This window comes from Phocoena sinus, chromosome 16, assembly GCF_008692025.1.
Source record: "Phocoena sinus isolate mPhoSin1 chromosome 16, mPhoSin1.pri, whole genome shotgun sequence".
In the NCBI taxonomy this organism is placed as follows: Eukaryota; Metazoa; Chordata; class Mammalia; order Artiodactyla; family Phocoenidae; genus Phocoena; species Phocoena sinus.
In genome coordinates this window covers 25,205,876-25,435,497 of record NC_045778.1, presented here as the reverse complement: position 1 = coordinate 25,435,497, position 229,622 = coordinate 25,205,876, and the positions used below count along the sequence as shown (strand labels likewise).

General features: G+C 38.5%; 7 protein-coding genes and 1 pseudogene across 13 annotated transcripts; 7 read left to right on the top strand and 1 right to left on the bottom strand.

The window, feature by feature from the left end:
- Window positions 1-3,289: 3,289 nt before the first annotated feature.
- On the top strand, window positions 3,290-9,756 carry MSS51 (MSS51 mitochondrial translational activator). Its single transcript, XM_032607985.1, is given in 7 exon segments — window positions 3,290-3,952; window positions 4,234-4,376; window positions 5,195-5,332; window positions 5,538-5,873; window positions 5,876-6,101; window positions 6,414-6,509; window positions 6,814-9,756. Coding segments are annotated over 7 exon segments (1,365 nt in total). The 5' UTR covers window positions 3,290-3,746; the 3' UTR covers window positions 7,034-9,756.
- Window positions 9,757-12,778: 3,022 nt separating this feature from the next.
- Window positions 12,779-40,052, top strand: ANXA7 (annexin A7). 4 transcript variants are annotated; one of them, XM_032607982.1, is made up of 14 exons: window positions 12,779-12,900; window positions 16,408-16,462; window positions 18,695-18,917; window positions 19,520-19,621; window positions 20,234-20,298; window positions 20,728-20,793; window positions 24,962-25,064; window positions 25,282-25,376; window positions 28,186-28,299; window positions 28,538-28,708; window positions 31,625-31,795; window positions 31,875-31,950; window positions 33,029-33,141; window positions 35,159-35,657. In XM_032607982.1, exons 2-14 carry the CDS (start codon window positions 16,409-16,411, stop codon window positions 35,279-35,281), a joined length of 1,476 nt encoding a protein of 491 aa, XP_032463873.1. In that variant the 5' UTR covers window positions 12,779-12,900; window position 16,408; the 3' UTR covers window positions 35,282-35,657. The 4 variants fall into 4 exon arrangements, 2 of the variants coding, with proteins under 2 accessions (XP_032463873.1, XP_032463874.1); XR_004346159.1 differs by lacking the exon at window positions 20,728-20,793 and adding an exon at window positions 37,132-40,052 and having other exon boundaries at window positions 12,782-12,900; window positions 35,159-36,565; XR_004346158.1 differs by lacking the exon at window positions 20,728-20,793 and adding an exon at window positions 36,957-40,052 and having other exon boundaries at window positions 12,782-12,900; window positions 35,159-36,568.
- Window positions 40,053-40,552: 500 nt separating this feature from the next.
- CFAP70 (cilia and flagella associated protein 70) lies at window positions 40,553-127,605 on the top strand. Its single transcript, XM_032607977.1, has 29 exons — window positions 40,553-40,585; window positions 42,323-42,425; window positions 43,570-43,756; window positions 47,696-47,800; window positions 59,193-59,291; window positions 59,464-59,543; window positions 60,745-60,924; window positions 63,564-63,746; window positions 66,297-66,391; window positions 70,447-70,546; window positions 75,147-75,281; window positions 83,079-83,249; window positions 84,159-84,239; window positions 85,816-85,907; window positions 88,467-88,527; window positions 88,850-89,044; window positions 90,547-90,678; window positions 95,211-95,336; window positions 97,393-97,526; window positions 97,648-97,763; window positions 97,962-98,186; window positions 108,838-108,996; window positions 109,559-109,680; window positions 111,147-111,299; window positions 111,817-111,978; window positions 112,648-112,737; window positions 117,260-117,361; window positions 125,885-125,932; window positions 127,278-127,605. The coding sequence occupies exons 5-29, from the start codon at window positions 59,198-59,200 to the stop codon at window positions 127,356-127,358; spliced, it is 3,117 nt and encodes a 1,038-aa protein (XP_032463868.1). The 5' UTR covers window positions 40,553-40,585; window positions 42,323-42,425; window positions 43,570-43,756; window positions 47,696-47,800; window positions 59,193-59,197; the 3' UTR covers window positions 127,359-127,605.
- LOC116741447 lies at window positions 119,846-120,501 on the top strand (annotated as a pseudogene).
- Window positions 127,606-128,713: 1,108 nt separating the features above from the next.
- On the top strand, window positions 128,714-130,354 carry MRPS16 (mitochondrial ribosomal protein S16). The gene is made up of 3 exons (XM_032607312.1): window positions 128,714-128,930; window positions 129,365-129,625; window positions 130,112-130,354. The coding sequence occupies exons 1-3, from the start codon at window positions 128,918-128,920 to the stop codon at window positions 130,243-130,245; spliced, it is 408 nt and encodes a 135-aa protein (XP_032463203.1). The 5' UTR covers window positions 128,714-128,917; the 3' UTR covers window positions 130,246-130,354.
- Window positions 130,355-131,273: 919 nt separating this feature from the next.
- DNAJC9 (DnaJ heat shock protein family (Hsp40) member C9) lies at window positions 131,274-160,327 on the top strand. Of its 3 annotated transcripts, none has more exons than XM_032607309.1 (5): window positions 131,274-132,821; window positions 132,994-133,134; window positions 133,771-134,025; window positions 135,884-135,970; window positions 159,156-160,327. In XM_032607309.1, exons 1-5 carry the CDS (start codon window positions 132,642-132,644, stop codon window positions 159,198-159,200), a joined length of 708 nt encoding a protein of 235 aa, XP_032463200.1. In that variant the 5' UTR covers window positions 131,274-132,641; the 3' UTR covers window positions 159,201-160,327. The 3 variants fall into 3 exon arrangements, with proteins under 3 accessions (XP_032463200.1, XP_032463201.1, XP_032463199.1); XM_032607310.1 differs by lacking the exon at window positions 159,156-160,327 and adding an exon at window positions 146,865-148,741; XM_032607308.1 differs by lacking the exon at window positions 159,156-160,327 and adding an exon at window positions 136,336-142,079 and having other exon boundaries at window positions 131,275-132,821.
- FAM149B1 (family with sequence similarity 149 member B1) lies at window positions 137,884-200,586 on the bottom strand. 2 transcript variants are annotated; one of them, XM_032607306.1, is made up of 14 exons: window positions 200,370-200,586; window positions 196,041-196,145; window positions 194,617-194,746; window positions 172,757-172,899; window positions 171,893-172,009; window positions 164,322-164,489; window positions 160,574-160,761; window positions 148,798-148,922; window positions 146,863-146,969; window positions 144,277-144,501; window positions 142,449-142,572; window positions 142,079-142,204; window positions 140,219-140,297; window positions 137,884-139,117 (listed from the first exon to the last, which is right to left on the bottom strand). In XM_032607306.1, the coding sequence occupies exons 1-14, from the start codon at window positions 200,414-200,416 to the stop codon at window positions 139,044-139,046; spliced, it is 1,758 nt and encodes a 585-aa protein (XP_032463197.1). In that variant the 5' UTR covers window positions 200,417-200,586; the 3' UTR covers window positions 137,884-139,043. The 2 variants fall into 2 exon arrangements, with proteins under 2 accessions (XP_032463197.1, XP_032463198.1); XM_032607307.1 differs by lacking the exon at window positions 144,277-144,501 and having other exon boundaries at window positions 200,370-200,584.
- Window positions 200,587-200,631: 45 nt separating this feature from the next.
- ECD (ecdysoneless cell cycle regulator) lies at window positions 200,632-227,258 on the top strand. The gene is made up of 14 exons (XM_032607305.1): window positions 200,632-200,876; window positions 202,107-202,324; window positions 205,489-205,606; window positions 207,783-207,870; window positions 207,984-208,162; window positions 209,107-209,299; window positions 209,881-210,009; window positions 212,491-212,619; window positions 214,605-214,690; window positions 222,415-222,521; window positions 222,652-222,835; window positions 223,818-223,885; window positions 225,104-225,318; window positions 226,972-227,258. Exons 2-14 carry the CDS (start codon window positions 202,120-202,122, stop codon window positions 227,200-227,202), a joined length of 1,932 nt encoding a protein of 643 aa, XP_032463196.1. The 5' UTR covers window positions 200,632-200,876; window positions 202,107-202,119; the 3' UTR covers window positions 227,203-227,258.
- Window positions 227,259-229,622: the final 2,364 nt, after the last annotated feature.

Below are 229,622 nucleotides of genomic sequence, written 5' to 3'. Positions count from 1 at the left end.
GAATCCACCTGCCAGTGCAGGAGACACAGGTTTGAGCCCTGGTTCGGGAAGATCCCACATGATGCAGAGCAACTAAGCCCGTGTGTCACAACTACTAAGGCTGCACTGTAGTGCTCGCAAGCCACAACTACTGACGCCTGCATGCCTAGAGCCCGTGCTCCGCAACAAGAGAAGCCACTGCAATGGGAGGCCTGCGCACCGCAATGAAGAGTAGCCCCCACTCCCTGCAACTAGAGAAAGCCTGTGCGCAGCAACAAAGACCCAATGCAGCCAAAAATAAATAAATTAAAAAAAAAAAGTGGAGGGAAGAGCCAGGTCAGTTTTTGGAAATGGTGTCCTAACGTTTGAAGGCAATTCCATCTACCCTTTAGGAAAGAGAGACAACCCTTAAATCCTAAAATAATGTACTATCTTTAGGTCTAATTTCTTCTTTATTGGTGGGAATGTAGAAGATATGATACGCAGATGAACTTAGTTATCTCTGTTTTGTGGACTCTGAAACTGGCCGTTCATCTGTGGGATGAGGGGGGAGAATAGGGGTGGAATGAAAGGACAAGAAGAAAGAAACTACAAAGGAAAATCAAATTAGTTCCTCCATTAACCTGAGGACCGTGGTTTGCAAGAGCCATGTTGTAAGATAATGGATATTAGCTGGATGATTTGGGGAGGGTTTTTGTTTGATTGTTCTGCCACCTACATCTCAGCTGAATGATCATTCTGGAGTTTTTTCCTAACAGATCTAGTTCAGAAGGATTAAATGTCAGACCATTTTTGTAACAAAACACAATTCTTGATTTGAACTTTTACCTCATTCACAATAAAAACAACCACTGTTAGCATTATCCTCTTCATTTCCCTGTCCCTGGAGGCAGTTTATCTGGGGAATAAAACAATTTTTTAGCTTCAAAATCTCTGTAGATACCTTTCTTCTTTTTTAAATTGAGGTGAAATTCACATAACATAAAATTAATCCTTTTAAAGTGAGCAATTAAATGACATTGAGTACATTCACATTGTTGTGCACCCACTACCTCTATCTAGTTCTAAAACATTTTCATCACACCCCCTACAAAGCCTATAACCATTAATCAGTTACTCCTCATTCCCCCTTTCACCCAGCCCTTGGCAACTACGGATCTGCTTTGTCTCTGAATTTACCTATTCTTGATATTTCATATAAATGGAATCATATAATGTGTTGTTTTGTGTCTGGCTTCTCTAACTTAGCATAATGTTTTTGAGGTTCATCCACGTTGTACCATGTATCAGTACATTTCTTTTTATGGCTGAATTTATATATATACACACACACACATATATATGTGTATATATGTCTCCCAATTTGTTCATTTATCTTTTGATAACCTTTAGTTTGTTTCTACCTTTTGGCTACTGTGAATAGTGCTGCTATAGACATTTGTGTATAAGCATTTGTTTGCATACCTGTTTTCAGTTATTTTGGATGTATACCTAAGAGTGAAATTGCTGGGTCATATGATAATTCTCTATTTAACTTTTTGCAGAGCTGCCATACTGTTTTGCACAGCAGCTACACCATTTTACATTCCTACCATCAGTGCAGGAAGGTTCCGGTTTTTCTGCATCCTCACCAACACTTGTTGTTTTCTAGTTTTTTGATGATAGCCATCCTAATGGTAGTGAAGTGGTGTCCGTGGTTTTGATTTGCTTTTGATTAGTCGTGTTGAGTATCATGTGCTTCTTGGAAATTTGTATATTTTCTTTGGAGAAATGTCTATTCAAGTCTTTTGCCCATTTTGTAATTGGGCTGTTTGTTGTTGAGTTTCAGGTGTTCTTTACATATTCAGGATATTAATCTCTTATCAGATATATGATTTACAAGTATTTTCTCCCATTCTATGGGTTGCCATTTCACTTTGTCCTTTGATGCACAAAAGTTTTAAAATTTTGATATAGTCCAGTTTATCTATTTTTTCTTTTATTGCTTGTGCTTTTGGTGTTGTATTCAAGAACTTGGCAAATCCAGTATCATGAAGCTTTTCCCCTGTGTTCTTCTAAGACTTTATAGTGGTTTTTTTTTAACATGAAAGTTACCATTAAAAATTTTTTTTTTAATTAGTTAATTTATTTCTGGTTGTGTTGGGTCTTCGTTGCTGCACGCAGGCTTCAGTAGTTGTGGCTTATGGGCACTAGAGTGCAGGCTCAGTAGTTGTGGTGCACGGCCTTAGTTGCTCTGCGGCATGTGGGAGCTTCCCGGAGCAGGGATTGAGCCCGTGTCCCCTGCATTGGCAGGTGGATTCTTAACCACTGTGCCACCAGGGAAGCCCCTAAGACTTTATAGTTTTATCTCTTACACTTAGGTCTTTAGACTTAATAATCCAGCTCAAACCATTCTAGTTCCTTAGTTCCCAGAATTTTCCCATCTACATCTGTTATGGTCACACTCTTCTTTGTGTTTAGAGTTCCTGTTTCCCTATCTTTGTGTATTCACAGTATTGCCATATTTCATGGTCTGTTCCAACTGCTGCTTCATAAAGTCTGTCTGTAGCTCACCAACTGAGAGACTCTCTTCTTCTGATCTCCCATTAGTGCTCTAGTTTCACTTTTCTTGTAGGATTTATACACTGCCTTATATTATAGTTTATATCTAACATCTAAGACATATAGATGTTAAGTATGTTTTTTCACATTTGTTTCTGTTATAGTATTTTGCAAATGATTTTATCTGTTTATCAATAAATATTTATGTTTTATTTTTTCCAATATAGTCCCTTTTGTTTACTCAGCCCTCGTGGAAGGAATGGGAAAAGACAGGCCAGGGAAGGAGGACACCACAAGAGTTCTCTCTAGGTAGTGAGTGGGTGTGGGTTTAGTTCTACTTCAGAGCTCACCTTTTTAGAAAATTTTCCTAATAATGTGCATAACTTGGCATTGTAGTGCTAGTGCTCATTTGGTATTGCATTTGATTTCTACTTTTTGGTTTATTGCTTATAAATGTGATGATAGGTCTTTTAAAATGAATGTTTTCCTTCCCCAACTAGATTAGATTGACTGTTTCTCTAGTTAGATGGTAGTTTCGGACCACCAAAACTTTTTTTTTTTTTTTTGCAGTACGCGGGTCTCTCACTGTTGTGGCCTCTCCCGTTGCGGAGCACAGGCTCCAGACGCACAGGCTCAGCGGCCATGGCTCACGGGCCCAGCCGCTCCGCGGCATGTGGGATCTTCCCGGACCGGGGCACGAATCCGTGTCCCCTGCATCGGCAGTTGGACTCTCAACCACTGCGCCACCAGGGAAGCCCAACCAAAACTTTTGTTGCTTTTTCCTCTAAGTTGATGTTTTAAAATACACGAATAGTATACGAATATATTCTTTGTATAAAAAGTCACACATTACAAACAAGTCTAAAGTTCCTTTTTATCGATCCAATTCCCATCCTAGTGCCTTCTCCCCTCCTCAGAGTTAATCACTGTTATCAATTTTATATGAGCCCTGCCAGACTTTTCTAGGCATCTATATTATATATAGAACTTCATGTATAATACATATATGTATAATTATAGTCACATAATTATTTCTCTTTTTCACAACTGCCTGTGGTGATCAATAATCTGTAGATATGAAATAAATCTTACTGATACCTGGGCCTGAGAGACTGGAATGACAAGTGAAAGGTCAAACATACGAAAAAGCATCGTATGTGTCCAACTTACAAAATTCCATTCCATATCTGTTCTACGTATAGTCCCCAGGTATCACTGGACAGGCCATGGCTCCATGGTCCTGATGACGAAGGCACAAGAAACTCCCCTCATCAGTGGCTCCCGTGGTTGTGACCCCACCCACAGTTGTGACTCCTGTGCCTCTGAGCCTCTCAAAACCTGGCCCTAGCATTGATACACTTGGCTTCTTCTCCTTGGAGAATAATGTTCCTGGCCTATCCCAGCTGAACATGGAAAGCTATGAGGAATACAAGTGAGTGACTAGCTCTATGGAAGAGTGATATATTGTCACTGGTAGAAGTGATTCATAAGGTGGAGAGGGAGTATAGCTTGGGGAATATGGGGTATTTGCAATGAGGGATTTTCTCATCCTGACTTTTGCCAGTTTTATTACTATAGAAGAAATATAATTTGCTTAAAAGAGAAACAATGGGAGTAGGAGAGGTGCAAATATATAGGAGGCAAGGTAAGAGTCATGAGAAATTTTGGAAGTGTTTTTCCTATTGCCACTCCTTCTTCATGCTGTTTCTGCAGGTTGGTGCTAGATGGGGATACTCCTGTATCAAGCTTTGGATATCGATCCCTTCAAGAAATGTTCCAGAAGATGGAGGACACATTCCGATTCTGTGCTCACTGTAAAGTACTCCCTAGTGGCCTTTCAAACTCCAGGGTCCTCTGGCAAGAGGTGATTAGTTGGGGGCTAATAGGGGAGACATCCGGAATGATCCTATTCTAAGACCTCATTGCAGGAGGAAAGTTCTGAGAATTTTCAGAATAACTTCAGGCTTGCTCCTCATTTTGTGTGATCTAGGCCACAGAGAAATTAGAAAAGGGTTGCTTATAAGGCTCCTGATTATTTTGGTATTATGGGGAGGTTAGACAGAGACCAGAGTATAATCATTTCTACCTCTCTCCTCTTTTTTTTTTTTTCTTTTTTTTTGCGTTACGCGGGCCTTTCACTGTTGTGGCCTCTACCATTGCGGAGCACAAGCTCCGGATGCGCAGGCTCAGCGGCCATGGCTCACGGGCCTAGCTGCTCCGCGGCATGTGTGATCTTCCTGGACCGGGGCACGAACCCGTGTCCCCTGCATTGGCAGGCGGACTCTTAACCACTGCGCCACCAGGGAAGCCCTACCTCTCTTCTCTTGAGCACTTAAGTGGTAAGACCGTATCTGTCTGGGGAGGTTGGGGTCAAGCCACACCTGTGATAACAGGGCAGCCACAAACTCCTGCTGTTTTTTTGTTTCTGTAAGGGATGTAAAAAGTTAGTTCTAGACAGAGGCTGAGGTGTCACTGTAACCCAAGAGAAAAATTACATTCCCACTCCCTCCTGCCTCCTGTGCCAAACATAGTCCCCAAATTTGCTGCAGCAGCTGTCATTCCTCTCCCTACTTTCCTCACCCGGTGATCTTTCTTCCCAGGTGCAGGAATATCAGTTCCCTTCCCCAGGAGTCCCCCATTCACCTTTGAGGTATAGGAACATCTGTTTCTGGGCCTCATTCTCTCAGGTGCAGAAGTGTCTATTACTGTGGTCCAGAGTGCCAGAAGTCAGACTGGCCAGCACACAGGAGGGTTTGTCAAGAGCTGCGTCTTGTAGCTGTGGACCGTCTCATGGAATGGCCTCTGGTCACAGGTGGAGTGACAGTATTGGGGAATTTTGCCATAATGGTCATAGTTGATGGTACTTGGAGAAATATATGAAAGCATGTTGTTTTGAGGAAAAAATGAGGAACTGAGTGGGACAGGGCAGTCTTGGGGACAGGTTGGGAGAATGAACATGGAGGGAATATTGAAGCCAGGGAAGGATTAGGTCATTTCTTATTCCTTCTTTCCTGCAGGTGGTTTTGTCCTTCCCTCAGGACCTTGGTCTTGGCTGACTGAAGGCGCACAGGGCTGGGACACCTGGTTTTCTATGTGACGTTTACAGCTGGAGGCTACTCTGGATGCTATGCTTGGTAGTCAGGCCATGACCACCCTGTGGGCCAGTGTAGGATGGCCAAGGCCAGATCCAGATGTCCTGCAGGGCTCTTTGAAGCGGTTGCTGACAGATGCCCTGTCACGGCCCTTGACACTGGGCTTTGGGCTTCGGGCCTTGGGGATAAATGTTGGGAAGGTCGGGGGAAGCACAGTGCACATGGTTGGTGCTTCTCATGCAGAGACATTCCTCACTCACCCTGGGACTATGATGAACTTGGCTACGTGTTTCCTGGGCACCTTGGCCTCCATGTAATCATGGTGGGTGTAGATGTAGCTGCTGGCTTTTCACAGAGTGCCTCACCTTCACTCCTGGAACCTGGCACAGTTCAGCTTAGTAGCCATAGGGGCCTCTAACATGACTTCTGGGAGGAGCAAGTAGAGTCTGGGCAGATAGCCCATCCAGATTTGGTGGTGGCATTCCATCCAGGGTAAGAGTCATTTGTTTGGGGGAATACAGGGTCGGTCCTCTGGGAGTTTTCCATCCTGGCTCTTGTACCTTTGGAACCCCATTCATTTGGTCAGGTTAAGCGTAATATAATGAAGACCTTGGTTGATCATTAGCCATATGTGCTACACCTGGGTCCATAATTTTCCATTAAAGAATCTGGGGCGGGTGATGGTGGTAAATGAGCATTGGAGATGAGCAAGGTGAGGGGTGGACGCAGTCAAAGAAGTATGTTGGTTAGGGTCTACCTTAGCGTTTCCCCTTTCTATTCGCATCTCCATTTTTGTTCCATAGGTTTCCATGCTTCCCCGGACCTGATGGAGGCTTGGCTGCCCACCCTCTTGCTACTTCGTGATTATGAGATCCCTACAATGATTACTGTTTACAGGTTTTGACCTCCTCCTATTTGTGATACCTCCCCAATTCACTCACACCTCTATGTAGATGAGCTCATTTCTCTCCCCCTTGCTCATCTTCTGCCTTCTGGTGAGGATTTTCTTCCTTCCCATGCTTGGCTTTCTCATCCCTTCAAAGTGCTATGCTAGTTAATTGGGTAGTTAGTCTAGACATTTGGGAGGGAGGGATAGCTGTTGCGTTAGTCCAGCCTTAGGTAATTTTTGGGATTGATGAGCAGTTCCTCTCCTATCTCTTTCATAATCAGCAGAGCAATTTTTCTTATCTGTCTCCCATAGCCAGCAGGAGTTGGCAGCCTCTTTGCAGATCTTGGTGGACCTGGATACACACATCACAGCCTGTGGAGCTAATCCTTTTGCGTCCCTCAAACCTGAACAGGTCTACTCCAACCCCAACAAGCAGCCAGTATACTGCAGTGCCTACTATATCATGTTTCTTGGAAGCTCCTGCCAGCTGGATAAGAGGCAATTGGAAGAGAAAGTAAATGGCAGGGTATAAATAGCTGAGCCAGATCCTGACTGGATGTCTAGAAAATGCAGAGATTGTGATGAAATTACCTGCTGATGCCAGATTATTGCCAACTTTCAAATCCACTATATCGTAAACTTAATTCATTTGTCCTGGTAGATTCTAAGCTGAATGGGAGATCCTGTATGATGTGACTCATTTCCAAGAGGTTAGCCACATGTAGCTTCTAGAGACAGGATTCTAGATTTAGTGTGTGGAGACAGGATTCTAGATTTAGTGTGTGGCAAAAGGCCCTTATATCAATCTTTGTAGAGCCTTAAGTTCCTAAGAGTTTCCTTCATGAGAAAGTTATATGTTTTGACTTTAACCGGATGGCCCCAAGGAGAAGAACGGCACCTTATTCTTCTGAAAAAGACTTTCTTCTTATACAGCAATTTGGGCTAAAAAATGCAGAAGTCTTAATGACTTGAAGTAGTGGAAAAATGAGGAAGTCAGAGAAGTGGTTGGGAACATGGGGGAGGTTGTGAGGATTGGCACACTGTTCTACTTCCTGGCTTTTTCAAGATACATGTCTCATTTTCCTATTTTCTCTTGGGGACTTCTAATTTTAGAGCAGCTTTTTGCCCTTGTGTTGTATTTTAGGTATCCCAGGGTGTATCAGGGTTACTTGAATACACTGGAGTTTGTTATCACCTGGTCTATACCACAATAAACTCAGTTTGGGGCTTCTTAAGTCACTTGTTTTATCTTATTTCCTATTCACTGCCAAGTGTTACTTGTCTACACAGAACATCTCAAGATTGGAGGTTTCTCTCTTGCCAAAGGAGTGATTAACATCAGCTCTCTGTTTGGGTCTGCCATTCTACCACACCCTGTCTGTTGTCATCCTTCTCTTATCACACTCTCAGGATTAGGATATTCCCTAGATATTCATTTCTACAACTTGCTGTGACCTCAGCCTCTCCACTTACATCCAGAATATATATATAGAACTCTTACAACTCGATAATAAAAGGACAAATAACTCAATTTAAAAGTGGGCAAATGATCTGAATAGATGTTTCTCCAAAGAAGATATACAAATGATCAATCAGCACATGAAAAGATGCTCAACATCGTTAGTCATCTGGAAATACAAATCAAAACCACAATGAAAGAAAGTGCTTCTTTTGCTAGGATGACAACAATAAAAAAGACAGATAATAACAAGTGTTAATGAGGATGTAGAGAAATTGCAGCCCTCATACACTGCTAGTTGGGATGTAAAATGGTACAGCTATTTTGGAAAACAGTCTGGCAGTTTCTCAAGAAGTTAAACATTAAGTTACCATTTGATCCAGTTATTCTGCTCCTAGGTGTGTACTCATGAGAAATGAAAATATTTGTGCACAAATGTTCACAGCAGCATTATAAATAATAGCCAAAAGGTAAAAATAACCCAAGCGTCCATCAACTTGTGAATAGATAAACAAAATGTGGCATATACATATAATGAAATATTTGGCCATAGAAAAGAATGAAGTACTGATTCATGCTACAACATGGATGAACTTTGAAAATACGCTCATCCATGTTCATGTTAAGTGAAAATCCAGTCATAAAAGACCACATATTAAAAAAAAAAAAAAAAAGGCCACATATTGTCTGAGTGCATTTATATAAAATGTCTAGAGTTGGCAAATCTATGGAGACAGAAAGTAGATGAGTGGCAGCATAGAGATGAGGATGGTGAGCATATTGGGGATGATGGCTAAAGTGTATGGGCTTTATTTTTGGGGTGATATAAATGTTCTAAAATTGTGATGGTACAACTCTGAATATATTAAAAACCATTGAATTGTACACTTTACATCAGTGAATTATATCTCAATAAAGCTGTTACCAAAAACAGTTTTTTAAATCAGAGTGTAAAAAATGAGAATATTTAAGTGCTTAACAGTGTCTAGCATATAGTATGTATTTAATAAATGGTAGCTATTATTGAATACATACCACTTTGAATATTCAGTAACATAAATAGATTGAACTTACTGAGCAAGATGGTTTGACAATGGAAAAACCAGTCAGAATGCCATTTTTGTGGTTCAGATGATGTAATGCATGTATCAGCTAAAGTGACCAATGGTAGTAATTAGGGAAAAGAAGAGGTCTAGCTATAACAAGGAAAGTAAACAGGTAGATAATATTTTGTAGCTAGAATGTGAAAGTAAAATCTATAGGGCTTAATTACTGATTGTTTTGGGTGAAATGTGATATATCTATCAGAGTCTAATCAGGAGACAGAAACCACACAGTAACAGGTGACACAAAAATTTCCAGCTTAGAGTGGTGGTGACAGTACATAAAAGTGCCTTAGCTTCATGCTAAATGCTGAGGATTCCAAATGGCTTTTACCCTTAGAGTGTTTACAGTTTAATAAAAGACTGATGTTAAGCAGGGGCAATATAATGAGTTACATTTTCTAAAGTCAGCATATGAAGTGAAAAAGCTGTATTTTCAAAACTACATTGAAATTCCCTTAGGATAACACTCCATTGTGGATTCCAACATATCCTTATCTCAACAAGTCTATCAGAGCCAGTTATTTCCTCCACTATTGGAAACAGACCTCTGTTTATTTAGTTGATCACTGGATGAAATAATTGACTTGAGTCTGGGGGGCCCTGTTGTAGTCAACCAAGTATTTTTTTTGTTTGTTTTGTTTTTTTGTTTTTTTTTCTTGCGGTACGCGGGGCTCCGGACGTGCAGGCTTAGCAGCCATGGCTCACGGGCCCAGCCGCTCCGCGGCATGTGGGATCTTCCCGGACCGGGGCAAGAACCCGTGTCCCCTGCATCGGCAGGCGGACTCTCAACCACTGCGCTACCAGGGAAGCCCCCAAGTATTTACTGAACATTTTATTTCTAGACTCTAGAGATATCCCTGTTCTCAAGGAGTGTACATTCCGAGGGCAGCAGGGGGAGATGACAAACAGTAAATACAGAATCTTATATGCTTTTAAGTGCTACAAAGAAAATTAAATAGGGTAATTAGTGTGTATAACTGGTGGTGGTGTTAGTGACAGTGGGGCTACTAATGCTACAATGTTCAGGGAATACATACCTCTCTGAGGAGATGGATGACATTTGAGATGTAACGTGCAATAGGGAACATTGCAAATAGGAGCAATAACAAGTGTAAAGATCCTGAGAATCTCTGGTGTGTTTGGTCACAAGCTTGGTATGTTTAGACAGAAGGCCATTTTGACCAGAGTTTGGTGCTTGAGAAGGAAGGTGAAGAGGGATGAGATCAGAGAGGTAGGCAGTAGCCAGATTATATGGGGCTTAATAGACCATGGCTAGGAGTTCGGATTTTATTCTGGTTCCAGTGGGAAGCTAGTGGAGGAGTTTAATCAAGGGAATTATATGACCAAATCCGTTATTTAGGAAGATTAGTCTAACTCAGAGTTTCTTAACCTCAGTACTACTGACATTTCAGGCTGAATAATTCTTTGTTGTAGGGGGATGTCCAGTGCATTGTAGAATGTTTAGTAACATCCGTGGCCTCTCCCCATTGATACTAGTAAAACCCTCCTCCCTAGTTGTGACAACCAAAAACGTCTCCAGACATTGCCAAATGTCCCTTTGGGGACAAAATTACTGCTCTGTCTGTACAAAACGTATGTGTATTTATTTTAATTATATATATATATGTGTGTATATATATATATATATATATATATATTTTTTTTTTTTTTTTTTTTTTTTTTTGCTGCCACACTGCTTGGCATGCAGAACTTCCCTGACCAGGGATTGAACCCACGCTCCCCTGCATTGGAAGCACAGTCTTAATCACTGAACCACCAGGGAAGTCCGGTATGTGTGTTTAAACACAGTGGAATATTCACATTAGGAGAAGCATAATGTCTCCTATTTTATGTGAACTCTGGAGCATATGATGACCTTCAGAGGTGTTTTGTTTTTCCTAAGTTCATGTGGTTGAATACAGGCAAGTTAAATACTCATGTGCTATGACTACTGGTTTTTTTTTTTTTTATTTTGGCTGCGTTGGGTCTTTGTTGCTGCGCGCAGGCTTTCTCTGGTTGCGGTGAGTGGGGGCTACTCTGTTGCAGTGCGCAGATTTCTCATTGCGGTGGCTTCTCTTGTTGCGGAGCACGGGCTCTAGGCTTGTGGGCTCAGTAGTTGTGACTTGCAGGCTCTAGAGTGCAGGTTCAGTAGTTGTGGCACACGGGCTTAGTTGTTACGTGGCATGTGGGATCTTCCCGGACCAGGGATCGAACCCGTGTCCCCTGCATTGACAGGCGGATTCATAACCACTGCGCCACCAGGGAAGCCCATGACTACTGTTAAATGTGTCACAGCAGACATCTATAAAAGGTTTTCTTGTGTGCAAAAAAGGGAGTCTACCCAAGGGAAGGTAAAGAAAAGAAGGTCAGGAAAAGCTTCTTGAGGCAGGAAGGAGATGGGTGATCTTTGAATTGAGTCTTAATAGATTCATAATTGTTAAAAGGCGGGCAGTGCTTTCTAGGCAGAGGCAGCATGAGGAAAGGGTCTCTGGCCCTGGGGGGCCTTGTATGTCAAGAAAGAAGGACAAATTGAAAGGATGAAGTGGGAAATCTAGTGGTATCTACCTGAATAGACTATCGGATATTTGGGCCTATAGCTCAGGAAAGTGGGCGGGAAATAGGAGGTTTGGAAAATAACCTCTCAAGCTGATAGTTAAGGCAGAGGGAAGGATGGGGATGAGATCACCGAGGTAGTAATGTAGAGCAAAGGAGTAAGGACAGGCTTCTTAGGGAATGCTTAAATTCCAGAGGTCTCCAGGCAGATTGGACAGAAAGGCCCAATATTTTCCAGACAGATTGGTGAGAGCTGGGGAATTAATGCTGGGTATCCAGAGTGTTGTGCAGTTTTGTTTAAATTTGGCAGTGACCTTTCTCAAGTACCTTCCACTTCACCCCTGTTTTAGGGCCATGTATATCTTGCTTTTGCCACTTAAAAATTTAATCCACCCTGTCCCACCCCCATGAGGAAGCTTTTGGGTAGAAAAGCATGCGGAGTAATAGGTTAATAGTTCTCAAACTTTAGTGTGCATAGAACCACGTGGAGGGCTTGTTAAAACAGATTGCTGGGCTTCATCTCTAGAATTTAATTCATTAGGTCTAAGGTGGAGCCCAATGAGTTGCATTTCTAACAAGTTACCAGGTAATGTCGTGGCTGCCAGTCTGGGGACCACAGTTTGAGAACCACTGTAAAAGGTAGCCAACTGGTTCTTTGCTCTGGAATATAAACTTTCTTAATGAGTTTAAGATACTGGTCTGGGCCCTTGAAATTGGCCTCAAATGTTTAATGGTAGGGCTCTAGTGTGAGGGGAGCCTGGAATCACCTAACAACTCCCTTCTGGAGTGGTTTTGATTAGTGCATCTCCTGTTCCCACTATCTAGGAGCCTCATAAATATTAATTCAATTCACAAGGGACTAATAAAAGACACCGTCTTTGTCCTCAGAAGATAGGGAGGACGGCACATCAGGCGGAGAGGCTGCCCCTGGCCTCCCAGTTTCGAGCCCTTCTTTGCCGCCCACCACTGAAGGGGCTTCGGGATTCCTCAGGACGGCTTCAACTTCCCAAATGGCTTGAGAGAGCCCAGAAGGAACTGTGATAAAACTGGCTGGTGCATCCGAAGAGAGCGTCTTCTCGCAGGTGGAGCGGCGAGGCGGGGCGGAAGGGAAAGCCGGAGCAGCGGCACCGACAGCCGCCTGGACTAGCCCTGTCGGCGCCGCCCCCTGCGATCCTAACGGCCTCGGGCGGCGGCCCTCGGCGCCCCGCCCTTCCCGGGCCCGCCCCCGGCTCCATCTTGCCCGAGATCAGTTTGGGACGAGACGCTGCTCCACCGGGTCAGGTGAGGAACGGCGTACCCTACCCTTGCCACCCCTCGTCCCCCTCGGTCGCCTCGCCCCGGCCTGCTCTGAGGCCTGCCAGCCGGGAGAGGGCGGGGCCCCGCGTGTGTCCACGAGCCGGGGGGCGCTGGAGGAGCCTGTGGGCCCCGGGAGTGGCCGGCGACTCGGTGTGCGCGTTTTGGGACCCGGGCTGCCTGGTGGGGGCGTTCGGGCGGGGGCGCATTAGGGCGGGATCGGCGAGGCGTTCGGGTAACGGGAAGTCCTGTTCGCCGGTCATCTGTGCCCCTTGGCTGTCCGGAGGTCCGAGGGAGCTCACTGCCCGAGGGGCCTCCCGCGCAGGCAGGTGGACCACAGGTGGAGGGGTTGAGGCCAGAGGATGGCCCTGCTGAAGCGACCCCAAGGAGGGCTGAGTAGGAAAACCGGTGAGCAGCACCGAAAGCTAAGTCCGGCTGGTGACTAGACTTCCTGGTGACACAGCAAATTTAGGGAAACTTGGGACGTTTGTACTTGCTTAGTGAACCTAGGACAGAATGCGGAAGCCTAAAACTGTACAGTGGTTCAGGTTTATAATTCTTGGGAGCTATTCAGGGAAGTGGCATTCCAGATTTGATTCCTAGTACCTTAGCAGCAGCAAACGTGTGCTGATTTGAGCCCAACCTGTGTGAACAATTCTACAGAAGGAGATGGCTGATGTCCACCATAAAGTGACAGAAATGAAAAGAAGTCGTCCAACTGCCTTTAAACTCTCTAATTTCTGCCAGCTGGTGGGGAGCTGATCTGATAATCTGTCCTAATTAGATAATGAGTGTAATGAGTTACCTATCAGGCAGGGAAGGAGTTCAAGTACTAGATAGGGAGGTAGAAGAGAATTTTGACCACTGCAAAGTGATGCCTCCTTTCAGTCCTCACTGGTGGTGACTGCCTACCCTGTCCATGCAGAGCCTAGTCGTGCCTCCAATTCTTTATTGAAGGGCCCTTGCTGACAGATTTAAATGGTCTTTCCCAATCAAGAGGCAGGTTTTGGAAAATTGTGGTATCTGCTGTTGGCCATCTTCATACACCCTTTCTATTTTGTATTTGTTTCATAAATTTGCAACAGCTGCCTCCTGTGTTCCTGGGCTTCATGCCATCTCTGAGACTTGAATAGTGAGACCCACCCCTTTTAGTAGTTGACTCACTGGGTGGAGATGGTTTGGAAAACCAAGAATGCTTTTCTAGTCTTTTGAAAGTAGTTGCTGACGGAGGATGTTGAAAAGGAAATACAAGTTCTGGTTCACGGGTATAGTCTGATTATTCCTTGGGCAAAGTTGAGTAGTTTGTTGAGTCACCAACTCGGGTTTGTTTCAGCTTTTTACAAAACCTTTTTCAGTCTGCGTTTTGAATAGATGATACATGCATAATTCCAAAAGGACACTTAGCCCTTTTTTTTAGTACATTGAAAAGTCTCCTTGTTATGCCCCAGCTCTCCTCTCCAGAGGCAGCAGTGGAGTACTGTTTCCTACTTTCTTGAGTATACTTTCAGGGATATTCTCTCTATATACAAGCAAATAAATGTAATTTTTACACATTTGGTTGCAAATTATCTATGTAGTTTTTCATCTTGCTTTTTTCCCACTTAATATGACTTAGAGTGGTTTCACATATGAGTAAAAAGAGAGCTGCTCATTTTTAATAGTTGCCTGACACTTCATTGTATGGCTATCCATAATCTGTTTTACCTGTTCCTTATTAATGGACTTTTAGATTGTTTTTAACCGTCTTTTTTTTTTTTTTTTTTTTGGCCATGCCACTTGGCCTGCGGAATCTTAGTTCCCTGACCAGGGATTGAACCCAGCCCATGGCAGTGAAAGCACTGAGTCCTCTCCACTGAACTGCCCAGGAATTCCCAACCTTTTTCTGTTACAAATAGTGTGTAATGAATAGCTTTGTACGTATATAATTTTGCACTTGTGTAAGTATTTTTATGAGGTACATCCTGGAAATAGAATTGCATTCTAGTCCTTTATATAATTATACTTCAAAATGTACCCAGATTCATTTTCTTAAAGTTGCTTTAAGTTTTCTCATGTACGGATAATCTTTATCTTCATTCTGTTCAGAAACTCTTGTTGACGTAATTCCTCTAGTGCCTTTAAAGGTAAGATTTAATGTAGTAGCTAAAGGCCGTAGAAATAGGACTTTGTCACTGGAACAGTTCCTGAGATTTAGAAATTTAAATTGTTTTTGTAGTCTTTGGTGCTATAAAACTTGTTGCCTTTAAAATTATTATTGGGCTTCCCTGGTGGCACAGTGGTTGAGAGTCCGCCTCCCAATGCAGGGGACACGGGTTCGTGCCCCGGTCCGGGAGGATCCCACATGCCGCGGAGTGGCTGGGCCCGTGAGCCATGGCCGCTGAGTCTGTGCGTCCAGAGCCTGTGCTCTGCAACGGGAGAGGCCACAACAGTGAGAGACCCGCGTACCGAAAAAAAAAAAATAATAATAATAATAAAATAATTATTAATTTCTCCCATAAATTATTTTCAGACTTTTTCACTTTATTTTGACCCTGACCTCTTTTACCCTTGGTCCATCTGACTGTTCTTGGATGATATTGTTTCTCCTTTACTCCTTTTTTTTATCAACTGGGCTTGGGGAAGAAGACAGCAAAAAATGATTTAACGTCCTTTGCATCCAGGTCTTTGGATTCCAAATGACCGTTTTAAAACTGACTGGATCAGTTTTCTTATTTTCTTTCAACTTCGACTAAATATATGCCCATTCATTCTCAATTTAGCAAGTTTTTAGCTTCTATACTGTGCTTATGTCATAAGGAGCACTATAATAACTTAAATTTATTTTCTCATTTTCCTCCCCCCGCCGCCCCCCGCATCTCTGTATCAGCACCTAGGACAGTGCTTATTAAATAGTGGGCTTTTGTAAGTGTTGAACTGGATTTGTTTGGGGTCCTTTATTAAAAAATTTTTTATTGGAGTATAGTTGATTTACAATGTTGTGTTAATTTCAGGTGTATGGCAAAGTGAATCAGTTATACATATACATATATTGATGCTTTTTAAGATTCTTTTCTCATACAGGCCATTACAGAGTATTGAGTAGAGTTTCCTGTGTTATAAAGTAGCTCCTCATTAGTTATCTGTTTTATATATAGTAGTGTGTATATGTCATTGTTTGGGGTCTTAATAAAAAAGAAATACAAATCATTTATAGCTGTACTGGGGAGACGAGCCAAAACACATATTGAAAAATTTGGCAAATTAGGTGGTAGATTCAGAAATGCCAAAATATTCTGGTATCAAAATATCATTCACAGACCAGCAGCAATAGCATCACCTGGAAGCTTAGTTAGGAATACAGAATCTTGGGCCCCATCTCAGAACTACTGAATCAGTCTGCCTGCTAGACTCTTTTGAAAGAAGGTGTGTTTTGATTAAACCCTATGACAAAATATATCTTCAAAGGCCTTAATCCTTATAGGAAATTACAGAAGACATTTTTTATTGTTGTTACAGAATGTCGTACCCGGGCTATCCCCCCACAGGCTACCCAGCTTTCCCTGGATATCCTGTAAGTATTGCCACTTATGATACTAAAATAGCTCATGTCCTTGGCACAGATCTTATATAGAACTAGCCAGCCCATGACAGATCTTACAAACATGCTAGAGCAGGGGTCATAAATTCAAATGGCCAGAAGTACTGAGTAGAGTTCATGAGTGAAGGCAGGTGTTGTGGGGAACTACAGGGAGTTGGCTCACCTGTGGAAAGGCAGCAGTTAGTCAGGTTAAGCCACATGTGTCCATGCAGGGAGTCTGACCCAGTGTTGCTGGATAATTCCATATCTTCAAGTAAAGCCAACAATCTGGATTTTATGTGAAATTGCCCAATTTTTTAAATTGAGAAATGAATATTTTAAAATGTTAAATGCTGTATGATTCAGTACAACATGTAGGTAAGCTAAATCGATCCTATGAGTCACCGGGGTTTTTTGTTGTTGTTTTTTTTAAGTATTTATTTATTTTTGGCTGTGTTGGGTCTTCATTGCTGTGCGTGGGCTTTCTCTAGTTGCAGAGATCAGGGGCTACTCTTTGTTGTGGTGCATGGGCTTCTCATTATGGTGGCTTCTTTTGCTGCGGAGCGCGGGCTCTAGGCACGCCAACTTCAGTAGTTGTGGCGCACGGGCTTAGTTGCTCAGCGGCTTGTGGGATCTCCCCGGACCAGGGATCGAACCCGTGTCCCCTGCATTGGCAGGTGGATTCTTAACCACTGTGCCACCAGGGAAGTCCTGAGTTACTGGTTTTTAATCTTTGTGTTAGAAGATTTAAAATAACTTAAGAGGGGGCTTAAGAGAAAGCCCTCGCACGGAAACGAAGACCCAACACAGCAAAAATAAATAAATTAATTAATAAACTCCTACCCCCAACATCTTTAAAAAAAAAAAAACTTAAGAGGAGCTTGACTCATAGGTAACAAATTGCAGTGGATTAGAGGTCCCTGGATTAGTACTTCTGAGACTTTTAGTATTTGGCGTGCACGTTATAAATGTGCTACCAAGTTCTGCCTTGTTAATGTCTATACTGTTCTGAGGACTAACCTCATAGCTGAGGCATAAGTAAGAATTGTGTTTCAATTTTATGCTCATAAGTATGCAGGGCTTCTTTCTAACTCTGGGAGAATAGAAAGAGGGGCCTATACAGATTAATGATAATCTGTATATTCTTATGTAAAGTGAATATATAGCTCTCCTGAATTTATCATTGAAGAGATGAGAATTATGAATATGTTCCCAGGTCCCTATGTACTAAACTGGACTCTGACCACCATTTCAGTCAATATCAGCTAATTGTTAAAACAGACAACCCTAACATCCCAATGACTTAAAGCAATAAAAACTTATTACTTGTTTACTTCAGTCTCCTGGAAGTCAGTGGTGGGGGTGGCCAGGGGAAGGGTGTGGTGGGGAGCTAGGAGGCTTTGTTCCATGTCGTCTTGCGGGTTCCCAGGCTCCTTCCATCCTCTGTTGCCTTGGTATATTGGCTCTACCATCCTCTAGTGCCTTGGAGTCCTCCACTGGATCTTCTGCTTCCAGCTGGCAGATGAAGGAAAAGAGAGGGGAAGAGAGAGCTTAGAGGATTGGGCAGAAAGTTAAGGGGACCAGGCTGGAAGTCGTGTATGTTACTTCTGTCCACATTCGTTTACCAGTATTCAGTCATATGGTCCTATTTAACTGTAACGGGGTCCTGGGAAATGTAGTATAGTTTTGTGGCCTTGGAAAAAGTTTAGTGAACATGTAACAGTCTCTCCACACTTAGACATTGTGTGATCTGAACTGAGGTCCAAAATGTCACACCCAGTGTATGACTCAGGTCACCTTTCCCCCCCGCCACCTGTTATGCACAGGTCCAGATGTGTTGCAAGAAAGCCATGAATTCTTCTCTTTAGGGTAGAGAGGCAAATCTTCCTATTATTTCCAGGTGCTAGGAAAATGAAGGAACTAATGAGCTTTGCTAGTTGTTCCTGAAGGCTTGAGGTTTGGAAAGAGCCTGGTTCTTACTCCCAAATAGAGAAACAGACCCTTCTTGCCTAACACAGGTAGATTTATATATAACTGAATTCTGACAAACAAGTGTCCTGAAAAACTAGTATACTGATAAACTAGTATGAGATACCAGGACTTCTAATGGGCTTTTTAATATGTAAAAGAATAAGCTAGACCTTAACAGTTATCTTTGTTTGTTTCCTTAGCTAGGTTCTATTTCTTGGTGATCACATTCATTTGAAAATTTTTCTGGTTTTTCAGCCTGCGGGTCAGGAGTCATCTTTTCCTCCTCCTGGTCAGTATTCTTATCCTAGTGGCTTTCCTCCAGTGGGAGGAGGTGCCTACCCACCAACACCAAGTAGTGGTTACCCAGGAGCTGGAGGCTACCCAGGAGCTGGAGGCTACCCAGGAGCTGGAGGCTACCCTGCCCCTGGAGGCTATCCCAGTGCCCCACAGCCAGGGGGAGCTCCATCCTATCCTGGAGGTGAGTCCTGGGTTGTGGAATTAGTATAGCATTTTTTTCTTCTCTCTTTAATCCTCTCGGTTCCTTCTTGTTTTGTACGAGGTCAGAGTTGCTCTTAGCCTACTTTCTACCTTAGACAGTAAGGACCTAGCTGGCAAGATAGAAGGATAAAGGTTCTCAGGAGGCATGAAAGCTGGGAGCAGTCTCCAAAATTCTGTTGTGAAAGGAATTAGAATAAATCTCATGGTAATAAAGGACCAATATATAATGGTTTGGTTGATAATTTGTAATCTTAAGAAATGATTAAGATATTTCATTTGGCATGATTGTGACCTTAGGACAGCTTTGTCCACAGTATGTAAAAAACCAAGCCAACCAACCAAACAAACAAAAATCTTAGCACTTTTGTATTATAAGTTATTAAGGCAGATGAATGAAGTAACCTTTTTTTTTAATTTATTTTTTAATGGGGAAGGATTTGTTGAGAAATTGAATTTAGACCAAAAGGGACTACTGCTATAGCATTAATAGTATATTTTCTTCTACTGTTTCTAAAGTTTTCACTTCAATCATGAGAACTGTCACTGTAGTTTGTTTCTTTTTTTCTCTTGTTCTTCCTCCAGGCCAAGGGTTTGGAGCCCCACCAAGTGGAGCAGGCTTTTCTGGCTATCCACAGGCACCCTCACAGTCTTATGGCGGGGGCCCATCCCAGGTCCCACTACCTGGTATGTACTAACTGTCCAGAGAAAAACAGTAGCTTGATATTTTGAATCTTGCAGTTGCTGTTGAAGGAACTTAGTAGTTTATGTTTGGGATCGTCTTTAGTAAACGTTTATACTAAATACTTCTTAGGTAGTATATGGTTTCATGAAGTGTATTAATTTGATGAAAAAGTTTAATCAGCAAGATGGTAATAAGGACCTATTTTTTCAATCAAAAAAAAATTATCTGTCCTGAAGCCAAAAAGCAAAACCTTCAGGAACTTCTCTGCTCATTAGTATAGCACAAAGGAAACAACCCCCAGAACTATGTCCTGTCATCCTTTCCAGATGGAATCAGAATTTAATCTGGTTCAAGTGTTTTGTTCTTTTTTTAGAGTATTGTTTATAAAGAAATTATGTTAAATTATTTTAAAGAAATTAGGACATGGAATATTTTAAAAGGTCCTTGTGACCAAAGTTGGTTTTTGATTCAGTAAATTATAAAACTTAAAAATTATCCTAGTGAATAAATAGTGTGAATATTCTCATATGTTTCCGTATTCATAATAAATCAGTGCTGTTTTGAAAAATTAAATCAGTTAAGACCTGATTGCTGTATTTTTTCTTAATATGTAGGTGGTTTTCCTGGGGGACCGATGCCTTCTCAGTACCCTGGAGGACAATCTCCTTACCCTAGTCAGGTATTTTTTTTTTTCCTACCTTTTAAATTTAGTCTGGGTAACTGGATAATGCTAAAGAAGGGCACTACTCCTTTGCTAACATTAGAGGTTTCCATGAAGCAGAGGAGATGGTCTAAAACAGTTCACTTAAGACTTTAATCTTTGCTTCTGTTAGACTCCATGCTCTTTGGTCCACCTGCTTGTAAGTACTGTCCTGATGACTTTAATAAGACAAACATAGGTCCCTTCTCACAGGTGATGACACCCATACTCTTTTTCATAGTGATTCACTTGGACTCTTGGCGTTGATTTTAGTTCTTTTTCCTCCTCCCTTGCTGGCAGTATAACTATGAACTCAGGTGACTGGGTGGTTGATATTTCTGGCAGTGTTTTATGAAGTATGGTTTTGTTTTCCTTTTTTACCTTTATAACTTTCCACTCTTCTTTCAGATCAATACAGAATCCTTACCTTCCTATCCTGTTTTCTCTCCTGTTTCTCTGGATTATAGCAGTGAAGTGAGTAAGGTTTTTTAATGTTCACTAATCACTAGATCTCCTGTATATGCCTTCATTTGTTTCTAATTTCTCCTGTATTTGTCTCTCACCACTTCCTTGAGGGCTCATTGTATCTGTTTTTATCTTTATGTCCTGGTAGTGCTTGGCAGGGCTTTAAATACAGTAGTCAATTAATGTCTGTTAAATTGATTTTTCAGGAGTCTCAGAAGGTCTCCCGTATATCAAATCTTTGCCCTATCTCAATATAGCTCCTTATTTTAATATTAAGTTTTATTCTTTAATTGACTTGTTAATTCTTTTATATCCTATGCAAGTTACTAGGAACATAAGCAGTTTTATGTTTACCTTATCTTGATTTTCTCATTTCATATTGTCTACTCATAAAGATCTAGCATTTTAAAGCTTTTTTTAGGCTGGGATTGGTAAGGGGTTACAGAATTGGAAGAAAAACAACTTAGCCATTTTCTGGCTTCCTTTCCAGATTTGAGGAATTTTTGAGCTCCAGAGAGGCCACACAGCTAGTGAAAGTCAAAGCTGAGACTAGATCCTAGCTCTTCTGCCTCTCAGACCAGTGGTCTCTGTTATACAGTGCTACTTTGCTGATACAGTAAATGATATTCCTCCAAAGCCCATAGTAAATTGCTTTCAATCCTTTTTTAAAAAAATTGTTGATTATTAATCATATTATAAATCTGTAGTTATTCTAATCATTTGTTATGAGAATTTTTATTTTAGTTTAGTTTAAGCATGCATTTGCTTTTAAAGACATCATTTTATGACTGAATATAAAAGATTTTTAAACATAAAAACACTAAAAGTAAAACATACATACACGTGCAGCTTATCTTGCATAACAATTACGACCCTAAATTGAAACCAGGAAGTTACAGAGCAGTAGATTTTGGGAGATGGAAAGTGGAATAGATGGAAGTGAAATAGACTACCTTGTGAGGGGTGAGCTCCCTGTCACTGAAAATCCCCTGATAGAAGTTGGTGTGTGTGTGTGTGTGTGTGTGTGTATGTGTGTGTAGGAAGATGTAAAGATAGTTTTTGTCTTGGGGCCAGGTGACCTCTCCTGGTTGACCCAATTCTAATTCTACGGCGGTTTTTCAGCAGGAAGATTGGAATGAAATGGAAGGCAAAGGGTGGCACTTTTGGTGGCAGATAGTATGGGCTTTGCTGTGCTGAGAAATCCTCTGTAGTTAGAGTTTTGACCTCAAGAATATAGACCCTGATTTCTTTGAGTTCAGTATAATGCCTGCAGAATGATAGTATTCTTGATGAAGATTCACTTCAAACTTAGACTTTCAACAAAGAATAAAACAAAACCATTTTTCCCTCCAGATGAAAAATGGAATAAGTCTTTTGGTGGTTGTTCGTTTTTAGAAACAAGAGGATGACAGAAAATGATAGTCGTCAAATAGTGCATGATGAGGGTTAGTTTCTCTTACTGTCTAGTTCAGTGTATTATAAACAGAGGCTTCTGCCCTGCTTAGGATTTTAGTGACAGTGGTTACATCAAAGAAAACTTTCATCAGTGCTTGATACATTAAGCCTCATGTAAAGGCAATATGTTGAAAAATTTTTTCTGCTTGAATATTTGCTACAAGTAGAATAATTTTAGTTTTTCCTTAAAACCAATATACAAATATTTCTTGTTAGTTCTCTGCTTACATTCCTGGCTTAGAAACTACTGAAGGATGATTGTTAGGGCTTATTGGTAGAAGAAAGTGTTGGCGTGAGAGTAGAGATGAGTGGAAGGAATTACCGACCATAAAAATGTTTGTCGAAGGGTCTGGTCTCCTTCTCCCCAATCACTTTGCCCCTACAAAGGGGCATATTGGTTGGCATATTGCTGTTACTGTATTCAATGGGTATAACTCGAAATACCATTTCAGTTGCCTAGAAAGCAACTGAATCATTTTATGTTTTGAAATGATGTTGATTGCATCTTTAAATGATATTTTAGAGATACTTGGTTAAATAAAATATATTATTAAAATTAGATTTTAAAAAATGTGATGGGGGGACTTCCCTGGTGGTGCAGTGGTTAAGAATCCACCTGCCAATGCAGGGAACACGGGTTTGAGCCCTGGTCCGGGAGGATCCCACATGCCACAGAGCAACCAAGCCTGTGCGCCGCAACTACTGAGCCTGCGCTCTAGAGCCCGTGAGCCACTACTACTGAGCCCGCGTGCCACAACTGCTGAAGCCCACGCATCTAGAGCCCATGCTCCATTAACAATAGAAGTCACCGCAGTGAGAAGCCTGTGCACCGCAACGAAGAGTAGCCCCTGCTCGCCGCAACTAGAGAAAGCCCGTGTGCAGCAACGAAGACCCAACACAGCCAAAAATAAATAAATTTTTTAAAAAATGTGAAGGGATATCATCTTGCTGTATCCCATCTCTCTTAAACCCTGATTCGAATATTTTAAGAAAACTAATGAATTGTTTCATAGCTTTGTATTTAAAATTTTTTAAACTTAATTTTGTAATAATTTCAGACTTATAAAAAAGTTGTAAAAATTGTATACAGAATTCCTGTATACATACAGTTTACTCAGATTCTTACATAAACACAGTACAGGAAATAACAGTTTTATAATACTATTACCCAACCTTTAGACTTCATCAGTTGTCCCAGTAATGTCCTTCTGGTTCAGGATCAAATCCAGGATGAAACATTGCATTTGTTGTCATGTCTCTTAAGTTTCCTTTAATATGAAATAATTCTTCAGTCTTTGTTGTTAATCACCTTGATACATTGGAAGAATACTACCAGTTATTTTGTAAAATATTCCTTAATTTGTGTTTGTCTGATAAGTCCCCCTGATTAAATCTAGGTTATGCCATTTTGGCAGGAATACCACAGAAATGATGTCGTGTCCCTAGTGAATCATATCAGGAGGCACTAGTTGTTGATTTACCCCATTCCTGGTGATAATTGGTTTTGATCATTTGCTTCAGATGATGTCTGCTAGGTTTTCTGCTGTAATGTTACAAAGTATGCAAATATCTTAGTTCTCATTATACTTTTACCCACTGATTTTAGCATCCATTGATGATTCTTGCCTGAAACAGTACTGTGGTCTTTGTCATATGGTGATTTTTAAATTTCTTTATAGATTTGTATTTAAAAACATATAGTCCTTGTTTTGCTTTCTGGTTTATTTCCTTATAAAATCGATGAAGAATATTGTAACTCCCAGAGTCTGTAGTCATCAATTTCATTTTCATGCTTTTCTTATTATAAAATGTTTTATTTTATGTCTAATAATCAGGGCCCATACAGGAAATGAAGAGCTATTACCAAAAGTATATTGCTTGTTTGAAATCTCATTGGGCAAGTCTGGCTCTACCTCACTAAAGCCATTATTATATTCTTTAAATAAAACACTGCCACTCACACTACCTAGGGATCAATCTCTTTTTTGCCGTCCTGTTCTACCAAGAAGGAAACCAAGGCATGGAAAGATTGTGACTGTCTTCACAAGCTTGACTGTCTTGTTTCCTGAAAGTTTGGTGTCTGGCTATCTTTCGGTGGGAGAAGGATAGTCTCTGTCTGTTCCAGAATGAGCCATGAAAATAAATATCCTTATCCTAAAACCTAAGTACTGGCTTCCTTGCTTAAGAGTGATGATCAGAGAAGTCTTTTTTTTTCCCCCAATATTTATTTATTTATTTTGTCACACCAGGTCTTAGTTGCGGAAGACAGGCTTCTTAGTTTCAGCTCACTGGCTCCTTAGTTGTAGCACATGGGCTCCTTAGTTGCGGCAGGTGGGCTCCTTAGTTGTGGCATGCAAACTCTTAGTTGTGGCATGCATGTGGGATCTAGTTCCCTGATGAGGGATCAGACCCGGGCCCCCTGCATTGGGAGTGTGGAGTCTTATCCACTTCGCCACCAGGGAAGTCCCATAATCGGAGAAGTCTTAAGTTGTCTTCCTGTAAGCAGAGAAACCGGAGTTGGCTTTTTTTTTTTAAGTTAGTATTTTTTTTATTAAAGACGTTGAACATTTTTTCATATTATTTTTCTTCCAGTTTTTTGAGACCCAATTGAAATATAACACTGTATTAGTTTTAGGTATACAACATGTTGATTTGGTATATGTATGTATTGTGAAATGATTACCACAATAACTGATTTGGATTTTATGCCTCTTGTTCTCAGCCTGCTTCGATGACTCAGGGAACTCAAGGAACAATCCAACCTGCTGCCAACTTTGATGCCATGAGAGATGCAGAAATTCTTCGTAAAGCAATGAAGGGTTTTGGTGAGGAAAACATTTTTGTCTTATTTACAATCAAATTCAAATGATTGAGTGTAGAGTAAAAATAAGCTTTATATCATAAACCAAGTTTATATGTGAGCCTGTGTGCACATCCGTCAATTTAATCTGGCACCAGACACCTTGTAAGCATCTAAAAGATGTCATCAAGGAGCACCCCACACAGACCTCATCCTTACTTAGACATGTATGGTTCTTTCAGGTACAGACGAACAGGCAATTGTAGACGTTGTGGCCAATCGTTCCAATGATCAAAGGCAAAAAATTAAAGCAGCTTTTAAGACCATGTATGGCAAGGTATGTTTTGTTTTCTTTTCAGGAGTGAGCATGAACAGTGGCCTTACGCCCTGCATTCTGTCAGGTTGGATACTATCTTTTTATTCGTACTGGTGAGTACAAAGAAGAGACAACTAGATTTCAGAGACCCCAGGAGAGGTGTATTCAATATTTCTTTCTTTCTTTTTTATTAAATAAATTTATTTATTTATCTGTGGCTGTGCTGGGTCTTCCTTGCGGCACGTGGGCTTCTCATTGTGGTGACTTCTCGTGTTGCAGAGCATGGGCTTTAGGTGCGCGGGCTTTAGTAGTTGTGGCTCGCGGGCTCTAGAGCACAGGCTTGGTAGTTGTGGTGCACGGGGTTGGTTGCTCCACGGCATGTGGGATCCTCCCGGACCAGGGCTTGAACCTGTGTCCTCTGCATTGGCAGGCGGATTCTTAACCAATGCGCCTCCAGGGAAGTCCCATCAATATTTATTTCTCTTAGAAGGCTTTCCAATTCTAGAGTAGTCCTTGATCTCACAGTCATACCTATTTACTATGACTGGTAGGTGACACATGTTCAGTAAAAAGTAGATTATGACCACAATCCTGATCAGTAGCTTGGTTCTCGATCTGCTCCTTACAGTTGGATTCAAGGACTTCTTAGGTAGCCCTTGCTTATTTTTGGTCCCTGGTATCATCTTTCACTCCTCTCCCTCCCTCTAAACATATCTTGTATTATGACTTTATAGAACTTCTTGCCATTCCCTGCACACATACTTCTGTGTTTGGTATATGTTGTTCTCTTGTCCTGGAACACCTTTTCCTTTTTTCCTGCATGGCAAACAATTTCTCCAGGATTTGTCTTGATTAAGCTACTTTGTGAAGTTTCTCTCATTGCTCTGGGCATAATTTGGCTGCTTCTTCCACTGTGGTCCCATAGCACTTTGTAAAACCTCTGCTGTAACTAATCTCACTACCCGCTCCCCAAAACTGTGAGCTTCCATCAGGCAAACCATGTCATATTCATCTTTGTATTTATAGTACCAAGTACAGGAACACTAACAGATAGCCACTTAAATATTTGTTGAGTGGATGATCAGTGACTAAATCCAGCAAGATTCTGTGGCTGAAAGGTGTCATCGTTTCTTAAATATAAAGGGCAAGACTGGGTAGCATTGGTTTGCCATTTAGATAGGAGTCCTAAAAATTTTCCGATATCCTCTGAATCCAGTTTACTTTTCTCAGAATGGAAGTAGACTTCCACTAGCTGGTCCCACCTCATCTTTTCTACCCTCCCTGCCCAACCCAAAATCCACTTCCTTAGTCTTAAGGCTGATGAAGTGACACAAACTCTAGTTTCTCTTAGGGTTCAACATCAGACTCACTTTTCTTACAAAAGTATTTTCCACATTATGAATTTCTTTAGTTCACATGTAGTCTGTGCTTTGTTGTCCTGAATTTTCTCATACAGCACTTTTGAATTAAAACTAAATTCCCAGCCTATTTTCCTTACCCACAGCCACCTTTTCTCTTGACTTCTTATTAATAAAAATACTATTCCTCTAGCCTGCCTTGGAGTCTTCTTTGATTCCACACCCTTCTTTGTCAGTTAATCAGTGAATATTGTTTCAGTGCCTACTGTATGCCAGGCACTGCTTTGTCCTAGCAACTGGTTATTGACTATGTCTTGTTGATCTAATCTGTAGAAGAGCTCTTTAAAAATGTGTCTTCTGTCTCCTTTTTTTCTTTCCACCACTCAAGTCCAAGCCTTTATTACTTCTTACCTAAATATTCCAGTAGCCTAAATTTCATTTATAGCCTCTGTCGTCATAGTCCGTACTGCCTGTTGATACTGCCCCTTGTTGCTATATCAATGCCATTTTCTTACGTAAAGGTTTCCAGCAACTCCTCCCAACGTGCAGAATCAAATCCACACTCTTTAGCTTGGTATTCAAGGTAATAATCCAAGCATATAGTTACAACTTTGTTTTACTAATCTCTGAAAACATTACCTTCTAACAAAATTGGTTGTCTTGTTGTTCCATTGAACAAGCTTTGCTCATTCTTGCCTCTATACTGTTGATTCTCAATCTCAGCTGAGTATCATAATCTCTTTTCAAACTTAAAAACACACGCAGAATCTCTGGGTATTCATTCTTGACATAAGTGTTGTTTGTGTTTTTGTTTTTTAGAAAAATTCTGCAGATGATTTTAATGCATATAGCCAAGGCTGGGAACCACTTTTCTGTTCCTTGTTTGTGTTCTTCCTCCTTGCCTGAAATACCTTTCTTCTTTCTCTTTGCCTGCTAATTTTTACATATTCTTCAAGGTCTGGACTAAACGTTTTCTCTGAGCTCTCTAGCCCACTTTAACTTTTCCTATTTCAGCTTATTTCTGTGCTATTTACTCATCTGGTGCTGGAGTACAGGCTGCTTTATATTAACTTTTTAAAAATGTTTATCTTATCTTTTCAAATAAGAACACGATGATGACAATTTCTATTTCCTCATAGAGTAAGAACAGTTTCTTATACTAAGTAAATATCTGTTTATCATTTTGTTAATTTGAATTATTCTTTGTTTCCTATACCTCTTATTTTGTACCTAGTGTAGTGGTGGAACTATAATAAATTTATTATTGTTTATTGATAGAATGAGTAAAATATATCTGCTTGAGTATAATAAACTTAAAATAAATATTTATTCCTTAGTATATAATATTCAGAACAGCAATTGAGGCTTTCATATAGCAATTCAATTCCATTTTTTCATATTGTCCTTAAAAAATTTAAGCAAAACAAAATTTGGAGAGCACATATACTTAGTTTGTATTTGTAATTTAACAGGATTTAATCAAAGATCTTAAGTCAGAGTTAAGTGGAAATATGGAAGAACTGATCCTTGCCCTGTTCATGCCACCTACGTATTATGATGCCTGGAGTTTACAGAATGCAATGAAGGTACTATATGGCATTTACTTTGAGTATTGTATCGTATTTCAAATGTAAAGCCCCATAAACTTTGGCAGTTCTGAATTTATAGTGACAGCTAAATCAGTACATTATTTTATATCATCTGAATATATAGAGCTTTTCAGGTCTGGAGGCCAAAGAAATATTTGATGGAACAGTAAGATTTAACTACTTTCAGAAATTTCATGATTTGTTATATAATTCTCCCTTTCTTCACTTCACATAGGGAGTAGGAACTCAGGAACGTGTATTGATTGAAATTTTATGCACAAGAACAAATCAGGAAATCAGAGAAATTGTCAGATGTTATCAATCAGAATTTGGACGAGACCTCGAAAAGGACATTAGGTCAGATACATCAGGGCATTTTGAACGTTTACTTGTATCCATGTGCCAGGTGAGTATAGCATGAACGTTTGGGTGTTGGTGGAGGGAACATTTTTTACTGCCTATTGCCAGTGGCCATTCTTTATTCCTTTTAATATTTAGCCCCCTTGGAATCTTAACATCTTTAAGAGGGACAATGCAGAATCCACTGTACAGGTTTCTTTGTAGTCACTATTGAAATTTATTTCTGCAGATGTGTCCTTTGTAAGGAATCAGAAATTAACCTCTTTAAGGTTGTATGAAATCAGAAATCACCTTGAGGCTCTGTGTCTTAGAATGGCGATGAATCTGTACTTTTGAGCTTAGCATTGTACTGCCAGTTAAGTCGGACCATCAACTGAAGGTATGTAGGTCCGCCATGCAAGTGCTACAAGAGTGAGGACTGTGAGGAGAGCCAGAAATGCAGAAAATGTTTCAGCGTTCACAGTACTTAGTACTGTGGGTACTGTGCTTAGTACCCTCCTTGTTCTGATTCCCCAAATGTGCTGGAAAAGTGGCAGAAAATTCTCCAAATAGGGTATTTGGAATGATACTACAGATACACTTAGAATGAGATAATCAGGGTATACTTGAAAGAGATGAGGCAAAATACTAGCACACTGATTCAGTATCAGGAGTTGTTGGCTATCCTGCTAGTGCACAGGTTGGACAGTCTTGAAGATTCTAAAAGTAGAGGAGAGGCTCTTCACAGCAAAGGGAGGTAGTTGCAGAAAAGACAGTGTGCCAAAGTGCATGGGTATGGAAATGAGAAAAGAAAGCAAATGGATGGGAGGACATTGAATTTACCCACAACAGAGTAACAGAGCAGGGGAGTAGGTTATCATGAAAAGAAAATCAGGACCAGAGAGTTAATGCTAAAAAATGATTATTAAGACTTTAATGAGGTGCTGAATATTTCTTTATGCAGGGTTCAAGGCCCAGCCATCTTTCAAAGTAAAGGTCCCTATTCCAGGGAGTGGCTTCCTAGGAAAATGGGACTGTATTGTGTACTTGAATCCAAAGGCAATCATCTGGGGAGTTGTTCCTGAGCTCCTTTGCCTGTGCTGTATTCAGTAGCCCATTTAGAATATGCTTCTACACATTCCTTGTGCCCAGTGCTCTTCAGGAGACAATTTCTCACCTTCAAGGAACACCTCTCCATTTTGCTGCTCAGACAGACACTGAGACTCTAGAGGACAGCCTTTCCTTTGTTTGGGTTTGTGTTTCTATTGATATTTTTGAGAGAAACCAACTACCCATCTAAGCTTTACTCTTGTTCAGGCCCAGGCCCTCCCTCTCTTCTTCCCAGTGAAGAGTTTGGTCTATAAATTGGTACAGGCTAGCAGTACTTGAGTTATTTATAACTTCTTCTAAAAGGCTCACATGTCATTTTCATGTATACATTCATAATAAATACTTGTATATTAAGATTACACTTGGATGAAGGAAAGGACGTTCATGAAACCTCCATATTATATACTCCCTCCTTTGACTTAAATTCCTTGAGGGGAAGGGCCCTGTCTTTCTTGTGTCCCCACCACTTAGCACATCCTGTTGTTTCTGTTCCTCTGGAGAACCCTGACTAATACAGCCTGGTACAAAGCAAGTGCTCCATACCTTATAGTTATATGGATAAATACAAAGTGGAACTCAGTATAATGCATGTTGATCTTAAATCCCAGGTAAGCAGACTCATAATTTATTTGAGTGGTAGTTTATATCTCCTATTAGAGGAGGTCCTCAGCGTGGCTCAGTAGTCGCTTCATCATGAGAAATCTAAAGTTACTTCAGACCCTGGAGTTCAGGGATATCCAGCCTCCAGGAAACCTCAGTGCTTCTCTCTCCGAACTGAACAGGGGACGGTGCTTATTGGCTCAGAACATGAACCGATAGAACTAGACCCTATCACAAGAGAAGTGAAAAATGAAATTCCTTTGGTGGCAGAAGGCTTTCTCCCAGAGGATAGAAGTGGCTGCATTGTTAGTGTTCAGGACTTGCTAGATCACGAGTCTGTGTGTGTGGCCACAGCCTCTGGAGGTGTCATACTTTGCAGTCTCAACACACACCATTCTGTTTCTCCTGGCCCAATTACCACCCTTCAAGCCATCTCCTCAGAGAAGCATTCTTGGACTCTCCTGGGCCATTTGTCATTCCCTGCTCTGAGCCCGCACTTAATTCCCAGAGACCTCAGTTATAACCCTAATCCCACCGTGGAGGCATCTTTTATCTCCTTAATGGGAGGAATGGAGTGGCCATAGTCACTTCCAGTCCTTGTGGTTTCTATCATGCCTAGTCTCTTAATACCTGTTAATAAATGTTTATTGAATAAAAACAAAAACAAAAACCCCAAAACTTCTAAACCAAGGACCAAACCCTGAAGAGTAACTTTTTAAAGAACCCCTTTCTCTTGGTGTACCAAGAGAAAGCTTTTTAAAGTGAATGTTAATAAAATTTTCCACACTTTCAAAAATAAAATGTGTGTGTGATTTTTCATGGAAACCTTTTCTGATTTAATTTAGCTCTCAAAGCCCTGAAAACCTCTCATTTTAATATAACCTCATTAAACCATGGTCATATAAAATCCAAAGTTGGCAGTGTAATAAAGTACTAGTTACACTAGTATAGTTTCTTTGGAAATGAAAGATAAGTGTGACAAACTTTATGCATTAATTTTTAGTAAATTGTCCCTTTAAATCCAGAAATGACTAGATTGGAAAAACTTTTTTTTTTCTTTTACAATTTTATTTTACTTTTTTGTCACATGGCATGCAGGATCTTTGTTCCCTGAGCAGGGATCGAACCTGTGTCCCTGTCATGGGGACCTGTCCCCTGCAGTGGAAGTGCGGAGTCTTAACCACCAGACCACCAGGAAGTCCCAGAAAAAAAATTTTTTTTTTTAATAGAACTTGTATCACCTTCTTCTAATTCCTGCCTTCCTCTTTTGCAGGGAAATCGCGATGAGAACCAGAATGTTAACCACCAGCTGGCTCAGGAAGATGCTCAGCGTCTCTATCAGGCTGGTGAGGGGAAATTAGGGACAGATGAATCTTGCTTTAACATGATTCTTGCCACAAGAAGCTTTCCTCAGCTGAAAGCTACCATGGAGGCCTATTCCAGGGTATGAGCTTTTCTTTTGAAGATTTGGCTTCCATTTTAAGGTGTGAAAATATTTTAACCACTATACTTTTTGTTTACAGATGGCTAATCGAGATTTGTTAAGCAGTGTCGGCCGTGAGTTTTCTGGAAGTGTTGAAAGTGGTTTGAAGACCATCTGTAAGATACTTTAGTGTTTTGCTTTGTTTTCTTTATAAATGAGTGAGGCTTTGAATAGTTGTTCCCATTAAGTGGTGATTATTAATATAGCCTCCCTGGAATCTGCTTAGGCAGAGACCAAGCTAACCCTCTGTTTTTATATGCAATTCTCTATGAATGGTTGGTGGTGTGATCAAATAGGATTGTTTTGAAATTATTTGGTCTTTATTCTCTATGCCCTTCTTGAGGACTATACAAAAATATATGATAGATTGTAGCATTTCCATTAAGGTGAATAGGAAAGCCCTAAGGAACTACAGAGTGCCACCACACAAAGCGTCATTTTGAGCTCTCCAAAACACCTTTGAAGTACTTAGCCCAATGAGACCCTTTTCCATTTGGAAATTAAAAACCCAGTTTTTGGTGTCCTGACATTCAGATGTTTAATGAAATGGAAATTTCATTCTCATGGAGAATATAAAACTAAAGAGACTATTAGTAACACATTGATATTAGCAATTGAATATCTTACAAATACTACTATAGTAATTGTAGCTAACGTAATGATGTATAGTTAGTACATCTCTACCATCTGCAGGAAGAGACTTTGCTAATTTAATTTTACTAAGAGAAAACATGTCAGATTTCTTATTATCATTCTCAAATCTTTGCTCAAATCTGTGATTTCTTTTTTTATATTGGAGTGTATCTTACATCCTTCTGTCAGTCAAATGATATATTTGACATCTAGAATTCAGATTTTAGTCATTATTCCTTTTAAGTAAGATATTACCAGGGCACAGTTGCTACAGATTTTCTCACTTTAAGGGGGAAAATGTTAAGAAGCTAATGACTGCATCGATGGAGAGAAAATGGGATTTATTGGCCAGAGGGGATCTTGTAGAATTGAAGGTAGCCTGTCTGATGCTGCTGGAAAGAAAGATGGAGGCTGAGAAAAATCAAGGGGAGAATATCTTCAACTCACCTCAGATTTCTGAGATGATTACATAGAAAATGATCAAAAGCAGCTAGAAGTGATAGATGGTGTGTGCACACCTTTGTCAAGTCATTTCACGTCTGAAGCGTCTCTCACTTGCAGTGCAGTGTGCCCTGAACCGCCCTGCCTTCTTCGCTGAGAGGCTGCACTATTCTATGAAAGGTGCCGGCACAGATGACTCCACCCTGGTCAGGATTGTGGTCACTCGAAGTGAGGTGAGGCTTTCTCTGTTTGTCTGATCTTACTTGATTTTGAATGTTGATCCTTTTTTCTTAGCAATATTAAAAACATTTTTTTCTTCTAGTTTTATTGAGATATAATTGACACTGTATAAGTTTATAATCGGCACTGTATAAGTTTAAGGTATGCAGCATAGTGATTTGACTTATATACATCATGAATATTTTCACAGTAAGTTTAGTGAACATCCATCATCTCATATAGATACAAGATTAAAGGAAGATGTTTTCCCTTGTGAAGAGAACTTTTAGGATGTACTCTCAACAACTTTCATGTATAATGTAAAGCAGTGTTAATTATATTTATCTCGTTGTACATTACATACCTAGTACTTACTTATCTTATAACTGCAAGTTTGTACCTTTTGACTGTCTTTCTCCAATCTTCCCTCTCCAACCCCTCACCTCTGGTAACCACAAATCCGATCTCTTTTTGTATGAGTTTGTTCATTTTTGAAGTATAATTGGCCTATAATACTATGCTTATTTCTGTTATACAACATAGTGATTCGATATTTCTATACATTTCAAAAGGATCCCCATGATAAGTCTAGTTATGACATGTCACCTTACAAAGATATTACGTAGTTATTGACTGTATTCCCCACACTGTATGAGGGAGTTCCCTAGTGGTCTAGTGGTTAGGATTTGGCGCTTTCACTGCCATGGCCTGGGTTCAATCTCTGGTCGGGGAACTGAGATCCTGAAAGCCACGAGGTGCAGGGGGGAAAAAAAAGAACTGTATGAAAGACCTATGCAGATTAATCCCATTGGACATAAAAAATCTTAAAATTTAGCATACACTTAATTATGAAATAACTGTAAAAATTTTTATATTTATCTTTTTACCTAAATATAGCCTCAGATGTATTCCTTTCTTTGACTTTGTTTATTTAGTGGACTTCTTTTTAATCAAAAGAAAGCATATGCTATGAAATTATATGAAAGAAGGTAAATCATTTTTTAAAAGAGAACCATAATACAGTATTTAGAAAAACCTTCTTGTGTATTTGTTTTTAGACTTAAATTTTCTAAGCAGGATCCCTTTTTCTTTAATTATAATAAAATATACGTAACACAAGATTCCCATTTTAATCATTTTTAAGTGTACAGTTCAGTGACATTAAGTACATTCACATTGTTGTGCAACCATCACCACCAGAACTTTTTTACCTTACAAAACTGAAAACTCATTAAACAATAATTCACCATTCTCCTTGCTCCCCAACTCCTGGCAGCCACCATTCTGCTTTCTGTCCTATGTATTTGACTACTCTAGATACTTCATATAAGTGGAATCATACAGTATTTGTCCTTTTTAACATCTTCAAGGTTCATCCACATTGTAGCATGTGTCAGGATTTCCTTCTTTTCTAAGGCTGAATAATGTTCCATCGTATGCATACACAACTTTTTGTTTATTCATTCATCCGTCAATGGACACTTGGGTTGCTTCCACTTTTTGGCTGTTATGATTAATGTTGCTGTGAACATGGGTGTACAAATTTTGAGGCTCTCCTTTCACTTTTGTGTATACCCAGAAGTGGAATGGCTGTATTATATGGTAATTCTGTTTTTATTTTATTTTTTTGAGGAATTACCATACCATTTTCCCGTGGCAGCACCAGTTTACATTCCTACCAGCAATGTACAAGAGTTCCAACTTCTCCACATCCTTGCCAACACTTGTTATTTTCTGTGTTTTTGATAATAGCCATTCTATCAAATGGTTTTTAAATGACTAATATATTTGGAATAGTAGATGAAACTAGTATCACCCTTATTCAATATCTTTACAGAACAGTGAATCAGACATTCACTGGGTGACGCTAGTACTGGTATGAATGCTAGCTATAAAATGCCGGTCATCTGGTGTTTTTTCCCCTCTGCTTTGGTTATAATTAGGATCTTTTCACTATTAAAGAATAATTCTAATATCAGTTTTCTTTAACAGCTGTTTTCTAATATCAAAAATATCATGTCTTGCATGCAGATTGATCTTGTACAAATAAAACAGATGTTCAGTCAGATGTATCAGAAGACCCTGAGCACAAGGATTGCAAGTGATACGAGTGGAGATTACCGAAGGCTTCTTCTGGCCATTGTGGGCCAGTAGGAGAGATTTTTTTTAAATGAGTGGAAGCTATTCAGAGCTTATCCTTCAAAGCAATGACTGACCTGCATGCAGCAACATCAATCCTCACCTAACCAAAAGAGCTTTTTACTAAAGACTGTGTCAGGGTATTGTGCTTGGTTTGCACATGTGGTTATTGCCTTAATTCCAATGTTATTTTTTTCTCTATATACGATCAAGTAAAGCCATATCACAATGATGAATAATGCAATGTTTGTAAAGCATAATTCTCACTGCTCTTATTCTAAATAGGATACCAAATTGAATAAAAGTCACAACAGTCTGTAATTCTGTGTAATAATACTGAATAAAAAATTCAATATTGAATAAATTTGAATAAATATTGAATTTAAAAAAGCCCTTGCCTTCCATTGGACAATTATAGTTGGTAATATGTCAAAACTGTATTTTTTTTTTTAAATTCAGCTCTTTTGACCTAGAAGAGCAATTTGCATCTTACTTTACATAAATAGGTATTCTATATTCATAAACACTAAACTTCCCACATAGAAAATAGTTTAGTATTGCCTGTAATAACTTTTAAAAAAGGGATTATGTGTTTATGTGCATAAAATATATAGCCTACTTTTACGTCTACTGAGACTGCCTAGAGATCTTTATTGGCCCTTGATTTTTTAAAAAAATTTATGAAAGACTTTAATTTTAGTTGCAATTTAATCATGATTCAAGACAGTGAAGCTTGACACATAAGAGGTGCTGAATGAATGAATAAATGAGGCTTAAATCATCTTCCTGGGAGATTGAATACTAGCTCTCTGGAGAAGTAGTTCAGGGAGTCAGTGATTTCAAACCTGGCTTTATTCCCAGTACTGAGCAATTACTTACCGAGTATGTTGAGCATTACAGTAGGTTAGGGAAAGTATCAGTACAAAGGAAGGAGGTTTGTAATCTAGTGGGGGTTCTAAACAAAAATTAGGATACAAGGAAATTGTAAATGTTAGATTATAAATTCTGCTGAGGGTAATAACCCTATTTGTTCTTTGTGTTGAGCTCCCCGGTACAAAGCAGATATTTAATACAGATCTGGTGAATGATTGTACTAAAAATTGAGGGGAAGAATAGTAATTATCAATTATATTTCGATAAACATTTGTGTAAGTACCAAGGGACATACATACAAGGTGGTATAAGACACAACTTTACTCTTAGAGAGATAGACCTCTGTACAACTGTAGTGCAGGGCAAAAGCAAGATACATAGGTAGAAGGATCACTGGCTAAGATAGATTTTTTTTTTTTTTTTTTTGCGGTATGCGGGCCTCTCACTGTTGTGGCCTCTCCCGTTGCGGAGCACAGGCTCTGGACGCGCAGGATCAGCGGCCATGGCTCACGGGCCTAGCCGCTCCACGGCATGTGGGATCTTCCCGGACCGGGGCACGAACCCGTGTCCCCTGCATTAGCAGGCGGACTCTCAACCACTGCGCCACCAGGGATGCCCTAAGATAGATTTTTGATATAGGTTTTGGAAAAGTAAGTAACAGTGATGGGATTTGGTAAAGGTGAGAAAGAGGGGTGTAAGGTACTAGGGAAAGAAAAGATATAAGCTATATATTTTTAAGCTTTTAAAAATTGAGGGCTTCCCTGGTGGTGCAGTGGTTAAGAGTCCGCCTGCCAATTCAGGGGACTCCAGGTTCAAGCCCCGGTCCGGGAGGATCCCGCGTGCTGTGGAGCAGCTCGGCCTGTGCACCACAGCTGCTGAGCCTGTGCTCTAGAGCCCTCGAGCCGCAGATGCTGAGCCCATGTGCCACAACTGCTGAAGTCTACACGCCTGGAGCCCATGTTCCGCAGCAGTAGAGGCCACCTTAATGGGAGGCCTGTGCACCGCAGTGAGGAGTAGACCCTGCTCGCTGCAAATAAAAAGAAAGCCCGCACACAGCAGTGAAGACCCAGCACAGACATAACTAATTAATTATTTTTTAAAATTGAGATATAATTCATATATCATACCATTCATCCTTTTAAAGTGTACAATTCAGTCGTTTTTAGGATATTCATGCATTTGTGCAACAATCACCACCATCAATTTTTGAACATTTTCATCATCCAAAAAGAAAACTTATACCCATTGGCAGTCATTCCCCCTTTCCCCTCCTCCTGCCCAGCCCCTGGGAATCACTAATCTACTTTCTGTCTCTCTGGATTTCCCTATTGGGGCTTTTCATATGAATGGAATCATACAATGCATTGCCCTTTGTGTCTGGCTTCTTTGAATTAGCATACTGTTTTTAAGATTCACCTGTGTAGTAGCGTGAATCAATACTTCATTCTGATTTGTGGCTGGATAATCCATTGTTGGATATACATTTTGCTTGTCCATTTATCAATTGATGGACATTTGGGTTGTTTTCACCTATTGACCATTATGAATAATGCTGCTATGAACATTCATGTACAAGTTTTTCTGTGGACACATGTTTTCAATTCTCTTGGCTATAGTACTATGAGTGGAATTGCTGGTACATACAGTATTTTTATGTTTAACTTTTTTTTTTTTGCTGCTCATTAGAACATTTATTTCTCAGAAAATAAGTTTAAGACAGTCATATTACTGTAAGTAAAACTAACTTTTGTATTCTTTACAAGCATAGATTTTTCTCTTATTACCTCTCTTATACCATCTGTTACAAACAATTCTAGAAAGCAAAGTCACTTTCTACAATAAATAGAGCATCGTGTGCTTCACAGTAGACGTGACTGAGACATAAGCCCCATGCCACAGCAGGACCTGAACTGTTTCCTGTTCTAAAAGAGCAGTTTTAAAAATGAGACTCAGAGAGAGACTGAAAGATTCAAAGAGACTGAAAAAAAAAAGGGAGAGAGAAAGAGACTAAGAAAGTGTTGGGGGGAAGAAAGAGACACACAGAGAGAGTATGTTTAACCTTTTGAAGATCTGCCAGACTATTTTCCACAGCAGCTGTATGCACCATTTTGCGATCCTACCAGCAATGAGTGAGGCTTCCAATTGCTCCTCATTCTTATCAACACTATCATTGTCTATTTGAATATAGCCATCCTAGTGGATGTGAAGTGGCATCTCACAGTGGTTTTGATTTGCATTTCCCTAATGACTAACGAGCATATTTTCTTGAGCTTATTAGCCATTTGCGTATCTTCTTTGGAAAAATGTCTATTCAAATACCCATTTTTAAATTTGGGGAACTAGGATCCTGCAAGCCTTACGGTGAAACAAAAAAGGTATGTGTGCACAAGGTAGGATAGTTATTGCAGCGCAGATTCACTCACAACCCTCACTGGGGAAAAAATCCAGAGAGATGCCTTACTCAACAGTTGCATAGTTTTATTTTGAGAACTGTTATGACTTATAACACTGCAATTAAAAAAAATCTTTTTCTTAATTTTTATAATTTTAATATGTTTATTAGCAGAAATACAATTTGTTTTTAAATTTTGGCTCCGGTAATTGTATCCTAAGCAAAGAGTTTCCATGGGGAGTAGTGTGTGGGTGTGTGTATAGTTTAATAATTTCTTTTGAAATAGTTTCAAATGTATAGAAAAGTTGCCAGAACAGTACAAAGAACTCCCATGCTCCTATTTCCTCTTCACCCAGATTCTCATATAGTTAACATGTTATTGGTTCATTGCTCACTCTTGAGTATGTGTGTGTGCGCATATATCCTTTGTTATTAGTCTTTTTCTGAAACTTCTGAGGGTTGAGAGAGCAAACTGCAGTCATGATGTCCCATCACTCCTAAACACTCCAGTTGGTATTTTCCCCCAAACAGGGACACTCTTCTACATAACAGCAAACAATCTTCCACACCAGGAAATCAGTATTGGTACAACACTACTACCCAATCTACTAAGCCCATTCAAAGTTCGCCCACTATCCCAACAATGTTTCTTTTCCTTTCTGGGTCAACATGCTATACAGGAATAAGTATTGCATTTAGTTGTTGTGTATCTTCAGACTCCTTTAATCTGCAAGAGTTGCCAGTCTTTCATGGCCTTGACAGTTTTATTAAAGGGTACAGACCTTAGTTTCTACAGGACGGCTTACAACCGAGGTGCCTTGTTTGCAGGAGTACCACAAAATGATGCTTTGCTTTTCCCAGTGAGTCTCATCAGGAGGCACAAAATGTAGACTCCTCCCGACACTGGTGATGTTAACCTTGATCACTTGATCATGCTGGTTTCTTAAATTCACTGTTTTTCCCTTTGTAATTGATTAGTATTCCAAAATCATGCCAGTATCCTATTCCTCATCAAACCTCCACACACCAATCTTACCACTAAAGACTCATGTCTAAATCATCCACTTCTATAGTTGGTGCCAAATGGTAATTCTCTATTTCCATCATTTCCTTTCCATTATTGGGTTGGCATTCTACTGTTAGAAAGAGCTTTCCTTTCTCTTCATTTATTTATATCAATGTGAACTTGTGTATTCCTATTTTATTCAATGGATTGTAATCCATTATTATCATTGTTTATCTTGATCCTCAAATTGTGATTTGGCCAGGAGCCCCTTCAAGCTGGCTCTTAGCAGTGCAACATTTTAAAGTTGTATACTTCTAAGATTCATCCATGTTGTGAAGAGCTGTAGTTCATTCATTTTGACTCCTTTGTAATACGTGATATTGTGAATATATATCAGTGTATTCATCCACCCTTCCGTTTGAGTTGTTTCCAGGCTTTTGCCATTGTATTTTGCCATTCCAACTCTAAAGTAATGTTGAATTTCAAACGTATTAAATTTTTGCATTAACATCATATACTTTGAGTCTGTTTATTGTAGAAATATTTAGCACTAGAAACAGTGCGGTTTTGCATCCTCCCCAACAGTGTGTGAGAGACAGGCTCCCTTTTAAAGTATTGTCTTATCTGCATTTTTCACGGAGAAAGGTTTAAATGACCTGTTTTCAAAACCGTTTATTAAAGGCTTTTATTTTATCTTTAAATAAATTTGCTTTTGGTTTTTCTCCTATTTATGGAGAGATACTGAAAGAAAGGGGTCAAAAAAGCAAACTCGAGAGGTGGAAATCTTTGTACTTAGCCAACACATGCCAAGGGAAAGTGGCATCGGCGAAAACACAAGTGACCGCAAATACAGAGGCTGTCGCTGAGGAGCACGGTTTCCGGAACTCAGGCGCAGAAACTCACCTTGCGCCCCGTCCCCCTTTCCCTCCCGGACAATGTTATCGCGAGTCTTGGGTTAAACTTGCGGTGATTGTGGAGACAAATTTCTCGCGAGATGTAATTGGTTGCTATAGTTGCAAAAGAAAACACACCTCTGCGGCTAAGTCAGGTAAGTCTGCTCTTACTCCTTAGAAAACTGTCTCTTCCCGGCCTCCCCACCCCGGCCCTGCGGCCACACCGTGTTACCTCAGTTTCTTCTCCCTAAGCTTCGGCCAGGCTGAAACGCACACGCCGCATCCCTGCACTACTGTACTCCCGTACTTGAACGCCACCGACCCCGCTAGGCGCGGACGCTCTCGCCAAGCCCAGGCCTCCCACCCATAAGCCAGACTGAGACCCCACTTCCCACTTTGCGCCGAGATTCCCCTCCAGTAAGCGCAGCCAGCGCTCCTGTCCCCAGACCACTCCCAGTCACATCATCTCCTTCACCTAAACGATTTCTTTCTTTTTGTTTTTTGGGGTTTGTTTGTTTAAGCTATTTTTTGTTTTTCTAATTTTTTAAATTAAAAAAATTTTATTGGAGTATAGTTGATTTACAGTGTTGTTCATCTAAGCATTTTCTAATCTGACTTTTCCCCTTCTGAGCAGGTGACAAGAAATGCGTGCCTTGTCAGCGGCAACAGGAGCCCCCACTTAACTGCCTTGACCATAACTTTTAACTAGCCAGATTTCTTGCACTCATTGTTCAACAGATATGCTGCTAATGCCTCTTGCGGGCAAGGCATGGTGCCAGGCACTCAGGGACTGCAGAAATGTATGATAGATTACTTGTCTCTAAAGAAGTAATTAAGCATTCAAGAAACGTAGTGCTTATTAATAACACCATTTGTGCGGTGCTTCATAGGTTAAGCAGTTTTACTGTTTTAGTGGATATTCGCAACAAATGTGAAACAGGTCAGAAGTTATGTTATCTGTTTTATGGAAGGTGAGACTGAGGCTCAGAGAAGTTAAGCATTTGTCCAGGGTCAGGCTAGTGAAGGCGTAATTCACATGCTACTATTGAAAAGGAAAGGAGACTGATGTAAAAGATCATTTCAAATGTAAACTTGATAAGAAAGTTGTCAGGGCCACTTAGGCCCTGAATGAGCCTGGAGACATAACGTTGAACAAGTGATCTGGGACTTGTAGGTAACAGGGAAAATGAGGGAGTCGCTAGAAAGATACAGAATACTTATAAAGCTTGGAGACAGCAAGATACCTCTTTCTTTTTTCTACCACCAGTCCTAGACACACTTAGCATAGTATATCCGATGTAAATATTTGAATTGCATTAAGTTCCACTTTGAATTGAGTCAGAAAACATGACCTTTTTTTTTTTCCTTAACATATATCCAATTTATTTTTGAAGTTGTATCCTTAGTGTTGTAAAATAATTTGAAAATACCTTTGATTAAATGAGACATACATCAGGACTTTTTCCAGTGGACTAACATTCTGTGGGGCTGCCTCTTTCTTGTTATCAAAATATATTTTTCTAAAACTGAGAGGTTAAGTAACGCTTGAGGGGAGTTTTGCACATCACAAAGAAAAGCTACCAAAAAACACTTTGAAGGAGGTGGGGGATGGGAGGTGGGGTGATGGCATTCCTACCCTCTTTGCCTTGTGATAATTTGTGCTTTGGGTTAGTTACATGTATAAGAATCTTTTTAGCACTAACCAGCAGAATCATCCTTGTGACCAGGTCCCTAAGGCACTGCCTATCTGGCAACAAAGGTTGGAAAGTGCACAAAACAGTGCTGGACTAGGGCATTTCTCTAGGTTCTCCCCTGGTATTGGTTATGATGTAATGTGGATACTTGTGCAACTACGGTATATAAGGGGACAGGTTCGTTCATTATGTTCACAGAGGTCAAAGAAGACCAGAGAGACTTTGCCCAGGTGCTGATATGGAGCAGGTGTCATCAACAGGCAGACCCGTGCAGATCACTGTGACAGATGGATATGACTTGGTAAAGTTATTTTTGGGAATCCTGGAAGTCCTTAGTTTATTCATTCTCCTTGAATGTACTTTTGTCTTTGGGCTCAGGTCTCCCTGTCAGTCATCCAGTTGTGGCTTGGGGAAGATGTGTTGGGAACATTAGCAGGAGGCATGGAGTTCTGCATTATTCTGTACCACCAAACCTCCTGGCTTTACATAGCAATGGCACTTCCTTCTCAGTTTTCCTTATTGTTAGTCTATAATCAGCAAGTCATATTAATGTGTAAAATACCTGGCAATTTGAATACTAAATTTAATGGGGGTGAAACTACTGGTTTTCATTTTCCTAGACAGCAGTTCCTTTCTCCTGAAAAGGATCTGAATTCCTCCAGAACTTCTCTTGTGATTAATTTCATTTGATGAATTTAAATAATAAAACTACAATATGATATAACTATTAAAATTTACAAGACTAATGAAACGTCAAAATATTCATTCAGGGGCTTCCCTGGTGGCGCAGTGGTTGAGAGTCCGCCTGCCGATGCAGGGGACACGGGTTCGTGCCCTGGTCTGGGAAGATCCCACATGCCGCGGAGCGGCTGGGCCTGTGAGCCATGGCCGCTGAGCCTGCGCGTCCGGAGCCTGTGCTCCGCAACGGGAGAGGCCACAACAGTGAGAGGCCCGCGTACCGCAAAAAAAAAAAAAAAAAAATTCATTCAGTACTATGAAGTCAAAAAGCTTATTCCAAAACAGGATGTAATAAATGACCTCTACTATCTTTTAAAGGGTATATATAAAATTATATATATAAATGTGTGTGCATATATATATATATATACACACACACACACAGCAAAACACTAGAAAATATATTATTACAGGTAATTTGTTTTCCTATGTGCTTTCCTCACGTTTTCAAATCTTCCACAATTATATAATCATATAAACACAATTACTGTTATTTTTCAAAGCTTCCAACTTAACGGCCTTTAAATAGAATGTTGCATTTAGCTACAACTAGATTTGTTTAATGACTTTCTACTTCCCCCGTTTGTATTTATAACATAGCTTGTTAGGAAAAAGTGCAAAATGCTACATAAAGTCAAATTGGGTTGCCAGATATGTAGGAAAATTCTCTATTTGAATATAATTGTAAAGTATTTTTCTGTCAACAGAAAGGTTTTAAAGGAGATACTCCAGTTACCTTTATCCGTGCAGAATTCAATCAGGTGGTTCTGGGAGACTCTGCAAAAATTGTTGTTTCTCCAGAAGGAACTGCAAAATACAACTTCACTTGCAGTTTTGAGTTCAATCCTGAAGGAGGAGTCACTTTACATGACCTCGCCCACAAACCTGTGTTCTGTAAGTCCTTGGGATTCTAAATATGTTAATTACATGAGTGATCAGGATATTCTGAGATATTTAGTAGCTGTTGTAGGGACAGATGAACACACCTTACCTTTTTAATCTGGGAATAACACAGTATACTTTGAGTCCCACCTGGTTCTGGCAGCTGTCACCATGACCTAATTTTAATCAGTTTGTATTGAAGACCTTTTGACACATAACTGAACTTTAAAAAAAAATTTTTTTTTATTTTCCAAATTGACTTTATTCTTTCCAGAAGCTGATAGTAAAACATACATATGATCAAAAAAAAGAATATTTATACAATTTTGAAGAACAATAAGCAATAACATGGAAGCAAACATGCTCTTTTATGAAAAAAACAGCCCCCAGTTTGAAACAAGACCAATCATATATAGATAATTTGATCTATTCATGTGTACAACTCATTTTAATTTCCCTAAAAAATATTATTTAATAACTTTTTAGTAACTAATCAATTCTTATTAACAGTCAAACAAGTAAGAATGTAGATAATGCTCAATTCAATCCATGGGCGTAAATGAATAGACATATAACTGAAATTTGCAGCCTTCGTCTCCTAAGCTGATTTGTGAGCTTTTCCTTTGTATTCCTATATTTAAGGTTGCCAGATTTAGGGGAAAAAAAACAAAACAAACAAACAAAAAACCCCAAAAAACAAAATTTGGGACATACTTACACTAAAAAAATTATTTGTTGTTTATCTGAAATTCAAATTTAATTTGGCATCTTGTATTTTACCTGGCAGCCCTATCTGTACTTCTGTGTATTCACCAAACTGTATAGCAATTATTAATTTGCCTCCCTTGTTAGAGGAGACACTTTTTGAAATCAGGGCTGTATTTATTTATTTATTTATTTATTTATTTATTTATTTCAGAATTTCTAGTGCTTAGAAATATCTGGGATAGAAAGAGGCTCAAAAAATGTTTGTTGAATGAATGAATGGATAAATAGATGGATAGTTTCTGTATTCACACTTTTACAGTTTCTAACTACATAATATTATCTCTGAAATACTTTGTTCCTAAACCTGTATTCTAGGCTAAGTCTTTTTTGTTTGTTTTAACCCATACTCTTTTTTATTTTTTGGTAATGTGGTTTTTAAAAATTTATTTATTTAATTTATTTTTTATTGAAGTATAGTTGATTTACAGTGTTGTGCTAATTTCTGCTGTACAGCAAAGTGGCTCAGTTATACACATACATACATTCTTTTTTAATATTCTTTTCCATTACGGTTTATCCCAGGGGATTGGATATAGTTCCTTGTGCTATACAGTAGAACCTTGTTGTTTATCCATTTTAAATCTGATAATTTGCACCTACTAACCCTAAACTCCCAGTCCATCCCTCTCCCTCACCCCTCCACCTTGGCAAGCACAAGTCTGTTCTCTGTATCTGTGAATCTGTTTCTGTTTTGTAGATAGGTTCATTTGTGCCATATTTAATTTATTTATTTTTGTTTTGTTTTGTCTTTTTATTATTAACATTAGTAACCTCGAGATATGTTTAAATTAGAATTGTCATTTTGAATGTTCACATTAAGATATACTGTAATTTGACTTATGAGGACTTTTTTTTAATTAAAAAAATTATTTTATTGGAGTATGGTTGGTTTACAATTTTGTGTTAGTTTCTGCTGTACAGCAAAGTGAGTCAGTTATACATACACATATATCCACTTTTTTTTCTGCCATATTTTAGATTCTACATATAAGTGATATCATATGGTATTTGTCTTTCTCTTTCTGACTTACTTTACTTAGTATGATAATCTCTGGTTACATCCATTTTGCTGCAAATGGCATTATTTCATTCTTCTTTATGTCTGAGAAGTATTCCATTGTATATATGTACCACATCTTCTTTATCCATTCATCTGTTGATGGACATTTAGGTTGTTTCCATGTCTTGGCTATTGTGAATAGTACTGCTATTAACATAGGGGTTCATGTATCTTTTTGAATTATAGTTTTGTCTGGGTATATGCCCAGGAGTGGGATTGCTGGATCATATGGTAGTTCTATTTTTAATTTTATGAGGAATCTCCATACTGTTTTCCATAGTGGCTGCACCAAGTTACATTCCCACCAACAGTTTGGGAGGGTTCCCTTTTCTTCACACCCTCTCCAGTATTTGTTATTTGTAGACTTTTGACGATGGCCATTTTGAGTGGTGTGAGGTGGTACCTCATTGTAGTTTTGATTTGTATTTCTCTAATAATTAGTGGTGTCGAGCATCTTTTCATGTGCCTACTGACCATCTGTATGTCTTTGGAGAAATGTTTATTAAGGTCTTCTGCCCATTTTTCTATTGCGTTGTTTGTTTTTTTGTTGTTCAGTTGTATGAGCTGTTTCTATATTTTGGAGATTAAGCCCTTGTTTGTTGCATCATTTGCAAATCTTTTCTCTCATTCTGTATGTTGTCTTTTCTTTTTTTTTTCTTTTTCTTTTCTTAATATTTATTTATTTATTTAAATTTTTTTTTAAAAATATTTATTTATTTATTTTTGGCTGTGTTGGGCCTTTGTTGCTGCACATGGGCTTTCTCTAGTTGTGGTGAGCGGGGGCTACTCTTTGTTGTGGTGCACAGGCTTCTCATTGCTGTGGCTTCTCTTGTTGCAGAGTATGGGCTCTAGGCGCATGGGCTCAGTAGTTCTGGCTCATGGGCTCTAGAGCGCAGGCTCAGTAGTTGTGGCGCACAGGCTTGGTTGCTCCGCGGCATGTGGGATCTTCCCAGACCAGGGCTTGAACCCTTATCCCCTGCATTGGCAGGTGGATTCTTAACCACTGTGCCACCAGAGAAGTCCCAATCTTTATTTATTTATTTTTTGGCTGTGTCGGGTCTTAGTTACAGTACACAGGATCTCCGTTGCAGCATGTAGGCTCTTTCGTTGTGGTGCACGGGCTTCTCTCTAATTGTGGCTCATGTGCTCAGTAGTTGCGACACATGGGCTTAGTTGTCCCCCAGCATGTGGGATCTTAGTTCCCCAACCAGGGATTGAACCGATATCCCCTGCATTGGAAGGTGGATTCTTAACCACTGGACCACCAGGGAAGTCTCTCTTTTTTTTTTAATGGTTTCCTTTGCTATGCAAAAACTTGTAAGGGTGATTAGGTCCCATTTCTTTATTTTTGTTCTTATTTCTATTCCCTTGGAAGACTGACCAAAGAAAACATTGGTACAATTTATGGCAGAGAATGTTTTGCCTATGCTTTTTTATAGGAGTTTTATGGTGTCTTGTCTTATGTTTAAATCTTTAAGGTGTTTTGAATTTATTTTTGTGCTGCTGTGAGTATGTGTTATAACTTCATTGATTTACATGCAGCTGTCTTAACTTTCCCAGCATGACTTGCTGAAGAGACTGTCTTTTTCCCATTGTATATTCTTGCCTCCTTTGTTGAAGATTAATTGACCATAGGTGTGTGGGTTTATTTCTGGGCTCTCTATTCTGTTGCATTGATGTGTATGTCTGTTTTTGTACCAATACCATACTGTTTTGGTTACTGTAGCTTTGTAGTATTGTCTGAAGTCTGATAGAGTTATGCCTCCTACTTTGTTTTTTTCCTTAGGATTGCTTTGGCAATTCTGGGTCTTTTATGGTTCCATATAAATTTTTGGATCATTTGTTCTAGTTCTGTGAAAAATGTCATGGGTAATTTGATAGGGATTGCATTAAATCTGTAGATTGCTTTGGGTAATATTGCCATTTTAACTATTAATTCTTCCAGTCCAAGAGCATGGGATATCTGTTTCTTTGAATCATCTTTAATTTCCTCTATTAATGTTTTATAGTTCTCAGCATATAAGTCTTTCACCTCTTTGGTCAGTTTATTCCTAGGTATTTTTTTTTTTTTGGTGCGATTTTAAAAAGTTTTTTTTTTTTTTTTGTTTTTTGGCTGCACCAAGTGGCTTGTGGGATTTTAGTTCCCCAACCATGGATGGATGGAAACCAGGCCCTCTGTAGTGAGAGCATGGAGTCCTAACCACTGGACCACCGGGGAATTCCCAAAGGTATTGTTTTTTTACATTCCCTTTCTGATATTTCATTGTTAGTGTAAAGAAATGCAGCCGATTTCTGAATGTTGATCTTGTATCTTGCTGCTTTGCTGAATTTATTAGACCTAGTAGTTTTTGCATGGAGTCCTTAGGGTTTTCTATATATAGTATCATGTCATCTGCATATAGGAACAGTTTTACCTCTTCCCTTCCAATTTGGATACCTTTTATTCCTTTCTCTTTTCTGATTGCTGTGGCTAGGACTTCCAATACTATGTTGAATGGAAGTAGTAAGAGTGGGCATCCTTGTCTTGTTCCAAATTTTAATGGGAAGTCTTTCAGCTTTTCACCATTGAGTATTATATTGGCTGTGGGTTTGTCATAATGGCTTTTATTATGTTGAGATATATTCCCTGTATACCTACTTTGGTAAGAGTTTTTATCGTGAATGGATTAGGTGCATATATGTTGACAAGTGTAAAATCCTCTTCTTTTATTCATCCTTTTACCATTATATAATGTCCTTCTTTATCTTTCTTTATGGCCTTTTTTTTAAAATCTATTTTGTCTGATATGAATATTTCAGCTCCTGCTTTCTTGTCATTTCTGTTTGCATGAAACATCTTTTTCCATCCCCTCACTTTCAATCTGTGTGTGTCCTTTGCCCTAAGGTGTGTCTCTTGTAGGCAGCATATTGTAGGCTCTTGTTTTTTTAATCCAGTCTGCCACTCTTTGTCTTTTGATTGGAGCATTCAGTCCATTGACATTTAAGGTAATTATTGATACATATGTATTTATTGCCATTTAAAAAAAAAATTTATTCATTTATTTTTGACTGCGTTGGGTCTTCGTTGCTGGGCACAGGCTTTCTCTAGTTGCGGCGAGTGGGGGCTACTCTTTGTTGCAGTGCGCAGGCTTCTCATTGCGGTGCCTTCTCTTGTTGCAGAGCACAGGCTCTAGGCGTGCAGACTTCAGTAGTGGTGGCATGTCGGCTCAGTAGTTGTGGCTTAAAGACTCTAGAACGCAGGCTCAGCTGTTGTGGCGCATGGGCTTAGTTGCTCCGCGGCATGTGGGATCTTCCTGGACCAGGGCTTGAACCCGTGTCCCCTGCATTGGCATGCGGATTCTTAACCACTGTGCCACCAGGGAAGTCCTTTATTGCCATTTTAAACCTTGTTTTCCAGTTGATTCTATGTTTCTTTTTTGTTCCTTTCTTTTTCTTTTAGTTTTTCTTTTTGTGGTTTGATGATTTCCTTTTATTTTATGCATGTGCTCTCTTCTTTTTGGGTTTAGTAATCTATTGTATATTTTTGATTTGTGGTTGCCCTGCTTTTCCAGTATTGTAACCTCTTCCTATATCTGCTTGCTTTAGACTGATAGTCATATAGGTTCAAACACATTCTAAAAAAAAGAATCTACATTTTCTTACCCTCCTTTCCCACGTTTTAGGATTTTGATGTCCTTTTTTACACCTTCATGTTTATCCTTTTTCTGTTCCTTGTGTTTATCATCACTTTCACAAATAAGTTTTTTTTTTTGATCTGTAGACTGACTATTTTAAGTGATTTACTTTCCAACTGTAAACTGTGATTTCCTCCTTCTTATATCTTCTTGTTTCTTTTCTATTTAGAGAAGACCTTTCAATATTTCTTTTAGGATAGGTTTAGTATTGCTGTATTCTTTTAGTTTTTGCTTGTCTGAGAAATTATTTCCCCTCCTATTCTGAATGATAATCTTGTTGGGTAGAGTATTTTAGGTTGCAGATTTTTCCCTTTCAAAACTTTGAATATATTTTGCCACTCTTCTGACCTGCAGCGTTTCTGTAGAGAAATCAGCTGATAGCCTTATGGGAGTTCCCTTGTAATTAACTATTTGTTTTTCTCTTGCTGCCTTTAGAATGCTCTCTTATCTTTAACTTTTGGCCATTTTTATTAGAATATGTCTTGGTGTAGGTCGGTTTGGGTTCATCTTGTTTCGGACCCTCTGTGCTTCTTGTATCTAGATATGTGTTTCCTTCTTTAGATTTGGGATTTTTTCAGCCATAATTTCTTCAAATACATTTTCAATACCCTTTTCTCTTTCTTCTCCTTCTGGAATACCTATTATGCATAGATAGGCATTCTTTATATTATCCCATAGGTCTCTTATATTGCTTTCTTTTTTTTTTCATTTGGTTTTCTCTCTGCTGTTTTGATTGGGTAATTTCCATTATTCTATCTTCCAGATTCCTTATTCTTTCTTCTGCATTATTCATTCTGGTATTCATTGCCTTTAGCTCAGCTTTTGTCTTGGCAAATGAATTTTCTAATTTTTCTTGGCTCCTCCTTGTAGTTTCTAGTTCCTTTTTACCGTAATCTGCATTTCTGCCAATAGCCTTTCTTAATACTTTCAGTATTTTCATTACCTTTTTGAACTTGCTGTCTTAGACTGAAGAGGTCTGTTTCCTTGTTTGTTCCTTCTGGGGAATTCTCTTGGTCTTTTAACTGGGAGTCAAAGAAGCAATTTAATTGCTTCTTCATTTTTGCTTATATTTCTCTTACTCTGTGAGTTTAGGAGAAATGGTAATCTACTCTCGTCTTGGAGGGCTATTTATATGTGGGAATGTCCCTGCATAGCTTGCGTGGGTTAAATATATTTTTGGCGTGAGGGCTGTTTTTGGTTTGGACGCTTGCTGTCTCTTTCCACAGTTTGTGCTGGCCGTTATCCCCTTGATGGTGGGTGTGCGGGTGCACAGCCTGAGCACACTCCCAGGAAGGCAGCGGTTGGGGCAGTGGTTGATGCCCAGTTGCGGGACCCTTGGTAGTGGCAGCAGTCTGCGCCCACCTCTGGCGTCCGAGATGGCAGTGGCAGCTCGTACCTGCCCCTGGAGCTCAGGTGGGCAGTGCCTTGCCACCTGAGAGTGTGCGTGGAGAAAGAAACTCCTATGGAGGTCCCGCCTCTCTCCTCTCGCACCCCCAACAATGGCGTCTTGCCTCTCTCGTGGGCCCAGGCTTCTTCCTGTACTCCCTTGATTGAGGGACACCACACCCTTGCCCCTTCAGGCTGTCTGCACGCAGCCAACCCCAGTCCTCTCCCCTGGTCTGACCTCCAAAGCCTGAGCCTCAGCACCCAGCCCCCGCTCGCCTCAGTGGACAAGCGTATCAGGCTGGCGAGTGCCGGGTGGTGACACCAACCATCTGTGCAGGATTCTCTCTGCTTTGTCCTCTGCAAATCGGTTGCTGCACTCTCCTCTGAGGCTCTAAAGCTCCCCCTCTGTTCTGGCTGATCTCCCCACCAGTGAGGTGACTTCCCAATGTGTGGAAACTTTCCCTATTTCACAGCTCCCTCCTGGGAGCACAGGTCCCATCCTGATTCCTTTCTCTCTTTTTTTCTCTTTTCTTTTGTTATCCAAGTTATGTGGAGATTTTCTTGCCCTTTGGAAGTCTGAGGTCTTCTGCCAGCATTCAGTAGATGTTCTGTGAGAATCATTCCACATGTAGATGTATTTTTGATGTATTTGTGGCAGAAGGTGAGCTCCCCATCCTATTCCTCTGCAATCTTGATCCGATTGATGACCCATACTTGTTATTTTTTGTTTTTGTTATTTTTTAGTGGCACATCTCCTAAGGTGCCTGCGAAAACCCACAGATTCCAAGATCCCAAACCCGGAGAGGTGGACCCTGAGAATCTATACAGTATTCTAGAGCAATGCTTTCCAGACCTTTCTTTCCATAACAGTCACCTGAGAGAAAGTAATCTGGGAGAAAGTAATCTTCAGGATCCCACCCCATACCACTAAATTCACAATTGCCATGGGAAGAGCCTAGGTAGCTGTACCTTGGGAAAAAAATGTCTCAGGTGATTACTGGGAAACACTGTTCAAGAGCAGTGATTCCTAGCTCTGGCATAGGTGGGAATCAGTCAACCACGGAGGCATCCATTTGACCTGCCCTCTTTTATCCCACCCACTCTCTTCTACTTCTTTCTTCTTTCCTCTGTGCTTCTCTGTCACCCCAAGTAAGAGTTGTATCTCAATTGCCTTCTTCCCTAGCATGCTGGATAGGAAAGGCAATACTGGACCCTTATTTTAAGCATGTCACTGAACTCGTGAGAAAGAAATGGTAGTTCCTTTGTTCCAGAAACAAAACAGAAGCTGAAACCTGGAACTCTTGAACAGCTGCCGTTGGTGTGTGGTGGTGTGGGGGGGAGAGGGCAGTATTCTAAAACCCAGGGGCTTGGATTTTAATGCTCTTGCAGAGACAGAGACTTGGGCTGCTGTAGATGGGAAGTTGAGAGTGAGACCACCTACCTCGTCGTAAGCCGAGACTCTCAAAAAGATTGGACTAGAAAAGAAGTTCACTCACCATGATATCTGTCTAGGTGCTGGGTAGACAAAAAAAAATTTCTCTAAGAATTAGTAATCATCGAGTTATGTTGATCATTAAATAATATGTATTTTCTTAAAACATACAAGGAACATTTGTATAATAAAAGCTGGCCACTTACCAGGCCACAAAGCAAGTCCTGCCATATACCAAAGAATCAATAGCATACAGACAAAGCTTTCTGACCAAAATACAACAGTCAAAAAAATAAGAAATAACAAAAATATAGCAAAAATTATTATGAATAATTCATGAGACAAAGAAGAAATCATAATAAAAACTGCAAAGCAGTTAGAATCAAGTCAACAGTAAAACACCAAATACCAAAACTGTGGGATATAGCTAACGTAGTGCTTAGAGATACATTTATAATCTTAAGTACAGTCATTAGAAATTAAGATGAATTTTTTTTTTTTTTGCTGTACACGGGCCTCTCACTGTTGTGGCCTCTCCCGTTGCTGAGCACAGGCTCCAGACGCGCAGGCTCAGTGGCCATGGCTCATGGGTCAGGCTGCTCCGGGGCATGTGGGATCTTCCCGGACTGGGGCACAAACCCGTGTCCCCTGCATCGTCAGGTGGACTCTCAACCACTGCGCCACCAGGGAAGCCCATCAAGAAGAATTTTAAACAGAACTTCTGCCTCCAAGAAGATGGACTAGATATACTTTCCTCTATTCCTCTCAGAACTATAAACCCTGGACATTATTTATATAACAGACTCTGAAAGGTAGAGAGAAGAAAGAAATGAGACTTGAGGAAAGACAGTATGAGTTCCTTGGGTTTTCTTTTTGCCTCATCTATCCCAAACTGTATGCTGAAGAAGCCAGCAACCTGGAAACAAAAATGGGTACAGATCAAACCAGCCAACCAACAACAAAAGTCTGCTCTCTCTAATCAAAAGACCAGGAAAGGGGGCAGCCTAGCATGACAGAAAACATTTAGACAGAAACTGCTCTACTCCAGTCAAATGCCCAGAAAAAAAAAACTGTGGCCCCACCCATACCCAAGCCAAGTGGGGAACCTAGGCTTACACACGCACAAAGCTGAAATAACATGCCTCAACACCCTACTTGAGTGGTGTCAGAGAAGACCAAGTAGGAAGCCAGGACTTTTGTGCTCTATGGTAATGACCCCCCTCTCTCAGCATGTGCTTTTTGTTTTTTGTTATTTTCCCTTTGGCCATGCTGCGCAGCTTGTGGGATCTTAGTTCCCTGACCGGGGATTGAACCTGTGCCCAGGCAGTGAAAGCACCGAGTCCTAACCACTGGACTGCCAAGGAATTCCCTCAACATGTGGTTTTAATGGAGACCACATGGGGAGCCAGGGCTTCTGCCGCAATCTGGCAGTAACGAGGTGCTCCTCCGCTCCCCACTGGCGTGTGTCAAACAGGGTCTAGTGTAAAATCAAAACTCACCATCATCTAGTGGTAATGCATCTACACCCACTGTAGTATCAGTAGAGAACAAGTAAGGAATCAGAGCCCCCATTTTCCCTCAGCAGTACGGAGGAGCTGCCCCACTCAGGTATTAATGGATATTGAGTGGGGAACCTAGACTTCTATCTCCACCTGAAAATAATGAGGCATTGCCTCTCCCCTTCCTGTGTAGGAGCGGTGTCAAAAAATGCCAGCAAAAAAGAAGGTTTAAGTATGATTCAGAGTTTCATAGCATAATATAAAAATTCCAGGTTTCATTTGAAAATCACTCATTATACTAAGAACTAGAAGATCTCAAACTGAATTAAACAAATAATCAGTAGATGGTAACACCAAGATGATAGATATGTTAGCATTATTAGACAAAGATTTTAAAGAAGCCATGATAAAAATGCTTCAATGAGCAATTGTAAACATGTTGGAAACAAATGAAAAAACAATAGATAGACTCATAGGGGAAATAGAAAGTCTCAGTAAGAAATAGAAGATATAAAGAAGAATCTAGTAGAAATTTTAGAACTGAAAAATACATTAACTGCTATGAAAAGCTCAGTGAATGGGCTCAACAGCAGAATGGAGGAAAAAGGGGAAAGAATCAGTGAACTGGAAGATAGAACAATAGAAATTACTCAATCTGAGTAATGTAGAAGAAATAGACTAAAAGAATATGAACAGAACTTCAGAGTCCTGTGGGACTATGCCAAAAGATTTAACAGTGTTATTGGAGTATCAGAAGGAGAGAAAAAAGAGAGTGAGGCTGGAAAAGTATTCAAAGAAGTTAAGCCTGAAAACTCCCCAAATTTGGCTAGAGACATAAACCTACAGATTCAGGAAGCTGAGCAAAGTCCCAACAGGATAAACCCAAAAGAAATCTGTACTAAGGAACACCATAGTAAAACTTCTGAAAACTGAAGACACAGAAAAAAAAAATTGAAAGCAGGGGAAAACAACTACAATGGTATCAGTTTCTCATCAGAAAACATGGAGGCCCAAAGGAAATGGAACAATATTTACAAAGTGGTAAAAGAACTGCTCACCTAGAATGGAATACCTAAATAAAAGATATGAAGTGGAAATCAAGATATTCTCAAATGAAAGAAAACTAAGAATTTGTCACCAGAAGACCTACCCTAAAAGAATGGTTGAAGGAAGTTCTCTGAACAGAAAGGGAATGATAAAAGAAAGAACCTAGAAACATCAGGAAAGAAGAAAGAATATGGTAAGCAAAAATTTGGACAGATAAAATAAGCTTTCCTTCTCCTTGAGTTTTCTAAATTGTGTTTGACACTTGAAACAAAGTATAACACTATCTGATGTGGTTCTGTATATTGAGAAAGTATTTTTGGCAATTATAAACAGGGAGGGCAAGGGGACATAAAGGGAGGTAAGGTTCTATACTTCATTCAAACTAGTGAAATGATGACATCAGTAGATTGTAATAAATAGTATATATATAATGCTATACCTATAGCAATGACTAGAACATCTATACAAAGAGATATATTCAAAAGTATTATAGATAAATAAAAATGGAATTCTAAAGAATGCTCAGGTAATCCAGAGAAAGGCTGAGAAAAGAAAACAAAGAAATGAAAAAGAGGGGCCAAACAAAACCCAGCAGACTTAAGCCCTAATATATTAATAATTACATTAAATATATCAAGACACAGAGATTACAAATTCGATAAAGAAATACACTATATACAAGAAACTCAAAATATAACCATATGGTAAGGTAAAAAGTAAAAGAATAGAGAAAGATATATCTACATAAATATAAAACTACAAAACATTGCTGAAGGAAATTAAAGATGACACAAATAAGTTAAACATATCACATGTTCATGGATCAGAAGATTTAATATTGTTAAAATGTTAGTACTTCTCCAAGTGATCTACAGATTCAGTGCAATCCCTATAAAAATTCCAAAGACATTTTTTTGCAGAAATAAAAAAAAACCTTTCTATAATTCATATGAAATCTTAAGAGACCCCAAATATCCAAAACAGTCTTAAAAAAGAACAAAGTTGGGGATCTCGTACTTTGTTTTCAAAACCTACTACAAAACTACAGTAATCAAAACAGGGTGATATTGACAGAAACTGAGACATACAGAACAGTGGAATAGAATAGAGAGCTGAGGAATAAACCCTAACATATATGGTCAAATGATTTTTGACAAGGATGCCAAGACCATTCAATAGGGAGGGTAAGTCTTTTCAACTAGTAGTGCTAGGAAAACTGGATATCCACATGCAAAAGAATGAAGTTGGACTCTTACCTAACACCACATTCAAAACTTAATGCAAAAATGGATCAAGGACCTAAATGTAAGTTCTAAAACAATAAAGCACTTAGAAAAAAACATAGGTCAAAACTTCATCATATTAGATTTCTCATTGACTCTTGGATAGGATAGCAAAGGCACAGGTAACAAAAGAAAAAAATGGACAAATTGAACTTCATCAAAATTTAAAACTTTGGGGCATCAAAAGACACTATCCACAGAGTAAAAAGGCAACCCACAGAACGTGAGAAAATATTTACAAATATTTACAAATCATATATCTGATAGGGGGTTAATATCCAGAATACATAGAGAACTCCTAAAATTCAATACCAAAAATACCCCAAACAATTCAAAAATGGGAAAAGGATTTGAATAGACTTTTTTCCAAAGATGATCTACAAATGGCCAGTAAACACATGAAAAAATAGTCAACATCACTAATTAGGGAAATGCTAACCAAAAATACGAGCTACAATCTCATACCCATTAAGATGGCTTCTGTCAAAGAAACAGAAAACAAGTGTTGGCAAGGATGTAGACACATCGGAACCATTGTGTACTTTTGGTGGGACTGTAAAATGGTGTGGTTACTGTAGGAACTGGTGGTTCCTCAAAAAATTAAGCATAGAATGACCTTATGATCCAGCGATTTCACTTCTGGCAATATATACAAAAGAATTGAAAGGGTCTCAAAGAGATATATGTACACTTATGTTCATAGGAGCAATATTCACAAAAGGTAAAATGTGGAAGCAATCCACGTGTCCATTGACAGATGAATGGATAAGCAAAATGTGGTATATACATACAGTAAAATATTGTTTGGCTGTAAAAGGAAGGAAAGTGTGACATATGCTATAGCATGGATGAACTTTGAGAACATTATGTTAAGTGAAATAAGCCAGTCATGAAAAGACAAGTACTGTATGATTTCACTTATATGAGGTACCTAGAGTAGTCAAATGCATAGGGATAGAAAGTATCCTGGTGATTTCCAGGGGGAGGGGAAAATGGGGAGTTATTGTTGAACAGGTATAAAGTTTCTATTTTAGAAGGTGAAAAGAGTTATGGAGATGGATAGCTGTGATGGTGGCACAAAAATGTGAATATACTTAGTACCACTGGACTGATACTTAAAAATGATTAGGATGATCAACTTTATGTAATGTGTATTTTAAAACAATTTTTAAAAGACATAAAAAAGAATATTCTGCCATTACTCATGAAAACTTTGATAAAATGGACAATTTAGAAAACCTAAAGAAATGGAAGACACATCAATAGAGTGAAGGAGACTTAAGAGACACCAGCTAATCACAATGTGTGGACCTTATTTGGATCCTGATTCAAAGAAAATGCTGTTGAGAGGTATGAGGTGGAACAAAAGGAAAGGCATACCATATTAAACAGGAATGCTCAACATAACAAAGATGTCATTCTCCCTCAGTTTACCTGTAAGTTTAACATGATCTCTATAAATCTGCCAAAATTATTTTTTTTAATTATAGAATGCTTACAGAAAAAAGTTTTTTTTTTAATTTATATTTTATTTATTTATTTTTGGCTGCATTGGGTTCTCATTGCTGCACATGGGCTTTCTCTAGTTACTGCTAGCGGGGGCTACTCTTTGCTGAGGTGCGCGTCCTTCTCATTGCAGTGGCTTCTCTTGTTGCGGGGCACGGGCTCTAGGCAAACGGGTTTCAGTAGTTGTGGCACACAGGCTCTAGAGCGCAGGCTCAGTAGTTGTGGCACACGGGCTTAGTTGCTCTGTGGCATGTGGTATCTTCCCGGACCAGGGATTGAATCCATGTCCCCTGCACTGGCAGGAGGATTCTTAACCACTGCACCACCAGGGAAGTGCCCAGAAAAAAGTTTTTAAAGTAAGAATAATCAGGAATTTCTGAAAAAGTTAATGAGGGATTATTAATCCTACATGAGAGTAAAACATAGTGTAAGACCGTAATAAAACAATGAGGTGTTTGTGCATGCAGAGACTTACAGTTTATTAGGACAGACTAGCAGGTCCAGAGATTGTCACCAGTACTTCTGGTAAGTTAGCATCTGATTAAGATGACATTTCACATCAGTAGGGAAAAAGATGGTCTATGTAATCAATGGTGTAAGGACACCTGGGTAGCTCTCTGGAAAAAGATATAACTAATATCTCAGAATTACACCAAAATAAATTCTAGGTGGATAAAAATGTGTACAAAGTTAAACCATGTAAGTATGTACCATAAGAAATCATGGAATTAAAACAAATAAACATAGGGACTGGGGACTTCCCTCGTGGTCCAGTGGTTAAGAATCCTTCCAATGCAGGGGACATGGGTTCAATCCCTGGTCGGGAACTAAGATCCCACATGCCACGGGGCAGCTAAACCCGTGTGCTGCAACAACTGAGTCACACTCTAGAGACCACATGCCACAGCTAGAGAGAAGCCCCCACGCCACAATGAAGATATTGCGTGCTGCAACGAAGACCCAATGCATCCAAATAAATAAATAAATAAATATTTTTTTAAAAAAGGAAAAACGGACTTTCAGGTTCCTTCTTTATTTTATTTTTAAAATTTATTTATTTATTTATTTTTGGCTGCACTAAGTCTTCATTGCTGCACGTGGGCTTTCTCTAGTTGTGATGAGCGGGCGCTACTCTTAGTTGTGGTGCACGGGCTTCGTGTTGTGGTGGCTTCTCTTGTTGGAGAGTACAGGCTCTAGATGCTCAGGCTTCGGTAGTTGTGTCATGCGGGCTCAGTAGTTGTGGCTCACAGGCTCTAGAGTGCAGGCTCAGTGGTTGTGGCACATGGGCTTAGTTGCTCTGCGGCATATGGGATCTTCCCGGACCAGAGCTCGAACCCGTGTCCCCTGCATTGGCATGCGGATTCTTAGCCACTGGGCCACCAGGGAAGTCCCAGATGATGATTTTTAGTCTTTCCTAAAATTGATTGAGGGAGTCATGACCAGTAATTTCTTATACATGAAATAGAATAGAAAATACCTAAGGATTTTGAGCTAAGGATGAATATTACATGAAACTTCGTTATAATCATATGTATCAGTAAATTTATACGTATGTGTGTACATGATTATGATGTAAAAATCCTTTTTAAAAATAATTTGCATGGAAAAAGATTAATAAGTCACTGAGGAGGTCCAGTATCTTCCACTGGAAGTCACTAATAATGGTGCCTTCTCGAGTTTCAAGTTCATTTCTCTTAACTTGAATTTCTCTGACAATGCTTTGTTTGTTGCACCTTGGTTATCTGATGTGTGAGCTAGACATGTTCTCATTTTCTTTGTTTTGATTTTTCTAGTAACGATGACTGAAGTTTTACCAAAGGAAAAGAAACAGAAAGAGGAGAAGACCATGATTCTTGGTCAAGCTGTGGTGGACCTTCTTCCTTTACTGGAAGGTCAGATGTGTGATTTGCTCAAAAGCAGAAATAAACTTATTTCTCATAAAACTTAGTTCCAGAGAAGTGCAAAAATCAGCCTCAGTGAGTTTGAGGGATTCACTGAAAGATGAGCACAGTTATTTCTGCCTAACCCTTCCTTCTTTGGCTTGACTTGGCCTTCTTTTCGCAGGAGAGAGTTCGTTTGAAACGATGGTCCCATTGCACCCTGTGCCAGGCTCGCCCTTGGAACCTCTTCGATCAGGTATTAAGGTAATCAGAGTTTTAACTCTTAACATATCAGCCTGATATTCAGTCAAGCCTGTCTGCTCTTAAGGTTAAATTTAGTTGAGTCCAATTCATCAGGCACCTTCTTTTCACAGGCACACATAGTGCTAGGTTCTGGGAAACAAAGATGAATAAGGCAGACTCCTACTTTAGGAGTTCATAATCTACACATCAGAGGTTATGACCAGTGTGATTAAATGGTGGGTTGGGGCATATGGACACAGAGTAGGTATCTGTTACTTTGCCCAGGGGTAGATGCAGGGAAGGCTTAACCATGGAAATGCCTCTTTAACTATGACCTGTTGAATTAAATTAAATAGTATATGAATGCATCTAACACACTTTCTGGCATGGTAGCCTGCCTCTGGTCATTGGAGGAGGGGAAGCATGAATTGGTAGGCTGTGTTACTGGTTTGTGTTCTGGACTTTGTTTCCCAGTTCCTCCTGGGATCAGTAGCTTCTTGGGGCACTGCTTTTGCCACTCTTGTGCAAGTACACTCACTCTCAGCAGATACCACAGCTGTCTTCAGTTTTGCACAAGTAAGGCCCAACTGCCCCAACTATTCTGAATGCAGTTCCTTACTTAACCGTTGATGTAGGCCCCTTACTGATTCTTGTTGATTCTGACCTTCGAGCTGCCACAATCCACTCCTACATCTGCTGTGATTCTCTCCTTCTCTTATTTTAGGATGTGATTGGTTTCTTCTAGGTTTTTTTGGTAGATCTGATTTAATTTGCTTTCTGTCTTTCAATGATTCCTAAAAATGTGTAGTCCAGTGATGGCATTTCTTGTTTTCCAGGGCTATTGTAGCATTATTGTTTTATTGGATATAAAGATAATCATTTAATATTCTTCTGTCATTCCATGTGATTTGTGCTGGAAAGAGGTAGATATCTGGGCTCAATCTGACTTCCTTGGTCCAGTGTCCCAGTCTATGTACTGTTGATTTCCCTTAGATCTTATAGAAGAAGAGAAGGGAAGGGCTCTAGCTTAGGGATAAGGTTCTCTTCTTGGCTTTATCTCTAACTCATGGGACCTAAAAAAAGCTATTTGAATCCTCTGTATGGAAATAATTAAACCTGACCTTCTTACCTTGAGCAATGATGTGAGGTTCAAATGAGATAATGTGGAAAAATGGAGGCCTCTGGCATTTTCAAATGTCTGCGTAATTTTATTCTTTTACAGCAGTGCAGTCTTGAAGTTAAAGTATTTGTGGCAGAGCCCTTATTGACCGCAGCCCAGATCTCAGGAGGCAATCTCCTGAAGGTCACATTGGAGGCTGCCTACTCTGTGCCTGAATCCTTCATTCCAATGGGGCTGCTGCAGAACTTCATGGTTGGTCTGCAAGTTCCATCAGCTGGAGAGGTAAAGACTTACAGCAAGATATTTATAGAGATTTAAACACTCATATGGTCATCTCTTCCTCACCTTCTAAGATATCATTCAAAGCAGGCTCTGTTAATGGCTGAGATTTATTTTAGGCTCAAAAACATAAAGTTTACTTCTGTTTTATACATGCATGTTAATATTTATAGTTTACATGTTATATACTTGTATATATATATATATACTACATATAATTTATATCAATACATACATATATATGATGGAAAATATATAAAACATTTAAAATCTGACAATTTTTGGATGTAGTATTTCTTTTTTTTTTTTTTTGCGGTACGCGGGCCTCACTGTTGTGGCCCCTCCCAGTGCGGAGCACAGGCTCAGGACGCGCAGGCTCAGCGGCCATGGCTCACGGGCTCAGCTGCTCCGCGGCATGTGGGATCTTCCCAGACCGGGGCACGAACCCGTGTCCCCTGCATTGGCAGGCAGACTCTCAACCACTGTGCCACCAGGGAAGCCCAAGTTTAGTGTCTTTTTAAAATAATTAATTTATTTGGCTGTGCCGCATCTTAGTTGTGGCACATAAATTCTTCGTTAGGTTGCCACATGTGAGATCTTTTAGTTGTGGCGTGTGGGATCTTTAGTTGCAGCATGTGGAATCTAGTTCCCTGGCCAGGGATCGAACCCTGGCCCCCTGCATTGGGAGCATGGAGTCTTAGCCACTGGACCACCAGGGAAGTCCCTGGTTAGTGTCTTTTGATCCCCCAAAATTTTTAATTCTGATGAAGTTCAACTTGTCCATTTTTTTCTTTTGTTGTTGTAACCAAGAAATCATTGCCAAATCTGATGTCACAAGGCTTTTCCCCCTGTGTTTGTGTGTAAGAGTTTTATAGTTTTAGCTCTTATGTTTAGGCCTTTGATCCATTTTGAGTTAATTTTTGTATATGGTGTTAGGTAAGAACCAACTTCATTCTTTTGCACGTGAATAACTAGCACCTGCTTAGCACCATTTGTTGAAAAGACTGTCCTGTCCCTATTGAATGGTCTTTTTTTTAAAATAAATTTATTTTATTTATTTATTTATTTTTGGCTGCATTGGGTCTTTGTTGCTGCACGTGGGCTTTCTCTAGTTGCGGTGAGTGGGGGCTACTCTTCATTGCGGTGAGCGAGCTTCTCATTGCAGTGGCTTCTCTTGTTGTGAGCATGGGCTCTAGGTGTGCAGGCTTCAGTATTGTGGCACGTGGGCTCAGTAGTTGTGGCACGTGGGCTCAGTAGTTGTGGCTCACGGTCTCTAGAGCGCAGGCTCAGTAGTTGTGGCACACGGGCTTAGTTGCTCTGCGGCATGTGGGATCTTCCCGGACCAGGGCTCTAACTTGTGTCCCCTGCATTGGCAGGCAGATTCTTAACCACTGCACCACCAGGGAAGCCCTGAGTGGTCTTGGCATCCTTAATTTTGACAATTTTTGCTGGCGTTGGTTTTTTTGTGTATTTTTTGAGGAGCAGATTTTCAAAGATTCTTACTCTGCTATTCTAGAAATGCCCCTCCTTCACAGAAGTTTTAAAACTTAACCCAAAGAACTAGAATAGTTGAGTTACAGGTTATGCCAATTTTACTTTTTATAAGAGACTACAAAATTGCTTTCCATAGTTGTACAAATTTACACTTCCATCAACTATGTATAAGTATACCGTTCTCTTCACAATGCTGTCAACACAATATTTTCAGACTTTGACTTTGCCCATCTACAGTTTAAAATAGTATCTCATTGTTTTAATGTGCATTTCACTTATTATTAATGATTTTTAGCATGTTTTTATTTAAATGTTGGATTTTTGAATTTCCCTTTCTATAAATTGTCTGTTTATAACTTTATCAATTTTCGATTGCAAGTATATTTTAGATAAATTACAGATATGAAAATACCTATATTTTTAGCCCTTTGTCAGACTTGTTTGTTTTTTAAAAGATAAGTCTTAAAAAGGTACATCATGACTCTCATATAAATATAAAATGACATAAAGGGTTTAAACCAGTTCAGAGGAGAATCTGGGGACTTCCCTGGTGGTCCAGTGGCTAAAGACTCTGTGCTCCCAGTGCAGGGGACCCGGGTTCTATTCCTGGTCAGGAAAGTAGATCCCACATGTGGCAACTAAGAGTTTTCATGCCACAACTAAAGATCCCATATGTGGCGACTAAGAGTTTTCATGCCACAACTAAAGATCCCACATGCCACAGTGAAGATCCCACATGCTGCAACTAAGACTCAACCCAGCCAAATAAAGAAATATTTTTGAAAAAGGAGAATCTGAACAAATGACCCATATATACAAGCAACTAGGAATCTTGAAATATATTTGCTAATAATTCAAAACTTATCAGCCATAGTGCAATAATCAGTTATATCTCCACTGGACAAAATACATGTTCATATCTATGGACAAGAATAATTTGCATTATTATCAATTTTCTATAAATTATGGAATTATAAAATAGCAGCAAGACAATGAAGGACACAGGCCCCTCTTTAGAAACAGATAATCACAGAAGGATCTGTCAGAGAACACCTGGCATTCCATTGAAAAGACACTTCAGTAATCTTTTTTTGTCCACTTCAGAGTCTTTCACAAAATTTCCTGATACATGCTATTTATTTCTGTAGAAAGACTATCCCATTTTCTTCAAGAATGGAACTCTGAAGCTTGGAGGGGAAAGAGAACCTGTTCCTCGGCCCAAAAAATGGCCTATCGCCAACATTCTGGCTCCAGGAGCTAATAACATTCCTGATGCTTTCATCGTTGGTGGGCCCTATGAGGAAGAAGAAGGGGAACTCAACCGTCCTGAGGTGAGAGAATTAGGCGGGTTTGGTGATAATCTCAGTGCACTGACATATGATAAAACATATGTTTACAGTTTGTAAATCACTGTAATTCATATACATCCATCACCTCTTAAAATAAAACAAGTGTATGTCAAAATAAAACAATTATCTATAAAGTTCTGATTAAAATATTTCCTGACTTCTTAAGTCCAACAAACAAAATCATTGATTTAATTCATATTTATTCTTTATTTTATTTGAAATTTATTTATTTATGAGTAGGTTATAATACAGTTACAGGTCAAAATAAAACATTAAGAGATATGCAGTTAAAGTCTCCCCCCTCCTCCATGTCTCTTCCTCCTAATTCCTTCCCAGATCATCACCCTGGTAGTTAACCTTTGTTTCCTTCTGGTTACAGTTTTACGCATATAAAAGCAAAAGTAAATAGTCAAAAGAAGACTCAGAAGCAAAAACATTTAGAAAAGTAAAGTTTCCTCGAAAAGGATGCAAGGGAGTCAGATTTCAGAAAGACTGGCTTAAAGATATCAGTGTAGTAAAAATCAGGGATCAAATTGTTTTTCTTTAGGGAGTCCAGATTTATAGGAAGTATTCAAAGTCTTGCTGTTTTGAGATCTAGAACCTGTCAAGAAGACTCTGCTATTTTTGCTTTATCTCAAGTGTGAAATGTTTATTTATTTCTTTTTAATTGAGTATATATAAAGTGCTTAATCATATTAGAAGTAGGGAAAATGTGTTTTTTCTTCACATACTCATACACACGTATACCTACACGTATTCTTTCCCTGTCATTTTTTTTTTTTCACAAATGGTGGCATACTCACACACTTCTGCAACTTGCTTTTTTCCCTTTATAGTGTATCTTGGAGATTTCTTCCACATTCTTTTTTTTTTTTTTGCAGTACGTGGGCCTCTCACTGTTGTGGCCTCTCCCGTTGCGGAGCACAGGCTCCGGACGCGCAGGCTCAGCGGCCATGGCTCATGGGCCTAGCCACTCCACGGCATGTGGGAATCTTCCCGGACCGGGGCACGAACCCGCGTCCCCTGCATTGGCAGGCGGACTCTCAACCACTGCGCCACCAGGGAAGCCCCCTCCACATTCTTTTTCTTTCTTTATTTGTACTTGTATAACAGAGCAGGACCCTATGGGACCTTCTGGGGACAGGCCTTTCCCCCAAATCCTCTGCTTTAGCTCCTCTCTGAAGTACCTAGATAATAATATTTGATGCACATTTCCTGAGCTGTTTTTACAGATGTGAAAACCCCCTACCAAATGGAAGATGACCATGAGCACATAGGCCCAGGCCTCCTGGAGCCTAAGTACTGAAAATGTTAACCCCTGTGACACCACCCTGTTCCCTCACCATCAGCCAATTAGAGAATTGTGCATGAGCTGATCACATACCTTGCGACCCCCCTGCCCCCCCCCACAGCGGGCTTTTAAACATTTTTGCTGAAACTCTTCAGAAAGCTTTGGGTTTTTATGGCATGAGCCACCCGTATCCTTGCATGGCCCTGAAATAAACCTTTTCTTCTCTGCTCCAAACTCCAACGTTTTGGTTTGTTTGGCCTCGCTGTGCATTCGGCACACGAACTTGCGCTAACACTTGCTTTATGATATACTTTTTTTAAAGTATAGACATACTTTAACTTGCTTAACCAGTCTCCTGTTGGTGAACATTTCAGTTGTTGAAATTATTTTCTTTTTGTTCCTTCCCTCCCTCTTTCTTTCTTTCTTTCTTTTTCTTTCTTTCTTTCTTTCTCTTTCACTCTTACTTCACATTTTTCTACAACCTATGTTTGTCAAGAGCATAGAAAATGCTGTAAACACATTTGCAAATATATTTTGAATGAGCTGATAATCATTAGTGGAAACATTCAATAAAGTAATTTTACAATGAGTGGTTGAATTACTTTCAGTATCTGATTCTAAATATTTTAAATAGAGATAAGGCTAGCAATATTTTAAAAACATTGTGCAGTGTCTTTTCTCATCATTGTGATTACTAAAAATTCATGCTCTTCTTACATTAATGTTTTCATTTAGATCAGATATTTTATTTTAGATATTTAGATTTTATATTGCATTTTAATTTAGATAACTAGTTCTCAACCCTGGTTGCTCATCAAAGTCACCTGGAAAGCTTTTAAAATAGTAACCATGGCCAAGCTCTAACCCAGATCAATTACATAAGAATTTACTTTTAAAATAATACCAATGCCCAGTTTTTGATTTTTTTTATCAGCTCCCAGATAATTCTAATATGCATCCACGGTTGAGAATCACTGATTAAGGTTATGTGAGTGAATATTTGGCAGTTAGTATTAGATTGATATAAGGATAATATTTTATTTTATATACTGTATTAATAGTAAAGTACCCTAAAATTTAAGATGGTGGTAGTATTTTCAGTAGTAGTCATACTTATAGTAGTATTAGTAGTAGTAATAAAAGTATTGTGACCAAATCCATTAAAAGAATGCCCCACAGATGGAGCAGGAGACAACCATGGCATACTGAGAGAGTAAAAGTCTCTGTCTTATGATTTATAGGACAGGGAATTTAGGAACCAAGCAGAGTGCATAAAGAAAAGGATTACTTGGGACTTGGAAAGTCGCTGCTACCTTGATCCTCCTGCAGTGATCAGGTAGGAAGAGGGAGGGAATATGTCTAACCAACAGAGATGTAGGTGGGAAGAAATGTTACTTTTGTTTATTTATATTTGAGTTAAGGTGATCCTGAGGTTCTCTTCCACCACATCTGCTAATAGCAGGCTTCTAGTGATGGTAGCTTAACCATGGGGGATTCTTGTTTCGTTCAGAGCTGGTATGTGTGGTGGCTCTACAGTATTATTAGATATCCAGGCTCAATCTTTCTCTTTGCTCTACCTTCTTTAACATGTACGTTCCATCCATAAGGTTGTCTCACGGTTCAAGATGGCTATTGGAGCTCCAGCCTGCACTTTCACATTCCTGTCAGAATGTTGGAAGAGGGGAGTGCTTATGGATTAAAAAAGGACACATGCTGGCTGTATTAGCCCCTCTTATAGAACCTTCCTGGAATCTGACAACCCCTGTTTACATCTCATTGGCCATCTCTCGATGCAAAAGATGCTTAGGAAATAATGGTTTTGTTGGACACATTGTCACCCAGACTAGATCAGGATTTATATACTAAAGCAGAACATGACACAGTTTTGTGTGGGTAACTATCGGTCTCTGTCACAGTGACCTGGAGGTTAAGGAGAGGTGAGAAATAGAGGATTATCAATATATGTATAATCTGAATGAAAATCTCTGTTTTTTTCAAATAATAGACTATTTTTTAGAACAGTTTTAGGATTACAGAAAAATTGATCAGATATTTCAGAGTTCCTATATACCCAATTTGACAGTAGTATATAATATTAATGTACATTGTTGGATTTGATTTGCTGATATGTTATTAAGGATACATTGTTACTATTATTACTTTGAACAGTTATCTATTTGACTAATTGAAAATAAGAAAAAATTTTAATTTATTTTACTTTAATCTGTTTCATTCTCTGATTTTCTTCCTTTCTTTATGTAGATCCACGTTTCTGGCCCACATCATTTCCTTTTCTCTGAAGACTTTTAGCATTTCTTTTTTTTTAATAGGCATTTAAAGAAATTAAATTTATTTGTTTTCATTTTTGGCTGTGTTGGGTCTTTGTTGTGTGTGCAGGCTTTCTCTAGTTGCGGCGAGCGGGGGCTACTCTTCATTGCAGTGCGTGGGCTTCTCATTGTCGTGGCTTCTCTTGCTGGGGAGCACGGGCTCTAGGCATGCGGGCTTCAGTAGTTGTGGCACGTGGCTCAATAGTTGTGGCGCACGGGCTTAGTTGCTCTGCGGCATGTGGGATCTTCCCAGACCAGGGCTCAAACCCGTGTCCCCTGCATCGGCAGGCAGACTTCCAACCACTGCGCCACCAGGGAAGTCCCCAACTTTTAGCATTTCTTGCACGGCAGGTCTACTGGCCACAAATTCCTTCCATTTTTGTTTGACTAAGAAAGTATTTTTCCTTCACCTTTGAAGGATAATTCTACTAGATACAGAATTCTAGGTTGGTGGTTTGTTTCTACACCACTCTCTTCTTGCTTGCATGATTTCTGAAAGGAAGCCCAATGTAATTCTTATCCTTATTCCTCCATAGGTGAGGTGTTTTTTTCTCTGACTTCTTCCAAGATTTTCTCTTTCTCTTTGGTTTTCTGCAGTTTGAATATGATATACCTAGGTGTAGATTTTTTTTTTTTGGTATTTATTGTGCTTGGTGTTCTCTGAGCTTCCTAGATCTGTGGTATCTGCCATTAATTTGGTAAGATTTGTAGCCATTATGACTTAAGATATTTCTTTTGCTCCTTTCTCCCTTTCTTCACCTTCTGGTATTCCTGTTATACCTTTTGTAATTGTCCCACAGTTCTTAGATATTCTGTTGTGATTTAAAAATTTTTTTCCCCTTTCCATTTCAGTTTGGGAAGTTTTTATTGGCTCAGTGGCTTCAAGATCACTGAGTCTTTCCTCAGCTATGTCCAGTCTGTTGATAAGCCTATCAGAAGAATTGTTCCTTTTTTTTAGTGTTTTTGATTTCTAACATTTCCTTTTGATTCTTTCTTAGAATTTCCATCTCTTTGCTTACATTACCCATCTGTTCTTGCATTTTGTCTGCTTAATCCATTAGAGTTCTTAACATACTAATCATAGTTATTTAAAATTTTCTATCTGGTAATTTCAAAATCTGTGTCATATCTGAGTCTAGTTCATATGCTAGCCTTGTCTCTTCAGACTGTATTTTTTCTTGCCTTTTACCATTCCTTGTAGTTTTTTATTGAAAACTGAACATTATGTTTTGGGTAGTAAGAAATGTGGTAATTAGGTTTTTTACTGTAAGTTTTTATGTTAACCTGGCTAGGAGGTAGGCTGTGTTTAACACTTGCTGTAGCTGTAGATGCTTGAGGCTTCAGTGTCCTTTTGCTCCTTCCCTGTTGTCTTTGGGTTTGCTAAGAGCTCTTTCCTAAACAGGGTTTGTGTTTTGCAGATTCTCAGTTATAATTCACTGTTATACTGGATCCTGTTGATGTGTGGCGGTAAGGTGTTGGGGAAGGGAAGTGTTCTATAATCCTGTGATTAAATCTCAGTATTTTAATGGGTTTGAGCCCATAGGTTGTGACTTCATAAGTGTGTAATAGTCTTTTTTTCTTCCTCTCTTCATGTGAGACAGGAAGGCTAAATAGGACTGGAGTTGTCTAATTGCCCTTTCCCTGGGTCAGATAAAACTCTGGTTAAGTAGTTTCCCTTACAGAGCAGGCCTTTGTTATGGAGAATACTCTGGACATATTTTAATATGGTTACCTTTCCTTTCTCCCTGCCTAAGGCTATTCTCTTGCTTTCACAATGAGAGTCTGATGGAGCTCCTTGATTTAAAACCCAAGAACGTGTGGGGACCCCCTAAGACTGGGCACCCAGGAGTTTTTAACTCTCTGGTGAGTTCACGCTCAGCCTCCAACAATCTTTCAAAATTATCATTAAAGTGTTTCTACCAGTTACTGGCTCTAATGGCTTCTGATGCCTGTAAGCTGATCTCAGCTGTGATTCTCTGTACTTGCCTGTTCTCTAAACTTCCAGGTGGCAATTTGCCCAGTGAACTTAATTCTTAGATGGATCTAAGAAAAGTCATTGATTTTCAGTTTGACCAGCTTTTTTCTTACATATGCCTTTATTTTTTTAATTAATTTATTTGTTTGGCTGCATTGGGTCTTAGTTGAGGCACGCAGGCTCTTTGTTGCGGCGTGTGGGCTTCTCTCTAGTTGTGGTGTGCGGGCTCAGTAGTTGCTGCGCACAGTCTCTCTAGTTGTGGCGCTAGGGCTCCAGAGTGCGCAGGCTCAGTAGCTGTGGTGCATGGGCTTAGTTGCCCTGTGGCATGTGGGATCTTAGTTCCTCCACCAGGGATTGAACCCTCATCACCTGCATTGGAAGGTGAATTCTTAACCACTGGACCACCAGGGAAGTCCCTGACCAGCTCTTTTCTTGTTGTGACGACAGGAGTGATAGCTTCCAGGCTCTTTATGTGTTTGAGCTGACAATGGAAGTCTTACTGTGATTATTTTCACAGTAGAAATAAATGTACTTTATACTGCTTGCATACTTGTCTGATTATTTCTTTAGAATAAATCACTAGAAGTGGGATTTGTGGGTCAAAGGCTATGAACATTTTAAAGACTTTTGATTCATGTTGTCAAACTGCTCTCAAAAATATACAATTTGCTTCTGCTAGCAGTATAGTATAATTATTTTTGGAATTTTATTGCTATGAGAAGGTTTTTTTGTTTTGTTTTGTTTTTGCGGTACGCGGGCCTCTCACCGTCATGGCCCCTGCAGTTGCGGAGCACAGGCTCCGGACGCGCAGGCTCAGCGGCCATGGCTCACGAGCCCAGCCGCTCCGCGGCATGTGGGATCTTCCCGGACCGGGGCATGAACCCGTGTCCCCTGCATCGGCAGGCGGACTCTCAACCACTGCGCCACCAGGGAAGCCCTATGAGAAGGTTTTAAAAGCCCACACGCCTAATAAGAATTTTTACATATGTGCATTCCATTACTTTTTAAGAGAGGAATACTTCCTTTTGACCTAAATTATACTAACCCCATTTTGCATGTAATGCTAATGGGCTGATTTTTGATCTGCAGTTTTCAGAAGCGAATTGCTGATTGCCGATTTTGGCCTGTAGAGATCACAAGAGTTCCTCTGGTTACTGTACCCAAAGGGAAATCTGCTAAATTTGAGAAGGTAAATTAGTTTACTTAAAAATATTTATATAAGAAATGCTGGGTCAGACCCAACCTGTTTTTCTGCTTCTAATTCTGATACCAAAGGAAAATATGAACTGTGTGGCTGCTCCCTAGGGTGACCAGCTCATCCTGGTTTGCTTAATAGTTTCTCGGTTTTAGTGCTGAAAGTCTCATATCCCAGGAAACTCCCTTGTTCCTGGCAAATCAGGATGACTGGTAACCCTAGTTCCCTATTGTCAGTGCACTAACAATTATTTAGGCTTTATTCTCAGATATCCTGTTTCCCTCTAGCTCTTTATTATAGTTTTAACATGGGTAAAACCATGAAAAATAGCCTTTTTTAAATGCTTTTCTTTTCTTTTTTTAAAAATTTATTAATTTAATTTATTTATTTTTGGCTGCATTGGGCCTTCGTTGCTGTGTGCGGGCTTTCTCTAGTTGCGGAAAGTGGGGGCTACTGTTTGTTGCAGTGCGCAGACTTCTCATTGTGGTGGCTTCTTTTGTTGCAGAGCATGGGCTCTAGGCACGCGGGCTCAGTAGCTGCGGCTCGCGGGCTCTAGAGCTCAGGCTCAGTAGTTGTGGCTCACGGGCTTAGTTGCTCCACGGCACGTGGGATCTTCCCGGACCAGGGCTCGAACCTGTGTCCCCTGCATTGGCAGGCAGATTCTTAACCACTGAACCACCAGGGAAGCCCCCAAATAGCCTTTTAATACATCAAAAGTAGTTAAATATTGGCAATATGGTTCAACCTACTACATCTTTCTAAATTTATTTTAGACTTACCTACTTAAATTGTTTAGCCCACTAATTAGAGTAATAGGATTCATAGATGTACTACTATTCTGAAAAGATACAGCTTTGATGAGCCTAGAAAAGTTCTCTACCGTATTTTGTTTGTTTATGATAAAAATAAATGCATTTGTCCAAATGACTGTGTTTCCAGTTCATCCCACTTACTATGCCAACAGTTGCTTCCTATCATGCTGAAGAAGAAAACCATGGGAAATAGCCTAAGAAATGTCCCCTGCAAAAAGTCTTTTTTAAAACTTGAAATATAGTTGTTGCACAATATTATTAGTTTCAGGTGTACTACATAATGATTTGACACTTGCAAACATTATGAAGCGTTCACCATGATAAGTGTCCCCATACAAAGTTATTACAATATTATTGACCACATTCCTTATGCTGTATATTATATCTCTGTAACTTATTTGTTATGTAAATGGTGGTTTGTACCTCTTAATCTGCTTCATCTGTTTCTCCCACCCCTTCCAGCAACCACCCGTTTTTCTCTGTATCTATGAGTCTGTTTTTGTTTTGTTTTATTCTTTTTTTTTGATTCCCTGTATAAGTGAGATGACGTGGTATTTATCTTTCTCTGTCTGACTTATTTCACTTAACATGATACTGTCTAGATCTATCCATGTTGTCACAAATGGCAAGATTTCAATTTTTATGGCTAAGTAATATTCCATTGTGTATATATATACACACCACATCTTCATTTATCTTTTGATGGACAACTAGGTTGCTTCCATATCTATTTTAAATAATGCTGCAGTGAACATTGGAGTGCATATATCTTTTCAAGTTCATGTTCTTGTTTTCTTTGGGTAAATGCCCCAAGGTGAAATTGCTAGATCATATGGCAGGTCTATTTATAATTTTCTGTGGAACCTCTGTAGTGTTTTCCATAGGATCTCACCAATTTACAATCTTGCCAACAGTACATGAGTCTTCCCCTTTCTCCACATCCTCGCCAGTGCTTCTCTGTTGTCTTTTGATGGTAGCTATTCTGACAAGTGTGAGGTGGTATTTCATTGTGGTTTTGATTTGCATTTCCCTGATTGTTAGTGATGTTGGGCATCTTTTCATGTGTCTGTTGGACATCTGTATGCCTTCTTTGGAAAAATGTCTATTAAGGTCTTCTGCCCGTTTTTAAATCAAGTTGTTTGGGTTTTTTTGATGTTGTATGAGTTCTTTGGATGTTAACCCCTTTTTAGATATATAGTTTGCAAATATTTTTTCCCATTCAGTAAGTGGCCTTTTCATTTTGTTCGTAGTTTCTTTCACTGTGCAAAAACATTTATTATTTTTTAAAATATTTATTTATTTATTTATTTAGGCTGCACCGGGTCTTAGTTGCAGCACATGGGATCGTCACTGCGGCATGTTTTAGTTTCTTTATGCAGGATTTGTAGTTGTGGCACATGGGCTTAGTTGCTCCATGGCATGTGGGATCTTCCCGGACCAGGGACTGAACCCATGTCCCCTGAATTGGCAGGTGGATTCTTAACCATTGCGCCACCAGGGAAATCCCAGTGATGCATTTTAAAATGGGAATGTTTTCTTAATTTCTCTTTCTGCTAATTTGTTGTTAGTATATATAAATGCAACTTATTTCTGTATGTTAATTTTGTACCTTGCAAATTTATTGAATTCATTTTTTCTAGTAGCTTTTGGATGGTGTCTTTAGGATTTTCTATATACAATATCATGTTGTCTGCAATGACAGTTTTACTTTCTCCTTTCCAGTTTTCCTTTTATTTCTTTTTGTTGTCTGATTGCTGTGGCTAGGACGTCTAATACTATGTTGAATAAAAGTGGTAAGAGTGGGCATCCTTGGGACTTCCCTGGGATGCAGTAGTTAAGAATCCATCTGCCAATGCAGGGGACACGGGTTTGAGCCCTGGTCTGGGAAACTCCCACATGCCACGGAGCAACTAAGCCCGTGCGCCACAACTCCTGAACCTGTGCTCTAGAGCCTGCTAACCACAACTACTGAGCCTGTGTGCCACAACTACTGAAGCCCACATGCCTAGAGCCCGTGCTCTGCAACAAGAGAAGCCACTGCAATGAGAAGCTGGCGCACCGCAACAAAGAGTAGCCCCTACTCGCTGCAACTAGAGAAAAGCCCGTGCAGAGCAACGAAGACTCAATGCAGCCAAAAATAAATAAATAAATCAACAAATAAATAAAAATAAATGTTAAAAAAAAAAAGAGCGGGCATCCTTGCCTTGTTCCCAATCTCAGAGGAAATGCTTTCAGCCTTTCACCTTTGAGTATGATGTTGGCTTTAGATTTGTCATATATGGCCTATATTATGTTGAGGTATGTTCCCTCTATACCCAGTTTGTTGAGAGTTTTTATCATAAATGGATGTTGAATTTTGTCAAATGCTTTTTATGCATCTATTGAGGTGATCATATTATTGTTATTCTTTAGTTTTGTTAATGTGGTATATCACATTGATTGATTTGTGGATATTAACCCATCCTTGCATCCCTGAGATAAATCCCACTTGATCATGGTGTACGATTCTTTTAATGTATTGTTGAATTCGGTTTGCTAATATTTTGTTGAGGATTTTGGCATTTATTCTCATCAGGGATATTGGCCTGTAATTCTCTTTTCTTGTGATATTTTTGTCTGGTTTTGGTATCTTTGTAATATATAATATGCATTGGCTAACATTCCTTAGATTTCTAAAGCAACATAATGTTATCACATGAAGATAGGGCTTTTAATCTAATTTCTAATTATTGTTATAATCAGCTAAATCAAAGAGATTACTTTTTTTAAAAAAGATTTTTTTGATGTGGACCATTTTTAACATCTTTATTGAATTTGTTACAATATTGCTTCTTTTTTTATGTTTTGGTTTTTTGGCCACTAGGCATGTGGGATCTTAGCTCCCCAACCAGGGATCGAACCCTCACCCCCTGCATTGGGAGGCAAAGTCTTAACCACTGGACCACCAGGCCCTCAAAGAGATTACTTTTAACCTTGTAGAAATTAAATGTGTTTTCTTTCACTAAACTGATTTTTTTCTTTCACTGAACTTTCTTTCACTGATTTTTTTCCTTATGAAAGTTTTCTATGGCAAACCATACAACCATTAAAAATTATGTTAAAATATATTTACTGACATGTTCTTCATCTTTGTAATGAGAATTTAGATGAGATTAAGGTTGGCAAATACATGACAGCAGACTGTCAGTCATCCTCCTTCATCCGTGGCAGATATTACTGATCAATCAAAGCATTCTTTTCTTTTGAACCCAAATAAGGACACAGAATCTTTCTCAACACAGTATTCTAAAACACCTCCACTAATTGGTTAGAATTTAAGCATAAGTTAAATCCTATTTGTCGTCACTGATGCAGATGATTTGTAAGGCCCCTCTCATTCATATGAATCTGTGAACTAAAGCTAAGGCCACAATCTGTTTTCTTTTAAGCTTTTGTTGTTATTACTGATTTTTGCAAAGCTTCACTTTTTCCTAAGAAGCAACATGGTGAAATTGACATTTTGGTTGAATATATATTAGTAATTAGTTTGCATATGTGTTGATCCAACTATTATCTTTACTATTCATAGTGTTAGTATACGTTATCTCAGAGATCATGGTGTTTTTAAACCCAATTATAAATAAATAGATAAATGAGCGGAGACCCAAAATGTATACGTAACTGACCCAAATCAAGTAGCTCAGCTAGTCCTAAAGTCAGGTCTTTGAACTGCTAAGTCAGACTTCCATACTTTAGCTACATTACTCTGTAGCACTAACAGCTCTCTGTTTTTATTCCTTTAGACTGATGATGAAGGTCGGCTTTCATTTCATGGTGTGGCTTATGTTAATATGGTGCCATTGCTGTATCCAGGTGTGAAGAGGATTCGGGGAGCTTTTCATGTTTACCCTTACTTAGGTAGCACAGTCTATGAAAAGGTAAGAAAAATTTGAAGAGAAGGTATCATCCTAACTTATTCTTATGTATGTGTTTACCTACATCTTTCGCACACATAGCTTTGCAATTGATATTTGGAACCAGCTGGTATACTGGGATGTTAAATATGGAACCTTGAAGTCTTCTGCCCTTGAACCTTAAAAACTTTAGGGTAATGAAATCCAAAAACTGGAAACAACCCAAATCTCCATCAATAGGTGAACAGAAAAACAAATTATATGGTATAGCCATACAATGGAATACTACTCAGCAATAAAAAGGAATGAGCTATTAACACGTGCAACATGGATGGATCTCAAATGCATTATGATAAATGAAAGAAACCAGACGAAAGAGAGTACATGCTGTATAATGCCAATGAAATACAATTATCAGAAAGTAGTGGCAGAAAGCAGATCAGTGGTTGCTTGGGAACAGGGATAGAGGGAAGAATGGACTACAAAAGAAATATGAGGTAAGTTTTAAGGATGATGGAAATACTGGTTATTCTAATTGCAGTAATGGCTTCCCATGTGTATACACATGTCAAAATTTATCAGATTGTATACTTTAAATATGTAATTTATTATACAGGCATACCTCATTTTATTGCCCTTTGCTTTATTACTCTTCACAGATATTGCATTTTTTTTTTACAAATTGAAGGTTTGCGGCAACCCTGAGATGAGCAAGTCTATGGGTGATATTTTTCCAACAGCATCTGCTCACTTTGTGTCTCTGTGTCGCATGTTGTTAATTCTCACAATATTTCAAACATTATCATTATTGTTATATTTGTTATTGTGATCTGGGATCTGTGTTGTCACTAGTGTAATCATTTTGGCCTTTTTTAGCAATAAAGTATTTTTAAATCAAGATCTTTACTTTTTTTTTTAAATTTTTGGCTGCACTGAGTCTTCGCTGCTGTGTGCCGGCTTTCTCTAGTTGTGGCGAGCGGGGACTACTGTTCGTTGCGGCGGTGACTTCTCTTGTTGCGGAGCACAGGCTCTAGGCGCGTGGGCTTCAGTAGTTGTGGCACGCGGGCTCAATAGTTGTGGCTCGCAGGCTCTAGAGCACAGCCTCAGTAGTTGTGGTACATGGGCTTAGTTGTTCATGGCATGTGGGATCTTCCTGGGCCAGGGCTCAAGCCCATGTCCCCTGCATTGGCAGGTGGATTCTTAACCACCGTGCCACCAGGGAAGTCCCTGTACATTGTTTTGTAAGACACTGCTATTGTACACTTAATAGATTACAGTATAGTGTAAGCATAACTTTTATGTGTACTGGGAAACCAAGATAACCATTATTTGCTTTATTGCAGTTATTTGCTTTATTGAGGTGGTCTGGAACCAAACTTGTAATAACTCCAGAGTAAGCCTGTATTTCAACTTTACCTCAATAAAGTTGGAAAGCAAATCTTCCAAATAATGAAGTATTGTGTGTTAAGTATGCAAAAACTTAAATATATGTACTGATTAATGAGCTATAATATAGTTCTTGCAATTTTCAGATGTTAAAATGTTAAAATACACATTATTTATTTAAACAAAAAATCAACTTTATCATGTTTCTTCTTAGGAGAAAGTGAGGCTTTGTAAAACACAACAGTAATAACAACAAAAACGTATTACTATTTTATCATTATTAGGACAAGTATTTCTCAATAACAGAGTCATGAAAGATCCATCAGCTATTTGAAAACCAACTGAGTAATAAACTCTATATAAGTATCCTTTGAATCAGAAATCAAACTTATAGGGATTTGTCTGAAATAAATCATTTAATAGGATCAAAACCCTCCTATTCATGAAAACGTTTGGGGATCAATAATAGCAAGACTAAAATTAAGATTAAATGTCTAATAATAGAGAAAGGATTAATAAATTATTGTAAATAAAAATGGTGGAATATGCATCCATTAAAAAGATAATCATTAATGTTTTGTAGATAGTTAAATGAAAAAAAGAAAGCAAAAATTTTACATATAGCATAGATCATGATAAATTCCAGGTGAGTTTATTAAAATAAGTTAAATGTGAAGTCTATAAAAATAGAAGTGTCTATTAATTAAAGATATGAATTAAGGGAAGACTTCCTGTGCTTGAAAGCAAATGAAAGATATAAAAGATTTAGATTGCCAAAAAATAAAAATCTCCTATACATAGAAGAAACCATCATTAACAAAATTATAATATAACTAAAAAATTGGGAAAAATATTTGAATACATATCAGAAGATGGCTACTATTTCTAAAATATAAAGCACTTTATTGTATCAGTCATATCAAGATATTTTTGGTGAATCTGAGGGAAACAATATATTAATTGAAAGGTTATAGGCTTTGATGTCAGGCAGTTTCTAGACTGAATTCTGGAACTGCCAGACAGGCTGCCATTTACTGACTTTGGGCAAGTGACTAAATTTCTCTTAACTTTATTCATCAGTAAAATGGAGACACTGCTTGTTTCCTAGAATTGTTTTACATATTAAATGAGATAAAATATGTAAAGCACTAGGGATATAGTTGACACACAAACATTTTTGCCTGTTACTTTTATTATACCCACATGAAGGAGAATATTGTGCATATATTAAAAATTATTCTCACGAAAACTTTAAAAACAGACGATACATGTGATAGTCTGTTAAATGAAAAAGGATATAAAACTACATCCACTATGATCACAACTTTTTAAAAATATGTAATCATAATTTTTTAAATATATGAAAAATACTGGGGAGGAAACATTTCTGGGTGTGTCTGAGTGAGGAGGTTGTCAAATTTTCTCCCCCTAAAAGCAACTGTAAAGCTGGACAAATTGACAAAATGCCATTTCAGTGCTCTGGAAATTGACCAAAGGCATCAACAAACTGAGAAGTATTCATGCATGAAAAACAATGGAGTTTGAGGCATTCTTGCCTAGATCTGCTCCTAAACCACCTCCCCCTACCTCTTCTCTAATTTAGCTTAATCAGTGAGGTGGTTCTTCTAGGGCAGGATGGGCTGTGAGGGCCAGCAACTTTGCTGCCACAGAGAGGGCTCACAAAATTTGGAGCAGTGGGTGAAGGACCCATGGCTGACAATGTCGTTGGTTGAAATGGAGATCTTGGTGGAGAGCAACCAACATATTGTAATGAGAGTCCTAGGAGAAAAGAGAGAGAAAGAGGCAGAAGTTATGTATATAAAAATAATGTCTGAAAATGTCCCCTGTTTGATAAAAACATTAATCTACATGCCTAAGAAGTTCAGAGAATTTCAGGTAGGAAAAGCATATGGAGGTCTATAGTATACACATTACAGTGAACTATTGAAAGAAAAAGAAAATTGTGAATTCAACAGGAGAAAAATGATTCATCACTTACAGGGGAGTACCAACATGGTTAACAGTTGATTTTTCATCTGAAACAATGGAATCCTGAAGGCAATGGAAACACAGATTCAAAGTGTTGAATGAAAACGCTATCAACCAAAAATGAAGGTGAAATAAACACATCCATGGATAAACAAGTATTGAAAGAATCTGTTGCTAATAAACCTGTCTTGCCAGGGTTACTAAAGTATGTCCTTCAGCTTGAAAGAATATAAACCAAATGATAAATTGAACCCACAAGAAGAAATGAACACTAGAAATGGTTAAATGTAAGTATAAAAGATTTTAGAAATATATGTTTTTCTCATTTTTGCTCTTAATTTCTTTGAAAGATGTGATTATATAAAGCATTAGTTTTGTTATTGGGTTTGTAACATACATAGATGTAATTTATATGATAATAGTAGCATAAAGGAAAGAGGATAGAATGGAGCTATAGCACAGTAAAGTTTATATAGTTTATCAGAATTAAATTAGTCTCAATGTGAAATAGATTGTGATTAGTTCAGATGCATATTGTAATCTCTAAAGCAACCACTAAGAAAAGCGTGTGTGTGTGTATGTGTGTGTTTGTGTTTGTGTACATATACCATATGCATATACTCAAGTATATATATATTTAACATTAAAAGAAGGCACTTAAAGAAGGAAGAGAGGGGGCTTCCCTGCTGGCGCAGTTGTTGGGAGTCCGCCTGCCGATGCAGGGGACGCGGGTTCGTGCCCTGGTCCGGGAGGATCCCACGTGCCGTGGAGCGGCTGGGCCCGTTGGCCGTGGCCGCTGGGCCTGCGCGTCCGGAGCCTGTGCTCCGCAACGGGAGAGGCCACAATAGTGAGAGGCCCACGTACCACAAAAAAAAAAAAAAGAAGGAAGAGAGGAACAAAAAAGACAAGATAAATAGAAAAGAAATAGCAAAATGTCAAATATAAATGTAAATATTTCAACAATAACATTATATGTGAGTAGTCTAAGCACCCCAATGAAAGAGATTATGAGACTGGATTTTTAAAAAATCAAGATTTGAGAAAGATAAATATTATATCACTTATGTAGAATCTAAAAAATAATACAAATGAATCTATATACAAAACAGAAACAGACTCACAGACATAGAAAATAACTTACGGTTACCAAAGGGGAAAGAAAGTGGGGGGAGGGATAAATTAGGAGTATGGGATTAACTGACATGAACTACTATACATAAAATAGATGAGCAACAAGGATTTACTTCAGAACACAGGGAATTGTTTTCAATATCTTGTAATAACCTGTAATAGAAAATAATCTGAAAGACATATATAACTGAGTCACTTTTCTGTACACCTGAACCTGACACAACATGGTAATTCAACTAATACTTCAATTAAAAAAAATCAAGATTCAATGATATGCTGTCTATAACAAATACATTTTGGTTCAGACACACATAAGTTGAAGTAAAAGGATGGAAAAGGTATACTATGCAAATAGAAAATATAATGGAGCTGAGTGGCTATATTTATATCAGACAAAATAGACTTCAAGATGAGTAATATTACTAAAGACATAGAGTGGCATGTCATAATAATTAAAGGGTCAATCAGAAAGATAGGATTTATAAATTATAAATTATTATATATAATGTGTAAATTATAAGTGAATACACACAACAGAACCTCATAATACATGAAGCCAAACCCAACAGAATTGAAAGGGGTAATAGACAATTTGACAGTAACATTTAGAAATTTCAATATTCCACTCTCAGTACTTGGCAGAACAACTATATAGAAAATCTGTGTTAAACATAAACTTATCATACAATCCAGAAAATCATTCCTAGGAACCTACCCAAGAGAACTGAAAACCTGCATTTACACGAAGACATGTACATGAATGTTCATAGCAGCATTATTCATAATAGCTAAAAACTCACAACAGTCCAAATGCCCACAACTGGTGAATCAATAAACAAATTGTGGCATAGCTATATTAGGGAATACTATTTGGCAGTAAAAAAGGAATGAACTACAATTAATGTAATATGCCAAAATCATTGAATTTCTTTTTTTTCCTGGAGCAAAACTGGAATAATTTACTTCCTTGTCTCTGTTGGACTTGCTGCTGAAACAGAACCTGCTTTCACCCTTGTTCGTGGCCTGTTCTATTCTGATACTTGGTTAGATATTGCCCAGTGAATTCCATTTTAATCTTCATGGGCTAGCAGTCTATAGTACTCCTAGCCTAAACAGAGAATATCCAAAATTGTAAATATTTAATTGTGTTTCAACCAAGCAGAAAAACATCCTCAGGAAGGTGCTGCTTAGGCCTGTAAATCAGATTTTTTTTCCCCAAAATCACTGAATTTTGACTACATTTTAAACGGGTGAATTGTATGGAATGTTAATTTTATCTCAGTAAAGCTGTTTTTAAAAAAGAGTGAACTGGGCTTCCCTGGTGGCGCAGTGGTTGACAGTCTGCCTGCCGATGCAGGGGACACGGGTTCGTGCCCCGGTCCGGGAAGATCCCACATGCCGCGGAGCGGCTGGGCCCGTGAACCATGGCCGCTGAGCCTGCGCGTCCGGAGAGGCCACAACAGTGAGAGGCCCGTGTACTGTAGGAAAAAAAAAAAAAAAAAGTGAACTCTGAAGGCTTTGCTGATGTGATTGGTGCCCTGTGGCACCCTGACTCCTGCGAAGCTGTGAATCCTACTCGATTCCGAGGTGTCTTCCAGAAATATGTTCCCTCCTTCTCTGGATACAGCCAGCAAGATGCCCAAGAGTTTCTGAAGCTCCTCATGGAGCTGCTACACTTCGAAATCAACTGACGAGGTCGCCGGGCTCCACCAGTTCTGGCCAATAGTCCAACTCCCTACCCACCCTGCTGCGGAGGGGCTCTGCTAGAACCTGAGTTAAGCGGTGACAGCCGAGCCAACCTAATGGGAAGCTTACCTCGAGCGAGAGGACAGCAAGGTTGTGGACTTGTTTGTGGGCCAGTTGAAAAGTTGTCTCAAGTGCCAGGCCTGTGGGTATCGGTCCACGACCTCCGAGGTTTTTTGTGACCTGTTCCTGCCCATCCCCAAGAAAGGATTTGCTGGGGGCAAGGTGTCTCTGCGGGATAGCTTCAGCCTTTTCACCAGGGAAGAAGAGCTCGGATCGGAGAATGCTCCAGTGTGTGACCGGTGTCGGCAGAAAACACGAAGTACCCTTTCAACACCCTTAAGCCCTCAGGCTCCCCATTTACCTCAGAGACGTCTATTTTTGTGTCTTTTTAATCAGGGAGGGGGGAGGGGGTGGTTGTACCTCCCATTATTTTTTTTATTAAAAAATACCCTTCCACCTGGAGGCTCCCTTGTCTCCCAGCCCCATATACAGAGCTCCCCAAGCCCCTGCCCGTGTACAGCCCCCAGACCCTCTACAGTCTCACTATATTTTGTGAATAAATTTATTAAGAAAAAAAGTGAACTACTGATACATGCTATAATATGGATGATTACTGATACATGCTATAATATGGATGAACCTCAAAAACACGCTGAATGAAAGGGAGACACAAATGACTACATATTGTATAATACCACTTACATGTAAAGTTCTCTCTTCCAGAGATGTTAAAATTTGAAAAAGTTTGCATCTTAGAATATATGAAATACAGCAATTACTGTAGAGGTGGTAAGATTGTGAGTGATATTTACTATTTATAATTTTTCTTTAATATTGTTGGACTGTCTTTTAGGTTTATTGAGGTATAACTGACATACAATAAATTGCATATATGTACAGTGTACAATTTAAAACTTTTGACGTGGGTTTGCATCTGTGAAACTATCACCACAATCAAGATAATGAAAATATCCATTATCCTCATCTGTTAACCTTCTCTCCCACCTCTGTCCACTCCTCCCCTCTTTCATTTTTTTTTTTTTGGTCTTGTTTCTTTCACTTAGCATAAATTACATTTAGATTCATCCATGTTGTTTAATTTAAAAATTATTTTAAGATTCTTTTCCAGTTATTTATCTATAGTTTGAATTTTCCCATACAAATTTTTACTTTAAACTTGTACTATTCTTCAAATTATAATTGATAGGCCAGTAGTATTTAGACAGATGATATTTCCTGTACAGAAATAAATTCAACCACTTAAAGTTAATATGAAATTATGTGTCAAAGTTTAAAAGCTTTCTGGTAATAAGTTATGAGACACCAAATCAAGCCAGGTTGAAAGTTCTCTTATTAATTTAAAAAATAGGGTAGGCAGCTATGTTTCTGTGATGGTTTCACCTGTTCAACAAGTACGGCAATTGTTTTTTGCTTCTCCTATCCATCTCTGATTGTACCATATTGAAGTTGTCTAGAAAACTAAATGATATTAGTGAATAATGTGGGTTTCTACTGAGTTTGTTTCATTTGCCTGTGAGTCATTACATTTTTTTGTTTCTTTCTTTTCAGACCAAGTGTTTATTTAGCTTGTTCCGGGATACTGGCCATAATTTGATTCAGAATAATAAAATAGGAGGAATTAATTCTCCAGTGTCCAAACCAGTTATTTCTAAGAACCTGAAAGAAGATAAAACAGTCAAAGAAAAGGATATGGAAGCAAGGCCTAGGCCTGGGGATGTGGTAGGTTGTTGAGAAGGTGATGATTTTGCTGGTTTTGTTACATTCCAGAAGCTTGCACTGATTTCTCATTTGGTGAATTGCCTCAGTTTAGCTTGTGTTTTGATGCAACATAATGGTCCTTGCTTCTGCTATTGTGGAGACCATGTAAGAATTGAATTTTTTTTTTAGAAGTCAAAGAATCAGCTTTATTAATTTCTGGACAAGCTCCCCAAAGTGGAGGACTTGAGAGGGCTAGATGAATTTTTTTAATAATTAAAAAAAATTATTATTTAAAAAAAAAAATTTATTTATTTGGCTGGGTCAGGTCTTCATTGCAGCATGTGGGATCTTTTTTTTTTCTTTAGTTGCAGCATGTGGAATTTTTAGTTGCGGCATGTGGGATCTTTTAGTTGCAGCATGCAGGATCTTTAGTTGCAGCACATGAACTCATAGTTGCAGCATGTGGGATCTAGTTCCCTGACCAGGGATCAAACCCAGGACCCCTGCATAGGGAGCACAGAGCCTTAGCCACTGGATCACCAGGGAAGTTCCAAGAATTGAATTTAATTTTTTAAATTAATTAATTAATTTTGGCTGCGTTGGGTCTTCGTTGCTGCACCTGGGCTTTCTCTAATTGCGGCGAGCGGGGGCTACTCTTTGTTGTGGTGCGCGGGCTTCTCATCATGGTGGCTTCTCTTGTTGCGGAGCATAGGCTCTAGGCCCGCAGGCTTCGGTAGTTGTGGCTCGTGGGCTCTATAAGGTAGGGTCAGTAGTTGTGGCACACGGGCTAAGTTGCTCCACGGTATGTGGTATCTTCCCAGACGAGGGCTCAAACCCATGTCCCCTGCATTGGCAGGCAGATTCTTAACCACTGGGCCACCAGGGAAGTCCCAAGAATTGAATTTTTGAGGTGTGCTTATTTTCTTTCAGCAAGCATCTAGTATAAAATCTCAGAGCTCAGATACTCCTTTGGAAGTTGAACCCTCTCTTTGCAACAATCCAGAAGGACAGGTAACTATGCATGAAGAGTTTGAAAATTAAGTTTAAATTCATCAGTCCTTTACTGAGCAAGATAGTATGATATAGTGGAAAATGCTCAGGAAAATGCTCATTATCTGAGTAACCATCCCATATTTGCCACGACTAGTTTATGACCTTGGGTAAATTTCTTTGTCTTGTTGAGACTCTCTAAAATGAGTGGAAACCAGATTAATTTCAAGGTCCTTTCTAGCACTAAAAATGTACGTCTTTTATTAATTATGCTATATTAAGCACTGTGAGAGATGCAAAGGTGCATCATCTGCAGCGTTTATTCGTTTGCCCTCAGGACACTCAACACTGGTGGGCAAAACAGACTGGTACATAACTAACTGTAAGAATCCTGATGAATGCTGTAGTAGAGGTACAAATGAAAGTGCTATGTGGCCTCAGAGGAGTCAGATGGGGCAGTCTCAGAAGACTTCGGGAAGAGGTGGTATCGAAGCTAAGTAGTGAAAGATAAAGAGAGCCCTTTGCCAAATGAATTTCAGGAGAAGAATTTCAGGGCCAGAGAACAGCTTGAGTCAAGGCACAAAGAAGGTAGCAGAATTCAGGGTACATCAATTAATTCAGTGTATGGTATAGAGAAATGAAAGTAATGGTTCTAGAAGGAGGTGATAAAGAGGACAGAGACTGAGTTGAGTTTTAGAAAGACTTTGAAAGGCTTGCTAGAAAGTTTGGGCTTCATTGTATAGATGATGAGAGACTGTTAAGCCTTCTCATAGAGACTCACACTGAAGTTTTTGAAGTCACGTAGAAAAAATACCTCATGAGTGTTTCAGAGCAGTACTCTTGCCAGGATATGGAAAAAGGAGATTGAAGTTGTGGTGGGGTCTTCAGATGTCAGTTTATAGGTTTTATTTACAGTACAGATGAGTGTTGATGACAGTTTAATCTAGGGAAGGGATTGTAGTAAAGAACGTAAAAAACCTGTGGAGGCAGGGTGTGGGATTTGAAAGCTTTGGGGTGTTGAGGAAGAAAAGTTAAAGATAACTCAGGTTTCAAGCCTCACTTTCTGGAAAGATGACAGAATCATTAAGAGAAAAGTAAAAATAGAGTTGGATATAGGGGAAATGATAAGTTCAGTTTTGGACATGTTGTATTGATAGTTAGGATGCTGGCAAGAATCTGGGTAGAAATGTCCATGAGGTTGAAGTTGATAGATGGCGCTTAAGAGGGTGTGGGTGGGAATGTCAGACGGTCATGAGGTTATTTCTTCATGACTCCTGAAAGGTGTGGTAGAAGAAAGAATGGCATTCACTTGAAACAATTCCAAGAACAGTATCGAACAAATTAAACAAGACTTCAGCTGGGGTAGAAGTTTCCAAGATTAAAATTGAAAACCTTTTTCTGCAAGAGATAACCAGTGTTACTATTTCTCTTTCCAGTTATTTTTCTATGTAAAAAATGTTTTAAGTCAGAATCACACTATATATAGTTATATACACAATTTTCTCACTTATTATATTGTGAGCATTATGTTACTAAAATTTTTTCATAAATATCTGTTTTTCTGGAAAGAATAAATTAGAGAAAAATGTCTTTACAGCAATATGTAGAAGCAGGGACATACATTGTGTTGGAGATTGAGCTGGACAAAGCCTTGGTTCCGAAGCGAATGCCAGAGGAACTAGCCAGAAGGTGTGTAGCAATGGTTCTCATACTTGCTTTGCAAGACAGTTTAGGTATAAATAAAAGAAGTCATTTTGTCCACATAAATGTAATTTTTCTTGGGCTAATAGCAGACAGTTTTCTGTTTTAATTTTTTCAGATAAGTTTCTTTTGTTTTCTTGTTATAAAAGCAGTATGTTGCCAATTACAAAAAAATTGAGAATTTCAAGATAGGCAAGGAAAAAAAAATCAACAAGAAAGTATCTAAAAATACCCAGATTTCTTTCTACTCACCCAGTGATAACCACTTTTAACACCTTGGTACTTATCCTTCTGGAGTTATTGTAAAGTCCCTATATTATACACACACACACACGCACCCTTGTCACATGTAAATATATGTAATTTTTTAGAACTATTTTTATATTGTACCACAGTGCTTTGATTGTGTTTCTAGGAAGTTATCCACTTCATCAAGATTATCCAGTTTGTTGATGTGTAATTATTTCATAGTATTCCTTTATATCCTTTTTATCTCTGTAAAATGGGGAGTAATGTCTCCATATACATTCTCAATCCCTCTACATTTCCTCCAACTCTCATGCCATTTCCCCACCAACACCCTGCACCCCAGTCCTAAGCAATCACTTAGCTACTTTTTTGTCTGTATGGATTTGCCAACTCTGAGACATTTCATATAAATGGAATCATACCATATGTGGTCTTTGTTGACTGACTTCTTTTATCTAACATAGTGCTGTCAAGATTCATCCAAACTGTAGCATGTATCAGTACTTCATTTCCTTATTGTTGAGTGGTATTTTATTCTATGAATATACCACATTTTGTTTTTCTAGTCTTCAGTTGATGGACATTTGGGCAACTTATTCTTATTATAGGGTTCTATAATGATTGTATTAAAATGGAAGTCAATTCATGTGACTCCTCTGTTCAGAAACTACCAGCAACTCCCCATCACACTCTGAGTAAAAGTCAAAGGCTTTACAGTGGCCTACAAGGACCTACATATTCTGCATATATTTTGTCCTCATTTTTTTCGGTCCAGCCAAACTGACCTCTCACTATTCCTCACACATGCCAGACACACTCTTGCACCAAGGCTTTTACACTTGTTGCTTGCTTTGCCTATAATTTACTTACCCCATGTACCTACATGACTTGCTTCCTCACTTCCATCAGGTCATACTCAAGTACTGTCATCTCACTGAGTCTTTCCCTGGTGAAATATGCTCCCCAACTCCACCATCCCCAGCCCCCAACATAGTCTATCTGCCTTCTTGCACCATTTTTCTCTATGGCACATATCACTAACCAATTTATGTTATTTATTGTCTTTTTTTCCCAACTAAAATGTAAGCACCATGAGGGCAAGAATTTTTGTCTGCTTTGTTTAATGCTCTATCCCCAGCACCTAGAAAAGTGCCTGATGGGTAATAGGCACTCAGTATATATTTTGAATAAGTGAATAACGTTGTCTCTGGAGAGGAAACTGGGTGGCTGGACAACAAGGTTGGAAGGAGACAATTTACTATATATTTGTTTCATACGTCTTAAGTTTTGAATCATGTGGATATATTATCTATTAAAATAAATAAAATTAAAAATTATGAGCAAGGTATAAAATTACATAGGACCTATTAAGTTTTGAATCATGTGGATATATTATCTATTAAAATAAATAAAATTAAAATTAGGAATTATGAGCAAGGTATAAAATTACATAGGACCTATTCTCACTTTTTTTTTTTCTGGCCGTTCCATGCAGCTTGCGGTGTCTTAGTTCCCCAACCAGGGGTTGAACCCATGTCACTGCAGCGAAAGCTCCAAGTCTTAAGCACTGGACCGCCAGGGGATTCCCCCATACACAGGACCTATTAAAGAAAAATTGAATTTGTGAATTTTTTTGTAAACTTCAAGGCAGTGTAGTATACCTCAGTAGGAATGTGAAACTGTAAGTAGGAAGAGCTATAACTTAATTTCCTTTAGGTTCTTGTAAGAGCTCATGAAAATGGAAGGTAGAGGTTTTGGCATAAGTAGTTTGACTGTGATAAAATATATTTTCTTATTCACCATAAAGTTTGATATCATTACTGTAGTTTAATGCAGTCTTATAAATTATGACCAAGAGTACACTTTTTATCCTATTGGAAAGGAAAGAAAAGCTTTCGCTTGCCTGTACCATTTATATTTCCAAAACTTTGTGCTTTCAGAGACTCTACTGAGTACACATAAAGTCGTTAACACCCATCTCTTTCTAACCCCTGAGTCAAGCAGCTTGTGTACAACAGTTTAAAAAAATGTGTAAGGGTAAAGCCAGGGCTCAAATTAGCCAGAAGTGCAACTTAGCTACTTTCCAGCTAGCTGCTTAGTGGCTTTCTTCTTGTCTAGTCCACAGCCATACACTGTTCTGAGGTTCACGTCGAGGTTCTTACATGAAAGAATAGCTCAGTGCTCAAGTGTGATGGGCAACTGACCTTAGATCTCCCTCACCTAGACCTTAAGAGGTGGGAAATAAAAGAACATAAATCTGAATATAATAAAGTTTTGTTTTGTTTTTTTCTGATACAGGGTCAAGGAAATGATACCTCCAAGGCCGCCTCTTACCCGTCGGACGGGAGGAGCTCAGAAGGCAAGTACAAAAGCCAAGGTGAAACTCTAAGATGTTGAGTACACCCATGTGAAAATAATGCATGGGCTCTTCAGTATGTTTTCCAGAAGGGGTGAGAAATTGTAGCTTCACATATTTTCCTTCCTGCTTCTATTTGTGACCAGTGGCATTCAGTGAAGAGTATACAGTGTTTAATCTTTGGCTGATGGTTTCTGAGCTGGGAAGAAAAGGGCAATTTATACCTAAAGTATTATTGAATGTAAAACCCAATCCAGTTTCAGACTTCCATTCCATGTCTTGACCTCTTTGAGGCCTCTTTACCAGACATTTTGTATTTTTCTAGGCGGTGAGTGACTACCACATGCAGATCAAGAACATTTCTAGAGCCATTCTGAATGAATATCACAGGATGTTTGGAAAACAGGCAGTCAGAGTGGGGAGTGATCTGGATAGTGAAACCCTGGAGGAGCAGAAGTGCCAGCTCAACTATGAACTTAATTGCTCTGGAAAATACTTTGCTTTTAAAGAACAACTCAAGGTAAATATTAATTTATTTAATGATTCCATGGATTTTTATGAAGCATCTTCTCTACATACCTAGTTATTTTTTCTCTGGTTATGTTCAGCTGTGCTCTACCTTTCTTGCTGTTGGTGCAAAGAGCTATGTTCTCTATGATAGAATGTCTGGAGACATCCTTCCACTCCTTTAGAGGCTTGGAATGGTTCAGTATCTGTCCTGAGTGTAAGCTTTTAAGAAACTAATTCTTCACTTGAAGTTAGGCCAGATTTCGTGTTGCACTAGCAGGCAGAAACTCTGTACCTGGTATTGATTCCATGACTAATTATCTCTGTCTCCCATTACAAACATTTTCCTAGTCCATAGAATCACTAAGATTTGAGAAATATTTACTTAATAATAATTTCCCAAATAATAATGGCTAACATTTATTGAGTATTTGTTGTATACCAGATAAATTTTTAAATGCTTCATACTTTACTAATTTAATCCTCACAACAACCCTATGAGATAGGTACCCCCATTTTACAGATGGAGAATTGCAACATTAGTTGGTTAAATAATTTTCCCAAGATCACAGAGCTAGTAAAGGTCAAAGACGGGGTGTAAATTCAGGCAGTCTGGCTGCAGACTCACATTCTCATCTGCTACACTGCACTGCCTCTCTATGTACATTTACTATGTGCCCTATACTATACCAAACAGATAACGAAGAAAGCACATGGAACTAACAAAGGGAAAAACAGCTGATATCCATGGAGGCAAGAAGCTATTCTCAGGTGGCATAGTCACATCTCAGTTGTGTCTCAAATGACCTTACCACTCTGAGCCTCAATTTTTTGCCTAACAATGAGGAATGATATTAATATGATCACATGGGGTCATTATTAGAATTAAATAAGATAATGCATGGAAAGTGCTTAGTACAAAGCCTGGCAATAATGTTAACTTAGGGGAGAAAAAAGAAGACGCTGTCCTGGCTATAGCAATATGTTATTTGTACAGCATTTTAAATTTCACCGCCTGTTATTTCTCTTTGGCTTCTCAGTCATCTTCTGAAGTAAGATAGGAATACCAGGAGTACGTATCCATTTAACAAATGAGGAAACTGAAGTGCCAAGTGTAAAATAATTTATGAGGTTGCACAGTGGCAGGATTAGAACCAGGATTCCATTCTCCAAACTCTCAAATCAGGCCTTTCTCCTTTTCTCCCTTGAATCATGTGGCCACCATGAGAAATGTAATGCATAAACATAATGCTAAGGGTTTTTTTGCTTTATGACTCTCTTCACAAAGTATGAATCCTGTATTGACCATATTGGTGATGATGGTGATGTTAAGAAAAGCCATGTGGAGTATGTTGGTTGGGGGGAAATCAGAGAACCAACAGTCTAGCAGTCACCAAGGAGAATCAGTCACCTCCTGGAGTTCTGATGAGCCTTAGATCAGAAACTCAAGGGAGGCCTGTGCTGTTATCATGGTGCTAGACTGTGTTATCAGATGGTGATATGTGTCTCTTGCAGCATGCTGTGGTAAAGATTGTGAGAGAGAAGTACTTGAAGACAACAGCATTTGAAAGCCAAGAGGAGCTGCAGAAATTTATTAGTGAGCTCTACGTTTTCTTGGTGGATCAGATGCATGTGGCCTTAAATCAAGTAGGTGCTTCATAGCTAAGAACCCTTCCTTTTCTCTGTAGGTCATCAGGGTCTCCTCTGAATGATTCCTTCCTTTCTTGCTTCTTTTCTTCCTTAATTCCACAAACATTTTGGGGGGTGTCTGCTCTGTGCTAGGCATTGAAAACACAAAGATGAATAAGAAACTGCCTAAGTTATAAGACTAATTTTAGGGAAAATAAGGGGTATCCTCTTTCAACTTCATAGAAAAATTAATTTCATAACTGTCCTAAATTTGATGGATAAAAAATAAATAAAATCAGCTATGTAAATTGTGGAAAAAAATTATCATTCTATTTATTCTGTGAATGTGTGCAGTTCTCAACTTTTTCTTCAAGACTGACAATCAAAACAAAGAAAAACTATGAGTTTTCAGACATTAGACTTGAATGACAATGACATTTCATATATGCCTTTTCTATCTGACTGGTCTCCTCCCACTTGTCTGTTTATATTTGTACATCTTACATCTTGCCTTCATTTGCTCATTTTTTATGTATGCAGTTGTGGTTTGTTTGAAAACAAAGACAAAATCAAAGTGTTTTTGTCCCCCTGGTAGTCTCTAACCAGCTATGCATCCTCAAAGCTTCTATTCTTTTTCTTTTGTTGTTAAAGGAAAGGGTGGATTTTTTTTTTTTTTTTGCCTCGCTGGGGCTTCGTTGATGCACAAGGGCTTTCTCTAGTTGCAGTGAGTGGGGGCTACTCTTCATTGCAGTGCGTGGGCTTCTCATTGCAGTGGCTTCTCTTGCTGTGGAGCACGGGCTCTAGGCATGTGGGCTTCAGTAGTTGCAGCACACAGGCTCAGTAGTTGCGTCATGCGGGCCTTAGAGTACACACGCTTCAGTAGTTGCGGTGCGTGGGCTCAGTAGTCGTGACGTGCAGGCTCTAGGGCTCATGGGCTCAGTAGTTGTGGCTCGCCGGCTCTAGAGCACAGGCTCAGTAGTTGTGGTGCACAGGCTTAGTTGATCTGCGACATGTAGGATCTTCCTGGACCAGGGATCGAATCTGTGTCCCCTGCATTGGCAGGCGGATTCTTAACTGCACTGTGCCACCAGGGAAGTTGCTCAAAGTCTCTATTCTATTTGTTCTTTCCTTCACTGTTTTTTTCTTCTCAGCCACTGTCACTTTTTCTTTTACCTGTTCAGCCTTCCTGAAAGAGGTAGGAGTGTCCAGTATCCTAGGGTTAAGAGAACAATCCTGCACAGATGATTTGGACGATTTCATTTGGAAAGCAATTGAGAACTGAGCATGAGATGGTAATTACTGTTGCCTTATGTCCCCAAGGAGCCCCTGTCTAGTAGAGGAGAGAGGCACAAAATACAAATAACTGCAGTAGAGTGAGGCAAGTGCTGTGACAAAGGTGTGTCCATGGTAGAGCAGGGTAGGGGATGCCTAAAGAAAGTATCAACTTCACCCTGAGATCTTTCAGGGAAGGATTTGCAGAGGAGCTGTGACTTGACCTGGGCCTTGAAGGCTAAAAAGAAGCTCACCAGGTAGATGTTTCAGAGCATTTGAGTCATAGAGAACATCATAAAGGCTTAGAAGCTTGGAAGAATATGGCATATACAGAAACTGCATATAGTTCAGGAGCAGAGGTTGAAGTGCTTGAGTGACAGAGAAACGGGCGATGAAGCCAGGGATCAGTTCCTGGTAGGGGAGCTAGGAGCGTGGATGGAGGCCTTATATGCCACACAAAGAAGTTTTGGCTTTTTCCCTTATTAGCAGTTAGATGCAATAAATTTAATTATTTTATACTGGGAAATAATATGATTAGATTTACATTTTACAAAAAGCACTCTGATAGCAGTATGTAGGGTGGGTTAGAGGTGGTGAACTGGTGATGTTAACTGGTTATTACATACTAAGGAGGAAAAGAGAGCAAAGATTCTTAAGTTTACGTCTCAGTGACTGGGTAGTTGGCAATACCATTGACTAGGACAAGAAATACAACACAAGCAAATTTGGTGGAAGGCAAGTGATGTTGAATTCAGTTTTAAACATTGACTCTTGTGGGGTTTTGCTCAAGAGAGAGATCTGGGCTAGAGATTAGATTTGGGAGCCTTGAGTATATAGATGCTAGTCAAACTGTGGTCATAGATAAAGCTGCCAAGAAAAGCACGAGTAGAGAGAGAGAAGCAAGCTGGTGGCAAAACCCTAGGAAACACCAACATTTAAGGGATGGATGAGTAAAAATTAATAAAGGAGGCAAGTAAATTGTTGAAAAGGCAAAAGACCCAGAAGACAGTGGTATTTCAGAATCCAAGAGAAGAAAATTTTAAGAAGAATAAATGGTCACCGTTGTCAAATACTCTGAGTTCAAGAAAAACAAGATCTGGGGTGGGGGAGGGGAGATTGGAGAAAGGAGGTCAAAAGGTACAAATTTCCAATTACAAGATAAATAAGTACTAGGGTTGTAATGTACAGTATGAGGACTATAGTTAACACTGCTGTGTGGTATATATGAAAACTATTGAGAGTAAATCCTGAGTTCTCATTACAAGGACAAATTTTTTTTCTTTTTTTGCTCTCTCTTTATTGTATCTATATGAGATGATGAATGCTAACTAAACTTTCTGCAGTAGTAATTTCACAATATATGTTAAGTCAATATATGCTTATACCGTGATATATGTCAGTTATATCTTGATAAACCTGGGGAAAAAAGAAAAAAATCTGAAAGGTTTTTATTGGATTTGGCAATAAGGAGGTTGTTGTTACCTTTACAGAGCAGTTTCATTGGGCTAATGATGTGGATTCAAATGATAATGAATTGAAGAGTAAATGAGTGATTAGGAAGCAGGTGGAATATTAATTCAGGAAGTTGGAAGATGAAGGGAAGAAGTAGGAAAGCAGTAGCTAGAAATTAGAGATTTTTTTTTTTTTTTTTTGGCTGTACGCGCGCCTCTCACTGTTGCGGCCTCTCCCGTTGCGGAGCACAGGCTCCGGAGGCGCAGGCTCAGCGGCCATGGCTCACGGGACCAGCCGCTCCGCGGCATGTAGGATCTTCCCAGACCGGGGCACGAACCCGTGTCCCCTGCATCGGCAGGCAGACTCTCAACCAATGAGCCACCAGGGAAGCCCGAGATTTTCTTTTTAAGATGGAAAAGTCTTTAGAACATCCACAGGTTTAGGAAGAGTCAGCAGACTGGGAGAAGTTGAAAAGAAACAATTCAGGTGTAGGATTCAAAAGTTGAGGGGTTTTTTGCCTAATGATTTCTATTTCTTCTGTGAAGTAACGCCTTTACTGAAAGTGAAGGGGTAAGAGTTGAATGAAAAGCTTGAAGAAAATTTAGATACTGCACAGCATTATGAAAAATGTTGCTGAACAAGGACAAATACATAGATTGCTGAGAGTATTAAAGGCCTTCAGCTAAAACTGCATGCGGTTTTCTTCAGGATCAGTTAGCAGCTCCTGCCTAAGAATGAAGATATCCAATTGTAGGATTGTTTTAATTTGGGAGTTTTCCGGGCAAGTGCAGGAAAAGGACAAGGATGCCCAGAACTTGAGTGTGCTGGTGAGAGAGTAGTATGAGTAGAAATCATGAGGTCCAGGCTTATCCATTTGGGAAATGATCGGCATATTGGAAGTCAGAGACGAGTTTTAAGGGGACTAAATGACAAGAAGGGAGAAGGCTTGTAATGTGGGTTTGGGGAGTGGATATTAGAGGTATAATATTTCTGGTTTGGCCATGGCAGTGTGTTGCTGTAGGGATTTGGAGGTCAAAGTCGCCAAAATTAAAAAGAACAAAGAACAGAGGCCTTAATCAATGATCAAAAGCTTACTTTGGCCCATCTCAAATTTAGCTTTACTCTTCACATTCCTTAGTAACTCTACGTGTTCAAGTCAGTGGTATTATTTTTATTTGTAGTTAAAGAATTTGGTGGGGTGGGGTGGGGGCTTCCCTGGCCATAGCGTCTGGCCCAAGAGATTACTTGTTATTACCAGACTTGCTTTCCTATCTGGGTATATAGGATATATTATTTTTCCTTCTACCTTTCTGGCTATTTCTAAAATGTCTCCTTTGTAGAATCTATCTGTCTATATATCCCACTGAAAACGTAGATGTAGCTGCCAAAGATTTACCCTGGGCTCGTGTTTTCTTGATGTTTAAAGACTCTAGCTAGTTCTTGCCAACGCTTTTCATGTCATGACACCTAAAAAATGATAATATTTGTCTGTACACTAGAGAAAGTGAAAGAAGCTGTTTGAGGTTAGAAGTGACTTAGGGATTCTGGCTGCCCTAAGGGTTGAAGAGAGCAGTTGTGCCCTGAATAATTTTTTACTCACTTCCACGAGCTTAGACTGTTGGTACTCAGATACCTGAGATTCTATTTCACCTTTGATATTCATCCTTTGGTTCACTCTCACTCTCTTAGTGTATTGGCAAGACTGTACGAAACCTCAATATCATTTTTGACATCATGACTAGAGTCTCACATTTGGTTTATTCTTATAAAACTTCTCTACTTGTAATTGCTTCATTTTGTCTGCCTAACATCTTGATGATGACAAGGCCATGCCAGATGATGTCCAAGGCACTCCTTCAACCATTTATACCAGCAGTGAACAGCTTCGACTCTTTGCATTTGAAGCAGAAGTCAATGAGAACTATGAAATGGCAACAGTGTACTATGAAGAGGTAATTAAACATCTTTCTGGTGGTTGTCATTACTGCTATTTGTACAATATGGGTATAATAAATAGTAGTTTCTGATTGTTTAAAATCCAGCCTTATTGGTGAAAGGATAGACACATAGATCAATAAAACAGAGTCCAAATATAGGTGCACACAAATAAGGCCATTATATTTTCGACAAAGTTGTTTACAAATTCAATGCAGAAAGGATAGTCTTTTCAAAAAATTGTGTTAGAACAGTTGGTTATCCGTATGCAGAAAATGAACCTCGAGAGGCAGAGATCAAGATGGCAAAGTAAGAGGGCATGGAGCTCACCTCCCCACCACAAACACATTAAAAATACATCTACATGTAGAACAATTCTCACTGATAACTAACTGGAAACTGGCAGAAGGACTCCTGTACAACCAAGGCTCTAAGAAAGATACACACACAATTGAGTAGAAGGGGAAGAAAAGTAGAAGGGGAGATCTGGTTAGGATCTGTGCCCCTCAGAGGGGACTCAGAGGAAAGGGGAGATTGCACTGGTGTATACCCACACTGGGGAGTGAGTAGGTCAAGCCACAGACTGGGTATCCCAGTCCTGGGTTCCTATGCAGAGGAGACAAGCCACCTTGGCTGGTTGGAGGACTTCTGGGACGGATAAAAAGGCTGGAGAAGCCTGGACTCCACTCCTGAGGGGTGCAAGCATCCTGGCTTGCCCTTGAGGCAAGGCAGAGATAGGTCTGCCCTACTGGCTGCCAGGTTTCCCATGGCTGCCTCACCATGCACCTGGGCCCAGGCCAAGCCAATGTTCCAGCCCCACTTAGACCATGCCACAGCAGCATTGGATCTGGCGGGCCACAACCAGGGAAAAGACTCGACCCTGGGTTGCATCTGAGAAGAGCCGCTGATGCCTACACAGGCAGTGCATTGGACCTCTGTACGCACATGGGCCCCAGTTGCTTCAGGACACCCCTCCTCTGGTGCAAAGGTTTTGGTGTGGGGAGAGGGAAAAATGCATACTTAATGGGAACATAGCCAGCTGGAGGAAAAATCAAATCCAATGTTGTGAAGCTATTGCCCTGTTTTCTTCTCAGAGTTTTATAGTTTTAGGTCTTACATTTAGGTTTTTGATTCATTTGAGTTATTTTTGGTATATGGTATTAGGTAAGGGTCCAACTTCAATCTTTGCATGTGGATATCCAGTTTTCTTAGCACAGTTTGCTTAAAAGACTGTCCTTTCCCTATTGAATGGTCTTGTCACCTTTGTCAAAAGTCATTTGACCGTATATGCTACGATTTATTTCTGGGCTCTCTGTTCTATTCCCTTGGTCTCTATGTCTGTCTTTATACCAGTATCAGGCTGATTACTATAGCTTTATAAGTTTTGAAATCAGGAAGTGTGGGTCTTCCAGTTTTGTTCTTTTTTAAGATTGCTTTGGATATTCAGGGTCCCTTAAGATTCCATGTGAACTTTAGAATGGGCTTTTATATTTCTGCAAAACACAGCATTGGAATTTTGATAGATATTGCATTGAATCTGTAAATTGCTTTGGACTGTATGATATCTTAACAATCTTAAGTCTTGCAATCTGTGAACATGGAATGTATTTCCATTTGTTTATGTCTTCTTTAATTTCTTTCAGCAATGTTTTATAGTTTTAACTCATTATGAGTTACTTTTATTATTACATATTTGTGGATAAGCTTATGTTTGCATTCTCAAGACTGTGACAGAAATGATTATATGTAAATCTTTAAAATGAAATATAAAATAAACCTTTTGGTTCCCAAGTAATTGGATGAGCGTATGATGACCAGAACACTGACACTAGGAAGCAATGAGTTGAGGGTTCATTTTTTACATTATTTCATCAAATATTTATTGACCACATACTATAAGCCAGAGAAGTGACTGTTCTAGGCATTCGGACTGTTCTATGACTTCTTAGTCATAGTTTCTACTTTCATAGAGCTTATAGTATTTATGGAGTGCTTACTGTGTGATGTTATGTGCATGAAGAATATGACATAGCGTCACAATAACCTTGGTCCTCCTGATGTTTCATGTGATAGAGGTTGGTTCGTGAGCCCCAGAACCTGGAGCACTGGCTGGACTACGGTGCCTTCTGCCTCCTAACTGAAGACAATATCAAAGCACAAGAGTGTTTTCGGAAAGCCCTTTCCCTGAACCAGAATCATATCCACAGGTATGGTTGGAAGGGAGATAAGGAATGAGTAGGAGCAGATAAGCTTCTATATGAAATTGTCTTGGTTCCATGACTGTGACATGGGACCATGTTGTTAATCATGTTGGTGGTCTCTTCTCAGCTTGTTGCTGTGTGGTGTCCTGGCTGTCCTGATGGAGAACTATGAACAGGCAGAAATTTTCTTTGAAGATGCTACTTGCTTGGAGCCAACTAATGTTGTAGCCTGGACTTTACTTGGTTTGATATTTTCCTGTGATATGAATGTGTTTTCTTTCATTAGAAAATTTTCCCTTTCTCTTTCCACTCTTAAATGGCTCATCGTGTAGTTCTTAAACCTTAGTAAAAGTGTGGGAAATTTAAGTGAAATGTTGTCATTCTTCAGTATATGATGGTGGGAAATTAGTCACATTTATTTCAACATCTTTTTTTCTTCAGGCTTGTACTATGAAATTCAAAACAATGATATTCGAATGGAAATGGCATTTCATGAAGCCTTCAAACAGCTTCAGGCACGAGTGCTTCAGGCACAAGTTACAAAGCAGAGGAGCACCAGTAATGTGGAGTATGTTGAAGAAGGAGGGAAAGACGACTCCTGTTTAGGCCCTTGGGGAATAACCAGTGGTTCTTCTACAGCAGCAGTCAAGGTGGAAGTCCCAGCAGGTAGGACCAGGGAGATGATGAGTGGCTATTGGAAAAAATTACTGGCCTTATGAGTAGGACCTGGCACATAGTGGGTACTCAGTAAATAGCTGTTAAATGAATGAGAAGGTGGAGTTTTGAGTTGTTCCAGGGATACCAGGAAAGAGTCCTTCTAAGTGTTTCCTCATTCATGTGACGGAAAGTTGGAAGCTTCTACTTGTTGCTATTCAGTTTTCTGAGACTTAGAGAATTTACTGTCTCTGTGTATCCCTAAAAGGGGTATCATTTTAGCTGAGTAAATTTCATTCTTTTTCCCCTCACTCTCTTCCCCAGTATGTAAGGTCCCATTCTTGTGATTGTTAAATTTATTTATTTATACACTGTATTTTTTTCCTGTTCTTCATTGACATTCTCCTTTCCTCCACTTTAGGAAATCAGTCATTCTAATGTGTTTAATGTGTGTATTTTTGTTTATGTGTTTCTTCCATATGTTATTTTGTTTATAAGTTATTGTACGTTGTTATTTTGTGAACATATATTTTCAACAGTTTGAGGTATAATGGACATTTCATAAACTGCACATATTTAATGTACAATTTGATGTTTTTACATATGAACACACCCATGGAAACATCACCACAATCAAGATAATGAACATATCCAAAATCCCCAAAACTTCCCTTGTGCCCATTTGTAATCTCTTTCTCTTGCTCCTATTTCCAGATAACCACCAATCAACTTTCTATCACTATAGATGAGTTTGCATATTCTATCACTATAGATGAGTTTGCATATTCTAGAATTTTAGAATTAAGCAGAATCACACAGTATATACTCTTTTTTGTCTGACTTCTTCCATTAAGCCTAATTATTTTGAGTTTCAAACATGTTGCTGCCCATATCAGTAGTTCATCATTTTTTATTTCTAAATAGTATCCTGATGTACAGAGATACCACGATATGTTTATTTAGTCACTTGTTGATATATATTTGGGTTGTTTCTAGTTTGGGACTATTAAAATAAAGCTGCTATGGATATTTATGTACAAGTCTTTGTATAGACATATACTTTAATTATCTTGGGTAAATACTTAGAAGTTGAATAGCTGGGACCCTGGGTTATCTAACAGTATGTTTTTTATTTTCTAAATATTTGGGGATTTTTCCAGATGTCTTTGTTTTTTATTTCTAATTTAATTTCATTGTGATTAGAAAATGTGCTTTGCATGATTTGAATCCTTTTAAATTTATTTGGACTTGTTTTATGGTCTAGTGTTTGATCTGTCTTGATCCCATATACACTTGAAAAGAGTATATATTCTGCTGTCATTGAGTGGAGTGCTCTATAAGTAGGTTTAATTAGTTGATTGTGTTGTTCAACTCTCCAAATGCTTTGTAGTTTTGTGCCTTTGAAGTTTTGTTTAAATAGTTCTTGCCTCAAGTCACATTTTCTTCAATTAACTTTATAATATTAGGTTTACATTTAGATCATTTTAAAAATTTATTTTTGTTATTTTATTTATTTATTTTTGGCCGCCTTGGGTCCTCGTTGCTGCACGTGGGCTTTCTCTAGTAGCAGTGAGCGGGGGCTACTCTTCATTGCAGCATGCGGGCTTCTCATTGTGGTGGCTTCTCTTGTTGTGGAGCACGGGCTCTAGGTGTGTGGCCTTCAGTAGTTGTGGCACGTGGCCTCAGTAGTTGTGTCTCACGGGCTCTAGAGCGCAGGCTCAGTAGTTGTGGCACACAGGCTTAGTTGCTCCGCGGCATGTGGGATCTTCCCAGACCAGGTCTCAAACCTGTGTTCCCTGCATTGGCAGGCGGGTGCTTAACCACTACGCCACCAGGGAAGTCCCTACTTAGATCTTTAATCTATCAGGATTCCATCTTTGACTGTGATGCAAGGTAGGCATCAAATTTTATTTTTCTCCACATATAGATCTAGTTTTCTCAAAACCATCTATTAAACCATCATCTTTTATCCTTTGATTTAAGGTATATATGTCTCTGAGCTCTCTGTTCTGTCTCATTTGTCTGATCTTAAAACAATATCACACTCTTTTCATTGCTGTGGTGTTATAGTATGCCTTCGTATCTGACATATGAGGTTCTCCCATTTATTTGCCTTATTTATACCTGACTTACCTATTCATGAATGTTTATTCATCTGTATGAATTTTATAGTGAGTTTATCAAGTACATTAAAAATCCAGTTGGAAATTTTATTTGGACTGTATTGAATTTATAGATAAATTTAGGGATAATTAACATCTACATATTATTAAACCGTTCCATCCAAGTGTGTGGAGGATCTCTCCATTTACTCTGGTCATCTTCTGGGTTCTTTATTAAAGTTATAACATTTTTTTTCCAGTGAGGCCCTGTTTAAGTAATTCATAGATATTTTATAGATTCCATTGCTATCATAATAGTATCTTATTTTAATTATGTTTTCTAGTTGGTTATTGCTGTATTTTTTAGTGTATGCTGTTGATTTTCTACATTTTAGATTTTAGTGTATACTGTTGTTTTTTAGATTGAACTTGTATATGACAATCTTGTTTGACTCTTATTGATTCAAGTAGATTATTAATTCTGTTATTTTTTTCCAGAATATGATTGTCATATCCCCTGTCAATAATGACAGTGTTACGTTTTCCTCCCAATCCTCATACTACTCATGTCTTTTTATTATCTACAATAATATGTTGTATATTAGTTGTGTTGTTCAGCGTTGTCTTCTTTCCTGTCTTAAGGGGAATGAGTTTAAAGTTTGTCTATTAAATATAAAATATGCTGTAAGCTTTTTCTGAAAAACCTTTACTGAATTAAGGAGGATCTCTTCTATTCTTAATTTCCAAAGAGTTTTTTCATTAATAGGTGTTGATCTTTATCAAATTCTTTTTCTGCATCAGTTGAAAAAAATAATTTTCTCCTTTTATCTATTTAATACAGGGAACAACATTGACAAATTTCTTTTATATTGAACAATTCTTGCAATAATTGGAAATCCTACTTGATCATAATGTATTAGTTTTTAATATACCTTTGGATTTGAATAGCTAATGCTTTATTTTGGATCTTTACATCTATGTTCATAAATGAAATAGCCTGTAATTTTCTTTTTTCGTCTATTTTTTTTTTTTTTTTTTTTGCGGTGCGCAGGCCTCTCACTGTTGTAGCCTCTCCCGTTGCGGAGCACAGGCTCCGGACGCGCAGGCTCAGCAGCCATGGCTCACGGGCCCAGCCGCTCCGTGGCATGTGGGATCTTCCCGGACCGGGGCACGAACCCATGTCCCCTGCACTGGCAGGTGGACTCTCAACCACTGCGCCACCAGGGAAGCCCCCTGTCATCTATTTTAATAATCAAGATTATTAGGCACCTTTCCTTTGCTCTTCTGTATCAACTTATATATGATACAGTTGATTTTGACTTAAACATTTGGCAGAACTCAACCATAAAACAACTGGGACCAGGAGTTTTTGGCAAAGGAGGTATTGACTATCATTTCATTTTCTTAATCTTTAAGAATTTGCATTCTATATTTCTTATTGTGTTATTCATGGTATTTTATACTTTTTAGAGTTCATCAATTTCATCTAGGTTTAAAAATTTATTAGAATATGATTTTTCATATTAATCTTTTATTTTTAAATACACTTTATTTTTTAGAGCAGTTTTAGGTTCACAGCAAGATTAAAAGGAATGTATAGAGATTTCACATATACTTCTTGCCTCCACACATGCATAGTCTTTCTTCCCCATTATCACCATGCCTGGTGACATATGACATGCAGTATCTTAAAAGCTTATGTGCCATCTGTATATCTTCTTTGGTGAGATGTATGTTAAGGTCTTTGGCCACTTTTTAATCAAGTCCTTTATATTCTTATCGTTAGTTTTAAGAGTTCTTTGTATATTTTGAATAAGTCTTTTATCAGATGTGTCTTTTGCAAACATTTTCTCCCAGTTCTATGGCTTGTCTTCTCATTCTCTTCACATTGTCCTTTGCAGAGCCTGAGTTTTTAGTTTCAGTGAAGTCCAGCTTGTCAATTCCTTCTTTTATGGGTCATACCTTTGGTGTTCTATCTAAATAGCCATACTCAATGTCATCTAGGTTTTCTCTTATGTTATCTTCTAGGAGTTTTATAGTTTTTGCATTTTACACTTAGTTCTGTGATCCTTTTTTTTTTTTTTTTTTTTTGCGGTACGCGGGCCTCTCACTGTTGTGGCCTCTCCCGTTGTGGAGCACAGGCTCCGGACACGCAGGCTCAGCGGCCATGGCTCACGGGCCCAGCCGCTCCGCGGCATGTGGGATCCTCCCGCACCGGGGCACGAACCCGTGTCCCCTGCATCTGCAGGCGGACTCTCAACCACTGCGCCACCAGGGAAGCCCTGTGATCTATTTTGAGTTAATTTTTGTGATGTTATGATGTCTGTGTTGTCTAGATTCATTTTTTTGCATGTAGATGTCCAATTGTTCCACTGCTATTTGCTGAAAAGTCTATCTTTGCTCAATTGTATTACCTTTGTTTTTTTGTCAAAGATTAGTTTATATTAATGTGGGTCTATTTCTGGGCTCCCTATTCTGTTCCACCAATCTATTTGTCTATTCTTTTGGCAGTACCATGCTGTCTTGATTATTGAAGCTTTATAGTGAGTCTTGAAGTCAGGTAGGGTCAGTTCTCCAACTTTGTTCTCCTTAAATACTATGTTAGCTGTTCTGTGTCTTTTGCCTCTCCATATAAACTTTAGAATCAGTTTTTTGATATCCACAGAATAACTTTCTGGGACTTTGATTGGGATTGCATTGAATCCATAGATCAAATTGGGAAGAACTGACATCCTGATGATAGTGAATCTTCCTATCCATTAACATGAACTATCTCTCCATTTATTTAGTTCTTTTTTGATTTAGTTCATCATAGATTGTAGTTTTCCTTATACAGAACTTGTATATATTTTGTCAGATTTATACCTAAGTTTTTCTTTTTTTGGATGCCAATATAGATAGTGTTGTGCTTAAATTTCAAATTGCACTTATTTGTTGCTGGTATATAGATTAACTTTTATATATTAACCTTGTATCCTGCAATTTTGCTATAATTGCTTATTAGTTCCAGGAGTATTTTTGGTCACTTCTTTTGGACTTTCTACATAGACAATCATATCTTTTGCAAACAAAGACAGTTGTATTTCTTCCTTCTCAATTTGTATTCCTTCCTTCCCAATTTGTATTTCTTTTATTTCTTTTTCTTGTCTTGTTGCATAGCCAGGACTTACAGTATAATGTATGATGTTGAAAAGCAGTGGTGAGAAGGGACATCCTTCCCTTGTTTCTGATCTTGTGGGAAAACTTCAAGTTTCTTACCACTAAGTATGATGATAGCTATAGTTTTTTGTAGATATTCTTAATCAAGTCCAGGAAGTTTCCCTCAATTCCTAGCTTACTGAGAGTTTTTATCTTGAAGAGGCATTAGATTTTGTCAAATGCTTTTTCTGCATCTATTGATATGATCATATGATTTTCTTCTTTAGCCTGTTGATATTCTGGATTACATTAGTCAATTTTTGAAAGTTCAACCAGCCTTGCATACCTACGTTAAATCCTATTTGGCCATGGTGTATAATTCTTTTATATATTGTTGAATTTTATTTGCTAATATTTTGTTGACAATTTTTGAGTCTATGTTCATGAGAGATAATAGTCTGTAGTTTTCTTGTCTTGTAAAGTCTTTGTCTGGTTTTGGTATTAGGAAAATGTTGACCTCATAGAATGACTTAGGAAGTATTCCTTCTGCTTCTGTCCTCTTAAAGATATTGTATAGAAATGGTATAATCTCTTCTTTAAATGTTTGGGAGAATTCATCAGTGAACCCATCTGACCCTTGTATTTTCTGTATTGGAAGGTTATTAATTACTGATTCAGTATATTTAACAGATATAGTCCCATTCAGATTGTTTGTTTCTCCTTGTGTAAGTTTTTGAAGATTATGTTTTTTAGGAAGTTGGTCCATTTTATCTAGGTTATTAAATTTGTGGGCACATAAGTGTTCGTAATATTCCTTTACTATCTTTTTAAAATTTTTATTTATTTATTTATTTGGCTGCATTGGGTCTTCGTTGCTGCACGTGGGCTTTCTCTAGTTGCGGCGAGTGGGGGCTACTCTTTGTTGCAGTGTGCGGGCTTCTCATTGAAGTGGCTTCTCTTGTTGCAGAGCATGGGCCCTAGGTGCGTGCACTTCAGTAGTGTGGCATGAGGGTTCAGTAGTTGTGGCTCGTGGGCTCTAGAATGCAGGATCAGTAGTTGTGGCACACAGGCTTAGTTGTTCCGCGGCATGTGGGATCTTCCTGGACCAGGGCTCAAACCCGTGTCCCCTGCATTGGCAGGCAGATTTTTAACCACTGCACCACCAGGGAAGCCCTTTACTATCTTTTTAATGTCCATGGGATCTGTAGTGATGTCTCTTCTTTCATTTCTGATATTAGTAATATGTCCTCTTTTTCTTTTTTCTTTTTTTTAGTTAGCCTGGCTAACGGTTTATTGATTTTATTGATCTTTTCAAAGAGCCAACTTTTGGTTTCATTAATCTTTATTAATTTTCAATTTTAATTTTATTGATTTCTGCTTATATATTTATTATATATTTTCTTTTAACTTTGTATTTAATGAAAAATTCTCAACAAAATATTAGCAAACCGAATCCAACAACACGTAAAAAAAGATCATACACTATGACCAAGTGGGATTTATCCCAAGTTCACAAGGACGGTTCAACATATGCAAATCAATCAGTGTGATACACCACATCAACAAAAGAAAAGACAAAAACTACATGATCATCTCAATAGATGCAGAAAAGGCATTTGACAAAATTCAACATCAATTCATGATAAAAACTCTTACCAAAGTAGGTATACAGGGAACATATCTCAACATAATAAAAGCTATTTATAACAAACCCACAGCTAATATAATACTCAATGGTGAAAAGCTAAAAGCTTTCCCACTAAATCTGGAACAAGACAAGGATGCCCACTCTTACCCCTTCTATTCAACATGGTATTGGAAGTCCTAGCCACAGCAATCAGACAAGAAAAAGAAATAAAAGGTATCCAGATTGTAAGGGAAGAGGTATAATTGTCATTATATGCACATGACATGATACTATATGGAGAAAACCCTAAAGATTTCACACAAAAACTTCTAGAACTGATAAACAAATTCAGCAAGGTAGCAGGATACAAGATTGACATACAGAAATATGTTGCATTTCTTTACACTAACAATGAAATATCAGAAAGGGAAAATCAAAACAAAACAAAAAACAATCCTTTTAAAATCTTATCCAAAAAACAAAACAAAACAAAATACATAGGAATAAACCTGTCCAAGGAGGTGAGAGACTTATCCGCTGAGAACTATAAAAAACTGATAAAGGCAACTGAAGATGATTCAAAGAAGTGGAAAGATTGCTTATCTCCACTTTTTTTAGTTCTTTTACTGAGGTTATGTCTTGTTCTTTCATTGGTAACATATTCATCTGTCTCTTCATTTTGCCCAATTCTCTGTTTATTTCTGTGTGGTAGGCATGTAAGTTGGTTACATTTCCCAATCTTGAAGAAATGGCCTTATGTAGGAGATGTCCAATGGGGCCCAGCAGGGCACTCGATTCTGGTCACCAGAGCTATATGCTCTAGAGGTATCCTGTATGTAGGCTGCATGCATTCTTCTTTTGTGGCAAGGTGAACTAATGTGGGCATGCTGGTAGGCGGGGCTGGGCCCTGGCCCAGTTGTCTGTGAGGCAGTGCCTCATGTGGTGGCTGAGGGCCCACTGGAGGGCACAGTAGGCTTCCTGTGTGGTTGACTGTGCAGCCCTGGGGGGAATTGAGGCTGGTGCTGGCCCACTGGTGGGCTAGGCTGTCTGTGAGCTCCAGGAGGGCTCATGGCTTGTGCCAACCCCCTGGTGGGTGGGGTCAGTCCCCAGTGGTAATAAGCTAGAGGGAGGATTCTAAAATGGCACTTGCCAGTACCAGTGTTATCATGGTAGAATGATCCCCAAATGGCTGTCAACAGTGTCTCCATCCCCAGAGGGAGTACCGGTTGCCTCCTGCCATCCAATAGGCTTTTCAAGATCAGCAAGTGGGTCTGACCCAGGCTTCTTTCAAACTACTGCCTCTGCACTGGGACTGGGAGCATGAGAGATTTTGTGCACTCCCTTTAAAATTGGAGTCTCTATTTCCTATAGTCCTTCAGCTCTCCTGATCCTAAGCGCCAGTGGTTTTCAGAGCCAGATGTTCTGGGGGCATGTCTTCCTGGTTCAGGATCCCTAGTTTGAGGAGCCTGATATAGAACTATGACCCCTCACTCCTTGGGGAGGACTTCTATGACTTCTGTGATATTCCTCTTGTATGTCGGTCACCAACCTGAGGGTGTGGGTCCTGACTATACCATGTCCCTGTCCCCCCTACCATCTCACTGTGGTTCCTTTTTTAAGTCTTTGGTGTGGAAAATATTTTCTTCTAGTCTCCGTGTCATTTTCATAGATAGTTATTCTGTAAGTGGTTGTAATTTTGGTGTGTCCATGGGAAGCAGTGAGTTCAGGGTCTTCCTACTCTGCCATTTTGGCCACCTCTCCAGTTTCATTTTTTTCATTAAGATCATCACTTCTCAATGATCAGTCTGCATATTTAACCATTCTCTTTTCTTGAAATACATGTTGGATTAACTCCATCTCCAATAGTTTGGGTTTCCTTTGATTGCTTCACTTTCTTGTCACACCCATTAGATGTAATCATTTCCCAGTAATACTGTCTTACTTTCTAGGAGCTCACCTACCCTCACAGTTTCTATTTTCACTTCTGATAACTGTCAGATTTCTATCTTTTTTTAAAATTTTTATTTATTTATTTATTTTTGGCTGTGTTGGGTCTTTCTCTAGTTGCGGCGAGTGGGGGCTACTCTTCATCGCGGTGCGTGGGCCTCTTACTGTCGCAGCCTCTCTTGTTGCGGAGCACAAGCTCCAGACGCGCAGGCTCAGTAGTTGTGGCTCACGGGCCTAGTTGCTCCACGGCATGTGGGATCTTCCCAGACCAGGGTTCGAACCCGTGTCCCCTGCATTGGCAGGCAGATTCTCAACCACTGCGCCACCAGGGAAGCCCCAGATTTCTATCTTTAACTTTGACATCCCTCCAGAATCCAGCAGTTGGATTTTTCCACTAGTTAACTCATCTCCTTATATCTCAAACTGACTCTACATCATTATATTAGGCACCCAAGCTCATGATCTCAGAGTCATCCCTGCTTCTTCTTGGTTGCTTGCTTGAGCTTCCCCGATCCCAATATCAAGTTGATTTCCCAGACCATTTGGTTTTCTTTCAAAATGCTCCCTACATCTTCCTTTTATATTTCCACTACTCTCCATTACCAATATCCAGAATGTTATAACAGCCTTATTACAGACTTCTTTGTCTCCATCAACATTTTTTTCTCCTTGCTGCATAGTACTGCTAGAGTAATCTTCATAAAATCCCACTTTCATCCTCTGATTTTTCTGCTCAGAACTCTTCATTGTAAACCTCTTCTTTTTCCTACAGAAGAAAACTCCTAGCATTCAAATATCAATACAGTCTAGCCCCCAACCTACCTTTCCTTAATTTTTACTATGCAATCCTCAATACCCATAAAAATAATTACCTTGCTACTTCCATACTTTAGCCCCTACCTCTCTACCTATACAACTTCTACCTATTTTTCAAAGCCATATCTTTTTCTCTAGCTGAGAGTGACCTCTTCTGATTCAGAACCAGCTGGCACTGATCATTTCCTAACCAACATTGCTTTTTATTTTTATTCCTAAAACATTTGTTTATGTGAGAGGCAGCTTGGAATGTTTAAGAGCTTCAGCAAATTTTTGAACTTTTCTGTGGTTCACTTTGTTTAATGGAGCATAATAAGTATATCTCATAGTGTTGTGAAAAATAAATAAAATTGTACATTACAATCCTTAATATAATACCTGGCATATAGCCATGTTCATATATAACTACTTATGATGATGATGATGGTGATTTTTTTTTTTTTTTGGTACGTGGGCCTCTCACTGCCGTGGCCTCTCCCTTTGCGGAGCACAGGCTCCGGACGCGCAGGCTCAGCGGCCATGGCTTACCGGCCCAGCTGCTCCGTGGCATGTGGGATCTTCCCGGATCGGGGCACGAACCCGTGTCCCCTGCATCGGCAGGCGGACTCTCAACCACTGTGCCACCAGGGAAGCCCGATGATGGTGATTTTTGAACAGTGAAATAAAATAGAATTCCTGTCCTTAAAGGGTTTTAATATTATCTAAATATTAATCTTCTCCTCTGGATTCTTGAGATTCTAGGCTTAGCATATAGCTTTTGTAATAGGTATTTGTTTGACACTATCATGACTTGGGCTGGCAGAAGTGTTTGACTAGGGGGTCATAGTGGCAGGAGCTGTGCTGTCTGTTTAGCTTGCACTCTTTTAAATTATTCAGAAATATAAAAAATCTGCAAAACAAGTCTTTCCATGCAGTATTTAGGGGTTATGTTTCCTATGCTTTGGAAATTAATTTTATTTATCTCCTGTAATAACCTTTTAATATACAATGTAGGAAGGTAGGTTTTTATCTCATTAAAATTTAATCTTTTTAGGACTAGGAGCTCCATTATCCATTCTAGATGAATTTCTTGATGAATCCTCTAACCTGCAGTCTGAGTCACATGAACCCATTTTGTCTGTACAGTCTCAGGATCCAACTACCAGCCAAAAACCATCCAACACATTTATCAAGGAGATACCATCAAAAAAAGGTAATTAGAATAAAGATTTCCACTTGGAAGAAGGGGATAAACAAACTAGACAATGTTGAAAACTCTTTTGATGACCAAAATGGCAATCTTAACTTGTTTGAAGTTGATTAGTTTATCTGTAATATTGTCTAAATTCCTTCATGTGAGGCTAGACTCTGAAATCCAGTCTCAGTAATGCAACTCTTTCTATAGTGAGGATTTACATTTAGCTCAGAGAGGTAGCCAACTATAGACCTATGATTTTCTGGCAATGAATTTTCATTTTTACAGTATCTAAAGATTCAGAGTATCTACAAATCTGTTTGACATTCAGGAAGATCTGAATCCTTTTTTTTAAAAAAAAAGCTTTTATTTCATTCAGCTTGCATTTGGAACCACCAGTAGAATAACCTCGAGAACCATTGAGATCTCCTTGGGGGCCATTGCTATAGAATAATCTATTGCTTTCAAGATTATAATTTCTCTCATATATTAGAGTAGAATACTCTCCCTGCTATGTGTCTGAGCTTCTGAATTTTTCCTTTATATCTAATTGTCTATTATTTTAATATCATATTTTCAGAAGCATCAAAATGTCAAGAGTCATCTACTTGTCTGCATCCCACCCTTTATAGTGTTTCCCAAACTCCTGCCACCATCTTCATGGAGACCATACGCTTCTTGATGAAGGTCAATGCTGTGCAGGTCAGAATATTTGAAAAGGGCAAGTAGAGGGAAAGATTTTAATGAACTACTTATTCTATCATAGTGATGTCTTCGCAAGCTTAACTGTGTATGACGCAGAAATCAAACATGCTTTGAGAGCACACTATAGACACAATGGAATAAACGTTCAAACATGAACTACTCTCTGCAGAGAGCATCAGGAAACCTCACTGCAAGTCTGCTCCCTATAGAATACCAGCAAAGCAAAATCAGACTCTGAGTCATATGTAGCCTGATGTTACTTTATTGTGGGAACTCATGTTATGTGAGTGTTGGGGGTTCACAGGAGCCTAAGCACACCCTTCTTCCCTTCCAGGTTCTGAACCAATTGGAAACAGATACACGGTGCTATATGGGGGGATAAAAATACTAATTTTTTATTGGTATAACTGGGCTGGATATGTGACTGGTCCCAGATTTGATTTACCCATGCAGTCACAGGTGGAACAGCTGGAGAACTGCAGTCTCCTCTCAGAGAAGAAGAGCATCCTGTAAGGTCTACCTACCACATAGGAAATGAGAAACATATCCATGAAGTGAGCAGTAAGAGAGAGAGCAAGATCCAGGAGGCAAGAGATTTGGCCCTCAACCTGTAGAGTGCACGTGCCACTTGAGGGTGGGCAACTCAAGACAGGGCAAGAATTATGAACTAGGTGGGAGTGGGCCACGTTAAACAGGAGGCTTTAATATACTAACCTTTCACAATAGAGAAATAGGCTCTCTGTCTCCCTAATTAAATAAATCACTTTTCCCCCATGTCCAAGAGTCAGTATGCAGGTAGAGGGAACAGCTGCAGAGCCTCCCCCCCCAGTATTTTCCTAAGAAGGTATCATTATTAGTGGAAGTTTCTATGTTATAGGCTGAGATGAGAACAGAGGGAGAAGAAGGGTTTCACCTCTTCTTAGCAAGTACATATGACTTTGTCAAATTTGTAGGCCTTATATCATATTAAAAACAAAGTATAGCCCAAAGTATAAAACTGGCAAACATAACAAATGCTTGAGAGTGTATCAGAAACAGACATTTATGTTTCTAAGATCCTGAGTCTAGAATTTTAGAAAGGGAGGTTTTGCCTCACTCTAAGTTTCCGTATAAGCACAAATGCCTGAAAATGTTACCTCGTATGAAAATGGGATGGTTGATGAAATGCCTTTGTCTGCTACACAATAGGCTAAAACTCATCTAGTATGACCAGCAAGACCAGAATTATACAGTGCTGTAGATAATTCACTCGGAAATGTTACTACATGAATAGCTGGCAATGGAACCATGATATGCTGAATGTTTATAATTCACCTCTAACCTTTTGAAATTGATAATCGTTTCATTCTATAATATGTTTCTTATTATTTATTATCAGAGACATAATCTTCAACCGTGAGAGCTATGGAATTGACACCGTGCAGTCATTTACATGTTTCTTATAATCTGAGTTTTCCTTGCAGTACGTACACAGAGTGCTTGCACATGAGCTATTATGCCCTCATGGAGGCCCCAGCTGTGAGTATTACTTGGTGCTGGCCCAGACACACCTACTCAAGAAGGATTTTGCTAAAGCAGAGGAATACCTTCAACAAGCAGCTCAGATGGACTACCTGGTAATAACTTTTGCTAGAGCATCTTAAGTTTAGTTTGGAGAAGGGACAAGTAGGCCTTCTTAAAGGTGGTGATGCCACATCACAGGTAGATTTCTGGTTACTAGAGGTGGGGGTCATCAGCTGTCAGTAAACTTATTTATCTAATTTCCTTCCATTTGTTTTTCTTAATCAATCATGACTTTTACAAAGGACAGAGAAAGGATAAGGACAGCTCTTTAGCAGACACTTTATCTATTTCAAGTTTCCTGAACTTCTACTTTCTCATTGTGAACATCATCATGGTTATGCATGAATATTTTTCTTAATATTTTCCCCAAAGACAAAATGGCTTTGAAGAATGCAAGAAAAAAATGAGACGGCAGTCCTAGAACAGTATCTCCCAGTGCAACTGAATGGCCCTCTTTCTAATTTGCAAAAGAACATGGACTTCATCTAAATTTGAATGTTAAACAAAGATCATAAATGTACTTTTAAATACCACCTCATCCCATGTACTACTTGTTCTTCACTTTCTTAGAACCCTAACGTCTGGGGCGTGAAGGGCCATCTCTATTTTCTGAGTGGAAATCATGCTGAGGCCAAGGCATGCTATGAGCGAACCATTAGTTTTGTAGTGGATGCTTCTGAGATGCACTTCATCTTCCTGCGACTGGGGCAGATATATCTGGAAGAGAAAGAGGTGAGGAATAGAGATGGGGAGTAACTATGTAAATCAGGTCATTGTCTGGGACCTGATTACAGTTCAAGCATTAACATCCTTCTTTGTGGAGTAAGAATAGTAATATGATGATGACACTTTTACACCCAAAGGTAAAGTGACTTGCCCAACATCGGATAACCAGTAATTAATAGAAGCAGGATTCAAATCCAGGCAGTCTAATACTAGAGTCTGTGGTTTTAACCATTATGATACTAAAAAAGTTGTTAAGAACTCAGTAAGTGTTATTTTAGCTATTATTTTAGCTTTCTTTTATTAAAAGTAGTAGAAGCATTCTTAGCTTGACAACTAACAGAAAGGTACCACTCTGGTTGGGGATGTTGATAATGGGAGAGGCTATGCATGTGTGGGGACAGTGGGTAAATGGAAAATCTCTGTTCTTTCCTCTCAATTTTGCTGTGAACATAAAACTTCTCTTAAAAAGTTGTCTTAAAAATGTATATATATATTTTAAATATATATATAATATATTTAAATATATGTATATATATAAACATATATATACATAATCCAAGGACTCATCTAACTTAGATTGGTGTGGAGTACAATTACAGAAGCCTCATGGTTATCCTAGAAATGCAGTGTTTGAAGCTTCCAGATCAATAGCTTAGTGGTGCTTTCTTTCTACAGTACGAAAAGGCGAAGAAAACCTACCTGCAAGTCTGTAAGAGATCGCCTTCATGCCTTACCTGGCTAGGACTGGGAATCGCCTGTTATAAGGTAAGAGGATCAGGTCTTGAGACTAGCCTGTGCGTACAGCTGACCTTGACTCCTTGGCCTTCCAGGCACCCTGGGAGTTTGGATGGTGGTAGGAAGGCTATCAGGGCAGTCTTCTCTAATGAAAAGTTGCTCTTCAAGGCTGTTCAGTAAACTGAAGGTCAAGCTGAACTACAAAAGTAAAACGTTCTTTAAAAATCCCACAAAAACTGAAGCATGAAGCTATATAATAAAATATTTCATGTTATTTGGTACATAAGCTTGTAATTTTATGATGTTATCTGGAAGAGAAAAGTGATATGGGATATAAAGAATCTACTCAATTAAATTAAAGAAACTAATTGATACTTATTAGGCTCTGTGTCCCTTCTATATTCAGGAGGAGTTGCTACAGCTTCTGGTAGATCTTTTGTTCCACTGCCCCTTTAAACTCTTTAGTCACCCTTCCCTCCTTTCCTCTAATCTTTGAAAGAGGCATGCATTCTTCTGTTCTTGTCTAACTTCTTCATGTGTATTCTTGATTCTATCCCTCTCCTTTTCTCCTAATCCCTCACTTTCTTAATATTTTCTTTCTCTTTGATTTACATTTTTAAGCTTTCCTTCCCAATCAGCTCTTTCCCTGTACTTTTCCCCTTCTTATTAAACAATTACGACAGTAACAACCTCCCTGGTTGTTACCCTTAACCAAAAGAATTGTTTACATTCCTTGTCTCCTATTCCTCATTGCTGTTTTTTTAACCATAAAGGTAAAATATGATAGTTATAGAAATTTGGATGATACAAAATATGAAGAAAACATAAAAGTATCCATAATCCCCACCACTCAGTGATAACCACTATTAACATTTGAAGGCATTTTCCTCCAGTCTTTTTTTGTATGTATATGAAAGTAATTTTTTTAAAGTTCTTTTATTTATTTATTTATTATTTTTGGCTGCATTGGGTCTTCGTTAATGCATGCGGGCTTTCTCTAGTTGTGGCGAGCGGGGGCTACTCTTCGTTGCAGTGTGTGGGCTTCTCATTGCAGTGGCTTCTCTTATTGTGGAGCACGGGCTCTGGGCACATGGGCTTCAGTACTTGTGGGACTCGGGCTCTGTAGTTGTGGCTTATGGGCTCTAGAATGCAGGCTCAGTAGTTGTGGCGCATGGGCTTAATTGCTCTGCGGCATGTGGGATCTTCCCAGACCAGGGCTTGAACCTGCGTCCCCTGCATTGGCAGGTGGATTCCCAACTACTGCGTCACCAGGGAAGCCCTGAAAGTAATTTTAATGTATAAAATTGTAAATAATATATTTACTGCTTTGGAATCTTTTTTTCTACTTAACAGTATAGTATTGGTACCTTCTCACATAATCAAATAGTCTAAAACATAAATTTTGATAACTGCACGGTCTTCCCTGGTTTGGATGCATAAGTAAGGTTATCATGTAATTTATCATACAAACCAGGACACTTCTGAGAATGAAAAGGGTGATATTAATAATTACACTGGGACACAGGTAGTGTCCCAGGCCAACCAGGACACATGATCACTTATATAGAAGCCATATGCCCCCACTCCACCTTCCCAGAAAGGATGTAAAACATCCGTAGCTGTTAGAAACCTAACAGCACTTTCAAAAGAACAAGAAACCAACAGTACAAACTACTCAGCATAAATCATGCTTCTATTTGTTTTAAGTAGCATAAAAAATATTTTCATTGATATAGAAACTCAAAAAAACTTGGGTTAAGTCCCACTGCTAAGGTATCCAAGTAATCTCTGCCCCTCAGTCAGTGTTTTAGTCATGCTATACCTATGTGTGGATATACCATATCTATTTGACCAACCACTTATTGGACATGTCATTAGTTTCTACATCTATATATTATAAATAAAGCAGAAATAAACATTCTTAAAACATAAATCTCTGTGCTTAATTCTGTTATTTCCTTAGGATACATTCATAAAGAATGTAGAAAAAATTTTAAAGTATAGTGTCAACTCACTTTCTAGAGGAAGGCTGTAACTGATGTATATTCTGCCAGGTGTGAGAGTTCATTTTACTGTTAAGTCATCAACAATGGGCATTATCATTTTCCAATTTGATATATATCCTAATTTACATTTTCATCACTAATGAAGTGGAAATCATGTGAATTATCTGTTCCTTTCCCAGGTACCATTTATCCTTCAATTCCTTGCAATTAGGTGTATACCCCTTAACACTTTGCTGAAACTTCTCTGATGGGGGCCCCCTATAACATCCTAATTGCCAAATGCAATAGACCCTCCGATGAAGTCTCTGTGGCACTTAACCCTGCTGACTGCCTCCTTCTTGAAACCCTCTCTTCCCTTGACTTCCACAATATTGCATTCACATCCTTCCAGTTCCACGCCTTTCTCTCTGGTGTCCTTCTCAGCCTTTTTTTGCTGGCTCCTACTCTTTGCCCATCATAATTGTTGGGGTCCTCCTGGGTTCTATAGCCAGCTCTTCTCCTGTCACCTTACTTCTTCTCCTAAGAAATATCATCTACCCCAGTGGTCTTAACTACCACTTGTGCCCAATGAATCCTAAAGCTTCAGTTCATAACACTTTTCACGTTCTGACCCTTATATCAAACAATGTAATAGACAGCTCTATTTGATGGTCCCCCAGACACCTCAAAATGTACATATCCAAATATAACCTAACTTATCTCAGGATTCTCACATTCCTTAAAGCCTGTACCTTCTCCTGTATTCCCTGTCTTAGTAAAATGGGACTATAATGAATCCAGTCAACCAAGCCAGAAACTTAAAAACTATCCTAGTCTAATTCTATTACTTTTAAGTAGGCATCAAATATCCTATTGATTTGTCTCCTAAATGTCTGTTGAGTCTACTGTCTCCTCTCCATCTGTGTTTTTACTGCTCTAATTCAAGCCTCAATCCCTTCTTTACCTGCTAGGGTGATTCTCCTGTCCTCCCTCAATTCATCTCCTGCATTGTTACCAAGTGGGTCTTTAAAATATGCAAATACAAGGTTACTTCCCTATTAAACTCCTCAGTGACTACCCCTTATTTCAGAATACTATTCAGACTTTTTGGGAATGATCTGGTCCTCTTCCTAACTCCTTGGTCTTATCACTTCCTTTGTTTTCTCTCTTTTCTCTCTTCTCTCTCTCGCTTTCTCTCTGTTCTCTCCCTTCCCTCCCTTCTCCAGCACACACAAGCATATTAAGAATTTCCTGAGCATGCCATGCTCTCTGAAGCCTCTGTGCCTCTGTATATGAAGTTCCTCTTACCTGGAATGCCTTGAAGTATAGCTAACAAACTCCTATTTATCCTTCAGGATTGACTTCAGCAGTGTTTCTTCTCTGAAGCCATCCCTTAATCTCGGGGTACAATTATTCCTCTTTTCCTTTGTCCCTCCACTAGATTATTTATGTGTGTATATATATATATATATATATATATATATATATATATATATATATATACATGTATATATATATGCTTTTATTATAGAAATGTTTATTTTCTATCAGAACTCTTTATGTGTTTGAGTTTTCATTTTGTCTTAATTTTTTACGTATCTGTCAGTGAATTCTTTGGGCAAAAGTTGTATTTTTTCTTTTTATTCTAAGTATCTAGCATACTGCCTGACACACAGTAAAATAAATCCTTAGCAAATATAGGTTGATTAAATAATGAATCAATATCTCTGAGACATTTAAAGTGTGGACCAAGGTATGGGCATTGCCGAAAGGCCATTCTTCATATTGTCTTGGGCCTAGAAACCAGTTATTTTATTTTCTAAAACATGAAAAATGAAGAACGATTTTACTGGGGAGAGAGAGGTATCTTATCCTTTCCTTAGGTGACCTTTTGGAAGATTTTACAAAACAGACTCACAGTATTAGGGGGCAGCAATGATATCCATGTGCCCAGAGCTCAGGGAATGCCCTAGAATCTCTGAATGTTGTATTGATTGCTCAAGATTGTGCTGTCAATAACTAATATTAGGGGAAAGAGAAGCTTTCTGAACAGTAGTATTTTGATGGGCTAATAGGACTTAAGAAAGGGATGTACAATGTAAAACTACAAATGTATCTGACAGCCCACTGTGTATGGGGAAATCACTGAATGAGGCACACATGATAGTGAATACTTCTGGTTTTCCAACCCTGGCACCTGAAGCTCTATGGTTCATGGATGCCCTGATGGGCCTGCTATAGAGAGAAGGAAGAAGAGAGGGGTGTAACTCGAGAGCCCAGCAGGCAGGGCTCCAGATTCCTGTACCTGACTTTCTAATCAGAGCAGTTCTACTTTTAACTCATTCATATATTGGAACACCACCACATATGATTTTGTTTGAAGAAAGAGTTCTGTTGCTAAAAATTTTTTTTCTGTTGCTAAAAATGTTTTAAGTTGAAAATTATTAGTATGGGTCACATATATCAATGTTATTTGGACATAGCATTTTCAGCTAAACAGATTCCAGCTGGCTTAAGTGAAAACTACTTTGACTTAACAAATCACGTTATCTTCTTTTTCTGTCAAGCTGGATGAGCTCACAGAGGCTGAGGATGCTCTCTCTGAAGCCAATGCACTGAACAACTACAATGCTGAAGTATGGGCATATCTGGCCCTGGTCTGCCTGAAAGTGAGTGATTATTATCCTTACACAATGCCCTCGTAGAGCAGAGGGGTGAGGGACCAAGTAAAGAAAGAGATAGCGGGAAGGCCATCAATGCATGATAGTTGAGGTTTGATGAGCTTCAGATGTGGTCATTATACTGATGATGAAGGAGAGTTCATGTCTGGGAAGCCTCTACTTAGGATGTGCTTGAAAATCATATACTTAGGTGTGTTTGTCTGGAAAGCAGATTCTAAAAATGGGAATGAGGCACTTGGGTTTGGTGGTCTCAGGTGAGTAGTAATGGGGTGGATTGGGGTTGACCGTCAGTGGGGGTTTCAGATGGGGTGGGCTCCCTGTGGCACTTTTGAGCTGCTCAGCAGGCCTCAGCCCAGACCACACAAACAGCCCAGTCCAGTGTGTGCCCTGACTCAAGATGAAGGAGCATGTACAGATCAGATCTTGGTCTGGGGTTGCAGTTAGGAGATGTGCAAGGGCTGTGCAGTGGGATGGCAGATTAGACTTGGCGAAGGTGAGAGATTTTCCTTCTGCCCTCCTCAGCACCACTCTGCCTGCCTTCACTCTCATGTTTAGGACCTCAAGTCTGGGACTGTATAGTCATCCTATTTATGCTCTGGATCTACAGAAATGTCATATATGGTCTAGAAAACTATATAAGAATCTAATGATAAAAAGAAAGGCAAAGTAGACTATAAGGGTGTAGCCATAAATGAATTACCAACAATAGGAACATCAGAAATCTGATAGACTGAAGTTATTTTCCCAAAAGATCCCATCATTTAAAAAATGCACCTGATGCTATGAAGCATCTTCTTTGTAATTGTCTCTAAGATTTGTCTTTGAGACCAGAATTCAGACAGATGGTTTAGCTATTCAGACACATAGTTTAGATATTTACCTGATACTAATCAGGAAAGACATGGTATTTATATTTAAAATGTATTTAATTATATTTAATGACCTGAGTTCCTTTTTCATTAAAGTTGTTTTCCTTTTAAAAAAATTTAAAATGGGAGTGATATTGTATCAGAAGGTAACAAGGTCAAAGACCAGCAAAGGAGTTACTCTACTGGTGTTTCTGAATCATTCCATCCTGTTGAACTGCTGGCTGAGGGTGCTTATCCTTGAAATAGATGGGAAATTGTGTGTGTGGGGGGTAATTGTGGGAATTTGTGATAGCTGCTTTACCTATAGAAAATAACCCTCCCATAATTAAAATAACTTGCTTCAATAACTTGCACATTAGCCTAAGATTCCAACTGGGAATAAAGAGAGTGGCCCTCAGTTTTCCATTGGCCAATACAACACAGAACTGACAGGGAATATTGTGATTATAAGAGAAACTAACAGAATAAAAATTACTGGACTTTCTCTTTGGAGTAAATATCAATATGAGAAATACCTGAGTTCTTACCCCAGCTGTGCCACAACTAGCTGTGGGATACTGGGGAAGTTACTTAAACTTGCTGGGCCTTAGTTTCTTCATCTTTAAACTAAAAGGGTCAAAATGGAAGATTTTAATACACTTCTCTCAGAAACTGCTAGATCAAATAGGGAAAAAATTAAGGATGTGTAAGATTTGAATAAAACAACAAGGTTGAGCTCAAACATTAATTATATAGCCCTGTACTTAATCATAGAATACATATTCTTTTGAAGCACAAGTGAATTATTCATAAAGGTTGACCATATGCTAGACCACAAAGAGAGCTTCAATGAATACATGTAGATCACACTTCAGTAAAATTATAAATCAACAACTAAAAGATAGGCCAAAAGACTCACATACATTTGTAAACTTAAAAAGATGTTTCTAATTAATTCATAGATCAAAAAGAAAATCATATACAATTTCTTTTGGTAGGTAGAGTTCTAAAGATGACCTCCCCCAAGATTATTTCCTGAAACACTAATATACCACAAAACAAGCCCCAGCAAATTTAAGAGGATAGAAATCATATCAAACATTTTTTCCAACCACAGTGGTATGAAACTAGAAATCAACTATAGAAAGAAAAATGGGAAAAAGAACAAACACGTGTAGACTAAACAGCATGCTACTAAAAAAGCAATGGGTCAATGATGAAATCAAAGAGGAATTCAGAAAATACCTCGAGATAAATGAAAATGGAAACACAACTTTCCAAAATCTATGGGACGAAGCAAAAGCAGTTCTAAGAGGGAATTTCATAGCAATGTAGGCCTTCCTCAAGAAACAAGAAAAGTCTCAAATAAACAACCAAACCTACCACCTAAAAGAATTAGAAAGAGAAGAACAAACAAAGCCCAAAGTCAGTGGAAGGAAGGAATTAATAAAGATTAGAGAGAGCAGTAGCACCACATCTCCTCAGACTACGGCCTCAGACCCATGCTTTCACCTCCCGCCCCCCCCTCCCCCCCCCGCCCAAAGGAGTACCTATCCCTTTGTCCCATGCCTGGGAGTAGCGTGAACTTCTTGCCTGTGGACTATAAAGACTAACTAGTTTGAAAATGGGAAAACTAGAACCAGCAGATTCTTCTCAAAACACCAGTCTATTATTTCAGAAGAGTTAATTTCAGAAGGAAACTGGGTCAAGCTTGATAAAACAACTGACAGGGATCTTACTGGTAAAACAAGAACTTGGGAAACTGTGAGGTGGACAACTAGGAAAGGACAGTCTGCTGATGGTGTGGCCAGTTATCCCAGTGCTTCAAAGAACCCTTCATTATGAATGTATCATTCTGGTAAAGCAGTTCTGACCACCACTGGGAGGCTACTGCTTAGAATTCCCTGTGGGTCTCTTTGATGACAGCGAAAGCCTAGAAGCAGCTGCTCTTCGGGAGCTAGAGGAAGAAACTGGCTATCAAGGAGATGTTGCTGAATGTTCTCCAGCTGTATGTATGGATCCAGGTTTGTCAAATCGTACCACACACATCATGACAGTAACTATCAATGGAGATGACGCTGAAAACCTAAGGCCTGAGCCAAAGCCAGGAGTTGGAGAATTTGTAGAAGTAATTTCCTTACCAAAGAATGACCTGCTGAAGAGACTTGATGCTCTGGTAGCTGATGAACATCTGACAGTAGACGCTAGGTCTATTCCTATGCTCTGGCATTGAAACGTGCAAAGATGAAGCCATTTGAAGTGCCCTTCCTGAAGTTTTAAGGCCAAAGGACAGCGGCCATGTTTTTGTAAAAAGAACCACCAGACCCCAGTCACTAAGACTTTGTATTCAGCTTAGTTTTAATGTAGATTTGAAATGAGCTTTTTCATAAAATAAAAGCAACACCAAATGCAAAAAAAAAAAGATCAGAGATGAAATAAATAAAATAGAGATAAAAAATAATAGAAAAAAATCAATGAAACCTAGAGTTGGTTTTTTGAAAAGATAAACAAAATTGATAAACCTTTAGCCAGGCTTACCAAGAAGAAAAGAGAGAGGACCCAAATAAACAAAATAAGAATGAAAAAGGAGAAATAACAACTGATACCACAGAGATACAAGAAATCATAAGAGGATAGTATGGACAGTTATATGCCAACAAACTGGACAAACTAGAAGAAATGGGCAAATTTCTAGAAACATACAACCTGCCAACACTGAGTCCAGATGGAATAGACAATCTGAACAGACTGATAACTAGAATTGAAATTGAATTTGTAATTTAAAAAACTCCCAGCAATGAATTGGGAGATTGGGATTGACATATATACACTAATATGTATAAAATAGATAACGAATAAGAACCTGCTGTATAAAAAATAAAATAAAATTCACAAATTAAAAAAAAAAACTCCCAGCAAATAAAAGTCCAGGACCAGACAGCTTCACAAGGGAATTCTCCAAAATAAATAAAGAAGAACTAATACCTATCCTTCTCAAACTATTCCAGAAAAGTTAAGAGATCAGAACACTCCCAAATTCATTCTGTGAGGCCACCATTTACCCTGAGACCAAAACCAGACAAAGACATTACAAAAAAAGAAATTACAGGCCAGTATCTTTGATGAATATAGGTGGAAATGTCATCAACAAAATATTAGCAAACCGAATCCACCAATGTATAAAAAGGATCATACACCACCATCAAGTTGGATTTATTCCAAGGTCACAAGGATGGTTCAACTTTTGCAAATCAATCAATGTAATATACCAGATTAACAAAAGGAAGGTTAAAACTCCCATGATAATCTCAATAGTTGCAGAAAAATCATTTGACAAAAGTAAACATCCATTCATGATAAAAACTCTCATCAAAGTGGGTATAGAGGGACTATATCTCAACATAATAAAGGCCATTTATGACAAACCCACAGCCAACATCATACTCATTGGTGAAAAGCTAAAAGTCTTCCTGCTAAATTCAGGAATAAGGCAAGGATTCCCACTCTTACCACTTCTCTTTTTTTTTTTAATTGAAGTATAGTTGATTTACAGTGTTGCGTTGTTTTCTGGTGTACAGCAAAGTGATTCTTTTTCATAATCTTTTCTATTGTAGTTTATTACAAAATATTGAATATAGTTCCCTGTGTTATACAGAAGGACATTGTTGTTTATCTATTTTATATATAGTAGTGTGTATCTGCTAATCCCTCACCCACACCTTTCCTTTTGGTAACCATAAGTTTGTTTTCTATGTCAGTGAGTCTGTTTTGTAAATAAGTTCATTTCTACAATTTTTTAGATTCCACATATAAGCGATATCATATGATATTTGTCTTTCTCTGTCTGATAACCTCAGGGTTCATCCATTTTGCTGCAAATGGCATCATTTCATTTTTTTATGGCTGAGTAATATTCCATTGGAGATAGATAGATAGATAGATAGATAGATAGATATCACATCTTCTTTATCCATTCATCTGTTGACAGACATTTAGGTTGCTTCTGTGTCTTGGCTACTATAAATAGTACTGCTGTGAACATTGGGGTGCATGTATCTTTTCAAATTAGAGTTTTCTCCAGATATATGCCCAGAAGTGGGATTGCTGGGTCATATGGTAACAAGGTATGCTGAAACTACTGATGAATGCTTAAGGAGGAAGAAGATATTTACATAGTCTCAAGTATTTCACAACAAGATATTTATTAATTACAAGGGGGAACACAGTAATGCCATAGTAGAAAAACCTGGCAGATAACAATCTAAACAAATAATCAAGGTTACCATCACCATTATTGGGATAAACAGCTTGTGCCTCCTAATATAGAACGCACTGAGGGCAACACAACAGTGTTTTTGAGGTATTCCTGCTAAAAGTTCATAACCTGATATAATCATAAAGATACATCAAACACTAATTGAGGAATATTTTACAAAATTACTGCCCTATAATGTTGAGAAATTCCAATATCATGAAACAAAAAGAACTACTCCCAATTAAAAGAAACTGAAGACATGAATACTGAGTAAAAGGCATGATCCTGGATTTTCTTTTGCTATAAAAGATATTACTGGGGCATTTGGAAAAATCTGAATGAAGTCTACAGATTAGATAATAGTATTATATTTGTACTAATCTCATGATTTTGATAATTGCACTGTGCTTATGTAAGAGAATGTCCTTGGTTTTAGGAAACACATACTAAAGTCTAAAATTGCATCATGTTTGCAATTTACTCTCAAATGGTTCAGGAAAAGTTAAAATATATACTTATGTATCATGTACATATGTATATATGTGTGCATGTGTGTATATACAGAGAGGAGAGAACTATTCTTGTAACTTTAATCTGAAATTATGTCAAAATTTAAAAGATAATTCATTAAGATAACATAAATTAATACCACGCTACACACCCATTAGAATGGCTTAAATAGAAAAGACTGGCAATTATTGACAGGGATGTGGAGAAACCGGAATCCTTATACATTGCTGGCGGGATTGCAAATTAGTACACCACTTTGGAAAACAGTTTGGCAGATTCTTAAAAAGTTAAATACATACTTACCATATATCCCAGCAATTCCAGTTCTTGGTATCTAGTCAAGAAAAGTGAAAACATATGTCTACACAAAGATTTCTCTATTTCATTACAGCATTTAATAATCGGTAAAGACTGGAAACATTCCAAATGACCCATCAGTGAATGGATAAACAAAATATGGTATATTTATATAATGGAATACTATTAAGCAATAAAAATGAAATTCTGATTCATGCAACAATATGGATGAACCTCAAAAATATGCTAATTAAGAGAAGGCACAAAAGACTGTATATTATATGATACCATTTATATGAAATTAGGAAAATTATAGAGATGAAAATAGATCAGTGATTCTAGGGCCAAGGGTTGGAATGGGGATTGACTGAAAACAGGCACGAAGAAACTTTTGAGGAGTAATAGAAACCTTCTAAAACTGGATTGTGGTGATGGTTGCACAGTTGAACCTTAAAATTAGTGAATTTTATGGTACATATATTATACCTCAATAAATCTATTTTTAAAAGATTAAACAGGGTGTCCCTGGTGGCGCAGTGGTTGAGAGTCCGTCTGCCGATGCAGGGCACACAGGTTCGTGCCCCGGTCCGGGAAGATCCCACATGCCGCGGAGTGGCTGGGCCCATGAGCCATGGCCGCTGAGCCTGCGTGTCCGGAGCCTGTGCTCCGCAACGCGAGAGGCCCGCGTACCGCAAAAAAAAAAAAAAAAAATTAAACAGCCCACCAAAATGAGGAATAAATGGACTGACTGTTCAATAAATAGTGGTGGAGTCATTGGCTATCCATATGAAAAAAAAAGTAGTCATTACTTCACCCCCCACCCCACCCCCACACACACACTATTCCAGCTGGTTTAAAGGTCTAAATCCTAAAACTTTAGGCTCTTTAGAAGAAAATATGGAGGATACCTCTTTGCCCTTGGGTGTGCATGGTTTCCTTATGACTATAAAAGCACAAGACAAAGATAAAAATATCAATAAATTAACAACTTTTAAATTGGAAATTCATGTACAACAAAAGGCACTAAAATAAAGCTTAAGGACTTTATTATAAATACTTGCAGCATTTATAACTAATAAAGGATTAATATCCAGAATATATAAATATTTCCTACAATAAGAAAAAAACCTTACACACAATCTGATTGAAAAATGGTCACAGGATAGGAATATATAATTTGCTGAAGTGGAAATTGTAAAAGTCAATAAATATATGAAAAGAAGTTCTGCTTCACTAGTAACCATGAAAATGCAATTTATAATTATGTGACAGAAATTCACACCCATAAGATTGGGAAAAATTAGTTTGATATTACCAACATTGATAAGGATTGTCCTAATTGCTAGTGGATGTAAAGTGGTACAACTACTCTGAAGTGCAATATGGTGTTATTTAGTCACATTCATATCTACAACTTAGCAATTTTATATATAGATACATTCCTAAGGAAAATACCAGAAAACATGAACAAGGATGTTTACTGCAGCATTTTACATAATAACAAAACAAAAAAATTCTTTTTCAAAATTTTGCCTGTTCTGGATCCTTCCATCCTTTGGGTCTCTGCCTCCCTATGACAGAAGTGAAACAAAAGTAATAATGATAGGAAAGGAAGATGTACTGGAAAATGCCCCTGGAATTCAGTGAACTTCAGGTAGGAACACTTGAAAGTTTAAATATTTTAGGAAAGTCTTTACGGTAATGAAGTCTTCTGTGAACTAGTAAAAATTTACCATGGACTAGCACTAATCAGAAAATTGGACTTGATATTCTCTAAATTCCCTTCTAACCTGAACAGTCTGTGGTTCTCATATTTATGTATTTAAAATTTCTGAAGTGACTCTTAATACTGCAGCTAATTTGTTATGCACAAGCTTATGAAATATACTAGTGAAATCATATTATTCTCATTTAAGTCCTACATGATTACTTCATGCAAGAAATAACTAGGAGAAGTAGTGTTCTCACCTCATATCCAGATCTTCATGGAAGTAATTGCAGTATCTGCTTTTTCTAATGCATACAGACAGGATAAATTGTAGTAGTTAAAAACCTGGACTCTGGAGCCAAGCTGCATTGTTTTAAAACCTGGCTCTTCCACTTATTAGCTTCATAACCCTGGCAAGTTATTTATCCTCTCTGTGCCCAGGTTTCTCTATCTGTAAACTGGGAACTATAGATACTAGTGGCATGTAAATATCAACAGTATATTGATACAATATAAATAATAGTGGTATGTATGAAAGTAAAGCACTTTAAAAATGTAAACAATTAAAAACAATGTAAACTACAAAGCAAGCACTGTGTAAGTGTTAGCTGTTATTAACAGAATAGCTTCAATCCTGAGAGTAACAAATGACTCATGGTGCTTTCAGGAAAAAAAAAAGAGAGGCCAAGTTGTCTTTAAGCTTTTTGAAATGAAGGAGGGATATATATATTATATATATATGAACATCTGCTTTTCCCTACCATCTTTCATTTTCCTGCTTCCCCCTTTGAATTCAGAGGTTCTTAACTAAGAAGGTATAAATCCTCTGCTTATGTACTTTCCCTTCATAATATTTATATGTCCTCATTACCAGGCGGTGCTCTTTTTTTCAGGCTGGACGGCAACTGGAAGCTGAGCAGGCCTACAAGTACACGGTGAAGGTATGATGCAGATACCTCTGCTGTTCATACTGTACTGAGGTTGGTAAACTGGAGGGCAGGTGCTGGCTTCATTCAGGACTTGACTTTACAGCATTTTATGATATGAATATTTTTCTAGAGGATTTTCTTACCATCTTTGGCCATTATCATGGGGCTGCTGGGTTTGGAATAAAAACCCGCATATTACCATGCGGGATCTTTTGTTAACCTCCCTGGGCCTCATTTTCCTCACATATAAAATGAAGGTGTTGCTCTAGTCCAGGGGTCAGCAAACTTTTTCTGTAAAGGGCAAAACAGGAAATATTTTAGGCTTTGTGGGCTACATGGTTTCTATTGTAACTACTACTCTGCCCTTGTAGTGCAAAAACAGCTATAGACAATACACCAACTAATGAGCATGGCTGCATTTCAAATAAAATTTTACTTACAAAATAGGCAGCAGGCTGGATTTGGCTCATGAGCAATTGCTTGCCAGCCCCTGGTCTAGTCTATCAGTTATGATTGCAAGTAATTTGACTTGGAAGACAGTGGCTTAAACAAATTAGGAGTTTTATTTTTCTCATCTAATGAAAAGTCCAGAATTGGTACCACAGTGTCATCAGAGACCCAACCTCTTTCTTTCTGCTTCACCAATCATAGCATGCAGTTTCCATCCCTCATAGTTGCAAGACAGCCATTGTAGGTCCAGCTATCATATCCATGTTTCAGGCACAATAAAGAACAAGGCAGGGAAAGGACAAAGGGGCCATGCTAGCTATTTCACCTCCCTTTAAAGAGATATGACTTTACCTTACATTTCATTGGCAACAACTGAAATTACCCCTAGCTGCAAGGGAAGCAAGAAATGTGGCTTTTTAGTTGGTTACCTTGCTGCCCTGGAAAGAAATGATTTTGTTAGTAAAAGAAGGGAGAGAGTGGGTTTTCAGTAGGCAACTAGATGTGTCTACTACACATCTAGATTTAAAAATTAAAGTCTGATGTCTTTGATTCCTGTGTCTTTCATTCCTTTCTCTCACTTGCCAAATAGGAACATTATTCATTAGTTAAGATATATTGGGTGATAAGGTAAACAGTTTTAAAAATAAACTTTAAGTTATTTTACAAAAACATACACAAATTGTGAGTGTTCATACCACGTGATGAATTTTCATAAAGTGAACACATCCATGTAACCAGCACGATGTTTTGAGGTCTCTTTAATGGAGTTATTGTGAAATAGAGAATATAGGAAGAGTCAATTCCATCCTGAGGAACTATGTTCTTTAGCTGTGGTTCCGCAAAAGAGGGGTCTCCACATAGGTATATCAGGTATGACATGTGTCCTTCCCTTCCTCCTCTCATGCAGCTGAAATTGAAAGATGAGAGTCTGCTTGCAGAGATCCACATGGTACAGGAGACAGTTGGCTTTGGAAATCCATCTTTCTGACATCCTTCCACCTGAAGAATTTTCTGTATGGGACACTGAGCTCCTTTCCTTCCCAGAGAAATTATACCCTGGATGTTTCACCATATGAGGGCTTGGGATAAAGAAAAAAGGATCTTCAGCACAAACTGAAACCCATTCACTTATTTCCATTGGCTATCTTACTGGATGTCTATGTTACTGGATGTTTTAGTGGTTGACAGTAAACTGGATGGCAATAAAAAAATCTAAATAAGAGATTCAGAATTCATCAGTTAAGGTATACTGAGGTATATATAAGAACATAACTGTGTGTGTGTGTGTGTGTGTGTGTGTGTGTGTGTGTGTGTGTGTGTGTGTGTGTATAAGGGATAGTAGCTTCATTATTAGGGTTTCCGGTGAAAGCTTATCAGGATCACTCCTGAAAGAGGTCAACTGCTAAGGTCGTTGGCCAGGTTCACTTACTGGAACTTGGGAATTAAGGCATCATTTCTAAGGTGGGCGGAAAGGAAGAATGCTGTGCTGGGTCACTGCATTAGAGCAAAGAGCATATGAGTTGGCCAGATCCTTTGGATCCAACAGTGAACAGAGAGGCTTAATAGACTGGTCTTTGCTGAAGGTATCTTCATGGATCTAAATCACAAGGGCTCCATGAAGAGTCCATTACCCTATAACAGATGCAAAACTCCTCACAACGGAGGCCATTTATTCTAGGGCTAGAGATGACAAAGGAACCATACCTCACCCCTGTCCTCCGGATCAGTTTACAGCAAAACCAGAAATAAAGGCTCCCCTCCTTCATTTTTTAAAGGAGGCGGTTGAGAGACTAGGAGGGAGGTAGAGCAGGAGGGAAGGTGAGAGGCATATTAGTAAGCACAGAACGGTAAAATCAACTCTACATTCATTTATAGTCCTTCTACTCTCAGTCCTAACACTACCTCCTTTATGAAGTCTTCCTGAGGCACAAAGGAATTATCAGGTTCACCTTCTCTTCCGCTCACTCCAGGACTGTGTACTGACCACCCCTAGTTACTCTGGTGTAACTTCACCATCTCCCCTACCAGACTGTCAAGCTTCCTGGGGGCAGGGACAGCGCATCTTTGCGTTCTCGGCAGCTCGCCTTGGCCCTAACTGGTGCTCGGAAAGTTTGCTGGAAGGATGGATTTGTGGAGCACTTTAGCACTTCTTAGCCGCTCCCAGGACTGTCCACTACTCCTCCCTCTGGCAGGAACCCAAAGGCCAGTGAGGGCCGGGAGACCCCACAGGGCTCTTCTCGCACCTATCCGGCCCCAAACTGTAGCGCCCGTCCTTTGCGGCAGTTGAGGTACGTTAGGTTCCACTGTGTTGCGTTACGGGAAGTGTAGGGGGGAAAAGCGGAAGAGGCGGGGCGAGTGGGCCGTTCGCTTCCGGCACCGAGGCGCCCGGCCTGGGGTCGCGGAGCTCGGAGGCAGGCAGTTCCTCAACGCTGACCTTTCCCGGCTGTCCTCCGCGCCACCGAGGCGGTAGAGCGGATCCGCGCGGGAGGCCAGAAGCTCCGAGGCGTCGCAACTGGTGCACAGGCCCCGGCGCCTGCCGGCTGCGCTATGGTCCAGCTCAGTGAGTGATGGGGTCCCCGGGAGACCTTAAGGGCGGTCGCCGGGGGTAGGGGGCGTACGGGACTGGGTGGAGCGGCGCTCTCGTAGACGAGCTAGAGGCTACCAGTACCTGAAACTGCACACTTTTGACCCTCTCCTCAGTGGTTTTCTTGTTTTGGTTTTAAGTTTTCGCGGAAACCCTATGAGATAAACGGCATCAATTTTATAAATGAGGCAGCTGGACTCCGACATGGTCCAGAGCCAGTGTTGAGTGCGTTGGGGGATGGCTGGAGTGCATAAGAGGAGTTTCACAAAGAAACGGTATCTAAGTCAGATTGACAAGAATTGGTTGGAAGTAAGGACCTTTCAGTGGAGGAAGGGGGCTCATTTCATCTATCTCATTTTGTCGGTTTTGTGCCCTCGATTCTTGTGTTTTAACCACTTTTTTGTCTACAGGTACTCTGCTCCTCAAGGCCTACCATGGAGGCCACTTAACCATCCGCCTTACCCTGGGTGGCTGTACCAACCGGCCTTTCTACCGCATCGTGGCTGCTCACAACAAGTGCCCCAGGGATGGCCGTTTTGTGGAGCAGCTGGGCTCCTATGATCCACTGCCCAACAGTCATGGAGAGAAAATCGTTGCTCTCAACCTGGACCGGATCCGGCATTGGATTGGCTGTGGAGCCCACCTCTCTAAGCCTGTGGAAAAGCTTCTCGGTAACTCAGCTCTAGCCTTACCTCTCTGAGGGGATTTTAAATTGAAATCAGCTCGAAGATGATGGGAATTAAGAACGATTTTCATTATCTCCAGGCTAATCAGGACTGGAGTGAGAACTGAAATTGATCTGATTGCCATTTTGAATCTGGAGATTCCTTTTGTAGACTCCTTTGAGACTTTCTGGATGACTGAGATTTTATGCTAAAAAATGGGAATGGTGTGTCTTGAATGGCTATCTGTCAGTTCTTTTTTTTTTTCCAAGTAAGGAAAATAGTGTTAGGAAGTAGACAACATCCACTGTGACCTTGCAGTAAACGGAAGGAAATGAGTTGGGGGAAGAGGTAAAACATTTTGTTGAGTGAGGAACTTGATTTGAATCTATGTTCTAGATCAGGTCTCTGTTAGACCTCAGTTCAGTGATGCTGAGTTCCCAGGGAAACATTAGCTTGTATTGTTATAATGAATGAAAATACTGTTACTTTTAGGTCTTTCTGGCTTTTTCCCTCTGCATCCGATGGTGATCACAAATGCTGAGAGGCTGCGACGGAAACGGGCACGAGAAGTCCTCTTAGCGGCTCAGAAAACAGATACAGAGGCTACAGAAACAAAAGCAAACTGACTTCAGTGATCATAGCACTGGGAACAAGGTCGAAGTCCTCTTAAAATATTTGTGCAGATCTCTTAGTTTTATTATATTTAGAGGTCAATAAATGGAATTTTTCAAGTCATCCATGGTATTCTGGCCTGACCTGAACAGGGCCCAGGGAGAGGTTTGTTCTTGACTGACATAAAGCTGGGTATAGGTACTAATTAGCTTTTTCAGCCTTCATCTGGGGAAAGACAGTGGCTGTGGGGTGGATTGGACTCTGGGTCTCTTGGACAACTTTACAGCCTGCTACCTTCTAGGACTTCCCTGTGTTTCAAAGTCCCCAACCAGCATGTCTGTGTCCTATATAACTAATTCCTACTTTAGTCATTTATGGTCATCCCACCAGCTCAGGAACACAGTTACTTCACTTACTGTTTTTGTAATTGCAGATTTACATTGTCTTGTAAATGCAAAATTTCAGATTTACAAAGGTAGGTTTGTTATGAGCTTTTAGGCTCTAACAACCTACTTTTTAGGAATAACTGGAAGAAAGATAATATTGTAAAGTACCCACATACATTTTAGGCCTTTTCCGTGCAAGGTTATTTGTGAGAATTATATCATGAAATTAAGTAGGATTATCTTGTTTATAGGAGTGGAAGCTGAAGTTCAGCAGTAGAAACTTGCCCAAGGCCACATAGTTTTAATACTGGGCAGAGCTAAGAGTCAGACCCCAATGTTCCTACCTGGAGAGCCCTTTCCAACATGTCATATTGTCTGTAGCCGGGGAAATGAGCTAAGATGAGGGGCTTTACAAAAATCCATTTAAAAAGTCAGTGACAGAATCAGGTTTAGGTATCATGATTTTGTAATACAGATGACTGGTTGTGTCCCCCAAAACCCAAATAGCACATAGTCTGTTCCACCAGAAGTGCAGCAGGATTAGATGGTTTTAGTGCACATTGGATAATACAGATTTCATAATCTGACATAAAACTAAAACATAGGAGATTTATAGAGATTCTATAGCCCTATCAATGTACCAAACTATTTTATTCTCTGGGTTTTATATTCTGAGAACAGTTACCAGCCATCTCAAAATCTGAGGTCATCAAGGCTCTCCCAGGGTTGTCACTGGTTGGCTTCCACTTACTTTGGGGCGACTTTAAAGGCACAGCAGTCAGAGAGCAACTGACTTTACCTGGGTTTGATCTTGGAACTAGGAAAGAGAAATGTTTTGAAAACCATTTCAAAGTTTAAAAGATAATAATCTACCCTGGAGAGTTTGAGGTCTTTGGAGAAGCTTTAATTGGTAGAGCAGAGGAGAATGTAATTCTGGAAAGTATTGTCCAGTGAGGGGAACTGATGTGAAATGGATATTTTGAGCCACTTAGTTTCTTCCAGCTCACGTATTCACTTTGTGCCCTGGTCTATCTTTTGTCTAAGATCTATATACACAAAATTCCTATGTGAGCTCATCCTCTCCCTGATTTCCAAAGTTTTCTCTAGCCCTAGCCTTGCTTTGGATTTCCAGGCCCAGATTTTTCACCAAGTCTTGAATGATTGCATCAGCCTGTCTTGCTACCCACTCAAGTCCAGCATGCTCAAACCCAGGACTGCACTTGAGAAAGCTTTTGCTTCTGAAGTTTAGGTTTTAATAAGATGAGCATTTGGACCATGTTATCTCCAGCAAAGTGGAAGGTGATTTAGGAGCTGGAAGGTGAATGGAAATGATTCTGTAATAAATGTCAAATCTAGAAGTTCTATCAGACAAAGAATTTTTAAAAGACCGGTATTTTGTCTTTTTGCTTAATGTAGGCTTTATAAATTGCAGGGCTCAAGGGAAAGTCCCTACCCAGCGGTCCCAACCTGTAGGTTGCAAAATTATTTGGGCCTCAGAGCTCTATGTACTCTTGTCAGACCATCTTTGGAAAAGAACAAATCTGTTTAATCTTCAGGTTAAATTTAAACCATGTGAAATTGCCAAATGCCGATGATACGCTGTTTTTCACTGAAAAAAAGCAAAAAGAAAACAGTGCATAGGTTCAGTCTAATATAAACGTTCCTTATATTGTTGCATAAACTAAGCTAGGACGTTGGGGAAAAGGTAGGTGCGAGATTTCCAGAGCATCGGGAGGAGGGCCGCGGAGGAGAGGGCGTGGTGGAAGGAGGTCCCGGCGCTAGAGGAAACCAGGGACGCCGGCTCCACTCTCCGCCTCAATTCTGGCCGACGCAAGCTTGGCCACACCCCACTTTGCAACCGCCGTAAAGTGTGGTGTCGTGGCTCCGCCCGTTCCGGTGCCTCTTGTGACGCCGGCGCCCTGGGCTTTTTGCGCGGGAAAAGGGTGTCGCCCAGGTCTGCTCAGCGTCACTGGAGTCAGGCTGATTTCGCTGAGGTCGCCGCCGGCTCCGAACCGCTACCGGCCATGGGGCTTCTGGAGCTGTGCGAGGAAGTATTCGGCACCGCCGACCTTTACCAAGTGTTGGGCGTGCGGCGCGAGGCCTCAGACGGCGAGGTCCGACGCGGCTATCACAAGGTGTCCCTCCAGGTGCACCCGGACCGGGTGGGCGAGGGCGACAAGGAGGACGCCACCCGCCGCTTCCAGGTGCGCTAGACCCCGGTCCGCCGGCTGCCCGGGCTTTCCTCCGTCTTCTGGCCGCCCGACCCCGCCCAGGTGGAGTGAGCCGAACCCGGCCTGGCGTTTTCTAATCTTTATTTCTCGCGGCGCGGTTTCAGTGAGAGGCGCAGGGTTGATTTTTGGTTGCTCTTTCCCGCAGATACTTGGGAAGGTCTATTCCGTTCTGAGTGACAAAGATCAGAGAGCAGTGTACGATGAGCAGGGAACAGTGGACGAGGATTCTGATGTGCTCAGCCAAGATCGGGACTGGGAGGCCTATTGGAGATTACTGTTTAAAAAGGTAAAGAACTCTGGAGATTTCCTTGTGACTGTTTTCATCATTCATTCAACAAACGTTTATTGAATGCCTCTAAGGCCTTGCATTTTGTGTTGTGTAAGAACGAGGAATTTTTATTTGGCCTCGAAATATCAATAAACACACACATAAACACCGGCGTTCCTCAGGAAATACCTATCTACTTATCGATCTTTGAAGAAGGGAAGACATATCTCACCCTTAGTTTGAACCGTGTGTGTGTGTATCCATAACACATGCACCTACATACACACACACACTCTTACTGAAAATGGGTCTTTAATTTTCCGTTGATGTAAAGTGCTTGTAGTGAAACGGGGGCATTTGATTTTTTACAAGATGTGCTTTATTTTACATATTCCGATGTAAGTCCTGAAACTTTTCCTAGCTTGGAAACTTCACTTAAATTTTCCTGGTCTGTAGCGTAGCAGTTGTAAAGGTTGGATTAGGGAGAACTCTGGAAAATCTTTGGCATAGAAACTTTGGTTCCTTGCAACAATTTCAACTCAAGTAACTGAGTTGAGGAGAAACATTTCAACACCTAAATATACTTTTTACTAGTATTTCTTTTATTTAAAATAAAATTCTCAGAGTTAAAGCATATGCCTCTCATTTGTTCAGATATCTCTAGAAGATATTCAAGCTTTTGAGAAGACATACAAAGGTTCAGAAGAAGAGCTGGCTGATATTAAACAGGCCTATCTGGACTTCAAGGGTGACATGGATCAGATCATGGAGTCTGTGCTGTGTGTGCAGTACACAGAGGAACCCAGGATAAGGAACATTATTCAACAAGCCATTGATGCCAGAGAGGTCCCGTCCTATAATGCCTTTGTCAAAGAAGCAAAGCAAAAGATGAATGCAAGGAAAAGGAGGGTAAGATTTTGAATGCTGTTTATATCTTGACTGCTTCCAAAAAGAATTTGAGGATATTTACAATAATGAAAATATATACAAGACTGCTGAAATAAAGATTAGGTTTAACTTGATTTGTAGTTTTCATCTAATAAAATGAGCAGATCAGCTCATTAAGAGAACCTTTTTTTCTACTGTGTTGTGCTCAAGAGGATTTTACTGCATGGATTATTTAGATAATATCATTTTAAAGTACCACTGAAATATTCTTCATATGGGCCAATTCTTGTAACCTTGCTGAGGCATTCCTGAGGAGATAAAATAATTGAGTCCAGATACACAGGCTAGACAGTGATTCTCACTTGGTTAAGGCGTGGCGGGGAGAGTGACAGAGGCTGTCCCTTTAAAACTGTGTCTTGTTAATTCAGATTCCTTTGTTCTTGCCAGATTGATTATTGAGTTGGACCCAGAATATACATTTTTTTAAACAAACAATTTAGTTTATTTTGATAACAGTGTCTTTCCAAACACACTTTGAGGTACACTTTTGTGGAGTATCAAGGACTGTGGCTTGTGTGTCCTTTATACGCATATTAAACTGTGGAGCTGGTGAGGGTAAGGATGATGGCAGGGGAAAGGAGCTTAAGGATATCTGGGGTTCAGGGAGGGAGTGGATTCAAGGTAACAAACATCTGTGCCTCTGGTCTTTTGGTATTAAAGGCACCATTGCCTCAACCTGGCTTTCATAATGGGAGCTCCACGGAGAGCAAACAGTGTAAGACTGTAGCTCTTTGGTGGGTACTTTACTTTGTATGGCTGAAATGGGGGTGGAGGTAGGTCTGCAGCTTTTAGGTAAAGAGACAGGAGAAACCTGACACCTGTGCTGAGTTGAGAGAAGGGAATGTGTATCAAGATCATCATTTTGGCTCATAGGCTACATCTGTCTAGATTCAAGCTGACAGTTTATCTTAAGTTGGTAATCATTTTTTTAGGTGAAACTGAGCACAGCTGTATTCAGTAATAGGCTATTAGCTTGAGAAACTTCCCTAGAGTTTGGGGGAGCGGGGCGGGAGGCTGGAATACTTTTGAGTGAGACTCCCACAAACTTGGAGAGGGGAATACAGTATTAAAAGAAATAAATTGAATACAGGGACTGAAAGTAGACAATGGAAACTGTCTCTTTATTGGAATAACAAGGTCCTAATGTAGCATAACTCCCAGTATTAATAGTATTCATTGCTACTTAGAAAATTCACTGGGGGTTGGGGCCTCTTATAGTCTTACTTGTTGCCCTGAAGGAAAGAATGAACTTATTAACCTTTCCCAAGGTATTCTTATGGTATTTTGGAATCAGTGCCCTAGTAAAATTTGGCAAGAGGAGGTGGCTTTGAAATCCGGTAAAGAAAGGTTAAAACTGAATTTGTTAGAGTTTATCCTAACTACTCAGGGGAAATTTTAAACCAGGGTTGCTCTCAAGGCTGCCACGAGTCACATGTAGTAAATTGGGTTTCCAGAGGAGGAATCTGAGGTGCCTATATCCTGGCAGAATTTTGAGGGCATCCTTGGCTAAGTGACCTTTCTTAGCTCTTCTAGCATTTTGGTTTCCTTCCTGTCACCATGTGGTTTATGAAACCAAATTACCTGCTTACCCCTAGCAAATACAAATGGGGAGCAGTCAGAAATGCTTATTGGAATCAGAGGATCTACTGCTTGATGTCAGCAATGCCGCCTTTTAGTGAGTGTCATATTTATGCAATTTTATCCTTTTAATTTATATAATCTTCAAATTGAAGGAGTCTTAAATTTGCTTTGGGGAAAGAGGGTGTATTTTTAGTATTTGCTAGATTGCCATAGCGTCTCACATGAGTTTCTGTTTTAGGCTCAGGAAGAGGCTAAAGAAGCAGAAATGAGCAGGAAGGAGTTGGGGCTTGATGAAGGAGTGGATAACTTGAAAGCACTCATTCAGGTAAACCTGGCAGGTTGTCTGAAGGTTGCCACCACTTCTTTCATGTTCTGATTCCTGCTGCTAATATTTTCTTTGGAGTGTATGTACAGTATTGTGGGCATTTTGTTTTCTTCTTTTAAGACATTCAGGTACCATACAGTCATCCTTTTAAATTGTACAGTTCAATGGTTTTTAGTATATTTATCAGGTTTTACAATCATCAGCACTAATTCCAGAACATTTTCATCACCCTAAACAGAAACCCCTTATCCATTAGCAGTCACTCCCCATTCTCCCTTTCCACCAGCCCCTGGAAGCTGCTAAGTACTTTTATCTCTGTGGACAGTCTTGTGTTTTGAAAGCTTGTGTTTTAACTTCTCAAACAGAGCAGACAAAAGGATCGGCAAAAGGAAATGGACAATTTTCTGGCTCAGATGGAAGCAAAGTACTGCAAACCTTCCAAACGAGGGGGGAAAAAAACAACTCTCAAGAAAGAAAAGAAATAATGGAATTTTCTCTTCAAAACTCCTTAGGTGTTAATTGATGCCATCGTAGGCAAGGTGCCGTCAAGATTTGAAGACAAAAGTTAACTCTTGAGAAAAGTTGTCTTTCAAGCCTAAATTATTCAGATCAACTATGTAAACCAAACAGAATCTCTCAACCTGATGTTAGTATATCCTGGAAACTAGTTAGTATATCCGTGACATTCTGTGAGGTCCTCCTATGAAGGAATTTGGTGGTGATCATTGAGGGAGCGGAAGGGTATATGCTTCCTGACAGCACTCTTCTATGGGTCTTCTGTACAAGGAACTGTATCTATAATGCAGATCTATCCCTACCACATTTAGCAGTTGTCATTTTGCCACACAGGAGTGAGCTGCAGGGTATTCAGTGGTGTGTGTTTATTAGAACAGGTACTTTACCTAGCCTTCAACACACTTGCTGGACATCTGTCTTCCAAATACTTGCCAATTTACTTTCAGTCTTTTTTTTTTTTTTTTTTGTGGTACGTGGGCCTCTCACTGTTATGGCCTTTCCCGTTGCAGAGCATAGGCTCCGGACGCGCAGGCTCAGCGGCCATGGCTCACGGGCCTAGCTGCTCCACGGCATGTGGTATCTTCCCGGACCGGGGCATGAACCCATGTCCCCTGCATCGGCAGGCGGACTCTCAACCACTGCGCCACCAGGGAAACCCCTGCTTTCTTAATGTTCTTGCATAGACCCTCTCCTTTTTGTTTTACTCAACTAAGTTTTGCACTCTTTGCTTGAGGTTTATATGAGAAACAGGTGTTCAGATAACTTCAAGCATCTTACATGATTAAATAAACAAGTAAAAAAATGACTGTTAAGTTCCAGGAGCTTTTTAAATGATCCCAGTGTGATCATTTAAAAGATGATCTAGGAAAGATATGAATGGTGCTTAGGATAAAGAAGAGAGAAGAAAAGTAGTCCTAGTCAGCATTGTAGCAGATAGCCTGGTTTAAGTTGCCTCAAGAGATGTTGTAGTCCTGCCTGTAACTGCTGAATGTCCTTAGGTCACTGAGCTTGTCTGAACTTCTTTCCTCTATAAAAGAGTAAGGGAGCTGGGCTAAATGACTTGTCAGAGGCTCCTTCTGACTCTTAACTTTAACCTTGAAAGGCAAGCCGTCTTGATCCAGTGGCTTGTTATTATGTACTCCTGGTATTGATTTGTGAGAATAGTACAGAGATTTTCACTTACATTTAGTTGAATTGGTATGAACTCATTAGAATATATGGAAATTTTTTAGGGACTGTTCAACTTAAAATCTCTGATTTGTAAGCTAATATATTCAATACCATATACATAAAACAAGCCTTCTGTTACTGAGATTTATGTATCATGATTTATCTGAGGTAAGCCCGTGACACGTTTTCAGTTTGTGATTATAAACAGGATAAAAAATACTCTTTAATTGCATCAAAAATACAATTTTAATGCAGGTTGTTTGAAGCATCCGTCTTCATATGATAGCATTAGATAACTGCGAAATAATAAAATTACCCCAATTGAATTGATCAACTCTGAAGATTAACAGTAAGATCTAAAACCAGTATGATCATCAAAATTAAAATTCAGTGAAATTTAAATAAAATAAATGTAAGCCATAGTTAAAACCATTGTTTCATTAATGAGTGCACTCAGGAAAGGTCCATGTGAAAATTGGAAGAATGTCAAAGTTCTCTTCCTTTGCTCTTAGGATATGTTTATACTGGACTAATTTGCAGGGTTTCTGAAATTTTAAGAAGTTGTGTCTTGCTGGCTCACTAATAGAAATATTCTATAAATTTTTAAATTGCCTTTCTTAGATCTGCAGGAGAAAATCGGCAAGGTGAGTTTAATATTTGGAAATAAATACGACCACTAAAGTACTTTAAGAAGAAAAGAAGCATAACCTGATGTCAAGCAGGTGTTGTGAGGTTGAGTCATCCTATGTGAAAAAAAAATCCATTATGGTTTATTACATAGGTTACTTTACACCAGTGCTCAACATTTATGTCTTTAGTTACTCACCCCTGCCATATCTGTCTGCCTATGGAATTGGACATCTAAAGAGAAAACTTTAGGAACGACTCACCTGTTTGATGAGTAGCTCAGATTTTTGACAGCATTGTCTCCTAAAAATGATGTAAAAGTGAGTACACCTGTCCAAAAATTAACACAAGCAGAAGTATTGCGAAGCCAGTGATAATGTTATCAAACAATTTCCTACTTTTTGTGTATGTATAGTCTGATAGAATCCTGTAATAATTGAACTGATCATTGTTAACAGACATATTATGAACAGTGATTTGGAGGATATTACTCTTTTGTTACATCTTTGGGTACAAATTTTACTGTCCAGTGAAATGGTTAACTTATGCTGAAAGAAGACAGTAACTGGAGATAGAAGCAGTACCCATGTAATCTTTGGCTGATACTGTTCTCAGTCTGTTGTACCAAAATAACTCTTCATGAGGATAGTTTCAAGTTGTCTCCTGTTTACAAGCTCTGCATCACGAGATGACTGAACACTGATTTGCGAAATCTTCCCACATGTTCCCTGCAGCATGAGGCAGGTTCTTCTCACTTGCCCTATGGTCCCTGCCTGGTTCTAGTGATAGGTCCACCTCTGTTTTGAGATTTTGTAGATCCATGTAACTGAGGACCTGTCAGACAAAGATGACATCATAGAGTAACATTAGTAGACATTCTAGATTTGATTGTCTCAAGTTCATGTACGGGCTTTTTTGCTCCAGTTATCAGTTAGACTTTAAATTTGGAGCCTGTGACTAAATAGTAATGTATATATTTACCAAGGCAATAAAAACCATGTTTGCGTATTTTATAATGTAAAAGTAAAGAAACAAAATCTATATTTAGATATGAAAGCAGTAACCTAATTTTAGAAAATAGCCACTAATTTAAAAGGACTTACCTAAATATTATACTAGTTATACTTGACCGGCAGCATGGCCAAATGTAATAACTAGCTCAGAGGCAGCAGTGCTTCTCTGAGAACTGATCCAAGAACCGAATCCACTGAAAGCATTCAAAGACTACCAAATGATGCTACTAGGAACTGAACTAAAAGAATTCGCTTGGATTACAGAGAAGGTTTGAGGCAGATTACTTTTTAATGTACTTGCTGATTAATCTGATTATTAACAGGAAACATTTCAACTGCCCAATAGTTCTAAATTTCACCTATAACATAAGGAGAAAATGACCCTGATGGTGAGACCATTATAGGAAGAATTAAGACATCCTTAAATTTTCTCTCATCACTCACATGAAAATAGAAACTATAGAATATAACTTAGAAGACAAAAAAGTTAATGGGATAGAATCAGACTCCTTGTGTCTTGACATTGTGAATTTCTTTTCTTACCTTGGCCTAGCAGCTTAACTGACCAGGGCAGTTTAATCCATAGCAATATGGGGTTTGCCAAGTAATAAAATCCATGCAGTGTTTGAATGTTACGAAAATGACTTATTTGGCTTAAATTTTTTAGATTAAAAAAAAAAAGTAGTTTGCTGGAATGGCAAGAGGTTAATTTTTATATGAGAAAACAAATCTGGAACTTTCTGGCTTTGAGCAGTGGAGTTCTGTAATTTTTTTATTATATCCCATATTCCAAAATGAATTTGAGGTAATTTACAAAGATGTAGGAAAACAAAATGTAATAAAATCTGGAGGAAGGAAAAATAAACATGGAAAACAGCAGGGTCTTAACCACATAGTAGTAAAATAAAAACCATGGCCCGACCTGTTCCTGCAGATCCCCTGCCAGGTCGGGCCTGATGAGGATGCTCAGTAGCACATGAACGACGATACTGTGTGTCCGGCTGAAAAAGAGAGAAGATGAGACACTTCTTACGATGTGACTTCTCCCAGAGGATAATGTGTTACTTGGTTTAGGAGGGAAAACCTTGAAGTTGGACAGCAATGTAATCGACATCATCTGACATTCTGAGGGACAAGTTGGCTCGTTCCAAGTAAGAAAAATCCCAAGCCAGAAGCCCACAGAGCCATTGTTAACTTGTAAAAATTTCAAGTTCTACAACTTTATTAATATGTCTTTAAGAAAATCTTAGCATTTATAAATAATCCGTATGGTTTAATATTTCTAAATACTTACAATTGGCTGTCAAGGGAATTTTTATCTGATTTCCATTGCCTGCTGACTGTTTAAAACAACAGAACCAGAACCTTTTCAGCAACATTGAAACACCCATGACTACTTCCATGCTTGAAATGTGACTCTCAATATGGAACTCAAACATTTCAAAATTATCTCAAGGGATTTAAAGATTTTAAGATACAACTAAAATACCTAAATGGAGATATTAAAAAAAGCTATCAATACCATCCCACTGGTACTTCTAGAATAAAAACGTCCCTCTCAGTTTCCTGTCAGCACTGGTATTAAGAGATTTGAGATTTTTTTTCTTTCTTTCCTGATGAAGCCCCATGTTTTCTATCAGGAATCAGCAAACTTTTTTGTTGTGTAGAGGGCAAGATAGTAAACGTTTTATGTTTTGTGGTACATACTGTCAGTGGAACTCCTCAGTTCTGCTGTTACAGTAGGAAAGCAGCCACAGACAGTGAATGAGCGTGGTGGCTCTGCTCTAAGAAAACTTTATTTACAAAAACAGGCAGTAAGCTGAACAGCCCATGAACTAGGACATAGGAAAGAAAAGATTCTTCCCTAGGACCTGCAGAGGGAACATGGCTCTGCTTACACCTTGATTTTGGACTTAATAGGCTCTGGAATTGAGAGAATAAATTTCTATTGTTTTAAGCCACCCAGTTTGTGGTAATTTGTTATAGCAGCCCTAGGAAACTAGTACAATGTCCCATTCATTTACTACTCTCACCACTCTTCTAATGGAGGAAGGATCGTACAGTGCTTTAGGCTGATACAGTTTAAGGGTTATGAGTTGAGATAAGTGTGTTGCAAATACCACTGTCTTGAAGACTGGTATAGGATGTAGGTTCCTGGTGCCTGGTTCCTGGGCCATAAGTGTGGCCCCAGTCACTTCCTAGGCTCTCCAAGCCCTCTTGCACAAAGCAAATGAGGTGGGGCTGAGCTCCTGGCTTACAATTTTGGGCAAGGTCAGTGCATGATCTCCAGTCTCCCAATCAGGTTTTTTTCTATTGTTTAAAAGTAAAAGGGCTAGTAAATGTACATTAAGTGGTAAGGCATTGTCAGCATTTCAAACATCAATTAACTAAGAACCCCTAAAAGTCTTAACTCGCACATCCACCAGTCCACATACATAATCTGATACCGTTTTTTGTGTAATTCCCTAAGAGCAGTGTTAGAGAATGAAGTTAATGCTAATCTGATACACACTGGGGTTTAACATTTTGCTTATTCTCAGAAATAGCTAAACTTTAAATTGCTTAGAATTTGCAATTTATGTATAAGTTAAAAGAATGAGTGACAGAGACCAGTTAGAGTTTCAACAAAATATACTTAAAACTTAAAAACATTATTTTTATTAGAACCTCATCTTTTATTCTTAGAGTTGATTAAGCCACCATATAAAGCCTTAAGTCTGCCAAACTATTTTTTTTCCCTTTCCTCAACTATCAAGACCATAGAGGAAGTATGTCACTCTACCAAAAATGACTGAGTTGTGTTGGGCCTGGAGAAAAAGTCTGGTAAAAGGAGCCTCTCGTGGGGCTGCTGATGGTTAGGCTCATCCACCGCTGCACTTCGAGCTCGACTGGAATCGCTATGGGTTTTCTGCAGAAGAGATAAAAATTACAGAAACAGTTAATTTGTAGTGGAGCTGTGCATGTCCTTTATCAACCCTAACAGGTATGGTCACTGCAGGCCAAGCAGCTCCAATGCCATCGTCATGAATCAGAATTCATTGTGTACTTTTGACAAAATATAGTGTTAAGTCAAGACCAGAGCACAGACCCTGCAGAATTACTGACCCTGAGGTTTTACAAGCACATGGAAAGGCAATAGGAAAGAGACATACCGTTTGCCTTTGTGGCCCCACAGTACTCAAGTGTTCCACTTCAGCTGTGCCAATAGGTGGCAGCAGATTATTTCGACTCAGGGGCAGTGGTGAGGGAGAGAAGAGTGAGTCGGCCGCCACTGGGCTGCAGATCCCATCAGCAAAAACCAAGACATGAAAGCATAAAGTTATAACAATATAAGCAAACTGATTAGAATCAAATAAATTGAGCAGATGAGTTTAATTTCATGCACAGAAAGCTTTAAGCTGCCTACATTTTTAAGTGAAGAGATCTCAGTGAAAGGATTTTGGAGAATTAAAGTTTTGGGTTTCCTTCATAGTATTTTCTTATTGTTGAAACTTCATCCTGAGCACACAGCAGAAGTTGACCCTTTCTCCCACAGAGAACTGGAATAAAACAATTTTCCCTATATTGTGTTGTATTTCTCTGACAGTTATGGATTTGTAATTTCACATCTGATGGAACTCACAGTTCTGGGCTTTCTGGTTGTCCTTCTCACTAAAAACTATAATTTCCAGGTAAAGTTCCTAAACTTATTTCCTTCCATGGGATTTGGAGCAGTTTGCAGTATTACTCATGCCCAAGATAGTAATTAAAAGCTGAATGGTACTTTTCATGTCCCAGAAAAAAACAAAGCAGCTTACTTTGAAAAAAGCACTGTTAGAGGGATGAGAGATTAATTATACATCAAGACCACTCATACTCAAATTAATGTATAGCTATATCAGTATAGATATAGGTACATCAACAAAAGAGCAGCTGAGAACCCTGGTGTCCTAACAAAGATTTTTGGTGGTTTTGGACACCTCTTTTAGTAGGTCTATTGGGATAAATTGTAACAAGAAATTGAAAAGTCAAAATCAAGAAGTGTTGGGAGAGAAGTATAGTGACGTCCTGGATTTAGAGGCTGAATTCAAAACACAGTTATGGTGTTGTCATCTCACACCCTTGTTCTTAGTCTTAGAAATTAACTATCCTAAGATGTTTTGTAAGTCAACAACTAATGAAAGAATTTTATTTTAAAGACTTGGCTTGGTATTTTTTGCACAGTGAGGCTCAGAGTGTCTAGTGAATGAAAGGTGGGAAAAGGGAAGAGAACATGTTTAGTGTTACTTCCTAACACGTGCCAAGGGACATATTTCCTGGTGTATAAGCATCTACTTATCTGAGGTTTTAAAGTTTTCATTGTCAATGGAATAGGTAGATCCTAATGGTACAGAAAAATATTAAAGGAGAATTAACTATTATTTGGGGAAGAATTTCACTGAGGATGTTCCCACTAAGGAAAATGTTTTAATAAAATACACATGTCTTGGGGGCTTCCCTGGTGGCGCAGTGGTTGAGAGTCCGCCTGCCGATGCAGGGGACACGGGTTCGTGCCCCGGTCCGGGAAGATCCCACGTGCCGCGGAGTGGCTGGGCCCGTGAGCCATGGCCGCTGAGCCTGCGCGTCCGGAGCCTGTCCTCCGCAACGGGAGAGGCCACAACAGTGAGAGGCCCGCGTAACGCATAAAAAAAAAAAAAAAAAAAAAAAATACACATGTCTTTTATTCCTTTGGTGAGTTCTGAAGTATTCTAGCCAACATTTTATTTGTAGAAATACAAATCTTTAGCTAAATCAATAGGAAGATCCAGTATATCTGTATTTCATTCAAATTTAACTCCATTTTTTCTGTATTAGATTTACACCAGTGTGCAGTTCATCATGAGAATATGTAATGATTACTGTTTAGGCATATATTTCAATCTTAGATTTAAATTCATTCTCTATGTAAAATTCTTCATTAGTTTTACCATAGATTCCAGATATTCTGCTTTTGAAACCTACACTCGGGATCCTCTGAGTATTTCTTCCATAGGTCTTGGTGTTCCAGCGCGTGAATGGCTTGTGCTGATGGGATGAAGGGTACGTGGTGGGGGATTGCGTCTCCTGGCGGACTGCACTGTATATGACAGAAATGATGTACTAAGCTCCAGGGCTCGATTTGGCCAATTTCGAGTTGAAAAGATGGTACTGGACCCAGGCCTCATATGTAGCTTGTCATCAAGATCTCTAGTGTCCAAATATCAGAAACCCACAGTGAGATCAAGATTGCTCTGTACAAGGAGACAGAACTCAAAGGGTAAAAAGCCTTAGACTATAAAATACATTCAAGGGAGAAAAAAGCGAAAAGAAAAAACAATAAATAACCTAGTTTTAGAAGTTACATAATCTAGCTCAGGCATGAGAATGTGTACCTAAAAGAAGGACATCATTTCAATCTTACACATAATTTACTAGAATGGAGACTTGGGAAAGCAAGTCCATTTTTCACCTGCCATCACAGTCACTTCTTCAGTTACTGGTAAAGACTAACCTGTAGGGTACCGACTCCAAAGTGCTTCCCAAAAGTCTACCTCAGGGACTGTGCTTCCTACCATGTTTGAAGCACTCTTTTGTGCTGAAGGAATGTCACCAGAAAGACTTAGTTGAAAGGCCAATATTGCTGCTTAGTAGTGGTGTGGCACTAGTGTGGCTCCCACTGCAGAGATTAAAATGCTGAGCTAGTTGGAGCCTACAGGGATGGGGGGTTCCTTGGAAAGCTGGGAACAGGCAAAGGGTCCAGAGCTTTGTACAGCCCAGGGCAGTAGATCCCCATTTGCATAAACAACTGTGAAATATAACACTTTCCTGTAAGTACTCTGATAAAATACCATGCTCAACAGTTCAGTAGCTTAAACTCTGCCTTGTAGATTCAGCGGCTTTGTTTTTTTGTTTTAAGCAGATGAGAGAATGTTTGATTCTATTGTAAGGCACCTAAGAGATAGTATTTACACTGTGATGTGGAGGGGAAGTGAAAGAATAAAGCTCTGCCAGGTGCTCTTGGCTTTCAGCAAGTTCCTCAATCTTTCAGGCCACTTTGGTGTCCTCTAGTGCAAAATATGCCTCAGGGTTTGGAGAACTTTGAAGGAAAAATGCCCATCACAGAATAGGGCTAAACCTTGAGCATTACTCATATGAGATCTTTCTGATCTTCCTAACCATTCACTTAAGCCTTTTCTTTACACAGCCTACTGCTTTCTAATTACAGGGGATTAGGCCTTAGCTGCTCTTTGTTCATCTTTATTCTTCCTCTGGACTACTCATTCATAACTGGATTTATCACCTCCACACTTCTAGATCAGCCTTCAAATCTGACCTTCTATATGGCCCATCATTGTAAACTCAACACACCCCAAGCTCATTTTCCCCCTGCCAAATAAGCTTCCCTTGAGCTTGAAATCTGAGTTGACTTTGATTCCTCTATTTTTATAGAATTTGATTTCTTTTGCAATATCTCCTAAAATATTTCATTCCTTTTTTTAGTCTTGCTACAACTTGAGAATAGACCCATAGCAGCCTGAACTCCTGCATTAGACTCCTTACTTTCATTTCCTCCTGCATCAATCCAATCTGTGTCCTACTGCTGTGAAATCTATCTTTCAGATTCCTGTTTTAAATATATGTGCTCCCCAGCTGGACTCACACATTGCTCACGTGGGAATGTAAAATGGTACAATTCCTTTGGAAAATTGTATGGCAGTTTATTATAAAGTTAAGCATACACTTAACCTATTCTGTACTGAAAAATGAGACCATAGGTCCACAAAAAAGACGTGTAAGAATATTTATAGTACCTTTTATACATAACAGCCCCAACCTGGAAAATAGCCCAAGTGTTCATTAACGGAAGAATGGATAAACAAATTGTGGTGTACTATTACAATAGAATACTACTTGGCAATAAAAGAGAATCACATGCAACAACATGGATGGATCTCAAAAACATGACATTCAAAACCCTCCATAGTCTGGTCCCAGTGTTCTTTAATTTCATAGTGTCTTCTTTCCCACTAATCACACCATGGTCTATTTTAGTTGTAGAAGATTGTCAGTGGTCTTTGATCAGAACATTAAAGTTCTAACCTATTGCTTCCTATCCTACTACAGCAAAAATGGTCGGCTTTCTCTTCTAAATATTTGTATTTTCCTGTTTCCAAACCTTTTTCCACACCATTCCTCCTACCTGCTGCTCTTCTCTGCTTATCCAATCTTCTATCTTTCAAGGATACGTTCAAAACCTACACTTACCCACCAAAATGCTTCCCTTCTTTGGGACTACCATAGTGCTCACACTGAGTACACAAACTTCGCCCTCAGTCACAGGAATGCCCTGTATGGTTAGGTCTCTTTTTACCTTTGTGCCTTCTCAACAGTTATTTTATCAGTTCCTTGAAGGTGGAGACCATTTTCCTTATATGTTTTTACTCCCCAGATGTCTCTGATTACTTGGTATGTACTCAATACATGCATGTTGATTGACTGACTTTGCTTTCCTTTTTTTTCTCAGTGATCTACTTAAACTCTATAGTCTTAAAGTTTTATACTTCTTACAGGAGCTTGTCCATTAGGGAGAGATTTCTTGGCTGTAGAGGCATCCCATGAACCAAGAGACCATTCACACTTGGCTGATGACCACTTGCTGCTTGACAGAGACTCATCTACATATCAAAAGAAGGTGTTACTCATTGGTTGGTGAAGATATCAGCTTGGTTTCCCAACTTTGCCAGAAGTTAGTATTTCCAAATTAGGTCATTTATACATTTTTCTCCTATGCCTTAACTTTTGTAAATCTTGGCCAGTACCCCAGCTGGAGCCCTAAGTCCACTGTCAAGATGACAGGATCAGAGTGCTTTCCTCTCCATTTCTAAATGGGGAAGCCTGGTCAACTTAGATGAAAGCAATTAATAGTCACTCTCATAGGGGAGAGAGGACCTTTATTATTATTATTTACATTATACTAGAAAACAAAATATGGAACAAAAATGGGGAGAATAAGGGTAAACTCTATCTCTTTTACTATCACATAATCCTATGCTCTGCACCAACTAATGCTTTCTCCTTCACTACACCTGGAGCAGTCAGCTCTCAATAATAACGTAAATTCTGAAGACTTTATTAGAAGGAGTTAATTGTATTTTAATGTTAGCAGGATTTAATCTTAACTGCCACCGCCACCTTAGTGTCCTGTTTATTTTCTCTCTCAGGTAGTCAGTTAAGTGCCCTTTCTGGCCAGCTCCTTCTCTGCCACAGTATGCATTTTCCTCCTACTTTGTCTTAAGAATGTTTGGATTATTGCTTCTCCTTCCTTTGGTCATTAACAACCAGAACTGTGTACGTTAACTTTTCAGGACTTAGGCTACCTAGGTCATAACTAGGCCAGTTCAACATGTAGAAGTATTTTATTACCATCATAGGAATATTAGATTATTACCTGGGTCATCCTCCAATGTGATAAGGTATGGGCCTTACTGAGTTTATTTTTATTTAGTTTTTTTTATTGAAGTAGAGTTGATGTACATATTATATAAGTTACAGGTGTGTACAGTATGGTGATTCACAAGCTGAGTTTACTTTTAAATAACCTTTTTAAAATATAGCTGCACAATATCTGGCCAGTACACCAACAAAGCAAATACTAGATGTGGTACTAAACACAGGCTCGATGAGCATGGGCCAAGGATGAGAATCCTTTTTTTTTTATCCCTCCCCTGCTCCCACACCTTTTTTGCTACAAGTAACGCTGGGGAGCTATCATTGTAAGAACTGGGATTACATAAATCATTACACATGGATGAGACCAGGCTTATCAACCTTCTGCAAGAAATGGCCATTTTTATATGCTTGTCTGCAGACTTATTTGAAACCATTTTCTCCTCCCTTTGATTTGCCTTTTACATCTGGTTATGATTAGTAAACATCCAAAAAGCAAAAATGTCAACAGATTCAAATATTAAAAATAAAACAAAAACCAGGTAGTCTGAGATAAGAGAAAAAAGAGGGAAGAAGTCAAAAAGAAATTCAAAGGACAGAATGTTAAGGCCATAGAAGATCTGATATTGGTCCCTCTTTTCATCATATTTTTCATTTTTTCCAAAGCAGACTTAAGTTGACCATATAGTTGAGTCTAGATTGCACAGCTTATAGATGCCTTTTCAAAAGAGCTGATTGAGAATTACTTATCAACTCTAATTTTCTATTAATTTTTTAACAGGTTAAATTTTTAAAAATTGTGGTAGAATATACATAGCGTAATATTACTGTGTTAATCATTTTCACATGTACAATTCATTGACATGAGTGCATTCGCTGCTATTAATTTTTTAAACTGAAATTAAACTTATCTTTGCAAAGAGTCACTGGATTACTGTGATAAACACATAACTTTACTGAAAAAGTCATAGTGATACAATTAAGGCAAATAACTGAGCAAACTTAGTCTACAAGAACAGTCCTAGGTTCTCCAATACATTCCCCTGTGCGACTTACCGGATTTGAGGTGATGGACAGCACCTTAGACTGTGGCACTCGAGGTAAGACCAAAGGTTGTGGTGCATTCAGCACACAGGGGCTTTCTGAAGCTGGTCTGGTGATTGCAACATTACTGTCATCATCTGAGCAAAGGAATAGAATCTATTATCCATGAATATCTTCAGACCCACAACAACAGTACTGTGAAAAAAAATCTCTCATGAGAATTCATAATCTCAAGCTAGGCTTCACAGCTTTGCAGCCCAGTTTCATACCACCTGCACAGTTCAAAAAAACACTTTAAACCATGAATTTATTTTAAAGTGTTTCCCAGGCTGGTGATTCCTGTTTGTACCTGGCAGAAGGAAAAGCAAAGATTAGTAGAGCAAAGCTGTCTAATAGAACATTTGGAGATTGAAGGAAATGTTCTACATATGCACTGTCCAGTATAGTGGCCTCTAGCCACATGTGGCTACAGAGCATTTAAAATCTGGCTAGTGTGGGATCTAATCAAACTTACAAGCTTTTGCACAGCAAAGGAAACCATAAACAAAACGAAAAGACAACCTACAGAATGGGAGAAAATATTTGCAAATGATGCAACCAACAAGGGCTTAGTTTCCAAAATATACAAACAGCTCATACAACTCAACAGCAAAACCCTATCCAAAAATGGACAGAAGACCTAAACAGACATTTACCGAAGAAGACATACAGATGGCCAACAGGCATGTGAAAAGATGCTCAACACTGCTAATTATTAGAGAAATGCAAATCAAAACTACAATGAGGTACCACCTCACACCAGTCAGAATGGCCATCATTAAAAAGTCTACAGGGGACTTTGCTGGTAGTGCAGTGGGTAAGAATCTGCCTGCCAATGCAGGGGACATGGGTTTGAGCGCTGTTCTGGGAAGATCCCACATGTGGAGCAACTAAGCCCATGCACCACAACTACTGAGCCTGTGCTCTAGAGCCCATGCACCACAACTACTGAGCCCACATGCCACAACTACTGAAGCCCACGCACCTAGAGCCTGTGCTCTGCAACAAGAGAAGCCACTGCAATGAGAAGCCCGCGCACCACAATGAAGAGCAGCCCCCGCTTGCCGCAAGTAGAGAAAGCCCGCGTGCAGCAACAAAGACCCAATGCAGCCAAAAATAAATTTATTTTTTTAAAAAAGACTACAAATAACAAATGCTGGAGAGGATGTGGAGAAAAGAGAACCCTCCTACACTGTTGGTGGGAATGTAAGTTGGTGTGGCCACTGGAAAACAGTATCAAGGTTCCTCAGAAAAATAAAAACAGAATTACCATATGATCCAGCAGTCCCACTCCTGGGCATATATCTGGACAAAACTATAATTGAAAAAGATGCCCCTGTGTTCATAGCAGCACTATTCACAATGGCCAAGACACGGAAACAACCGAAATGTCCATTAACAGATGAATGGATAAAACATGGTATATATACAACGGAATACTACTCCTCTGTAAAAAAGAACGAAATAATGCCATTTGCAGCAACACGGGTGCAACTAGAGATTATCATACTAAGTGAAGTAAGTCAGAAAGAGAAAGACAAATACCATATGATATCACTTATTCGTGGAATCTAAAAATGTGACACAAATGAACCTATCTGTGAAACAGAATCATGGACATAGAGAACAAACTGGTGGTCACCAGTGGGGAGGGGGCTGGGGGAGGGATGGAGTGAGAGGTTGGGGTGAGCAGATGTAAGCTTTTATATATAGAATGGATAAACAACAAGGTCCTACTGTATAGCACAGAGAACTATATTCAATATCCTATGATAAATCACAATGGAAAAGAATATTTTAAAAAAGAATGTACATATGTATATAACTGAATCACTGCTGTACAGCAGAAATTAACACAACATTGTAAATCAACTATACTTAAGTAAAAAAAATAAAATTTGGCTGGTGTGATTGAGAACAATTTAAATTTTACCTAATTGTAATTAATTAAAATTTAAATAGCCACACACAACTAGTGAAACCTCATGCCCATTACCACTGCCAGTTTTTGTAAATAAAGCTGTAAGAGTAGTTTGCTTATTCTTGTTACTGTATAGTACTCCATCATATGAATATATCACGTTCTGCTGTTGAGGGATGTTTGGGTAGTTTCCAGTTTATGTTTTCCAGTATATAATGCTGTCACGGATATTCTTATATCTGTTCTTGGGGAAGATGTATACTGAGTATATAGTAGTATACGCAGCCACATCCACTCATATACATATTGTTTATGGCTGCTTTCAAGGGCAGAGTTGAGTAGTTGCAACAGAGACTGGATGGCTGGCAAAGACTAAAACATTTACCATCTGGCTCTTTATACACAAAGTTTGCTGATCCCTATTTTAGGTCAATCAACCCACTAAACCAGTCAGAGACCCTCCAGGTCCATTATAAGATCATTGTCTTTTTTTCAAACTTTAAGTTTCAAAATCACAATAGTTATACAATGAAATAGCCTAAATTTATGGATGCATGGAAAAATAAACTAAAAGGATATTAATTCATAGCCTAACATTGGTAAAATTGTGAAGGATAAAATGAAAGTTTTCTCTGAAAACTTTCAGTGGTTGATACTGAAAACTGAAGTAATTCCTTTATTACCAGGATTTATTATTATTGGGGTTTGGATATGTCTCTGGACTTTATCTGTCCTGTATCTCCCAAAACTTAACCTCACATAATATAAAGCAGTTTGTTTTGAAAGGGTCTTAGACCTACTCTTCTCCAATACCAGCTTTAAAAGGGAACTTAAACATGCATACAACAGAGTGGCTTTTAAAAAAAAACTCACATGGACAGTATCAACTGTGGCAAACATGTGGAGCAACTGGAATGCTCATACAATACTGGAGAAAGTGTAAATAGATGCATCCACTTTGGAAAAAAATTTGGCAGTATCCACTGAAGTGCGAATAGCATATCCTAAGACCTAGCAGTGCCACTGTTATGTACCCACTACATATGTTCACCAAAAGACATATACAAGAATGTTTATAACAGCACTATATGCCAGCAGACATAAACTGGAAACTACCTAAATGTCCATCAACAGTAGAATGTGATATATTCATACAATAAAATACTATATAACAATGAAAATGAACTATTGTTACACTCAAAACAGTTGAATCTAACAAACAGTGTTGAGTTTTAAGAAACCAAATGCAGAAGGGCACATACTATATGAATCCATTCTTAAAAGTTTTAAAACAGGCAAAACTAATCTGTGGTGCTGTAACTCAGGATAGGTTTACTTTTCGGGGGTAGGAGTTTAGTAACATGAAAGGGGCTTCTAAAGTGTTGGTAATGTTCTGTTCTTGATATAAGCGTTGGTCATACAAGTCGACTCAGTTTTTAAAAATTAATCAAGGGCTTCCCTGGTGGCACAGTGGTTGAGAGTCCGCCTGCCGATGCAGGGGACATGGGTTCGTGCCCCGGTCTGGGAAGATCCCACATGCCGCGGAGCGGCTAGGCCCATGAGCCATGGCCACTGAGCCTGCGCGTCCGGAGCCTGTGCTCCGCAATGGGAGAGGCCACAACAGTGAGAGGCCCACGTACCGCAAAAAAAAAAAAAAAAAAAAATTAATCAAGCTTGATGTAAATTTATTTTGCAATTTTCTATATAGATATGCTTTATATTTTTTAATATATTTTTAAAATTTATTTTGGCTGCACCAGGTCTTAGTTGTGGCACATGGGATCTTAGTTGCAACATGCGGACTTCTTGGTTGTGGCATGTGGACTCTTAGTTGCGGCATGTATGCGGGTTCTAGTTCCCTGACCAGGTATCGAACCTGGGCCCCCTGCATTGGGAGCATGGAATCTTACCCTCTGGACCACTAGGGAAGTCTCTCCCTTATATACACTTTAATAGAAGTGTTTTTTTTTAATGTATTTCCTGGACTTGTGCTTCCAGCCAAGATGGAGCAACAGGGACTGGCTTTACCCTCCTGCTTAAAACAACCAATAAATCCGTGAAACAATGGCTTTTAAGACACTGGGCATCAGGTAATGAAAGACAGTGAACCATGAGATAGTAAACAAATGATGCTAGCTCTGCAACTGCCTTGAAAGAGTTTCCAAGACGTGACACAAAGAGGGAGAACAAAGGCAGATACTGGTGGACTCCCTGATTTGAAAGTCCAGAGAGACCAAGACTGCTAGGGTTCATAGGACAGAGTATCAGAGAAGAAAAATGCACAGAAAGGGAACCCAGGATATCTGTAGAGTGTGGGGTGTCCTTTGAGTACTCAAAGGAGTATTGATCACTGCATGTATGAGAAAAAACCACCTGAGGCTAGGAAAGAGAACCAACTGAAAGAATTAGAGGGAACAGTGCCTGCTGCTCATATGGGACCAGGAACAGTGCCTGGTTCTTCCAGCCATACTAGAAAAACTCATAATTAATGGGGCATTGGGCAGAGTACTTAGGACAATCTTGCCTCAGTATCTGGGGGATAATTAGTTGGACTGAATGACCTGTCTATAACAAATCATAAAAGCAAGACCAGAACAGATCAATTTTTTTCCAAGTAACTTAAGTGCATGCCAGGAAAAACCGAAGAGGATACATACAAAAAAAAAAAAAAAACAAAAAAACTCCGAATAAGATAAAATTCACCATGTCTGGCACCCAAAGAATACCATGCAGGAAAATACAACTCACAATGAGAAGAATATCAATCATTGAAACCAACCCAGAATTCACACACGTTTGAGTTATCCCACTTTTTCAAAAAGAGACATGGAAGATATAAAATTCACCTAAATCATACTTCACAGAAAACAATGAGTAGAAAAATACACTGGATGAGCTTAACAGCAGATTCACCATTGTAAAAGAAAATATTAATGAATTTGAAGGCACAATAGGAAACATCCAAATTGAAATACACAGAGAAGAAAATTCTTTAATTAAAGCATTACATTTGAGGGATCAGTAAGCAAATGGACTAATATATATGAGTAACTGGTGTCCTAAGGGATGGTGGGCGCCAGAAGAAATATCTGAAGAAATAATGGCTGAAAACTTTCCAAACAATGAAGACAATCAACCCACAGATCCAAGAAGCTCAACAAACTCCATGCAGAAGTAACATGAAGAAAATTACATCAAGGCACATCATAATCAACTTGCTCAAAACCAGTGAAAATGAGAAAAATCTTAAAAGCAGCCAAAGAAAAAATACATGAACGCAGGAACAAAAAAAGGATGACATCAGATTTCTTGTGCAAGTGAGAAGACGGTGGACAACATCTTGAAAGTATGAAGAAGGAAATCCAAAAGAGGGGATATATGTACATGTATAGCTGATTCACTTTGCTGTATGTACAGCAGAAACTAACACAATATTGTAAAGCAACTATACTCCAATAAAATAAAATAGGTAACCAACAAGGACCTACTGTATAGCACAGGGAACTCTGCTCAATACTCTAATAACCTAAATGGGAAAAGAATTTGAAAAAAAGGAAATACATGTATATGTATAACTGAATCACTATGCTGTACACCTGAAACTAACACAACATTGTTAACCAACTATACTCCAATATAAGATAAAAAATTTTTAAATAAATAAACGAGATACACTGAATGTTTAAAAAAAAAGGTACCAAGAGAAAAAGTGTCCACCTAAAATTCAATACACCACACAACTATCTTGCAGAAATGAAAGAAAAATAAGGAAATTTTCATATATCAAAAGAAAGCATTTCTCACCAACAGACTCACATACAAAAAGTTTTAGAGGACATCTCTCAGGTTGCAAGAATTTAAAAAAAAATTTTTAATGAGATAAAATTTGCATAATATGAGTCACCATTTTTAACCATTTTACAGTATACAATTAAGTAGTTTTTAGTATATTCATGATTTTCTGCAACCACCACCACTATCTAATTTCAGAAAATTTCTATCACTCCAAAAAGAAACCCCATACCTCCCAATGGACCTCTTCCTCCATCCCCTGGCAATCATTAAACTACTTTCTCTATGGACCTGGCCTGTTCTGGAAATTTCACCTTAATGGAATCATACAATACGTGGCCCTTTATGTATGTCTTCTTTTGTTTAACGTAATATTTTCAAGGTTCACCCATGTTTTTTTTTTTTTTTTTTTTTTTTTTTTTTGGTTACGCGGGCCTCTCAATGCTGTGGCCTCTCCCGCCGCGGAGCACAGGCTCCGGACGCGCAGGCCCAGCGGCCATGGCTCACGGGCCCAGCCGCTCCGCGGCATGTGGGATCTTCCCGGACCGGGGCACGAACCCGCGTCCCCTGCATTGGCAGGCGGACTCTCAACCACTGCGCCACCAGGGAAGCCCCACCCATGTTTTAAGATGCTTCATTACTTAATTCCTTTCTTTAAAAAAATAATTTATTTATTTTTGGCTGCGTTGGGTCTTCGTTGCTGTGCGCGGCCTTTCTCTAGTTGTGGTGAGCAGGGGCTACTCTTCGCTGTGGTGCGCAGGCTTCTCATTGTGGTGGCTTCTTGTTGCAGAGCATGGGCTCTAGGCACATGGGCTTCAGTAGTTGTGGCATGTGGGCTTCAGTAGCTGTGGCTCAAGGGCTCTAGAGTGCAGGCTCAGTAGTTGTGGCGCAGGGGCTTAGTTGCTCCGTGGCATGTGGGCTCTTCCCAGACCAGGGATGGAACCCATGTCCCCTGCATTGGCAGGCAGATTCTTAACCACTATGCCACCAGGGAAGTCCCTTAATTCCTTTTAATGTATGAATAATACTCCATTGCGTGATGTATTAGTTACTCAAGCTGCCATAAAATATGACAGACTGGATGGCTTAAACAACAGAAATCTATTTTCTCACAGTTCTGGAGGCTAGAAGTCCATGATCAAGGTGCTGTCAGGGTTGGTTTATAGTGTGATCTCTCTTCCTGGCTCCTATGCAGCTGCCTTTTCCCTCTGTCCTTGCCTGACTTCTTCTCTTTACACACACAGAAATAGAGTGCTGTGATGTCTCTTCCTCTTCTTACAAGGATACCAACCCTATAGGATTAGGGTCCCACCCTTCTGACTCATTTAACCTTAATTACCTCCCTAAAGGCCCTGTTTCCAAACCTAGTCACATTGGGGGTTAGGGCTTCCACATATGGATGTTGAGAGGGACACAATTCAGTCCATAACACATGGATATACCAAATTTTGTTTTGAATACCAAATTTTGTTTATCCGTTCATCAGTTGATGGATGTTTAGGTTGGTTCCACTTTTTAAAAAAAATAAATTTATTTACTTATTTATTTTTGGCTGCATTGGGTCTTCATTGCTGTGAGTGGGCTTTCTCTAGTTGTGGTGAGCAGGGCTACTCTTCGTTGCAGTGCACAGGCTTCTCATTGCGGTGGCTTCTCTTGTCGTGGAGCACAGGCTCTAGGTACATGGGCTTCAGTAGTTGTGGCATGCGGGCTCAGTAGTTGTGGCTTGCAGGCTCTAAGGCTCAGGCTCAGTAGTTATGCTGCCTGGGCTTAGTTGCTCTGCGGCACGTGGGATCTTCCCAGACCAGGGCTCAAACGCGCGTCCCCTGCATTGGCAGGCGGATTCTTAACCACTGCGCCACCAGGGAAGTCCTGGTTCCACTTTTTGACTATTATGACTAATGCTGCTATGAACATTCATGCCAGGGTTTTGTGTGGATATATTTCATTTCTCTTGATTATATAACTTTGAGTGGAATTGCTAGGTCATATGGTAATTTTATGTTTAACTTTTTGAGGAACTGCCAAACTGTTTCCACAGTGGCTGCACCACTTTACATTCCCACCAGCAATTTATGAGGGTTCCAGTTTCACAACCTCATGAACAGTTGTTATTGTCCTTTTTTTTTTTTTAAATACAGCCATCCTAGTGGGTTTGAAGTGGTGTCTCATTGTGGTTTTGGTTTTGATTTGATTTCCCTAATGAATAATGATGTTGAACATCTTTTCATGTGCTTATTGGCTATTTGTATATCTTCTTTGGAGAAATGTCTGTGAGTTATTTGCCCATTTTTTTAAAAATAAATTTATTTATTTATTTTTGGCTGCGTTGGGTCTTCGTTGCTGTGCACAGGCTTTCTCTAGTTGCGACAAGTGGGGGCTACTCTTTGTTGCGGTGTGTGGGCTTCTCATTGTGGTGGCTTCTCTTGTTGCAGAGCATGGGCTCTAGGCGTGTGGGCTTCAGTAGCTGTGGCTCACGGGCTCTAGAGCGCAGGCTGTTGTGGCACATGGGTTTAGTTGCTCTGCGGCATCTGGGATCTTCCTGGACTGGGGCTCGAACCCGTGTCCCCTGCTTTGGTAGGCAGATCCTTAACTGTGCCACCAGGGAAGCCCTATTTTCCCAGTTTTAAATTGGGTTGTTTTTTCTTTTGTTTTTGAGTTGTACATCTTTATAGACTGTGAGTACTAGATTCTTATCAGGTGTATGATTTACGTACATTTCCTCCCATTTTGTAGGCGGTCTTTTCAGTTTCTTGATAATGTCCTTTGATACACCCTAAAGTTTTTTATTTTGATGAAGTCCAGTTTATTTATTTTTTCTTTTGTTGTTTGTGGTCTTGGTGTCATATCTCAGAATCCACTGCCAAATCCAAGCTCATGAAGATTTACTCCAATGTTTTCTTCTAAGTTTTATAGTTTTAGCTCTTAAATGTGTACCTTCAATCCACTTCAAGTTGATATTTTGTATATGGTGTGAAGTAAGAGTCTAACTTCATTCTTTACCATGTGGCTATCCAGTTGTGCCAGCACAAGTTCTTTTTTTTTCCTATCTGAATTTGGTTTTGATTGACATAGTTGATTTACAATATTCTGTAAGTTTCAGTTGTACAACATAGTGATTCACAATTTTAAAAGGTTATACCCCATTTATAGTTATTATAAAATATTGGCTATATTCCCTGCCAGGGCCATTTCTCAAGGAGTCTATTCTTCCCCCATTGAATGGTCTTGGCACCCCTGTTGAAAATCAGTTGGCCATAGATGTGTGGATTTATTTCTGGACTTTTGATTCTATTCCTTGGATCAGTATGTGTTCTTATGCCAGTACCACACTGTTTTGATTACTGTAGCTTTGTATTATGTTTTAAAACCAAGAAGTATGAATCCTCCAAATTTGTTCTTTTTCAATATTGTTTTGGATATTCAGGATACCTTGCATTTCTGTATGAATTTCAGGATCATTTCTACAAAAAAGGCAGTTAGAATTATGATAAGGTTGTACTCAATCTGTAGATGTATTTAGGGAGTATTGCCATCTTAACGATATTTAGTCTTCCAATCCATAAACAGAGGGTGTCTTTCTATTTCTTTAGGTCTTCTCTATTTTCTTTCAATAATATTTTGTAGCATTCAGCGTACAAGTCTTACACTTCCTTGGTTCAGTTTATTCCTAAGTATTTTATTCTTTTTGATGCTATTATAAATGAGTTGTTTCCTTAATTTCATTTTTGATTGTTCATGGGTAGAAGCTAGAAGAACTTTGAGAAGCATGATAGAGAAGACATAAATTACCTTGAACAGACTTGGGAGGAATCTGGATTTGGAGGAAGCTGTAGAGGAGGGCTCAGAAGGAAATGAGGAACATGTTATTAGAAACTGGAAGTAGGGAGATGCTTGTTATTTTGTGGCAGAGAGCTTAGTGAAATGGTCTCCTGTGGTCACGTGGAAAGCAGAACTTTTAAGTGATGATCTTGTTTGTATAGCTAAGGAGATTTCCAGTCAAAGTGTTGAAGGTGAGGCCTGATTTTTTTCTTGCTTATAATCAAACACGAGAGAGATATATTGAGGGAAAAACTATTAAACATAAAGAAACCAGGACTTGATGATTTTGAAAATTCTCAATCTCTCTAGATGGCAAAAGATTCTAAATAAAGGAAGGCTATCAGACCCCCAAAATTCTACTGGCAGGAAGCAGCCTAATAAAATTACTTAGCTACAAACATGTGCTGTGTTTCATGAAAAAGGAAGGATGACTCAGAGGTCAAAACCAAGAGCTCAGAGGGTAGAGCAGAAAGCTGAGAGGATTATTTCCAGGCCTTAAAACTTAATGAAGGAACTCCCAGTATTTTCACAGCTGGATTTCAGAATTGCTGTGGATCCTTTTTTACTCTCGCCTCCCCAACCCCAGCCTTTTAACTGGAGTGTCTATAATGGTTATCTTTTTCCTGGCCCACTATTGTATGTTGGGTGTGTTGGGGTCAAATAACTTGTCTCTAGGAGTAGAATGGCTGGATTATATAGTTAGATGTTTATATACCTGTGTATATAAGCTTTAGTTTCATAGGTTTATAGATGGAAAGGAATTGTGCCCCAGTAATTTCACTTCCTGTATTACATCCAGGAACTTCATTCATACCAGGACCTGATTCAAAGTCTTTGGAGCTGATGCTGTAATAGATGATTCTCTTGGAAACCTTTGAAGGGAGTTGAATGTATTTTGCCTGTGGGAGCACATGAATCACTAAGGGCCAGTGGGAAGACTAGTGGACAAATTCCAAGGTGCACCCCCCACCCCCCGCCATGATTCTCAGCTCTTGATGTTCACACCTTCATGTAAACCCCTCCCTTTGAGCATGGGCAGGACCTGTGACTTGCTTCAGATCAAAAGATGATGGTAAAAGTGATGGGATGTCACCCCCATGATTATGTTATATAAGTTTCTGTCTTGCTAGCAGATTAGCTCTCAGTCTTTCTTGCTGGCTTTGGAGAAATAAGCTGCCATGACTGCTACAGCTACAAGAAACTGGATGCTTCCAAAAACACACAAAAGGGGAAGTGGATCCTTTCCTAGTTGAGCCTCTACATGAGAACCCAGCCTTAGCCAACACCTTGATTGCAGCCTTGTGTGATCTTAAGTAAACGACTAGCTGGCTGTTCCTGGACTTCTGACCCACAAATCTGTGAGATAATAAATGTGTGTTGTTTGAAGCTGCTAAGTTTGTGATAATTTTTATGCAACATAGAAAATCAATACAGACAATTCTTAAGAAGTTAAATATACATTTAACCATATAATTCAACGATTTCACTTGAAGAAATCTACCCAAGAGAAAAGGAAATATATGTCAAAATTCTTGTACACTAGTGTTCATAACAGCATTAATAGTCCAAAAATGAAAACAATCCAAATATCCATCAACAGATAAATGGATAAACAAGTTGTGGAACAATGGAATACAACTCAACAATAAAAGGAATAAATTACTGACACACACAGTGACATGGATGACTGTCAAAATGATCACACTGAGGGAAAGAAGCCGACAAAAGAAGAGTAAATACTACATGATACCATTTAAGCAGATAACTTGTCATTTGGGGATGGTGGGTCAGGCAGGGGCAGGAGGGAGGGATTACAAGGTTATTAACTTTGAGCATAATGGATATGTTCACTGTATTGATTGTCTCATGGTTTCATGGCTGTATACATAGGTCAACTTATCAGATAATACACTTGAAATATGATTGGTTTATTGTATATCAATTCTTCAATAAAGCAGTTTTTTAAATGTATTTGCACATGTTTTTTCTCACAAATAATTATATTCAAAGAGAAAGCACAATCTCTATCTAGTCATCATAGAGTAGGCCTTGTTACTCATCCACTCATTCCCAGATACTTTACAAATATCTGTTAGTTTCTATGAGAAATACAAATATGATTCTTTTGTACTAATGAACATATAATTTAATAGACTGGTTATGGTTTGGAAAGCATAAACAATTATTTTTTTATATTGTTTTCACAAAGAGCCTTACCAGAAGCAAATCCCTCCCAGTGACTACGTGTCAGCTGCTCCATACAGCTTAGGACCTTGCTCCACACATCGTCAAACACATAAGCAAGGACATCCTCTTTCATGCAGTAAAATGGAGCAATAGGTGGGTACCCTAATTTCTGTTTCTCTGTAGCTGCTTCTGATTTCTTTCCATGAAACCCCTCTTCCCTGTTAACAGAAGCAAGAAGGAAAGACTTCATGGTTATTCTTCACTGGGTGTCTTTTGGCTGCTTAGGAGTGTGATTTATGCTCCTCCCCGCCACCACCCCCTTCCTCCCCGCATATACAGCACAGGTATTAAACAGGCTTGTCAACTAAGGGAGTTTTCAACAGAGGAGACTCTGCATTTCCCTTTTTACATCCATCCCACCCCACCCCCCTACTCTGCCAAAAAAATAGAACAAGAAAAAGAAGACAGAATCATTGTACTTTTTTAAGCTTTAAATAGATGGGCATTTAAAATTGATCAACAAGCAACCTATGACAATTAAGCATACAAAAATACTCTTTTTGTTGTAACTGGATAACATTTAGATTAATATTAACTTGACACATTTAACGATGCGCATATAACTGTGATTATGCTGCATAATTATTTGAGGCAATGATTCATTAGGGAAGTAGTCCACACAGATTATTAAAATTAGTATACTTTTACTAATCCAAATAAACATTTGGTAATTGGCTGTAAAGGAAAAAGAGGGAAGCCCAACAGCACAGGAAACTACTCTGAGACTCTTCTGGAGACTGTGTATCTATACTCCAGAAACTTCCAGTTAGGCAAGTCTGTCTCTTCTCTGGCAATGAGTGCCAGTAGCCCCAGATTTCTGGGGGAAGAAAATTTGGCTGATGGATGTGCTTATCTATGACAGATGTATTATAAACTAAGACAAAGCAAATTCTGGAACTGGCTTGGGTGGAGAGAAGTACCTTTACAGTGAAAGTTACTCCTAGGGCAACAAAGTGCTCAAGAATGAAATAGGAAACTGTAGGCAGGTAAGAAAGATGCTAAGAGATTTAAGCAGGGCAGCCAGATTCCCTTTGCTTCTCCTTTCCCAAGGAAGAGCTAGCCTGGCATTAAGTGGCAGAGGAAGCTGATTAGCATTAAATGTATTTCAATTTATATTTCTTTTTAGAGGAGATAACATAGTCATATGATAAAAATTCAAATTGTATAGAAGGAAATATATGTATGTAGTGAAAAATAAGTCTCCTACATCTCTGTCCCTCAGTCCCCATTCTCAGAAGCAAACACATAGGTCCAGAGAGATAGTTACATTATACACTGTACTGCACCTCACTCTTCTGTCAATGTATCTTGTCCATGATCCCTATCAATGTATATAAATCTACCTCTTTTAAAAAATAACTGCAACAAACAAACAAACAAAAATAACTGCAGAGTATTCCATTGGATATACCATAATATATCTAACCAGACAGTGATTGATCAACTAACCTTTGCTTTTATAATCAATACTGCAATTAATACCCTTCTACAGATATTCCTCAACTTACATATTGGGTTATAGCCCAATGAACTTATGAAAATATCATGTCAAGAATGCATTTAATAGGCCTAACCTATTGAACATTATAGCTTAGCGCAGCCCACCTTAAATGTGCTCATAACACTTACATTAGCCTACAGCTAAGCAAAACTATCTAACACAAAAACTATTTTATAATAAAGTGTTGAATATCTCATGTAATTTATTGTATACTCTACTGAAAGCGAACAGCAGTGGTTGTATGGTTTTAAGTATATTGGTTGTTCACCCTCATGATTGTGTGGCTGACTGGGAGCCGCAGCTTGCTGCCGCTGCCCAGCATCCTGAGAGAGTATCATACTGCATATCGCCAGCCAAGGGAAAAGAAATCAAAATTCAAAGTACAGTTGCTACTGAATATGTATCACTTTTGTACCATCGCAAAATCAAGAAGTCATAAGTCAACTCACCTTTAGTTGGGAACAATATGTATGTACTTCTTTGGCTACATGGATATTATATCTGTAGGATAAATTCCTATAAATAGAATTATTGAGTCAAAGGGTATGTGCATTTCAATTTAAAGAGGTGGTATACATAGGATCCAGAAAGTATACTCTCGGATATTTATCCCAGAGACATAAAAATTTTTGTTCATATAAAAATCTGTGCGTGAATGTTCATAGCAGCTTTATTAATAATAGCCAAAAGCTAGAAATAGCCCAGGTGTCCTTCCACAGGTGCACAAACTGTGGTACATCCATACCATGGAACGTGCTGACAATAAAGAGAATAAATTTTTGATAAACCTAAGTAAATAAATAAATAGGTGGTATAATTCTCCAGTAGTGAAAGAATATGCCTCTTTTCTCATTCAAGGAATTATTAACCTTCTTTATCTTTTGTCCTTTGATAGTCTGACATGTAAAAGAATACTCATTATAGTTTTAATTTGTATCTCTAATTGTGAATGAATTCCATTTCATATATTTAAAATCCATTTTCTTATAATATGAACTATTCATGTTCTTTGTTTCATCTTTAATCTTTTCCTTACTGATATACATATTAAGGAAATTAAGCCTCTGTCTATGCATGAACTGCAAATATTTTTGCCAGTTTGTCATTTGACTCTGAATTTTTTCTATGCAGAAATACTATTTTATGTAGTTTTTTAAAGAATTTCTTAAATGACTTGTAGATTTTGTGCTATGGTTAGAAAGACCTTCCCTATTCCCAAGTTATTTAAAAAAAAATCTTTCATATCTCATTTTCTTCCAAACTTACATGATTTCATTCATCACATCTCAATATCTCAGTGATATCTCTAAAGAGAAGACTGCCTTTCTAAAAATCTTCCATTTTACCTGAAAATTCATTTCGGTTTACTATCAGGAAAGGGGAAGAGATGCCCCAGGGACACCTATGAGCCATGAACATCACATTTTAAATTAGTTAAATCTGCTGTATTTTTTATAAGCTAAAATGAAGGGAAAAGACCTTTGAGGAAAAAGGAAGAGAAAATATGGATAATTTGACTCAGGCCAGATGACGTGAAAGGGAAGGGGGCAATCTCTGCAACACCAAAACAGCATACTTATGATTCCCTTGGAACAATGAGCTAGCTCAACGGTGTTATGTTTGGAAATCTGGGTTGTGTTTACCTGACCCTAGGACTGTGTACCTTGAGCATGTAGTAAGCATGGCTCAGTAGGAAATATGGGAAGAAGTCCAGAATCATGTGACACTAACTAGACCTAACCACAGCCTAAAATGAAATTCTCACTTCTAGATGTACTACTGTGACTATCAATTCTGAGCTTTTAAAGGCTTAGAGGAATAATTTAAGAGTTTAATATATCAGAAAAGTAGCATGGAATAGTGAAGAGAGCACTGGATTTAGAATCAGATGAATAAAGTTTTCATGAGTTACTGGTGATACTTTACAAAGAGGAAAATCAAATTATGTGGAGAAAAAAATTCATTTAAAAAATGTTTAATCTCAGGAAGAGGCAAATGACGTGTGCAGGAAGAAAATATACAAGGAAGACTGGTATGTGAAAGCAATAGGAATTTATATCAACTAAGTACATGACACTGGATAACTGAGAACTAATAGAAAAGAAAGAAACAGACATCAACTTAATTATAGGTAATATTGGTAGTATACTTTAGAAAGAATAGATATTAACAACAAAATAGCAGGGGAGTAAGAAGTTTAAAAGACATAATACTCACATATCTGTGTGGTCGAATGCTAGGTATTCCTCTATTATTCCTTCCGAGAAGATTATACAGTCTTCCTCTTCTCTTTCCATAGAACACAAGCTAGGGGATTTGGCAATGGAAGATGCTTTAGGAGCATATGAAGATGAAAAATGTAACTTCTTTCCCCTAATACCAAATCTGGAAGAGGAAAAATATTATGTTCAACATAAACAGTTCTCAAAGGAACTCATTCGCACAAGTTTCAGCTCAAGGTCCCTTGCCCTAGTGACACCTTCCTGGGCTACTCTAAACCTTAATACCTGTTATTTCTCAGAACAGGAATAAATAAATATTAGCCATAGACCCACTCTGCTTAGGTATATTATGCACTATTGAATACTGCTTGCTATCTTTTCAGATGCAACAGCTATAAAATAAGTTTTTTAAAAAAATCTAATAATATTTACATTCATAATTAGCTCTTTAAAGTACCTCAGGAGGTTATATGCTTATTTCAATAACTCCATCATTGTTCAAAATGTATACTCCTAAAGGGCAAGTATCTTCCCTTACTTATATTTAAATTTCTCATCCTACCCAGGTATTCAATGAATATATGATGATGCCTTCACTTCAGCATGTTTACTTTGGAGAAAGTCAGTCAAATCTGAGCAGTACAATTTTTTAAATGGCTCTCAGTTTAACCAAATATTAAATATAACCAATGTATGCTTTGTGTTATTCTTTATACCTTTTTGTACCTGAAGTATTTTTTAAACAATGAAAAAAGAATAAACCTATGGCACTTTTCAGCAAGGCTAGTGGGAAAATCTTTTTGGAAGACATTTTGGAAATATGTATTAGAAGCCTTAAAACAGAAATACGCTTTGATTCAGTGGTTTCATTTGTAGGGGATTTCCTTCGAGGATATGACCTATAAGATTTAGCTATAAAAATTACCATCACAGAACTGCTTATAATTGCTAAAATTCAAAACTGGCCCAACTGTTTCAAAATACAGGATAGGGGATTGGTTGTTTAAATAATGGTATATTCATGCAGTGGAATTCTGTGAGGTTACTAAATTAATGTTGGGGGACAAAATGGAAGATTCCCATAATAAAATGGTAATTATAAAAAGATTACAAAATATGTACAGTAGTTTCAAAAAACTCTATACATATGTGGCAGAGAATGCTAGGTGCCCCCAATATCGATTCTCCCTGCCTCTCCTAATACATTATGCCAATTTAATTCAGGAGAGCAATACATGCACCTCAAAGATGACACTTCCCACCACCTTGCAGCCAGATGTGACCAATGAGATATGAGCAGGATTGTTATGTGGGACTCTGGGGAGGCTGTTTAAAGAGAACTGGGTTAGCTTTAAGGGGTGCCCTTTTGCCCTTCTGCCTTTCCTGCTTCCTGCTACCTGGAAAGTGAATGTCATGTTTGGAACTCTATCAGCTGTCTTGGACCACCAAAAAAAACCCCCCAAAACTCAGGAAAAGTATCCTGGGCTAGCACAATGTAGCAGAAAGATGAAATGAGTCTAGGACCCTGAAAACACCATACTACCACTGTACTATCTTTAGATACCCTTCCTCCAGACTTCTTTTAAAAGAGAAATTTCTCTGTTATGTAAGCCATTAAATAAGGTATATGGTTCATAGGAAGTGGTTGGAAGGGTATTAGGCCAGACTGTGAAGTACTTTATTAACTTTGGCTAATTGATAGCAATGGAATTGAAGTTTTTAAGAAGGGGAATGACAGCATCCTTGCTTTAAAAGATCACTATGGTGGTGATGAAGAGGATAATGTGGTTAGGAGGCTAATGCAAAAGATGAAACAAGAGCTGGTAAGCTGATGAGAGCCTGGACCATGGCAGGAGGCATGGGGGACAGAGAGACAATAAGAGATGGGAAAACAGTTTGAAGAACAAATATATCAAAACCAGCTGGTATTACCGTTTATAAAAATCTCTAAACTTGAGACTTTAGGTTTTTTAAGTCTCTGTTCTGAAATTCTAAAACAGTGATACCCAAAATCTAGTCAATAGATTTATGGCAATCCATGACAAAATTTTTACAGATCCACATCAAAATAAGCAAAATAAGAACAATGCTCAGTAAGACTACAAAATGCCCTTTCTTGAAAAGGACTGTCCTTATTTTGAGACATGCTTTTTTGTGTTAATATGTCATTTCTTTTATAAAACAGTGGTGTTAGTATTTTTTTCAACATGACAACATGACAAAATTAAAAGCTGTCAAACCCATGTCAAACACTGCACTCCCAGCATTCCTTATGTTATTGTGCTACTGTATCGTTCCATTTGTATTATTAACCAATCATTTTTTAGTCAGTGGTAACTAATGGAATTACTTGCTCTGAAAAAAAAAATAGGCTTTTCTAACAAAGTATAGGCCTTTTTGTCAGTTAAAAAAATTTTCAGTTAGATGAGAAGGAAAAGTGTTCCCATTTCCCCTAAAGCTGCAGCAAAGAACAGATAGTATTCTACATCATAAAGCTGTCTTTGCAAATGTTGTTTCTAACAAAGGGATCTTTTAAATCATCAGACTTCAGAGATTACCATGTCTGGAAAATAACCTTTAACTTCTAAAATGTTTGTAATTCTCTTACTTACTAAAAAAATAACAGTGGTCTTATCTAATAATGTATTGCCCTGATAGTAATATTTAAGTTCAGATCTGTTTTCTTGTGAGCGGAAAGAAATCATTGCCACTTTATTCTTCTCCCACATGCATGGAGGATGAAATGACTTTGCTGGGTTTCTTATTAAACAAAGAGTTTAATTTGGAGCCAGCCCTCAGGTGTAGGGCTTAGGAGGCAGAATTCTGCAGCCTTCATGGAGGTGATCACTGCAAGGCCCTCCAGGTTGTCTAGGAGGAACAAGTGGCCAAGAGCTCTCTCCTTCCTGACTAGGATCTGAAAAGTACAATTAACCACTCTCAACTCCATTTCAGACCAAACTTATCTTCCAGTGGACCTCTAGCAATGATCAAAATAGAGGGAAGTTTCATGAAGTTGTGATCTCATGATGCCAAAAGGAAGAAAATATAACTTAGTACACTAGGAAAGGAAATATGATTGTGGATGGCCCTACCAGTAGAAAAACTGAAAGAGAACATCTCCATGGTTTTGGAGAGCTTCAGAAAGCTCTTTATGTCTGAAAAAGTCTGATTTGTAATTAGCTTGACTGGGCTCTTGCATTTAGGACAGTTGTAAAAAAAAAAAAAATCAAAGAAAATGAAAGCAAAAGCTATAATTTGTAATGAGTGACATGAGGGAGGTGGGCTTAGGAGAAACCATACCATGTCACTTTAATGATTTTTTAAAAACTGTGGTGAACAATATAAGATTAAATACACCATCATAAGCATTTAAAACCATACAGTTCAACAGTGTTAAGTATGTTCACATTATTGTTCAACAGATCTCTTGAACTTTCTTATATTGCAAAACTGAAACTCTGATATCCATTAAACACTCATTGCCCCTTCCCCTTCTTCCCCTCCCTTTGGCAACTCCGCTTGTACTTTCTGTTTCTATGATTTGACTACTTTAGATACTAAAGATGGCTGGAATCATATTGTATTTGTCCTTTTGTGACGAGCTTATTTCACTTAGCATAATATCTTTGAGGTTCATCCCTATTGTAGCATGTGACAGGATTTCCTTCTATAATATTCCATCATATGTATATACCACATTTTCTTTTTTTTAATTGTATTTTATTTATTTATTTTTGGTTGCGTTGGGTCTTTGTTCTGTGCACAGGCTTTCTCTAGTTGTGGCGAGCCGGGGCTACTCTTCGTGGCGGTGCGTGGGCTTCTCATTGCAGTGGCTTCTCTTGTTGCAGAACACAGGCTCTAGGCTCACGAGCCTCAGTAGTTGTAGCATGTAGGCTCAGTAGTTGTGGCTCGCGGGCTCTAGAGCGCAGGCTCAGTAGTTGTGGCGCACGGGCTTAGTTGCTCCACAGCACGTGTCCCCTGCATTGGCAGGCAGATTCTTAACCACTGTGCCACCAGGGAAGCCCCCCTTTGTCCATTTTTTAATTGGGTTATTTTTGTTGTTGTTGTTGAATTGTAGAAGTTCCTCATATATTCTAGATATTAGCTCCTTATCAGACATGCAATTTGCAAATATTCTCCTCCATGCCATAAGTTGCCTTTTCACTCTGATGATTGTTTCTGTTGACACACAGAAAATTTTGAGTTTGATGTAGTCCCATCTGTCTACTTTTGCTTTTTGTTGCCTAAGCTTTTGGTGTTCTATCCAATAAATCATTGCCAAATCCAATATCCTGAAGCTTTTCCCCTGTGTTTTATTCTAGGAGTTTTAATAGTTTTAGGTCTTCCATTTAGGTCTATAAAATCCATTTTGAGTTAATTTCTGTATATGGTATAAGGGTCCCACTTCATTCTTTTGCATTCTTTCCCCAGCACCATTTGTTGAAGAGACTGTCCTTTCCGCATTGTGTAGTCTTGGCACCCTTGCTGAAAATTATTTACTCATAAACGCAGAGGTTTATTTCTGAGCTCTCCATTCTTTAATGATTTTTTAAGGGTTATAATTCTGCATATAGTCATATACTTTAGCAACTTATTAGATATTATTGTTAATTTTTGTTGAGGTATGTATTTAAAGTAAGGGTAGGTAAGCCCCTTAAGCTAACTTGAAGCAGATGACTGCATAGTTTCTTTTCAAATGGAAATGTCCTCAGACTCATCTTCTTCATGGTCCTTTTCTGGCCTGTGTTTTCTCCTTATGCTGCCACCATCTTCTATTGTTATAAAGTTCCTGGAATTCCATTTTGACCTAGACACTAATTTGTTTTGATTGATAACATTGTTTTGCAACCATAATATCAATTAATTCATTTTCATGGAGTTTGTTTTCATATAAATATGATTTAGTAAAAAAAAAATAAGTTGATGCTAACCATGTTCTACGCATTGTGCGAGGTGTTAGAGATACAAAAAGGAAGAGACTGTATTTTTGTGTTGTTTATTATACTGCTCTCCTCTGGCCCAAGAGCTCCTCAAGAATGGAAGCTGGACCGAATACCTTGTTTAGTACATTTGAGATTTGAAAGAAATCCAGTGTGGGAGGATTAATGAATGAGAGAGAGAGTGACAGAAGATAAAGGTAGAGATGTAGGCTGGGGCCAGCTTATGATATAATTTTAGATTTGTATCTTAAATTCACTGGGAAGCTATTGAAGATTTTTAAGTGGGGACAGAAAGGATTAACGCTGAACTTTAAAAGGAGAATCTGATGTAATGTTGAGGGGCAAGAATGGATATAATTTGAAATGTTATTTTTGTAGAAAGTAGATGATCAACCTCATATTTTATGGAAAACTGATTTGTTAAACTGAAAAATATCAAAATGAATTTTTGACACATTTTTTCACACCACTTATTAGAAAAAGTGGCAGAACTGCAGCATCATCACCAACTTACATACCCTCACTACCCAAATTTTGTTCTCAAATACTAGTAGCCTCTCAAAGGAATTAGATTTCCTTGAATTTCAGCTGATACCATGCCTTAAAGGAAGAAACAATTTTTTTCCAGGATGGGCCTGGAGCATCCTATTGTACCCAGAAAACAAGGATACATTCAAGACAAAAACAAAGGAACTAGCCTGACATGGCCAAGTTGTAACAATCTGAGCATCAATAATAATTATGGTTAATTAAAATATATAAATTTTCTTTTTTCTTTTTTTTTTTTTTTGCGGTACGTGGGCCTCTCACTGCTGTGGCCTCTCCCGTTGTGGAGCACAGGCTCTGGACGCGCAGGCTCAGTGGCCATGGCTCACGGGCCTAGCCGCTCCGCGGCATGTGGGATCCTCCCGGACCGGGGCACAAACCAACGTCTCCTGCATCGGCAGGCGGACTCTCAACCACTGCGCCACCAGGGAAGCCCAAATATATAAATATTTTGAAACGCAATGAGTTCATTAATGGTACTCAAGATAGAAAATATCAAGTATGGACAAAGTGGTAGTGATATGAAAATAAATATGGATTATATTTTGTTATTATTTTCAATAAGTAGTGACATGCTAATATAGCTGAATAACTTGTTTCATTTAAATATATGTCTGTATATAAAGTATAGATAGGTAATTGTTTCATCTGTATAGTAAAGAAAGGTAATTATTGAAAACTGTAAGTCAAATAATCCAGAAAAGCAGAACGAAAAATAAGAAGCACCAAGCAGCAGTGGTGGTAGCAAGTAAAAAGGAAAGAAAGGTTGCCTGTAATAAGTTGCAGAATGATGATTTAGCCAGATGTCCTAAAAAAGGAGGAGCTAACTGCTCAGATTTGTTCCTTATTTCTTTGGAATCTCTAAATGGAACTGCTGTTTATAGTTATAAAATAAAAAGGCATATATAAAGTTTATACTAATAGATCAGGTAAATATATCTTAATAGCAGGACATAAATTATGTAATTTTGGTCAGTGAGAATTAAAGGATACATCATTTCTGTGGGAGACATTAGTTTGTAAAAGTCTGACCTTTATATAAAAGGAGTAAACTTAAAAAGGCTTATTGATGTAATACATGAGGTTTAAATTTAGAAAGAAAGCTCAGCCTAGTGACCAGAAGCTTGAGCTTAAATCACTTTGAAAGAAGTAAACAAATCCCATTCTCTGACCAAAAATCAGTTAGTTGATAACCCAGATCCCATAACCTTAACTGGCCTAAGACAATAATGTTTTACTTTGTGGTCTGATGAAATTACTACAAGCCCAAAAAGGCATCAAAAGAAAGTATTACTACAACTCTTAGAAAGTATCAGTATAAGTAAAATTACAGTCTTAGGAAAAAGTAAAGGAATTTATTTATTTACTTATTTATTTATTTGGCTGTGCTGGGTCTTAGTTGTGGCACATGGGATCTTTAGTTGTGGCATGCAGGCTTCTTAGTTGCGGCATGCGGACTCTTAGTTGCAGCATGCATGCAGGATCTAGTTCCCCAACCAGGGATTGAACCCAGGCCCCCTGTATTGGGAGCACAGAGTCTTATCCACTGGACCACTGGGGAATTCCCAATATTTTTAAAAAGTAAAAATAAAGAGTTTGAGGTGTTAAAGAATTAGCCATTTTAGCTAGTGTACTAATTACCCATTTTAAGCTGATAAACTAATACCAGTTTAACTTCCATAAAGAAATTAAGTTTTAATTAGTATTATATGTTTAAGAAAATGACTTTTCAAAATTTTTTTCAAAAAAATTTTAAAGTCTGTTTCTTAGATCCCTGAATTTCTTTAAACCAGTCTATCTACACATTTATTCCAAGAGGGAAGTGCCTAGATTTATAGATAGACGTAGATATATATGAATCTGAATAACCCTTAAATCCTAGAGAATGTCTTACTTTTGAACAAAAAACTAAGTAACAAAATTCTAATATGCATAAAGACTATGGTCAATCTTACAGAATTTGCTGTGCTTTACAAAATACCAATAAATAGGAAGAAGTATTTTAATCCCTTAGTATAACTGGTAGAATATAATACTTGCACATTAGAATACATAAGTACTTACATATTAGAATACTTACATAGTAGAATCTCTTTCTTGAGACAGTGTTGCCTCATGTGAAGCTGAAACAGCAGAAGGGGATCTAGGATACAGTCCATAACCTTCACTTGGAGTGATTATCTGCCTACCCAGAATCCTTCAAAGTGAAGAACATAAAGAGATAATTAAGCACCTTCACCTGGCATACATACAAAATGTAGGTATTTTTGGAACAAATTTGATGGCTCTACATAAAAATCTAGTACATACCTAGTCCGTTACTGATTTAGGATGATTCTTGAGAGAAAGAATGGAGATAGAAAGGATAAAGCTTTTCCACCCCACTGAAAAAAATCCAAGGGAACTGGGCAAACATTTGTAATTTTCCCTCCATCCACTATAGTAATCTTCATTAAATTTGCCAAAGTGGGTGAAAGCCAGGCCAAATTAGTGAAAACTGAATTATATTCTTAAGAACATGACGCTTTATAAATTTTAAGTATGTGTAGTAAGTGCACTAATGAGGTTTCTAAGGAAAGCTTCCTAATAGCCTACGTTTGCTTTCAAGTATACATGCATAAGAATTTACTTATAGACAACAGTGTAATCAAATACATTTTCTGACCCTCTTGTTCAAAAGAAAGGCTGTTTGGACAGCCACAGTACTACACAGATCACAGTTACTGGTATAGAAGTTGTTTTTACTTGATTAGGACAATATATTGGTAGTTATGAAAACTCCGAGAAACTTCCATCAACATGAGTTTTCTGTCATCTGAGGCTTTATACCACATTGCCTCATTTATATAAATCCATGCCCATAGAGATTTCAGAATACAAGCTTTCTTGGAAATCTGCTCTTCAAATTTTAGTATTAGCCATGAATATACAAGGGCTTCAGTACCTGAGGTGAGGAAAGCTACATGTCCACTGTTGGCACTCTTCTTGTAGACTTTTAATATGTACACTCAACTTCTGCTCATACAAGAGCTCGTCAATGGCTGTGAACATTGCGTGGACTTTTTCAGTGGCATTTTGATCAAGTTCCTAAAAGAAATTATCACCCCAAAATATTTAGATGAGCTTCAATCTCTGTTAATAATCATAAAGGTTGAAAGCAATCAGATTCTGTTTTCAATATTTAGTCCATTTGTGTGAAAGAAAAGTTAGTGAGTTTGGGGATCTTACAATATTCAGATGGCCTCCCTATTCCTATTTAAAGAAAATTTGTGGAAATATCTACGTTTTTAAAGTAACATTTTCTTCATCAAAAAAATTCAGAAAAGTATAAAGAAAGATAAAAATTACCAGTAATTCTACCACTCAAAGATAATGATTGTTAATTTTATTATAGTTGCTTGGTTCCAGTATTATTTTTAGAGCGTAAGGTAGACAGTCAATCCCATATATATATTACTTTGTAGTCTGCATTTTTCACCTGACAGTTTACATTAAATCTTTGCCCTATAATTTATCCTTTTGCAGCAGCCAAAAGGGTGGCTATAAAATGTGAATCTGATCATGTTATCTGATTCTCTGCTTACTCTCTACTTCATCTGTTTTTATGTGCCCTTTTACATTCTGGTGGAAGAAAAGTTACACCTTTTTTTTCTTTTTGCGGTACGCGGGCCTCTCACTGTTGTAGCCTCTCCCGTTGCGGAGCACAGGCTCCGGACGCCCAGGCTCAGCGGCCATGGCTCACGGGCCCAGCCGCTCCGCGGCATGTGGGATCTTCCCGGACCGAGGCACGAACCCATGTCCCCTGCATCGGCAGGCGGACTCTCAACCACTGTGCCACCAGGGAAGCCCCTAGGTGATTTTCTTAGTTCTCTCATTCAATTCACTACTATTCTGTTTCACTGGGTCCAGTTTACATATAGTAGTTATGTCCAGTTATCTACTCAGATATTTCAAATGCTATTCATGTCTAAGATTTTAAACTGAATTTTCATATCTGTCTTTTCTTAAATTAAAATCTCTACCTGCTTTGTTTTAAAACCTCCAATAATTTTAATGGATGCTATCTTATCCCTTAACTCTTTGAGTATTTTAAAAGTTTAATAAACCTTATTGAGGAATAGTTTACATACAATAACATTTCAAGTATCTACAGCACAATGACATTTGACAAAGGTATTCACCCAAGTAACCACCATTGTTTTCCAGATGTAGAAGAACATTTCTGATACCCCAGAATGTTCCCTCATACCCCTGTGCAACTGAAGTTTCCTGTTCCCCATGTCATGAAACCATTGATCTGATTTATAGCACTATAAATTAGTTTTGTCTGTTACAGAACTTCATGTAACCAGGATCATGCAGGATGTACTTTTTTGTGTTTTGCATTATATACATATATCAAATTATTACTCTGTATACCTAAAAGTAATGCAATGTTATATGTCAATTATATCTCAATTTTTAAAAAGAAAAAAGGAGAAAAAAAGACATGAGATACATTGTGAGGATAAAATACACAAAACTTGATGACAGATTCAGTGAGAGAGGTGGAATGTTTTTCAGCAGAATGTTTTTGAGGTTCACCGATGTTGTTGCATGTGTTAGTATTCATTACATTACATTCACTACATAGTATTGCGTTGTAAGAATATGCCACGATTTGTTTATCCATTCTCCTGTTGAGGGACATTTGCATTATTTACAATATTTTTTATTATAAGTAAATATATGAACATTCATGCACAAATCTTTTTCTGGACATATATTTTTATTTCTCTCAGATAAATACCTAGCAGTAGAATTACTGGTCTTATAATGAGTGGATGTTTAATGTTAAAATAAACTACTAAAACTATATCACAGAATAAATGTACAGGTTAGCACTCCCAGAAGAAATGTGTGAGCATTAAATATGCTCCACATCCTGGTTAATACTAGGTATTGTCAGTCTTTTTAGTTTTAGCTATTTTAGTGAGTGTGTATCATGACTGTTTTAAATTTGCATTTCCTTGATGATAATGATATTGAGCATCATTCTGTATGCTACTTGGCCATTCATATGTTTTCTTTTACAGAGTGTCCAAGCTTTTTGCTCATTTTTTTTCATCTGGTCTATTTATCTCCTTCATATGGAGTTTTAAGTTTTGGATACAAGTCCTTTGTCAGATATATGTATTGCAAATATTCACTGCCAGTCTGTGGCTTGTTCTTTCATTTTCTTGATAGTGTATTTGGGAACACAAAAGATTTTAATTTTGATGGAGTCAAATTTATCCATTATTTTAGGCTTGTGCTTTTGTTGTGTCATATCTATGAATTCGTTGCCTAATCCAGAGTCTTGCAGGTTTTCTCATACGTTTTCTTCTAAAAGAATGACAGGGGCTTCCCTGGTGGCGCAATAGTTAGGAATCCGCCTGCCAAGGCAGGGGACACGGGTTCGAGCCCTGGTTCGGGAAGATCCCACATGCTGCAAAGCAGCTAGGCCCCTGCGCCACAACTACTGAGCCTGCGCTCTAGAGCCCGCGCGCCTAGAGCCGGTGCTCCGCGACGAGAGAGGCCACCGCAATGAGAGGCCCGCGCACCGCAACTAAAAAAGAAAGCCCACACGCAGCAACAAAGACCCAACGCAGCCAAAAATAAATAATTAAAAAAAAATTGAATGACAGTTTTTGCACTTACATTTAAGTTTATAATTAATTTGAGTAAGTTTTCTGTACGATGTAAGGTAAGGGTCTGAATTCATCCAATTTGCATATGGATATCCAATTGTCCCAGCAACATTTATTGGAAAAAATATCCTTTCCCTATTGAATTGTCATCACCAAAAGTCAATTGACCATAAATATGAGTTTATTTCTAGGTTCTCTATTCTGTGCCATTGAATTATAGGCCTATCCTTATGCCATTACCATACTGTTTTGATTACTGTACCATTATGTTTGAAATGTGATAGAGTAAGTCCTCTGTCTTCTTTTTTAAATTAATTAATTTACTTTATTATTTATTTTTGGCTGAGTTGGGTCTTTGTTGCTGTGTGCAGGCTTTCTCTAGTTGTGGCGAGCGGGGGCTACTCTTCATTGTGGTGCACGGGCTTCTCATTGTGGTGGCTTCTCTTGTTTCAGAGCATGGGCTCTAGGCATGCGGGCTTCAGTAGTTGTGGCTCGCGGGCTCAGTAGTTGTGGCGCACGGGCTTAGTTGCTCTGCGGCATGTGGGATCTTCCCAGACCAGGGCTCGAACCCGTGTCCCCTGCATTGGCAGGCAGATTCTTAACCACTGCACCACCAGGGAAGTCCATGTCTTCTTTTTCAAAATTGTTTTGACTAATCTGGGTCTTTTGCAATTCCATGTCAATATGGATCAGCTTATCAGTTTCTACAAAAAGCCTGATGGGATTTGAATAGGGAATGCATTGGATATATAGATCAATTTGGGGAGAAATGCCATCTCAGTATTTAGTCGTCCAATCCATGAACATGGAATGTCTCTTATTTGTTTATATTTCATTTTTCTCAGCAATGTTTTAAATTTTTCAGTGTATAAGTCTTGTTCTCCTTTCATTAAGTTTATCCCTAACAATTTTTTGTTCTTTGTGAATTGAATTTATTTTTAATTTTCACTTTCAGATTATACATTACTAATGTGTAGAAATACAATAGGTTTTAAAAATTTAGATACAATTCCCATACGATGAAATTCATCCTTTTAAAGTGTAAAATTTAGTGGTTTTAGTGTATTCCCAGTGGTTTGTAGCATATGCACAGTTGTGCAACCATCACAACTATCTAATTCTAGAACATTTTCACCCCAAAAGAAACCCTGGCTCCATTAGCCATCACTCTCCATTCCTCTCTCTGCCCAGCCCCTGCCCACTACTGATCTGCTTTCTGTCTCTATAGATTTGCTCCTCTGGATATTTCATATGTATGAAACCACGTAACATGTGGCCTTTTGTATCTGGCTTCTTTTACTTAGCATGTTTTCAAGGTTCATAGTGTAGCATGTATTAGTATTTCTTTCCTTTTTATAGCTGAATAATATTACATTACATAAATATACCACATTTACAATTGATTTTTGTAAATTGATCTGATATACTGTGACCGTCCTGAACTCATTTCTTAGTTCTAGTAGATGGAGTTGGGGTGGGGGCGGAGGGAAAGTTTTAGGATTTTCTACATCATGTCATCTGTGAATGAAGATAGTTTAACTTATTCCTTTCCACTGTGGATGGCTTTTACTTCCTTATTTTGGTCTATTGCACTGACTAGAACCTCCAATACAATGCTGAATAAAGGTGGCAAGAATGGACATCTTTATCTTGTTCTGAAGAGGAAAATATTCAGTCTTTTCCCATTACATACACTATTAGCTTTAGGTGCCTTTTGTCAGGTTGATGAAGTTCCCTTTTATTTTCTAGTTTTGTGAGAGTTTTTATCATGAGTGGGTGTTGGATTTTATCATATGCTTTTTCAAAGTGTCTATTGAGATAATCATGTCAGTTTTTCACATTACTATAATGCATTAATTTAATTTTCTAATGTTGAACCAGCTGTGCATTCGTGGATAAATCTCACTCAGGGTAAATAATCCCTTTACGTTGCTAGATTAGGTTTGCTAATAATTTAAAGTTTTTTGTATAATTTCAAGAGGAATATTAATTTGTAGTTTTCTCTTCATGTGATGCCTTTGTCTGACTTTGGTGTTATAGGATGGCCTCATAGGATGATTTAGGAACCATTCCCTCTTTTCTGAAAGATTGGTATTATTTCTTCTTTAAATATTTAAACATATATAGAAATATAGTTGACGTTTTTATACTGACCTTGTATCTTGTGGCCTTGTTAAACTCATGTATTAGTGCTAAGCAGTTCTGTTTGTTCATTTTGTGAATTCCTGAGAATTTTTTACATACAGAATTCTTTTCTTCTGGTGTCTTTGTCTGGCTTTGGTATCAGGGTAATATTAGCTTCACTGAATGAGTTGGGAAGTGTCTCTTCCTCTATTTTCTGAAAGGGTTTATGAAAGATGGTTATTATTTATTCTTTGAATATTTGGTAGAATTTACCAGTAAAGCCATCTGTGCCTGGGCTTTTCTTTGTAGGAAGATTTTAAATTACTTATTTAATTTCTTTAATTAATATATATCTGTATGGATTTTTAATGTCTTTTTGAGTCAGTTTGGTAATTGTGTCTTCCTAGAAATTTACCTGTTATATCTAAGTTATCTAATTTCTTGACATGAAGCTGCTTATTATATTTCCCTAGTCCTTTTACTTTCTGTAAGGTCAACAGTTATGTCCTCACTTTTATTTCTAATCTTGTTCATTTATGTCGTCTTTTTTCTTGGTCAAAGTAGCTAAAGACATCAATTTTGTTGACTCTTCAAAGAACTTTGACTTTATTGAGTTTCTCTATTGTTTTTCTGTTTCCTGTTTCATTAATTTCTACTCTCATCTGTATTATTCTATTTCCTTCCTTCTGCTTGCTTTGGATTTAATTTGGTCTATTTTAGTTTCTTAAGGTGGAAGCTTATGTTATTGATTCAGTATGCTCCATTTTTCTGTAGGTACTTTTGTTCTGTTGAGGTATAATTGACATACAACATTATGTTAGTTTCAGGTATATAACATAATGATTCAATATTTGTATATTTGGTGAATTGATCTCCATAGCACATCACCATACATAGTTACAGAAGTTTTTTCCTTATGATGAGAATTTTTAAGATCTTTTCTCTTAGCAACTCTCAAATATAATACAATATTATTAACTATAGTCACCATGCTGTACATTACATCCCCATGATTTATTTATTTTATAACTGGAAGTTTGTACCTTTTGACATGCTTCACGCATTTCACCCAACCCCACAACCCCACCTCCGTCATCACCAATCTGTTCCGTGTCTATAAGCTTGATTTCTTTTTCTATAGGTATTTAAAGCTGTAAGTTTCCCTCTAAGCACCACTTTAGTTATGTCTTATAAATTTTGATATTCTGCTTTTCCATTTTCATTCAATTGAAAATATTTTCTAACTTCCCTTGTAGATTGTTCTTTAACCCATCAGTTATTTAGAAGAACAGTGTTTAATTTTCAAATACTTGGGGATATCCCAAATTTATATCCATTGTTGATTTCTACTTAATTCCAACATGGTTGGAGAACATACCTAGTACAATTTCAATCCTTTTAGATTTATGAGACTTGTTTTTTGTATGCTTGAAGATTATATATTCTGCTGTCATTGGATAGAATCAATTAGGTCAAGTTCGTTGATAGCACCGTTCAAGTCTTCAATATCCTTGCTGATCTTCCGTTTAGTTGTTCTATCAAGTATTGAGAGTGGGGTATTGAAGTCTCCAGCTACAACTGTTATGTTTCCCATTTCTCTTTTAAATTCTGTAGTTTGCTTCATATGCTTTAAAGCTTCGTTGTTAGATGTGTATACATTTATAACTACTTTATTTTCCTAAAGAATTGGCCTTTTTATCATTATGGAGATGTCCTTTTGTTTCTAGTAGTATTTTATGTCTTAAAGTTTACTTTGTGTTCAAATTCAAGCCGTTTTTATGGCTGCCTTGGCTCTTAATTTCTGTGCCCTCTCATCTCCTCTGCATTTGTGTGCTGACTCATAGTCAGCCATTTGTGTGTGCATAGTTTGGGCCCTCTCTGGTCTCTCCTGCATGGATATGTGGAGAGTTTATTAGGGCCTCCTATGACTTATTTCCCAGACCTCCTTAATAAATTTCTGGATAGTCTGCCAATCCATTTCTTGCCCCAGCTAGTATTGAAACCTCAGACTATCTGAGCCACTGTTTTTCCTTGTTCATATGCTACCGAATGTGCTACTATTGTTGACAATGCTGTTGAACTTAGAGTTCATCCAAGTTCCATTCCAAATCTATTGAGCCCTCTCTGGTGGTGAAGCTGCTAGTTTTTACAGTTTGTCCCTTTAAAGTTGAACAGACTCTTATTGTTCCTAACTCAAAGTTCTATTGATTTTCATGAATAACTGCTACTCCATTTGCTGTGTACCTTTAGTCAATTTTCAGAATCCTGAAATGATTGCTTTAGACAATTATATCCAGTTTATTGTTGCTTTTGGGGAAGATTTGTCAAGATACTCACTCTGCCACACTATTTAGAAGTCCCATCTCATAATTTTCTTTTATTATATTGTCTTTGTCAGGTTTTGGCATCAATATTATGCTGACCCATAAAGTGAATTGAAAATGCTCCTGTTTTGGGGAAAAGTTTGTGTGACTGTTATTTCTTCCACAAATGTATGTTCTTCCACCTAAGCCTAGAGCTTTCCCTGTGAGAGTTGCTTGATTTAGTTTAAGAGTTTTACAACTATTCAGATTTTTGAGGAATTTGTCCATTTCATCTAAGTTATGGAATTTATTGGCATAAAATTGTATATATTATTCTGTTAATATTCTTTTAATGTCTGTAGAATTTGTAGTGACATCTCTTTCATTCCTCATATTTGTAATTTGCATTTTATTGCTTTTCCTTGACTAGTATCACTAGAGGGCTTATTAATTATTAATCTTTCCAAAGAATCAACTCTTGGACTTGTTCATTTTCTCTTTTATTTACCTATTTTCTATTTGATTAATTTTGCTTTTAATTCTTTCATTCTACTTTGGATTTAATTTACTCTTCTTTCCTAGCATCTTAAGGTAGAAACTTAGGTTACTCATTTTAAAGCTTTCTTCTTTTTCTAAAATAGGTATTTAAAGGTATAAATGTCTTTATAAGAAATACTTTAGCTGCATCCGTAAATTTGATTTTTTTTTTTTTTTTTTTTTTTTTTGCGGTACACGGGCCTCTCACTGTTGTGGCCTCTCCTGTTGCAGAGCACAGGCTCTGGACACGCAGGCTCAGCGGCCATGGCTCACGGACCCAGCCGCTCCGCGGCATGTGGGATCTTCCCAGACTGGGGCACAAACCTGTGTCCCCTGCATCGGCCCGCGGACTCTCAACCACTGCGCCACCAGGGAAGCCCAGATTTAATCTTTTGAACAATACTGATATATTTTATGGCCCACCATACAGTCTGTCCTTGTCAACATTCCATATGTTCTTGAGAAGGATATGTACTCTGCATTTGTTCAGTATAGCATAAGATCTTTTATGTTTTTACTGATTTTCTAATTGTTTTATTAATAACTAAAATCTCTAACAATAATTGTGGATTCACCTAGTTCTCTCTTTAGTTTCTTCATACATTTTGAAACTCAATTAGATGCTTACTTATTTAGAATTGTTACATCTTCCTGGTATACGTTGTTATGGACTGAATTGTGTCCTCCTCAAATTCATATGTTGAAGCCCTAATCTGCAACATGATTCTATTTGGAGATAAAGCCTTTAAGTCGGAAATTAAGGTAAAATGAGGTCATACGGGTGGAGTGCTAATCTGATAGGATTAGTGTTCTTATAAGAAGAGGAAGAGACACCAGAGATCTCTCTACCTGTGCCTATGCCCAGGAGAAAGGTCATGTGAGGAGACAGTAAGCCAGGAAGAGTGGCCTCAATCTGTCGATGGACACTTAGGTTGCTTCCATGTCCTGGTTATTGTAAATAGATACAAATACAATGAACATTGTAGTACATGTCTCTATTTGAATTATGGTTTGCTCAGGGTATATGCCTGGTAGTGGGATAGCTGGGTCATATGGTAATTCTATTTTTAGTTTTTTTAAGGAACCTCCATACTGTTCTCCATAGTGGCTGTTATCAGTTTACATTCCCACCAACACTGCAAGAGGGTTCTCTTTTCTCCACACCCTCTCCAGCATTTATTGTTTATAGATTTTTTGATGACGGCCATTCTGACTGGTGTGAGGTGATACCTCATTGTGGTTTTCATTTGCATTTCTCTAATGATTAGTGATGTTCAGCATCCTTTCATGTGTTTGTTGGCAATCTGTATATCTTCTTTGGAGAAATGTCTATTTAGGTCTTCTGCCCATTTTTTAATTGGGTTGTTTGTTTTTTTGATATTGAGCTGCATGAGCTGCTTGTATATTTTGGAGATTAATCCTTTGTCAGTTGCTTCATTTGCAAATATTTTCTCCCATTCTAAGAGTTGTCTTTTCGTCTTGTTTATGGTTTCCTTGCTGTGCAAAAGCTTTTAAGTTTCATTAGGTCCCACTTGTTTATTTTTGTTTTTATTTCCATTTCTCTAGGAGGCGGGTCAAAAAGGATCTTGCTGTGATGTATGTTATAGAGTGTTCTGCCTAAGTTTTCCTCTAAAAGTTTTATAGTGTCTGGCCTTACATTTAGGTCTTTAATCCATTTTGAGTTTATTTTTGTGTATGGTGTTAGGGAGTGTTCTAATTTCATTCTTTTACATGTAGCTGTCCAGTTTTCCCAGCACCACTTATTGAAGAGGCTGTCTTTTCTCCATTGTATATTCTTGCCTCCTTTATCAAAAATAAGGTGACCATATGTGCGTGGGTTTATCTCTGGGCTTTCTATCCTGTTCCATTGATCTATATTTCTGTATTTGTGCCAGTACCATACTGTCTTGATTACTGTAGCTTTGTAGTATAGTCTGAAGTCAGGAAGCCTGATTCCTCCAGCTCCGTTTTTCTTTCTCAAGATTGCTTTGGCTATTCGGGGTCTTTTGTGTTTCCATACAAATTGTGAAAGTTTTTGTTCTAGTTCTGTGAAAAATGCCATTGGTAGTTTGATAGGGATTGCATTGAATCTGTAGATTGCTTTGGGTAGTATAGTCATTTTCACAATGTTGATTCTTCCAATCCAAGAACATGGTATATTTCTCCATCTGTTTACATCATCTTTGATTTCTTTCATCAGTGTTTTATAGTTTTCTGAGTACAATTCTTTTGCCTCCTTAGGTATGTTTATTCCTAGGGATCTTATTCTTTTTGTTGCAGTGGTAAATGGGATTGTTTCCTTAGTTTCTCTTGCTGATTTTTCGTCATTAGTGTATAGGAATGCAAGCATTTTTTTTTTAAGTATTTTTTTTGGCTGCATGGCATATAGGATCTTAGTTCCCTGACCAGGGGTCGAACCCGTGCCTCCTGCAGTGGAAGTGTGGAGCGTTAACCACTGGACTGCCAGGGATGTCCCCAAACTGCCTTTTTTTTTTTTTTGGCTGCGCTGGGTCTTCATTGCTGCGTGCGGGCTTTTCTCTAGTTGCAGCGAGCGGGGGCTACTCTTCCTTGTGGTGTGTGGTCTTCTTATTGCGGTGGCTTCTTTTGTTGCAGAGCATGGGCTCTAGGTGCACAGGCTTCAGTAGTTTCAGTACGCGAGCTCAGCAGTTGTGGGTAGCAGCTCTAGAGCGCAGGCTCAGTAGTTGTGGCACATGGGCTTAGTTGCTCCGCAGCATGTGGGATCTTCCCAGACCAGGGCTCGAACCTATGTCCCCTGCATTGGCAGGAGGATTCTTAACCACTGTGCCACCAGGGAAGCCCCCAAACTGCCTTTTTATCCGTAAAAAATATTCCTCTTTCCTAGTAATCAACTCTGTGTCTTGAAGTTTATTTTGTCTCATATTAATATAAGCCTATTGTGTGCACAGTATAACTTTCTCTGTCCTTTTAATTTCAATCTGTGTCTTTATATATAGAGTTTGTCTCTTCCATATAGTATATAGTTGAGTCTTGTTTTTTTTTTAATCTGTTCTGTGTTTTATCCATTTTTTATCCATTCCATTTTTTTTGTTTTAATTATTGACATGGTTGGGTTGTAGTCTACCATCTTGCTGTTTCTTTTCCATTTGTCCCTTTTTTGGGGGGGGGATCATTTCTTGTTCTTTTCCTTTCCTGTCTTATTCTAGGTTAATCAAATATTTGTTAGTATTCCATTTTATTTCCCCTATTGGCATCTTAGCTTATTCTTCTTATAATTTTTTAATGCTTGCTCTAGGGCTAATAATGTGCATTCTTAACCTATCAAAGTCTAGTTAGTCAATATTTTACCACTTCATACCTCCCTCTTCATACTTCCCACTTGTCTTAATACCTGACACTTCACAAATGTAATAATCGTATAACAGTATAATTCCATTTATATTCACCCATCCTTTGAGCTATATTTGTCTCAGCTTTTACTTCTACAAATATAAACTCCATCTTGCACATGTTTTGCTTTATTCAGTCAGTTATCCTTTAGAGAAATCACTAAAAAATAGACTTTTGTATTTACCCACCTATTTAGTTTCTGGTGTTCTTTATCTCCCTGTGTCCTAAAGATTCCAACTGCTTCATCTGCCCTGAACTCTGATCTCTGTTACTCAGCAAAATGGGACCACTGTGCTTTGTTTGGACTCTATCTTACAATTCCATAGTCAGAAAATTATTCCCAGGCAGGGAGCCAGGGTAAACAGGGGCCTGCCTATCTTATGAGTTTCTTTTCTCTTAGGGATTATTGATATGGGCTACCTGTTAACCAATGCCTCAAGAGACAGTCAGCATGGGGTTTCAGAGCCAAAACAGAATAAGGAAGGCATCAACCTGGGAAGGCAGCCTGTTATAAGATATTGGAACCTAAGCACAGTAAAGACGGCGTCTGTGTAGGAAGACAGCCTTTGTATGATAGGAGCCTAAGAGAGGTAAAGAGAACATCTAAGCAGTTTTTCTGACCCTGAGCAGTGTGAGAGGGGTGTTCTAATTACTTTGGCAGTGTACCAGATTACTCGCAAACTGAATGGCTCAAAATAGCAATAATCATGTATTATCTTTCCAGGTTTACATGTGTCTGGAATTTACATAGCTCACAGCAGGAATGGTTTGTCTCTTCTCCACAGCATCTGGGATATCAGTTGAAAAGCTCGAAGGCTTAGAGCTGAAAGCATCTGAGTGTTCATTCACTCAAATATCTAGCAATTGATGCTGGCTTTCAGCTGGGGGCTTCAGTTTCTCTTTATATGGGCTTTTCCATGTGGTTTGAACTTCCTCACAACATAGTGGCTAAATTCCAAGGTCAAGCATTCAGAGAGAGAGAAACAGAAAGAGGCAGGCAGAAGCTGTGTTGCTTTCTAACCTAAAAAATCATGCAGCATCACTTTCACTGCATTCTACTGATTAAGGCAGTTAAATAGTCCATTCAGGTTCAAAGGAAAAGAACATAGAGCCTATCTCTTCAGTGGAGGAATATCAGTATCTTGTAATAAGGGCATGTCAGATGGGATATATATTGGCATGACTTTTGAAAATATAATCTGCCACAGTGGGTGTTTGCATGGGGAGCAGGTTGTTGCAGGGTGATGGGGCACAAGTGAGATGAGGAGGATGTCCTTGCAGGAGAGCAGCCAGCTTATAATGTTGGAACAACAATGGAGAAGAAAGTTACCATGTGGGGAGTCGGCAGCCCCACACAGGGTGATAGCCCAAGCAGCCTGAGGAAGGTGCCTATTCGGAGGCGAGGACAACATTGGGTGTCTGACTCTGAGTGGGATGAGGAGATCATTCATTGGGTGTGAGAGTGCAAGGGTCAGTGACTCAGCACAGGGTGTTGAAACATATGCGGAGTGAGAAGAGCATTTGCGGAGGTTAAGAGGCAGTGGATTAGTGGGGAACTGGTTATGTTCAGGGGGACTAATCAAATAAGTAAATATATTAAGAATAACGGAAGCCACGTTTATCACTGTCAGAGAAAGAAGTTACAAATTAGAAAAGGAAAAAACTAGAATGAACCTTGTCATTTCACAGTGGGATAGGAGGAGTACTTATATTCCCTAGTTCTGTCCACTGGGAGGGTTTGGGAATAAGCGACACCTAAAAAGCAATGAGCACGCTTAGCACCCAAATCTTTGTTTCTAAACATGGCATAAAAGGAACCAGGGCTTCTTAAAGAATTGGCTGATTCCAGGGATGGGGCAAAGAAAGTACAAAATAAGCCTGGATATCTTGTACCAGAAAGTAAGGAAATATTTAAAGAAGGATGGGAACATGTCAAAATGGCACAGAAGCAGCTTGAAGGGAATTCTGCGGGCCAAATCTGGGACAATTGGAACTTCAAGATAAATAATGATGTATTATATATTATAACTAACTGAACAAAATAGGAATCCTTGAGTCTACACTGATGTAAATCATAAATTGAAAGTCTGAGGAGGAACAGGATAGTAGGTACATAATTTCAATGTACCGCCCCGTAAAATACTTTTTTTTTAAATATCTTTATTGGAGTATAATTGCTTTACAATGGTGTTTTAGTTTCTGCTTTATAACAAAGTGAATCAGCTATACGTATACATATATCCCCAATAAAATACTTTCGAATGCAAAGGAAAATCACCTTAATTAAGTGATCAAAGTGAACAACATTAATAATGGGACAAATGGAATTATGTGCCACCTAATAGAATGCAATGAGAAAAACAAGCTCATTTCTGTCGTATCATAGACTCAAGAACTGTTCCAGATTGAGGGAGACTAAAGAGACTTGACAATGTGATATAAACTTTTGCTATAAAGGATATCATTGGGACAACTAGTGAAACTTTAATGGGATCTATGGATTAGGTGGTAGCAATATATCAGTGTTAATTTTCTGAATTTGATTCTTGCCCTCTAGTAATGTAGTGTGTCCTTGCTTGAAGGAAATATACACTAAAATATTTGGTGCAAGGGAGTATCATGTCAGTAACTTACTCTTAAACCATTCAGGAAAAAAACAGTTGGCCTCCATATTCATGGGTTTGTAAATGTAAAACACATTTATATCGTATTAGGTATTATAAGCAATCTAGAAAGGATTTAAAGTGTACAGAAGGCTATGCATAGGTAATATGCAAATACTGCACCATTTTATATGAGACTTGAGCATCCCTGGATTTTGGTATCCACAGGCGGTCCTGGAACCAATCCCTCATGGATACCAAGGGATGACTGTTCTTTTTACTATACTTACAACTTTTCTGTAAGTTTGAGGTTGTTTCCAAGTTATTCAGAAAACACAATGTGCAGTAATCGCAACTTTGATCACAAAACTTGAATTTGATTAAGACACAATCCATTACTAATAATGGATTTCACAGGAATTACCTACTCTGACATACATGTGAAATCTGCAATGAAATGTTTGTGTAATACAAGGAAAATATCAACATTATTTATATACTAACCAGGAACCTTGAAAACAATCACAATTATAGCTTTAAGTTTCAAAGAGAAATGTATTCTTCAAAATATTAAACATAGAGTTTTTATATGACCTAGAAATTCCACTCCTAGGTGTATACCTAAGAATATTCAAAACATGTCCACAGAAAAACTTGTACACAAGTGTTCATAGTAGCATTATTCATAATAGCAAAAAAGTGAAACAATCCAAATGTCCATCATCTGATGAATAAACAAAATTGGTATATCCATGCAATGAAATTATATTCATTAATAAAAAAGAAGTACTGACACACGCTATAACATGGATAAAATGTGAACATATGCTAGGTGAAATAAGCCAGACACAATAGGTGATATACTGTATGATTCATTTATATGAAATATCAGAATAGGCAAATCCATACAGACAGAAAGCAGATTAGTGGTTGCCAGGGGCTGGGTGGAGAGAGAAATGGAGAGTAATTGCTAATTGCACGACTCTGAGAATATACTGCAAATCACTTAACTGTTCACTTTAAAAGAGTGAATTTTATGTATGTGACTATCACAGTAAAAAAAAGTAAAAATAATAAATCCAATGAAAGTCTAATCTAGTATTAAACAGATGAGAAATCTATTAAAACATTTAAATGAAATATCAAAAGTTAAACACATGACAAAGAATATAAATTCCTGCCAGAAGCCAACATTAGCCTAGAACTCAGTTCCCTTAGAAAACATGAACTCTGGGACTTCCCTGGTGGTGCAGTGGTTAAGAATCCGCCTGCCAATCCAGGGGACACAGGTTCGAGCCCTGGTCCAGGAGGATCCCACATGCTGCGAAGCAACTAAGCCCATGCGCCACAACTACTGAGCCCGTGTGCCACAACTACTGAAGCCCGCACACCTAGAGCCCGTGCTCCACAACAAGAGAAACCATTGCAATGAGGAGCCCACACACCACAACGAAGAGTAGCCCCCCCTCACCGCAACTAGAGAAAGCCCACGCACAGCAACGAAGACCCAACACAGCCAAAAATAAATTAATTAATTAAAAAAAACAAAACAAAACATGAACTCTACACCTATATACCAGCAACAAATAGATTAAAAATATGATTTTTAATATACCATGCAAGGTACCTAGGAATAAATCTTCAACAAATGTATATTACTTTTATGGATAAAATTATAAAAATATATTGAAAGACACTAAAGAAATGGATAATAAATGGAAAGATTTATATATCAAATTCATGATTAGGAAAACTCACTATCATAAAGATAGCAGTCCTCCCCAAATCGACCCATGCAATTTAATAATCAGATTCTAACATACATAAAAAAGGTTGGCCAAGACAATTATCAATAATGTAGTAAGACTTCCCTATCACATATTATAGATTATTATAAAGCTATAGTTTAATTAAAACCAGTTGTATTGGGCTTCCCTGGTGGTGCAGTGGTTGAGAGTCCGCTTGACGATGCAGGGGACACGGGTTCATGCCCCGGTTCGGGAAGATCCCACATGCCGCGGAGCGGCTGGGCCTGTGAGCCATGGCCGCTGAGCCTGCGCGTCTGGAGCCTATGCTCCGCAACGGGAGAGGCCACAACAGTGAGAGGCCCGCGTACCGCAAAACAAACAAACAAAAAAAGCCAGTTGTATTCGCATGAGTTTAGAATAGAACAGTTTAGAGAGCCCAGGAACAGACCATTTCATATTTTAAAACTTAATCTATAACAGAGGTAACATAGCAAATCAATGGAGAAAGGATGCAACAGTACTCTCCGGAAATAATGCTACCTTTTATGGAAGAAGCTGGAAATATATATGTGCATTTTTAGTGATCACAATGACTAGAGGTTGCTACAGGTATTTAATAGGCAGGGATCATTAATACTAAACATCCTGCTATACATGGGACATGGCTGTACAACAGCCATATCCAAAGTGCCAAAAATGCCCTTGCTTAGAAATCCTGAACTAGTCAGTAAATGGTGCTGAAACAATTCATTATCCATATGGAAAAATTAAAATTATGTTCCTGCTATATACCATATACAAAAAACTATTCCGGGGGATTAAAGACCTAAGCGTGGGAATTGTGAAAGTTACAAAAGCCACAGACCAGGAAAAGATATTTGCAATACATTTAACAAAGAATGAGTGTATCAGTGATTAATTGCATTTAGTTACTACTAATAAAAACAACAGTGACTTAAACAAGATAAAAGTTTAATTTCTCTCTCAAAAAAATTAAATCTAGGGGTAGGCATTAAAAGCTGATATGGTGCCTCCATGGATATCAAGGACTCAGTTTCTTCTATCATTTCCATCCTCAGTGATGCTTTATGGTCCAAGATGGCTGCTTTACCTTTAGCCATAGTTCCATGTTCCAGGCAGGAATTAGGAGAATTCCTAATTAAGAATTAGGAATTTTCCAGAATTTTTTCTCAAAAAAACGGCATTCCAGAAAGCCCCATCTCCTGACTTATTGTACAATTCATTAGCTACCTCTACCTGTAACAGAGGTTGGTAAATAAATTTTCAACTGGGTACAATACCAAAAGTTCTATAGTTGTACAGGGAGAGTGGACATTATATAACTATTTAGAACAGGGGTCAGCAAACTATGACCAGTGGGACAAATCCAGCCCACAGCCTATTTTGTAAATAAAATTTATTGGAACATTGTCATGCCCATCTATTTATACACTGCTTCTGGCTGCCTTCTCAGTGAGAGTTGAGGGTCCTGACAGAGTCTGCAGAGCCTGAAATATTTACTATCTAGTCCTTTACACAAAAAGTACACCCACCACCCCTAATCTAAAAGACAAAGAGGTACCAGGGGTTAAGAATCCGTCTGCCAATGCAGGGGACACAGGTTTGAGCCCTGGTCCGGGAAGATCCCACATGCAGCGGAGCAACTAAGTCCGTGTGCCACAACTACTGAGCCTGCGCTCTAGAGCCCACAAGCCACAGCTACTGAGCCCTTGTGCCACAACTACTGAGCCCTCATGCCACAACTACTGAAGGCTGCACGCCTAGAGACCGTGCTCCACAAGAGAAGCCACTGCAATGAGAAGCCTGCGCACCACAACAACGAGTAGCCCCCACTCACTGCAACTAGAGAAAGCCCGTGCATAGCAACGAAGACCCAACACAGCCAAAATATAAATAAATAAAAAATAAGTTAAAATAAATTTAAAAATAAAGACAAAGAACTCCTACTAATTAATATGAAAATGATAAATAAAATAATAAATGAGTATGAAAATATTAATAGGCAATTCACAGACTACAAATATGTGCAACATCATGTATGAACTTTTCAAACAATTCTAGGCAAAAGAAGCCAGATATAAAAAATACATACTGTAGGATTCCATTTATATGAAGGGCAAGAACAAGTAAACCTGGTGATAGAGGTCAGAATAGTGGTTATCTTTGGGGTTGGAAGAGGGCATCTAGGAGCCTTGTGGGATGCTGATTGTCTGTATCTTGATCTATGTACTGTTTTCACACATACACACACACACACACACGCACACCCAATATGTAAGTTATGCAGTTTTCTGTAAGGTGTGCAACTTTTCTCTTCTAATCAACCCCATTGCATCAGATACCTTTAAATAAAAAAAATTAAAACTCTGGCAAAGATGAAAAAGTTTGATAATTCACTGTTTTGGTCAAGAGTGTAAGAAAATAGGCCCTTTCATATGTTCCTGGTGAGATTGCTGATTGTAATAACTTTTACAGAGGTCAATTTGGTAACAACTTTCAAAATTACAAAAGCATGTATCTTTTGAGCAGCATTCCACCTCTAGAAACTTATCCTCAGATATGTTCATATATATGTAAAATAATATATGTACAAGGTCATAAATGCAGCACTTTTTTGTAATAGCAATGGCTATGCAGCCATCAAAGAACAAAGCAGTTTTTAAATAATATATATATTTGAATATACTATAATATACATAATATACTATACTATAATGTAATATATTCTTCAAAATATATTGATAGTGTTAAGTGGAAAAACAAATAGCCCTGGATAGAGTGTATAATGACAAGCTTTATGTAAAAGTTAAAATGTACAAAGTTAGCAAAGGAATCAATTAAATTTGTAAATAGAGAATCCCTGTCTGGTTCCTTGCTGTAACTGAAACAGCTTTAGTGTTTTGCCATTTAAACTGATATTCAACTGACAAATAGTCATTATCAAGTTTCAAGGGTTTCCTTCCCTATCTAATTGAGAATTTTTATAAGGAATGGTTTTCGAATTTTATCAAGTATCTTTTTAACATCTATTGGCTTGTTCATATTTTTTCCTTTAATTCACTGATATTAAACATATTAATACATTCACAGATATTGACCCATCTTTGTATTCCTAGAATAAACCTTATTTGATTATTTAAAAAAAAATCAATCCGAAGTACATAAAACTAAAATAGAATAGAACTGGGTTAGATATTTTTATGATTGTTGACTATAAAACTTTAAATAATAGATATAATTAGAATAAAAAAGGAAAGTCTTCCTTCACATCATTATAATAACTTTGTTAATTTTTTTTAAGACTTTTTTTTTAATGTTGACCATTTTTAAAGTCTTTATGAACTTCTTACAACACTGCCTCTGTTTTATGTTTTGGTTTTTTGGCCCCGAGGCATGTGGAATCCTAGTTCCCCGACCAGGGATCGAACCCACACCGCCTACATTGGAAGGCGAAGTCTCAACCACTGGACCACCAGGGAAGTCCCCAACTTTGTTAATTTTAAAACAATATTTTAAAAGAAATAAACCTAAGAATATAAACGCCAGCATGATTATAAATATATTTGGCAAAGTAGTAGGCCATTAGTTAAATTGGGGGGAAAACTGTATTCCTATATACCAGTGGTAACTCAAAAACACCTAAGTTCAAAAGCAAGGAAAATGTATAATTAAATACTAAGTTCAAATCAGTTGTATCTTACAAGAGATTTACTCAAAATAAATAATGAAATGATAAAGCGCATTAAATTAAAGGAAGATCTAAGTAAACTATATTTCTAGGTAGAATACTAAGTTCAGTTAAGGTACAAAATGACTGAAATGTGTTTATAAAGCAATTAGTACAGAGCCTAGCATCTATTAAATATTCAATAAATTTTAGTTCTCCCTGCACCTAATTTAATATAATGTTGTAATGCAATATCAATTAAATCCCTCATGAATATTTTATAAAATTTCATACAAGGGAAAATAAAATTTATCTGAAAGAGCAAAGAGGACACAAATACTAAATAATACATGTTTTTTAATGAACACTAATAGATTTCCCAAGATTTTTAAAATATCATGAAAACCCTAAGATATTAAGTCAAATGTAGAAAAATTGTTCAAACAAAGTAGGTTCAACAGTAAAAGAACTTAATTATCCTCACACCATATACTATTTTAAAAGTCTGGTGAGTTAAAAAGTTAAACATGCAAAATTCTATTATATAATATTCCATCTTTCTAAAGATAAAATCCTGACTAGCAAAGAAATTAAGGTCAAAAGTAAAATGGTTATATTTGAATTTTTTAAAAAAAATCTGTTACACAGTAAATACCAAAAGGAAAGTAGGGAAATGGGAAACATTTGTATGACATTCATAACTTAGATACTAATTAAAATATAGAGATAACTGATTGAAATATATAGTCAGTACACTAAAAGCTCAAAATAAGTCATCAAATTAATTAAATCATTATGTAAGGATAAAATTTAAATTCTTTACCATGGCCTACAATGCCTTACAAGATCTAGTGCTGCCTACCTCTCCAGTCTCATTAGCGCTTTCTCCCCTGGTACACCATCCTTCAACCACCCTGACCTTTTTCCAGTTCCAAGAACGTACCAAACACTTTCCCTTGGAAACATGAAGATCCCTTCCTCCTTAGGGCCTTTGCAGATGCTGCTGGTTACCTGCTGGAAGCTCTTTTCCTCATTCTTCACGTGGTTAACTCTTAGGTCTTCAAGTCTCAGATCTACCCTACATGATACCCTACCTAAAGTGAATCCCCCTTATAGTGTTCTATCTCAGCTCCCTGTTGTCTTCCATAGAGTACTTATGACCTTTTGTAGTTATTTTGTTCATTTGCTTTTGTCAGTCTCCCTCATTAGACTATTGAATCATGTAAGTCTCATTCACCCCATATTCCCAAATACAGTGTCTGACAACAAATGCACTCAATAAATATTTGTTGAATAAATAAAAACTGAAAACCCAAGTATCAGATAATAATGAAATTACTAAATTATAATATATTAAAACAAGGAAATGCTATATAACTATATATAACTATTCAAATTGACAAGTATGGAAGTAGTAAAAGAAAATGTCTATATGAAATAATGGTGAATGAAGAAGCAGATCAGGATGCACATATATCATACAACTATGTAAGGCAACTATATATACATCCAACTTAAAATGACTAGAAAATAACTCATGGTGACAAAAAGGTTGTAACAATTAGCAGGCTTTTTGTAAAGAAAGCAGGTTGCTAACAATAATATTGTATAAAGTCAGTATTGTGGAAGAGTGCTTACAAAATAACAGTAAGTGAAAAAACAGAGAGCATAGTATTGTATGTACACCATGACTATAGCTAGGCCAAATTAAATATAGATTGAAAGAGGATACAGAAATAAAAATACCTATTGCATCAAGGTGAGAAACATGCATAAAATTTGTTTTTTAAATTTTCTTTTAAGGTTGTTGGTCTTTTAAAAATAATACTTATAATGGCAGATAGTCATGAATGAATAAATAAATAAATCTCATTATCTCAACACCCAATTAATAAAGGAGTAACATTTTAGGTAAATATCTTTAGTCTTTTTTTCTAGTATATATAAGCAAAAATATCTGTAAAATAAAATTAGAACTACACTATACATTTATTTATTTATTTTTTGTGGTAAGCGGGCCTCTCACTGTTGTGGCCTCTCCCGTTGCGGAGCACAGGCTTCGGACGCGCAGGCTCAGCGGCCATGGCTCACGGGCCTAGCCGCTCCGGGGCATGTGGGATCTTCCCAGACCGGGGCACGAACCCGTGTCCCCTGCCTCGGCAGGCAGATCCTCAAGCACTGCGCCACCAGGGAAGCCCTATACATTTATTTTTAACGTGCTTTTTTTCATTTAGTAATATATCATAAACATTTTCCCAGTCTATATGGCTTAGTAATAAACTTTCAAAAACATTTTAAACAACAAGGTAATATTAGTAGTGGAGAGACACACTAGTGGACTGAGCACAGCAGAAGGAGTAGATCCAGAGCTCAGATCCATACCAACGTGCAAGTGTTTAAGCCAAACACTAAGCATCTCTAAGGATCAACTACTACATCCATAAAACAGAGCAATACTGAAAGAGGGTGAAGCTGATGCTTCTTTACAGCTATTTTAAAGAGTAAATAAACAATGTAGGAGGGACTTCCCTGGTGGTCCAGTGGTTAAGACTTCGTGCTTCCACTGCAGGGGGCACAGGTTCGATCCCTGGTTGGGGGACTAAGGTCCCGCACGCCGTGCGGCACGGCCAAATACAATAAAATAAAGTTTAAAATAAACAGTGTAGGAGAGGGAAGGCATGAAATATACTGACCAAACTGACAAATGCTAACTCCCAGAACAGTCTCCCAAGCAATCCATCAGACCAATAACATAAAACTCACACCATATCCCCAGGAGAAGTCCGAGCTGCCTTCAGTAGAGATCCCTGTGCCTGTATAACTTGGAAAAGCAGACCTTGAATTCCCAGTGTCAGCTGATGTAAAAGGTGATTCTTGTGTGATGTCAGACTCACTAAACGCACAATTTGGAAGGAGAAGAGAAAACAGAAAAATTCTTATATTTCCTTAAGTTTCTGCAGCATTAACTACTCAGCAATCTATTAGGTGATAAGCATGTGTAGAAATATATCCACAGAGGCAAAAATAAATTAAGGACTTGAAATGTAAGCATCATAGTAAAGTCGGATCTAATTCCTACAGAATTGATGGCAGCCATTCTAAATAATTCTAGTCTTAGTTTACAATGAATACTTCAACATTCCACTTATAATGTCTACCCTTGAGAACTAAAGACATTTCAGAAACGTCTAGGAATTCACATAGAATAGTATGTGAACTTGTATGGCACTTTTAGTTTACCAAGCACTTTCACAGATATTAACCCCATTTTATCCTCACAACAACCTGGTGGTGCAGAACTCAACCCCTTTTTTAAGACAAAGAATCTGAGATTTAGTACTAGGTGTTGAAACTAGGTTTTATATTATTACTTTATTTTTATTTGTTTATTTTCTTTTGGCCGCGTTGGGTCTTCATTGCTGCGCACGAGCTTTCTCTCGTTGCAGCAGGCGGGGGCTACTCTTTGTTGTGGTGCGTGCTCTCGTGGCAGCGGCTTCTCTTGCTCCAGAGCACGGGCTCTAGGCGTGCGGGCTGCAGTAGTTGCAGTTCACGGGCTCTAGAGCGCAGGCTCAGTAGTTGTGGCACATGGCGCACGGGCTTAATTGCTCCGTGGCATGTGGGATCTTCCCAGACCAGGGATTGAACCCGTGTCCCCTGGGTTGGCAGGTGGATTCTTAACCACTGCACCACCGGGGAAGTCCCGAAACTAGGTTTTATGACTGTAATTTTTCTATGATACCACATTGCTTCTCAGAACCCTCTGTGAAGTTACCGTATCCTCTATTTCTTAAAATAATAACTGCAGCTAATATTTACTCAGCATTTACTGTATTTTATCTCATTTATATTCAGAACACCCTTTAAGAGATACTATTACCAGGTAAGTAACTTGCCCACTATTATTCAGCTAATAGATGACAAAACCAGGATTAAAAATCAGATCTGTTTGGATTCCTCCTAAGTCTCTGTTTTTAACTACTTCATAATACTGATTTTCAAAGGTTATAAAAATAAGTGTGTTTCCATTAGCTGTTCCAGAATGAAAGTTGAATGGTATTGAAAAAATGTGATAAAAATTCTTGTTTTCTTTCATTAGTACAAGGCTTGATACCAATCCTAAGGCAAAAAAACAAAACTTTTGCCATTATCAAGTGCAACAAGCAAACAAGTACACTTTTTGTTATTACCTTTGGGAACTTATGTCGTTTTCATGGCTGTCATTGGTAGAAGAAATTGCATCCAGCTGCTCTGGAAGGGGATGATGATTAAGAGAATGTTTTGTTATTCCTTTCCTGTGAAAGAGAAAAACAAAGTTATATTTCCTGTAAAGAAAAAATATATACTTTTCAGTAACTTGATCTACAAGTTCGTCACCTACTTCTTGCTGTTCTGGAACTGCACTGTACAATACAGTAGCCATTAATCACTAGCAGTTAAAATGTGGTCAGTTGGAAATGAGATGCACTTTAAGTGTAAAACACATAGGATTTCAAAGTCTTAGTACAAGAATGTACAATGTATCATTAACTATTTTATCTTGATTACATGTTAAAATGATAATATTCTGGATATATTTGGGTTAAACAAAATATGTTCTTAAAATTAATTTCACTGCAAATTGAAAATATAATAAGGTATAACCACACACCTATTAGAACAGCTAAGATAAAATATGGTGATAACACTAAACGCAGATAAGGATATGGAGAAACTGGATTTCTCATACATTGCTGGTAGGAATGTAAAATGGTGCAGCCACTCTGGAATAATTTCAGTTTCTTATAAAACTAAACACATGTGTTTATCATGAGACCTAGCCATTGCACTCTTGGGCATTGATCCCAGAGAAATGAAATTTATGTTCACACAAAAATCTGTACACAAACGTTCACAGCAGCTTTATTTATAATTGAAAAAGGTTGGAACAACTGAAATGTTCTTTGACAGCTGAATAGTTAAACTTTGGTATATTTACACAATGGAATATGATTTAGCATAAAAAAGGAGTGAACTGATACATGCAACAACTTGGATGGATTTCAAGGGCATCATACTTAGTGAAAAAAGCCAGTCTCAAAAGGTTACATATACTATATGATTCCATTTATATTACATTCACAAATAACAAAACTATAGAGGTGGAGAAAAGATTAGTGGTTCCAAAAAAAAAAAGATTAGTGGTTCCAGGGTGTGAAGAAAGGAATGGATGTGACTGTAAAGGCATATATAAGGATGTTTCCTGGTGGTGATGGAACAGCTCTGTATCTCTATTGTATTGGTAGTTACATATATCAATAAATGAGACCAAATTGCATAGAACTATATATACATATATACAAAGGAGTGGATATAAAAACTGATGAAAACTGAATAAGGTTTATAGTCTAGTTAACAGTACTGTACCAATGTCAGTTTCCTGGCTTTGAAATTATATTATAGTTACGTAAATTGTCATCATTGGGGGAATCTGGGTGAAGGGCTCATGGGACTTTGTACTATTTTTGTAACTTCCTGTGAGTCCATAATTATTTCAAAATAAAAAGGTAAAAAAGTTAATTTCACCTGTTTCTACTATTTTTTTAATGTGACTACCTGAAAATTTTAAATTATATATGTGTTTTGTATTATATTTCTATAGGACAGTACTGTTCTAGAGAGTTCAACATGTGCATTAGAATAAACTATGGGATGGGGTCAATTATTATGTTCCAGTCCTAATCATCCACAATAGACTTTTCTTCCCCACAAAATTCTGTAGTCAAATAACATGATAGGTTAAACAAAGTTACACAGGTTTGCTTTACAAGAGGTCTTCCCAGGGCTTTTAATATGCAAATGTGTATTATAAATCTAATACTCTTGTTTCACAGGAAAGGAAAGTGAGGCACAGAGGGATTAAGTAACCTGCTTAAGGTCATATGGCTAGTAAGTAATGGAGCCAGGATTCAAATCCAAGTAGTTTGTTTGAGGCTTCTCAGAGCAAATGAATAGTTTGAGATTTTAGTAAATTGTACCATTTTTGTATATAAAGATAAAGACCTAGTCAGCAGAGCTTGTACTTTAAATTATTTCTCAAATGGTGGGGCTGGATTTGTGTAGAGCTATTTGTACTTCTCTCATTCAATGATTTTACAACCAAAAGCTTGTCTTTGAGACAGTGGCAGGGATCAGAAATGTGGATTCCAGCTATGAAATAGAAACTTAAAACATATTTTAGTCTGTCAGAGAAATTTGGTTATGAAGTGACAATTAGATAATACCAAAGAAATATTAAATTTGATCATAGCTTTGTGGTTACATAAGAAAATGTGTATAATTTTTAGAAATGCATAATGAAGTATATATGGGGTGAAATGATAGTGTCTGGGGTTTTCCTTCCTTATTTCACAGATGACAGACAGGCTGAAAAAAATATATAGATGAAAGATGAAGCAAATATATTAAAATTTTGATAACTGTTTAATGTAGGTGATGGGTAGGTCATTATATTATTCACTATACATTTATGCTTGAGATTTACCATTTTTAAAATGTTAAGCTGTATATTTTATCTCAACCTCTTTTCAATATCTATAATTTGGAACTATTAGGGAGAAAACTAAAATTACTTCTTCAAAGCAAATGATCATTATAACATCTAAAGTAAAAATTACTTTTAATATACTGTTAGTTAGGGCTTCCCTGGTAGCGCAGTAGTTGAGAGTCCGCCTGCCAATGCAGGGGACACGGGTTCGTGCCCCGGTCTGGGAAGATCCTACATGCTGCGAAGCGGCTGGGCCCGTGAGCCATGGCCGCTGAGCCTGCGCGTCCGGAGCCTGTGCTCTGCAACAGGAGAGGCCACAACAGTGAGAGGCCCGTGTATTGAGAAAAAAAAAAAAAAAAAATATATATATATATATATATATATATACTGTTATTTAGATGCATATAATCTTATTATCATCATTATTCATGTTATTCTGACACTTCTAGAGAATCATCTTTTGGGAGAGTTATCTTTAGGGAGTATCAAGTCAACAATAGAGAACAAGTAACATAACCATACTGGGTCAATAATTCTGGCCCAATAAGTGCTATCAACAATTTTTTCCATAAATGATATTTTTTTTCACTTTCAGAACGGTCAGAATTAATTATAAAAGCAGATTTTTGCTTTATTTATTGGTAAATGACTTTCTTCTTCCTATTTGCTAAAAAAGCCTATTAACTGAACTGCTTCTGTGTCCTATCCTATTATTTAGTAGATAATAAGCTTCTGAAAGGCAAGGAAAGATCATAGACTGATTTTGTTTGTATGGCTATTGTACCAAGCAAAGGTGGGAAGGGACAAGGAAATTACCATTTACCGAGGACCTACTATGTGTCAAGCCCTATGCCATCACTTTAGATATGCTTTTAGATAAGGTCTTATTCCTATATTACAGAAATGAAGGCTCAAAGATTTAGTAATTTGCCTAAAATTAACAAGGCTACAGAAGAGTCTAAACAGAAACCCAGATGTGACTGAAGATATCATGCCTGTTAATTGCCCTGTATAGTTAATATTTAATTAATAAATGTATGGTTGCTAAAATTACATAGTTTAGTGGAGGAAAAATATTGGTATTTGGGGTTGAAAAACCCAAGCTCAAAACCTATTGGTTATATAATCTTAAGATGTGTACCTTTCTGATATTTCATCTGCTGAAAAACTAAAGATAATCATACCCATCTTACAGAGTTGTTAAGAGAATCAAAATGTGAAAATCTTTTTGAAAGTGTAAAGCATTAATAAATAAATGACATCATTACTTCCTACATTATAACACTTCACTAGGGGTGGGAGGTGGGTCTTTAAGTGGGAAATATTTGCTGTCTAAAGTCTCAAAAGCAAAATTGATCCTTAAGGATTCTGACACTAAATTGCAGAGGTGCAGAGGCAGTATGTGTAATGGTTATGACCACAAGCTTCAAAAACAGATTGACAACAGGTTCGTACTTCAGCTCCACCACCACCCTCTGGCTGTGTGATCTTTGGCATGCTACAATCTTTAAGTCTGGGATCTTTATCTGTAGAAAGGGCAAAATAATAGTTCCTATCTGGTCTCCTTATTGACACGATGGAGCTAATGCATGCATGTAAGCAGCTTTGCACTGTGCTTGGCACTAGACGTATTCAACTTCATTGTAGCACTCAGCTATTAATAGCTTCACGAGTTGTCAATGGTCATTGACACTGGGGCACGAAGCACTGCGGAAACTACAAAATGCCTTAGGAAACCCATTCCCCGAGCTCAAGAAGTGCAACCCAAGAGGGCCAAGTTCTGGGACAGCACAGGTAACACGCCCTTAGCTGGAGATGGAGGTAGAAGGGGCAACGTCCGGCAAGGCTGGGAGGAGAGAATTTCGAAGAAAATTTTCTTTCCCTCGCCCTGGGAAAGGAAAAAGGAGCAAGGGACTGGTCAGGGAGGGTCCGCAAAGCGCCTGCGGCCCGCCTCGGCCTGGGCCGGGCTGGGGTGGCTGAGCAGTCCACTCACAGCTCCAAGTTCTGTGGCACCGCCTTCCGAGTGTATCTGGAGATCATCCTCCTCTTCCTCCTCAGCCGCGACAGGGGCGGGCAAGCCAGGTTGGGGGCCTCTGGCCTGGCCCTCCCGCCGGCTCCGGTTCGGCTCCCTCCCGCCACCTTCCGGCCCCGTCACGCCCAGTCTCTTAGACTCCGGGCCGTCACTCCCACAGGATCCCCACCTCCCTAGTCTTCCGCCCTCCTTGCTTCCCCGTGGAGCCGGAAGTGACGAAGGCACACGGGCACTCACCTAATGCTCTGGCCGACGCGCAACAGGGACGACGCGCGGGGTTCCGAGGCTGAGCCGGTTTCTGACTTTCAGAGTTTCTGCTGTCTTCTGGTCCCAGACGAGCGTGTGGACCCAGTCTGAGCCAGGCTTTGGCTGCTACTGGCAGCTCCCGACCAGCTCACGTGATAGGAGAGGCGGCTGAGGAAAGGTGCCACAGCAGAGACTTGCCGGAGAGGCCCAGGCCCTAGAACCGTAAGCGGAATTGGCTTCATTTTGTTGGATGAAGGAGAGCGCCTAGTCTGAGTAAAAAGCTCTAGACTCCCAAGTCAGGCCTCTGCTGCTTGGTTGCTCCTCTTGCTGTGCTCCCGGTTTTCTCATATGTACAGTGTGGAATTAGCCTGAGTGATCTCAAAGCCCCTTCTAGTGTTTTCTCATATGTACAGTGTGGAGTTAGCCTGAGTGATCTCAAAGCCCCTTATAGTCCTCGGGTGGGTAGTTACCATCTGTCTACCAGGGTTAAAAGGCCAAATGATGATTTGGACAGAAAGTAGCGAATGAGTGTCTGGATAGAAGATGCAGTCGAGTTCCTCTCGACCTCGTTTTACTATCCGTTAGAAAAACAAGTCTAAAAATTGAATTGCAGCCGTAAAGTGGATAATCCAAAACAGTGTCTTCCTTTACCAAGCCTCACCTGGAAGCAATAGTGAGCTAGTACTTTTGTTTGTAAGGGGAACCTTTAGAAAATAGTTATTTACCACCTCCTAATATACCAGAGCTATACCCTTTGAGACCTGAGAAGGGGGAAAATTTAGGATAGATAGTTGTAGGATCAAGAGCCATGGGCAGATTATTTGGGGGTGAAATGATAGGGCATGAATGTTTTGTAGTTTTGAATTCCTCTATGCCATACAACGGGAGAGATTTAATTCTGCAGAGTAAGGGATATTGCTTTTCAGAAATTTTAAATAATAAAAATTTAAACGAGGTACGGATTATAGAGATGATACAGTAACAGTCTTATTCTACAATTAAGGAAAAAGCCCCAGGAAGAAAGTGAAATGCCCAGAATAACACAACTGGGACTACTGGCAGAACTGGGACTTGTGATAGTGTTTCAAAAGATGTTATTTCAGTGTTTCTAAAAGTGTGTTATACACGCCACTGCTAGTGCAAGGGCAAACAGTTTTTATTTTATTCTTACATACTTATTAGTTAATTTGGGAATGTGGTATTGGATTTCCATTTATTGTATTATATCAAAAGTTCCTTTAATGTAATCGTAAGTATAACAATGTCATTAAAAGTATGTTAAATAAATGTTATTATAGTTGGTATGTGGTTAAGGCAAAAACATGATGATGGTATGTGGATAACTGAATTTTGGGAAACAACGTTAACGGAATTGCCTAGCATAGTTCAGGGAATGGGATATTACTTCTACATTATTCTATATGGTTTATATTATTGAAACTTTAAATGTAGCTTTCAAAGAAGAATGGAGGAAAATATGAAGTTTGCTACAGTGGAAGACACTGTAGAATACCACCTGTTCCTGATACCGGATGAACCAAGAGACCCAGAAGAACACAGAGAGATTCTTCAAAAGTACATTGAGAAGATAATGACCCAGTTTGCACCTATGCTGGTCCCCTATATCTGGCAGAATCAGCCTTTCAATCTCAAATATAAACCTGGGAAAGGTAAGGCTCTTTTGCTTATTTTGCTTTGATATGTGTGACTTTTAATGTCATTCTGACAACAGTGATGTATAATAGTCCATAGTTCATTCAGTGTTAGGAGATTTTTAAAAATTAATTTATTTATTTTTGGCTGTGTTGGGTCTTTGTTGCTGCGTGTGGGCTTTCTCTAGTTGCAGCGAGCGGGGGCTACTGTTCATTGAGGTGTGCGGGCTTCTCATTGCGGTGGCTTCTCGTTGCGGAGCACGGGCTCTAGGTGCGTGGGCTTCGGTAGCTGTGGCATGCGGGCTCAGTAGTTGTGGATTGTGGGCTCTAGAGTGCAAGCTCAGTAGTTGTGGCACACAGGCCTAGTTGCTCCACGGCATGTGGGATCTTCCAGGAATTGACCCCGTGTCCCCTGCATTGGCAGGCGGATTCTTAACCACTGCGCCACCAGGGGAACCCTGTCAGGAGATTTATATTCTGAGCTTTTTATGGTGTTTGCCTCTCTTCAGTTAAGCCCTTGAACTTAAAAAAAAATTTTTTTAATTCATGTTGATGGATGCTTTCTAATACTCATTATCTTAGGAACTAATATATATTCAACATTATTAAGCCATGGCTCTTCTTTTGAACTTTAATTACTATGCCATAATGTATCTAGGTACCTATACTAAACAGGTTCAGGCATCTGGCTTCCTTAACCATAGTTCTTTTAGCTGTTACTCTGTATTCCTCAGTCTTGATAGTATGTTTACTAGGCTGCCTTTCGCATAGTTGTTTTGGTAAGGATCTAAGAGTGGCTCTGCTTGGCTTATAAAGAGAAATAATTGAGCTAAATGACCATTATTTGCCACTCGGAAGCATTTTGAGGTTCCTTCACTGCTTCCCTGTATTGTCAGTGCTTGAGATCTGACCTCTGGTCAAATATGGTACTTTGTCCTGTCATTTCTTATAACTTTACTAAAATGAATCATGGATAGGTGACCAAGGCTCTACTCATGCAGTGATTTCTGTGGGGTCTTATTTCAGATCAGGAGCGTGGCATCTTGTGATACCATCATTCTGGCTCTCAATTTAGTGCTTATCTGTTTCCTTTTGGCTAGCAGTTGCCAAATGCAAAACGTTAATTTTACTAAACACCTATTCACTGAAACACGTGATATTTATTGGCAAGAACACTGTCCCGTTAGCACAGCCAAAACCAATTCCCTACCTTTTTTCTAGAAAATCATTTTTACACAGTGTTTTCTTGTCTTGCTTAATGGGATTGCTAGCCACCTAGTTATCAAGCTTGTTAGTAATTCAGAATCATCCTCAACTCCTCACTTCACCATGTTCAGTCAGGCACTAAATCCTAGTGTGATTACTCCTAAAATATGACCCCTCTCTACATCTGTTTGGCTACAGTCTAGGCCCCCTTGATCTCTTCATCTGGAAGACTACAGTAGCCACCTAACTAACCTCTCTGGTTCCAGTGTCTGCAGTTCCTGACCCTGTTGCCAGTTACCTTTGTAAAACACAAATTTGATCATGTCACTCTCCTGCCTAACATCCTTCAGCAGTTCCTTATTGCTTCTGGATGAAATTCAAATTGAAGTTTAATATGTAAGGTAGATAAAAATAGACACCCTAACTGGAGCTTCTATACTTGATGAAACTTGGGAAATCTGGAGTAGGGAGAAGAGTTGGTTGGGCAGTGCTTCCCACCTGTTTGGGGATTCTTTTTGCCATGGTAGCTCTCGAGACACTCCGCACTACACTTGTTTGACCTTCATTCTGTTAATATGGTATATTACATTGGTTGGTTTTCTTGTGTCAAATCATCCTTACATTCCAGGAATAAATGCCACTGGGTCATGGTGTACAATCCTTTCAATGTGTTGTTGAATTCAGTTTGCTAATGTTTTGTTGAGGATTTCTGCATCATTATTCATCAGGGGTATTGGTCTGTAGTTTTCTTGTATTGTCTTTGTCTGACTTTAGTATTAGGGTAATGCTGGCCTCATAAAATGAGTTTAGGAATGTTTCCTCCTCTTCAGTTTTTTGGTAAGAGTTTGAGGAGGATTGATGTTAATTCTTCTTTAAATGTTTGGTAGAATTCTCCAGTGAAGTCATCTAGTCCTGGGCTTTTCTTTGTGCAGAAGTTTCTGATTACTAATTCAATTTCCTTACTAGTTATAGATCTGTTCAGATTTTCTATTTCTGCACAATCCAGTCTTGATAATTTGTGTGTTTCCAGGAATTTATGCATTTCTTCTAAGTTATCCAGTTTGCTGATGTACAGTTGTTCATAGTGTTCTCTTACAGTCCTCTTTATTTCTGTGGCATAGGTTGTAATATCCCCCCTTTCATTTCTGATTTTAGTTATTTGAGTCTTTTCTCTTTTTTCTTAGTTAATCTAACTAATGTTTTGTCAATTTTGTTGATCTTTTAAACAAACCAACTCTGTTTAATTGATTTTTTAAATATTGTTTTTCTATTCTCTATTTCATTTATCTCTGCTCTAATCTTCATTATTTCCTTCCTTTAGCTTTGAGTTTAGTTTTTTCTTCTTTTTCTAGTTTCTTAAGGTATAAAGTTAGGTCGTTGATTTGACATCTTTTATAACTATAAACTTCCTCTTAGCACTGCTTTCACTGCATCGCATCTTTGTGGCATGTTGTGTTTTTGTTTTCATTTGTCTCAAGATATTGTCTAATTTCTCTTGTGATTTCTTCTTTGACCCATTGGCTGTCTGAGTGTCTTGTTTAAGTTCTACATATTTTTGGATAATGCACTTGTTTGAAAATTTATGCTGATATTCCCAGAACCACGCTATTGTCTGTCATGCCTCTGTGTTTTTGCACATGCACATGTTCTCTCTTTCTGGAAAGCCTACTTCTGGTCATTCCTCCAGAGGAGTATAGCTCAGATATCACATACTTTATGCTCACATAGCCCTCAGTGTATAACTCTGTTCATCATCTTGTTTTGTGATGCTTGGTTGTCTATCTCCTGTTGTCTAGACCCTAAGCTCCTCAAGAATAAGCTTCTTGTATCTTGTTCAGGATTGCAACCCCAGCTCCCAGTATAGTACCTGGAGCATAGCCAGTCAATAAATGTTTGTTTAATTGAATGATTACTTGTACTTTTATTTGCACTGGTATATTTATTTGGTTATATGATTGCTTTTCTCTTGTTTTTAGGAGGTGTTCCTGCTCATATATTTGGCATGACAAAGTTTGGAGATAACATTGAGGATGAATGGTTTATTGTTTATATAGTAAAGCAAATTACAAAGGAATTTCCAGAGTTAGTAGCAAGGTATTATAGCTTTATTAATAATTCTAAAGGAATTCTGTTATTGAAAATGACTACATTTTTATCCATTTAGTAGTATTTTTTTCTGTAGTCTGGTGGAAATTGTACAAACTTGGGATGTAGATTTTAAACGTGACTTCTGTATTTTCTTCCTTTTCTCTTGTGACTTCCTTTTCTTGAAGAATTAAAGAATCATTTGAGAGGTCAACTTCAAAAAAATTTCAAACAAAACCTGCTTATTTTAGATTTTCTCTTTTTCTTCTTGTTTTGAAAGAACAAATACACATGGTAAATAAAATTCAAACAATACAAAAGGGTGTACTGCTCTGACTTCCCAAAAGTAATCACCATCAAATTTCCTGTGTCTTTAAAAAAAGAAATTCATGTACAGATATACATATTTCACAGATTTCTTTACTGTGTCTTCCTCTATTAGACTATAGCTATATTTTATGAGAAATCATATACAGAAGAAATTTAAAGAGAAATCGCAATTTTATGGACAGGAAGCAAAGTAGACGATAGTGCATTCTAATTCAGTTTTAAAAATGGGAATGGATAATTATCTGTAATTCCCAAGTTTTGCCAGCAGAGGGCGCTTCACACATTTAACATATGTCCTAGTTTTCCTCATCAGCCCCCAAATTCTGGTCTTCTATCCACCCAGTCTTTTCCCCAGCAAAACAAGGAGAAAAAAAGAACAACAATTTTGGAAACTTGTTATTATATCAAAATTTCAGGCATACATAAAAGTAGAGAGATGGGAAAAAAAAAAAAAAAAAAGTAGAGAGATGGGTACCTTCATGTACCCATCACCCAGCGTCAGTAATTATCAACTCCTGGTGATTCTTATTTCATTTACTTCCTTCCCCACTCCCCCATCACATAGCAAGATTATTTTAAAACAGATCTCCAGTATTATGCCATTTGATTTTTAAATACTTCAGGATGTAAATCTAAGAGATAACAAACACTACTGTTACCATACCTACAAATACATAGCAATAATTTTTTAATGAATGATAGAATTTTAAATGAAGAGACACAAAAATAGTAGTTTCTATCTTTACTAGGATAATAAGAAGGGGGCAATACCTTTCATGTGCTGATTCTGATTTTTATACATGTAATGATGGTTCATACCTACACACTACGCCCCTAAAGCTCTTTAATAGGCATCTACTGTCTTGTCGGGGTTTTTTTAAAAATTAGAAAAAGGAAGAAGTTTTTCCTCTATGTCTCTGCCAGATTAATATTCCTAAAGTAGAGCTCGAACCATTTTACTACACTACTCTAAAACCTTTCATTCATTTTGTCTATAAAATTCAACACATTCTCGTTGATTCTGCCAACATTTAAAGCTCTTCACAAAATGATATAACTGTGCTTTTCTAGTCTTGTTCTTTACTCGTTGTCATTCTTCAAATATCTACCTTAACTTTGCTACCTCCATGATTTTGCTTATGCTCTTCTCTCTCCCAAGAACATCTCTCCTTTTCTCCGTATATTGTTCTCTCCACCCATTAAAAGTGAAAAAAATCTAGAACAGTATATATGATATGCTACCTTTTGTGCAACAAGAGAAGAAAGAATTTATATTCCTACTGGCTGGATTACACATAAGCAAACTCTAGAAGGATAAACAAGAAATTACAATGGTGGAGGGGTTGTGCATATAGATACAAAAGCAGGAAGGAGACTTTTTCATTGTATAACTTTTTATGTAATTTTTAAAAGTTAACCATGTGACTGTATTACCTATTCAGAAATTTAAATTTTTTAAAAGTCATGCAAATGAGGCAAAACAAAATTATCTTTCAAGGTCCAGTAATACCTCCTCCATAAAGGTTTTCCTAATCTTGGCTATATGTGATTTTTTTTTCTTTTGAAACCCCATAGTACTTTATATATTTTCCATATTTTTTTCTATTGTTATTTATTTATGTACTTATTTTTCTCTCCTTATCACCCTCACCTAAGGAATTCCTCCTTAAAATCTTAGAGTCTCCTTCAGTGCTTAATGGTATCTTAAACATTTTGCTTAATTATAGCAATCTACACATGGTACATACTCATATATTTACTAAGATGAAGGAGAAAATGTATTAGAACAAATTTGCTTGATTATTAGCAAATATGTGCTTTTTTGAATATAAAGTTAGAACTTCTTTTGCATTAGGATTGAAGACAATGACGGTGAATTCTTGTTAATAGAAGCTGCTGACTTTCTCCCTAAATGGTTGGATCCTGATAATAGTGCCAATAGGGTAAGTATATCCAAGTCTGGAAAATCTATGGAGGTGAAATCATGTTGCAACATTTTCATATGCACCGAGAGTTTGTCACTGCCTGGTATGAAAATTAAAACATCATTTTGCAGGTGTTTTTCCATCATGGGGAGTTGTGCATTATTCCTGCACCAAAGAAACCTGGAGCAGTATCCTGGTTACCCACCACACTCCAAACAATCTCACAAGCACTGAATATAATCTCAACACACCCAGAAAAAATTTTGGCTTCAGAATCTATACGAGCTGCTGTGAATAGACGCATCAGAGGGTAAGAAAAATAACACTTTCACTGCTAGTCAAGGAGCCTTTTGATTTCATGTCGCTCAAGTCTTCTGTTGAATCTGGAATTTCTTTCACCTAAATTAATGCTAATTTTCATGCTGTCTTCATCCTTCGTGAAATTGACCAACAAATTAAACTTACGTGTTTTAAAATCAGGAAACAGATGTATCTTTTAATTTCCATTTAAAAGTGTCATAGGCCCAATATTTTTGCATTTATTTACCTTAGATATTATGGCTAAGTATTATGTAGATCCATAGATAGAAATTTTCAGACCTTTAGAAATGGAAACCTAAGTGAGCACAATTGTGTTCAGGCTTTTTCTGTGGTTCTTGGAGTATATATGGGATTCTTTGACCTAGGTGGAGCACCTTAGGCTCTATTCAGAAGAGAATACCTTAGTCTAATAACATACTAATTCAGCCATTCAAATGTGAGTGCCTATTAAATGTTTAGCACCATTCAGGTCTTAACAGTATTAAACATTTCTTTTAGCTTCGCTTCAGTACACTTTGTACCATTTTTTAGGAGAATAAATTCTGATTTTATTTTTTATTGGGCCACCTTAATCCCTTTTCTTTATTTTCCATTTCTTCCCGCTTTTTCTGTCTCTCTTCCTTCTTGTAGTCTTTAGTATATACAGTATCTTTTTTTTCAATTAATTAATTTTTTTGGCCGTGCGGCTTGCAGGATCTTAGTTCCACGGCTAGGGATTGATCCTGGGCCACTGGCAGTGAAAGTGCCAAATCCTAACCACTGGACTGCCAGGGAATTCCCTACAGTATCTTTATCTTCACCTCTCTTGTCACTTTTTCCATCTCACTCTTGGTGAACCAAGACAAGATAAAATGTTAAGGGGGAAGTAAATGGTATAAGAATCCTGGATGTTTACATATCATAAAATAAAAATAATTATGTTACCTGTCACAGATACCCAGAAAAAATTAAAGCCTCCCTTCATCAAGCACACTGCTTCCTTCCAGCTGGCATTGTAGCAGTGCTAAAGCAGCGCCCCAGATTGGTGGCTGCAGGAGTCCAGGCATTTTACCTGCGGGACCCCATTGACCTGCGAGCCTGTCGTATATTCAAGACGTTCTTGCCTGAAACACGAATAATGACTTCGGTAAGCTAGTTCTCTTGGTCATTTAGTTTCTCTCACTGGAAATAAAATTGAACATTATTTAATTGTTCACTAGAAAAAAATGGGAAATATTCTGTTTCCTCATAGCAAGTTAATATACATTTAAAAATTTTTTCTTTTCTCCTATCCAGGGGAGGAAGATTGTAAGAGACCTGACTCCTTATTTTATATTTCAATGTTTCCTAGCTATTTCTGACCATATTTTCCCTATTTGAGTAGTTATATCCTCTTAACAATAAAACATTTCATTTCTTCCAGATAATTAAGAATTATTCTGTATCATCCACCTACCAAAATTGCTGTGTAATGTAACTAATGATTTGAATTACCTTAGTGATAACTAAATATAGTCAAGTGAAGGTAAATTTTATGGGTATATGAATTATATCTCCGTAAAGCTGTTATTAAAAAATGTAGGCAGTAAATAGGTTGGATCTTCTTTGCATTTATATGAATATGAAGCTCATAAATGAAGTTACTATGAAGTTATTATTAACTATGAAATGATATTCAAATTTTTAATTTCAGGAAAAGACTCACATATTTTGTGCCCCAATATCCAGGTCACTTTCACTAAATGTCTGTATGCACAGTTGGTGCAACAAAGGTTTGTGCCAGACCTGCGGAGTGGATACAGGCTGCCTCCTCCATCTCATCCCCAATACCGAGCCCACGAATTGGGCATGAAGTTGGTAATGTTAAACCAGAAAATTTTATTTTCTTCCTTTATGTCAAAGGGCTCTTAAGAGAATAATGACAGAGGTTAGAAATCTAGATATATACCCTATTAATGTGAGAATGTAGTAAAATGTAGCATTTCAAATAAGAAGGAAAAGTGGATTATTCAGTAAGTGATGATAAAACTGTGAAGCCATCTGAAAAATTAAAGTTGATTACCTCACACCTATGCCAAAATAAATTCCAGTTGGACCAAATATTTAAATGAAAAAAACAAAACCATAAAATTTGAAAGAAAACATAGGAAAACTTTTGAAAATCTGAGTAGGAAAGGCCTTTCTAAGCACGACTAGAAACTGTGAAAGAAAAGATTGATAAATTGGATAATATAAAAATTAAGTGGGCTTCCCTGGTGGCGCAGTGGTTGAGAGTCCGCCCGCCGATGCAGGGAACATGGGTTCGTGCCCCGGTCTGGGAAGATCCCACATGCCGCGGAGCGGCTGGGCCTGTGAGCCATGGCCGCTGAGCCTGCGCGTCCGGAGCCTGTGCTCCGCAACGGGAGAGGCCACAACAGTGAGAGGCCCACGTACCACAAAAAAAAAAAAAAAAAAAAACATAAATATAGTCAAAAGACAGTAAACTTGGTGAAAGTGTAAACTATATTTGCTATTTATTTAAATTTATTTTATTTTTGGCTGCATTGGGTCTTCGCTGCTGTGTGTGGGCTTTCTCTAGTTGTGGCGAGCAGGGGCTACTGTTCGTTGCGGTGCATGGACTTCTCATCGTGGTGGCTGCTCGTTGCAGAGCGCAGGCTGTAGGTGCGCAGGCTTCAGTGGTTGTGGCACACGGGCTTCAGTAGTTGTGGCATACGGGCTTCAGTAGTTGTGGCACGTGGGCTTCAGTAGTTGTGGCTTGCGGGCTCTAGAGCCAGGCTTAGTAGTCATGGTGCACGGGCTTATTTGCTCTGCAGCATGTGGGATCTTCCTGGACCAGGGCTCGAACCCGTGTCCTCTGCATTGGCAGACAGATTCTTAACCACTGCACCACCAGGGAAGCCCTATATTTGCAGTTTAAATGACAAAGAGTAAAAAAACTAGTAAATGACAAAAGTTGATTTATCTAATATATAGCATTCCCACAATTCAATATAAAAAAATAGTACTAATCAATCAAAAAATCATCAGAAACCATTAACAGTCCACAGAAAAGGAAATACAAATGATTTTTATGAAAAATGTTGACACTTGCTCATAATAAAAGAAATGCAGTTTAAAGCTACAAAATAGTATTTTTCACCATTTGATTGGCCAGTACCCATAAGTTTGATAATACATACTGGATTTATAAAAATACATAAAGAGGTACCCTCAAACATTATCGATAGGAATATAAGTTGAATCAGTCTCTTAGAACAGTTTGTCACTTTCCATAACATTTAAAATGCACAAACCCTTCTCAGCATTTTCACTTCCAGAAATCTATCCTCCATATATTTTACTTGTGCCCAAAGACGTACAAGGATACTCATGAAAGCATTGTTTATAGTAGCAGAAGATTGGAAACTACCAAAATGTCTGTTAGTAGAGGAGTAGTTGGATAAATTATGGTCTGTCCATGAAGTGGGATGGATAAATTTATATATGCTCATATGAAATGATCTCCAAGGTATATCACTAAGTGAAAAGCAGGGTTCAGAGCAGTGTGTATGTTTCCATTTAGTGATAAAAGGGATGGAGTAGGAGGATGGACATATGCAGACACACACATATCTGCTTGAGTGCATAGATTACTTCTGAAAGGATGTGTAAGGAATTGGTGACAGTTTTCTCTAGAGTGATCAGGGAAGCCCCCTATTAGAATTATTTTGCCATGTGCATTTATTATATTTTTTAGCCAAAGGACTCTTAAAATGAAATGATTCCCTCCATTTACTATGTCCGAGACTATGTTTAATTCATTTATAATTCTGTTAGACAAGAAACCTTTTGCAAGCCTTTTTTCTTTTCTTTGTGAATTTTATTTTATTTTTATACAGCAGGTTCTTATTAGTTATCTGTTTTAAACATATTAGTGTATACATGTCAATCCCAATCTCCCAATTCATCCCACCACCACCCCCCACTTACCCCCCGCCCCCCACTTTCCCCCCTTGGTGTCCATACGTTTCTTCTCTGCATCTGTGTCTCTATTTCTGCCTTGCAAGCCTTTTTTAAGCAAACAAGAAATAAGTTTAAATTTCTAGTTTTTTAATTAGTGAGAAAAGAAATCTCTTTGAGGAGAATAAGAATCTTTGTTTTGTATTATTTGCTTCCCCTTTATAATTTTTAATCTGTAGAGATTAAGAAACTTGGAAATAAAGTCAGATTTTTTTTTTCCTAAAATTCAGAAAGTGTTTTAAATGTCCACATACCCATGTGTCCAATCACCTAGTTCTTGAGTGTGGTTAAATGGAAAGAAATTAACCTAATAATAAAAATTCTATCTTTTCCATCTAGGCTCATGGATTTGAGATCTTATGCTCCAAGTGTAGCCCACATTTTTCTGATGCCAAGCAATCTCTTGTGACTACCTCACCGCTCTGGGCTGGCTTCCTTGAAAGTCTGAAAAAGAATGATTACTTTAAGGTAGGACTTGCAATGCATTTTTTAAATTGGACAATCCAGGGTAAGTCAAGCCAGTGAATTAAAATCCTATGTCCATGTTTAATGTGTGACATAACTGTAGGAACTAGAGTTGAAGGCACCATTCTAGCTTGGTGGTAATGAGGGAGTGTCTATAAACTGTTTCCAATATTTTAGAAAAAATAATAACATCTATATAAAGTGATAAAAGTTATTATTTGTATCAGATGAACAGCTTGCACAAATCTATAAAGCAAACATGAAGACACCAAATAGAAAAGTTAGCAGAGCCGTGGATTAAAAATTTACCTGACCTGGGCTTCCCTGGTGGCGCAGTGGTTGAGAGTCCGCCTGCCGATGCAGGGGACTCGGGTTCATGCCCCGGTCTGGGAGGATCCCACGTGCCGCGGAGCGGCTAGGCCCGTGAGCCATGGCCGCTGAGCCTGCGCGTCCGGAGCCTGTGCTCCACAACGGGAGAGGCCACAACAGTGAGAGGCCTGTGTACCGCAAAAAAAAAAAAAAAAAAAAAAAAAAATTTACCTGACCTAAATGGGAAGGAAATCCAAAAAAGAGGGGATATGTGTATACGTATGGCTGATTCCCTTTGCTGTACAGCAGAAACTGACACAGCAGTGTAAAGCACCTATACTCCAAAAAAAAAAAAATTGCAAAAAGACAACTACTAAATTTCTCTTAAAATATTCACTCTTGGGCTTCCCTGGTGGCGCAGTGGTTGAGAGTCCGCCTGCCGATGCAGGGGACATGGGTTCGTGCCCCGGTCTGGGAAGATCCCACATGCCGCGGAGCTGCGGGGCCCGTGAGCCATGGCCGCTGAGCCTGCGCGTCCAGGGCCTGTGCTCTGCAAAAGGAGAGGCCACAACAGTGAGAGGCCCGCGTACTGCAAAAAAAAAAAAAAAAAAAAAATTCACTCTCACAAGTAGTAAAGATAACCATATTAACATAATAATAAAGACTGTTTTTCACATATGTAAAAAGGATATGAATGATATTCAGTGCTGTTGAGATATAGTGAAAATAATACACCTATACTTTGCTGATAACTTCGTAATAGTTAGAACCTTAACTGGGAAGTAATTTGATAGTGTATTCCAAGAACTATAGAAAGGTTCAAACTTGGAACCTTCAATTTAAATCATCTACTTTGGGCTTCCCTGGTGGTACAGTGGTTCAGAATCCACCTACCAATGCAGAGGACACGGGTTTGAGTCCTGGTCCGGGAGGATCCCACATGCCACAGAGCAACTAAGCCAGTGTGCCACAACTACTGAGTCTGTGCTCTAGGTCCCACGAGCCACAACTACCAAGCCCGTGCACCTAGAGCCCATGCTCCACAAGAGAAGCCACCATAATGAGAAGCCTGCACACAGCAACAAAGACCCAATGCAACCAAAAATAAATAATAAATTTATTAATTAATTTTTTTAAAAAAATAATAAATCATCCACTTTAAGGAAACATCCAAGAAGTAGAAAAGTCCTTAAGAATATGATGATTTTTAAAGACTGTGTAGTAGTATGGAAAACTGCTTATATTATAGTATATTTTTTAAAGAATATAAAATATTAAGTATGAATGCCACCATAAACATGCATGTGAAAGATAGAAATGGTAGTTAAGGTGGGATTATGCTACTTTTTGGCTCAATTTGTACTTTGTTTTATAAATTAATTACTAGTTAATCAATTATTTCTTAATAATGAGTTAAATAATAGAAAACCTTCCAAATTGGAAAGAGGCCCTTAATGGTGAAAAGGATGAGGGACCACTACATTTAACCTAGTCCCTTTTTTGAAGAAACTGGAGCCCAAACAGGTACATCAGTGACAAAACAGGGACTAGGACTCAGGCCTCATGATTTTTGAACAATATATTATATCGTACACTGCCTCCCTGAAAGTTGCTGGTGAGCAGGTTATTTTAATGATACCATATATATAATGTTCTGATGGGCATTATTATTTTTTTAGGGACTGATGAAAGGTTCTGCCCAGTACCAGGAAAGGCTAGAAATGGCAAAGAACTACTTCCAGCTCTCCATAAACCGGCCAGAAAGGTGAGTTTATCGCTACCTGAACAGATTGATTACTTGCCAGAAGTTAAGGAGTTACTTACTCTTGAGATAGTTGCAGATGTTGGAGTTTCCATATTTAAACAGTTAATGGCCAGGCTCATGACTACTGAAGGAGCAGGGGTTAGGGAGAGGAAGTGTTGTTACAGAAGTTTGCTGGCACTGGCAGCTGTCACCACCATCACCGTCATCATCATCATCATCATCATCATCATCATCATATAATGGCTAACGTTTATTGAGTACTTACAAAACATAGGCCACTAACTTGTTTCATCCCCCTTAAAGCCCTATGAAATAGATACAGTTATTATTTTCCCTATTTACAGCTCAGAAGCCGAGGCCAAGAGAGATTAAATAATTTGCCAAAGGTTACACAGCTAATAAAGTGACAGACCTAGGATTTAAACTCAGGCAGTCTAGTATTGAGCCATGTGCTTAATTCCTATGGGAGTTCTGGGCTGTGTTTAGATTTTTTTAGGTGGATCTGAAACGCAGGATGAAGCAGGCGTTCACCTTCCAAATCAAATCTCATTCTAACCTGCCATACATTTTCTGGGGGAAGAAAGAAATGAACACAGGGTTGGAAGGAAATGGATCCCCTTTAAAATTTGATAAAACTGAGTTTCAGTTCTGGTAATGGAGTAACATATCGGAATAACCCTGTGCTAATTACAATGATAAACCCTGGACAGAATATAAAAAACAATTATTTGAAGACAGTGGAAAACAACAAAAGCAGGCAAAGATCAGAGGGAATAGGATCATTGAAAGAAGAAAATCACATTTGTCTGACTTGTCCCTTGAGGATACTTCTAGTCAGTGTGGCTCAAGGAAATTGGAGCTCCTGCAGAAGGTCTTATTGAGCTGAGGAAGCAAAGGTCAGAATTAGAATATTGGAAAAAATTCCGTTTATGTTTGCAAAATTGAATTTGAGATACTTAAAGCTATTAAATAACATGAAAGAAATAAAGGTATTAAATAACATGAAAGAAATAACTTTGTATATGTTATGGTTTAAAAGGTCCTGAGTTGTGTGTGGGTGTGTTTTTTGTTTTGTCATTGGGCTTTTGTTTTTTTTTTTTGGTCAAACCAATCTGGTTTTGAACCCCAGTCATTGTGCCAGCATCTCAAACATCACATATTTGTGTAATAAAATGTTCTTTGAAGACTGCATGAAGCAAAGTTGGTGCTAAGAGAACTCCAACCTCAGTGTCTGTGAGGTGGTAATGACTTTACAGCAGTCTTTACTCTTTTTTAAGTGTCCAGGGGTGCCTTTGTCCCATTTCCGTCAGTTTTATGTCAGTAATTGGAAAAGATGATGCCTTCTTAGGGTACCCTTTAAGAAAACTTGGGAAAGAAAGTAAAGGAGGTGGCCCTCATGGTTAGGAGAATCTCCCCCTATGATGATCCCTGTCTCCTCTAGGAGACACTCCCCTTGTTGAAAAGTGTTACCTTATAGTCTTAGGTTGAAGAGAAGTTAAGAAATGAGGGAGACTCATATGTAGGAGAGTTAGGGCTTCTCCCACAAAATAAGATAGATTGATGGTTGGGTAGTTCTTTTTAAATATAATAAAGTTTTTTGTTGTTATAAAAGTAACATATTCATTCATTATAGCAAATACAGAAAGACGTAAGAAGGAAAAAATTTATAGCATGAGTAAACCACTATTATTATTCCAATCTATTGCCTTCCAGGATTTTTTTCCCCATAACCGGTTGATTTTTTAAACATTTTTTATACTATATAGAAATCTTGTATCCTGTTCATAATTTTTACTCGTTACGATCTTACATTTTCCATGACCTTAAAAAGTTTTGATAAGCATAGTTTTAAATAACCACACAGCATTTTAGCAAATGGACCATAATTTACTTATTGCAAATAGCTTAAATATCCAACATTTTAATGAGTGTTGCAGGAGAGGCTCCCATTCACCAAACCAGGATAACTTCTAAACAGTTTGAAACCAAACTCACATCTCCCTCCAGACCTCTTCTTTACTTCCCAATGTTCTTTTTTATTAGCTGAATTAATATCATAGACTGTTTCCTACTGTCTTTTAATAGTATCACCATCCTCCTTATCACCCAGACCTCCTCTCTCTCCTTGGATCCAGTCCTTAGATCCTGTCTACTATTATCTTGTGTCTTGCATTTTTTTTCCTTACTGCCCAGCTAGCTACTCTACTTACTTTAATTCTTGAACTATGGCTACACCTAAACTTGTTTCTCAGCCTCTAGAGACTCTTCTCTTCCAATTCAACCATTAGAGCCAGGAGAATCTGCTTGAAGTATGTCTTTAATCATGTTACTCCTGTCGCCTAAAAATTATTAGAGATTGTAATAGTGAAAACTTACAAGCAATTTAAGTGTCCATCAATAGTAGATAAATGAATTGCAGTGTATTTACATGATGGCCTATTTCCATTAGTTAATCAGAGATTAGCTAAATATCCATAAATCTAATTCAGGATTTCTCAACCTTGACACTGTTGACACTTTGGACCAGATAATTCTTTGCTGTGGGGGAATGTCCTGTGCATTGGTATGAGATGAAGCAACATCCCTGGCCTCTACCCAGTAAATTCCAGTAGGACTGGCTCCCCTCTCCCCACCAATTGTGACAACCAAAAATGTCACCAGACATTGCCAGATTGTCCCCAGTTGAGAACCACTGGTCTAAATGAATAGATTTCAGAAACATAATGTTGAGGGAAAAAGCAAGTTGTAAATTTGTAAAATACAGGTGCTATGCATATAAATTGTAAAAATACACAAAATATCATGTATTATGTATAGATACATGTATCTATATTCACTCCATAAATACTTATTATCTCCTATGTGCCAGGCCCTATTCCAGGCACTGGGAATGCAGCAAGTGAACCCAAAGTCTCCCTGCCCTTATGGAGCTTATATACTAGTGTAGGAGAAAGACGGTAAACCATTACATGATGTTAGATGGTAATGAGTACTTTGAAGAAAAAGCAGCGTTTGCGGGGAGAGATATAAAGGCTGCTCTTCTAGATAGGTTGGCCAAGGAGTTTTTCTTTCAGAAGAGATCTAGGGAAGTGAGGGAATGAGGCAGACAGGTATTTGAGGGAATAACATTTCAGGTAAAGAGAACAAAACAGTAAATACAACAAATAGTACACACACACTCTCTCTGTCTCTGTCTCTGTCTCTGTCTCTATCTCAATCTCTATCTCTCTGTCTCTCTGTCTCACACACACACACTCAGTGGCCCAGGAGGATTCTTGTGAGAGCAATCACCTTTGGGTAGCCAGAGAAATGGATTGGAACTGGGAGTGCTGATCATCAAAGGAAACTAACTTTATCTATCATATTTTTTTGTAAGTACACGCACACATTACTAGTTTGGTTTTTATGTTAAATGTATAAATGTAATCATATAATTAGACTAGAGATAAGTATAACAATATTATAATTCTGGGTGGTAGAGATATGGGCATTTATTGTATTACCTTTTCAACTCGTCTATATTATTTAAATCTCATAAAACAAAAATTAAAAATAACAAAGAAGCCATCAGTGATCACCCACTCCTTATTTCATTGAGTCTAAACTTAGCCATTTCACGCTTGCTGTGCTGTCATCCCAGCCCATCTATTCAGCCTCGGATTCCACCCTTAAGCCAAACTGAACCCCATTTGCTCTCTGAACATGTTCCTCACTTCCCTGCCTCTATACAAATGCTCATTTATCCCCTTGCATAGTTTCTCTACCCTATCTTACCTGTCAAAATCCTCTTGATTCTTTAAGGCCTAACTCAACTTCTTCCATTATCTCTCTCTTTTTTTTTTAAACTTCTCTGCCTCCACCCCAGTGAATGTAATTACCTTCTCCTATGACTCGTGTTTTGTTTGTTTGTTTTTATTTGTTTTTATTTTTGGCTGTGGTGGGTCTTCGTTGCCGCGCACAGGCTTTCTCTAGTTGTGGCAAGCGGGGGCTACTCTTCGTTGCGGTGCATGGGCTTCTCATTGTCGTGGCTTCTCTTGTTGTGGAGCACAGGCTCTAGGCGTGTGGGCTTCAGTAGTTGTAGCACTCAGACTCAGTAGTTATTGGCACGTAGGCTCAGTAGTAGTGGCTTGCGGGCTCTAGAGCGCAGGCTCAGTAGTTGTGGCACACGGGCTTAGTTGCTTCACAGCATGTGGGATCTTCCTGGGCCAGGGATCGAACCTGTGTTCCCTTCATTGGCTGGCGGACTCTTAACCACTGCACCACCAGGGAAGCCCTCCTATGATTCTTTGTATTGATAGCATTTGGTATTCGTCTGTGACTTTATATGTTTGTAATTTATTATGATTATTTGTATATTTCTTTTCTCTCTCCTAGTAATATTTACATATTATGGAGTAGGGATAGTTTCCTGTTACCCACATGAGTTAGCAGGGTGTGCAAGTGTTTATTAAATGAATGCAAGTCCATTATATAACTTGATTTGTTCCATTATAAATAGTTCAGACAGGGTTCCATGAACTTATATAACAAATCACATCACCATCACAAAATAACTCACTCATCATGTAAATAATCTCTGTGTGTATTTCATTATCAGTTTATAGTAGGAGGAGCACAAAATAGTATCAGAAGACTTGATTTCAAGCTTTTGCTCTGTCCAACTAAATGACCTTGCAAAACTTATAGAAATTCACTGGGCTCTGGTTTTCTCGTTTGTAAAACAGGATTATTACCTCCTCATAATAGTAAGTAGGAGGCTAAATGTGAAAGTGTATTTGAGGACTTCCCTGGTGGTGCAGTGGTTAAGAATCCGCCTGCCAACATAGAGGACGCAGGTTCGAGCCCTGGTCTGGGAAGATCCCACATGCCACGGAGCAACTAAGTCTGTGTGTCACAACTACTGAGCCTGCACTCTAGAGCCCACGAGCCACAACTACTGAGGCTTCGGGCCACAATTGCTGAAGCCCGCGCATCTAGAGCCCATGCTCCGCAACAAGAGAAGCCACCGCAATGAGAAGCCCGTGCACCACAATGAAGGATAGCCCCCGCTCGCCGCAACTAGAGAAAGCCCGCGTGCAGCAGCAAAGACCCAACACAGCCAATCAATCAGTCAGTCAATCAATCAATCAATCTAATAATGAAGAAAATGTATTTGAAGTGCTAGCCTAGCATTTAATATATGATAGATTAATTTTTGTTTTGTTTATTTTTTGGCTGCTTTGGGTCTTTGCTGCTGCGCGCGGGCTTTCTCTAGTGGCAGCGAGCGGGGGCTACTCTTCCTTGCAGTGCGCGCACTTCTCATTGCGGTGGCTTCTCTTGTTGTGGAGCACAGGTTCTAGGCGCGCGGGCTTCAGTAGTCATGGCACGCGGGCTCGGTAGTTGTGGCTTGCGGACTCTAGAGCGCAGCCTCAGTAGTTGTGACGCACAGGCTTAGTTGCTCCACGGCATGTGGGATCTTCCCGGACCAGGGATCGAACCCATGTCCCCTGCATTGGCAGGCGGATTGTTAACCACTGCGCCACCAGGGAAGCCCTGACAGATTAATTTTTGTTCATACTTTATGCATGTTAGATTAATTTTTGTTCATATTTTCTTCTGGGTTTTCTTTTCCTCATATATATGATATATATAAATCGAAAGAGTGATAATAAATCATCAGCTTCATGATAGTGTTCCATGGAGCCTGCTGCAGATCCAAAGGGGAAGGCAGAATGGGCAGGTCTCCGAGCCTCCAGCGTCCATTTCAATCAAAGCAGTCTTTCAGGGTTTTTTTTTTTTTTTTTTAGCTTTACTGAGGTGTAATTGACAGAATTACAAAATTATAAGATATTTAAAGTGTCATTGTAGTGATTTGATATACCTATTCATTATGGAAAGATTCCCACCACCGAGTTAATTAATAAATTCATCACCTCACATATTTATTTATTATTATTATTATTTTTGGCTGCATTGGGTCTTCGTTGCTGTGCGCAGGCTTTCTCTAGTTGCAGCGAGCGGGGGCTACTCTTCGTTGCAGTGTGCGGGCTTCTCATTGCAGTGGCTTCTCTTGTTGTGGAGCATGGGCTCTACGCGCACAGGCTTCAGTAGTTGTGGCTCACAGGCTCAGTGGTTGTGGCTCACGGGCTCTAAAGCACAGGCTCAGTAGTTGTGGCTCATGGGCTTAGTTGCTCTGTGGCATGTGGGATCTCCCCGGACCAGGGCTCAAACCCATGTCCCCTGTGCTGGCAGGTGGATTCTTAACCACTGCGCCACCAGGGAAGCCCCACATATTTATTTTTTGTGTATGTGTGTGAGAATAATTTTTGCTCTCTTAGCAGATTTCAATTATGTAATACTGTGTTATCAACTCTAGTAACCATGTTTTACATTAGATCCTGTGACTGTATTTATCTTATAGCTGAAAGTTTGTCTTTTTACCAGCCTCTGCTTGTATCCCTCAGCCCCTAGTCCCTGACAACCACTTTTTTATTCTGTTTCCATGAGTTTGACTTTTTTTTTAGATTCCACATATAAGTGATACCATGCAGTATTTTACTTTCTCTGTCTAGCTTATTGCATTTAGCCTAATGCCTTTAGGGTACATCCATGTTGTTGCAAATGGCAGGATTTCTTTCTTTCTCATGGCTGAATAATATTCCATTGTGTGTATGTAATCACTATCTATCGGTCTATTTATTCCACATCTTTATCCATTTATCTGTTGATGGATACTTAAGTTGTTTCCAATCTTAGCTATTGTGAATAATGCTGCAGGGAATACGGGTGTGCAGACATCTCTTTGAGATCCTGTTTTCATTTTCTTTGGATAAATACCCAGAAGTGGGATTGCTGGGTCATATGGTGGCTGTATTTTTAATTTTTTGAGGAACCTCCATACTGTATTCCATAGTGGCTGTATCAGTTTGCATTCCCACCAACAGTGCACAAGGGTTCCCTTTTCTCCACATTCTTTCTTTTTTTTTGGCCACACCACGTGGCATGTGGGATCTTCCCCGACCAGGGATCTAACCCATGCCCCCTGCATTGGGAGCATGGAATCTTAACCACTGGACCACCAGGGAGTCCCCTTTTCTCCACATTCTTGCCAACACATGATCTCTCTTGTCTTTTTGATGATAGCCATTCTGACAGGTGTGAAGTGGTATCTCATTGTGGTTTTTATTTGCATTTCCCTGATGATTAGTTGATGTTGAGCACCTTTTCTTGTCTTGTATGTCTTCTTTGGAAAAATGTCTATTCAGTTCCTCTGCCTATTTTTAAATCAGATTGCTTGGGAGGTTTTTTGCTGTTATGAGTTCTTTATATATTTTAGATATTAACCCTGTATCATATGTATGGTTAGTGAATATTTTCTCCCATTTTGTAGGTTGCCTTTTCATTTTGTTGATGCTTTCTTTTCCTGTACAAAGCAGTTTTTCTTTTTTTTGGCTGCATCACCCAGCTTGTGGGATCTTAGTTCCCTGATCAGGGATTGAACCCGGGGCAGCGAAAGTGCCAAGTGCAACCACTGGACCACCAAGGAACTCCCCAGAACAGTTTTTCTTTGAGCACTTTTATATTTTAGAGTTTCTGGTGGAATTTTGAGAAAAAGGATTCTGTGTCCTAAACAAATGTTTAAAAACAAATTAAACTAGATAATCCCTTCCAACTTTAAAATACTCTGTTTTCATGATTATTATTCTAAGCTCTCATTAAATACCCATGTCTTTGATTTTTTATAGCTCTCATGCTATGAGCCCAGGTGAAGAAATCTTAACGTTATTACAGACAATACCATTTGATATAGAAGAGCTTAAGAAAGAAGAAGCTAATCTTCCCCCAGAAGATGGTAAGTGATGGACCAGGGTAGAACAGAGGGGTTAGAAAGAACTGAAACATTCCACTAAGTCTCAGAGGGTCCTTTCCTGAGAGTACCTGTCATGTGAGTGTAGTATGGCAGTGTCATGCTTCTTTTTCAGATGACCAGTGGTTAGATCTCTCACCAGATCAGCTGGACCAGCTGCTGCAGGAAGCTGCTGGTAAAAAAGAACCAGAGCCCGTTTCCAAGGGGCAGGAGGAGAACTATGACTTAACTCAAGTCTCAGAGAGCATGAAAGCTTTCATATCCAAAGTCTCAACCCACAAAGGAGCAGAGCTGCCTCGGTAATTTGTGTTAAAGTATAAATATCTAAATGGTTATAGCCTATATGTTGACATCATCCAGTCATTGCCAGTTCTCTCTTTCTTTTCCTTTTTCTTTGTTTAAATTTTTTTTTTTTTTAATAAATGATTTTTACTGCTTTGTTTTCCTCTTTTGGTGCCTAGTACTATGATAACTTACTTATCTGGAGTCAGATTTCTAGTAACCTGATCCCTTATGATCCTTGAAGTAAGCCAAAGAGACCACTCAGCAGATGTAAAGGCCACCACCCCAGAGCTGTGCAGGGCAACCATGTACTTTATTCTTTAGATTTTTACTCAGAATTTTATGGACTCCTAACTTCTAGTTCTCATCAAGCTTAGACTTCTGATCTCCCACCCTCAAGCAGATTGGAAGCTTCAGACTCAAAAGAGGAGGATAAAAGTGTTTATCAGAGGAAGAAATAATAACAGAAGAAATGAGATGTTACATTTGGCAAGTAATAGGGAAAAAAGTAGATAGAATTGTTACTTGCACAGCAAATATCTCTTCATTAATGTTGATGCTCGTTAGCCTCATGAGAAGATTAAAGTTTATGTTTAGTATTCTCTCTTTGAGAAAGCAGAGATAAGAGAAGGTTTGTTCTTATTTTTAAAGACTTGGTTCTTAAAAAGATAAACTTTATTTAAATGAACTTGGATAAATAACAACTTCTGCTAATGTTAGATATATTTTATGGAAGGTGGAGGGTGGGTAGATCCCTAAATCAGCATAAATTAAATGTGCATAATCAAAGTGCAGTTTTTACTTTTATTTCATCAATCTTTCCCATTTCTGTTGCCCTGTCAGTAAGCATAATGATTTTTAAAATTTAAACTACAATTTTCCTTTCTGTGCTTCTTTTGAGAGTATATATCTGGAGTGTTCCTAAGAATGGCACCAGTTTAGAAAAAGTTTCAAAGAGTTTTGTTTGGGATAAATTGTCTTTTTCCTTTAATCTTACAGAGAACATTCTGAGGCTCCAGTCACTTTTGATGCAGATTCTTTTCTTAATTACTTTGATAAGATCTTAGGTGAGTTACAGTGTGATGTTTATTTTCATTTTGCAAGTGTAAGTAGTATAGCAATTGCTAGAGCATTGGAGCATTGGTTCTCATTTGCTTTTTTTTTTTTTTAATGATTTTGAGTTGCTTTCAACCATTAATTATTGCCCTATTGAATGATTTTGCAGAGAATGCTTTGCTTGGTGCCTGACATAGTAGCTGTTCATTAAATCTATGTTGAATGAATGAATGTTGTGTGTTTAGATAGGGTTTTACATGGGCTCCTGTATTACACTGTTTTTTTTTCTCTTTTAGACATACTGCACATATACACTAATAATAAAAACACAAATAGCCCAGTTTTAAAAAAATCAACAAAGGATATAAACAGGCTTTGAAGAATAAATATAATCAATAAATATAAACAGGCCTTGAAGAGTAAATATAATCAATAAATATTTGAAAATAGTTAACTGTTTCTAGTAAGCAAGTAAATACACAATAAAAATGAGAACTTTTTTTTTGCCCATCATATTGGCAAAAATTTAAAAGATTGATAATAGCCAGTTTTCTCAAGAGTTGGAGAAATGAGCACTGTCAAACTGTGGGAGTAGAAGTGTAAGTTGTCTTTTCTCAAGGCAGTTTGGTACTCCAGGATGTTCATAAACTTTGACTTAGCTATTTCACTTCCAGGAATTTAATTTATGAAAAAGTCATATATGCTAAGATGGTGATTGCAACATTGTAGTAGCAAAAATTGGATTTTAGTTCAGTTTTACAAAAAAAAAAAGGTAGAAAAGCAAACCATAGTTCAACATGTATATATATAACAAATGTGTTATATGTACATATACACACACACACACAGAATTGCATAAATAAAGGTCTGGGTACCCACTGAACTGTGAAAAGATCTTTAACTCTGGGAAGAGAGTGAAATATGAGACAATTCTGCATAACTTGAATGTTTACATCAAAATGTATTCCTGGATTATGTAGTTTTTAAATTTTTTAAGTAAAAAATTTTAATTAATTGAATTCACATTAAAAAGAAAAAGCTGAATCTTTCAGCTCAGCCTGTGTACTTTTCTGCGTTTGCCAGCAGTACCATTTTCTGGAGGGGATTTTTCTGAAGTAGTTTGCCTAATATTCGCTCTTTTTTGCAGATAACATTCTAATTCTTTTGAGATGTGTAATCACTCCAAAAAAATTTAATGAGTGGCTCTTTCTGTGTTGGGGTCTATGTAGGTTCAAGGCCCCATGACTCAGACTCTGATGAACTGGATGAGGAAGACTCTGAATGTTTAGATAGTGATGATGACTTGGATCTTGAAACACAGGAGCCTGGGGAAGAAGCATCTGTAAAAGGAACTCTTGCTGATCTCAAGTCATACATGGCCCAGATGGACCAGGAACTCGCACATACCAGCATTGGCAAAAGTTTCACCACCCAGAAGCAAATGGTATGTGTGTGTTCAACCTCTTTCCCTTTTGAGTCTAGTACAAAGGATAGCTAAAACCATATTTTATCTTAGTTTTTCTTTTCTTTTTTTCTATTTGGTTCATGATAATTTTCTGTGATGAATTTTTTAATTTGAATACATAAGAATGCTAATTTTTTCCTAACACTGGTAGGCTGACGGATTATTGATTTTCTTAAACATAAGCTTGACTATATTACTTATTCTATATTATCTATCAGGATTTTTTTTAAAAGTCATGTGATATGTTCAAATTAGTATGTGGTTGCATACTCCTACTAATAGCTTAAATTGATTTTAAAAAAAAGAGAAAGGATATTAAATATCCAAGTAATTTTCAAGTCTTAATAGTGTTTGTTTTATATGTTTCCCTTATTTAGAGCCAAATTTAGAATTTATCTTCCACTCATGTTTTTATCCTAGTTTTTATATCAGCACTGTCTAACCACAGATAGAGAATGGACCCTGGAGTCTCATGGGCGGGGTTTGAAATCCAGCTCAGCTATCCATTGTGAATGTACCCATTAACCAATAATCTTCATGTCATAGAATGAACGTGAGAACCAAATGAGACAACAGTAAAACCCATAATGAGCCCTTAATTAATGTCATTCCCCTTGCTTTGATCATCTTAACCACATTTAAAACTAATCACTTTTAGTATTGCCAAAACCTACTAGAAACCATACATTAGGTTTTAATGTGAATATGAACCACCTGAAGATCTTGTTAAAATATAGATTTTGACTAAGTATGTCTAGGGCGGGCCTGAGATTTTACATTTCTAACAAGTTTCCAAGTGATGGATGTGCTGCTGGTCCATGGACCCCACTTTGGGTAGCAAAGATATAAAAATCTATAGATCAAGCTGCAATCTCTCAAATTCTTTCCTCAGCCTATGAAATCAGAGGCTCAAGTACCAATTCACAGTCTCTGTGGTTGGATCCCACAAGGCCTCAGGTTTTTTGTTTTTTGTTTATTTTGTTTTTTGCAGTACGCGGGCCTCTCACCGCTGTGGCCTCTCCCGCTGCGGAGCACAGGCTCCGGACGCGCAGGCGCAGCGGCCATGGCTCACGGGCCCAGCCGCTCCGCGGCATGTGGGATCCTCCCGGACCGGGGCATGAACCCGTGTCCCCTGCATCGGCAGGTGGACTCTCAACCACTGTGCCACCAGGGAAGCCCAGGCCTCAGGGTTTTATTTTGTTTTCTCATTGGGGTGGGGGTTGTGGGTAGGGAAGAAATCTCACTTCTTTCACGTAGAGAAAATTTAGATTCTTTTTTTTTTTAATGTTCATTTTTCTGTTTATTTCTTTTAAAACTCTTAGGCAAGCTATAAAGTTACCTCCTTAATTCTGGTTATCTCCCTTGGGCTATTTCAAAATCGGGAAGAAATCCATTTAATCTGCAGAAACTTATCCTAGGAAGAAGTGTGTTTTAATCTTCGGAACCAAATTTTAATATGTGTGTTCAATTACATAGTTTATTATTAGACTTCATTTTTATTTTCTATCAAGGGAATTTCTTTTCTAATATGGAAATCAATTTTACATTGTTGCTTACTTAGCTTTTTAATATAACTACCATCCAACCTAATAGCATATTGTACCATGATTTTCTTTTCCCTCCATGAACAAGGAGCCTCTATCCCAGACTGCCAGTAACAATTCAGAGGAGGAAGATTCTGGTGCAGGAGGATCTGTTATGACACCAGTGGATATAGACCTGAACCTGGTTTCAAACATACTGGAATCCTATAGTTCCCAAGCTGGACTGGCAGGACCTGCTTCCAACCTTTTACAAAGCATGGGTGTGCAGCTGCCTGACAGTGCTGATCACAGACCCATAAGTAAGCCAACAAAAGATTAGCCAGCAAACCTAGCTTCTGTTTTTTTGTTCTTAAATAAATATTGAGTCTGACTATGCTCATTTCTAGTTTTGATTACACATTTAGTAAAAATGTTTTCTTCATTTTAAGTTCACAGATTAACTTCTCCTCTGTGAGCCCCAAGTGTTGCCCTCTCTGCACAAGTCTTTATGATCTCAACTCTGGGATGCACACAAGGTTTTGAAATCAGCAGAAGAGAAAGAATCAAGCCCTTGAGATAAGATGTACACTCCATGTTTAGAACATTAAGTTTATCGAGAATTAAATATTGGGTAGAGGAAGGAAGGTAGATAGGCAAACATGAGGAATGAATGAGTTGCTTTTTTATTCCAGTTACCAATGACCTTGAGTCTGTCTCCCTCAGGTGTCCAATAATTTTAGTGTTTTACCTATTTTTGCTATTCTTCTTCATGGACCCATTGGGTTCTTTTTATCCTTAACACCTTCATGATTCATTGCCACATAAATATTCTCCAGCCAGGTGAGCCCTGCACCAAAGTTTCTTTTATTTATCTGCCATTTTTCAGTACCCCAACCCTGCCCTCTTTGGCCTCTGCTTTCAGTTATCCTTGGAGTTCTAAGAAGCAAAGCGCTCTTCCCACTCACTGCTGGGAAACAAAGTTCAATGTTGCAGCTCCTCCTATTAGCCATCCTCATTTTTTCTTTTCCAGCACAACACATTAATCCAAAAGTAAACACTCCATGGTAAGTTTGAGAAACTCACAACCAGGAGTCCTGCACACTCCCCTATCAGTATTTTCAGATTCCCCAGTCTGAAAATACTGTGTACACATGTGCTCACAAACACACCCACAAAGAGATAGAAAACATTGGGAGATGGTAATACACATGGACCCTGAACTGTTTTCTTCTAACTGCAAGATATGAAGAAATCTCAGGATCTCTCTTTCGAGAGTGCTTTTCCCTTCTACATGCTAGGTTCAGCTCAGGTCAGGGCAAGCTGCCAATCTAACAGGACAATCAAGTCCCATCACGTATTATCCCTCAACATTTCCTGATGAAGGCAGTTTGATTTCCCCAAAGCAATGATGTTTTGCTGGCAATGGTGAGAGTAACAACCTTTTGGGATCAAAAGGAAATTCAGTCACTTCAATCTTTCTAGTTCTAGAATCTCTTTTACTTAGTCCTGTGGGACTTGGATGTGTGAATAATCTTAGGGTCTTTGGCACTTGTGTCTTTAATCATTAGTTAGTTGCCTAAAAGTACCTGAAGATAAGACTTTCCCCAGCCATTCCTCTTTTCAAACAGACCTCTAACAGGATTTCTTCTGAATATTACTTTAGTCATTCCACAGACTTGGAATCTGGACTTAAATGTTTGTCACACTAATAGATTACTCCCTCCCACCCCCAATTCTCACTTTCTACAATTTTCTCACTTCATAAGACAGAAATATACATCTGAACAAAGGTACAGAAATTTATTTCATTTCCTCCAGATAAGTGCTTCTTCCCTATGACAAGGTTTAGAATGGTATATATGAATGGTAAGAAATCCTAAATTTAGTTTATCCCATAAAACTCAAGAAATGGTTCATCTTCACTGATCGCTTCGTTGAAGTTACACTTACTGGGTGTGCAAAAGGCAGCAACCATTTTACCTTTAGGAAAACAGGCATGGCAAGTGATAATCTTTTCCCTGGGTCACAAACTGAGGAAGTAACAGCAAAAAAGACTTATGCTCTTGAGCCCCACTGGCATGCAGTTACCTCAATAGAACATCACTGCCTCTGATTTACTAGAGAGTACCTTGAGGAAGACCTTAACTTCCACTTTCCTGGGATGAAGGACTTAAAGGAATATGACTTTTATTTAACTACAATGTACAAAATAATTACCTCTACACAAATTCATAAATGTTGTGCTGGGCTTCCCTGGTGGCACAGTGGTTAAGAATCAGCCTGCCAGTGCAGGGGACATGGGTTCGAGCCCTGGTCCGGGAAGATCCCACATGCTGCGGAGCAATTAAGCCCGTGCGCCACAACTACTGAGACTGCGCTCTAGAACCCGCAAGCCACAACTACCGAGCCCGCACGCCTAGAGCCCGTGCTCCACAACAAGAGAAGCCACCGCAATGAGAAGCCCGCGCACCACAACAAAGAGCAGCCCCCACTCACCGCAACTAGAGAAAACTCGCACACAGCAACGAAGACCCAACACAGCCACAAATAAATAAGTAAATAAATTTGTTTAAAAAATATGTGCTATTTTTTAAAATTGTATGAGGATAAAAAGGAACTCAGTAGAGGGTTGAGATCTGCTATATATTTTCAATATTAAAAGTTGTAACCAAAATTATACCAGGCACATTTTGGCAGTTAGTATAAACCCAGCATTGACAAGCCACATGCCAAAAGATGTTTGCTTCCAAAGCACAGGAG

Bases quoted from the DNA above. Each gene is read 5' to 3' on its own strand.
- MRPS16 (XM_032607312.1), top strand. The intron at 129,626-130,111 runs GTAACTCAGCTC...TGTTACTTTTAG, and splicing joins GCCTGTGGAAAAGCTTCTCG to GTCTTTCTGGCTTTTTCCCT.
- FAM149B1 (XM_032607306.1), bottom strand. From the start codon at position 200,416: ATGATCTCCAGATACACTCGGAAGGCGGTGCCACAGAACTTGGAGCT. The intron at 196,146-200,369 runs GTGAGTGGACTG...TCTCTTTCACAG, and splicing joins GTGCCACAGAACTTGGAGCT to GAAAGGAATAACAAAACATT. The intron at 146,970-148,797 runs GTAAGTCGCACA...TTTGATATGTAG, and splicing joins TGTCCATCACCTCAAATCCG to ATGAGTCTCTGTCAAGCAGC.
- DNAJC9 (XM_032607308.1), top strand. From the start codon at position 132,642: ATGGGGCTTCTGGAGCTGTGCGAGGAAGTATTCGGCACCGCCGACCTT. The intron at 132,822-132,993 runs GTGCGCTAGACC...TCTTTCCCGCAG, and splicing joins ACGCCACCCGCCGCTTCCAG to ATACTTGGGAAGGTCTATTC. The intron at 134,026-135,883 runs GTAAGATTTTGA...TTTCTGTTTTAG, and splicing joins TGAATGCAAGGAAAAGGAGG to GCTCAGGAAGAGGCTAAAGA.
- ANXA7 (XM_032607982.1), top strand. From the start codon at position 16,409: ATGTCGTACCCGGGCTATCCCCCCACAGGCTACCCAGCTTTCCCTGGA. The intron at 28,709-31,624 runs GTGAGTATAGCA...CCTCTTTTGCAG, and splicing joins TACTTGTATCCATGTGCCAG to GGAAATCGCGATGAGAACCA. The intron at 31,796-31,874 runs GTATGAGCTTTT...TTTTGTTTACAG, and splicing joins CCATGGAGGCCTATTCCAGG to ATGGCTAATCGAGATTTGTT.
- CFAP70 (XM_032607977.1), top strand. From the start codon at position 59,198: ATGACTGAAGTTTTACCAAAGGAAAAGAAACAGAAAGAGGAGAAGACC. The intron at 66,392-70,446 runs GTAGGAAGAGGG...TTTGATCTGCAG, and splicing joins GATCCTCCTGCAGTGATCAG to TTTTCAGAAGCGAATTGCTG. The intron at 111,979-112,647 runs GTGAGGAATAGA...TTCTTTCTACAG, and splicing joins TATATCTGGAAGAGAAAGAG to TACGAAAAGGCGAAGAAAAC.
- ECD (XM_032607305.1), top strand. From the start codon at position 202,120: ATGGAGGAAAATATGAAGTTTGCTACAGTGGAAGACACTGTAGAATAC. The intron at 207,871-207,983 runs GTAAGTATATCC...ATCATTTTGCAG, and splicing joins CTGATAATAGTGCCAATAGG to GTGTTTTTCCATCATGGGGA. The intron at 222,836-223,817 runs GTAATTTGTGTT...TTAATCTTACAG, and splicing joins AAAGGAGCAGAGCTGCCTCG to AGAACATTCTGAGGCTCCAG.